We start from the raw sequence: 210,129 nt of genomic DNA on the forward strand, positions 1-210,129 counted from the left end.
TTCCTTGGGAGTACAGCACTGACATCACCTGAAAGCAGCATGTAGTGTCCCAAAGGTCTTTTCAGAAAAAAATACTGGCCATTGCATCATCCCTGTGACATACTCCAGTGATCCAAGGATCTTGCTACTTCGGCAGATTGCAAAATTTAGTTCACTGTCCCACAAAGCTGCTTCCATAAGCCTTCTGGTGCCAGTTCAATTGTCTTTATTCAGTATATTATTGAATGGCCATGTGTTTGTAAGAATTCAGTAGCTTTTTCCACTGGAAAGAAACCATAGAATAAAGATCCCACACCCAAAACACAACAATGCATGCTGGAAGCTGAAGTTGAGAAAGGATTCTGAGACATAAAAATTTACAATCAAGAAAGCTTAGGCAGAAGATGGCAGAGAGGATAGAGAAATGCAAGTATTGTATATGTTAACTCAGATCCTGTGCAGAAATTTGTAAAAGTAATGGAGTAATGACAAGGTAAATATGGCGTTACAAAAAAGTCAGGCCCTACATGGGAAAGATCTACATGATAGCCCTAAATCCTGGTACAAAATAAAGGAGCACTGAGAATTAACAGGGAGGGAAGTTTTCTGCAGACATCTCTCCAGTGTCTGTTTTTCCCGTAAGACATGTAAACAGAACTGTAGTATTGGGAAAATGCCCTGCCATGACAACGCAGTTCTGCACTGTTAAGATTTAACACACAGTTATCAATTCGTAAGACCATAGTATAGCTGCAGACATTCAGTGTGCCTCAGCACATGCATCCACACCACAGTGTGTTCAAAATTACAAGCAATTCATCCACCACCCCACATTAAGACGTAGCATCCCTCCAAATGCAAAATGAAGGAGGACTGATGCGTGAGGGTAAACCCCTAGATAAAAATCAACTTAAGTCAATGAGGAATTAAAAGGCGATTTCTGAGAAGCATCCCTGAAGACGTGCATCTTTGTCATTCCCACTCAGGTAACAGAGCTTATCTGCTGCACATTAACTGTTCAGAGCTTGGCTCAGACGCATCTCAGGTGCAGGATGGAATCCCTGTGTGCATAGGGGTCAAGGGCAACATGTCAATGCCACTGCCAGAGATAGGCTGCTGCTTCTAAAAGTAAAACTGCTCTAAACTAAACCAAATTCTGTGACAATGACATCAGCAAAAAAACCAGCCAAATAAAAAATCCCAGTTGGTAGCAGTGTAAGTCAAAAAAGGGTATCTATTTGCAAAATCAGTACTTTACATATTAGCATATTTTCAAAACCTTTGTCTTTTACCACAGTTAGAAAATCAACAAAAAAAAAGAGGAATCTGACACTGAATGCCAAATTCCCATTCTAACATTGTGAAAAAGATTTCTACCCTTTTATACTTTTCAAAACTCCCTAGAATACTGTCCAGTCTTGATTTTTCTGTTAATTTGTATCTTTTTTTTCCAGGCAAGATGCCAACCAGTTGTATAGTTGTAAAATATTTTAACAACGTTTAATTACTTTTAACTCATTATTTCCACTATTGCTAGTGTATCAAAGGTGGCACACCCACGTGGGGAGAGCCCTTCCCAAATCTTACTTCCTGAAGTCTGGCCATACATACATACATCAGAGGTGGGGAACAGTAAAATCAGTAATAGTAAAAAAAAATAAAAGGAAAAAAGAATCCAAACTATGTCTTACAGTTAATAATGTTCCTACAACATACAGACTTCATCTGTACATTCAGCTATTCTAAACTCTACTTGCCAGGCCTATGCAACTTGACACAAACAGAGAAAAAAATAAATTACATTAAAGACTGAAACTTAAAAAATAGCAATGCAGAAGGCTCTGGAGGCCATATGTAGGTCTTAAATCCCTGCTGGACTGGACTAATCCAGCTGGAGAACTGACTGTAAAGGAAACCAATTTCAGCAGCACACATTTAAGTTTTATGTAATAAACATATGAGATGCATTACACAATTGTTCATGACCTGTGCTGGAAAACACAGAAAAAAAATGATACCCAATTAGGTTAAGTATCACGAGGATGGAAGTTAATTATTTGTCTCTCCTATACATTAAGGCTAACAAGTAGCTTCCACTGTTGAAAACAGACACCCCTCATCTTGATGCACATAGCCAAGAACAAGTTAATATATAAGGAAATGCCATAATCGTCCAGAAAAGAAAAATCAGTGTGTACTGGAGATAAGCTATACAACTTTATCTTAGAAAGGTCAATCTCCTAAACTGGAGGAACTAATATACCAAGGTTTCAACCTAAAGCATTCATGTAAATAAGACACTGATAAGGAATGACTGCTTGAAGAGTATTTGCCAAGGCAATGACATTTGAAATCAACCACTCTATGAATAAGAACACCCAGATGAAGAACATATAAAAATTACATTCCTGAAAAAATGTAGCCACCTCAGTACTGACCCTGGACCTCACATCAGTTACACAGACTTGTATGTATTTGTATGTCTGAAGTTAAGTTACACTGGGAATGATAAACAACCATCCATGCACAATAACACAGAATCCATATTTTCTGTTTACAGAACTCAGCACTAAAAAGTTCCTATGTTTAGGATGTTGGGATGAAGAGAAAAATGTTGCAATACTCCTTGAAAAAGACAATCTGTGTGAGATTGCTCAGTTGTAATACACACTGTTGATATCTCCAAAACTGACTGCACCTGATGCTGCTGCATCAGAGTATGCAGTGAAGAACAGTATTTGAGAAATTCTGTGGACAACTGTAGGTTTTCAAATGAAATTCAAGGCTATATCTTAGATGCAGAATCCAAGAAACCATTGAAGCACAGTGTAAAATGACATGATACAGTCAGTGTTTGCATAAATAAAAACTAAGTTGTGTCCGTCAGCTTCTGGATAGTCCTTTCCTTCAATGTAGCACATTTCAAGTCTAGCTGAGGAACAGGAGAAGGATGGAAACCTGCAAGACTGAGACAATCTTCTACAAACCAGTACTGGACACAACTGACAAAGAAGGTGATGGAGAAATATTTATCACTGAACAGGGTTTCAACAGTTCCTTAAACTGAACCAAAGCCAAAATAGGTTTTACTGAGGTAAATCTAGCTTTTTAGTTAATTTTTCTTTTGCTCCAAGTTCATCTTCAAGTAGGAGGTAACAGACATGCACTGTTAGCATAGTCCTAGCAATGCACATACTCACCATTATAGTGTCTCTTCCCAACAGATTTGCTTAAAGGATGTCTGAATATTCATCTCAAGCTATATATCTGAACCATATATACTGCAGTGAGGCAAACAGATACTTTTAAGTAAAAATGAGGAAGAAATAGACCCAAGTTTACTTCAGGACTATCCCCCCTCAGCCTTACAGCAATTCTCTCTGCCTGCTGGGAGAAGGGAAAGGAAATATAAATCATTATATTCCTAATAAAAGAACATATAGATGTAAGCTCCTTAGCAAAAGTATTCACATTCCTCCTTAACTATGAAGTACCTAGTGCAAAATGAAATCATATCATACATCGTGGTAGGCTCTTTGAATTGTTCACCTTAGAGCTCCAAGCACATTTCATTTACCCACCTTGGTAGTGTCTCTAATTAGGTTGAAGTTCTGAGATTTTTTAGCCAGAGTAAAGTTCTTGTACAAGAAGTACTTTCAGTGCTTTGGTTTGGATATTTACCCTTATTTTTCTTCATACTCGGAAAAAAACCACTAAAAACCAGCCCACAAAGGATGTAATAAAGAACCTTGCAAAGTTTTCTTGCTGCAATACATTTAAATATTTCACTCTCCAAAAGTAGCTACTAGCAAGTTAAATCCCATTTTCCATTAGATATCAGCAGTTGTCAAGCTTTTAATCACGACATAGAAAGACTATTTAAATTTGATGCCTCTCTTTAAAGCAGAAGATTGTTTATACAGCCTGTAGGTTCAATAGAGTGCAAAATCTTGACTGTGGACTGCATGTGATACTCGCGCAACAGTGCAAGGTTAATCCACTGACATTTTTTCCACAGAAAGGTGGTCAGTTTCTTTCAGGAAGTAGAAGGTACTGATTTAAAACTGTATTAGGTAATATGAAACCACAAAAATTAAATTACTGTGGAATCAATATCAAGCTTTTCTTTCTCCAATTTAATCCTAACATGAACTCAACACTTTAGTGCCATCTGGTTGCCATTATTTGAAAATCTTAATTTCTGTGTGACTCTAATTGAAGAGTACAATGAGATCTGCTACCAGACAGGTTAATCTGTCCACACCTTCAAAGAAAAAAATTTGGCAGATGCAGTTCAATGGAAATGGAAAACAAATACCTCAAAGCGTAACAGTAAAGACTCATCAGTTGTACAAGTTTTGAGAACCCACAGATGAATAAGCTGAAACACTGTTAGGTGTTTGTCAGTAAAGCTGTGTTTTCTATCCTTCTAACAGTAATACAGTCTTCTAAAAAACCGAGAAGCTACACGTATAAAAAGGCTAGTACCTGTATCAGTAACAGCAATCAAACAAAACTCATTACTATCTGCATCAGACTTACCAAAACAGAATGAAAAAAAAATTGAATGGTGCTTAAGATACCTTGTCATCCATTTATGGTGTATGTCACTATTAAAGTCATTGTCTGTACCTGTGAATGAAAATATTTTGCTTTTTGCAGTTTAAGGCCATCCGCACCCTGAAGCAGGGAAGACCTGCAGTTTTCTGTGCTAATCCCCAGAGAAGTAACATCCTACAAGGTTTAAACAGAAGAAATCTTAGACTTTTTATTTTTTGGTAATGTTTCAGTTTACATGTCATGTTAGTGGCTTGTCCTTTTAAAGAGAATTAAAAAGTATTTTCATAGAAGCACCCTTAACAGGATTTTCAAGACAAACTGCTTTCTAAATCACCTTGTTCAACTATAATTTTGACCTGCAGGTAAAAAATGGCAGGCATTAATTTCATATTCTCCTCCACCAATGTATATATGCATCCAGTTGCTGAAGCAGACATCTCAGACAACGGAGCTGCTAGCACATTCCAGCCACACAAGACAGATGTCAGCTCAAATAATCAGAGTAAAACTAATTGAACTGCATTTTTTTGTTTTGCTTTGATTTTGGCTTGTTTCGGTTTTTTGTCTTCATTTAGATGAAGATTTTTCACTTCTCAGGTGTTCTTTTTTTCCAAGGATCACTGCAGGTGTAACTTCTCTCCAAAGACAGCAACATCACAGGAACTGGTGAAGTGATGACAGCCTTGCAGTCTTCATGTATTCTCAAGAGTAGTAACTGCTCAAACATACCAACTTCTTATAAGGAATATACTTGTCACAGCAGACAGTTCAGAGGCCATCCTAATAAAAAGTATCAGGAATTTCTCATATAAAGCTGAACATCCATTCATACATGTGTATGTTGACCAGTTATGGAAACAAACATCATCCTTGTACACACATGCAAGGGAAACAGTATGGAGAAATACTTGAATGACTAACACACCAGAGCACAAGCCACGGGGAAAGGCCTCCCCTCCCAAAACTTGGAACTCTCTCCATCTGAGAGTTCTAAGAGGCAGAAAAATATTAGGAAAAAATGAAACTGTGCCACTTCCCCCAAGGCAGCTTTAAAATTTTGCATATTTTAATTTTAAATCCTACAATTCAAAAAGACCAGAGACTCCTGTCTAGAAACCTAACACAGAATGGAAAACATTCAAAATGCTTTTGCCTCTCCATTTGCAGTAACCTGCTGTGCCTTTGTTTGGTAACTACTTGCACTTTAACCGATTTATGCAAAACCATGAGTAAGAGCACATTCTGCTTCCAAACAATATTAATCAGCTAGAAGGTGATAATTTACTTGAGTGAAATATTGTCATTACTAGTTTTCCAGCCTACATGCACAAGGAAGACTTGCTCCTGGCTGTCAATCCAGTACCATGCAAATTTGGAAAAGACATTGCAATTGCTGGAACACTCCACTGGTAGGAATGAAAACAGTTTCACCATGAAGAAAGTGATTAATCTTGAGCACAAATCAGAAGAGTTACTTGGAGTAAAGAGTCCTTCAGTTGGTTTAAAGATTCTGACTCTTATCTGAAGGAACGGCTGAGGAGAAAACTTTGATTCAGGTTTTATGAGAGAATAAAGATGATTGCCTTAGAGAGTCAAACCATATTTTAAATTCTAGGAAATTCCTGTTCTTTCTCTTCTCATTGCTACTGTGACAAGAAAACGAAGTACAACCACAATTTGAGAATAGTTGATGCCGCAAGTGTGCAGATCTTAACTGAGAGGGGCATCTCTGCTCCTCAAATACATTATCTCATAGTATGCACGTTGTCCTGGTGCAGTTAAGTACCAAATTGTCAGTGGACCTCAAGTTCAGAATTTAGACCTCATTGTCCAGAAGTAATCCAGGAAAGATTAAGTAATGAAAAGAGACATAAAAAACGCATCTATGTATCCATCAGTATTTTGGCTTCCTGAAGCCATGTGAACATTCCACAGGCAAAGTAAACTCTCAGTACTGCTTCTCCTTTCCAGTCCATCTACACTGAGTTACAATACACCCAGAAGAGTTCCTGGGTTTCAGTTTAGTCTGCTCACAGATAGCTGGTGCATACTGGCAAGAAACAGTAGGAACTTCACAACAAAAAAGCACAATTTGCCTCCAACCCAGCTCAACCATGTTTTCTTCAAATCCTGAGGTCTGTCCAGTATTGTGGGGGTTTCCAAAATGTTGTGGCAGCAACATTAATAATAAAATGGCACATCCTGCTAAATGGAAATTGTGTCCCAAGGGCACGAAATGATTCACCATGATAGCTGCATTAAATAAATGGATGAAGAATGTTTTTTCTTCTGGTAACTATCAATTTGTTTAGGTGGCAACAAACTGTCCCAAAGGCAGAATTACTTTATTTTTTTGAAAAGGATTCTCAAGAGTGTTCTAATGATGTTGAAATATCAAATTGGGAAAACCTCATTTTGTCTGGTGAGGTCATCTTCTCTCTTATTTCAAAGCACACTAATGACAGACTATTCTTCTGCAGAAAGCATACTTTCTAATGTAACTTGCAACTTCCAATTCTATATTTTTAACTATTCAACTGGATTAGATGTGGGTTTTTTGGGGATACATTAATATATTTGTTTCAGTGTAATGTCACAACTCTACTTTTCCAAAGCAAACCTTTTAGAAAAGCCACTACTGAAATCCTACTCTGTATCTCCAGGGTTTCTAAAAGGTTGTTCTCAGATTCAAAGGCTTCAGAAAATAGTTTTAAAAATGCCTTATAAACAGACAAGAGCACTGATGTTATCAACAGATAGGCAAGGAACAATTAATGGGTTTACAAAGACAACTGAAGCAAAGTCCAAAAAATGCCAAACCCAACCTGATGGGTAAGAACTGAAACTAACTTGAATGAACACCAATTCTTCCCTTTTAAAGACTATGAACTAGTAACGCAAGGTAAATTATCTATGTTGATATAAACATTTAAGAAAACAGCAAATCAAATTTGCAGAACTGATCTAATATTCTCTGCTATAATTCCGCTCTTTCATACCATAGTCAGACCATCACACTTAATGAGCAATCCTACAGTAAAACACAAGGTGAGTGAAGATAACAACTGTGCTCTATTTGCCTTGTAAAAAACACATGCACTTCTATCATGAGACAGATAGGTTCAGTATTAAGAAAGCAGGTGGTCTTGAGAAAAACTGAAATGCCATAAGAAACCATAATTCACAGAAAATACTGTTTTAAACATCAACTTTTCTGAAAAGGCAGCAGCTCTATTCTGCAGCAGCTGACAATTTTTTTCAGAGCTGTACTTTTCAATGTCATGCACTGGACAGAACAGTCCAACTTAAGAGTTAGCACAATTGCATGCATGGTCAAAGATGGATCATTATATGAGACTGTTAGACACACATTTTCCTATGTAGTCATCAACGAAAGTGGGTATTTTTTTCTGCTCAGTACTGTGAAAGATTTTACTGCCAGTATCAGTGAGCAAATGATGGGTAAGAACTTAATTAGGATCAAGACAATGCATTCTGTACTGAAGGACTTTCCAGATAAAATCAAAATCACTAATCACCAAGCTCTGATTATGAGCCAAGCAAAGGACTAGCTAGATATTCTCTGTTCTGTCACCAGCAATGATGAATTTTTCCTTTTTTGCTCAATTTCTTCTGTCACTGAAGGACTACAGCATGTAGAATCTGCTGTAAGTTGTAGTTCTGCCATAAGCTGTTTCCTTTCAGAGCCACTTCCCATCAAGCAGTTGAAGATCGACCTGCTAAACATTCAAACCAACTGAAACAAATGCAATGGTATTTCTGTACTAGAGAAAGGGAAAAGTTCTGAACTTCAACAAGGAAAACAACAAGAACCAAGCCCTTCAGCCTGTTCTGATCAAATGGTCTGACAGCAGCCCACAGCAGTATGTTCTCATAGCTGAATTTTGCCTTAAACTTGAAGACTGAAATATTTTCTCTCTGTTCTCATCAAAGTATAGCTTTATGTGAGATCATTTCTCTCTAATCCTACATGCACCACAGAACAGTGTAACCCCACCCAGTAGTATCTGGTAAAATAATATCTAAATTGTTACAACAATAAACAATATTATAACTTCTGTCACATGCTATCCGTTTGCATGCTCCAGAAATATTCTTTAGTCTGGAAAGAAAAATGTTAGGAACGGATTTGGTTCACTTGCATTAACAAGAATACAGACAAAACTATTATCAGTTCTTAAGAGTCAAGAAACAGCATCAACCCATAATGAAAGTGTGCCACAAGAACTTCAGTTTTGTTAGGGAAAACTGAGTAAAGACTGAAAGTCATTTTACACATACCTGAAAGTAACATCTCCAAAGTGAAGCTCACCTGATTTCCAGAGCAATACACAATGTTGATTTTTTTGTTAACTCTTAGTTTTCCTTTGTCAACAATTCTTGGTCAGAATTCAAAGAGTGCTTAGAAGCATTTTGAAAAGGAAGTGTATATGCTATAGAATAGTACATGTACACAGAAAATGTGTATTTAAAACCTTCCATTTTAAAAATGCTGCATTCAGCGAGCTCAGTTTTCTTCTATTAAACATACACAGAGCACAAGACAAGTTCAGCTATCTCCCTCCCTTCCTAAAGAGTTTTTAAACATGTACCACAGGACATGGATGAGAAGCATCCAATAAACAAAAACATTAGAAAAGCAAACAAAACCATCTATTAGAACCATGCTCTCCTTTAACAGCATGAACTACCACCACATCAGAACTAGGTTATTTACCAACCTAGCACAAAGCACACCTTAATCACTCAGCAGAGCAACAAATAATAGCAGAGAAGGAAATTGAGGATTTTGTTTCCTTCCCTCAGAAAACTCAGGAGAAAAAATTCAATTCATCATAAAAACAACAAGTATTTTCAGATTTAAGCATCTTGCCTGGTTACAACATTTTTAATGCAAGGCATTTGCTTTGAAACCTGGGAGGACAAAAGAAAGTTTTCATCAGCAAACCTGATGCTCTGCAGAAGCAATATACCAACATCTATGAAGAATCTGTACCACTTTTAATAGTGTGGACTGCTATTTATCTTTTTTCTACCAAACCACATTTTTAACACATTTATCAAAGGAATAGAAAGGTATTAACTTCTGGTCTTTACTGCTTCCTTTAATGACGTTTCTCTATGAAACAGTACACTTATGAATGGAATGAAATACCCTGAAAGGGATCAGTGTTGACTAAAAGACGTAACACCAAAATGATTTTTCCAGGCTGCCCTTCAGAGAACTCTGTAGTACCTGTTTTCACATTGAGCATTTGAGAAAAGTTTTTGATACATTGCTACCTTGAGTATTACAGAGCCACGCAACAGAATTTATACTCATGCAGTAATAAAAATTTGACATAATTGAGAAAATAGGATCCAAAACTAGGATCCTGGTCTCCAGGAACACGAACTCCTAAAGGCCAGCAAAATCTGAGGTCTTAATGGAGCTATGAGAAAAGCAGGTGGGAAATCTAGAAGACAGGACACATTCCAGAACATGAGCACAGTACCTCTTCCAGAGCAAGATGATTCTGAGCACTATAAATGTGAACAAAGACCACATTTAAAATGCCAAACAAAACCCATACTATATGGTCCACCAAAAACACAGAGTTTATAGTGAAATTTATTGTTCTGCTTCCTAATACAATAAGCTACAAGGTACATACAGTATAAAACGAGAACAGCCACAGAGCAAAGGTGATAAACATTCTGTGATGGTACAGTGGAGGTAACATCTGTCTAACCCTTCCACTTTAACCCACAAAGAGCAGCTAAAACTACTGACCCTCCCCCCCTCAAAAATATTAAAAAGTAAACAGTCTGTCTCACTCAGGAGCAGTGGGATTCAATAAGTTTTTGAGGGCACTGGTTATCTGCCAGTATCTCAAGAAAATTGCTGAAACTAAAGTAACAAAGAAAAACTGTAAAGGTGGGAGTGACAATGACCCATGCAAGATGCTCATGACACCTTGGTTCACTTCTCCTCAGAGCAAATGGCCTGTAAAGAAAGGAAAAGTCTGTTACATCATGTAAACCAGCAATTAATATGGTCAAAATTAAGATATAGTACACACAAAATCTGAACTAGACAGGACTAGGCACACAACTAAACTACTTTTCTAATGAAACCATAAGTTTCCTCTTAATGAGGTTGGGAGATTGACAGTTGACAATCCTCCCTTTATTGTTAGATGCTGTGCAGAAGGGTGCACACTGACATAGGCACAGCTGACACCTATTCTACAGGAACCCAAACCAAATAGTCTTGTCTTGGGAGAACTCTAACAATGAAGTGAACTGCAACCTCAACTCTTGAAAAACATCAAGGCTATAAACACATGGCAAGACTGAATATTTACCTTCAAGGCACAAAAATCCGCTTAACCACTTTTTCATATATACTTGGTGCGGTTGAGGGCTCTCTCAGCAAGGTGACCACTTTCATCTGTTATCTTCTCCCAGTCTGTTTGTCCAACAACAAAACCGATGGCCCTTTTCCTGTCAGCATCTTTTTTTTCTTCTAGATCTGCCCACCGCACCTACACAGAACACTTAATCAGTACAATCTCTTAAGAAATCCCGATACATGTCCAGGCTTTCCACTGCAATTAAGAGTACAAGAATACTAATTTGTACTCATTTTCCTTCAAACAGGTAAGTATTAATTTGTTTTCTGATAGGTAAAGACGGAAACTGCATCAGGTACATTATTTTTAATTGAATGATCCAGGTGTTTTATGGAGGTGTGTTATGGAAGGTTACAGATGATCAGTCTTTTCCATTTCAATAGTATAATTCTGAGCATTGAAGTGTAATTACTACAATTATTTCTCTGTTCAAAGCAGTGCTTTCTTGCAGGAAGAATTATCCAAGATTCATTTAGTGTCTTCATTTTCTGTGCAACCTGTCTTTCAATTGTACAATGGAAACATCTAGAAGACAACTATGAAACTACAGAAAGACAGGGTTAAAGGGCAACTCAGCAATGAATAAATGAATATGGGACAGTTTTCTTCTCTGTCTTCTGTGATATATTTCTGTTTAAATCTTTCCACTATTTTTTACACTACATAAACTGCTTCATACATTTGTAATCTCCCATCTTTACAGGTTTACATTTTCACATCTCCTCTGTAGCTTTTCATGGTAATGCAGATCCCTTGCATTTATCCTGTTCAAACATACACAGTGACACTCAGACACTGCTGGGAGGGAGAGCAAGCCAGAGGAAGGAGTGAGAGAGGTGGCACAGAAAGACTCCAATCACAAAAAGCTCAGCTGTAACACACCATTGCAGGACAAGAAAAAACAGTAAGTGAAGGAGCTCTTCCCTGACATACTGATTTAGTCCCATTCAGGCCAGTGTGTAATTCGGGGACATAGCCTTATCAACTTTCTGCCAGCACCTTCCTATCCAGTCTACCTGGACTTCCCTAGACATTCCTACTGATAAATGATGTCAGCTTTCTTTCACCATCACCTCCTCTGCCAATTGCCTTAGGAATCTCCATTTCTCTCAGACATGCTGTCTGCTATAATGTTCTATTTGACATTACAGAGCAAAACAATGCCCAACACTGAGAATTAACTCAAATTCTTTTAGTGGCAAAAGCTGGTCTTTCTGTTTTAAAGAAAAAAAGAAGTATTACCTCTTTCTTTTACCTCTTTCATCTTCCTTTATGATTTTTTCCCTTTTCACAATAGTGTTTGAACATGTAGCATTTTTTATTCAGAACAGAACTACACACATTATCTCCCAATGTCTACAAGATATAATTGATGTAAAATCTAGATAATTTTCCTGAGACAAATCTTTTTGAATGTGAGAACAGGGTACTGTTTCTTTGTCTACTTATAACAAAACTTAAAAAAAAAATCATCATTTTCTCTTGGAATCTCTGTATCACATTATCTCACCACAAGACATACAGCATACAGAAGGGACTCTATGGATTGAAATAAAGTGTATCATCTTCCCTACCAAGAAATCGGACATGATCCCATTTTCAATCTCTAAGCCATGCCATGCATAGTTCATCTGTATTATCTACAACTCCTAGCTTTGTTATATTTAATGTTTCCTTCTGGAAGACCCTACTCGCAAAAATCTAATGGAACAGCAAAATGAAAAGTGAGTCAGTGAAATTCCCACATTCATAGACATGGAGTGACTTGATACAAACTCTCTTTAACAGAGACTTTTAAATGGTCATATACATACAGTAAGTCATTTGAAAATTTATTACCCTTTTCTTTCCAGGTTCAGAAGCACGTGTATCATAGTCATCTGGAAGCTGAAGATAATCTTCCATTCTGCTGGCAATTGCTTCCCAGTCACGTTTCCTTTTAGTGCCAGTCCGCAAACCATCCAGCTTGTCTGAGAACAAACACAGAGCCTCAGCATTAAAAGAGAATTTTTTTTTCTAGTGTTCACACAAACAAGATGAGAGCGGAAAATTTTTCAAAAGAAAGAGCAGCAGAACTTGTACATCCAGCTTGTCTTGACAGGTGGAATGATGAGAGTTGAAATAAACTAGAGAAGACTCAACACAGTTTTCAAGTTTTATTGATCTGGCACAATAAATGTGTGGCAGTAGCACTCAGTCTTGTTATGTGTATGAGGGAGAAAAAACTTGCTTTTCCAGATGGTCATACGATATGGAGTCTATGCTTACAGGTACAACACAGCCAACAACAGCTTGGAACCACAGATCCACCTTCTGTATTTGAACACAATACTAAAGCTGTAGTATTTTTCCGAAATTTGGGGATTTATACTCTGTCAAACATGGCATACATGCAGTATCAGGGAAGAAGTGATGATCACATAACTTAATGCTTCAAAGACAAGTTTTTGAGATACTGTTTCTGCTAAAAAGAACTCCTTGGAAACCCTGATCCTCCACTTTCTTTTTCTCTCCCCATAAGGCAAACTACTTTAAAAATCCTCCAGAACTGTGTCAAAGTATCTCAGAATCTTTTCTCTCGTGGTGTAAGAGGTCAGTTATGATATGTGAGCAGTGCATTTGTCCAACAGTCATAATTTTCTTCTTTTTCTTATTGAACCGATATGGCATGATGAGAAACAATTCCGTTCCTAGGCTCTAAAATTTTGTTCCTCTTTGGACACTTATTCTCAGTAAAAAACCAACACCTTCTTGAAATCATGTGGCAAACTGCTTTTGGAAAGGAGATGAAGCATTCATTGTAAAGTTACAAATAACAAAGCATAAAAATGAAAAACAGCTTCACAAGTCAAAGGAAATTCATTTACTTCTGTCAATGTATTGCTACCATTTTATAAGCCAACAATTCAAGTATGTGTAGAAGGAACACTAAGCTTGGCAATTCATTCTGTAAACCATTTTCAGTGATGTCAGAAATATTGTTTCCGTAGTCACCATTGTAATTAAATTCACCCACAAAAGGCCATAGAAATAAACCACATACAAGGCAGCATTACTTTCTGGATAGCAGAAGACAATGTTCAAAGGGGTGTATTTAAAGAAGCTTAGTTTAGAGATGAGATTTTTTTTACTTAATATTGGAGAGAATAGAGTAACAATGGAGATAATGTGATCTTATGTACTATAATGGTACTGTAGACATGCTAGTATAATTTAAATGCCATAATTTAATGAAGTTATTTCTCCCTTATACAGCTCTAAAATTTTTAAAGACTCCAACTTTGCTCCATTCCCTGGAACAGATACAGAATTTCTTCTAACAAAACATTTAATTCCCTTTTGCTTTTTAAAAAAGCCAACATTTAAGGAAAGTGTTCAGAAGATTTGTATCTGTTACATAGTTCAGTTAAGGTTCTTCTTTTGCTCTAAGTTAAATCTGCCAAATTTGATGCTCAATCTCCACAGAAAGGCGACACTCCCTCTAGAAGACAAAATTTATTTATACAATATTCCTATGTTATTTCAGCACATAGTGTACTTGCACTGTTTCTCAGTGTTACTTTCAATCAATGTAGATCATTCGTAGCATTAAGGGTTTCCAGACAAAATTAACATTGAAAAGGAGATCAATAAATGCATTGAGGAGCATCTAGGAACATGAAGAACTGGAAACTGAGGAGCTCTCTGTTGGCATGTACCTGCAGACAGCCACATTCCTGTTGGAAGGCAACATACTATGATGCAAGTTCACCTCATTACCAATGTGAAAGTTCAGTCTCCCACTCCCTGCTGCACACAGAACAAATGCCAAGAAATGTGTAATGCTCAAACATCAACAGAGAAATTCAGAAGGCATGCAGAGTAGGCAGGTTCCCTTTTTGTTACCGCTACACAGAATTTATTTTAAGATGTTTTCTTTCTCCATGTTTGAAGTTGGATTGCTTTTCCAGAGGTGTCTGTTTCCATCCATGCTATCATGGTTCAAGGTATGTGTGCCTTGCAATAGACACTACAGAAATGTCAAAAGCCTACTACAAAGGATTATTTCAGAATATTCCTTTCCGAAAACAAGTCAGGGTGTCATGTCATTTTGTAACACTGGTGCTTGTGAATATTTACGGGAGATGATTATTTAGTGTCAAACTACTGAACATCATTTTAACGTTTCAATTTTTCAAAACAACAAAGCAGCAACATTTCTGAAAACCCGCAGAACTTAAAAACTCACCTGTAGAATTTTAATAATAAAACATCTGAAAGTAGCTGACTTATTCTTATCCTTCAAAAACTGAATTAATCACTCAGCTAGATTTTGCCCTTCTTATGCAAGAGCAACAAAGTTTTGTGTAAAATATTGTGTTCTAGAGCAAATTGTACAATGGTATCAAAGCTTTAGCTACGTCAGAGCTTGTTTCTCCCTTCCTGAAAGTTTGCAGAACTTGCCATTAAGCCGCACCTTGAAACAGAGTATTGCACTAAACACTTAGAATACAGTCAAAGTTTAAAAGTGAGTGTCCATTACTTTAAATTTCAGTAGAAGAACCCGTGTGCCCAATGCACCAAGACAGACCTGTGGTTAGACTTCAGAATAAAACTGTGGCTGTGCACAACGCATAAGACAACGATATACCACACACATGCTCAAGAGGAATGCATCACCCCTGCCAAAGTCAATCTGAGCTAAAGAGAGAGCTCTGGGGCACAGAGTATGGCGATTGTCACAAGTCAGTGTTTGCAGCTAAAGAACTCAGACTTTTCAGAGGTTTACTACAATCAGTAAGATCTTATCGTGCTTTTCTGTAACAGTATCTTCTTAGAAAGGAAACAAAAAAGTAAAACAAGACTCAAAGCATTGTTTTTGGAGTCTGCACTTACATCAACTTCTGTAAATATGTGTCCTCTGAGACTAATGCAATAAACCTAAAGGGCAGGCCAGCTCCCAGGAAATAACTCAATTTAGGAATAACAAATGTGTAACACAGTTTTACATGCCTCTTCAGAAATAATTACAATTGGTCATCTATGAAGTCTTATTACAAAGTAATTATTAAATAGAATGATTCTTACTGAAAGACTGCCGGTGTTTATAACGCATACCTTGAGCTAAAAGTTGCCTGCCCTGACAGAGCAATGTTCCAAACAAACTGCATTCATTACACAGGAATGCCAGTTTTTTTAAAAATGTATGTTCTGTCAGAATTTACTTCTAACCTGTAGTCCTACATATATATAAAAATTAATCTAGAGGGTAGTTTAAAAGTAAAATTGTGAATACAGATTTAATAGAAAGCCATTCTCAGCACCTGTATCTGTGTTTTGCAGCATGCTAACATCCAGTTTGTTAATGAAGTTTGACTGTTAAAGGACTACTGCAACAGCCTTACAAATAACTTACTTCAGCACAGAAGTGAGTCTGCTGCTAGCTCCCAATTTTACATTTAAGTGGTGACCATATGAAAAGCCTGTGGTTTATATTATGGAGTTTTCATTAGGTAAGGAAACAGAACACAGTTCTTAGTTTCTATTTGCTAGTAGTATTTTGAAAGTGGTTTCTAAATTCCTCATGCAGTCACAATCTCCACACTGTTAGAAACTACACTTAACAATATGCATCAAAGCATTTTTCAACAATGCAGGTTTCCATTACTATGATTTCATGCATAACTGGGAAAAAATATTATAAACTTAAGATATGATTTTATTCTATTAATTGCCTACAACAAAAATTCAGATCAATCCTGAATTAATTCTGTCTAGCTGCCTAGTTATTTGATATGCCAAAACCATTGAGTACAAGGCACCTCTGGTTGTACTGCAGGTGCCACGACATCAATATATTCCAAAAATATTTATATGACTTAAAAGAGAGCACAGCAGCAGAAGAGATGCTGTAGCTAAGCATTTACCAGCAAAAGATGAAAGGCTGCATTATGTAAGCCAGACCTTCCAATGCTATTTCTAAGATGCAGTTCTGATTTTGGTTATTATAAAGTAATGATGCACAAGGCTGCACCACACATGCAGCAACAAACCTCAGAATGTTAAGACATGCTGCGTCCCATTCAGGCATTTGTTACTTCTCATAGATGTGACAGAAAAAAGCAGTTTTGTGCAGACTGTTTTATAAAATCTTCACTTAGAACCATTATTTTTCATTTTAAAAAACCAACAACAAGAAAAAAATCCTCTGATCATAATGACCAGAAAACCTTCCACCATAGCTGTGGGTGCACACACTCCACCTGAAAGTTGTTTTTGACTTTGACAGAATCATAATCTCAGCACTTATGTTTAATGCAACCATCAGCACTACTCAGAACAAAAAGCATAGCAAAAATAGTGCTCCTGTGCTTCTGGAAAGCCCGTTTTGCATACTACTAAGAATTCTAGTACTGTTCTGGAACTGAAAAGCATAATGAACTTTTAACTTTTCAATACCTAAGCTGTTGAAAAGATACACTGATGTCTAATCATCCAGAACTGATTTCAAAGCATGGCACTACTTTGTCCTGACAGATGTCAGTTTTGGAAAGTGAGAAACACCTTCAATACAATTAGCTATAAGGCATGTCTCCAAGAATGTAAGAAGTTACTAATGACACCTAGGCTTGAAAAAAGGTATGCAGCATGAACAAGAATACAGTGCAATGTAAGTTGATTCTTTGCTTATATAAAAACCATAAATATGGAAGAGATGAATAAAGAATAGAAATACTGCTTTTTAAAATTTTAAGACAAAGTACTTTTCTTGAACACATGGAAGAACAATTAATGAGTATATAAACCGATGATGAATAGAAAGTATTTGGCAGAAGACAAATTCCTTTTCTGTACAGCTGTTTTTGCAGTTTCAGACACATGTATGAAATCAACATATTTATTGTCTTTGATAAGGAGGCACAGTAAAAACAAAAATTCAGGTTTTGCAAACATCATTAGATACCAAGTAAAAGAAACAGGAAAAAATAAATACCCACCTAGCTTTGCCTCAGAAGTGTCCATCTCCCATTTGCTTTTCGGAATGTAACCCTAAATCATACACAGAAAGAAGCTCGAAGGATTAGAGAGAGACACACATGCATAACACTTTTGAACTGGAAACAGCATTATAATTAGGGAGCTTAAGGTATTTCTTTTTGTAAGGCACAATTCTCATTATCAGATGAAGGAGACCAATTACTCAGTATTTCAGAACTCTGCATCCACTTCCCATTCAGTGATTTTAGCAGCCCTTGCAAATCATAACAAGAGTGCTGTCCTCTGCAAACACAGAGCTCCAGAATGAGTCTAACAGACAGCAAAGGCGCTGTGTGCACAGTTACTGTATTGTATTATCCCAGGTGGCAAGGTTACTGCAACACAACTTATCAGGTATGAAGAATATTCAAAGCTTTACAAACACAAATGAAAAAGTTACCATAAGCTTTTATGAATATATTCCCAGATTTCCTACACACAAGTTTCACTTACTCCTTTTGAAGGGACATACTACATTCATGTATGAGTGGTTAATTCACAACTGAACAGAATTTTTGTGTTTAAAAGAGTATCTGCTGAGTCACTAGGATTTAAGTATTATTTTTCATTTTAAAATAATACTCTTAGTTAAACGATTCTTTTAAAACACTTTCCCCCTACAAATAATGTCAGCATGTGTAATGATTTTTAGCCAGTTTATTCTCTGTAAATGAGCGTAATGATATTAAGTTTAGCAAAAGGTACTTATTTTAGTTATCTTCTTGTTATCTTTCTTTTTATACTCTTTGACAAGTAAATCCTTACTAAGCAATCCTCATTTCAGCTTTGCAGATTTGGTATTAAAGTACTTAATGTTCCTTTGCAATCACATAAAAAGTTGAGTGTCGTGAATGGAAGCCCTGTGAGAATTCCATTATTTTTAGAATGTTTTTAATAGAGAGGAAAAAGAACTAGCTAGAAGATTTCAAGAAGAAAACAAACAATCCACAAACCAGTTTTATGCCACTGACTTCTTTCCTGCTCTATTTATAGGTTGCTTCCACTGTGGTAAACATACACATTTGTTAATGCTGCATGTTACTAAATCAGGGTATTACAGATTAAATTCCAGTATATTCCAGAGAGCTGCACTGCATTTGATTATGCTCAGCATTGCTCTTCCAAAATCCTTGAATGACCCTTATTTCTATCATGCATATATCAGTGCCTTGAGGTTATCAGATCTCTATATTTTCTTGTTTTTAATCAAATCTGTAATTATTGCAAACCAAGACAGTTTGTGCTGCAATATTTTCTCATAACAAATAAATAAGCTTCATGTAGATATGTGTATCTATACTTTTAAACCAAGTTGCACATTAAATTTTGCTCAGAATGTTTACGCCACAGCTAGAAGACTGCATTTAATGAAGTGAGGTGTGATACGCTGGTGAGAACACTAAGTTCAATGCATCAGTAATTCATACCATCAAGCACAGAGAAGCAGGAATTGCCTGAATGCCACAAACAACCCTATGGGAGTTGATAACAGCAAGAAGAGTGACTTTGATGGTGTGAAATGGCCTATTGTGTGCTGAATCTATACAATATCCCAGTCCTCAGAAGGATAAGCAAAGATTCAGTCTTTATTCTTTGGAGCAAGACAGTTGTATATTGCAAGGATATCTGCCAGATGTCAAAAACTTCAGACCTCTCCTTTTCCATAGGATTAAATGCAGCAAAATGAATTGCAGAACCCTTACCAACTGCTCTCAAAAAGGCAAGAGACACCAAATACAGTGTACTGTTCCACCTGTCTGACATAATTCTCTGAGATTAGCTATCTGACTGAATACCAGAGATTACATATAGCATAATTCTATGCTATTTTTCCTACCTGAATAGAACACATTCTTTTATGTAGATTACTTTTAGTTATTTAATAATTTGCATAGCTTCCACACCAAGCTTTCTCTTCCTCTCATAAAGAAAAGGCCTACTGTTATATGTGCAGTACATTAGGACACTTCCCCAAGCCAACACACACACACACACACACACACATTTTGCACAGATGTGTCAAAAGCTAAAGACAACTTTCTCTTTTAGCTATAGCTCACTTCCAAGAAATGAGACAAGCAGCCATATTCTTGTAAACATGGATGCATCTCTGAAACGTTCTAACCACACTTTATGCAGTTTCATACTCTGCGCCAAAGAATAATTTAGTAAAGAGAATAAATGAGTCATGGTGCACAAAACAGACGTTTATTACAATCCACTCCTCCTAAGCTTTTTAAAATTCTATATTTCAACTGCTTTCTAAGCTGCCACTCCTGAGGAATAGTAAATTTCCATCAAGGAAAAGCACTTTGCTTGTCCACGACATTTTTGGTTACTTCCTGTTTATATTGGACTTCAACTGCTTGGCTGTGGGAACCAGGGTTTGAGACATTCAACTCATCAAGCACTGACCAGTTGCTGCTCCAACACATACCAAGAAGTTACAGGAAGAAGCCTTCCATAGACTTTTAAATACATACCTAAAAACCCCAGCCCTCAGGACAATTCTATAACCTTCATTTACCAGAGACCTAATCCCTCATCTTGAAGATACCTCCTGACAAACAAAGTCAGCAAACCGTGGCAGAGAAAGCAGTCTTCATAAGTGTTGTCAAATACTGGGACCTTGCCCATTGTTCCCATCCCTCCACTTAGTGTAGTTCTTAAGATTATCTGGAAAACAGCAGTATAGTGTACTGCAATTTAAAATGTCTTGTAAGAGGCATGTTGTCATGCTCCATTGATAATGCTGTTTGTGACATATACTCACATATTCTTATAAATAAATTAGGAAGAAATAACATGATTTATCATTAAAGTTCTCGTAGAAATGTTTAAGGAAAAAACGACTAGAAACACATGTATTAAGATCACACTGCTAAGAACGGCAATGGGTTGGCGCTTGTAAGACTGAGATTCTTCCTCAGACATATTAATGAAAAATTTGTTAGAGATGGCTGATGTGTCTCCTACCAGTTCACTTTCTTCCTCCTCTGCTGTGTCCTTCTTGACTTCTTCTTTCTGCTCTTCAATATTTGCATCAAAATCCTCCATCTCCACCTGTTCCAAAGCACAAGCACAGACTTAAAAGGCACTGCCAGACTTCTAAGTATTTTCTTTTTAGCAGAGTAAGTAGAAGATTCCAATTTCAAATAGAAGAGAAAAGAAAGGAGTAATTTTTGAAAGTATGATGATGCAGTATACATGAATATTTTGTCCATTCTGCCTTTCCTCAGAAGTGGGTTCCCTTCTAGCAACAGAGTGACAAACTAGAAAAGTAGGAATTATTTATTCTCTTCCTTCACAAGCATTCCTTATGCTACCAGTATCTGTAACAGCAAGATACTTCTCTTGATTCCCATAAAATCACATTTCAAAACTTGAAATCTCAGAAAAATTTCTTAAACTTGCTATTTACATTTACTGGAATGGCACTCTCTGCAGAGAACATCTCTGCTGAGCCTTTATCTTTTATATACTTTAAAATCACGTTAAAGAATAACAGTAACCACAAAGATCAGCCTAACAAAATACATGGATGCTTGAAGACATACATCCAATCCTGCTCATCTAATGCAATACCTTTTGGGGTCCACAGATCTGATGAGTTCTTATGCATATACTGTGAAATATATAACTGTTTAAGTATGTACAGTTCTTTATATAATTTGCAAAGCCTTGTAAACTGAAATCTGCCTTCTCTGAGTCTACTTTAGAGCTGAGTCTTCTGCTGTCCTCTTAAAGGTTATTATTTTCCACTACAAAGGATTTGGAGAATCAAAAATAACCTGCTGACTTCATGACAAACTCCAAAGATCGTCTGTCTACTTCAGCAGTTCAACAGTTTCTATGGTCATGGCAAGGGCTGTTCTAATAGCAACAAGCAGCTCAGGTACATTCACAAAGACCATGTCATTAACATACTAATTTATTCCTAGAGCTTCTGACACAACTGCCAAAGAAAAATGTAACAATACAGAATCCTGACACACCAAAGATATATGTCACGGCAAACTGCAAATGGAATAAAAATGCAGCATACTTCCACAGCAAGTGCAACCTTCTGCCACATGTTATTTATTTTGTCATTTCTCTGCTACACGTTATCAAAACAAAGACTGAGTTCAAATTTGTTTCTTTCCCTATTTTATCCAACTAATTTCTTAAAATACCATCAAAAAAATCCAGTAACCTGAAAAAAGTGTTGAGTTTTATCTAAGAGAGCAAAGATTCTCTTTGATTGGTATCCAACAGTTGCTAAGACCAAAGTGGTTTCAACTCTTGCTCAAAAATGCGTAAGTCTGAGCTTCAAAAAGGTGATAAAAACCAACAACACACATTCATGTTTGGGTAACTGATAAGAATAATGGAACACACTTGTGTGACAGTGATTCTGGCTTTCTATAGTGCCGTGCTCTGATCATAGCTCTGTCTGCTTTATATTTTCAGTAAAATCACACTGACATAATTTGTTTCAACAAGCACAGAGGTTCTCACCTCTTCAATAGCAGCATCCTGTAATAGAGAACGAATGTCCAGGCGCATCATATGACGTGGTGCTGCCTCCCAGTGCTCAGACATCTAACAAAAAAAACAAAAATGAGGCACCTCTAAAACCCTAGCAGATTCATTTGGTTACTGATCACTAACAAGATGTATCTGTATTTAAGAAAAGTTATTTCAATCAATCCCACAAAATAACTACCTGTTCTTCTTAGGAAAAAGTGTAAGCATTACATAATCTACAGTTTTCAAACAACAGCAGGCCCAAAAGCACACTAAACTTATAATTAATCTTGTGGCTTCAAATGTATACAGTTACCCTGCTGATATCCTTTAGCTTGCGTCCATGAATATTCCTCTTGGAACATGTCTGGTTGTCTGCACTCATTTCAGCTAAGTACACCTAGAAAGAGAAAGACAATATTAAATATTGTAAATCAAATTTTAGAGCTCTTTCTACCTGGTGGTACACTCTGAATTTGTACATTCTAAGAAAGGTGAACTTGTAACTCTACACCACAGCTTTTTTCCTGAAGGTGGGAGACACTTTGCATTCAAAAGTTTAGAAATATCAGCATATGGCTGCTAGCAAGTTCAAATTCTATTTAGGTTCCATTACCTCAAACCCCTTGGTTTTTGCAGCACTCCAAAACTGTTCAAAATGTCGCACTCTATCATTGATAGCATCAAGGATAATGAATGGAAAGAAGCCATCATCCAAGGTCTTTTTGAAAGTTTTAAACATGCTGGTACGATAGGTCTCTTCCATATCAGCTTCATATTCATACTCCATCACCTTTATCAAGAATAAAAGCATTTAAGAAAGAGGACATCTATAAAAATGCTAATGTTCAACAGCTGAATGTCATAACCAACAAAGCACACTGGTATGAGAAAAGCACATTTCAGGTCAGTTTTTAAGCATTTGCCCACACCACCCTAAGTTACACTGACTTGTTTTGAAAAATGGCCCACAGACCTCGGCACTCTTCCCAAGCCACAGACTGAAACTCTGAGTGCCGATGTGTTTTTCCAGAATGTAATTTCTTTGTCAAGACAAGCAATTGAATTCAGAGTACCTTCTTTTTAACTTTTTTCCCTGTGTCTGGGTCTCTCTCTTCTTTCTCCACTTCAGTGATAAAATAATCATCCAGGCTGAGCACTCTTGGTGCAGGTCCTCCACATTCTACTTCCTTATCCTGGCAAGAAAGCAAAAACAAAACAAATACTCTTGCTGTAAAAATTCCATTCTGCTATACAGAATCTTCAAAACACTTGTGGCCAACAGCAGTTCCCCACTCTATACTCAAAACAAGAAGAGACCAGTATCCCTCCTGCTTGCTGATACTGGAGGGGAGTCACACACCACACAAAGACATGGAACATGAAATAACAACAGACTTGAATTCCAGGCAAACAGAAAACAAAACAGCAGAGGAAGCACATGTAAAAGACAAGCAGCACTACACAGTGAGTGGCTGTTTACATACCCTGATCAGTTTTGCTACATGTGTCTTTCCACTGCCAGGCAACCCTCTCATTATGATCACAATCTGAAACAAAGATCACATAATTGGGTACTGTACTGCATTTAACAGAATCTCATGCAAAAATTTTCTTTAAGAAAATGACATGCTGTGGGCTCCCACTTTTGCATATAATCAAGCAAAGCCAGTACCACACCTCACTGTGTTTTTCAAACCAGGACATGAGGAATGGTAGTAGTTCCACATAATTCAGAGTTTTTGATGTTAATCATCTCAGCAGCTTAGGCTGCACAAGCTTTTATAAATCTGGTTCAGTTCTACAGCCTGAAAAATGTTCTTATATCGTGTACTGCCAAATCTCTGACTCTTTGTAAAGCCAAGTCCTTCCTGTGAGACATCAAAAACCCAAGTGAAGATCCCAGAAAAGTTCCAAAACACCTTACCATTACACAAAAATTTCCTTTTAGCATTCCCAGGGAGTTTACATCTCCTGTAGACTCCTAACAGCTACACTACAACACTCTAAGTGTTTCCAAAGGAACTGAGCTAATTTCAGAGCTTCCTCAAATGTACATTTGTATGCAACATATTACGCTCACAACCATTTTGTCTAAATACAGACCTTGTAGAAACTGATTGTTGCTTTCAGAACGCATACTCACTCTCTCTGGCCTGCTATCCCGTCCTGGTGGCTTTAAAATATCATCTACATTTTTAGATTCTGGCTTTCTTTCCACTCTTGGAGCAGGTGGTGGCTGACGAGGTATTGATGGAGCAGAGATAGGAATCCTTTCCTCAGGGTAATTTCTACGATCACCTTCAAATTCCAGTGTATGGACAGAAGAATTTTCTTAGTTAAGTAAAACAAAAAAATTAAGATGTTCATACCCAGCTTAGCTGATTTATACAGACCTTCATTATTTTAAGTTAAATTCACAGATAAGTCCTCAAAATAATTCAAATTTCTGATCTTGAAACTATTGCAATCAAAGACAGTTTTTAGCAAAGTATATCACTGTTTCATATTCATGATCTCATCATCACCGAGAAACAAATCTGACACTACTTACATAAATTTTCCTGAATGATTTATTCGAACAAATAAATATCACAAAACAATTAATCTTCTACAAATTAATCTTCACCTCTGCAAGTCTGTATTTTTCATAATATGCTATCATGACTTCGAGATCAAGAAACTGTACCTCCAAACATGGAAGGCCCGTGGTCATATGCTGGGCGATCTGTCTTTCGTTCATATGGTGGTCTTTCGAAACCACCTCGCCTCAAGGATGGATGGTCTTTCTTGTCACGGTTGTCACGGTAAGACTGAGTCCTTGTAGGTGTAGTAGGAAGAACCCTGCCAAAAGAGTATTTTGTGTATTTCTAGAATTTCCACTATGGATTCCAGAGTGAAATGAACATGCACCTCACAGGCAAAATGGACAGCCTGACACACAATACAGCCTCAACTGCAATGATTTCAATAGTGTTGCAAAATCATATACCTATCATCTCGGGGATGCCGCTCTTTTTCAAATCTCTCTCGTTCATAGTCCAAAGAACCACGGTCTCTGTGCAATTCCCGCTCTCTCTTGAAATCTCGATGATCTGTGTTGGAATTACCTTGACGCTCAAAATAAAGCTCACGATCTCTTTCTCTGTTGTAGCGACCTGGATGCTCTGAAGGGAGAAACCAATGGACATCCTAACTATTATTTGGGGGGGGGGGGGGGAAGGCAACAACCAAGAGTGCAGGAAAAGTATATAGAAACATGTGATATGTGGGCTAGGATAGACTTAATCAGATACTACCTCTTTTCCAGTCTGTGACTGACAACCATTCCATTCAATCTGACTTAAAGCTAAAAACCCGAATTTTTAAAGTCGCTAGGTTATTGACTGCAGTACACCTCTAGACAAAATAAACTGTTAAGCCACTGAAGAAAATAAAGCAATTCTAGCTAAAACGAGAGTTACTTAGTTTAAAATACACTTTCAGTCCCTTGCAACTTTTCTAAAGAGCTAAATAACTGAAAGCTAGCCAAGCACTCCCTACCTTTTTGAAATGTTTGCCTCTCCAGTAGAGGTTCTGGACGAAGAGTTACCCTCTCCCCATATGGAATCTGTTCCACTTTACTGGTAGTTATATCTGGTTGAAAATAATCATAAAATAATTAAGGTTTGAAAACACCACTCTTCCATTTCCTTTTCTCTGTCATGAAAAGTAATCAGTCAATGGCATTAAAAGTGACTGGAACAACTTACCAGAATTTCTACTAATGGATAATGCAAGAAGAGCTACACATAAATAAACAACACCATGGTTTTGAAAGACAGAAGTGGGTTTGTTTGTGTGTGTATTTATGTAAACCACTTCATCTCTAAAAATGGGACTTCTGCCTTCCAAGGTGTGTTCGGGTAGCATTCAGTGTCAGAAAATTACAAGCATCAAAATGCTGAGAGCTTCAATAACTCATAGAACTACTGAAATGTCAAGAATATGAACTGAAAGTCTCACAACAGTGAAAATTTTTCTAACACCTTTTAGTAAAACATCTACATAATGGAATCGGTATGGCTTCAACTCATGTCATGGCATCTCAGAGAAAAAACACACTTTAAATGATAATGCACAATTTAAGAACAACTTTGTTATATAATTTCACTCCTGTTAAACTCAGAATGAGGGAGATTAATTCTATTTAAAAACTAGTGCTGAATTTTAGCTTTGATAAGCTAAATACTAAAAACCAGAGCCCTTCATTGTTTATGTGTTAAATGCCTATTTAGAACGCACGCCCTTCAGAACTAGATTTTGTTTCCCTCCCTGTCCAGAGCATACCTCACACCTATTAAGCAGCATATGAATAATGCAAACACCAGTCACATTTTGCTTTAAGTTACCAAGTCACAAGGAAGAACTGTAACAATGCAAACTATCTTCTAGCAGTTATTTCCATACTCACCTACAAAAGGGGTTAAGGGAACACATCAATATCAACCTAAATGTAACATTGATGTGATCACATCACTTGGTGTTCATTAGAAGCAGCCACAGCCATGCACCATTCAGTTCACATGAAGTAGCTCTTTATAGCAGCATTGAGAAAAACAAACTCAGGGCTGCAGGTTATAAATTCCTTAAAACTGCACTGCTTAGCATTACATTGCAATGTACACAGTCTACACCCCAATGGCAGAACAAGCATACTTTGCATGGCACGCATCTTTAAAAAGAAGTTAGGAGGACTAATTAGCTCTTTGTTATAGATGAAGTACACTGTAATACCCACCTCGCCCGTGGCCATAATCCACAGTTTGCTGAATGACAGGTGCTTTAGGAATTGGTGGAATAACTGGAGAAAGGGACACTGGTACAGATGATGGAACAGAGGTGTGGACAGCAGGTACTTTCACAGGTGAGGAAGCAGGTGGAGGCATCATTGACTCCTGTTTACACAACTCGTACTCCATATTTGCACCTTTATCCTCATTTGTGTCCCACAGTCCGTGGAAAGAATCCTCGTCCCAGCGTTCCTGTTCCACAGCAGAAGGTGATGGTTTTAAAGACTGACTGTGACTTGGGGTTGTAGCTGGAGTAGAAACTGGAGCATGTGGCCTTGTCATAGGTGCAGTAGGCCTTGCCAGTGGGGCACTTGGTCTTGTCACAGGGGAGGGCTGTCTGAACAACACGGGAGGCTTTATAATAACAGCAGGAGAAGGTTTAATAGCTTGGGCTTCTACTGGTGCCTCTGAAGATAGCTGAGAAGAGACCTAGATGCAGAAAGCACTTTTAATGTAGATCTGTAAAACTAACCTTCTCTCATCCTCTGTAATTAAGTGCAATGGCAAACAGTAGTCAAATCATGCACATTTTCTAGTGCCTCCATCAAGGTACTACAGATAGGAGGACTATTTCCAAAAATTGATGGCTTGATTTAATTTGGCATTTGTTCACTATGTGAAGGCTTAAATACTACTTATTTTCTTCTTCAAAATGACCTTACCAATTTAAGCTCCAGTAGGCCTATCTCAGTTCAAAAGTGTCTACTGTTTTTTTTACTCCCAAAGACTCCTGCTGTCTGCAAAGATTCCTGCTGTCTGTGAGAAGGCTGAAAAAGTCTGAAAGTAGGGCAGCTTGGTGAGATGCAAAAACAATTGATAAGGGCAGTTTCTTTGTGGAAGTCATTAGAAAAATTCACAGAGAGCAGAAATACCTGGAAAACCCTTAATGAAATCAACATCAGATGAACATAAGAAATTGGGAGATCTTGTCCAGTGGAAAAACAAACCAAACAAGAACCAAACCCTTCATGAACCAAACATTCCCATGGAACACCACATCTCAAGTCTTTTCAGCATCTTAGCAAATGCCAAGTTACAGGCAGCCTTATTAGCAACATGCAGCCAAAAACTGCAGAATCGTTGTAGATACAAAGCTGAACTCTGTAATAAAAGCTCAAAGTCATAGCAGAAATATATGAAGACAGGAACCCCAATAAAGACAAGGGTGGTTTGAAAACCTGTAGGCAGGTGAGTGAAGTAGTTTGAGATACTTCACTCGGTTTTGTATTTTGTAACTTCCTAAAGGCATCAACACGCCTGCAGTTCGTGGTAGCAAATCAGTTCCATTATTTTACTTTACAGACACTAAGCAAGGGAGAGGTCACCTAGACAAAAAGAAAACTTAAGAGTGCCTCATTTACTGCATAACACTCCTCTGGAGAGAGGGACAAACAAAGCCTAGTCTGGCAAAATGTCAGAACTTAGGGAAGGCCCAATAGGGTCTTCTTGTGAGCCTTATGTCCCTGTTTTGGAAGAGCTCACCTATTTTGCACATCACCTCCCAGCAATTTAGACTGTTGAACCTCATATGCTACTGTCCCCAATGGGTCATGCTCTGAAGACACGGTGGACTGACTGAGTAGAGAAGGCTTTGGAAAATTTAAAGAAACTAAGAAGTTCCTTTGCCTCAACAGAAAATTGATGAGGTTGTAAGGGTTTCTGGGGAGGCATTTCACAGAGAAGTCTGATCATCAGTGTGTAGAACTGGTTGGACATACACATTAATAGCAGTAACTACCAACATGTTATTAACATAAGACAAATTTACCTGAAAGGCACCTGGCCTTGCACTTGTGTTCTGTGATCGTGCAGAGTCCTGTGTGGAAATGTCAGGTTTGAACTCCTTCAACTTCTGTAGCTGTTCTTTTTGCTCTCTGCACATGCATCAAGAAAATGTTATCAGTCTATAGCCTAAGTTAAAAAGAAGAAATCAATGCTCCCAGTAAAAACACATATTACACTAGAATAAGGAGCCAAGTCCAAAGAAGAAAAGGACACATTAGGCTTTACATGGGCAGTGCTGTGATTCAGAAATCCCTGTTTCACATCCATCTAACTACGGAGGTATTTAGCGTATTAGCTGCATGCTTTTTGATCACAGGTTTCCTGAGACATGCAGTTATGCTTTTGTGCTTGGCCAGAACCACTCCACTTGGATGCGAAAGAGTCTAACTGGATTATCAGCTTTTGCCAACAAGAAACCCCTTGGAAATGCATGCCTAAGTGCTCTCAGTTACTTGCTCTGGTTCACATGCTAACAGGTTGAGACCCCAAAGCACAAGAGATTGCAATATTTAAAAACCAAATGGTGAGTCTAACTTTTGTTTCCTTGGTTTACATATTAAAATGCTACTTAATATATAACAACACATAATCTAGAGTGCAGATACTTAGGTTCAGCAATGAGTACTACAACTACTGGACTACCAAGTTCTATTGAATATGATTTCCTTTCCTTTCAATTTCTGTTAGCATTTTTTAACCTAGGTTTTTTAATTGCTAATAACTCTGTGTACACTATTTGCTCTTAAAGAACAACTAAGAATGGGATATCTCTGTATGAGGCACAACAGAGACCACCTGGAATAGTAATGTAGCTGTTCAGTGTCCAGCAGAAGGGGAATTTGGCTCACAGAAAAAGACCCCCAGTGCTGTATCAGCACAAAGAGTAAACTGAGCACTACACTAGATCACAAATACAGAAGGGCACACAGCTGTTTTATACACAATAAAAGCAAAGCCATATGAAGGCTTTACTTTTGGAGATGAAGGTGGTCATGCACCACACTACTGGTATAACACTTAGTTTGAAAAAAAAATGAATAAGCAGTCTCCTTAAAGTTGTTCCCACTGTTTAGACTGGAGTCACCTGCATATAAGAACCTATTGAGAAGTACCAGTGTACTTTTAAGATTATCCTGACAGCCAATTGAAAATTCAGTATCATATTTCCCCTTTTTACTGGCTTAGAAAGATGTGGATGTAACAACTTTCTTAGATAAAACATTTTAGTTCCTATGTTTAAAATACTTCAGTCCTAATAAATTATCCACTCTGGTAGTGATTCCCAAACTATGGTCCTTAGCTTAAGTCCACTAGCTTGCATTAAACAACAAAGCATGTGCCTAGCAGTTGAGGCAACATGAACGTCAGGAAGCTGAAAGTAATCTGTTACTCCAAACATTTGGCAAATACTGCTTTATAATACAGATTTCACAGTTACTAACACTTGTTGAATCAATTTAATTGCAGTGAATGATTAAATTATTCACAATAAAAGTTCTCCCTTTTTAAAAATTATTTTTCTTGCATTCTGGCATACAACTAAGACATTTTATATGGGACAGATACATAACAATGAGTCTGAAAACAAAACAACCTGAAATAAAATGCAAAATCTCTCTACCATGAAATGGTTTGAGTTAGAAGGGTTCTTAAAGATCATCTCATTCCAACCCCTCTGCCATGAGCAGACACCTTCCACTACACTAGGTTGTCCAAAGTCCCATCCAACCTGGTCTCTTCTATTATTGATTTTGTAATAAACATCAATTAAAGCCTTAGGGAGTTTAGTAGCTGCTTTCTAAAAACGTAGTTTTGATGACTTCTCACGTTCCTGTCTTCCTTACAGTTATCACTGCTTATCTGCTGATCCTCAGAACTAAGATCAACCAAACTTGACAAAATTATTCACTGACAATATTGGATTTCAAATGCAAGAGCACTGTAAGAAGAAAAAATAGATCAAAACACATATGCTTTAATTAAAAACAAGTAGTATCCAAAAAATTACATGGGTCTTGAGAACCACATTAATGTAGTTCTTAACAAGTAAGTATTAAAAAGCAATTATCGTTGAGCTATCTGACACTAAGATTGAAAAGGAATTATCAACAATCTAATTTGAGTATAACAAAAATTGGGTCAGGTGATGGGACAGATCTCTTCCTGGAAAGTAACAAACAGGGAATGCCATATTCATGAGGAAGGGACAACCACCTATTTACAAAAAAAGTCCATCTGCAAAAGCTGTGATGGAGCTACTGCAAATAACTTCTTACACATGAGCGCCTACTATCATGCTGTGGGTGAAAGAAATGAAGCCATTATTGTGTCGATTTGAACCAATCCCACAGAATGGGATTCTCACTCGAAGTCACAGAATCAGGCAACTCACCGAAGCATTTTGAGCTCCTGGGCAGCCTTCAGAATTATCTCATGCTGTCTTTGGCTAAGGACCATCACTCCTCCCAAGGACTGGTCAGAGTCTAGGTTTGAATCTGCTCCCAGCATATCAGAGGAATGTGAAGGTGGAGGAAGGGATGAATCTGAATGGCCATCCAAAGACCGTAGCCTCTCTCCATCATCTGGATACCACCTATCTGACAACCGTTCCCTCTCCCAATCAGTCCTTTCAGGAGGGTAGTCCTGCTTTTCCCGCCATGTGTCGTATCTCTCTGGATACTCTCGAATCCTAAGCTCTCCCCTGTCTCGGAGATCTCTGTCATAATGATCTCTGTTCCTATCCTCCCTCCACCTGTCTTCGCGATACCTGTCCAGGGGTGGAAGAGGTGGTAATGGTGGTAGTGGAGGGATATCCAGGTCACGATTCCCCATTTCTCTGTCATCCATAGGTCTCATGTCCCAGTCTCTATCCCATTCTCTGTCTAAATCTTGATCATAAATATCTGAGGATCTTCCAGTTCTATCTCTCTCTCTCTCTAGTTCCCTTTCTCTTGGCCTTTTCCAGTCATCCCACCATGAATCTCGCCTGTCATGATCAGACGATAAAGGAGGTAGTGGTGGTAGAGGAGACAATGGAGGCAGTGAATGGTGAGATTGCAACCTGTCATCTCTGTCATATGCATCTACAGAATCATCCTGATAATCAGAGTTGTGATCCCTCCAGTATTGTTCTCTTTCCCAGTCACCCAATTGCTCATGCTCCAAAGAAGGGCCATCTTGACTGTCTAAGGGAAATTCCTCTTGCATTGTATCATCTTCATGACCCCAAGAGCCCCTGAATGTTTCATCTCGATGGTATGGAGGAAATTCATCAGGGTCATCTCCTAGGTGAGTGGGTTTACCCATATTGCCTGTTTCAGATCTTCCTGCTTCCCTCTCATGGCTACCTCCCATCCTGATGGGACACCTCTCATGGCTACCTGCTTGCCTGACCAGGCCCCTCTCCCGGCTACCTGCCTGCCTCATGGGGACCCTCTCCCGGCTACCTGCCCGCCTCAGAGGGACCCTTTCCCGGCTACCTGCCTGCCGCATGGGCTCCCTCTCTCGGCTACCCACCCCCCGCATGGCCTCTCTTTCCCTGCTACATGCCCGCCTGACTGGGCCTCTCTCCCGGCTTCCTGCCTGTCCCCTGTCCCAGCCACCTGTCCGTCCAGTTAACTCTCTGTCTCGGCTAGAGAATATCCTCTCATGGCTATCTGACCGTCCACCCAGTCCCCTCTCTCGGCTGTCTGACCGTTCATCTGGCATCCTCTCCCTGCTGCCTGACCGTCCATCTGGCACCCTTTCTCTGCTGTCTGCTCTCCTGAACATTCCCCTGCCACGGATGGATGCCTGCCTAGCCTGTCCTCTTCCTCTGTATACATACCCTCTGCCACGGCCATCGTCCATCCTGCCCATTCCCCAACCACTGTCCATCCTTCCCATTCCCCGGCCACCATCCATCCTTCCCATCCCCCTGGCACGGCTCATTCCCCAGCCACGGCCATCCCCCTGCCCTCTACCACGGCCTCGTCCTCTGTTTACTGGTCCTTTGCCTCTATCTTCATGCATAAATGGCCCTTGCTCTCTGCTTTCTGGTCCAGGTACGTCCTGGGTGCTATCTGAAGCAGTCAACTGTCCATCTGGTGAATCCAAATCCTGATTTCCTGTTACAGGTGTTACAGTATTTTGATTCTGAGCAGGTGAAGTAGGTGCCTTGCACTCCTCTACTTGCTGATTAGGATCATGTGAACTCCATGTCCATTTTTTTGGAGGGTCTGAAACAGTTTCTTTGACTTCAGGTTTGCATGGCTCCTGTTGAGTGTCTGTCAGGTCCTCATTTGGCTCAACAGGACCTGCATTCTGTGCATCAGGAGTAGACTGTGTTCTGCTTACAGTCTGCTGATCACCAGCTGTGTCTGTAAAAGGTTCTTTGTTTTCTGACTCCGAGTCTGTCTGTGCCTGCTGCTGCTGTCCTACATGAGGCCTGGGCCCCGTCCACCGTGGACCACTAGGTTGGGAACCATGTCCATGTGATGCATTTGCTGAAGTATAAAATTGTCCTGCTGGTCCTCGTGGGATAGACCCCCACCTACTTGAAGACTGTCCATCTGTATTCTGTCTGTCAAAACGTGACCTGTATCCTTCTGAGCGCTGGGAGTCAAAACGAGGTCCTCTCTGTCTTGAGCCTTCAAATTTGTCATACCCTCTTCCTCGAGATCCATCAAATCTGTAGATGACATAAGAGTAATTTTATTAAAATGAAACATGTCATATTAAAATCCCATAGATTCATTTTAGGCAAAATAGATAACTCATGCCTGAAGTCAAGTTGCTTGGATGTGTGGGATTCACAGTCATACATCACTGGATGGGTCAGAAAGGCCAAAGTGTGGCTAGTGATGAAGTTTGCAAAGGACACCAAGAGTTACAAGAAGAGCTTCTGTAAGTATGTCAGCCCGAATAAAAAAGTCAAAGAAAGTGTAGCCCTCGGACAAACACAACTGGCAAACTGGTAACAATGGATGAGAAGAAGGCTGAAATACTCAACAAATTTTTTTGCCTCAGACTTCACTGGAAACTCTGCACCTCTCAAGTGGATGGACTGCAAGATGTACTAGAGGAGCAAAGTCACTCCCACTATAAGAGAAGATCAGGTTTATAAAAACCTAAGGAACATAAATATATGTATGTCTATGGGACCTGACAAGATACATCCCAGAAGCCTGAGGGAATTGACTACTGCAGTCACTCTCCATGATATTTGGAAAATAGTGGCAGTCAGGTGAAGTCCCCAGTGCCTAAGAAAAGGAAAACATTGCACCCATTTTTAAGAAGGGTAGAAAGAAGGACCCTGGGAATTACTGAGCCATCAGTCTCACCTCTGGGCCTGGGAAGATCCTTCTTATGTTAAGGCACATGGAGGACAGGGAAATCATTGGAGACAGCCAGTACAGCCTCACCAAAGGCAAGTCCTGCGTGACCAACCCAGTGACCTTCTATAGTGACTAGTGGATAAAGGAAGAGCTGTGGATGTCATCTATCTGGGCTTCTTAAGGCCTCTGACATGGACTCCCACAACATCCCTCTCTCTAAAATGGAGAGAGATGGATTTGATGGATGGGACTGTTTAGTGAATGAGGAATAGGCTGGATGGCCACATCTGGAGGGTAGTTGTCAATGATTCAATGTCTGGATGGAGATAAGTGACAAGTGGTGTCCCTCAGAAGGTCTGTACTGAGACCAGTACTGTTTAATATTTTTATCAATGACATAGACAGTGGCACTAAGTGCACCTTCAGCAAATATGCAGGTGAAACCAAGCTAGGTAGTGCAGGTGACATGCCTGAGGTACACGATGCCACCCAGAAGGACCTGGACAAGTTTGAGAAGTGGGTCCATGGGAATCTCACGTGGCCAGGTATAAGGCCCAGCACCTGGGTCAGGGCAGCCACTGGCATCAAAACAGACTAGGTGATGAAGGGATCGAGAGCAGCCCTGCCAAAAAGGACTTGGGAGTGCTGGTAGATGAAAAGCTGGACGTGATGTGTGCTGAAAGTCAACCGTATCCTGTGCCTATCACTGCACATCACTGAGCTCTAAACTGATGCACATAAAAGATAAACACTACCAAGTCAAGAAAACAGTCTGTTCAGAACTATATATCCAAGAAACCTTCATGACCAAAAATAACACTTTTTAAAAACCATCAGGAGGTAGAAAATCATTCATTTATAAAAAATTCATTTATGCTGCTAGCAATTCAGATATTATTATACATGAATGATCACTTTGAAAGTAAAGAGAAGGGGAATAACCATGAAGATAATATTGTAAAGTCTATAGGAGTATGGAAAGATAGAAACAAATGAACAGAATACCACGGTTCTTTGATACAGGAGGCAACACATCAATTCATCTCGAACCACTGACTAGACAGAACAGACTTTGTTTTTGCAATCCGGTTTCATATCAAGTATTAAAGAAAAACATTTCAAAGACAAGATCTTGGACTAAGTTATATAGCAGGTATAAAATCACATAAAAAACAAAGAACACTGGCTTTTAGAACAGCTTTACATTGAAGCTGCAGATCATCCACCTGACAAAACGAAAATTTACATTTCAACAAAACTGTATCTTATCAAAAGACAGAGACAGCAACTTTCTAAACCAAGACCATCACAATGTAATGCAAAAGTGGCAAAGAATCCTGATGCTAGGATCCTAAGGCTCAAATCTTCATTTCTTTCCTTCTGTCTCTAGCTTTTAATTGTCTGAATGCTAAGTAATGCTACATATGTAGAAACACACTGATTTGCACTGAAGACAAGCACTGCCTCCCTTATCAAAGTCATTTTGAAAAGGACACTAATATAGCAGCAGAACACTCTAGAAGTTCAAGTAGTGGTGAACAGCTTTGATTTTTTATTTCTTTCTGCAGTAAGAGCTGGTTTACAAACTAAGAGTATTTTTTATTGTTTCTAAAAAATAAACAGCATCTAAATTGTCAGTAATCAGCAGAATATGTAAGTGAATACCACAATACCAATATTAAAGTGCTACCATATATAGCAACACCTTAAAAACAATCCTTTGACATTTTTTGCTTCAGATTTTCCTACACTGTGTTCCAAGTACCACAGACAAAATGATGGGAATTTACATCACTTTCATGTAGGATCACTCCTAAGTGTGAGTTGTCACCTTCAAACTAAGGACAGCAAAGACATATCAAATATTTACAACAGCTTTCCTATTTTTAAAAAAAAAAGAGTATTGTGTCTCTGGGAATGAAAAGGGTGCAGCATCCCCAAGCACTTTACTCAGAAAAAAGTGCAACCTACTCTAGATAATGCTCAGATGAAAGACATCTATAAACCCTTGCTTTAAAAAGATAAATACAGAGAACATGGTGTACATCATATTAGAAACAAAACCTCCATCAAACAAATACACACACTTCACACAACTTCAATAAAAACTGAGAATAAGATGTTTCATTTCTTAATACATCACTGAAGGTCTTGTAGCTCGAACAAGTATAAATCAACAAGAACATCCTTACCTGGGGCCTCTGGGACCTTCAAAACGTGCTGATCGAGGAGGATCTGGAAGCAATCCACCTGACCTTACTGGTTTATCCTGCACAATAGGTGTTTGTGGCGAAGACACTGCAGAAGTGCCTTTCAGTTCCCCACATCCTTGCTCGGATGAAACAGATACAGTTTGTTTACTAAGATGGACTTGAGACTTTCCATGGTCTGATGAGCCAAAGGATGAACTTACTTGAGAATGGTAAGATGAGTAGGCAGTTGAACTAGCTATTTTTGATGCATAGGTACCAGGGGTGGGAAGCAGAGCTGGCCTTGGTGTCTCAGTAGATTGACTGTTTTGAGAACTGGATCCTGAAGGGACAGAGGAATTGGACAACTGAGAAACAGAAGAGAGAGGTGGGGGGACCAGTGGAGGTGTAGTTGAAGGCAAAGTTGGAGGCATAACAGGAATGCCACCTTGACCAGTTTGGGAATATGGAATACACGGAGGCGGCAGTGAAACATTTGCAGGATACTGATTCTTCAGATTTTGGAGTGAGGTCACTTTCTCCTGCAGGTGGGACTGAGTGACCTTCATCTGTTCATCCCATGCTTTCCACTGTTTCTCATACTCTTGAAGCTGGTCTTTGTGAGGGTAGGTTTGAAGCTGATGCTGCCACTGTTGGTTCATTGATCGTTCCCAATCTTTATGAAGCTGCTGGAACTGTTTTTGTTGTGTCTCATAATGTCGCAGCTGCATATCCACTGACATTGTCTGCAACGAGAAGACAAGAATAGCTTCATAATATCATCTTTGCTACTTTCAGAGCTACATATTTCAGTATCACTTGTAATATCACAATTTCTGACTTGGGTGGAAGCTTGAGGAAGAACAACACTGAAACAAATGCAAACACCAACTGTGATGTCTCAAGTAATTGTGACAATTTACACATTTTATGACTAGAGGACATCTATGTATAAGAGACTTTAACAGGACAGCTGAAGAAAGCTGTAAGTTGTATTTTTACTGGATTCTAACAATGGCTAGAGCCTAAATCAATCTTCACATGTATACACAGTATGTGGTTATTTCTCAAGGTTTCAGTTCCTGCTATCAACCTGTTCAGAGTTGCCTCAGCTGTCAGCAATTATTTTTCTCTAAGCCTTTGCCACATATTGTTTGCACAATGAAGCTTCTTGAAAAGAGGTCTGTCTTCCATTATCTGTAGATAACCTAATATTCAGGGCTTGATCTTGCCTGAGATTTTTAAAGTTTACCTGAAGAGATTTTTTTTAAAAAGGTAGACATCCCAAACTACAAAGAAATGCTTAATGTACAAATTCCACCAACCCAGCAAAAGCTGACTGAACTCTCTAATACAGTAATCAACTTCTACTTAAAAGTTTAAAAGCTGCAACACTGGTTTAATTTTCCAAATTTGTTAAGACATTTCATTTTATTTCACTGAGTCAAAAATAATGTGAGATAGTGATTTTCTTAATTATGTTCACTGCATATTTTTGGCATCTATATTTATATTGTATATATTTATTTTGTACGACTTAACATTGTAAAAAAGAGCAGCTACCAAAATGCTCTAGGCAATCATCTGTTTACCTGACCTTTCTGAATTATTTCTCCAGCAGTAAAAATGTTCAAAGCTGAGTAAATTCAATATTGTGTTCAGCTTTCCTCCTTTATCACCCAGAAATGCCTGAAAAATCTTATGACAAATGTAGTCTTGTATTTCTCATCCTACTGAAGCTTCACCACCATCTGTCAATTATTTTTTCCTTCTGAAGTTGAGTGACATTACAAAAAGGAGACACAAAGAACTCCCCAAGCAGAAAAAGTAGCCAGACAAAAGAGCCAACCACTACAAATTATTCAACTACTTATTTTTCAGCAGACCATGAGTGTTTGGTCACCCAGGAAGTACATCAAACACCATGTCCTTAGTGTCTCACCTCGAAGTGTGGAGGCTGTTGCATGATCTGTTGGTACTGCTGTACTATCTGCTGCAGCTGAGCATGCTTCTGCATTATTCTCTGGTACTGAAATCCAACCCGGTGATGGGGATGCTGCTGCCACTGAGCTGCTGCCGCTTGCAATTGCTGCAACCTCAAATCTTCCTCAGGGTCATCAGGAGGTTCAATATTGAGCTAGAGAAAAAGGCAATTATTATCAATAAAAGCAAGTTGTGTCTGTCAGAAGAAAAACACACTTGGTAACTACACAGTTTACAGGAACTTTCTCCGTATTCCTTATTTTATCACTCTGTATTTCAGTGTTCTGTCCACCCAGAACAGCTGATTTTTTTACAGGTTCTGAAAGGTTGATTTTTATTTAATTTTTTCTTAATGTGAACAGTCCAGTCTAAAGGTTAGGTTGATGACAATTAGGATATTCATACATAAAGAAACTACCTAAAGGTAAGAGATTAATGAAAACCTGTTACCTGTCACTCACAGCAAGTGTAATGAGAAAACAGTGGTTTTTCACAATGAGGTAAAGTAACTCTGAGTGCATTATTTTTGCCACTTTGTAGGAATCTGCACACTGTAAGTTAAAGTGGAGCACACACTGCAGGGTAATTTATGACTCTGTAGTAATTTGTTCAAACATCAATCATGATGTCCACCCTTTATATAGTAACTTTCATTAAGCATGCTGACAAAAACACTCTGTGCAAAATTCTTGGCTTTCAGACAAACTATTAACACAGAGAGAAGGGGAGGCAGAACTCACAAACTACCAGAGAGAAATTAAGAAATAGTGTCTTAAGCACAGCATTCCTCATCTACTGAGTACCTGATTTTGCACTTAGGTATCACAAAGTGTTTCTCACAAAGATGACAGCACTGGAGAAGGTGCAAGGAGTGAAGCTCAGACTTGCTTGGTGCATGTGTGGGTAACTATGTAAGTCTATATACAACAAATGTATTTTTATTTTTTTAATTGGTAGCACTTTACCATTTTTAAAAAAATCGTGTTACTATATTTATTTACTGTTACAAAGTACACATGAGAATTTGATGGCATTATTTTCCTGGGAGTGGCATCACTTTACGAAGTCTACCTGAGTTTCAGTGGATGTAAGAGAAGACTCATCTTCTTTGGAAGCTGAAGGCAGGCATTCATTAAGTGGAGGAGGTTCAGACTGCTGAGTTGAAGCACTCATTTTCCCTTCTTCAGACTTTGCTCTCTGCTCAGATGTGTCCTTCAATACTGGACTTTTCATCTGCTGCTGTCCCTGAGCATGGGCTTTTGCCCTTTGCTGCAGGCTAAGCAGGTGCTGCTGGTACCAGTATTGCTGCTGTTCCTACAATAGATGTAAATTTTCTGAGAGACAGTTTTCACAAGAAAAACAAAGGAATTAATTCAAGATAGTCACTAGAATCATACTGTAGAAAAAAAATGTTTTGAGTAAAAACTCACTTCTTCAGCAATAGTATTGCAATGGATGTGAGAAGATCAAATCAAAATTCAGAAACCACCGTGTAAGGCATAGAACCCATAGCAAAATTTAGTTCCTACCTCAACAAGCTCACTATTCTATAACTATAGCAAACAATAATAATAAAAAGCTGGAAGATAGGCAATAATAAGTCAAATTACTACACACCTTAGAATTACCATATATATTATTTTTAGTTCTTTTTATATCTAAGAACTATAGGTACTTATTATAGGAGACTAACTAAGAGAAAATGAAGGGAAAATGGAGGACAAGTATGAGCAAGACACCAGTAAAAAGAAGGGAATATACAGAAGAGGAGGATGAACTGCAAACCAAGACAACAAGCAGACTAAAAATGACAGCTGAGAAGCTGTGGTGGAAATGTTTGAATAAAGGCTATGGAAAGGAAAATATCAGAACCAGCACATAGTGATGATTGTCTATTATCTGAATTCTCATTAATCCTGATCCATTCAATAGCTGAAGAGGTAAACAGACATGGTTGCCACGACGTCCTAATTCCCACAGACACAGTTCTGAGCGGCCTTTGTGAGGCAGCAACCTGTAGGTGTTAAATAAAGCAACTTGACTGCATCACACTAAAATTGAGGTTATTCCAAGTTCTCATCGTTGATAAATGTCAACAGAATTGAGGAATGGAGGAGAAAGGCAAGAAATGTTTGCATTAAGGCATTTTTATCCTTCCCTGTGCAGCGATTTTACAAAGTACAAGAAGGGTTACACAGAGAACTGTAACACACAGTTGCACCCATTTTTAAAACACACACACTCTTCCAACTATCCAACAACACACTGCTATTTCACAAAATTGATGGATCCAAACGGTTCTTATCTATCTTATTTTTAATTTAATTAATAGAGCTCTTCATATGTGTCTTTCTGCAGGATTCAACAGGTTTCTTCTCTCACTCTGCTATGAACCCAAACTCATCTTGCAAATTCCACTGTTATCTTGGAGGCTTCTAGCTGGGAAGCTGCCCTTGGCTCTCTTGCCTGAAAACCTGCATGTTCTCCAACTTATGGTTGCACCCAAAAAATTATCCATTTAAGAAGTAATTAAGCTTTCAGTTTAAAATATTTCAGGGTAGAATTAGGGTACTCGGAGGCAGATGACAGTGGCTTCAAAGGAAAGTAAGCTGCCACTAACATCAATGAAAGACTAAAGAGAAGTATCTCAACACTTAAGGAGTGATGCATCTTGAAGAGACTTGAATAGGAACCAACAGTTCTGCACCTCTTCTAATATGAGAAACATCAGGCATCTAATGATTAGCAGACACACACCGTAGGCAGCACTTCACTTGCTAATGAAGTCCCTGCCAAAGACCACTGCAAGGGCTGAAATTTTGTGGATTCAAAAGACAGCTTCATAAGCTCATAGAAGAAACTTCTACATACTTAAAAAAAACACACCATTTGCAGCTAAGGTAGCTCCTGTATTTTAGGAAGTATTGCTATACACTTGATTTTTAAGTTGTTCTCTTAGCATCTGCTTTTAGTCACTGTCAAAGATGGAATGATAAAACACTGTACCTTCTGGTCTGAAATACTGCAACTACTCTTATGCTTTCATCTCAATTCCATCATCTCTGAGAATCTGTGACTGCTCTACATCTTTTATACCTTCTGTTATTCCTTTCCATCCAAGCATGCACAGTTAAGAAAATACACCTATATAAAGCCCAGTTAGGAAAAAAAAATCCAAAAGATGAAGGTATTTTAAAATATAACTCACAAACACAAAGTGGGAGCTGTTGTCTGATAAGATTTCTCAAAACTGAACCATTCTGCCTATCTTGAAACAGGTTTAAAAGACGTGCAACCATTCTGTAAAAACCTACTTCATGCTCAAATCAGCCATCATATTTTCTATTGGCAGCAAACACAAACGTGGAGCTGTATTTTTTTAACAATACTTCTGTGAAACTGTAACTTGGAAATTAGATCAATGAAAAGACTTTAAGTTGATCCTGAAATTATTCCTGCCAAGAATCCTTTTAACAAAAATGTGATTCAGAAGAGCTGTCACAGCTTTGGGCTGGAGATGTGCCTTCACACTCCAGCATGGACTCTCTCAGAAACCTTCAACAACAAGCTGAAATAAGTGCAACTTACAAAACGAGGGAGGAGTGAACTTTCCCAGCTATACAAAAGCTGATTCAATTATCCATCTCAAAAGGCCCTATAAAGAGATTTTCCATCATGGTGCCAGATGCTGTGCCTCATGAGCACTGCCACAGAACTGCCATCTCCACAGATTCATTTTGTTTCCTCCTCACTCTAACAACTGGACAAAGGGCAAGGACTCACAATACGACTAAGGGTTCCCACAGAGCTACAAAAATATTGTTAGAGATTTTTTGCAGTAGATGAAGTCAGTGACAAATATTTCAGGTTCTATCTGAAAAGCACAAGAAAAGTGGAAAGGTAGATTCTTACAGCTTAGTCTGAGCAAAACAAAAGTTCTAGTGTAGAAAAATTGTAATGATGAAGAGTTCATTTATTTGAGTGTTTACCTTCTAATAATGATTGTCTTTCCTCAAGTTCAGTTACAATCCTTAAGCCCAAGGAAAACACCAGCATCAACATACACCTTTTTCCATCTTTGGCTGACCAAGAGACCAGGCCTGTTGAATTTCACTGAACACTGAAACCAGCACTATCAGCTTACGACCACAGGACACACCACCAAAAACATTAATGCAAAGCCCACACCAAAAGACTACTCCAAAATTAACTCAGGTGACCTCAGGCCATAACATAACATCTATTTGGGGGGACACAGTTCCTTTTCTGGTAAAGACAGCAAAAGAACACTTTAGCATCCTTTATAAAACAAAAGAAACTGTTTAAAGAGTGCAGCAGTCTGCTGGATGGTAATAAAGTAAGCTAAGGTAGCTTTAAGATATGTATTTATGGGTACAGATGCACTCACAGATGTTTGGTCACTACTCGGGTGCAGCAGGAAGAGCACTGTCAGCAGGTCAAGGAGAGAATCCTCCCCCTCTACTCAGCCCTGATGCCCTGATGCCACATCTGGAGCACTGTGTCCAATTCTGGGCTCCCCAGCACATGAGACATGGAGCTCCTGGAGGGGGTTCAGCAGAGGACAACAAAGATCATAAAGGGACTGGAGCATCTCTCTTATGAGGAAAGGCTGAGGGAGCTGGGGCTGTTCAGCCTTGAGACGACTGAGAGGGGACCTCATCAATGCCCACAAGTATATGAAGGGAGGGTGCCAAGAGGAAGGTCCAGGCTCTTCTCAGTGGTGCCAAGCAATAGGACAAGAGGCAATGGGCAGAAACTGATGCAAGAAGTTCCACCTGAACCTGAAGAAGAACTTCTTTACTGTGAGGGTGACCATACACTGGAACAGATTGCCCAGAGAGGTTGTGGAGTCTCCCTCACTGGAGATATTCAAGAACTGTGGACACGATCTTGTGCCATGTGCCTCAGGATGACCCTGCCTGAACAGGGAGGTTGGACCAGATGGCCCACTGTGGTCCTGTCCTTACTCAGACTGTGATACTGTAAATAAATAGCAGAATACAATACCCAAGTATCAGATGGAGCACTAACGAAAATCACAGGTACTTTAACTGGACTTGACAAAGGATGCATCTGATTGTAGGGAAAAAAGAATCCAGCAATTTAATACAACTATACACCCATGGAAGAAACTATGCTAAACTCACAATACTATTGTCAAGAAAAAGAGTGGTATCTTAGACAGGAAAGGAAAATAATTAAACACTAACTCATGGCAAATTGCATAACATTTCCTAAGTTAAGAGAAAAAAACTGAACTAGCCACTGTTACTGTGGGATGAGAACAGAAGGAATTGCTTTTAATTGCCAGTTTAAACAAAGGCTTAGTAGGATATTACAAATGACAAATTACACTATTTCTCTACTTTTAACGTCATCACCAAGAAAGCATCACTATGCTTTGCTTTTTCCTATTCCTATTGTGTAAGAACTTGTTACTAATTTTAAAGCCTAAGATAGCCAAAATCATATCAATCTGTTATAACAAATTTATGACCAGGAAAGTACCATATTCGTTTTGCATTAACACTGAGAACAAACAAACTACTCAAGACAGAAGCTGATTGTATAAACACTCATAAACCAGACACTGTAAACTTCAGCAGTATTCTGCTGCTTCTGTGTGGATCACAATAACGCATTACTTGTGACTCTTCTGGAGAGCGTTTACTGTTCTATTATTGAGGTCCATAATGTAAGAATTCAGCAAGCTGCCTCAATACCAAATTAACACCACTTTCTACACCTGTTTTTTCAAAGTTTTGGTTTTGTCATTAAAACATTTAGTATGCCCCATTCCTGTCACTGTAAAGGATTAACAAGTACTGCCCAGAACCCTTCTAAAATTAAGTGAAATGAACTCAAAGCACCACCTTGGTAGGCATGTTAGTTACATGGTAGAAACGTAAAAATGAAACTTAAATGGATACAACTAAAAAGGTCTCCCAGTAACTAACATATTTAAAGTATCAGTGACTTCAATATGACACAATAGGATTTTCTCAAACTTAACATCAAATCATAACCCTAAGATCAATTTCCCAAAAATAGATGCCTTTTAAACTAAAGTAATTCTAAAGCATGCACCTCAGCTTTGTTCTTGCAGCTGGATCTCTGCAAGACAACTCTAAACCCATGCAAAAGCCTCAGTGAATCAGCCTGACCCATGTGTAGCTGAGGGTGTCAACACATGCGTCTCTGCAGATGCTCAGCCTTAGGCCACTGGATTGTCCCTGACAATGCAGATGAACAGTCCCATCAAGTTCACTGGGACTGTTCTCATTGAGGAAGCGAAGCATGCAAGCAATTTGCAGGCATAAAGCATAGGTATAGAAGGCACACAGTATTAATATTTTTCACCTCAAAAGCATTTCATAACATTTCCCTACAATGTCATACTGGAAGAGCAGGTACGTGTAGCACAAAATGTGGACTTGAGTCTAAGTAGATGGCAGGTATCTACTGCAACAGAAACATCTTTGCAACTATGTGTGGTAGGATTAAAATAGTCACAATTCTATACTGATCAGGTAGACAACTGAAACACTACCCCTTAAGAAAACTAAATGAAGAAATCACTGAAGGCAAGTGACACTCATCCTGCAACATGCAACAAGCACACAGACTGCTGTTCCCACAACAGGCCAGACGAAGTCAGCAGGGGTTACAGGCAGGTTGCCCCCATGTTATACTTTGGAATGCAATTCTCCAGAGACCAACACATCCCCTAAAAATTAAAGTCAGCCAGGATTTACACTTTTCCCGAAACAACTCAATTTCTCTTGAAAAATGGCGGTTTTTACACCCTAACGACCACCATTGGATAAAGAAGCATTTATGTACCTTCCCCGGAGCCGTGCCACTCCCAGACTTCCACAGGTTGCGTCCAAACCCTCTAAGTATTATGCAAATACGGTGTGTTTATTAACCACTCTTACTCGGAGACCTTTGCAACACTCTGTATCCGCCAGCGGTTCACCGCCGCCGCTGCCCTGGCGACTGCCCGCTGCCAGCCTTACCTGCGGGGTCATGGTGGAGGGGTCCGGCTGCTCCGTGCCACCGCCCTCCTTGGCTGCACCCTGGGCGCCCTCCGGCTGGGCAGCGGCGGGAGGGGGCAAGGACGGCTGGGGCGGTGGGAAATGCGCCTGCGATGGCTTGGCCGGGGGAGGGATGGAGGGGACCAGGGCGGGCTGCGCGGGCTGGGAAGGAGAGGCCTGGGAGGAGAGCAGGTAGGGCTGGGGGTGTGCTATGTAGCCCTGGGCAGGAGGCGGCAGGTAGGGCTGGGAGGCGGTGGCCGGCGGGGGCTCCAGGTAGGAGGGCGGGGGTTCGGTGAAGGAGGGGGGCGGCTGGGAGGGCTGCGCCCGGGGCAGGTAGGGCTGGAGCGGCGGGGACTGTGCCGGGGGCGGCTGGGCGGGGGGCAGGTAGGGCTCGGCCTGGGAGGGCGGCAGGTAGGGCTGGGCGAGGGGCAGGTAGGGCTGGGCGGCGGCCTGCGGGGATTGCGGCGGCGAGGACAGCTCCATGTCCATGGGCACCGCCTCGGCGGGCACCGGCTCGCCCCAGTCGCCGTGCCCGCCCGGCGGCTCCTGCCCATCGCGGTCTCGGCCGGCGGCGGGCGGCTTTCGCGGCGGCAGCTCGCGGTGGGAGTACTGTTTCTGGTAGCTGCGGACCGGCGGCGGCACCGGCGGCACCGGCGGCTGCTGCTGCCAGTCGGTGAAGGAGCCGGGCAGCGGCGGCGGCGGCAGCCCCGGCGGCGGCGGCCCCGGCGGCGGCGGCGGGCCCAGAAGCACGGACTGCAGCTGCTTCTGGTGCATCTGCTGGAGCTGCTGCAGCTGGGCCAGGTGCTGCTCCTGCAGGCTCAGGAACCCCGAGGAACCGGCGGGCGGCGGGGCGGCGGCGGGGGGCGCGGGGCCCGGCGGCGGGTAGCTGGGCAGCGGCATCGGCGGCACGGCAGGAGGCGGCACGCTGGGAGGCGGGATGGGCAGCGGCGGGGGCGGGATGGAGGTGGGGGGCGGCGGGTAGTGCCCAGCCGCCCCGTACAAGCCCCAGGCCGGGTACATGGCGGAGCGCGGAGCGGGCACAGGCCGCGGCGACGGCGGCGGCGGGCGGCGCGCGGCGCCTGCGCGGCGAGGCCCCGCCCTGCCGGGCAGTCGAGAGCGAGCGCCGCGCCAGAGCGCCCAGCGGCGCCTCCCGGCGGGTCGCGGCACCACCACAGCGCCCCTGGCGGGCATTTGCCGCCACAACGCTCCCCTGGCGGGCGGGCGCCCCCAGCGCGGGGCGGGGCGAGCCCGGGGACACGGGGTGGGACCAGGGCGGACAACACGGGGGAGCCGCTGAGGGCCCGGCGCAAGGCGTTCCATTTCCGGCAGGGGTGCTGGCAGGTGCCCCGCGGGCAAGGCTGGGTATGGCTGTCCCCCCGCTCCTGCGGCCCCGCGGTGCCCTCGCTGCCCCAGCGCGGCCGTGTTCCCGTGCCTCCCGCTGTCCCACGGCCCGTGTCGCTGTAGCTCCGGCAAACCCCGCTCCGCTGGCCGGCGGCGCCGCGGCAGAGTTGAAGAATTGTAGCGATTGAAGGGTGGCACGGGCGCGGCCACAGGACCCGCTAAGGCTGGCCCGGGAACGGCTCACGAAGGCAAAGCAGGGCCGCAGCCTCAGGAAGAGCGGAGCGGAGCGGAGCCCTGCGAGGTGATCCACCCCGATCATCCATCCCCAGAATGCCATGAATCCGTGTTTCCAACCAATATGCTGGTGATAAACCTGAGGTCTAAAACCGAGAATAGAGCAGTGGATGTGTGAAATTACCTCATCCATTACAGAAGTGACTGCACTGAGGAGCAGGAAAGAATTTACTTTCTCTCTTCATACACTCATGTATGAAATAAAGATACAAATATGTGCTGTTGCCCTTTATGCCAAGTGCATAGAGAAGAGATGTGAGGGCTTGTGTGTGTGCAGCTCGGCAGCAAAGCCCAGTGGCTACAGGTCAGCAAGGCAACGGCACTGTGGTGTGTCACTGCTTGCTCTCTTTCCCAAGCACAGAAAACATGAGCAATTTTTGTCGTGTTCATGGCTGGCAAATCAAGGATCCATGGCTGGCAGAGAAAAGCAGGTGTTGGAGGAAAAGTCCTAACACTTTTCAGTCAGGAGAAAAACCAGGAAAACTAGATTAATAGAGGAAAAGCTTTGTCCTCTCTGGTAGAAAAGCTGGACTTTGTGTTCGTTTCTTGTTGCATTCCAGGGAATCCACTGAGGTGATACATTAATACCAATAATCTACATAAAAAGCTTTGACTGTGAACTCAAGTTGTGAGATGCAAATTAATTTAATACACTGTCTTTTCTATTCTTTACTATCCTTTCTTTTCCTCTAGAGATGTTTATCGATCCTTTTCTGTTTTGGATGGCCTGTCTAGATCTCTCCTGCAGTGAATGTGACTTCCAGATAGGATTTGTACTTTTAGCCCCCATCTCCCCTTCAGTGTACAGGTACTTACCATTTATATCCCTGAGCTCTATGGGCCAGTTTAACCACTAAACTTTCAAAAGTCTGTCCTCCCCAAACAGGGAATTCCTGTTGCAAACATCCTTTAATTTATCCTCCTGATCTATTCACTCAAAGTGAGTTCTCTTGTGATCAGTTTACTCAGAGTTATTTTATGCAGGCAGGTCTTTCCCACCATTCTTGCTGTTAGTTGTAGTTACTCGGTATTGTCAAGAGACTTGTTACTTCCCTTATGAAGGAATCCATGTACTTAACGACTGTCAGGGGAGGAGACCAAATTGTAAGTGACAGATAAAGTGACAGATGCATTTTTAATACTCAAATCTCATTTGGGCATCAGTGGAGTTGACTCTCACCAAACAAGATACATTGGCTTTATTCAACATTACCTTGCACTAGAGCAACCATGTCAGGTTCACATTATGCCCTCTTATTATTTTACTATTTTATTTTTATTCTTTCATTCTATTCAGTTTATAACATTACTGGCTGTCATTATGTTGGTTTTAGTTCAGGTATTTTTTTAGTTCGTGTTCTTCCTGCTTTTCAATGCTATTATGCCACCTTTCAATTATCCCTTAATGAACCAGTGTCACATCTTGGATCAGCAGCTTAAATTTCTTCACTTCATCTGGTGGTAAGGCTTCAGTAATCTTAGGCTTTCTGGTAGCTCAAGAGATGAGTAGAAATTATTTTCTTCCATTCTTTGCATAAATTCAGATTTTCTTTACGTGGCTTTCCTGATTGTTCTCTATCTTCTGAAGCTGTGGAAACTGGACACAGCAAGGGACAGGATGTTAATGAGGAGGCTGGACTCTCTAGTTACTGAGAAACACTGCAAGCATCTGTTTGATATTTAACTCCTGTGCAGGTTTAAACCAGCTGCCAGAGTTGGGTCAGGAAGTAATTTCTCTTCTGGTTTGGACTAGCAGGGTTCTGCATTTGAGGGAACATCAAAGTACTCTAGCTTACCAAACTCTTTCCTGTGACAATGATCTCTCCTCCTATGACCTACTGTATGTTGGATCTGAGGTTGAGATGCTGTTGTGTGCATGGAGTAAATATTTTCCTCTGCAGGAGAAGCAGGAGAAACAGTTGTAGGAGGCACTCCAGGAGAAGCAGTTGATCATTCAGGTGATCCTTTCCTATCCCTTTCATTTTCTGACTAGGTGTTAATACCTGTCAAGGGATTTCTTACAGACAATGGCCATGTGAACGATCCAGACTGTATGGACTCTGTGAGATTGAAGCAGCTACCAGCAAAGAATAAACAAAGGCACAGCTGCTGCTGAGTGGTAAAGAAATCACTTCGCAGGAGTTCCCAGCAACAACCCAGACTTTCAGACAAGAACTCCTGAAAGTTTCTCTCAGAACTCTTGAGATTCACCTGGGAACTGTTAGGATTTTTTATCAAAACACTGGACTTGTGAGATATGGAATATAACCAATAAGAAATGTTGCTTTATGGTGTGACAATTGCTATAACCAATTAGCACGTAGCTTTGACCCTATATCAACCACTTGCAGTGTATCAATAAATGGCATTCTACCTAAAACCATAATGGCTCATCGTGTGATGTCCTTTGATGCTCCGCATTATTTACTTTAAATACCCAAGTTATTAATCTTGCCAGTTATACTCCATAAAGAAAATTTCCTGATAGGTTTGCTCACTGCCAATACTTTATCCTTGCTGCTCAGCCTTCAACCCTCTTAACACATCTTTAGCAATTGCCTTATGTGTACTCAAGGTTTCTCCTCCTTTTACTAAAAAAAGGCAGAGTAAAAGGAATAAAAGACTTCAGTAAATGGGCACATTTACTTTGACTCCTACCCACAGCTACATATATATATTACATACATATATGCCTCCAATAGGCATTCTGCTGGCAGGTTCATGTTCCCCAAATTCATCAGGTTGCTGTATCTTTGACCTCTGCTCTGGTGCCAGAAAGATTTTGATCAAATATTACCATAAATGTCCATTTCTTTCTTGTCCAGTCTTCTTCCATTTAGGTTCATTCAAATGAAGTTACTTGCACAGGAACAATTCTAGTAAACTCTTTACTTGAAGAAGTATTTTAAAACTAGAATTATTCTGAAAACCAGGTTACAGAGATTAAATCCTACAACTGTTTTTCAGTCCTCATTTGACTAAACATGGGTTTCAAGTGTTCATGACAATACTCAATTATTCAGCTTAAAGAAATGTAAATTGGATTGAGGAAAGAAAACTAAGGATATTATTTCTGAAATGTACGTATACACCAAGTGTGACATCTCGGGGGTGTTGGATACTCTCTTCCTGGGTGCAGGTTGAAAAAATAAACTTCAACTGTGATAGCCTGGAAGGGACTAAGTTTTCAAAGTGTCAGTATGCTATTATTTCAGGGATGTTTAGCAGGTGAGCCTGCAGCCAGTAAAGAGATAGCAGGAGGAGTAGGTCTGACGTTCCCAAAGTTTTCTGCAGTATCTGTAGACACAGGGTGCTAGCCAGAAAGTTATTATGATGTCAGGACATTTCGCAAGGACAGAAAATTATCTACATGGTATGCTGTGCAGAATACAGACAGCTGAGTTCAGCAATTATAGAACCATTAAGACTGGAAAAGACCTCTAAGATCTAATCCAACCATAAACGCAGCACTGCCAAATCCACCACTAAACTGTGTCTCTAAGCACCACATCTACATGGTTTTTAACACTTCCAGGGATAGTGATTCCAACGCTTCCCTGAGCAGTCTGTTCCAATGCTTGATCACCTTTCCAGTGAAGAAATTTTTCCTAATATCCCACCTAAACCTCCCCTGGCACAGCTTGAGGCCACTTCCTCCAATCCTGTCACCTGGGAAAGGAAACTGACCCACACCTCACTACAACCTCCTTTCAGGTAGTTGTAGAGAGCAGTAAGGTCTTCCCTGAGCTCCTTTTCCCCAGATTAAACAGCCCCAGCTCCCTCAGCTGCTACTCATAAGCCTTGTGCTTCAGACCCATCACCAGCTCTGCTGTTCTTATTGGACACACTCCAGCATCTCAATGTCTCTCTTCCAGTGAGGGGCCTAAAAGTGAACACAGTACGTAAGGGGCAGCCTCACCAGTGCCAAGTACGGGGCAGAATCTCTTCTCTAGTTTCTGATACAGGCAAGGATGCTGTTGGCTTTCTTGGCCACCTCTGCACCCAAACCAGTGTAAGGCACTACAGGATAAAAGTCTACTAAAGCTTGGAAATAGTATTAATTTTATGAATAATATAAATGTTCAGGCTTCTCCTGTACACCTCCAGCATGCTGGCCAGGAAACATGTTTTTGAATGATGGCCCCTGCTGACCCTCTCCTCACCACAGAGCAAAGATTTTAAGAGCAAATTATATTGCTAAAAATTAAGGAGTAATGGAGAAGATATGAGATTGTAGAGTTACGCCTTTGAAATACTTTTTCCCCTGCATTTCTCCAGGTGGTTTAATCATTGCTTTTCCCTCCCTCCTCTGACCACTTCTTTCCCTGCAGTAAATGCTGCAGGTCCCTGGGAGCCTCTCTATACCTGCAGCTATTGCTCTTTTCCCCCCCCACTGACTCTGCTCCTAGCTCACATTAGTACCTATCCCCATTTGACATCTTCCTCCTCTTCCCTGATACCCAACAGAAGTGATAAGGGTTTGAGGTGCACAGGCCCCAGACAAACAAGAGACAGAAACCTGTCCCAACACAACCCTGCCCTGCCTCCACCACTCCAAATGTAAGCAAGAGGACCAGGCTGCCAGCTAACCCGCTATAGACAGGACAATCTGAGCAGGACACTTCAAACTTCATTCAGTGTGCAGTTGAAAAAAAGCCCAACAGTTCCGAACCAAAATCTTCCAGACTGCTGTTCCAGAGAAGGCCCACCAACTGGTGCAGATCTGATGTCTTTTCTCCAGAACACAGGTTCTGAATTTGTTTGAGGAAACAGGTGTGAGGGAGCTTCCCAGAGGAATATCTGTTCCACTGCAGGTGCAGCAATAACAAGCTTTTAAAATTTTTGTAGTTTCATTCTCAGCCTGACCTGCATCATCAGTATGTAATTTAGAATGCTGAAATCACTTTTTCCAATGATCCCAAGGAAGACAGAGTTAGGCATGTTCTGGGCACTGCTCTCCGGTTTCCTATACACTTCTCCCAGCTACAGGTAATCAGACCAAGTCAGAACAATGATGAATAAAACCAGACTCTTCAAAATAGATTTTTCTTAGAAAATCAAGGCTAAGAAGTCACCTGCAGTTCTATGAGCAGAGTCCCACCAAAAAAGCAGGAGGGTTAGAATCAGAAGGACCCTTATCCTGGCTCAGAGTCCTGGCATCGATGGCTTGGCTGGACAGGTTAGAATCGAGGAGCTCCGTAATCATCTGGCATCCTTTCAATATTGTATCTGAGAAAGAAGGAAAACTTATGAAAACAACCTACTTCACCTGCTCTCCTTCCCACTGTGGTGGAGCATCTACCCTCTTCTCCTCCTCAGGGCTGCTCTACAATCTCAGGGATTCCTGCTAGGCCTTGGCCTTTGTGTAATGTGTTGGACAGTGAAGTCACCTTCAAGGCTAATGACTACACCAACCCCCTGGGCAGTCTGTTCCAAAAGTTCATGGCCACAGTGAATAAGGGGCAAAGATGTTTGCAGAGAAAAATGTCCTGAGCCACATTCTAATTATAGATCACTTAAGACTTTACATGTTTCTAGCAGTCAACCTTCTCATTTCCAACATGCTGCACTAGTATTCTTCTGAGTTGCCTAGTTTTTAGCTAAGAAGCATACGCAATCTCTTAGCTGAAGGTACACAAAGCTACCAAGTAGACTATGGAACAAGAAGGGTTCTTTTCCTCAAAAACCTGTAGAAAGCATTTGCCTGGTAGTCCTGCTGCTGCTGGTAAGCAAAACTGATCTACGGAAACACTGGCCTCAAGGAAACTAGGTCTTCAGATAAAGACAAGTGAAACGTAGACTGCAGTAAAACTGGGTCTGTGACCAGTCTCTTTCCAGCCAGCAGTAGCTGTTACTTCCATTTCTGTGTAAAACCCAAGCCCTTTACTGCAGCCTTAGTTAGGAGAGAAGTACGTGGTGACAGAGCCCCTCTCAGACAAGGATTGTACTGGGCAGGGTTCTTCGCTATCAGGGGGCCCTTACCTGTGCCTGGAAATATACATTATAGGCACTCCAGGGATTTTTCGTATTCTCCGCTTGAGCTCTTTATCCACTGTGGCCACAATGTAACATTTGTGCTGTAAAAAGAGAAGGCAAGTCAGATTCAACACCAGCGAACCCACAGAAAGAAAATTTAACTGACCAATGAGCTGACTATTCCATGAGCTCACGGAACACAAGAGGGCTAAGTGTCCTTAGCACAGCATTACTAGGACTTGTACAGAATTCCACAGCAGACTAGTAACATCCTTCTGCTCATCAAAAATTATGGACATTTCTGAAAGTCCATCCAGCCTTCCAAGCTGACTGCTTTCCCATCCTAAGTGCTTCCTGATGCTGTCCTATACAACAAGAATGCTCAAGGAAGACAGTACGTTGTACTAGGGACTGAAACTGCCCTTTAGTGGGATTTTATAGTTACTTTGTGGGAAATTTAAGTCATCAGTAGTTAGCAGGGTTCAGGAATTTTTAATATGTTAGCACAGTACAGAAAATGTCAGAAAGGGAAATACCTGAGTGACCCTCTGTACCAAGCAGTCATCTGCATAGGTTCCTTTGTGCATACATGGCAAGCGTTCAAACCGAGGGTCCTTGGCAATTCTGTGGGGACATACAAGGCAGCACCACAGCAATTAGACCAGAGAGTAGAGTAACACAGTATGAAGGAACAAGAACACTCCTTTCTGTGAGATACAGAACATTGTTCACAAAAGAAGGGCTTGAAGGGATGGAGTAAATGGTACACAAAAGTCAACTGAAATGAAGAACAAAAAAAAGAATGCAATTTGTTTAACTATTATAAGTATTTCTTAGTACTGTTAGGTGGATTCAAAATCTGTATATTGTCAGGCCATTACCAAACAAAGTAATCTGAAATAAGTTATCTGTGGGAAGAACTTCTTCTGGTGTGTGATCGTTGATACCATTCATATAGGGAATTGTATCTCCTCACTGAAGGGTAACATCAAAGCTGTTTAGGGGATGTACTCAGATACTTTACAACACAGCATGAACTACACTGGACTAGTGTTGTACAGATAACACAATAATCTTTATATTATCAGTACATGGTACCTACTCATACAGGAATAACATGAAGTATGAGTAAAAAGTTCTGTAAGACTTGGGTCACTTCTTTATTAATTTTTAGAAATTCTCTAATTAAAAAAATGTATTTTGAGAAACAAGAAAAAGCCTTATTTTGACAGGCTTAGGAGGACAAAAGATTTACAGATCGATATTATGCACTCATACATAGCATCTTCTTTTAAAAACTAAAAAAATCTAAAACATGAGACATCGTACGTCAGAGAAATAAAACCACATTCAGGACTCTGCAACAACCTAACTGCCCTCTAGTGCAGGAGCACCAGTCATGGTAAATGTTTTTCATTTATTTATATTAAAACATTAAATTCTAGAAACAGAGAAGAATACCCTGCACGTACCTTAAGGCCACACGGTACTTCTGTCCTAACTTCTCGATTTCACCCATTACACAATCGGTGATACATGGAATACCTGTATGCAAAAAAAAAGCCTGTATTAATACCAAGCAATGTTTATTCACAGACCCCTATATTGCTCACATGTCCAGGAACTACCAAGGGAACTCTGTAATATATTACTTACAGTAAGAACTGATAGGGTTGCAAAGTGATGAAATGTAGACCCACTGAATTTGACCATGCAATGATAATTTTAGATATTGAAGTGACTAATGGTCTACCTTTGTTGAGATTAGCATTTAAGACCTATATTTGACTGAAACCAGAGGCAGTTCTAGGGTATCACAGCCATGAATGATGAGCTCTGTGATTATGGCACATACCCTTTTATCAAGATTTCTGTTATTTTCAGCCAGTGGCACAAGGCTGACAAAGCACATTACAAACACAATGTGGCACTGTATGGTCAGAGAAGCTGCAAGTAGTGCAGACACTCACACTTGGCATAGAGACAGTCCATCATTGACTGCACTAGGTCCAGCTTGGCCTTGATGGAGAAGTTGATGAAGTTAGTGTCAACCAGAATGTGGTAAGGGGGGCCCAGCTGTGTATTATACTGGAAGAATAAGCAAGAGGGATGCTGGGGGCTGCCAGGAAGACAAAGAATTCAAATCAGTTAAATGCATTTAACAACACGTCCAATCCTACAACTTGCACAGAATGAAAGAGGAGTAATAAACAGGAAGACCCGTCAGGCCTCCCTTGGTTTGGGGCACCATTTCCTACCTGACAGTTTTGCTCAGAAACACCCTCAGTTACAGCCTGCAGCATGCCGGGCCTCCCTCCCTCCCCTTCCCTCCATCTCTCCCTTCTTCCCTAGTGCGCCGGCAGTACTTACACCTCCCGCTCTTTGATGGCACTCGGGTCCTCTTTCTTCTTCACGGGGGCTTTCGCCCGGTCCTTCTCTTTACTGCAAAAAAACACAGGCACTCCCTGGGGGCGAGCGACAGGGAAGGGCGGCCAGCGGCGGCGAGGCCTGGGCCGGGATCCCCTTCTGCCTCTCCCGAGGGGGACACGAGGGCGCTGCAGGGCCCCGCCCGGGAGCAAAGCCACACTCACATGCGCTCATCCCGGAGGCTGATCATGCGCTTCATGACCGCGTACTTCCGCGTCTTCTTCTGCTTCCCCTGCAGGGAGACGGACACACAGCCATGATGAGCTGAGAAGAGACCCGATCCCAGGCCGACCCACCCCGGCCCGCTCCCGGCTCACCATGCTGATTCCGCTGACCCTGCCAGTCCCGCCCTCGCCGCCGCTGCCCCCGGTGCGTCACTGGGCCCCGCCCCGGGAGCGCGTCACCTCCGGCTGCCAGCGCCGGGCAGCGGCAGCGCGGGGCAGCGGCACCGACGTCGCGGCCGCCGCGGCAGCCCACGGTAACGGCGGTAGCGGCGCTCCACCTGCTCCGCCGCGGCCCTGACGTGGGGATCGGGGCTCCCGGGGCGAGGGAACCACAGCCCGGTGTCTCCGCCGCGACGGGCGTCCCCCGTTGTGGCGGCCCCGCTGCCGGCCCGGAGCATCCGCGGTAGGCCCGGTACAGCCGCAGCGGGGTCCCCGCGCTGTCCGGCGGCGAGGCGCGCTCGCTCGGGCCGCGGCGGAGCAGGCGGGGCAGGCGGGGCCGGGGATCCCGGCGAGCGGGAAGGGCCGGCTCTGCCTGCCCTGCGGCGGCCTCGGCTTTCCATTTCGGTGTAGCCGCTTCCGCGGCGCTGCGGGTGCATCGGGGGCACGTCGGGTGGATTGGGGGGACTGGCGCCTGTGCAAAGGCCGTGGGGTTTGGTGGCTCCAGCGAGCCCACCACTGCACACAGATCGCCCTCCTTTCCCCATTCTCTGCTTAGTAGAGCCGGAAGGTGACGGAGGTCTTCAGCCCGCTCACCTGAGCTTGCTGGACTGAGGCTTGTTTTAAGAATGAATGCAATGCCCGTTTTGCCGCGCTCTAGCTCATGAAATTGGTAATGAAAAACAGTGGGTTGTCGTTATCTTTAGACCTTACCTACATTTGTGACTAGAAATCTTAGCGAATAAGCATATCAGCTGTACTTTATGCAGCCTTAATGGTGTAGTCTGATCCAAAATGTCTCTTTTACACATGAAAGGAAATGTTCTCCAAATTCTGGAACTGGTTTTGGGCACCTGGTTTCTCCTGCGCTGTGCACAGAAGGGAGAAAGAACGGCCTTTCTCACTAAAGCTGCAGGGATTAGTGAGAACTTCCAAATACAGCCGGTTTTATCTGGTGTGCTGGACAGAAAAAGCAGCCAATGAGGTACCACACAGGAGTTTTTTCTGGAAGTAGTGACCTCAGTAGAACTATGACTGAGACTCTGATAACTAGGAAGAAAATTAGACTGAAAGAAAAACTCTATTAGGGAAACCATAGCTCAGCTGTCTACCTGGGTGATCATACTGTGGTTAATTGCTGGTCGAGGAAACACAGTTGATGGAGCTCCCATGATGCTGCCTAAGAGACCATGAGTGCTTTGGGAAAGGAGTTGATTTGCTTTCCCCACTGATGTGTAGGGTGGCAAGCGGCTGAATGTTGTTCTGGCGTGCTTGGGAAATGGATCTGGTGTTGAGGTGAGACTGGACTGAAAGTTGCCATCACCTGGCTTTTCAGGAGCACGGGAGAAGCTGACAGTGCTGGTGGTGGTTCATTTGCAATGAAAAGTCCTTAGGCTTGAGCAGTTGCCAGAAGTCTCCCCTGCCTTTTTTGTTTGTGTGTTTGTTTGGGGTTTTTTTTTGTTTTCCTATTGCCACTGGGTTTTTTTGGCTTGTATGTAAACTAATATGAAAAATTCCAGCACTGATGAGAGAATGACTGTTCTGTGTAGACACTGGTCATTGATGTGGCTTTTGTCCTTGATAGCCAATACTGGATCCTGCTTAGTACCTTTTGCACTGATGTTTCAGTTTTCTGTGGATGTATTTTAAAATTAAGGTCTCATGGGCATTCTTATTTGTTGGCTTGTGCTGGCTTTACTTAGTGTGAGAAAATACTGTGTCTTTCACTAGGGAATAGTTGTCTAGTGCATGGCATGAGATGGACATGCCATTGGTGGTAGACATTTGTGCATGTGGATTGAGGGGATATTCTGCACAGGGATAAATGGTTCTCTTATTTTACTTGGATGAGGGAGTAGCAACCTGCAAAAAAGTTTTAAAACAAGATTAAAAGTCTGTTGTTAAAGAAGAGAGGAAAGGCAGTTAAATTTATCAGTGCACCAAAAAAATCAAAAAGCATTACAGATTTCCTAGGACCTCAGTGCCTCAGTTCTTCAGAGCATGTCTGCAGCTGACTTTGTAGCTGTAGCTGCATGAATGTCCATTACTGTGTTACAGTTCCTTTTGTATGTGTGGCTACACTTGTGTGTCCTTCTGGAGCTTTGCAGCGTGCTCCTCTTGCTTCACGGCAGCCATAACACAAACAACAAAATATATTCCCATTACTGGACTTCCTTGCCTTGCTGACTTGAGAGAAGCAATGGCACTAATACAGTTAATTTTATGATTCCATGCTGTCTACCCTGATTATGCCAGTACTTCTCCCTGAGTCAAACCAAGGCGAAGCTTTCCAAATCCCCATTTTCCCTGCAGGTGGTGGGAGACCATTGCTTGCTCTGTACTTGGATCCAGGTTACTAAGACCTGATGGGCAATTCAGCTGGGGTTTTTTCCCCAGCCTAGCTATCTTGGCATGTTCTATTGCTGATTTTCAGAATTTGTTTCTGGATTGTTACCCAGCAGTTCTCAGCACAGATGCTATTGCAATTTACATCTGCATTCTGTTAAGTGAGAGACAAGGTATCTTGGATACCACCTAGTTGAAACTAGGTTCTTTACCTCAATATATTCTAGCTGCAAGAGCATCCTTAAAGCTGCTGGCAGCACGTAAACTAGAAGGAAGTTGGTTGTATGAAAGCCGCTTCATCTCTGGAGGCTGCCTGACTTGGCTTCTTGTTTACCACTTCATGTAGGGATAATAAAATGAGAAGTTACTGTGCTGATTAATGGAGATAACTAATTCCCTGTGCCCAGCAAGTTTGGAAATTCTGCAACCAAGATCAAGAAATAGCTTTGGTAGATGAACCTACAGGGCCAGTTTTGTGTTGATGTTTTTTTGGTGGCATGAAGAGTCTGGTTCTGTAAGATGCTAGAGGGAGATCTTGTAAATATTTATAAGTTTCTGTGAAATTCCTCAGCTCTGTGCGGAGTAGCCACACACCTTCGACAGCCAGGCCAAGCTGAAGCGGAGTTTCAACCAGGCATTTGTAGCATATCTTGGATATGTACTGTAAAATAACTAAAATATCAAAGAATTTGCTAGGGCTGTAGGGATGTTTCCTAATACACAGATATTTATGGCTTTGGAAATCTGGAGCTTCATCTAGGAGGAGAATGAGAACTTAGACCCTGGGGACTGCATCAGTGCTCACTAAGTAGAGGAAAGAGGAAAATAGCTGAGTGGGTGAGATTTTCCTTGAGATATGGGTGGTGAGAGTGACAGTGAAAGTCTGGCTGCTTCTCCAGTGCAATCAAGGTGCTCTGCATGGACTTACCAGTTGGTTTTACATGTATTAGAAAGCTTAGTGGAAGTGTGCAAAGGCAGCCAGATCTGTGTGATTATAGGGATGGAGGGGAATGAGAGGTCTAAAGAGGAAGGCAGATGAGGGGGATCTAAGAAGGCTGTGACAGCTGAGGTGAGGTGTTGGTATGGTAGGCAGAAGGAGCACATCACTTACATCCCCAAAAGAGGCAACTGTCTTAACAGACAGCTGCTGTGGATCTGTTCTTTTCATTCTCACTCTCACTCCTTTATGTAATCTGTGTTCTGAATGAGTAGATACTGACTGTGTAGGCTCTGTGGCATTCCCTCTGGCATATGTCCTGGATTTTGTGGGCTGCATCAATCCTTGCTGTTAAAATTTAATTTTTAAATTAAATCTCAATCCTGACAATAAACTGTAATTTAGTGAGTAGTGCTGCCGAAACTGAAATCTCTTATGAGGATATTCATTTCCTGAATTCTTAAAACAACAACAACAACAGCAGCAGCAAAAAAAAAAAAAATCCAGTTTGCTTTGTGGTCCAAGAACTTTCAAAGACTTTTCTTTTTCCTAGACTTGACCATAAATGGCCCTTTAAATCTGAGCAAAATAATTTTGAGAATAGCATATGGCATTTTGTTGGATGTGAAGGATTGAAGTGCTACTTGATCATAGAATAATTTGGCTTGAAAGGGACCTTAAAATCATCTAATTCCAACCCCCTGAGCAGTGATGCCTTTCACCAGATGAGGTTGTTTAAAGCCCCATCCAGCATAGCCATGAATACTTCCAAGGATGGGCCAGCCACAGCTTCTCTGAGCAACCTGATCCAGTGCCTCACCACTCATAGTAAAGAATTTCTTCCTTATTTCTGCCTAATTCTTTTTTTTTTTTACTTTTCCAGGGAAGCTAGCAAATTGCAGGCTAAAGGGAAGAGCACTGCAGGACAACCCTTTTCCACACAAAGAGGAAGAGACTGCTGTGCTCAGGTCCTCACCTTTCAGCAGTGATTATGTGATGCAAGTCCCAAGAGTTCCTCTTTCTGTGATAATGTTCTCAATGGCCTCTTCTTGCTGACGTTTGTCCCAGTTTTGGGCACAAAGAGGAAGGATGCTGAAGAATGGGTACCCTCCTTTCGGCTTTTAGAACATGGGCACTTGTGTAAAGGTATGTGGTTGCTCTTTGGCTGGAAGGATGGACTATCTGCTGAGGCCAGCAAAGGGAATTTGCTGGGACAGAAAGCCATGACTGTTGGAGGGAAATAACTCATTTAAGCTTTCTGCATGCTGACGTCTGTTGTTGCTGCTGTCAAGATGACTGATGAATAACTTCCCTTTTGTGTTTGTTTAGAGGAAAAAAAAGCAGCCTAAATACACAATGTAGCTTCTCACTAACTGAATAGTGACATGGCGAGCTATATTGTATGCATTACTGTATGCCAAATCCTTTGTCTGATCGCCACACACATTCTTTGCTGCTCTAGTTCCATCTGTCAGCTATGTCTCATCAACCAAACAGCATGTTGTGGTTCTGGGTGTGGTCTTTTACTACATGTTTGTTTAGCAGTCCCCTCAGTGAAAACTTGATTATAGATTGGCGTCTCTAAAAACTGCAGTAATCTTAATGGTATACAAACTCCAGGTTTTAGTTTTTGTGTTTATCAGTGAGAGTTTCAGCGGAGAGGCTCCACTTTGCAGAATCGAGTAGAAAAATACACATGCATTGTTTTCCAGTTGCATTAATACATTCTGTAGTAGACTTACAGGGTGTAAAACTGATTCAGCTCTGCCCTAGAAGGATTTTGTTTGTTCTGAACAAATGAGGATGGTCTTATCTACATCTCTTTTATTCCATAGCTTTTTCTTCTAATGTTGCTGGTTGAGGGTCAACTTCTGTCCATTTTGGTGGTGGTTCTGTGATATGCTTTCATATCAGACCAGAAGTTAACTTTGTGACTAGGTGTGAGAGTTTGGATGAGTGGCTTTTGGCCACTGCTGTTGAAGTTGGTGATCCTGCAAAAAGTAACTCATTCCTGCAGTACCCAGAGCCCGCTCTCACTGTTTTCAGTGGATAATATGTTGTCCTTCTTACAGATCCCTGAATCTGAGTGGGAATCTGTGACAGAGAGAGAACTGTTAATTGTAGCATGCTGTGCCGTTTGCGTATTTCAATGGAATAATGCTTTAGTGGGGTGTCCTTGGAGAGGAAGACAGATGATCATTAGGCATTTTTTCTGGAGAATCACAGATTAAATTTAGGCCAGTGTATGTGAAGAAGAGTCACTGGACTGGACTTGGACTATTTTGTGTTCTAGATGCAGCTGTGATCCTCGGCTGTGTGTCTCACCGAAGGGACCTGATGTTTTACATTATTGGTAAGTGAAGGAAAGGCTGCCACTGTATTTGTTGACCTCTCAATAGGCTTTAGGTGGATTTCTTCATAGCCTTTGATTTAATGTTAGTTCAGAGTATGCCTAACAAACATGAAGTTACTGTCACCCCACACTGTGCTCTCCACCTGGCAGACTTGCTTCTCCACCATTCTTGTTCCTAAAGTCCTTTCACTGACCTAATTCCCTTTCTCTTTCTTGCAAGAACTAGTGGGGCGTTGTTGCCTCTGTGATGCCTCTTAATGCAGCCTTAACGTGATGTGCAGGAGTTGTGTGGTTATATGACTGTTTCCCTTAAAGGAATCTCTTTAGTTCTAATTTGCAGCTCAAAGGGAATCCCAGGCTTCTGTTGGGATGGCTGGTAACCTTACCTGAAAGGCTGTACCTTCACCTATTTCCTTTGTTTGCAGTCATTTGCAGAGTTTTACAGACTTGATACTCTCTAACCTTATTTGTAGCATAACACAAAGCATAAAGGTTCATGCACTACCTTCTGCCTTAAATACCTAATTTGCAGTTGAGTAGAATGTCATTAATAAAAGGCATCTTGGGCTGATGAGGAAGGAATTTTAGTATGTGACTCAGCCATTCTGCTGCAACCACCTTTGTTCTGTCCTTGCTGCAGGTGGGATCACGGTGTTTGTTGTAGCTTTCTTCTTCACCATTAAGTTCCTCTTTGAGCTTGCCGCACGTATAGTCAGCTTCCTTCAGCATGAGGACCGGGAACGCCGAGGGGAGCGAACTATTTATGACTACGTGCGAGGCAACTACCTGGATCCCCGGTCCTGCAAAATCTCCTGGGATTGGAAGGACCCCTATGAGGTGGGCCATAGCATGGCCTTCCGAGTGCATGTAAGGCAATATTTCTGTTTCCATTTCCATGCAGCTTTGTGGGCAGGAACAGAGGTCTGAGTTAGGGATAGACTCTTCAAATGTGGTTTGGTTTGGGGTTTTTTTGGTTGTTTTTTGATTTTTTTTTTTTGGTGGGGCTAAGCAGGATGTAAATTAGGAGTAACAAAGCTATCTGTTTATGTCTTCTGCCCCATTAGTATGTTGCAGAACTCTCTAAGTGCATATTTGAGGTTTGCACTTCTTAAAATCTTATCTCCCTCTCTTTAGAATCCTCTGAAGAGGCAGAGGAGACCAGGCTTATCCTGACTACTCCTTCCTTTGCTAGGAAGTGAGTGGGTTGAGCCTTGCCTTCAACAGACTTGGTTTGGTTGTGCAGCTGAAGCCGAGGGCGTGGGAATGGGCATTTTACGAATCTAAGAGCTGTAAGGCTTCATGGCCACTCCTCATTCCTTGAAAATGCATTGCTATCCTGTCTGACCTGGAAAAGCCTGCCAAGAACTCTTGTTTCCTTGCAATCCCAAAAGGCCAAGTCTAGAGGAATGGGACAAGTATACAAATAAGATGAGTGAGGAGCCTGAACACAGAGAGTTTGGAGCTACATGGAGAAAGTTTGAAAAGGTTTTCCCATCTTTCTGTCCCATCTTCCCCATCCAGGAGGGTATCAAAATAAGAAGAAGGGTTCAGATAGGTTGCCATACCCATCCTTCTTGAGAAGGTGATGAAAATCCTTCTGCTTGACGGTGTGAGGCACCAGGGCAGGCAGTGAAAAATTGCTGAGGGGAAAGGGACTTATTCTGTTCCTGGTGTTTGAATTTATTACCTTCACCTTACTGACACTCACTCATGGCAGCTCCAGCAATGTGCCCTTCCACTTCATGCTTGTCTTCCATTTGCTTAGTCCTTTATTCATCAGCAGTAGCTGTTGCATATGCTGGTTTCTCTTGCTGACAGTCAAGATTCAAACTACTTTAGGCCCTACACCCTCCCTTACTTAGAAACAGGCAATAATAGTACCTTTTTGCTGTCTGCAGGCTGATTGCAGATGGCTGGTAGGCTCTGGCAAACCAGCTGCTGGCTCTTAAAGAGCCATTCATGTAGGGTTTCAAGGTGTGATTCTTTCCTTGTAAGGAAGTATTTTGAGGTATGTTACCTTCTGAAATTGTCTGGCAGATCACTTCTGAGATTGAGCTGTGTGTAATTTTATCTAACATTTTCATGCTGATGCTTCTTAGCAGTAAAGGCTGGGTCAGCTCCTTAGGTCAGCATCTTCTTTATACTATTTTCTATAACAAATTGGTAAGAGCTTTTCCAGAGCTTAGCTCTATGAATGAACAAGATCTGCTTGTTTCTCTGAAAGAATGTGTCCTTGCTTTTTTCCTTTTGGCAGTGGATTCTCTTGATTTGTGCTCTGATACTGCACTAGCAGTGCAGACAGGAAACGCCTCTAGTCATATTCCTTTCAGGGCACATGTTTGAACCCCAGCACAAAAGAGAGTGGGATTGTTCAATGCTCTCTTGTGCCCTGTTCATTTTGGAGAATACAGCCTGTGTGGCAAAGTTGTCTGTTAATTACTTTTCCTTTGCTGAGCTGGGGTTCTTACCCTTCCCCAAGGCAACTTGGTTTCTCTTTGTCTATGCACTGCTTATATTTGCTGACATGGACTTCTCCATTTCTCATGCAGTTATTCTATAAAAATGGGCAACCCTTCCCTGCTCACCGGCCTGTGGGGCTGCGTGTTCACATCTGTCATGTGGAGTTAGCAATTGATATTCCTGTAACCCAGGAAGTTCTTCAGGAGCCCAATTCCAATGTGGTGAAAGTGGCCTTCACTGTGCGCAGAGCTGGGAGATACGAGATCACTGTAAAACTCGGTGGCTTGAATGTGGCATACAGCCCCTACTACAAGGTGTTCCAGCCAGGTAAGGTCTAAGTGGTCCTCTAATGATTCAAAATAGATTTGGAGGTATTGGAGGCAGTTACATAAATGTGTTTCCAGCTAAAATAGGCAGGTGACAGGGAAGGAGTTACCTTTCACCATTTACCTCCTGCCATGTATAGATCCCAGCAAGATCCCCATGAGTAAAACGTAGTTGTGACTAGCAGTATATGGCAAAACAGAAACTGCCTTACAGAATAAGTCATTAGTGCCGCTTACAATCCCTAACCACTTATGTCATGTTCTCCATTTTGTAGTAACTTCTTCATAATCCATCTAGTAGTCAGAGAATGCCTTTTGTGAAAGTACTGAGTTATTTGTATCTGAATTGGAAATGCTGATTTGACTCTTCCTCCATTGAATACCCTACTCTATTCCTTTAAGCTCCTGGAGCAGTTGATACCTTTGATTATACACTTCTTTTAAAACATTTCCTTTTTGTCCATTTTAAATTTTTTTTCTTCTACTTCAGTGTTTTCAACCCCAGTTGACATCTTTTATGTTTCATATATATGTTCTTCGAAAGGACCTGTATTCCACTGCATTGTGAATAGATCCACAGCTTGCTAAGATATCCCTTTGAAAGAGGAAGCTCAGGTTTAACTTAAATACTCTTCAGGCTTAAGTGTGTTTGGTAAGCTGCATTTGCAAGTTTTCATAGGTGTCAGCTAACTTGTATTTTGTATGTACAGTGGGAGCAAGTTCCTGAGCTGAAGGTTTAAATGGTGGAAAAAGCATTCTTTGGAAGACTAGTAACTGGGTTTGCTTTATTAGTATTGTTTCTGATCCAAGGAAAACACTATGCAGTACATCATGTATTTCAGTGCTCAGGTACTTTGTTTTTTGAATATGTTTAGATTTGATCTGTTTTGAAGGGTATTGTGCCCCTAGTTGCTTTTCTTTTGTTTTTTGTAGCTTCACCTTGGAACTTGTTTGACTCTAAATTGTTGTTGTCTGCTCCAGGAATGGTGGTTCCCTCCAAAACCAAAATTGTCTGCCATTTCTCCACTCTGGTGCTGACCTGTGGGCAGCAGCACACTCTGCAGATAGCTCCCAGAGATGAGTATGACAATCCCACCAGCAATTCTGTGTCACTGATAGATGAGCACAATTACAGCCTCTCTATCCATGAGGTGAGTGCAACCTCACCCCTCGCTACTTGACTTCAAGTGAGCTAGAGAGCTACTTTTATTAATTTGTTTTCTGTTTAGCTGGGTCCTCAGGAAGAGGAGAGCTCTGATGTGGTGTTTGAGAAGTCTGTGGTGTCCAATCGGCAGACTTGTGAGGTGCTCTTCCGACTCACCTTGCACTGTCGGGGGTGTTTCCATGCCTGCATCTTCTACCAGAACCAGCCCATAAGCAATGGTGATTTTGACATCATTGTTCTAAGCGGTGAGTTGAGACCCACTCAGTACTCATTGTCCATGTGTCCTCTTAAGACATGTTTTGCACACCCATGTAGCAGACCTAGTAGTGGCTCCCCTGCAGACTAACCTTGCTTAATTGCTAAAGGAAAGCATATTTATTTAAAAATGGTATGGTAAATTCATTTGCTGCTAAACAAGGGAGATCTCTGAGGATTTATATTCTCTGAGCCATCGGCAGCTAAAAGCAAGTGTTTTACTCCTGTTTCAGGAGGTTAACCTCAGAACCTCGGCAATTTTTATTGCTTGCTAGTGGTCGGCCTCTGAGCCAGTCATGTATTCTATGTAAAAACACCTCAAAATAAATAACTGCTAAGAGACTTCATATTCTTTTAGCAGCAAAGGTATTTATTAACAACGTTGGAGGCAAACCAGTTCATACTGGGCAAAAACTTGCCTGGTTTGTTTGTGTAAAATAAGACATTTATACAGTTCTGAGTTCACAAATACACCTTCTAATTTCCATATTAATGACTAGGTGAAATCTTGGGTGGAGCTTTCCTTTTGGCTTGAAATTTGGGTAGTGGTCTCCTGACTTCATCTCTCAGGTGGTCTTGAAGCATCTTCATCACTGCTGGACTTATGCCTTTTTCTTTGTTCAATGACATGACCTGTCAAACTTGTAAAACCTTGGCTTTAACTCTACAAAATCTTAGCTTGTTACCATCTCGCCTGATTCATATGTCTACTTCTATCTAGTTTATAGCTTCTAGTGCATGGTACAGCAAACTTAGTCAGTAGCCTATGTCTGGGTAAAAACAAAAGAGCATGCGATGTTTTTTCTAGCGATAAGGTTTGGGTAACTTTGCATACAAGATTTTTACAAAACTGAGATTTTAGGGGTCTTTTTGGAAAATCAGGCCTTATTCCTTCTCAGTATGTTAAGTTATATAGAAGAAGAACACTGCATGTAACCTTTGTGGGGTTTTGTTTTACAATGTTGTAATTTCTGGTTTCTCCAGGAGTGAGCCAGATTTCACTGGCTGTCAGGTGGCTATGCCTTCAGGCTGGTGCTCTGAGAGAGAGGTTCTGTATGCCTTTTTTCTTCAACCAGTCACTGTGTGAAGCCATGACAGACAAACTGCCATCCCTCATCCCACTCCTGGATTATCTTTATTCCAGATTTTCCTTTGGATGTATAGGCTTTTCTTTAAAGTCACTGATAGTGACTTTTCTTCATAGTCACTGATTTGGTGCTAGCCTGTGTATTCTTTTTCATTCTGTTCTCCATTAGGATTTATACAATTCTTTCATATCTATTTCCCTCAGAGAATGAAAAGAACATTGTAGAACGCAATGTGTCCACCTCAGGTGTCAGTATTTATTTTGAAGCCTACCTTTATGATACTCCTAGTTATACCAACACTCAGTGGCAACTTCCACCAATGCACCTGAACTCCTCCCAGCGCCGTCCTTCTACTGCAATTGAGGATGAAGATGAAGATTCTCCTTCTGACAGCCAGACCCCTGAGAAAGTGAAGAAGCCTAAGAAAGTGTACTGCTATGTGTCACCTAAGGTAGATATCAGAAAGGTACCACACTTGAATGCATGTTTAAAATATGCTGCAACTGAAGAGCTTCCTTGTGCTCTGTATCTTATCTCCAGATTTTGGTGCCTCAGATTTGGTTAAAAAGGGGTTTGCCTAAGGCAAACATGTAGCTCCTGACTGAGGATAATGTTAAAATGTGCCTTGATATTTTAGGACTGTGTCTTTCTAGGTCTGATCCAAAGTTTACTGGGAATTTTCTCACTAGTTCAATAGATACTCTGTTTGCCTTTCCTTTGCTCTGATCAAGTCACACCTCCAATTCCTATTCTCAGTTTCTCATATTTGTAAATTGGAACTTAAGAGAATCTCAGCTTCTTGGATTTTATGTCTTTGTCCTATTTCTGGAAAGTGTCACTGAAAAGGAAAAAAATGGTCAGAGGACAAAAGGTAAATTTATAGGTAGAAAAACAGGATTCAAGCAAGTCAAGAGAAACTGAGGATTCTCTTATAGTAAGACTGTGTTAACAGTAACTATTAGCCCTTATTATTGCCTAAGAGCATTTGGAAACTAGAAAGAAAATTCCTCTAAATCTACTAATGAATTCAAATTGACTTTGTTAATCTACCTATTCAAATGTATTCTGAAAAATGCAGTGATAAATATCAAAGTGAAAGACTAATACAGAAATTGCTTTCCTGCCAAAGGGAGAAAGAGGGCTGTGAAACATTTACAGGATGGAGTGTGTTGCTAGAAATTTCTAAATTTCTGTTGCATGTGACTGTAAGAACTGTCTTTGGGAATGAATGCTGTGTCCTTATGAGCTCAGCATCCTTTCATCTTTGGTGTATGTGTTGGACTTTCATATTCTTTTCTACTGCATTACTCAGTAAAGAAGATCACTAGAAGTGGGTACTGTTGCAAACTCCCTTTAGGTGCCAAACTTGTTAATGTGATTCTGATGCTTTTGTATGAATCTCTGGGTATCTCTATATATAGAAAGAGAAACAGTAGAAAACTGTTACTATGCTGTTATTTCTTTTAAGAGGTTGTTCACATTTGGTTTGTTTCTGCAGAAATGCTGCTTGTCAGTTTTTCCAATCATTGCAGCTAGAACAAGGTTGTGCAGGAAATGTTTTTCTTTTGTCTAAAAATGCTAAAATTTCATCTTAACTTGCTTTCCAAAAGGCAGCAATTCCACAGTTAGTTTCTTGTTCTGGCAGGAATACATTGTGAGGAGAAATTTCTGCAAATCTCCTGGAGTTAGCAAGTGCTTTTTAAAATATATTTGAAATGGTTGTGAAAATTAGGGATTAATATCAGTAGTCTGTTAGTGTGACTTTTACCAAAACCTCCCTGTCAGTGCATTACAGTCATGTCTTGAATTCACCTTCTCAGGTGTACATAAGATTACTTTCCAATTAGACTGGTGATGTTCTACTGAATACAATGGCTTACTGCTGTAAAACCTCTGTCACGCTGGCATCCCACCTATGTCATAAATGCATGCAGTGAGTCTTACTGACAAGTTTCTTACAGTTCTGTGGAGCTTTGAAGACTCCTGTGTATTGTACCAAATGCTGCAGAAACCTGTGCTGGGATTGAAGGGAGGTCTAGCCTTATGGATCTCTCCTGTGCCTCATGTGTTTCAGGGACAACCCTTAACAGATGTGTGACATTTAACATTTTCTTTTCCTTGTGGTTACTCAGCAATTCTCAGTGAAAGAATTTTACCTGAAGATCATTCCATGGCGCCTTTTCACCTTTAGAGTGTGTCCTGGCACAAAGGTGAGCTGCTTTCCATGTACTTGCACCTTCATGTTGTTAGCTTGTCATCCCTGTGAATGGCAGTCTTTCTTTCCTTTTGGAGAGAAGGGCTTCCACCCACAGAACAACATTTTGTGGCTTAAAATTCAACTCTCTAATTCCCTGTCAGTGCCTAAGTTTTACTAATCTTTGTGAACAAGAGGCAGTCTTACTGCTCCTTCCTGCCTTTTGTCCCAATGGTAGGCAAAAATCTTGATTCCTTTACATTTTACATGTTTGTTTTCCTCATAATCTTGCTAAAATGCTGTGATTGTGTCCACTGGAGCCCTTAGGCTAGCGTGTGAAGTTTGAAGCAACCTCCTAATAGGAGTTAGCATGCTTGAAATAGTGATTCTGTTAACTGCATATGCATAGGTGAGCAGAAGAAGTCTTAGAGCACAGCTGATGTTGTTCTGTCTACTGAACATATTGTGCCTTCTGCATGATGGCTTTACCCTTTCTTGCATCTTTTTGCTGCTAGTTTTCATACCTTGGTCCTGATCCTGTGCACAAATTACTGACACTGGTGGTGGATGATGGGATCCAACCCCCTGTGGAGCTCAGCTGCAAGGAGAGGAACATCTTGGCAGCCACTTTCATTCGCTCTCTACATAAAAACATAGGTAAAGGGGTAGTGAGGTGGGTACAGTAGTCAGGAAGTTAGCACTTGAGTCTGCTAGTTTCCCTTGGGAATAAAGATTGTCAGCACTGAATAACTTCTGATGAGAACTCTGATTCCTGGAGTCTCATGCTCTGTTCCTGTTGGTGCTTCCAGTGAATGTACTTTGGCAGCTGTTCCTTTTCAGCTTAGCTTTTCTGTCAGGCTCTTTGAAAGTGCAGCTGTGAATATGAATATCGGCAAGACTAACTGCAAACTGCCTTGAGAATTCTATCTTCCAAACCTTGCTGTAATAAGCGCACCTTTGGGCTGTTAGACTAACCTGTGCAGTTAATCTTAGGAATGCTTTCTGGATGTTTGAGGTGCTGACAGCTCAGGCCTGACAAAGATTGTCACTCTTCTCAGGAGGCTCTGAAACCTTCCAAGACAAAGTGAACTTCTTTCAGCGAGAGCTACGTCAGGTGCATATGAAAAGACCTCATTCGAAGGTCACGCTGAAGGTCAGCCGTCACTGTCTACTGGAGTCGGTGAGTGTAGAAGTCACTTTACTTAAGCCCAGTGCTTCCTTCATTCTTTTCCTTCTGCTCAGTGCCTAAGAAAATCCAAACTGGAATGTGTTAGAGCAGCCATGCTAAAAATGATTAGTCCTTCTGTTTCAAGGCAGATGCCAGCCAGCTAGCCAGCTTGAGACAGGAAAAAGGAAAAAAAATCTCAAGGTAGCTCCTCTGTGTTCTGGTTTGTTATTATGTGGAATGCTGTATTCCTGTGTGTTCCTCCTCTACCGACAGCAAGATCTGATCAATTTCATAAGTAGTTAGGCAGCTTTAACTCTGATAATTTTTTAAGGAAGTCATCACAGAGTAAATCAAGCCCTGAGAGATGTCTAGGGTAAATTACAGCCTCAAGCTGCACCAGAGGAAGTTGAGATTTGACATCAAAAGAAATTCTTCATGGAAGAGGTTGTTAAACTTTGGAATGGAGTGCTCAGGGAGGTTGTAGAGTCACCATCCTTGGAAGGGTTTACCTGGACGTGTCTAGGTGACAAGATGGTGATCAAAGGTTGAACTCTATGATTCTGTAAATAGCCTGTGTCCCTACTTTACATTGGAACCTGAGGCCCAGAGAGAGCGTGTCTACCTGGACCAGATCTGGGAGCAGAACACAGAGCTTCTGAGTCGTTATCTTCTGTTTTTCTGGCACAGAGCCATTCAGTGAGATAAGCTGTTAAGTCAGATGTTACTGAGCTTCATGCATGAAACTCTTGCATCAACAGGCTACTAGCAGTGGTTCAGAGTGACCAAAATAAAATATTCTATAGAGTCCTTGAATTAAGTCTGCACCAACTCTGACCTGAGCTGTTGTGTTTCCAAAATCAAACTTAGTAATGCATATAACGCAATTCTTAAATTACATTTTAAATACTGTGTATGCAGGGGAGGCAGTTATCCTGACTTATTGTTTCCACATGTGTCTCATAACAGTAATATTATAAAGATGGAAAAGAACATTTCTGGGGAAAGCAGGAGTGGCTGGGCGTTTCCTGGTTTTACACTCTGTAAATCTGTGTTTTGGAATATTTTCTGCATGTACCAGTTAGCAATGTTTAGGAGATTATGTTTCAGTTAATAGCTTGCTACAAAATGACTTCATTTCTAAACAGTATTTCCATGATACTTTTTCCCTACTATTTTGGAAATTCCTGCACTTTCTTGAGTATTGGTGTTAGAGCCTAGTAAGACAAAATAAATCCAGCAGCATAATTATAACAAATACAAGCTTTAGTGACCGAGGTTGATAGGCACGATAAATGTCATCAATGTGTTTAGTCCAGAGGTGTGACTATTGTGAAGATAGTGACTATTTGAAGATAAGCTAAGCCAAAACTACCTGTACAACTGAGGACTGCTGTGTAGTTTTTTTAATTTTCTTTAATTGGAATGCAGAATTGGGGCACAGGAAGTTCTAGGTACTTGAGATATTTTATTACTTTTTTGCATCGTGACTTGCTATAAGTATGAACTCAGTAATTCTCTTCAAGCTATTTTCTGGTGCTCTTTGAAACATTCCTATTTTAAATCTAAGTTGTGGGCTGAGAGTGCTTTATAGAAATAGCTCCTTCCCACAAGCATTTTAATACTTCAAACAATACTGTACTGCAGCCTTGAGAGGGGTACTTCTCTGCTAAGACCTCACATTGTTTTAAGATGAACTATATTTTATGCGGATAATGCATCTCATAAAAGAAGAGGAGGAATTGGCTTCTGTAGCTTTGGACATATAAGAATTAGACTGTAGGCATTGCTAATTCTCACTTTTATCCTTTAGAGTACTAAACTACTTTCTGAGTTTTTGTGTTGCTTTAAATTGCCCATTCACATGTGCAGGACTGTATATTGGTTATGGGGTGCCAAACAGTAATGGTTGTTGCTATTTTCTTTTTATTTCAGTCTTTTAAAGCAACACGAAATTTTTCTGTTTCTGACTGGAGCAAAAACTTTGAAGTGATTTTTCAGGATGAAGAAGGTGAGTTATCCTGTGAATCTATATAAGGAGGGAGCAAAAGGAATGATAGTGGAGTAGTTTTAACCTGAAATTCTGATTTCTTGTAGTATGTCCATCCTTTGTGGCTTTCTAGCCCTTTCACTTTCTCACAGATGTTAGTGAATTATCCTGCTGATGCTATTCTAAACCTACTCACATAGGGACCTGAAGTCTTATGTAAACCCCACCTCTCTGCCCCTAAAGAAACACAAACAAGCAAAGCAACTAGGTTTGGGAGCAGAACCTAGAGTTCTGCAGTCTCTGTCTACTGCCCTTTTTGCTATGGAGCTGTTCATTGTGATGAACTCTTGTGTCAGATAATACCGAGCAGCATTCACGAAAATCGTGAACTGATGACCATGGATGACCAAGCTTGTTTTATCTTGTAGCTCTGGACTGGGGAGGTCCACGCAGAGAGTGGTTTGAGCTCATTTGTAAGGCATTATTTGATACCACCAATCAACTGTTTACCCGCTTTAGTGATAACAACCAGGCCTTGGTGAGTCTGCAGTTCCCATACCAAATGCACAGAAATGTGAGCATTGACATGCTTGGGGTTAAAGAATGCTGCTTTTAAATGGTATGCAACCTTACCCATTCTTTAGCTTGCCTGCATAGTCATTTCCAGTGCCTTTCTCAAAGCTTTGCTTAATGATCTTAACCCACTGAAGTGTCAAAGAACTGGCTGGATGAACAGTAAGAGGGTGAACAATCAGCAGGGAAGGCTGGATTTTTGGGCAAGAGGAGGTGGCATCAGTGTCTGAAGGTTTTGTTGAGTCTGAATGTTTCAGGATGCATTTCTGCTCTCATACAGCTTCTTGCCTGTGCATATGAAACATTTTGCATTCTTCCTAAGCAGGCTCAGGCATTTTATTTCTATTACTTGGCTTTGAGAACATTACACTAAAGCTCCTGGACCAGTCTGAGAGATGCAGTAACTTGAACTGATCCCTTTTTTGCTATTTATGTTAATCAGACTGGATACCAATACTTGGATATTTCATTTTGCTTCCTCTTTGCAGGTTCATCCCAATCCAGGGCGTCCCACGTATTTACGACTCAAAGTGTATGAATTTGCAGGCCGCCTGGTAGGAAAGTGTCTTTATGAATCATCTCTGGGAGGTGCTTACAAACAACTGGTTCGAGCTCGCTTCACCCGATCCTTCCTGGCTCAGATCATTGGACTTCGTATGCATTACAAGGTAAAGCTTACCAGCCTTGCCTGAACCCTGTGTTGGTCTGGGGAGGGGTTGAATATTGGTGTAGCAGACCCAGAGTCCTGGTTAGCTATGTATGAGTGTTTTTTGTTCTTCCCTCCATGACCCTGCCTTTTTGCTCTTTTCACACAGTATTTTGAAACGGATGATCCAGAATTCTATAAATCCAAAGTGTGTTTTATACTGAACAATGATGTGAATGAGATGGATTTGGTCTTCGCTGAAGAGAAGTATAGCAAAACAGGACAGCTGGAGAAGGTGAGGAAGGCAGTTTGTGAAAGTTGGCCAGTTTAACCCCTGATGCCTGCTGCAGCAGGGACCAAGAAGTCTGCTATGTGCCCCAGAGAACTGAGCTTACTCAGAGCAGTAGCTCCTTGCTTGTTTTTTTTCTGGTTGGGAGTTCAGGTTTGAGGAATACTGCTGATCACACTCAGGTCAAGTGTTCTCTTTTCAGGTGGTAGAACTGGTGGCAGGAGGGGCTCAAGTACCAGTGACCAATGAAAACAAAATCTTGTATCTAAATCTGCTTGCACAGTATAGGCTGGCCAATCAGGTTAGAGAGGAGGTGGATCACTTCCTGAAAGGTAACATGCTGCCTACTCCCTGCTCTTCTCTGCATTTATGTCTCAGGGCATACTGCATGCTGCTCTTCTCTTCTCTTCCAGGTCTTAATGAATTAGTTCCTGAGAACCTCCTGGCTATTTTTGATGAGAATGAACTTGAGGTAATTGCTGCCTCTCTAAGCATTTCTCTCTACCTCTCTTCCCCTCTTCTCTGACAAATGCTTACTGGATCTGGGATGTCAAAATGTTTCTTCTCTAAGCATTTTAAACATTAGTAATTTGCACAGTAGCTGTTGCCTTGTTTCCTGGGTTCCTGAATTTCTGACTGCAGTCTCTTGCCTTTCAGTTGCTCATGTGTGGTACTGGAGATATCAGTGTCTGTGACTTTAAGGCACATGCTGTAGTGGTAGGAGGATCTTGGCACTTCCGTGAGAAGGTAAGTGAAAGGGTTTTTCCCTCCTGCTTATCAAAACCAGTTATCCCAACTACAGCACAAGATAAGCTGTAAAGAGATGTCTTGGCTGGAATTTAGGATTTCAGAAGGACAAACTGAAAAACTCTGGCGTCAGGTAGGACTACATGCATTATGAAAAAATGTTTCCCCCTAGAGAGATCCTTCAGTCTGGCTGACTAGAGATGATGCTTAATCAGATACCAACAAGTAAAAATCATCAGCAGTGGTCTCTTTAAAATAAATCCAACAAAGCACTAATTAAGAACAGTTCAGCAGGGAATCAAGAGGAGTTGGTGGGAATTATTGCTACTGAAGATGTTCATGGTGATGTACTTATCTCTAAGAGATGCTTGAAAAACATGGTTGGAGCCCACATGTAGTGTTTGCCAAACCTATAACAGGCATTCAGTGCTGTGATAAAGACTACTGATGCAGTAGCTTAAATTTGTACCTTCTGATGGTTCCCATACCTCCCTGCATTTCCCAATAGGAGTGGTATGGGAATAGTGGCAGCTTCGTTTAGAAAAATAATGGAAGCTGCCAAAACACCCAAGATGAAAAGAGACTGGGAATACAAGTTTCTTTCTGTAAACACTGGGATGGTTCCACCTTCTGGCAGAAGCACCAGAGGATGTGAAAAAATCAAAGATTAGCATAATGCAAGAAGCAAATGAGTTTTCTGCACCGTAAACATACCTCATTACCTGTGCAGGTATTACTAAAAATTTCTGTGGGGAGAGCAGCAGCAGAAGAAGCCTTTCTGCTTTCAGGGAACGGATTGGTGGACACAGTAGCATGGGACTCCTCTTAACTGATTAGAAACTATGTAATACTTGCCTCTATGTGTCACCCTGGTAAAACGAAACAATTCTGTTAGTAGAGTGCTTGCTTGCGAGGGCAGTGAACTAATCTACTTGCAAATTGTTAATATGCTTACTTGATCTCCTTAGTTGACTTGTCTTTATGCTTTCTGTTTCCTTGGCTGACCTGTCGTTATGTTTCCTGTTTCTTAACAGGTCATGAGGTGGTTTTGGACTGTGGTCTCCAGTTTTACGCAGGAAGAGCTGGCCAGGCTTTTGCAGTTCACAACTGGTTCCTCCCAACTGCCCCCAGGAGGGTTTGCTGCACTCTGTCCATCTTTTCAGATCATTGCAGCTCCAACTCACAGCACTTTGCCAACAGCCCACACTTGGCAAGTATCCTGGACTTTCTGCATTCTGCTTTTGGGAGTGACACCAACTAGTCGTGGTGGGCAAGCAGTGTATATCATGTAATGTATGTGATGCTTATGTCAACCCTCAGATCTAGACTGATGGAATTTTTCTTTTGTTTTACAGTTTTAACCAGCTGTGCCTCCCTACTTACGACTCCTATGAAGAAGTGCACAAGATGCTGCAGCTAGCTATCAGCGAGGGTTGTGAGGGTTTTGGCATGCTGTGATTTTCCCTTTCCAGGAGACCACTTAGCCTCGTGGCTCTTCATGGCAAGACCCAGGTTCAGTCCTCTGCTTGTCCTCCTTCCCTTCACATGGGCAATGGAGGCAGAGCAAAGACTCCATGTAAAGGAATTTATCATTCAGAAGATGTCATGTGGCCTTTCTGTATTCCAAATATGTCATCAAGAGCTCATCTTTTCCCTTTTCCTCATTCTCTATTTGGTTCAATGTGAAACAGCAAAAGGACTGTAGTGCATTCGTCAAGGAGCTATAGCACTTGATTTTCATGTACCCTGTACACCCATCCTTCTGTGAGAAGATGGAGTTCATAAGCAGAAGTTACAGTGAGGTGCAGGAGTTCTGCTGAGCTGCCTTTAATGTAGCTCTCTAGGAGAAAGAGGGAAGACCAGCATGGAGTTCTGCTGGAAATCCAGCTCACGGGAAGCCTTAGTAACTTCCCAAGTCTTGGCTCAACTGCCCCAGGGATGCTCTCTGGTAGCTCATCTCACTATGACTTGTGAGGAGTGTACAATTGTTCATCCTTTCAGCGCCTGACCCAGAAGAGTTTCTGGTTCTTGTTCTCCATCTTGCTCTGGATGCTGCTGTTGTGTGTGCCACAGAATAAAATGGGCAGTATTCACTGGAGGGAATAACCCAAGGGGGAGAACAATCTCATCAGAGCACAAGTGCTGGCCCTGACAGTGATCCTGTACTACCTCCACCAGCAGAAGCGTCCTCCAGTAGTAGCTGGTATGAGCCTCTGCAAATGAACTGGAAGAGGAGTTTCTCCTCCACTGAATGTTTCTGACAGTTGATGTTGCACAGGAAGCTGTTACATGTCCTTGCCTTCTTTTCCCTTCCTCAGGAAAGAGAGTATGGGCATGAGTGTGATCCCTCAATGCTGAGCACCAATGCCTATCCCACATTCACCCTCAGGGTATGTATGTTATGTAGTAACAGTGACAGATCAATAAGCAGCGACAGTGTGCTCTGGGGCTTGCATTTGTTGTTGGGGTGATGGTACTGAGCAGAACATGGTACCTCTGCCTTGGCATCCCACAGTCTCTTGGCTTCTACCTCTATCATGCAGCAGCCTGAGGCTTTTCTTTCTTTACTGCATTTCAGTCTTAGTGTCCAGAATGTTGCTGGTGCCTGAAGAGCAGTTAGATTTCTGTCCTTCCAATCTTCCTTCTTTCTTCATCTCTCTTATCCTCCTGTTCTGTTCAGTGCTGTTGGCTTTCCAGCACAAAATGCTTACCAGAACTTCACTCAAGTGATCACTGAACAGCCTGCACCCACAATTGTCTGGCTTGTGGCGGGAGGAGTGGGCAGACCAGCATGAGAAGTAAGTTTATGATTGGTATCTGTTGTAGCTGGCAGTCCATTGAGCCCTTCCCAGGGAAATAAAGGGAAGGGGAATCTGGGAATCTTGATGAGTTCTTCAGTGAAGCAAAATTCAAGAACTTTGTTTCCAACAGTCCCTTAGACAGTTCAAGTCAAAGGTATAGAGGAGTCAAAGTGGAAGAAATCTGCATTGCTACTACCTGCAGTAGTAGCAATGTAAGCTTTAACTGGATTATGGAATTCCTGGATTTCTTCCAGATTGGAGTATCAGACTGGCATCCCTGAGCTAACTTTAGAACACTGTACTGGATAAAAATCACATCATCCTCTTCAGTCCCCTTCTGTTGTCTTCAGACTAATCTGGTCAGACTTGTGCACACTATGGATATTTTGAGTTCACTTTAATTAATTAATTAATTAACATTAATGTTCCATGTGTGCTTTTCAAGTATAGCGTAGTCAAATTGAGTGGGAACTTGGGAGAAATATTGTATATCTCAAAAGTATTTTTAAGGCAGCATCCTAGTCATTCTTGGGCTGTATTACTTCTGTACAGAAAAAAATCAAGCCATTTTGGTGCCAAAAAGCAGTCAGCTGAACATTGAGACTACTCAGGGGGATTTCTTTGCCTTGTGAATTTATTCCCTCATTGGCATTGAGGTGCTGCAAGGCTGGCAGCTTGAGAGTTGCCACTCTTGTGCTCTGACAGATCATGTTAGTAGTGGCTGTTCTCCCTTTTTTAGTGCAGGCTGCATTCTGCAAGGTTCTGACCACCTTTGGGTGGGGAGTATGGTACCATTTTATTTATACTGCAGATTACTTCCACAGTCAGTTGAGTTACAGCTCCTGTGTTCTCCATGCCACCACTTCACTGCATTCTCTAGGGACCGAGAGGAGGTGGCAGTGCTCAGCTTTACTCCAGTTTGTTGGGAAGCATAGCTTGGTGTTGTGTCCATGCTGCAGGCTTGTCTTGCAGTCTCACCTGGCTGAGGATGTTTTCAGCCCTGTAGCTATGGGCCAGCTCTGACAGGGACATCTTCCTCAGGAATCTTCTTCCTCCTTCTCTTGAGCTGGCACTTTTTTATTCTGGGGATGAAGTAGCTGGCCATTGGGCAGACTTCCTCTATTGGAAAGAGTTTCTAAATGCTTCTCATCATTACAGCCAGCACCCCATGCTTCCCAGCAGCTGTGAAGATGCCAAGGACTTTCTTCTTAACACAAGTGTGGTCAGAACTGTAGTGGGTGCTCTTAGTCAGCTAAACCCATCCCCACTGTTTGCACAGGCCCCTAGCAGGTCCCATGTTGCTGAGATTCATCACAGTATTTCTAAATTTGTCTCTGGCTTTACACCCAGTACAGTCACTTTTGATGTTGCCCTTAATGCTGGGAATGGGGGATGTGCTTTGGTCACCTATATGCTATCTTACTTCTGGAAGAGGCTTGTTATATTTCTTTTGTACTCTTTGTTTATTCCCACTTAATAGAGGCTCTTCTGTAGAAATCCTTAGAATCCTGATACCATCTTAGACAGATTCTGTGTTTCCTGAAGCTGTTTTGAGGTGCAGAGCACTTGGCTTTAGCCTGCACCTGCAGGCCATGTTGCATGTTTTTAGAAACCAGGAGCTGTGGATGATATAGGTCAAAGACTAGTTTCCTCTGGTGAATTTCTGGCAGAGTTCAACGAAAATTTGGAAGCCTGTGATCATAGTAGTTGATTTTGTAAATAGTTTGTATAATAAATAAAGTATTTTAAAAATGTTGCCTTCTCAGTTCAGTCTTCTTTCCAGGCTTTACAGAGGGAATCAGACTGGTGCTATCTGTGGGCAAGGGTCCTCTCCAGATCTTCAGGTGTCTACTAGAGGTTTGCTGTAGAAGGGAGAGGATGATTCTCCACTTGCAGCATTTCAGCTAACTGAAGCCAGGACCTGTAAACTTGGGAAGAGTCAGGAGTCTGGGCTGGGGCTGGCAGTGAGGTCTCACTGCAAGTAGGCTGGAAAATGGTCTGAAGCAGCTACTAATGACAGATAGTATTTTGAGGACTCTTTTATGTAAATTAATAATGCAGTTGGTACAATTACCTAACTCTTTGAGCTGCAGGTACTTACTTGTACTTACTGTACTGTCAAGAAGATTAGATGAAGCCAGGAGAAGAGAGGGCATTTGAGTCCTTTGTACCTTAAGGATTAAAATCATAACTTTAAAACTTGAGAAGACTCTACACCATGAGTCTGTGCCCATTAGCATTTCTGTCTGTAAAATGATGAAACACTGTTTCACAAGCTGTAGAAAGATTTAGCCAGTTCTCAGCCATTGGCTGGCTGTGTGTTCTCCACCATATATCTAGATAGATGTTTTCACGTATGAAACCAGCATATAGTGTTATTTCTGGCTTTCAGACCATGAGCATAGCTAAAGAAGAGAGCAAGTGGTGCATGTTTGTCTCGGGGATTGCCTCAACACTTTGTTGGTTCATAGTATTATTTAGAAGCTCCTGTGGCAATAAGGTTGTCTTATGCTGGACTCGGAGATGAGGAAGGTTAGGTGGGTGAAGCAGTGGTGAGCCTCATAAAGAATACAGAAACTGAAGTTCTGGTGTACCCTGGAAATCACAGAGCCTGTGAGTCTACAGCTGCTGGAGTTGTGGTCAGGGCACTGAAAGGTAGATGACTGCCAGCAAAGTCACGAACAAAATGATACACAGCAAGCCATGTGGACATGTCTTTACATGCCATGACCAATACAACTCATGGGAAGGGCACCAAGTTGAGGCTGGAGCTTTCAGAAACTCTGTTTGGGTGTGAACGAGACAGCTCAGCATGCTGGATTACTTTAGTATGAAGCAAGTTCTAAAGTTTCTGCCTCTCTTTGCAGGATGCGTGGTATAATCTGGCTGCCCACAGTCCATCATGATCATCAGTTTCTTATGATGTCTTGGAGAGGGAGTGGTGACAGTGACCTCCTGTTGACTTCACAGCCTCCATTTATCCTGGTGCCTGGTATAGAGTTGGGCCTTTGAGAGGAATCGTGCCCATGCACTTCATGCTGGAATCCTACATGCGCCAGCTTGTGTCTCCAGCAATAGCAAAGAGTTGCCTGCTATCTTGGGATCCTTGGTTCCATACACAGCCACTTGACCTGAGATGTACCGAAATATGTTGCTTGGGAAACTGGATCTTTGTGCATTTGGTGCCTCTGCTTAGCTTGGTTTGCCTCAATGGTGAAACTATGGAGAATTAATTTGTTCAGATACCTAAATGAGAAAATTGAGAAATGATGCTTGGTTTGGATAAGATCTCTTCTTGCCTTCAGAGTGTTATGGCTGAATTGGTCAGTTGAACCGGGCTGTAACTCCCAGTTCCCTTGGTGAATTACTACATTTTGTATTGTTTTGGCTGTTCTGCTTCCATCTTGTGTCTGACTGACCTGACACATGATCACAGAAAGAGTTTGAACATGTGATTACAGGACCTTTAAAAGGGAAACACGGGAAACAGCAAAGCCAACGAGAACCTCAGCCTGTCTTGGCATCAGCTGTACTGTACAGAATCTGAGATTTTAGAATCTTCCTCTTAAACTCTTCGGGTTTTTCACTGAATGTGTGAGAAACCTTAATCTCTGCTTTCCAGAGCATGAAACTTGATTATAGGAGGGAAGGTGTTATTGTATGAATGTGTTCATTTTTAGAAATAATTTGCTATCTTCTTTTGCAGTAAAACAAAACAGCTGTAACTGAAGTTCACACAAAATTCCCTAGTCTTTTCCAGCTACCCTTCTGCAGGGATGGCGTACCACAAAATATGTTGTGACGTGGGCAGTTGTACACAGAGTTGGGAATGGGGAGTGAGGCCAAGAGCCAAGCCAAGCCTCCTCCGCCTTGGTCTAAAGCTGCAATGAATACAGACACAGGAAGTGGAGCTCTTGCACTGTGTGAGGGATAGAGAAACTGGAATTGGTCTAAAGCTGCTCCAGAGTTTTCTGTGAGGCACGTGAAGGCTAGAGTGAGTTCAGTTGGTTTTGTGGGGAGTGACTCTGCAGTGGCCAAAACCAAATTCTTCTCTCTCTCTTGAGGGAGGTTAAGTTTTGAGTGTGTTGGCCCATACCCACCCCTTAATTTAGGGATTTATGCTAACATCATACTGAAGGCCTGTAAACTCATGCAATTTTCTGAGTAATTTTAGAAATCTCATCCAGAAGAAACAGCCATTTGGGGCTTTCTTGTTCTTCAGTAGCTGAAGCGTGAGGTTGCCTTGAGACAAGATAGTGCTACTTTTACAACCGTGGGTGAAGAAATGCAAAGAAATACAGTTCCCTGCAGTCCTCTTGGAGGATGATGAAACCAGCTCCAGGGGGTTCAGATTTGTCTGAAGAAGTGGTTTGCTGTGTAGAGGCTAGCTCAGATTTGCAGAGGCCTTTATTGCTGGTTTGGAACAGACTCAGACCCCTACTTAGGGATAACTGACAGCCTCTTCTTGTCTGTGACTAGAGCAATCAGCAGGGGTATTCAGCCTTCTCTCTCCTGGGCCCTTTTATATTGGAAACAGCATGTAATACACTAGTAGCAATTGCTGTCATTGTTGAAACTAAAAATTATAGGACAAAAATGTTGCCTTGGTATCTTTTAATAAGACATCGAATGGTTGTCTTTGTGCTCAGACATTGAGAGCATCTCACTGACTGCTATTTCCTATGCTGACCAATGTTGTCTTGTTTCCTTCTGCTCGCTTGCTTCCTGTCTATTTCTGTCCTTTCTCTCCATCTTATTCCCCGTCCCAACGAGCCTATGGTCTCTCTGCATCCAGATGTAGCATAGCTCCATGCAAAGTGGGACTGTGTTCCAGGATGAGGCTTCCTGGTGCTACATAGTATTGCTGTTAAAAATCAAGGACTTAGCTGTAGATAGCCCTAAGACTGTGAAAGTGGAGGGACTGGGCAGCTGCTGGCTGTTCTTGTAATGAATATTCTTGGTTTCAGAAGACTTCCATGACATCCACCCTGGTGCCCAGGTGTGCTCTGCTCACTGACTGAACTCCATGCTCTGAAGCCTTGCTTCCCGACAGCCCTCCAAGCAGAGCTGTGCTGCCCTGGCTATGGGGTGCTCCAGATGCTTCCCTTGGTGCAGGGAGAGGTAGCCATGTGGCAGCCTGTTCTGCCATTAGAAGGTGACTGCGTCTGGTTGGCCACCAGAAGGGGACCGGTAGTCAACTTAAAGTGGTCCCGTTTAAGAGTGGCCAGCTTCAGCTGTCTTGAAACTCTGCAGTTTGGGTTACAGTTGTCTGGGTTTGGGGTTTTTTTTATTTTTGTTCAGTAGACCTCTTTAATCTAGCAAACAAGTTGGCTGGTAGATTCTTTTGCTGTGCTTCTAATCCCCAAACAGGAACCTGTGAGAAGTGAACATGTAGGAAGCATCCCCTGGTTTTGCATAAGTTGCATCACTCCCCCATGCCCTTTTGTTTTTCAGCAGGCAACACATTTAAAATGCATGAAAGGCAGTTGGATTTACATATATATGATTAACCTTCAGCACTCTCTCAGGAGATTGAGCACAAATAGCTTGGTAAGAATAACATGCTTAATGTGAACAAACAATAGAAGTAACACTACCAGATTAGATGTGCTCCTTCAGGCTTTGAGACACAGGTTAGTCATCAGTTTTTGAGGGGAGAGGGAGTTTTAATGTGTAGACCAGGAATGCAGAATTGAGCTGGTTCACAGAGAGAGCTGCTGTTCTCTTAAGGATTCATTATAGCATAATGGACTTTTCTTTTAGTTAACTGCAGGCACCATTAGCCTTTCCAGAGAGCCTGGGGGAGTGGAAGCCTTTCCAGAGAGCTTGGATGAGTTGCAGTAGGTGATTGTAACAGTGCACCAATTCCAGGGATAGGAGGGAAAAAGGACTGTGTTACCCCCCTGTAGTAGTTTAGGCCTAGACTAGGCCTTAGTCAACACACCCTCAGGGGGCAACTGTCCTGAAGTGCTCCCTGCACAGGCCAGTGCCTGCCTTGGACACTCTGCATCAGGTTGGTTTTCAGTAGAGATGGCTTGGGCCAGCTAACCTCACACATTGCAGTTAGTGGTGTCAGTAGCCTTTTGGAAGTGTCTTTGAAAGAGGTTTTGGGAATGTCTCCTAAGCTGGGTCTGCTGTGCCTCATCACCTCTGGTTCCTCCTCCTGAGCAGGACTGAGCTTCAGTTCAACTGTGAAGTGGCAGTGTCAGAGGAGCTGCATGACAAACACATTACTCGATGTTGTGGAGCTAATTTAGGCCTGAGGCTCTGACCTTTATGGATCTGCTCCCCAGCAGTTTAAAGAGCAGAGGAAAAGGTTGATCAACAACAGCAGAGGGAGGAAGGTGGTAAAGAGTCATGGGACTGGTGATGTTGGACCCAAGAGGCATCTTTGGATTCTAGTGCAGAAATGCTTATGAGTCAGAACATACTGCTCTGGCTGAATTTCTCAGCAGGGTCCCAGCTCCTTAAGTGCTCAGTTTAGTGCTGGAGGTTTAGGATTGCATGGAGAGGGATAGAGGAACAGTCTGATGATAGGAGGTTGTGGTATTGCAGTAGAGGTTTATAAGAGACTGAAGGAAACACATGGCTCCTGATACCTTTGTCTTGTTGAACAAGTTCAAAGTGACAGCCAGCAGAGATTGAAAGGCAACAAGCACGTGGCTAATCAAAGCTGTCTGCTCCACAGATGAACTGAGAAAAGCATGAACTTTCCTCCCTGTCCTTCTAAGGGCAGATGAAAGAGTGTGACATGCATGTGGATAATGAAAACATCCATGGTTAAATAACATGTAAAGCAAACAAACCTTCCTGCTTCAGGGCCAAAGCCTCTTTCTGGCAGACAGGAGTTAGGAAGGGGCTTCCTTTCTGCTTCTCTTGAAGCTCGCCACTGTCCTGCACTGGATGCTGACCTGAAGGAATGTTTGGCAGCTGCTAGCTCTAGGCGGGAAGAAGGTGGCAGAATCTGCTTTAATCCTGTCACAGATGTTGTGCTACTTAGGGTTGAGCCAATTTAATACATGAGTAAGGAGCAGGCATATCCTTCACAGAACTGAGTGTCATTGGCTTTCCAGAAAATCCCCTCCCATCTAGGGGAGGGTCACTCTCAGCATCCTGTGGTGTCTGTAAGAGGGGCTGCACAGAGAATGGGCTCTCTCCTGCTCTGTAGTCCCACTGCAGCACCTACCACGTTTCCAGTGGGTGTATCAATGTAGAACTCTGCCAAATATGGTAAGAAGTCTTTGACATGTTTCCAAACTGTCTAGGTGTCTGCTGTTAGCTAAATTTCAGTAGTGTTCTGTTCCTTGGATAAATAATTTCCTTTTCCACCTCTCTCAGTGTTGGATGGGTGTGGGGTGATGACAAAGCCTGATCCTGGAAGAGAACTGTGTCATTTTGCTGGGTCAGGGAGCCCCATACCTATGTTCTTACATGTCCTAGAGCTGGCAGATTCATGGCAGGGAGAGGGTGCACTGCTCTGCAAGGCCAACATTTTGCCATTCTTGAGCCATGAACCCCACCTGTAGATACAAGAGCATCTTTTGTCCTTTGTGACCTCAACCTAGCGCAGGTTAGAGGAAGGGGAGGGTTGAATCCTGAACCTCATCCTGGGTGAGCCCCATGGAGAGGTGGATACAACTGGTTTCTTCTCTGCCTTCTCACTTTGATCCCACTCTGCACCTCTCATCCTTTGCCCTGTTCTCTTCCACTATCACTCCTTCCACTCTATTTGACAATGCAGCAGTGGAAAAGACAAAGTGCCTTGATGATCTCTGGCTTGACTTTCTCCCTTTTGCGCAGGGAGAGATCCCTCCCCAGTTTTCTCTGGCTGCCTTTTGCCTTTCTAATCAGTCATGGTAATTTACCCTGGCACTGTTTGGCAGGGGCTGTACCTTAGCATCATGAGCAGTCAGGGTCAGCTGTCAGCCTCTGAGCCATGAGCTTAATGCAACAGAACAGATGTAAGTATTTTTTCCAAGTTTTCCCTGAACAGCAGGATTAAAGTCTCTGTTCTCAGCAGGGGTCCCCAGTGTAGTCACTTCCCTCTGTGTTACACAACACCCTATTAAGAAGAACAGCATAAACATGTTCATTGGGATCCCTTCCCCCAACCCTCCAAGGCCAAGGAACAAAGGCAAGGGAGGTTTCCAAAGGCTGAGGAGCTGTTTGTTTGGTCCAGGAGCCTTGGGATAATTCTGCCTAGCTATCCCCCTGTGAAAGGGCCCTGCCACTCTCTGCTGTTCTCCATCCTTGTGGTGCCAGGTGTACAAGGGGACACAGGGGGTGGTGGTGGTAAAAGAGCAGTGGGGTCATGTTTTTACATTCATCTGGTTGTGTGCAAACCTGAGTGAGTACCAATGCGGGGAGAAACTAGTGTGGCAGCATCCCTGTCAGGCCTGGTGTCTGCACCTGCCCACTGAGCTGGAGGCTTCTGAGCATGAGTGTGTGCATGAGCAAACAGGCAAACAACAGGGAGTAAGAGAAACTCCTAGGTATGTCTTGGTGCTAGCAAGGGAGATGGGATTAGGTGCGGTCCATGATCCAGATGAACTTTCTTGCTTGAATTCAAAGGTGTCATGTCCTGAGAAGATTCATGTCTTCTGATTGCAAAGGTACTGAGGGAGCTTGCTGGAAATGGAGGCAGTGTGCTCTCCATAGATTGTACTGAAGTGGCTGGTCACAGAGAGCGACTGGAGGCACCCTTGGTGGGCAGGAGAGTGTTTCCCCAGAAGACCAAAGGGAGCAGTCAGGTACATGTGAGCACACATGAGGATCTGCCTTTGTGCACCAATTACTTGCTTTAGTGACAAAAGACCATAAATGAACAAGAGAGTTAATTAGGTCTACACCAGGCCAGGTCTGGAGGCCTGCAGCACTGAGAAATTTGGAACAGGTTCAAAGGTTCAGGGGGAGGAAAAGGCCCTGGAGCTCTGTGTAGCAAACAAAGGTTCTGCTGCTTTTCCCCCTCAGGGAGCACTGAGAAAAATGAGAACAATGTCTGTGACCTGAAGGATGGTCCCCAGGAAGGGGAATGACCAGCTCCTGGCAGCATCTGCTTGTTCAGGCCTCCAATGAAGGATTTAAACAGCTTGTTAATTCATTCCTTTATCCAGCTGCAGATCCTTCGTCATTGCAAGCAAGTTCCGGGGCAGTGTGTGCAGTTGTGAGCCAGCTCCTTTGCCCTGGTACTCTGTGCACTGGATGATCGAGTGAGCTGTCAGCAGGGCTGAGGGGCATGTTGCAGCTGTCTGGCCCATGTCTAGTAAAATGCTCACAGCAGTTCCTTTCCATCTGCTCTGGCCCAAGAGTGACCCTTTCAAACCTCCTCTCCCTTGCCGTCGCCTCAACAGATGGTGGGAAGACAGATGGAAAGAGGGTAGTCTCTGAAGCTGTAGCAATAGAAAAGTCTGACCCTGTGGTACCTCTCACCTAACCACCCACAGGTACTGTGTTCTTGCAGTGCCACCTAACCCCTGAGCCTTGGCCTCCATGTCCCTTCTCCCATCCCCTCAGAGCACTTCCTGCTCCCTTCTCTGGACCTCACTGAAGGTTCTGGATGGCATTCACTTGGAAGAGAGCCTGCCCCAGCTCTGTAAGCAAAACAGAACGGGATACCTGTGTTATGAGGGGAGCTCATGGCATGACGAGCAGAGGAATCCTTGTGCTCTAGGTGATGTGTTGTTGGGGTCCCAGGGCCTCTGAGTTTGGGGCTGGGGGTGTCCAGCTGTGTGAATCATTGCAAATCACTTTGAGCAGCTGCTCTCTTGACTCTACCCCCCTTGCACCCTGGATGCATAAAGTCTGCTTTGGGAGGGAGGCAGGTGGTCCTTTCCCTACCTGCAATTGTACCAGACAGCAGGAGTTCAAGAAGGTAGAACAGCACACTTGGCCCGCACTGGAGGAAGTTTCAGCTTAGCAGTTGTGTTTTTTTGGGACAACTGGGTTTTCTATCACCTACCAGGCTGCACCAGCTCTTCTGGAATCAGGACTCAAATCGGACTTGGTCACTGTTCCAGACTTTTCCTTCAATTCATTTGTTACCAGCTTCAGATGCAAATTAAGTGGCTTTTATGTGGAGGCCTTGCTTGCTTTGGAGGGCTCCTGTCCAGCTGTCCTCATTCAACCTGCCTCCCCAGTGGGCCTGGCTGGATGTGAGCACTGCAAAGATCTTGGAGGGAATGTGTGGGGCATCCAGATTGTAGCACTGTCACCTTCCTCTCCATGTGATAGCGCAGTGGCTGGCTTGGACAGGGGACAGGCCCTTCCCATAACACAAGTGAGGTTGATGTGTCCAAGTACAACACCTCCCATTAAGTACAATGCAGACAGCTCATGAGAGATGACCCTTCCTCCTGCAAAATAGCTTGTACAGGCAGTGTGGACAAAGGAGTAAGAAACAGCCTGGAGAGAAATAGGGTGGTGGAGAAAAGCTTGGAAAGGTCACCAGGCCTGCAAATGCAAAGATGTCCAGGGGCCATGTAGAGGGGCTCCACTGTAATATTTGGTACCATGCCCAGCCCAAAGCTCTAGCACCATTTAGTAGGCTGGACCAGCCTTGTTTGGCTGGATGGAAGCAGTTGTCATTGTGTCCCAAGTACAGTATCATTGTCACTTTTTAATTCCTCCAATTAGGTGTTGCAAACTGATATACATGTGTTGTAGCTGCACTTTGGATTTAGATTTGTCTCTGGGGTCAGGCAGTAATAAGTGTTAAGAGCTGTTTAGTTCATAAATTCTTGTGTTTCTGAACTGGTTTCTACCAAGAACCGAAGTCACAAGGCTGGGAAAGAGGCTGCATTCCCCACCAGGAACATGCTGGTGGGCGGGGAAGGGCCCCCAACCTGGTGATGCCCTCTCACCTGCTGGGATTAGTGACCAGGCTAAGATCATCGGTAGTGTTACCTGACAACTGCTAATTGGGTTTGCCCTTGTTCAGTGTTTGCCTCTGGGATTTCCCTGACAGCTGCAGCGGCAGGTTTGGGTCTGTGGAGTCAGGTCCCCTGTGGGAAGAGGCTGCTGTGATTAATGACCATTGATGAATGAGAGGAGAAGGGAAAGGAGGAAAAAGCTGCCAAGGCTTTAGCTCTGGTGGCTGCAGAGGTTCATCTTGGTTCGATCTGCTGGTGGGCAGGGAAGGGTCCTTGGCTAGCCAGGCTGTTAACAAGCAAAAGGTGAGCGTGGGTGATTGGTACATGTTGCATAAGTCAGAACTAAAGGGCCAGAAAAAGCCTCCAGGGAATGAGAACCAGAAAACACCAGGAGGTAAAGTGGTAAAGATCTGTGAAAACAGGTTTGTGATCCTCATGGATCCATGCTGACTGCAGTGCCTGTGGGGAAGGTGGCCATGACAGAGTCTGGTGTTTATGGAAGGGCTGTAGGGCTAATCCTCTTAAATCTTGAAGGCAATCAACTTGGAAAGAAGAAAGTCCTCCTGCCACCTGATGTCCCCTACTCCCCACCCCTGCTTCTTTAGTTGCATTGAACAGAAAGCAAGAAATGAGAGGAAGCGGCAAGGGGTGGATCTGCTATCACTGTTTGTGTGGTCAGTGAGAATGAGGAGGAGACCTTTGTTTCACTCTGGGCTTAGCCTCTTGACCGAGGCCCTGTAACCTGGGGTTGAGGGAGCCCCTTGGGACTGGAGCCAGGAGCTGCAGCTACAAGCACTGTGCAGATCCATGGATGTCACATCCACAGTAGTGGCACCTCCACCTTCTCTGGTGGTGAGCAAACCCATTACAGAAAAGGTGGTGGATAGTCACCTGTGTTAGAGGTCAGATCAAAATGAAAGATGCTGGAGCAGGTTACCCAGGGAGACTGTGGAGCCTCCATCCTCAGAGGGATTTAAAAACCCAACTGAATGTGGCTTTTTGAGCATCCTTGCCTGAGCAGGGAGATGGATCCCTCTCCTGAGTTTTCATCCCACCTCAACCACTCTGTGTGTTGGAGAGCACCATGGAATGCTGCGGACAACCTGCTTGCTTGGCCATGGCTGAAAGCTTATGGCTGGCTGAGGACAGTAGGAGCCTGTCTCCTCCTCACTTCCACTGTGAAACCAGAGTGATAGGGTCCTTCACTGCTCCCTTGTCCACACCACTCCTTGCAGGGATGTGGCTGAGCCCTGCCAGGCAGGGGCACTCCAAGGCACAGCAAAGTGCTTTTGGAAGCCATATGAGCTGCTGCTTCTGAGCACTGCAGTAGTGAAGCTGTGGCTTGTTTCCTTTCCTTCCAATAGGAGGCAGGGCTGTAAAGCAACTGTGGAACTTAGTGGAAGTTAGACACCTGTGTGTCTTCAGCATTAGGCCTGAACTGGTGAGGGCAGGGTTATTTCACAAAATATCTATGAAGTATCTGGTGGGGGTTTGTTTACCTAGCTGCCTCCTTGCTGGTGCCCTGGAGGCTTGTGGTAAAGGGCAGATGTTTGCAATTGTACCTGTGCCCCAGGTGCATGCCCTCCTCTGCCCACAAAGGCTGAGTTCTCAGTCCTGGGGGAAGCTCTGTGTTGGCTGTGAGATCTCAGGCTGGATTAAGTGGCAAAGGCAAATTCTCAGCTCTGGGAAGAGCACACTTGACCTTTGCCTCTACAGAGTTATGCTCTCCTTGGGGAGTAAGTGTTGGCTGAGCTTCTAAACAAAGCGCTGGCTGTCATGAGCAGGACCTGCCTGCCTTGGGGAGGGTGGGCTAGGCTGGGGGTCAGATTTATGCTCCAGGGGGGAGGAAGAGACAGCAAATCCAGTGACCTGTAAGCTTAGAGGTGACCAGTTCAATTTACTGAAATGTTAAGCTGTGCTGCCTCCTCTGTCAAAAATACACCATCTGGGATGGTCTGGGCGGATGGGCCCACTAGCACATTTAAATGTAAGAGGGGAATTTGCTTGGGAAGATCCAAGTGATGTTTTGAATCCCTTTCCCTTATTAACCAATCTGTTCTTTTCTGTCATGTCTTGCAGTGCCTCTCATTCTGAATTGCTGCTAGCATCTTTGCAGGTTTTCCAGATCCCATGGAAGATGTATCCAGTAGGGAACTGGGCCCGAGCATGGACTTCAAATAATGTTATAGGTGCTCAGTGGTAGGAGAAGCTGAACATGCTTGTTCTCCCTAAGCAGTGGCCTGTACAGCTCTCAGGCATTTTCTCCTACAGTATCCCCTTTGTTCTATGTAACATGGCTCACTCTAGTGCCAGAGGGTCCAGCAAGGTATATGAGCACACACAGAGCAGGCATGTGTGGTGGTCTCTTTTACTGATTGTACCCAGGTTTTTAAAAGAGATGTATAAGGACAGACAAACTGAGTACAAAGCACTATGGAAATGTATTTGCATCTCCATCATTCCAGGTACAGTGTTTGAAGGTTTGGAGTTATCCCTGACCTTTTCACCTTCGTCTCTTCCCAGCCTCCTCCACTAAAATCTTCTGAGCTTGGAAGTACTTTGAATTTGTGACTCTAAAGAGGGTAGTTCAGTATTACTGAGACCACATGGGTTAGGGAGGGAAGACCTTTACTTGTGTGGAGCTGCTGGAAGAATCCAGGTTTTCCCCAAGCCTCCAAAGGGCTGTAAAATAGGTATAAATACATTTACAGTGTACTGCATTGCAGAGAGAAAGAAATTTCTCCTTTTGTGCCACCTTTTTTGCCAACTCCTGTAGATTTTTCTGCAGTGCTTAGCCACTAGGTTTGAAGAGTGGTTTCTCTTTCAGGGGTGATGAGAGCATAGCATGGCAGTCAGTACTGCAGGACAGGAACATTGCCTTCACCTGCAGGTGGACTGGCAAACTGAAAGGAGATGAAAGGATTGTTAATCAGCTACTGTGAACTTACACCCAGACCATCTGAAGATCTTGTGGGAAGCAACTACCACGTTACCAAAGCTCTCCTGCACACTGGGGATAGAGCTTCCTCCTGCTCTCTCGGGTTTACAGTTTATCTGTGTCTCTTGCCTCTATGTCACACCCTGAAGTATCAGCCATGTTTCTTTTGGTGTAGGATGACTGGGAAGAGACCAAAATCAGAGTATGTTACTGAATGCTTATGTGGGAGGTCTGTTGCTAGCACTGGTGTAAGCGCTGCACATCTGAGAAACTAATACAATGAGAGGGGCTGCACATGTGAAACAACTCAGGGCAGTGGACCATGTTCCTCCTTGAGATCTGCTTGGTGCTGACAAATCCATTAGTGGCAGCTTGATGCTGCTGCTGATCAGGACTTTGCTGACAGCAAAAGCTGTGGAGGATCTTGGCAGCTGAGCTTTGCACAGGACCAAACTTATGGAGTCAGTTACCTCCACCCAAGCCATATGGTGCAGATTCCCAATCAACTTTCTGAGCACGTGGATTTTCTGGGAGATGTTTGGCTGAAGTTTAGGCAAGGCACCGCTGCATCGGCACGTTCTGGGGTGGAAAGGGCAGTGGATTTTACTTCCAGGTTTCCCTCCTAGAGCCTTGCTGACACAGTTTCCTGGACCACTAGTGTCAGGAAAAGGCAGTTTAGTTTCTGGGTTGGGGTGGTGGGAGGGGCTTGGCACAGTCTGCATGGGGTGTGAGAAGTGCACCAAACCATCCTTTCAGCCCAGTGCTTCCTTCTCTAAAGGAATGAGACAGACTCTCTGCCATACCCAGACCGTATGGAAACATGTTGATAAACTTCCAATGTCTATTTTACAATCCAGATGTACTAGCCTTGGCTGTAAACCCTCATCTGAAGAACAGGTGTGCTATAATGTTTCTAGCAGTGGCCCCAAAGACAGCTGGATACTGGAACTGAGCAGGGGCCAAGGGGCTGGTGCCATATAGGATATGGATACTGGGGCAGGAACAGGTGAGGCATGGAACTGTGGGTCAGCTGTAGTTCATGGCAACCCAGAGTCAGACTCTGAGGGAAGAAGGGGGCAAACCAGCATATACCTCAACCTCTACAATCTTCTTAGCAGCACTAGAGCTGTCACAGAAGAGGCCGCCCTGGTCTTATGGGTAGCATTGATGCATCCCTGGGGTGCATCAGCCTTAGTTGTATCTGTCCTGGTGAGGAGGCACAGGGTTAGAGCTGGCCACCAGCCTCTGTAATATTTTCTCTGGTTTGCTTCAACCTCCCCAGCAGCTCTGTGGTCTGGGAGGCACTGCAGGTCAGAGCATCTCCCTGCCAACGTTGCTGTGGGAACTGAAATGAGGCACCTGCTTTGTTGGGCCAAACTTCATAGGCACTTTTGGCCTGAAAAGCAGGTGTGCCCCCTGGGCCAGGGAAACTGTCTTGCTGCTGGGCCTGGGTCTGGTTTCTGAAAACTGCTAGGGAGAAACCATCCCAAGGAAAGGACTAGTAGCTGCAGTGGGCTGCCAGATAGGGGCACCAAATCTCTGGTGTGGGAAGGAAAGCCAGCCTTGGATGCAGCCTGGCAGGAACTCTGTGGATGGTGGGGATGAGGTAGGGCACAAGATGCTGATACTACACTGCCTTAGCTACACATGGTGCCTGCAAGCTCAGAGATGAGATCCATACTGATGGCCTATTGCTCTACCCCCAAAACTTGCTCTCACATAGGATTTTAGCTCCACTGGTACTTCTGGTTGATTTCTGTAGCCTAAAGCTTTTGTCAGTGACATTTATACCCTCCACAGGTCCCACAGATCTGGCCAAGCTTGCAGGGAAACGGAGCCTGACTGAGAGCAACAAGGTAGGCAACACCTGCCATGGGAGCAGCTGCCTTTGCTGAAAGTGGCTGGAAGGCTGGGGGCAGTGCTGAGGAAAGCCAAAGGCTGTATCAGTCCCATCTCCTCATGGAACAAGAGGCCAAAGTGGCATTGAGAGGGGCCCGCACAGACAGCACTTTCTCCTGCACCTGACATGGCCCTGGCCATGCTCTGTGCCCCGTCAAAGCCTTCAGCATCCCCTTGTCCCTTACACTGAGTATAAGGCTAACTAGTGCTGTTGCTTCATTTTCATTTGTTACCAGATTGCACTACTGGCTTTTGCAAGTACCTTTCCTGCTCTGTATCTTTATCTGCCTTCCTCCTGCTCCTCTGTAGCAGGAGCTCCCTGTAGACCAGCCTACCTTGCATAGCTTCAGAGCAGGCAGTTCTGGCCACATGTTGCTGATGCAGTAATGTTCCCCATGAACATTCTGAGCTCCCCACCTCCTTCAGCTCTGCCATCCTCCAGGATGTGCTTCCCTTAGCTCAGGGATGCACAGGGCCAGGCAATGTGAGGAAGGAAGGAGAGGGTCTCTCCCCGCCTCCATGGTGGCAGCTGCATTCTTTGGCTGCCGCCTTGCTGTCAGAGCTTGCTAGCCTTCAGAGAAGGCAGTTGCTATTGGCACTGCTGTGTCCTTGAGCTGTCCGAGGCTTTCTTGTCTGCTGAGATGGGCAGAAAGAGGGGAAGAGGAAAGGGAAGGAAGCCAGAGGCATAGCCTGAAAGTGCATGCCAGAGCTCAGTATGAAGGCAGAGGTAATCATCATCAGAGAGGGCAAGTTTCTGTTGTCCCTGCTTTTGTCCTGAGCTCCAAACTCCTCTAGGAGAGGCAGGAGAATCATGAGTGCCATCTCTTCAATCCTGTTATGGATCTCTGTGCTTGGAGTGGCCCCTGTTTGGGTGGGAAGTGAATGCTTCTGCATCTCAAGCTCCTTGCTTTTCTCAGAAAATTATGACCTGAAGCAGTGTGGCATGAAAAGGGGCTTTGCTCATCTTCTCTGCAGTTGTCCTGCATTTATTTTCCTGTAAAACTCTCAGTTATCATTATTCTTATTTCCTGTAAGAGTCTGGGTGTTTTCTTAAGGCTGTGTGCCACACCTATGTGTAGAATGGGTGACAGTAGAATCAGCATGGCAACTAGTGAGTGAGTCTTCTGGAACTGTGATGTCAATGGAGAGCTGAATTCCCAGCCAATGAAGTCATAGCTGGGAAATTGGGTACTCAGCCTAATCCCAATAATTACCCAATTGGACTGTAAAGTGTCAATGCACTAGCCTATTGTGTGATGACTATTTAAGCTCTAACACATGCCACCTAATAATTGCCACTTTTTGCAGTTCCCTAAGATTCACTTATTAATAAGCTATTAAACATCCATTTGAAATCACTGCATTGTAATGAGCTGAGATCACTGCTCATGCAGCCATTGCTGTGCCCAAACTGGTAGGAAAGCACCTAAAATCCTGTGATGGCAGCAAGCCCACAATTTCAGGATGGTAGGGTAAACAAACTAATATACAGATATAACATCAGCCCCACCAATCATTCCTGTTTCAGGATCTATGTGACCATCATCAGTTTTATTTTGTTACGCAAAGCTGATGTGCTGAAGGACTTAAGTCCAAGTTCCCCATGGCCTGGGCCACCAAAGTGAGGGTCTTATTGAAAGGAAAAGCAACTTGAAGGAAATGAATCATTGCTTTTTAGGAAGATTGCTCTGAAATCAGAAGCAGGAATTAAGCTACTTTAATCCCAAACACGAGAATTGAAAGCTTGATTCAAGTTTGTTTCTTCTGGTCTTTTTGTTGTTGAGAAGTTCAGCGTGGGAGGAGTTTGTCAGGAAGAGCTTCTTCAGCATAGTCCGAGCATTGCCTGGTTTCTTCTGTCTTCACTGCTAGGTCAACTTTTTTGCATCTCTTGTATTTTCTACAGGTTGTGGGCTCCTTGGGAAGTGCTGCCTGTGAAGTTGTACCAGATACCAGGAAGGGAGACTTTCCACTGAGCAGAGCATCTCAGGCTCCCTGCATACCCTCAAGCTGCTGTTCTGGCTTCCCTGTTCCCTTCCAGTTTGTGACATGCTGATATTCAATGATCGCCTCAGGAAGAGCCTCCTGGCATTGAGAACCCAGTGAAAAGGGGAACGGAAGGTTATGGAAATTTACACTGTCAGGACCCTTTCCACATTCCCTTCAGCAGTGCCCTGACCACATGGGGAGCATTCCCTCTTTGTGGGTTACAGCCCATAAAAGTGACAAGAGGTTCTGCTTCCGCCTTTTCCTTTCCTTTCCCTTTTCCTTTCCTTTCCCTTTTCCTTTCCTTTCCCTTTTCCTTTCCTTTCCCTTTTCCTTTCCTTTCCCTTTTCCTTTCCTTTCCCTTTTCCTTTCCCCTTTCCTTTCCCCTTTCCTTTCCCCTTTCCTTTCCCCTTTCCTTTCCCCTTTCCTTTCCCCTTTCCTTTCCCCTTTCCTTTCCCCTTTCCTTTCCCCTTTCCTTTCCCCTTTCCTTTCCCCTTTCCTTTCCCCTTTCCTTTCTCCTCTCCTCTCCTCTCCTCTCCTCTCCTCTCCTCTCCTCTCCTCTCCTCTCCTCTCCCTTTCCCTTTCCCTTTCCCTTTCCCTTTCCCTTTCCCTTTCCCTTTCCCTTTCCCTTTCCCTTTCCCTTTCCCTTTCCCTTTCCCTTTCCCTTTCCCTTTCCCTTTCCCTTTCCCTTTCCCTTTCCCTTTCCCTTTCCCTTTCCCTTTCCCTTCCTTTCCTCCTTTTGTAAGGACACATGACTAATGAGTGCAGCAGTTGAAGCCTCACATCAGGTTGATGTCCTGAGCAGGCTTGCTCCTGCAGGGAATGCATGATGGAATGGACTTCCTGTTCAGGGCAGCTTCTCTGCTCCTCAGGCATGCTCAGGTTTTCCTGGTTTCCAGATGCCTTTCCCCACCACATGCAGTTTCAGTCACAGGTATTGAAGAGGCAGAGAGACCAGATCAGTCTCTTTGGGAGACTGCAGTTGCATCATTGCAAAGAGGATTTAATTAATTTTAAGTGGACAGGTTCTCCTGAGTTGCTGTAGCTCTGCATGAGTCACATTCTAGCTGGGTGTTTTTTTTTCTCCTGAGTAGTTGCCCAAGAAGCTCTAAATAGTATGACAGATAAATAAGGAACCAGCTGTGCTGTGCAGCCAGACCAACCAGGGCCTTTCTACAGCAGTAGCCCACAACAATTTCCTCTCTGCCTCATTCTGCACACCCATCCCTTGGGTTCTGTCATCTGCTCCTGCTTGCCGGGTTTCTTCTTCCTAGCAGCATGTTTTTGTCTCCTCTTGTAACCTCTTTTTCAGCATGCGGTCTCAGCTCTTGGTAATGCGTGGACATATGTTTAGACAACAGCACGACCAGGAAGTCCAATTGTGGGACACTCTGTTGCCTCCATCTTGGAGATGGTCCAGAAGGAACAATAAAACCAGCAAACCTTGGCTTTCATCTAGGAAACTACTGGACAGTTTCTTTTCTGTTTTCTGACAACAAACCATCCCTTAGACAGCTCTCAGCCTCCTCACAGGGCCTGCTGGTGGCCTCCTCACAGGGAGAGGCCAAAATGTACCCCAAAGCTCTGAGGGATGCACCAAGAGTGGATGGAGGTGGCTGGAAAACTAGGCTGTGTGTTTGGCTGGAGTGGCGCTCTATCACATGGGAATGTATCCCTCCCTGGGTGCCATAAGTATGAGTGTGCTGAGCTGTGCGTATCTTAGGGCAAAGGCAAGGGCTGGGAATGCTGTCCATGGTGGCTTTTCTGCCAGTGTTTTCAAATTCAGAATCTGCTTTTCTTGCCTCTCTGATGCCCATGGTTACAAAGATTCTCTGCAGAGATCACTCTGCACTGCTGGCTCAAAATTATTTCTCTATGCAGCTCCCCAGAGCTGCTGTGTTCTCCCTCCTGATACGAGACGGCTCTTTTCAGAGAAGCTGTGACTTGTACCTCTATATGGCTGGCTCCACAACCCAATTTTTAAGCCAGTGAACCTGGCCAACCTTCCCCTGCCCTTCAGCCCTGACAAGGGGGAGCAATCCTTCTTCCTCTGTGGGAGCTGCAGGCAGCTTCTGAATCCATGGAATGTGTCCCATCTGCAGTGCGTTAGGGTCTCCTCACAGCAGAGGAAGAGCAGATGTGGGTTCTGAACCCTTCTGAAAAGAAAGAAAAGGGGCTAATTAATTGAAGGGATCCAGAGCCAGAAGCCACATCTGCAGGCCAACTGGCCCTTAAAGTGTGGCTCCCAGGTGCTACTGCCCCAAGGGAATTGTGCAGAGCTGGTATGGACTCAGTGGGTGGAGAAATAAAGGCGTGAGGAGTTCCTGGCCCACATCAGCAGAGTCTTGAAGAGGCCCTTCTCCCTGTCCTTTGAGAGGGCTCAGGAAGATGCCAGCTCATGGCCATGTTTCCAGATCACAGCCCACTTTGATCCCTCTGCCTCTGACTCCATGGCTTCAATCTTCAGGTGCCCAAGCACCCCACCTTCTCTGTCATAGACAGGGCAGGTGAAAAGGGCCATGCCATCAACATAGGCCACCTTTGCTCCTTTTTTCTGCAGGGTCTGATGAGCCTCTGAACTGGCTTCCAGGTCTGCCTCACTCAGTTCAGTGCCCTGGCCCTGGCAAGCATTGACTTGGAGAGATGCTGCAAGTCTGTCTGCCCTTGGCCTCTCCTCTGGTCCCGTGTCTGCTGCCTAGAAGGTCACACAGTGATTCAAGGAAAGTGAAGGCAGCAAAGAGCACTTTGAGCTACCCCCCCACAAAGCCTGCCTTCCTGGAGGAGCTGTGTGCTCCCTGCTGAGGGGGGCTGGGCTGTCAAACCCTGCTTGTCAGCTTACTGCCCCATCCTCTCTTCGCTGCTGATTTCTGTTCCCAGGCGTGGGTTTGATCTCGGCAGCAAGCAACCCAACAATCCACAATCTGCCTGTGTGCGAGTTCCTGAGCAATGAGGTATTTCATGTTTGCCTGCTGAGCCCCTACTGAGCCACATTCTGAAGCCCAACCTGCATTGAGATTCCCCACACACCCTACCCTTCCCCTTTTCTGTTGGGTTTGGTTTTGGGGATGGCCAAATATGAAATGAGCCACAGGGCAGCTGCGCATCACCCCTGTGCCTGCAGCCCCTTGTGCCAGACAGCCCTGGGGTGAGGAGGTTGGGGGCTGCTGCCCTCAGCTGGCCCCTGCTCTGCTGCAGCACTTCCATGGGTTCAAACGGCATCAGCACATCCCTGCAAAAGCAAAGGAGTGTTTGCATGCGTGAGGCTGGAAGGAGGTCATTGTCCAGCTCTGGGGGGGTTACTGTAAACACAGAGCTAAGCTGATTTGAGGACATGCCAGCTCCCTAGGCCAGTCTCCACTGCAGCCAGGGTTGGCTGCAAGAGGTGCTGGAGGAGGGTGCGGGGTGGGGGCAGAGGGTGGGGCGTCAATGGCTCTGTTCGATTTGCCTGTCTCATTCCTCAGCCCCATTAGGGAGGCACAGGCTCCTGCAGCCCCAGCACCATTGGGTCCCGAGTGCAGGCTCCTGTGGTGGTGTCATCCCCTAGGGCTGCTTCAAATCGTCTTCTTCCCTGGAGTGACCCAGCACCTCCAGAAAGGAGGAATCCGCTTGTGCTCCCTGCTCTGGGGTCGCCTGCTCTAGCTTTGAGCACTGCCCAGGCTCTTGGCTGCTTTGTTTATGGTTTTGTTTATGGTGTTGATAATTTTCTCATTTCAGGTTTAGGCACAAGCATTCTTTCCACTGCTGCATAAGAAAGTAATTAGGTGAGGATGGAAAGGACATTCTTCTTCCTCAGAACAAACAAACAAGCCACGGCTGTTTCCGGGCACTGCTCAGGACATCCACAGCCATACAAGCCCCTGCCCAAGTGATGTCTCTGCCCTGACAGGGCTGATAGACAAGCCAATTGTATCCCAGGAAGTGCCAAATCAGTATTTCTGTTACCCTGTAAGCCAGCTGCCAGCGCCAAGGTCAAAGCCTTGTTCTGGTCACACTTGCTCACCTGCCAAGTTAGGTCTCCTCTCCTTCACTTGCCAATCCCAGCCAGAAGGGATGTGCTGAGTTCCAGCTCCACTCCAGACCCAGTGTGCTTTCAGAGGGATTCATTCCCTATGCTTCTGCTTCTTTTCCAGCTTCACAGCACTCTGGATGGCAGAAAGCACTGCTCCCATCCCAAGAAAGGGATGGCTGTGGTCTAAGAGAGCCTAAAAGTCAGGGGCAATGAGAAGAAGAAAGATGGAGCCACTGTTTTCAAATAGGAGAGGCTTTAGAAGCACAAATGCTGGAGACTGGAGAGGAGGAACTGGGGGAGCTGGACAGACACCTCTGTCACAAAGCTGTTGGAAAGTAGACAGCTTTGTGAGGACCAAGGGAGGCAGCACCTGCAGTAGGAGAGGCTGGAGGGAGTGTCAGTGGAATGGGGTACTGTAATGGGATGGGGGAGCCAGTGATCTATGTTGCAGTCACCCAAGCATCAAAAAGGACAAAAGAAATTAGATAAAATCATGGATTGATGTGACAAATTTTAAATCCAGTGGCTGAGCTGCAGCATTTGGCTGAAGGAGCCCCTACCTGCAGGCTGCTGGAAGATGTAAGGGTACATCCAAAAGATCACTCTGTGCTGACAGTTTCTTGTGTTGTCCCAGTTGCAGTGCTTGGGGTCGGGATGTTGCATGAGCTCTTGTCTATCTGAGCTTGGTGTGATGAGGTTAGTAAGGGTTACTGGGCACAGGATCCACTGCAGGAACGCATGCCAGTGCGAATCTCCTTCCTGGGGGCACTTGTGGTGCCCTCCTCTGCCTCCTTAAGTGTAGAGATAAAATGAGAGGTCTTTGGCCACCCACCAAGCTCACTGATGTTGCTGTGGGCCAGAATGAGCCTGCCCCCAAAAAAAGGCAGTGCCTGCACTCCGATGGGAGGATTTGCTCCTTGCCCAAGAGCAGCAGAAAACTACAGAGATTTGGCAGAGGACAAGGCCAAGCTGATGTGTGTGGATGAAACTGGATTTGTGCACCCCCCGCTGCCCCCTGCCCCAGTCACCCTCCTAGTCTTCTTCCCTCAGTCTTTCTCAGTACATATAAAGCAAGTCCTCCCTCAACCTTTTGGTACTCAGAAGACAGATGGGGAGAACGATGGATATCTAGTCTGAGCTGCTGGGATATGCCTGCTGAAAGATCTCTCATAGCTGAAGGATGGGGAGCTTTTAGGTTGGTCGTTTTCTAGCCTGGACCTATACAAGGAAGAATATAAAGCCCTGAATTGTGCCAGGGCGGGATGGCAGATAAGATTCTTCCCATTGCCGTGCCTTTCTCCTTTCAGAGGCGATACAGAGCAGCCAGAGGGCTAGTGGTGCTGATGCAGTTCCAGAAGTTCCCAGATGCTGAAGGACAGCAGTGTATTCTTTCGGCATCCGTGTCTCCTGCCCCGTGCACCCCACAGCCGGGGATGTTCCACCTTCCCCGAGCGTTCCCAGCTGCGGCGGGGGCCGGTGGATCGCTGCGGGCCGGGCGGCGAGGCGGGCTGCGGAGGCTGCACGGAGGCTTCCGGGTCGGATCTCCACGGCCAGGCAGGGGTTAAGGCTTCTCTGTTGTAGTTTGTTTCCCTTTGCCAAAGTGGGTGTTGCTGGAATGTCTCCTCTCCTAAGGAGGGAGGCCGAGCCGTGTCCTCTAGAGAGGGGGGGATGTCAGCATCAAAAAGAGACAAAGGGGGAGGTTTCCAAAAATATAACCCTCCATCCCCTCCAGGCGCTGCCAGTGCCAGAAGCAGGCGCGAAGGTGCTCGGAGCTGCCTGTGGAGCGCGGGAGCTCGCTGGCAGCCAGGCGAGGGGGGCCGGCCGTCCTCCTCCTCTTCCTCCTCTTGCAGGGGCCGCCCGGCTGCCCGCACCCCTGCCTCAGCACTGCTCTCTGCGTCCCCGGTCCCGGTGGGCGGCAGGTCCCGTCGGAGTCCCGGAGCGGGATGGGGCGGTGAGGGGGGCGGAGAGCCGGCGGTCCCCGCTGCCCCGCGTCCGCCGGGGGATGCCAGTCGGGCGCTGAGCGCTCCGCGCCGCCCGTCTCCCCACCACCACCGGCTGACACCATGCGGGGCGCCGCCGCCGCCCTCGTCCCGCTCACCTTCGCCGTCCTCCTAGGCTTCGCCCGCTGTCGGCCGGACTCGGCGGCCAGGCTGGAGCCGGGTACCGGGGGGGCGGCGCGGCCGCCGGGCCGGGGGGCTGCCCTGGGGGCGGTGGGCATGGCGCACAGCCTGTCTCCGGCGTCCCGGTCCCCTCGACCGTCACGGCCCCTCCCCGCCGCCCTCCACGTGGACCGCGGCACTGCGGCCGCCACGGGGAATCCGAGCGGCGGCGACGGCCGGAGACAGCGTCCTGACCGCGGGCACACGGGCGACGCTGGGCACAATCCCGGCGCGGGGCAGGGGAACAGGCAGGACCCCTCCCGGCAGCGGCCGGGCGGCGCGCAGAAAGCGCGGGTCGTGACCCGGGCGAAGGAGCCAAGCGGCAGAGGGAGGATGGCCGGGTAAGTGCTGTGGCCGGGGTGATTCTGCGTGAGGTGCGTAGCGTGAGCCCCAGTGGTCCCGGCGGCGGGGAGCCCCGGAGGGGCCCCGTACTGCATCTCCTCTTGCATCCCACGGGCGCTGCGGGCGCTGCCCCGTTCCCCCGCGGGATGTCGGGGCAGTCACGGGGATGGTGTGTGGAGGCCTGGGCCGTGCTGACCAGGACCAGGACCGGAGCGGCGTGGGAACCCACTCGGTGTTCACTGCTGCGCGGCGCGTCTGCCCGGCACGTGCGGCCGCGTCGCTCCCGCCCACTCGTCGGTGCGTGTGTGTCCGTGTGCACGAACTCGTGGAGTGTGAACGTGAGTGTGAGTGCGGCACCGGGCCGAAGTCTGTCAGTCGTGGGAGTGCGTGGTTCAGGAGTGCAGATGTAATGCCCATCTCCTGGCACATCAGGACTTCAGCTGGCCGGACAGCTGCGGGCAGTGTCCCTGTTGCGCTCTGAGGCTGCCCGCGACTGTCCTGGGAGGCATGCGGGGTGAGGGACTCCCGAGGGGATGTAGGATTGACTACGGTGCTCTGGTGGTAGAGAGGCTGGAGGGGCTTGCTTGGCTCTGAGGGACGAGCTTCGCTGCCGCCGCTTTTGCTGCAGGTACCTGGCCTCTTGGCTCCTTCCTCCCGTAATGGGCCCCTTGTAAGCACTGCACGCCGTAGCTTCCCATGGCTTCAGCTGGCTCAGCCAGAGGAGGCTTCCTGTGACTTGCCTGGCAGGTCTGCTTCGAACTCCAGTCTCTGGCTACAACTCTGTGGAGGTGGAGGAGATATCATATGGCGAGGCCAGCTGCTCCGTTGTGAGGGGAGTCTGCGAGCAGGATGTCTGGTGCAGCTTAGTACCCTTCAGCCCTGAGCCCTCTCCTCTGCAGTTGTCTGTCTGCACCTCCATGGCTCCACGCCCTTGGAGATGATCTTCTCAGCCACCTGGGAAGAACTGCCAAAACCACTGCGTGGGAGTTTAACTGACCCCTGTGGTGCCATGAGTCCGCTCTCCATGTGAGCCCTGCTAGGGGGATAATGAGAGCAGGCTCTGGGCCCTCAGACATAGGCAGAAATACCTTCTGCTGATATCAGGTAGGGAGCTTCACTAGTACAGAAAGGTGTATCTCTGAGTTTTCTCTCTCCCATACTCGTCTCTGTGCAAAATTTTGAGACAGATGTTTTCTGGGCCACTCTGTGTATTTTTCCTTCAACAAATCCATAGAAGCACCAATTTTGCTCTAGCTCCATTTTGTTTGATTTGTAAAGTATTTATCACTAACAGCTAGTTAATGGCATGTAGGTCCTGAGCTTACCCGGTCCATGATCTGGGCTTGTCAGCCACCCAGAGTGAGAATCTTGGGAGGATCCAGTCCTGCTCAGTCAGATTTGAACTTTTTCAGGCTTAAGATTTTACCTTTTCTGCAGTTTGAGTGTTGTCAGTGTTGCTTTAGGAACATGTGGCAGTTCAGTTGGATTTGAGTCATCTGATACATAGTACGTTTCTTTTCAATTACTTACCCTGAACAGTCTCTACCAGATTTTCAGACTGCAGCTGCCTCTGGTGACAGCAGCTGGCCTGCACTGCTGTCAGGAGCACATGGGCAGCCTCAAGGTTCACGCTGTGTTTAGAAGAGCGCTGAACCTCTTTGCAAGTGGCTTTTATCCCTTAATCAAGGTGTAAACAGGGATGGTTGGTGCAGCACTTACATGCTGGATTTAGCTTATTGTCAGCTGTATCAGGGACTGCAATTGCCTCCAAGCTTTGAGGAAGACAGAGGTGTGTCCTAGTGCTGTGTTCCTCATGCAGGCTGTGCTACACTTCCTGCCTCTGCTCTGCACTGGAAGAAATGGACTGGGGATAAAGGCCTTTCTCTGATCCCCAAGAACTTCAATTCTGAAAAGTGCATAGAAGGCTTTCTGTCTGTTCTGGAGTCCAGATCAGGACTTTAAGCTTCTCTGTGACCTACAGTCTTTGGAGCTTATGAGAAAGCCTAGCTGAAATGATTGTCCACATGGAATTGCTCCTCATGGAGAGCTAGCTGCCGGTGCCTCCAGCCATCCTGTGAGACTACATCCTTCCACCTCATCCATCTTCTTACGCCCCTTGCTTCACCAGACACATTTTCATGCAGGAGACTCAGGGCCCCTAAAAAACTTCATTTTATGATGTTTCATTTTTTTGCCAGGTGGGATATTTTCTGTTCTACTGTTTACACTGAACTCCTGCTACTGTCTGGTATGACAACCTTCATTTTCCCCTACTCAGGTAGCTTTTCAGGCTGCACTAAACCCCTGTACTATTTTTTTATGCAGTATTTTGGCTTAAAATATCAATCCCTCCATGGGTTGCCTTTCCAGATTTCCCAGTCAGAGTTCTCTGCTGGTACCTCCAGGAGCCTTGCAGAGTTTTGTGGTTGAAAACTCTATTTATTGGCACTACATCCTTTTCTGCATAATTATTTTCTGGCGTTGTCTGATAGCTGCTCATATCTGACCTTTTTGCAGGTGCAGCTTGCTCAAACACTTCCACAAGTGTGTCCAACTGCAAGTCTTGCAAAAGCTACATTTTAGTATTTTCTCCTGAAGACTCATTCTGAGGTGATTTTTGATACCACAGTGAGCACCATAGAAGATTTCTGACTTCTGACATTGAGTGAGGAAAACAATTCAGCCCCCAAAACATCACTGTTTTGCTGTACTCTGCTTAACCTGCTGTTTCACCAGCCCCCCTGACTAGAAACATTTTCTTCCCGAGTGCTGTGGGGTAGGGAGCTCCCAAGCTGTGACACGTGCTAGCTATGCCTGTACTCATGTGCTGGATGCATCCCTAATTCAGGCTGGCCACTTCTGCTGGGAAGACACTGTGGATGCCTCCCTCTACCATTGTGGCCCTCAGGATGTGACCCCCCTCTTTGTTCCTCTGCCCTGTGGCTGGGAGGGTGAATCACAGTGATGATCCTTGAGTGATGTACACGAAATCAGATGAAAGTGGGTAATGAGACAGTAACCCAGGGAAGCCTCTACTTCCAGTACCTGCCTGGACAATTTCAAGGGGCATGTGAGACTCCTCAGGTAACAGGCTGAGAGTCCCACACTCATTCTTTCTCCCTCACATTTTCTTTTTGTGCATTCTACACTCCAGTTCATGTTTAGTTGCTGTTGTAGACACCATCTGTGGCTGTATAGTCCTGCTTTATCCAGGCTTTGGGGCATATAGTTTCTTGCTGTAATGTGTGTATAGGACTGCTCAGGAGTGGAGACAGTTAATGCTGATGTGAACTTGGCAGAGGATTTTCAGTGATCATTGATGCCAACAGCCTTTTGCTAATGTTCTTCACTGAGTCTGACTACAAATATTTCATACGCAGTTGGATGAAGTTCACTTTCCTGCAGAAAGGCAGACCTGATGATCTAATTGTCCCCCTGGCCTCCTGTGAGGATGCTGTAAGTGGCCTGAATGGAGTCAGCATATGTGGCAGCACAGAGTTCTGTGTGAAGTTGAAAGATGATGCATAGATTGCTGTTAAAATAAGTGGTCAAAACCAGGGTTCTGCTGAATGCTTCAGAAACAGCATGTAATCATTGCTGAGGCTGTGCATATGCTGGAACTATGTAAAACCCATGGTCTTAGTACTGTTTTCTTGTTTTCCTTCCCCCCAGTGCCTGTTATGGTTGTTTGGCGCTTATTGGAGATAACACTGCAAGATCTTGAAGGCTTTTCCAATCCCGGCTACCTCTGCATAGTAGGGGTCTGATCCTGATGGTGGCCTCTGGCTGCAGAGGCAAAGCAGGGGATGAAGGGCTGCCTTGCGGTAGCTCCTTTGCCCAAGGTGAAGTTAGTGCTGGTGCATCCAGTCAGAGCAATGAACGGTACTTCTGTATATAGGGAGACCTCATGGTACTGGCTTCAAGCTCTGTAGGGAGTGTCAAGGAGATGTCTGTCCCAGAAAAGGAGCAAGTCTGTGAGTAATGCCTGAGAGCTCCTGTGCACCAAGCTCTCACAACATTACAGTCATTATACCTGGGTGCATGCTAGCCACAGAATGAGGAGCAAACTTGGTTTGCAGTTGCTTACTGCTGCCTGTACTTTTTGGAAACCTTAGGGTGTACCTGGCACATGAGGCAGGAGCTGAGGTGTGGATCCAGTGCCCCAGTCTGCGTTTTACCAGAAGTGCACTGTACTATGCCTGAGGGCTTTCTCTGGCACTGTGCCTATTCATCTGTCTGAACTGCTCAATGCCCTTTCTCTCCAAAAAAAGGGAAACTGGCTACTGGTTATGGTGCACTGCAGTCTGAGCTGGGCTGAGGAGTATTTTGAAAAGTGTCAAGTGGCCCATGAGCCCTGTAGCAGTACAGTGGTACTGGCCATCAAGTCCCAGCATCTGTGAGTGTTCTCAGCAATGTTTCATTTCTTAAGATATGTGCTAGCTGACCCAACCCTTATGAAAGTAAATACCCTTATGAAAGTAACTGACCTGTTCCACTGGTAAGGAGACAGAGATAGAAAAGGCAGAGCATTTGTTGAAAGCTTGTTTTGGCATCAGCGTCAGGGCTGAGAATAGGACAGCATGTGGAGTATGACCTAGTTTGAGGTTCAATATAACTTCAGCTTGGGAGGCCCACGTGAGGACATGTCTTCCCTTCTTCTCTGATCTGGGACTGTTTGAGTTTCTTTCCACTTGGAAAAGCTGCTGACCCCTCCATGTGCCCACCCATCCTCTGGTCCCTCTGCAGCCCAGGCTGTTCTGGATGAGAGTAAGAGCTGTGCTCCCGTGTCCTTTCTGCTGTGCTTCCAGTTCCAAGGGGCGGGCAAGCAGTAGGCAACCTGGATGCTCAGGTTGGGCAGCTGCTAGATGCTTCAAAGTTATGAATGTGTCTTTGGCTTACATCATTGTTAGGTCTGCCAGGCGTTGGTGTGTCATGGCACCCAGCAGGTCCCCTTGCTGGGCAGCTCTGCCTGCTGCCTTGGAGGCCCTTGTTCCCTGTGTGATGAGGGGTGATCAGCGTCTGCTCAGTGTCTACAGGGAGCTCCTCAGCAGTCATTCCTGTGGTGGTGACACCAGACCTGGAGGGACCATGCTACTTTTTTTGTTCTCCAGGAATGCTGAGTGGAGAAGCTCAGGGCTGGATATGTCCCACAGACGGTTCACGCTTGAGCCACGTCTTTGCCCAAACTATTGGTCATGGCATGTGCAGCAGGACACATGCAGTTGAGCGCCACCACTCTCTCTCAAGCACCATCCCTCAATGTTGTAAACATGCTGTGCTCCTTAAGCCTCATGGGATTCATTGTGAATTCTTTGTAAGGTAGTAGAAACCACATGGTGTTCCAGCTCTGCAAATGACAACAAAAAGCTTTAAGTAGAACCAGACGTGCTCAGGACCGGGTCCTATGCAGCAAAGCGCCCAGCTATTTTCCCACTGCTAATACTCTTGCTTACCTGGGCCCCATGTTTTGTAAAGTCCTGCCCACTGGGCTTTCATAAGGAAATAGTTGTGGTTCTTCTCTACTCTCCGGTATTACCTACATGTTGCTCCTTTCAACTGCTCACTTTCAGTCCCAGAGGTCCTCCCTGCCTCCATCTCTTCCCATCCTCTCATCCAGGAGGTGATGGAAGTAAGGGACATTCCTGCTCAGGTACTCCCCTCTGCCCCTGCCTATGAGAGCATCCCTGCAAAGCTGCACATGCACCCTAACCCTAACCCTCTGCACATGATAGGCTGTCCTCCCTCCAGGAGCATCGACCTGGTTGGTGGTAGCATCATCCTTCATCTGGAGTTGGCAATTCATGTCTGGAGTTGGCAGTGACAGAGAGTGACTCAGTTAATGAGAGGTTTGTGTTGAACCCAACAGTGGGTTCATGCCTTCAAGACTGATCTTGTCCGCTCAAGCTTGGGCCTCTCTCTGTTTTAGCCTCATACTGCTCTTCCTACAACCTCTGTCTTGCTGTTGGCAGCCAGCAACGTGCTCCCTCCAGTATGCATGTGAGAGATGTAGATAAAACTTGAACTTTAATCCCATGAAGAACTGTGATTCAAGGCCAAACAGCTTTTCTGGAGAAGGTAGCTATTTTGCCTACAAGAAAGATTATTTTCTGATTAAGTTGAGGTGGGAAAGGGCAAGGGCCTAAATATGACTTCCAAGGCGTGTTTCACGAGTGCCAAGGGAAGAATGGGAGCTGTGACAGTCTAAGCAAAGATACCTATGCTGCTGCTTGTTGTGGAGTACCTCAGTAGACTTTGGTTACTGAATGACCTGCTTCAGCTCAGTGGTTTTCTCTTTTTACTGATCAGGACATCTTAAAGTTAAAGGCCTTGTGGACCCTTACGCAGTAAATTAAGGAAGGTTTTCTGTTCTTGGGTACTTTCTGTGAATGTTTTGAAGAAGAGACTCATAGATCTCTTTGGATTGACAGATGAAATACTGAAAATTGGTGCCCAGCCAGAGCAGATATTAGTGGATGCTAGAATTGCTTTGGCTTGTTCTGTTTGCTGCAAGTCACACCAAGGGAATTTAAGTGCCTTCTCCCTATAAAAATATGCCCATGTGAATAAAATACTGATCCTGAATGGCTGGATAACACTTCAAAAATACTGTGCCTTCTTAGACCTCTTCCCCTTTCCACACAGAGTGATTGTACCACTGCAGGCATCTTCATTCATGAACACCAAAACAATCCTCGGCATACCTGCCTCTCACTGGCCTTGGCTCTCCTAAAACGTGAGACCCACAGCTTGAGCTCTGGCACTTCTGTAGTCTCATCTCATGCCATGTGGATGCAGGAGTCAAGAGGATGCCAGTTCAGAGCAGGATCATCTTCTGACCCTGCTGTGTTCGTGTTAAAGTCAATCCAAAAGACAAATGTGCATGTTTCCATGGTTTCTGTAAATTCTGTCAGCATCTCCAACTGCCTTGTCCAGCATTAGAAATAAACTATACTCCTCACTTCATTTCCAGAGGCTTTCCAGAGCTTTCAGGCTGTCTATTTTTAACTTTTTATCTTTTGATGACTGTACTTGCCCATCTACCTAGACATGCAAAAGTTACCTATTCCCAAAACCTGCCCTTCATGATGAGTAATACACTTGGAATAACTCTGGAACTTGTTATTCCTTCTCATTTTAGACATGCAAATACAAGATGTGATCAGAGGAAGCAGATTTAGCTGCCTGCTTGGGCATTGCAGAGCACCTGTTAGAGGCCCAGCACTGTCTCTAATAGCTGTATGTTTACAGTGATCACTACCTGAAAACATAAGAAAGGAGAGGTGGGGAGTATGTCACTGATGTAAAGGTAGTCAAAAACTTGCTGCAGCACAATCCTGCATTTAACACCCATGGATATGATTTGAGCATCCTGGAATTGATATAGTGCTGTGCACATCAGATAAACACAAATTTCGTAGCACCTGAGAGTCCCCAGCCCCTGGGGTCACTGCACCAGAGGCACATAACAAATGCAGGACTGGAGTGCTTGCAAAGGAAGAGCAAGCTGGGAAGCATCCAGTGTGACTGCTGGTGTGCCGTCCCTCCTGTGGCAGGGTTGAGCTGTGAACAGCAACAAGCGACAGCATTTAGGTGGAGAATGAAGTGTTTTCTTCTGCCAAAGCAGCTTGGGACATTTGCGGCGGCGAGATGCTATGACCAAAATTGGAATCAGGCCTGATTTACACCCCAATACCCTGAAGAACCATGAGATCTTTAATGATCACAGGCTGTTGGCCTCCAATTGCTCTCAGGAGGAAAATTACTCCTCTCAGTGCTGTGCCAGGAATCCGACATAATGCCAGTTCAAAAGGGAGATATTCTCTGAGGGATCGCTCATGCTGCAGCATTCATGTAGTCCTTGGGGGTTTCTTTTCCAACCACTTAAACAACTCAGCCCTTGTCCCATTGGTTTTGATCTCAGCTGCTGGTCCATCTGGAAGGAAATATCAGATGCTGCAGGAAATAATTTTATGGGTGACTCAGAAGTGCTGGCTGCAGCGAGACCTTGACTTCCCCTTTTCCTAACCACACTGCTTTGTCTCTCCACTTAGGCCAAATGTCTGTGGCAGACAGTGTTGCCCAGGATGGACCACGGCTCCAGGCACAAACCGCTGCATCAAACGTGAGTATGACAGTCTCAGCCAGTGCAATTCTCACAGTGCACCCCTAAAAAGTGCTGGAGTACTGCTGTGACCCCACACATGTCCCCTGCACTGTGCCAGGGAAGGAGATTGTGAGGTCTGTGGAGGCAGTGCCTCAACTTCCATGTGGGGTTGCCAGGCCATGGGGCAGCCTTTTCTGTCTGCTGGCACAGTCTGAGTACACTGAATAATTGTGGTTTTACTTCATTATTATTAGTAATGTCCATCCCACGCAGGATCTTGTTGGGGCAGGGCATTGCATTGCATTTATGAGTAAGTTTTGAGTCTCAGGTTCTCACTTGTCCTGCTCAGAGCAAAGACAGGTCTGTGAAAGTCCCAGCAGATGGGAACCAGCAGACTGGGGCTGTGCTCATGTGAATGAGTGTTGCTGATGCTGAAGGAGAAATCAGGGCTGCAAATTATCTGCATGATATTAAGGAAAGCAATTAATGGAGTTGGCACAGGGACTGGGACGGGTGGGGCTGAACCACAGAGCAGCACATGGGTTATGTAAAATTGTGGTGGGATGCAGGGCACTCCTGCAGTGCAAAACTGCCTGGTCAGGGCCCTCCTGTCTACCCACAGAGGGAGTAATAAGTGTTCTGCTGTACCAGACTGCCCTGGCATAGCCCTTGGGGCTGAGTTAATTGTGGGCTCCCTGACCCAGCACTGGAAGGGAAGAGGTTTGGATAGGCACCAGTGCAACACATACCAGAGGCAAATGAGCTGTCATCTCCATCCCCAGTAGCTTTGAAGCCACAGACCAGCCCTTGCTATGATCGTTATCCCTGAACAACAGGGCTGCACCACCCATCCCACCTTAGGGCCTTTGCAGAGGACTGCTGGCCCCGTGCACCTGCCTGGTCCTAGGAAGCTGCAGGGATGCCTGCAGCACCCAGTCAGCTGGGAGGACAGGGAGGACAGCCAGCGGGCAGGCTTTCTGGATGGGAACACCCAGTCCAGAATAGCTGAGAGCATCTGCCTTCACTCGAGGGGCAGCAGCTGCCCAGATGTTAAGCAGGGAAAGAGGCTCAGTTTTGTTTGCCACTGGATCTCACAGCGCTTTGGCCGTGCTAGGGTAATTGCATTAGCTATTGCTGTTTGGGAGCAGGAGGCCAAGGGCTGACTCACCTCCCTTCTCCCTCTCCCCCCTGCCAACAGAAGCCAAACGGTAGAGAGCGTGCTGTGCTGCCAGACAGCGTCTGTAAACAGAGCACGGGGCCAGTGATGGCAGCATCCTTCTCTCATTAGGGATTTTGGTAGGAGATGTAGATCTGGGCTTGCAGTCACACAGGCTGCCTACGACTGCTCAGGTGCTGGGCCCTTGTTCCCAAGGATTCATTAAAAGGACAGTGTCAACATGATCAGGCCTGACAATGTCCCCTTGACAGGGGATGGTAAATGTCAGGCAGGACCTAGGACAAGACTGGTGATGTGTAAACACAATTTCATTCCCAGCTACCTCCCTATCTGGGCTTTTCTGATGGAGTTCAAGCTGCTGGATACATTGAGCTGTTTTTAAAGCTGCCAAAGCAAGCTGGACAGCCCATCCCACTCGGTTTCTGCACTGTAATGCTGTTTAATGTCTGATCTCATGGTCTTTGATATGTGGCAAATCAGGGAAGTTAGGGCAGCCAGAAGGAACCTCTTAAGAGTGATGAAACATGGAAAGAATTGGCATTCAGGTGTCATACAGGACTGTGGTTTTCAAGGATTTGAGCCTGGGTAGAGGAAAGAGGATAGGCCAAATTGTTGCCATAATCTACCTCCTCTCACCTACCAAGCCTGGTGGTTTCTTCCTTCACCCATGCTTTTCTATGGACTTTACTCTTCCAACATCCCTGTATATAACTGAGCTCCAGCATAGGAGGATCTCCAGTCTTTTGGTATGTTCCAGCTCTGAGGATCAAAGTGCAGTGGAATTTTCAGTCAGTCAGTGACTGGAAAGATGAAGAAGAGAAATTTCTCTGGGGTCACAATGTCTCCTGGAAAAGTGGAAGTGAGTAAAGGGAGTGTAAAAGGAAGATCTTTCCTGCTTGCAGTGGGCTTGAATTCTACTCTCAGGCTGTCAGGTCATCACACTGAACTGCATGTGGGGCATCCTGTGAGGTTCTAGAGGACAGTGAGCTACATCTGAATGTGAGCCTGAAGAGTTCATTCAACCTCCTGCCTGTTTAACTTTGTCCTGGAATGAGACTCTGGCCATTATGCCCTTAGTTTGGTGGAGAAGAAACCTGTATACGCAAGCGGGCCAGAAACCCCCCTTTCACTGCCCACATTTCAGGGGCTGCAGTGGCTGCAGTGTATACTTGTCAGTAATTTAGCTGCTGCCTATTAGCTCATCATTCTTTCCCTCTGCTTAAGAACAAGGGAATCCTCTTGCTCAGCCTTCCCGTATTAGTTTGTCAGCTTCCACTTTCATCAGAATTATTCATGATGATTCTTTCTTGCTTCTGAAAGTAACACCCCAGTCTGGGATGGGAATGCAGGGTGAGCTTTTTTTTGGCATTGATGTTTTAAAGTTTAAAAGAAATATTTTAATAATTGTGTCAGGAAGAACTAAATAAAGTAATTCATTTTCTGATCTTGTACTGGTCTTGCAGTTAAGATAGTGAAAAAGTGCAGGTATTCCAGGCTGAGTTGTTGGCTCTGCTGTGTCCTCAGTGTGACTTCAGACAGTCGCATTAGCACGTGGAGCTTTTCCACATCTGCAAAGTGACATTCACACGCTCTCTTCTTTTGTCTTTCTTCTGTACAGTGGCTGTAGGGTTTTTTGATCCCTGGTTGTTCTTTGTTGAAGTTCTGTTTTCTCTCTGTTATTCCTGCATTGCTGTTGATCTACCTGCCTGTCAATCTGCACAGATCTCACTTGTGTTAAATTGTCCATCCCTTCTGGGTGTTCTGTCACCGTCAGAGCTGTAACTTAGAACTGAGTTTACATACATAACTTTTCCATGAGAAAGTAGACTAAATCACCCAAGTCCTTAAGGACCTTCCCAGTTTTGCTACGGAGGGGCTAGCCAATGGACAGGTACCCCCACATTTAAATGGGACTGAGCAGAAGCTGCTTACAGTGAAGATCTACACCACCCTCCTAGATGAAGAGCATTTGCAGAGCTGCAGGGACTTATTTAATTGAATGTCGCCTTGAAATGTCATTGCTTAGTCCTGGGCCAGGTGTGCCTGCAAAGCGATGGGAGGTTGAGCTTGGTGGCATTCCCCTCTAGTGGTCCTGCCTGCCTGGCCTGACTGGGTGCTCAGAGCCATGCCGAGGTCCTCCTGTTGTGTGACCTTGGGAGGACTTGCCTCATGCACTTAAGACTAGACAGCACCAGACTTGATCTGTGAGGCCACTACTAGATGCCCTTGAACAAACTAGGATCGCTACTAGTGGTACCATGGCAGTGCTCCAAGTCTCATCATTTTATTAAGAGTTTTCTGATGACTCTTTGTTTTCCCTAATGCCCCAGCTTCTGGAGAGGGTGATTACATGAGACTAAAGCAAGAGGAAATGAGTGGCTGTCATCTTAACAGCAACTGTTTATAGTCCCCATAGCTAGGGAGCAACCTTCTTAGATTAACCCCTGGGTTCAGAAACCAGAAAGCAAAAAGAAAGATTCCAAATACATATATATTTTTAAGTGTCTTGTTTCTTCAGTCAGTGTTATAGTTTTGGGGCTCTGACTGGTGATTTCACACACTTGTCATTTCACATACTGACTGATCCGCACTCCTTGTATTGTATAGCTGGACTGGGTGAAACCCAGTGAATTTTAAAGCTCTTTCAAGTTCTTCCTGAGTCTGTAAAAGCAACTAGAAACGGAATTAATATGAAATATTTCAGCTAGGGCAGCTCCCCACCCATCCTGCTTGAAAAGACCAGAAGACTAATCCCATTCCCTTCTTCCTCTTCTGTATATCAGCTGCCTTAGGGGGTTTTAAAAGTGCCTGGTCACTTATCACTGCTTTCCTGCTGAAGGGCACAGTCTAATGTGACTATGAACATTGTTGGCAGGAATGGTTGTGAGAACTGCTGTGGTTCCAGATCCCAGCATCGTGCTCTGCAGTATTTCAGCATATGAAGTGGTTGTTTTCAATGGCAGGCTTCCTGGACTGGTTGCCTTTGTTAAAACAGGCATTTATTGGGAGATAACAGTAGGGACTGGCAGCCTATTTAAATCACAGCTGAGTTTTATATTATAAATTACATCAACTTCTGGAGTGCCAGACTTCCCAGAGACAGTTAATTCCTGCCTGACTAGCACCTTGTCCCTGTTCCAGAGTCTGCAGCACTGGCTGATTTATTTTACTGGGGGATTTCATCAAAACCTCTGGCTTTAACCTATACAGCCCTATGTGACTTGGGATCTCTATTTCCTTGAGGTCTTCCTCTCTTCCTGAGTATTAACATGGTTATAAATGTCACATGAAACATTCCAGTGAACATATCCCTGATCTAGTTAGGAAAAGCTGATGGCAGGCCATTGTTACGATGAGGGAAGGGGGCTATACTGCTGTGAAAGGATCTCAAGTGTTTGCACAAGGACTTCTTTCACTTGGTGACACAACATCCAATGTATGGATGGCACACAAGGGTAGAGCTTTCTATATGTTTGTTGCTCAGAATCAGTGTTTCTCATGGATGTGCTTGGATCTCATGGGAATGGAGAGCACAGCCAGAGAGGGAGGGACATGCTCATAAAAGCCCAGCTGCATGTGAAGGTCGTGGGATGTCAGATTCTCCTGCAGCCTCCATAAGGCAGTGCTTCTGGGAAAGACGCCTTCAGCAGAAGGAGTTAACTGCATGGGTTGAAACCCATCCATGGGGCTTCCATGTGGCTGGAGGTTAATGTCCGTATTGTGTTGTCCACCAAGGTTTCATTACCCTTTGGCCAGCTGGCCCCTTTTTTTTATTTTGAAGGACAACACTGTTTTTCAGTACCTTTTGAATTACCCTTGCTCAGAACAATGAGCCCGGTCTTACTGGGTCGAGCTGTGGTTTCCTGGCTGCAACTGGCTGGGTTATAAACCCAATTTGGCATCTGTTGACTTGGGAAGTGTGAGGGTCCAGTGTATAATTAATAGCACTTTCCTCCCAGGGTGCAAACTGAAGGTGATGTGCTGTAATTAGGAACACACACAGGCGCGGAGGGTGATTTACACGCAAGATTAATGAACTGTAAGTCCACATAGCTGTGTAGGAATTTGAGCGCAGTGACTCCAAAATCAGCTGGGGAGGGGACAGATTGGGGCACTGTGCAAATGAGACCCCAAAACAGACTAAAGGCAACATGCAATCCCTTGCTTTGGGATTAAGGACCTATTCCTGCCTGGAGCACTATAGGCAATGCAGGAGGCCATATGCTCTCTCCAGGCCATGCTGCTCATTTCTGATCTTTCTGAAATGAGTATTGTTGGAGTAGAGCTCTGCAGAGACCACTGCAGAGAATGGAGGTGACCTTGTGTTAGAGACCCACAGCAGCAGTAACACTGGGACTGTGAAGGTCACCTGCCTGCAGAGAAGACGCGGGACTGTCTTGGTTGCACTGCCCCAGCTGGGTGTCACCACCATGAGGCCCAGTCCTGTGTTCACTAACCACCTTTCTGTGTCTCCTCAGCCGTCTGTGACCCACCATGCCAGAACAAGGGCTCCTGCAGCCGTCCCCAGGTCTGTACCTGTCGCTCAGGCTTCCAGGGTTTCCGGTGTGAAGAAGTTGTTCCTGAGCGGGAGTACCACCCACCTGGTGCCATTGCTGCCTTCCAGCCCCCCACAAGCTCCCTCCGGAAGAGGACCAGCACGACAGGGAGGGATGCCTCCCTGCAGGGGGTTCAGACACCCATCCTGAGGCACATCCCTGCTATGTAAGTCAAACATGATTCCTGACAAGATGCTCCCCTAAATCCTCAGGCAACTAGCACCATGCTCAGTTGGGCCACAGCCTCTGATTCATGAGATCAGGCAATTTGGATCTTCATGGAAATTCCTCCATGGGCTGTGGGAGCTGATGTAAGGCGGTGAGGTCTTGCTATCTCTTCAAAGGACTCAGTTTGTACCCAGCACTGTGTCATGGTCCCCAGGCATATGCAGGAATAGGACAGGCTAATGATGATCCTGTGCAGAAGGAGAACTGTGAAGGTCAGGAGTTTGCCCTTGTCCTGTTGGTGAATAGCTTCATGGTAGCAGCAGGGTGGACAGAGGAGTGGGGATTAAATCTCTTTCTCAAGAGGATATTTTTAGAGCAATATATCCAGGTAGTACCTGTTGAAGAGTACATAGTATGCTTTTAAGTGCTGTTATTAGCAAAGCAATGACACTCAGAGATGTCTCCTGGTAGTTTCTAGCTGTTACTGAGCCATTTGTTCCATATTTCTATGTCACCTTGCTGTGGTTTGGGTCATTTTGGTACAAAGGCAGGTGCCTGCAAATTGGGTACAGAAGCAAGGATACAGCTATTGAGGCTCAGAGAGGTCCATGCAGGAGGGACTCTGTGAGGATGTCAAGTGTGGCATCATCTGGTCCTTTGCTGGGTGAGGAAGAGCTTAGTGCTTCAGTGCACCTGCCTCAGATATGCTGAGATGCTCCTGTACCCAAGCTGCAAACCTTCCACAAAACTCAGTGTTTTGTGACATTCTGCTGGAGCTGTAGGGGTTTTGTTGAAAGAGTCAGTAAGGATGGGAGAGATACCTTTCCTGGGCAAGCACTGCTGCTATCCTAGCAGCTTGATGGGGATAGAGAGTTGGGAATAGTGCCTAGAGAGATGGGGATAGAGAGTTGGGAATACAACCTACACGTATTGTTTGTTTTTTGAATCATCTCTGCTTTTCTATAAGAGGCCGTGGACATGGGAACAAAGTGTTAGGCTGCATCACCTCTAAAGACACCTGTCTTTCCTGCTGCTACTCACTCAGGTTATGGGCCAGAATAACTGGTTTTGTTGGTAATCAAAAAAGATTCCAGCAGAAGCCCCTCAGTCATAGTCAAGAAGACATTACAGCAAGTTACTGATGCTTAGCCAGGAGGTAACTTCAGTTTCTCCTTTATTTCTTTGAACTCCTGACTTTCTCTGTCAATATCACTTGGAGCTGCCTGAGGAGAAACAATTTGGCCTCTGTTTTTCTGTATTCCTGTAGGTTGTTTTCAACATGCCATTGCTCCTAGATTAGCTGTTGCCTTTCTCTCTCTTCCAAAGTGGAGGCAGTGCATGGGCTGGAGACATTACTAGACACTTACTCTTGGCTGTCACCGAAAGGCTCAAATGACTGACAGAGAATTGACAGACACCAAGTAGTTCACTGAAGCTGACATATCTTGATGCCCAAATGAAAGACTATCTGATAGGAACAAAATTCAGGAAAGGCAAGGTGTTGCTGGCAGGGAGAGGTGTCCAAACCCCTGTCGTTGCTGCTCCAGGAGAGGCTCAGTGCTCAAGCAAGCATGCAGCCCTTGCACATGCCTGCAATCCTGGGCATTGCTGACAAATTTTCACGCAGTGATGACCTCCTCCTACCCTTCCATGCCACCAGTCTGTGTGGAGGGACTGGAGGGGAGGGAGAGCAGTGCCCTTGGAGCTACAGCACCTGTTGAAGGCTTTCCCAGTAAGGAATATGACCTCATTCAGAGATAGAGTCTAGTGATCGCTGAGCTGGGATTGCTGAATGCGCAGCTGTCTGACGTACCTTAAAGCCTCTGGCACTGTCCCAGGGAAATAGGACTCTACTAAGGACCACGCCTTGCCGTTCCTCTTTCACTCCTGGTGGAGGCCATAGGGCATCACCTTATTCTGTTCTTCAGTTAGACAGTTTGGCTATTGTCCTTTGCAATGGCCACAGATAGGACATTGGGATGTGTCTGCCACTGACTGCCTTCTGGAGATGTCCTGAAGGATTTGCTGAGGCTGCTGTGCGTGTCTCCAAGAGGTAGATCTCACCACCGCTCTGAGTGCTGTGCCACACACCACTGCCTTTCCTGTCCTGCCAATGTTTAGCAGTCTTGCTTTACAGGCACGTGGGTGGCTGCCTGCAGCCTGTTACTGGTCTGCATCAAAATGCCTCTCTTCAGCCCCTAGGTGTTTTCCTGTGCGATTCAGTCACCTGGTTTTTTTCCATGGACCCTATAGTGTAGTGCTGGAACTGCATAACCGAAAAGTATGGCTGCTATTAGGTGAATTGTTCCCCAAATATTTTTGAGTATCCCCTTCAGCATGCCAACTTCTGGGCTAGCTGAGGAGCCTGTAATAGTGAGTATTTTCAGCCAAAGGCAAGGTCTTGCCATCTTTGCACCTGGCCATGCCCTTCTTCTGCTTCCCTTGCATGAATATTAGTCCTCATCTGGCCTCCGTGTGAGTTGGCTTAGTTCAATGAACCAGCAAAATCAAGGATCATTTTCTGTCACTTTAGTGGACTAAATTGGCTTATTGGAAAGATCGTGAGACCAGAAGAATTGGACTGAATTGCAAGTCTACCAGTAGGGGAATAAAAAGAGGGGACTCCCCTTTTGGTGGCCCGGAAGCCACATAGGTTGATGATTTGTCTCATGAAACCATGCTCTTAGACTTGTCTGAATCTGGAGCCTGCTTTTTGTAGTTGCAACATCATCTCTTTCTATGCCACTACTGAAATATTTTCTGTGCTTCTGCATCAGACTTTTTCCATACAGTTGTAGCTGCAAAAGCAACAAGTTTATTTGACTTCCAAGAATTAGGTGGACCTTGCTTGTGTTTGGAAGCATGAGGATTGGTTCTTAGGCACTGCAAACTTGAAGTCACATTCACTGCAGTCATGTTCACTGTAAAGTCTGAGAGGAACAGCTTGGGTTTTCCAGTCCATAGTCTCCTCCTGGATAAGAGTAGATTGTGCTGGTCAGACTCTGACTTTTTCTTGTCAGTCTGCCATGATCCCACAGGAGCTGGCTTGTTTGATTTGTCAATAAGGAAGACGCAGAAGAAGGTCTTGGTGGTTCGGTGGATGGAGGATGCTGGTGATTCCAGGTCAGTGGTTGTGAGAAGGCTCTTGAGTTCCAGGACAAACACCCAATCCCCAACCTCCTTGTACATTTGTGTTGCTAACAAGTAGGAATTGCACAAGAGTGGGAGCTTACAGACTTCTAAATCTGTTTTGCTCTGCCAAGACAGGAAATCAATCCTCATATGAGTGAATTTGCTTTCTCTTTTTGTTTATTTGTCTGTATGTTGGCTTTATTTGTGTTTGTTTGTATGGAGCTCACCTTCAGAAGCTCTGAAGCCATGCACCAGAACAGTGCTGTATTAGATTCCCTCTAAACATGCAACAAAGCCCATGAATCCTCTACAAAGACGTGGTCTCTAAGCAGAGAGTTGCTTTTGGTTTCAGTGTGTTCTGAAGTGAGTCTTCAAAAGAGAGTTAAGACAGAAGCCAGCTGTGTTATTCAGGAACTGTCTGAATATTCCTGACTTGCCTGAGTGGTGGGACTGCTTTAAAATGATTTCTTAGCCTCAGTGAGTTGGACTTGCTGCTTACGATGACTGCATCTTCACTGTGGAGAGTAGCCTTGTCCGGAGTTAGGAAGTTTGTGAGTCTGTAGAAGCCCACAAAGCCTTAATGAAGAGCATGATCAGACAGCTGCCTCTTTTCATGGTTCTGCTTCTGGTACATATGCTCAGGCTCTCTGGAAATCATGCCTGCAAACAGAAGCAGTGATGCCTTCTGTGGCTTCTCTGCCAGGAGAGCCCAGGCAGGACTGTGACGGCAGGAGATAAGTTAATCAGTCCTCTGTCCTCAGCCTTGGTGAGAAGCAGCAACTCCTTGAGCAACAGAGTTGTACTGGTCATATGCAACTGGTTGTACTGGTTGGTTTGTATTTGCACTTGGCAGATGTGAAGGTTAGCTAATGGATCTGTAGGCATTCCCACTGTAGCTGTCAGATCCATTTCTGGGCATGTTGGCAGTCTTGGGAACGTGGAAGTCAGGCTGAGCACTGTGCTGAGCACAGGTGTCCATGCTGTGGTGTTACATGTAGTCATCGGTGCCTGTGTTTGGAGAGGTACTGGGGAAGAACCACTGCATTCTTGGCTTGCCCATATGGTGTGTATTATCTCTTCTACCTAGGACTAAAGAAAAAGATGTGTTCAATCTTACCTGAGTTCAGCTCTTGCTCAGGGGAAGACATGGCTAGAAAGGCAGCTCTGGGTCTACTTTGCTGACATCAGAGTTCGTGATGTTCAAGCTGTCATTCCTTAAAATAACAGACTAAGCAATGAGCACCACTTCCCAAGTCCCTTCAGCAAGCTAGGGCTCAGGAAGATTTGGAGTCATGTGTCAGAGGGAACCTGTAGGAACCTGTTAGCTGCTGCAGAAGCTGAGAAGCCCCTGCACTGTGCTGCTTGGAACAGGGAGTGCTCGGGGGAGCAAAAATCCTGAGAGCATTAGGGGCCCTCCCACCATGAACTAACTGCAAATCCTCCATCTTCTTGATCTCAGCCTGAATCTCTGCCTGGAGAAGCAAAGCCCTGATGGATGATTGTGCGGGAGGAGCTGCATTTCGGCCCAGAAGCCAAGCTAAATGGAAACAGCTTTGTTTTCCTAAGGCTGGAATATCAACAGAATTCATGTTTATTTAGCAGGGAATGGTAAGGGGTTGTGCCCTTGCCCTTCACCATCAGGATGGATGACCAGCTGCCTCTAACTCTGGGTGTGGAGGGTTCTGTCACTGCCACCCAAGAAGGTCCCTTCTGCAGGAGTGTTGGGCGTAATTCTGTAGCCATCATCTGTGCAAGGGAGCTGTGCTGCCTGGATGGGATATGTATGCTGGATAAAGACTGCCTGGAAAGCAAGGCATCCTTCCTCTTCACAGAAAAGATGTCTGTGACCTGCAAAGCACTTTCTCAGTAACATAGGCAAGGGAAAAGGTCATAGCTGTGGTATAAGGTACTGAGACACTGGGCAGACAGCTTAATGCAGCTAAGCTCTTGAGACCAGGGAGAGTTCTGTTTAGGCAGGGCAGTTGCTGGTAGTTGCCTGCTGTTTTCAGGATGGAAAAGAAAGAAGGCTGAGTTGCAACATGCCTGGCCCACTGACTTCTAATGTCAGAGTCTCCTCTGGAGCGCCCTGGAGGAGACACCTCCCTTCCTGATGAGAGGTTGGGCTATATGCAGCCCTTGAGGAGGGTTGGCCTGGGAACACTGGAAACCTCATGCCAGCATGAAGGCTCTGCCAAAATCTATTCTCTCTCCTGGAAGCGAAGGATGAGAACAGCAGGGAGCAAGCAGACAGCAGGATCCTGAGTGTGTAGCAGAGATTGCTGGATGGAGAAGTATATTTCCCCCTGATTGAAAATTGACTGTTTTGGTGGTAGTCAAATGTCAAGCATGGTCCTTTTCAGAGGGGAGTGGAGCATATGGGTGGATATAAAGCTGTCCACCCTGGAGTGGCCACTTAAAACATGACTTTGAGAACTGTGGCTTGGCAAAATCAGCTTGATGAGCTTGTTATCGTTGTGGATTAGCAGATAGAACAAAAAGTTCACTGGAAGGTCACTTGCTTTTTAAAGATGCTGCTCCAAACAGAAGCAGATTTGTCTTTATTGTTAAAGCAGGATTTGGACCCTCCAGTCTTGCCAGCTTTGAACTTTCCACATTTATTGAGGAAAAGGGGAGCTTGCTTAGTGCCTTACTTGGGTTGCTGTTGAGTGTTCAAGACTGTTTGTCCATGATACATATAGTACTGGGAGGAGGTCTATACTAGCCACAAAGCTTTTGAAGTGCCTTTTGCTCTTCTGCTCGCTTATGGCTGTTGCTCACTGAACATTGGTGAGAGTTACAATTTATTAATCCCCAAATATTAGAGAATATAAAAGCTGCCTCTGGATGACAAGCACACTGCTGTATAAGTGCATTCTCATGGTGTGGTCTGTGGCAGCTTTTCCACTTTGTTTGGGATGGGACCAGCCCAGGAGACGCATAGTGCACGATATTGAATTCTTGGGGTAAAACACTGGTGCTGGCCTTGCCTTCTGTCACTGCGGTGTCTTTATGCTCCTTACTTGAAAGGCATATTTTCTTTCTAAAGTGCTTCCCTTTGGCAATATATAGATAGAGATATCCAAGACACTGTTAAAAAATTGAAAATAAAAGGCCACTGCCAGTCCACGTGAGAATATGTGAAAAGGGGCAATGAGATCTCCATAAACTCCAGATCTCGCTCCCCCTCCTGCTTTGACATAGTCAAAAGCCCCTGGCAAGCTGGCTGAGAAGCCTAAAGATAAAACTCAAGCTATCCAAGAGGAGCATAAATGTAATTTTTCTTACATAAAATTACTCCTATTTTTAAATTACATGATACACCTTCTTCACCTGGCACCAGATAACAGTTTGATCTACTTTCTAGTGTTTTAAAGCTCTCAGCACCATTCTGGTTTACGTGTTTTATGTATTTACTTTGTAGGGGGTTGCGTGCTCTTTTTCAGGCCCCTTTTTTAAACTCCAGAGATGGTCTTCACATTAGACCTGATTCTTCTGCGCCTACTTGGGAGTCATTCCTGTGCAGTTCAAATGCACTTTCCCTTCTAACTGAAAGAAAAAGGCTACTACTGTCAGCTTAATCTGAGACTTCAAGCTAGAGAGCAGGGGGCAGAGCAAATACATTGTACATGTGGTAGGTAAGGTAATACAGAAAATCCAGTTTATAGCCTATTTTATATACTATGCATACATCATTTGGGACATTTATGACAACACAATTTATACAGCAGTTCTATAAAAGAGAAGGATGCTAGGAGAGCACTAAGGCTGCATGATCAAATGCTGGAGAGTTTTTCTAATGCCTGAATTAGGATTGTCATCTAGCTTGCTTTCAGCTCCTTTGTGCATATGGATTATACTGCAGTTTCTCATACCTGACTGTGTGTTGCCTTATTTGGTTTAAGCTGTACTTCAGTGAAATCAAAGCTATTCTCTGTGGTTTTGAATGTTTTCCATAAATCACCAATGCTATCAGGAAATAAGTGATTAATTGAAGTTGATTTGGTACAAAAAGCAATTGAAGTGAAGAACTAGATGTCTCCATATAAAATACACTCGTTCTCCTCTCCTTTCTTCAGAAGCATCCTGAGAAATGCTGCCTTGAGTGCTTGATGCTGAATGGGATTGGTACCCAGCTCTCTGCACCACCTCCTTTTTGTCTCACCTGTGTGGAGCCTCTCTTCAGGAACATGCAGAAACTAAACATATAGGCAGGAATTAAGAAGACATTCAAGCTGAAAAAATGTTATGTGTCATAGCTGAAGGGACAATATCCTCCATGGGAGGAAGAAGTCTGGAAGCAGAAGCTGAAATTTTGCAGGGTAAAAGTGAACAACAAGTTAGGCAGCAGAGGCTAATGTGTGCAGCTGCATATGAGGGACTGACAGTGCTTAGGACTTTGGAGGCAAAAGACCCAAGTCACATGGGTTTTTTTCCTGTGGGTCCTGGGGTTCTGCTCTGACTCAAGGTATTTCCTATTACCGTAAAAGATCTTGACAAATGGGAAAGAATTTTGAGATCTACAACAGGAGGTAGGGAGCTGAGGGTTAATAGATCCATATCTGCAAAACTGAGCGAAATGCTGACCTTGGAGGATAGGGAACATACTTGGAGGCTGAGGCTATCAAGAGAGCAGAGACAGGGTGTATTAGGTTGCCTGTAGCCTTGGCAGAGTGGCCATGCTAATTTTTCAGCAATAAGGCTTTCTAAAAAGCAGAGTGCCAAACCTCTTGCAGGGATGTAATGACAGGTTGATAATGACACTGGAACTTTGCCTTCTCCATCACCTTGGAGCTGTGCTGCAGAGAAGCTGGAGTACAGGCATTGCCAAAACAGGCACAGTGCTCTGGATCCCATCCCAATGAGGATTCCTTGAAATCTGTTCCTCCCTGATGGTCCTTGGTATGGATACCGAAGGCCATGTGAGAGAAGTGTAGAACAGATTCGAGGTCATGGTACCTCTGGAAGCATTGGCTTTGCCACCAGGCTTCATGCATACATGGCCAGGAGTGCTCCTGGTCCCCAGTCAGCCTCTAGTCTTCTGGCTAGTGAGCAAATGGATGGGGCCAGTGCAGAACAGCACAATCTAAAACTCACTGAGAATGCTCATTCTCTGATCCTCAGCAAGGCTAAGACTTCAAGAGTGGGCAGCAAAGGTTACATCCCAACACAGCTCTCATGCATTGAATGCTGCAGGTGAGGGAATCCTATATGTGGCTGGGGATGGAAAGATGTGAGGAGACCTAACCACACTGAGCTAATAGATCCAAAGGCCAGGGTATCCTGCTGGGTGTTCAACGATTATTTTAGCTTAAAATATGTCTTAGATCTACAATGTGTTCTCAGAGTGAGTGGGAGACTTCCTGATACCACCTGCTATAGATGAAAAGCCTTCAGTTCTTCAGATGAGAGCACTACGCTCATCTCCCCTCCTCCCTGTTGCTTTCATGCCCTGGGGTGGGGGGGGTGGGGAGGGCGGTGCAGCCACGAGCTCTTTATCTCATTCACAAGCCTGGGATGAGAGAGGTTTTGCCTGCCCTTTTCTGTCCTGTGTAAAGCAGGGGACAGGCTGCTGGCTCCACCCACTCCCTGGAGTGCATGTGGATGTGAGGTTGAATAGACTAAAATGTTTTTTCAGGGCTTTGAAGCTGGCAGCCTGGTGGAGGGGTGGGTGGTGTTAGTGAACAAGATGGAAAAAACCTCAAAATTGCTTGTTTTCTTAACTGCATTATGGAGGAGATTAGTTGCTCTGCAGGTGATGGTGAGCTTTTCTCTGGCTGATGCCTCTGCATCAGGTTTCATTAGATGGCAGCCAGGCCCTCAGGCTGCAGTTGTTGTGTCTTATGGAAACAGAGGGTCCTTTAAGATGGAGATCTTGGTGTGCGTGTGGCCACAAGGACAGGTCAGTATATTGTGCTCTCTGCTTCCATGCTACTACTCGAAATACAGGTCCTTTGCCTGCCAGATAGGACCCTGTACTGGGGAGCACGGGGAGGAGGGGAGGGACAGAGGAGGCATTGCTGTGGCTGCTGAAGGGGATTGAAACCTCAGTGGGGTGGGCACATTGCACGATGGACAAGCCAGCTCTCCAGCTGTGCCAGCAGCTTATGCCTGGTTTTGTGATGGTACAAAAGCTGTGGCCTTGGGATGATGTCTGCAGTAAGATGGTGGCACTGATGGAGACCTGCATGTGAGGGCAGCTGTTAGGACACTTCTGGATGTGTCTCTTCTCACTAAGGCCTAAGAGTGGCTGTCCAACTGCACGTGGCAGCAGCGGTGTGCCCACTGATTGTGCTGCTGAACACTTGGATGCAGCAGTTGGGGCAGTTTTTTCCTTGCTTCATCCCAAAGGAGCGAGCTGAGTATCACAGGCCAGCCGTTGCAGTTCTGCCAGAGAGTTGGTAGCTTGCCTGGTCTTCCTCACCTTCTAAATTCCTTTTTCACTCTATGGAGTGTGCAAGGTTTGGCCCATATGTGGCATTTGTAATCAAGTAGTCTGGCCTGGTTCCTCTGCTGGCTCCACTTGAAGCTCAGAGCAGTTGCAGGCTGCATTTTGATTTTTCTGAGAGGCATTGACTTGCACTTCAGCTCTGGAGACAAGCAAATTACAGACAGCTCTTTATCGTTTGGCATTTGGAAATCATGGTTCTGGCCATTTTATGGGTCAGTACTAAGGTCTGATGTATCCAATCTTGGGTGTGATCTGCAGCTCCTGGTGACTTCCTGGTCCTGTGCCCTTCTGAACCGCATATTTCTGCGAACTCTCTGGGCCAGGCAGGTGCTGTTCCCAAGCTTGGAGAGCTGGACTTCTTCCACGGAGTCAGTTGCTCACTGCCTAATATGTGAGAGCAAAGAGCACTCACAGAGTGGCAGCTGGCAGTGTGGCATGTGTGGCAGGGGAAGGGCATTTAATGTTATCAGAGAACTGTACAGAGGCGTGTGAGCAGCCAGTTTGGCTAAGGAGCAAGTTAAGTCCCCAGAGACTGGTTAAAAAGAACCTGTTAGTTATTTATGTGCTTAGGGGTTCACTTATGTATGTGGTGTTTGGCAGCTCCTGAGAAGATAAAAATAGAGTTCATCGCCCATGTCTTTCTCCCTCTGTTCTCACACACTACATGACAGGCTGGGAGCCAGCAAGGATGGCCCTGCAGCACTGGCAGTATTTTGGGGGCCAGAAGAAGAAAGATGCCAGCGTGCTGGTGGTGGAGTCTGAGCTAGGTGGCATGGGGCAGACAGCTGGTGAATTTACTGTTCCGCAGACTTGTACATCTGTTCTTATGGTTTGTAGTGAGAGATTCAGAGAAATCTTGGCCAGCCATTGGTGCATATGTCAAGTGGAGCAGGAAGCTGGAGTTACCACTGCAAGATGGCACAGGAGAGAACTCAAAATGAGAGCCATGTGGGCTCTGTGATAGCTTCTTACTAGCCGTGGTGAGGAATAGGGGTGGCACCTGGATACTGGACTGACATGGCTCTTGGGATGTGCCAGCATCATTAAGTATGATGTGAGGCAGGGAGCCTGACACATGTTCCTGGCCATGCAGCCCCACTTTGTCAGTGCTGTTTGTGCCCAAGGAAAAGGGTGTTGTCAGTGGGCACCTCTGCCCACAGAAGCTCTAAAGGTCTTACAGCAGAGGGAGAATTTGGATGACTTGCACCTTGATGTTTCTATGATGGGGTAGATGCCTGTGTCTGGTATCCCATCTGGCATGAGATCTGGCTGCAGGTGTCTGTGAATCAGACACAAAGGCCCTGGGTGGTCATTCCTATGGCCTTCATGATACACAGGTTTTGCTTGGCTCTGCCAGGAAGGTCTTCTGCCTGAGGGTGGCTGGTAGCTGCTTCTCCTGTGCTGATGAACTTTCCTTGCCTTCTGCCAAACCCTGGGGAGCAGGGAGCTTCAGACTTCAGTGTCTCCCTTATTGGAACGGGGGTACTAGGGCTGAAGACAGACACAGAAAGGATGGTGGGAGGCCTGAAGCAGGAGGGTTTCAGACTTGTTTCTGCTGCTCCTGGAGATAATAAACTGAGCCAGGATTTATGGACATAATGTGGGTGGGCTTCAAGTCAGGTGCCCTGTATGATGTGGTTTTCCCCTTCCTCCCCTAGTCCTAACAGAGCTGTCTTCCTTGTCAGCATGTTTGTGAGCTAATTGACAATAAACTTGAGCGCTCTCTAAGCAATGCCTCTCCTGTACTCGGAGGCCTGCAGACTGAGCCATGAATCCTGTCTGCCTGCTGAGGAACCTGTTACGAGTCCAAGAAAGGGGAAGTTTCTGGTTTGTGGTCAATTTGCTGCTTTCCAAGGCTGGCTGCTTCTCTCTCCCCCTGTAGCCACAGACGCTGGTGTTAAGGCAGCCCATTCTTCTGCAATGCTTTAGTGGAAAATCAGCAACTGCTGAGCATTACAAAGGGGGAAGTGATTCACTGGTTTTGGTCCCTGTGGCCCCAAGCAGGGAGAGCGTCTTGCCAAAGGGACAGGCGGATGGACAAGACAGACACCAAGTATATTGTTTGGCATTTAAAATCCAGGGGAGAACCCGCCTGTTGTCCTGGCACTTTATCAGGGGCTGAGCATGACTCAGCCCCTGTCCTGGCTGAAGCCTCTCATCTTGGAGATGCACACACAGGCTGTGTGCTGGAGTTGCTGGTGTGGACTTTCCAGTGCTTCAGTGGCTGCCCTCCATGGGACTGCAGCACGCGGCCTCTCTGGGTGCCTGGAAGCAACAGTTGCATTCCAGGCAGCAGGCTGGTTATAGTTGGAGAGATGGGGCTTTTTGGGTTTCAGCCCTGGGTTGGGAGTTTCTGGACCTTGGGAAGATGGTTTCTTCTCTGAGAGCCGCTTATCTTCAGTTTTGTTTTGGCCAGTCCTGTCTCGCTCTCTTGTTGCTGTCCTGGGAATTGCTCCTTAAGTCTGTGTAGTCTCTGTCATGTCTCCCTGATGCTCAGCATGGTGCAGATTTGTTTCCAGCTGGAATAGTGACTTTCCAATCCTCATCTGTCCAGCCCTTGCCTTGTCTGGGGTTAGCACCCGTCCCCTCTGACCACACTGCCCAGGATTTACTCTCTCCACAGTGCCTCAGGCCATCCACCCTGCTGTGGTCAGTCAGGCTTTGGCAAGGGAGAGGGTGAGGCAGGCTGGATGAGAAGCCAGTAATACTCTTGTGGTACTTGGCTCTGCACTTCCTTTATACAAATAGAAAAAACACCATTTCCCAGCTCACTGGCAGTCTGGCCAAAGTCAACAGTTGGATGAAGAGCAGCCAACAGAAGCTAAATCCAGGAAAGACTGAGGTGTTGCTGCTGGGGAGTGGGAAGTGCTTTGAAGAGTTTGCCACTTTTGCCTCCAACCCCAAAGAGGATGCCTAGTGTTAAATCACTAGGAGAACAGTCTGCCCACCTGGATTCCCTCTGGCTTTTGCTTATGCAGAGAATCATGATCATCAAAAGTGGTCAGATTCGAAAATGCTCTCTATATACAGTGGGTTAGAAAAACAGTATTGTTTTCTAGATGCCTTAGTCTCAGTGATTTAAGCATGTTTTTTCTGATTCTGTGTACCTAGTCTTGAAATTGTAGGCTTTAAAAAAACCCTGATTATTTCAGAAAACAGGAGTCCTTATATCCATCTGTGCAGTTGCTGGGAATCTGCCAGCTCAGTCCTCAGTGGAGAGACAAGATACCACTCACCTTCTCTGGTCAGGGAACAGGGACCTTGCAGGTTCATACGGGACTGGAAGGAGAGCCGTGATATGCAGGGAGTACAACATTTTTATACCTTCTCTGCTGTGACCAAAACCTATTAAAAATAAAATGTTTACACACAAAGGTGCCATAAGCAGATGTGTGGATCCCTTGCTGAATATCATACAGATATGATTTGGATCCTGCAGGCACATGTAGCACTAGAATGTAGGGGACCAGATCTCCCGTAGTTCTTCTGACTTCTAGCATATCCTCAGAGGCTTATGGAGAGTCCAGGTCCTTGACCTGCACCTCAGAAGAGGGCAGCTACAAGTGCTCGTTGGGTAGTTCTGAACTGTTGCAGGTGTGGGTGAATCTCTGTGCACAGCTCCCTCACATCCCAAATCTCTTTTAATTTCAATTAGCACCCAGTAGTTAAGGTATTTCCATGTGGGTGACTGAGTTCTCAGCCAGTGACCTTTTCAGCTGGTAGGAGCATACACATCCATGCTCCTGGAAGGAGAATGCTGCTCCTTTTGCCTTTCTCCTTGACCTGTGTTTTCCCCTGGACAGTGCAGAGACAGTCACCCTAGGACAGCCCAGAAAGAGAGGTGTCCTAGGAGTCTGCATGCTGGTTTTGCCCCACAGGCAAAGTTGAAAGTTGTCAGCCGCTCTGACAGATGAAGAGCAGGGAAACCAACTGCTTGGCAGGTGATTGTCTATAAAGGAGGAGACCACTGCCTCTTTGCAGAGATCTGTGCTGGCCATGTGCCTGGCTGCAAGAGTGGAAGTGAGTTGGGGGAGGCTGTAAGACTGAGTGAATATGAAGCCTTGGGATTTTAAGTGTCCTGGAACATAGTGCTTGAAGTGTCAACCTCTTCTGCCTCTTCAGTGCCTCTTCTCAAGCAGGTGGAGGCATGGAAGATGGTAACACAAGCTCCACACCATGCTGATTTGGAGCCACTCCATCTGTTTTCCATCCTCACTCTTATCCCTGGGACAGCACCACCAAGAGAACCTGGGAACTGGCCAAGCTCCAGCCATATGTATATTAAGATTCACCAAATGGATAAGGGTTGCTAATGGCTTCTGTCCAGATCAGTACTGATGTGGTGAGCTCAGATTCATTTCCCGAGACACTTCAAGCAACCCAGTCCCTGTCTGCCCAGCACAGACAGACTCTGAAGGTTTGGAGGGAAAGAGCTCTTCTGTATTCCCTGACCGTGAGCCAGCTGCTTGGCGTGACTTGGGCCTGGATTGGGACTGACGAATTGAGATGGAAAGATGCCTTTTGCCATTGATTGCTGTTGCCCAGGGTAGAATGGTGTTACTCAACTCAGTCCACAAATCCCAGTGCTCATCTGCCTAGAATAGAACCCTGTAAACAAATTAATTCAAAGCAAATCTGACTCCCCCCTTATCCTCCTGCTGCGACTCACACTGGAATGCTTTGCCAACAGGATCTCAGTAGGATGGCTTTTCCTTAAGTGTTGCATAGCATGGAGTAATGTTCCTACTCCATTTCTCCTTTGTGAAGTTGGCACTGCCCCGTGCAAGTAAGCTCATATAATCCCTTGTTCTTTGGAACTGAAATGCTAATGATTATTTTATTTAAAGCCCTTCATTTTTGGTGGTTTTGTGGGTTTTGTTACAAAATCTGATGATCCTGGGAATGGCAAGAGATGTTCCTAAAGGCAAAGGGTGGAATTCCTTCAGGCAGGCAGTAGTCAAGCTTTGCTACTTGCACTAGCATGCTCCCTTCCTTAAGAAATCATCTGAGGATTTTTGAGCAGAATTGCTAATATTTTCCTGTGTTATGCCACCAGTCACCTTCACTCAGTGACTCTCCAGAACCTGGAGCTGAAGTTGCCCTCAAATGACCAGCACAAAGACAGTCAGTGTTACTGGGCTGGGGAACTCACTTCTTTTCCTTCGAGTGCTTCTGTCTATGCAGTAAAAGACCTTGGAACTCCAGTCATGTTCACCTGTAGGACTGTGCTGGGGATCAGAGAATAAAGGTACCTGAGCTTCCAAGGCTTGGTAGCCCTCACCTAGCCTTCTTAGAGTTCCATGTGGCTTTTTCTTTATCACTAGCAAAACTAGCCGTAGCACACCAGGTGACAAAGCAATAGGTGGCAGGCACCAGAAATTCATTTGGTGGCTGCAGGGCTGAATTAATAGCTCAGAAATAATGTGGACAGGTCACGCCTGCCCCCCTGGCCACTGGGGATAGGTGGTACTCTGCAGAATCTCAAGAGAGTTTCTGAAAGGGACTGAGGTAGAACTGAAATAAGTTTCACTTTTCTTCAATTATTCTGGCTAGCCTTGCTGATTGTTGAAAAACAAACACTATTTGCTGTCCTCATCTCCGTTTAGATGTTGATTTTAACAGGACAATAAATACATTTGTCAGCACAGTTTCTTTTCCTGAAGCGATGGTATCAGGAGTTGGGAAATCCACTACTGAGGTTTTTGCTGAAGGAAAACCAGCTATACTGATGCATGTGAATGTGATCTCTAGTATAGTATCATTTGGCTTCAGTTTGTAGGTACCATTTCATGGTTCACCTTTGTTGGTTGGATTGCATGGCTCTTTACACCTGGTGTTTTGTTCCTGTGGAGAAACTTGTGCCCAGAGCACCTCTTCACCTTCTTTTTCTTAAATTGAAGAGATTGAATATTTTAGGTCTCTTACAGAAAGGCATTTTCACTAACCTTCCAAATATTTTTGTCATGTTGTTTTTCTGTATTCTCTCCAGTTTTTTGACACCCCTTAGAAGATGTGACATACTTCACATCAGAGCTAGATGATATAGCAGCATATATTCACCCTACTGTGATGAGGATGTGTAGGGAGGCAAAAATACCTCCTTGTTCCTTCATGTTTCACTGTCCTGCTGTCAGGGCATTGAACTGACAGTTCGTATGTAATGCTTGCCATTACCCCCAAAATCTCAGAATCGCTGTTTTCCAGGATGATCTCTGCAGCTGCTGTCTGCATTCCTTCTTCCTAGAAGTGTAATCCTGCATTTGGCTCTATTAAAATCCCATTTGCTTGGATGAATTTGCCCTCCACAGAGACCCAAACTGCTCTGTGTAATTGCTCTGTTCTCATCACAATACACCACATTGCAAATTTTTGTGTTAGCAGCACGTTATCATTGTCGATCGTATGCTTATTTTGAAATAAAAATATTTATTTCCAGATGAAATTCTTGAATTGTGCCAGGCCTCATACTGATCACCCTGGAACCCACCTAATTCCTTCCCTGGTGACAACTACTTGTTTTTTGTCACACAGCCAGTTTGTTATTCATTTTGTATGTGCCTGATTGACATTGTACTACCCTGTTTATTTTTATAGGAATAATGTAGGCTCTCAGCTCGTTGGTGTGCATGTGTGTAATTCTATCAAATTATGAAAATTAACTCCTTTGAAAGGAGTGGTTCTTCATGGACCCTCTTGACTTCACTTCACTTCTATGTTCCTTTCCTTTAGTTCCCAGTTAATTGACTTGTGCGTCATCTTTTCCATTGCTCAGGGCTGTGATTTCAGGCTCACTGGCTGACAGTTTCCTTGTATGTTGCCCTTGACCTATTTGAATACCAGTGCAGCATGAGCTCCCTTTCCATTTCCCCAGATCTTATTCCAAGCTATCTGAGGAATAAGAGTGAGGCAGAGCTCCTGTCAGCCACCTCTCATTGGATCATCCAATCCTGTTGCGTTTAGAAATTTGTGTTCCCTGGAGACACTGTAACACACCCCTTCTGCTGACCATGACAGGGAAGATGGTAAATACCATGGAATGGGTAACACTTTAGTGGGGGAGAATTGGCCAGCCATTCTGTCGAAGACAAAAGTGTTTGATGGAGTATGCAGAAGAGCTGTCAGTGCTTAAGTTCAATTGCAGAGGCATCCAAGGCTGGTACTTTCCAAGAAACCCAAGGGGCATGTGGGCAGCCAACCTGTTTTGGCCGCTGGTTGTAAGAAGCCTTTTTGTTTATAGGTGGGACAGCTGAGACTGAGACATTTGTTGAGAAACAATACCCTCCTGGAGGCTTAGTGCTACCAGTCAGTAAAAGGGAATGGGAGCATGTGCAGCAGAGCAAGATGTACTGCTTTGCTGATTTAATGGGAAGAGCTCTGCCTAGTGGTCTACATGGCTTTATAAAAGAGAGTGTACAAAGTGACCTTGTAAGCTGAGTGGCTTCTCCATGCTTAGTTCCCAGAGTGCACCAAAAGCCATAAATGCAGTTAGCGCAGAAAATTGTAACTGTACTTATAGACTTGAGTTCCTGGTTATTCTCTCTTGTTTGTGACTCTCATGGGCCAAGTTTGTTTATTTGCTTGGTCTGGCCTCTCTTCTGACTGTTTTTTCAGTGCTTGTTTGTGGCTTGGACAGCAAGTCCTGAGAAAGCTTCCACCATAAGAACAGGTGTATTTGGAGCTGCTTGTACATGCTGGCAAAGGGGTGTGGTGGGACAAGGAACAGTTACTTGTGGAGAATATTGGTTCATTTTTTCTCTTCCACAGGACTCGGAGCAGAATTGGCTCTCCTGTCTCCCCCCAGCACACAGGGTTATCAAGGACTGTCCGGCGCTACCCAGCCAGCAATGGCCAGCTCACCTCTAATGCACTCCCCAACGGGAATGGACATGAGCAAAGCAGCTCTGGGCCACATGCAGTTTCCCAGCAGCACACCTTGTCTGCAAAGGGTGAGGTCTCCAGGGCTGTCACTCTTTTGGGGCTTCTTGTGAGGGTGTCATGGGCAACACTTTGACTGGGGATCCCCAAGAAAGCCTGGGCTTCCAGGGGTATGCTGCTGAGTGGAATGGAAAGAAAAGTTCAGCACAGGCATTGCTGGGCTGGTGAAGAAAGGGGCTCTACTGAAGGAAGACAGATCAGTGGAGCAAAATGCTGATGGCATGAGAGAGGAGCTACTGAATGTGACAGTTGCGTCCCAGACATGTTGAACATCATCCCAGCTTGCTGCCCTGAAGGGAAATTGCCTCAGTCTGTAGGAATGGTGTCTCCCAGCTTCCTCCCTAGCCTGAGTAGCCCTCAAGGTCAGATTGTGCAACCAGCATCTAGTTCTTCCCTTTGGCTGCCCCCTTGGTGCCTTCTGACATGAGCAGGGATTGGGGCCAGGCTGCTGGGATGTGCAGTTGCTGAGCCTCAGTGCCTCCCCAGCAAGGACAGATGCAAGTTGTTTTCTGCAGTTTGGCTCCCCCTGAAGCTGTGATTCCCCAGGGAGGCACCATGTGGCACTTCAGTGCCTATCAGCAGGGCCGTGAGCCTGGCTGAAGATGTAATCTGAAAGTGAGGATTGAAACAGGGAGGAGAGTAGGGGTTGAGCACAGCAAGGAGAGCACATGATTGTCTCAGTCAGGTGGAATAGAAGGCTCTGGTGTCAAGTCAGCTCATTACACAATAGTTCTGCCTGTTGTCCATGTTCCACAAGACCCCAAGAGCTCCGTTATTTCCCCCTGTATCTAATGTGAAGATGGTGAGGAACCAGAAGGGAGCCACAGAGAACTGCAAGAGGTCAGAGAATATTTGTAGGGAGATCTTAAGCTCTGGTGCTCTCTTTTTTGAATACCAGTGTGTTCATATGGGAAATTTTCCAGTGGTTTAAGAGCTGCCAGTCTCACAGCTCCTGATGTGACTGGAGAAGAAATATTGTTTAAAGCAGAAAAACACTTCATACTGAAGTGTGTGTCCCTTCACAAGGAGTTATGCCACTCCAACCTGGCAGGCATAGCATGCTGCTTTTTCATGGGCTGACAAACTCTTGCTAGAACCGAGAACAGGCTGGAGTGAGTGAGGGGCAAGGAGAGACACCACCGTGGGGAGGGACATAGACACCTCTTTGCTCTGGGAATGCTTTGGAGCTTGAGCTGCAAATTACTGCCCCCCTGGCCTGGAGATGTTGTTTCTCCTCAGCACTACCATTTTCTTTCATAGGGGCCAACCTGACAGAGAAGATTAGGAAGATAAAAATCGTCTTCACACCCACAATCTGCAAACAGACATGCCGAAGTGGACGCTGCTACAACAACTGTGAGAAAGGAGACACCACCACTCTCTATAGCCAGGGCGGGCACGACCACGATCCCAAATCTGGCTTCCGCATCTGTGAGCACCCCAAGGATCCCAGCCCACTTTCTTGCCTGCTGTCCTACTCTCTTTTTCCTGCTTTTCCTGGCTCCACAGACAAAGGGCCTGGGCTGCCATAGGAATGGAAGGAGATGGCCTCTCTCAGTGCTTTGGAAGATATCTTCTGGGGTCTTCTTAGGCGTTTACTTTGTCTCTGGGGGAGGAAGACAGACTTTGCCTCATTGCTCTCTTTCCTGGGCAAGCAACTGCTGTTTCCATCCTACCCCAGGCAGAGGAGACACATGCGCTTTAGTCAGGACTGCAGCCAAGCCTCACCACCCCCTTCTTTTCAGAGCCAGCTCACTGCTTTAGTTGGCATCCAGTCTTGGGGCTGACTTTCATCACCTAATTTCCTCTTGTTCTCTCCTTTCACTCACGTGGCAGCCAGGAGAGCTGGCTGCAGGTTGCAAACTGTTCTTATAAACAGGGTTTATAAACCTCTACTCACCTTTCAAAACTGCTGGGATTGCTCATCAAGTCACTGGGATATCCAGCTGTGGGTTGGTCACATTGTCCTGGAGCCAGCTGGTGGGAGCAATGTGCTGGACCTGTTGGGACTTGTCCTCCAAGTGCCTCTCTATCACTCAGAATTCGTCTAACACTGAGAGTCTGGCTGTTGTGGACACTGATGTATAACGGTGTTCACAGGAATTTCTGCCTAGCTCCCAGTCCAAAAATGTGTCTTCTTCCCCAAAACTTGGTGCTGGATTTGAGCAAATGAACCTGAAACAGGATGGTGGTTCATCCCGTGGGATGAACCTACAGAAGCCACCCAGGAATGTGAAGCAGGGGAGTGTCTCATCTCACACTGAGATGAGTCAGGATAGCCTGCCGGGGAATCCCATGCCTTGCTCTAGTGTAGTTCACATGGAGATGCTCTGCATTGGTCCAAGCATCTGATGAGGTCAGAAAGGACGTGATTGGGTTTTCATCTGTGGATGATTTTTCTGAGTCTGTGCAGATGAATTGCTCCTGATTCTTTTGTCCCACTCCACACTTCTCCCGCTTGAACTGCTGGCCGGGTGAGGGCTGGCTGTGAGACAGGCTCTGAGGACGTGGCTCTCTGCCTGTTCTCTCCTGCCTCTCCCATCCTGCTGATTTCCCTGCTGGGCTGGGAGTATAAGACCTGCCAAGTGGGGAGGGGGCAATGTAGAAATAAAGGAAATGTGCTGACTTGGCCACACATGGCTGCCATAGCTCCTGACCCAGTCTGAGGGATCCTGCTGTGTCAGCAACACCCCATTGGCCTTGGAGGGCTGACCCACAGGGCCTGGGTGCCTCAGCCTGGCTGTGGCCCCAGAGCCCAAGGGAGGGCTCACCTTCTTCAACCCATGACTCCAGTTGTAAGCAGAGCTTGAGGAAGATGGTGTTGCCCAGCAGGGACCTGAGCCTGCCTTCAGGCTGCAAGTACTTGACCCCAGCCCAGTTCTGGGCCTGGTCCTTGGGCACCATGGGGCTAATGCTGGCCAGGTCTAGCTGGCTGGTGTCCCTTGGCTAGAGGCAGTGTCTCAGTTCCTCCTCTAAGTAGACCTCTTTTTGCCTTGCAGACTTCTGCCAGATCCCCTGCCTGAATGGAGGGCGCTGTGTGGGCCGGGATGAGTGCTGGTGCCCCTCCAACTCCACAGGGAAGTTTTGCCACCTGCCAGCTCCCTCTCTGGAAAAGAAGCAAGGAGGGAGAGCCCCAAAGACCTCAGCTGGCAGCCCCATGAGGCACTCCACCTATACCCTGCCCTTGTCCAACCAGCTAGGTGAGCATGGCCAGTGGCTCCAGACTCCACATTTTCCTCCTACTTGTGCTTCTTAGATCTTCATTAACAGGCCTGAGGAGGCCACTGCCTCCTTATGCTTGCTGTTTCAGGCCAAGTTGTTAGATAAAAGGTTCCATTAGTTTCTGAAGGGGGCTGAGGATTTTTGGAGCTTTTGGTAGGTTTGTCCTGGTTTTGGGCCGGAGAAATACTTTATCTTAGATGCAGTCTTCCTCTAGATTCGCTAGTGGGCTTAGTCTACCTCTCCTCCCTTGTGACTTTGTTGATGACGATGCTTTTTGAGTGCCAATTTTTTGCCAGATTGTCACAAGTGTGGTGTAAACTCATCTTCCAGCTTCCCTGAACCCTTCTCTGGTGAATGTCCACATCAACCACCCCCCAGAAGCCACCGTGCAGATTCACCAGGTGGCCAGAGTGCGGGGTGATGCAGAGGTGTCAGAGGAGAACAGCGTGGAGGCAGTCCTGGTACCTCAGCTGGCTGCTGTGCCCTGGTACGCCTATGCCCATGGGAATGGGAACAGCATTGCTGCTGAGAACAGCCAGCAGCAGCAGAGAGCCCCAGGGCTGCTGGGGAGGTGTTTTCGGGAGGCTCTCCATGGGCAGGTAAGAGGTCACCTGTCAAGAACTGGAGTGCGTGTAGACATTTGTTTTTCTGGGGTACGGGGCATTGGCTTATGGGCAGGGGGGCTGGCTTCATTCTGTGGAGCTGTTCAGCATCATGCATGGGACATAGGCACAGACAGAAATGTGTTAGTACTTGGGAAGAAAACTATTCCTTGCTTTGGTCCAACAGAGAGACCTAACTGCCTTGTCCTGACCAGGCTGTGCCCCTGGGCAGCACAGCCCAGACTTGATGGTTTTCACACACAGTCTCCTTTGAAAAGGGTGTTCTATTTATAGCAACATTTACAGCCACGCTCTGTGATTATTGTAGGAAACGTATAAAACATAGGAAAATTCCTTTCCCTCTCAGACGATAAATGGAAGTCTGATTTCCATGGAACGACGCCTTCCTGGGCAGCTCGATCGGGGCTTGGGAAGCAAATGCACGTGAGGAACTTTCTCAACCCTGTCCCACAGTCATCGTAATTTCTTATTTTGTCTTTCACCATATGTTTCTCTTGCGTCACTGGAAAAGCATTGGAGGTTTCTGGCACCCACAGGAACACCTGTGAGCTTCCCCAGAGCAGCTCATGCTCAGCGAGACCCCCCAGCCTGGCAGTTTGGGACATAGTGCTGTCCCCATTGTTCTCCAGCCTTTTCTGGGGAGCTGCTCCCAGTTCCCACCCCATCCTTCAGTCACTTCTACCCAAGTATTTTCTAGCAGGATATGTTCTTAGCCATTCTGTAGTGCAAAAATGATGCTAGAAAATCCCTGCTCTCTGTGGCGAGGTGACAGCTCTGTTATCATGGAAGCAGATGATGATGATGCACAGAGATGCTTGTGGATGCTTGTAGAGGCTGTGGGAAATACTCTGGGGGCGGCAGGGGGTACCCTTGCTGCGCTCACACCTCACCTAGCTGGGGTGATGCTGTACCTGGGAGAGGGTGAGGAGTTCGGTGCGGAACGCTTGCCTCTCCCCTCTCAGCCACAGCCAAGCCGATCGGTATGTGAGTGCTGGGCCGGCGGCCACGCGTGGCTGGATGGGGGCCAGCTCCATCCTGTGGGCCCAGCGGCTCCACTCTGATGGGGAAGGCTGTAATCCAGAGGGTCTTGCCGAGGGCGGGGAGGAGAGAGAGACTCATTCAGCAGAGGAAAGTCCCTGACAGCAAGCTCCCTGTGGGGCTCAAATGGTGCACCCATTTCACTGGCTAGTCAGCCAGGCACAGGGCTGACCAACCGGTGATATCATCTGGTTCATCTTTGCTGTTTGATGTCACCTTCTCCTCTGAAGGGTGTGGTCAGGGGAGTTTCTGTCTGCACAACTTTTTACTGTCTTAATCTGCATCCTCAGTCCCACTGTGTCCTAGTGGGGAGCTGTACTGAGAAGGCCATGCTAGCCTCTGCCCCCAAACAGTTGTCCATTGTGCTGGCTCTGCTGCTACTGCACCAGCCGGCTGCAGGGGTCAGGTGCGTGTTTCCTCTGCGTCCCACAGAAGCCTGATCTGCTCCTCTCTCCACAGTGCACCAACCCCCTACCAGGGCTAACCAAGCTGGAGGACTGCTGCGGCAGTGTGGGGCTCTTTTGGGGTGCAGATCAGTGCCTGGCCTGTCCCCCCCGACCAGGTGAGTATTGCCACTGGCTGGGACAGCGTTAGGGATGGTTCACACGCTTAAGGAGTGAAAATGGTCCTGGTGCCTCATGCAGCCACGGCAGGGAGCAAGGCTGTGGGTCCCTGCTGCATGGCTCTCCTTGGCCTGGGGTCCTTGGGGATGGGCGACATGTCCCTGGCGAGCCCAGGGCCATGCTGGCTGCTGCCCCAGTCCAGTGAGGAGCAGTGCCTTGGTCTGGGTGCTGGGCGCAGGCTCAGCATTTTCTGTCTTACCACCCCCGTGAAACCCCAGTGTGGCCAATGGTTTCCACTGTGTTAATCCCACTTATGTGGCAGTTAAATGCCTCCCTGATGCCTGATCCCATCTGATCTCAAAAGCTCAGCAGGGTCAGGCCCGGTTAGTACTTGGATGGGAGACCTCCTGGGAATACTGCGGGCTGTAGGTTCTAGTCCTGAGGACTTCACTGTCACTGTCCAAGCTCACTCGGCCGTGGCAGATGAACCCCAGGAGTTAAAGGGTGGGGCCAGTTCCATGCACTCTGTGCCTCACCTCAAAAATCCACTGCGCAGGCTCGAAGGACACACCCACGTGGGGAGAGCCATTCCCAAATCTTTGTTTGCGAAGCCTGGCCATGATTATGAGTTCCACTCACAGGGAGAAATGGGAAAAGAACAGCTGTGATTTCAGGAGCTGCAGTTCTAGTTTGGAGGCTGCAGTCTTGGCCCTGTAGAGTTACGGGCTTGCTCTGGGCCCGACACGGGGTTGGCAAGGGCTCTGGAAATAACACTACATCAAACAATTGGCAGAAGCACACTCGGGGTCCATTCCAGGGGCACAGGCATCCAGCTCTGTTTCTGCTGTGCTTGGGAGCCGAATGGATTGATCCACCAGGAGACAGGGATTCCTCAGGCGCTCTGCTCAGGGTTCTTCATGACTGGCATGGCTTCTTGCACCATGGCCCCATCCCATGCTGTGGTGGAAAGGCTGTGCAGAAGGACTTCTGGCTGGAGGGGAGGCAGCCCTGAGGGCACAGTGGTTCTGGCATCCAGTGCTGATCAGGTCTGGTGCAGGACAGGGTGCAGTTGTCCAATGCAGCATGGGCAGGGAGCTGCTCATCTCTTCCCTTCTTGCCTGCCCACTTTCATTGCTGCCTGGCTACCCAGTCTCATCCCTTCACTGGATCAAAGGACTAAAGAAAACAAACCCCATTGTTCAGGACACCTTTGACTCACGAGTAGAGTGTAGGTATCCAAGGTGATAGGTTTTGTGCAAGCAAGTGTGGCGTTGGCAGCTTCTAGTCTGCTCAGAGGCTGTCCCACTCGTTTACAGGCACATTCCTCAGCTGAATTTGTATCTTGTTATCCTTCCTCAGTTCAGTTCCTCCTCAGCCAGGGGTAGGGCTGGCTAGAGCCAAATTCCTTGCAATCACAGACGAGGCTGTCAGCATCCTGGAACCCAGTCCACATCTGGGGAGCTCTGACTGCTGTCATCTTCCTGTGCTGCATGGCTCTGTTGTGGCCCTGGCCATGTGCTACTGCTTGCCTGCCCTCATCCATGTGCCAGTCCCAAAGGAGCCTTGGCACATGTGGTATGGGGGTGACTACAGGGTTTGCAGGTTCAGCACAGACAAGGAAATGCCCCTCACAGCTTCAGCCCCCTCTTCTTTGTCCCTGACCTTCGCATCCTGGTTTTCTCTTCCCCATCCCACACCAATCTCCCTGTTTCTCACCCTCTCTGTGAACCCTAAATTAGAAAGCAGGGGGGCCACTTAATACTTCAGTTAGGCTGCAGATGGCTGCAGAAACTCTGTACCTCCTTTCTCCTTCTGCATGCCACAGTGCAAGGTATTGCTCAGCAGCCAGAGCTGTATCAGTGATTTGCTCTGCTGGACTAAGAGCTTCAAAATGTATCTAATCATAGGCTTCTAAGATGTGAAAACAGACACAAAATACCCTCATATCCTCCTTGCAGTCAGCCATCCAGTAAAGCAAATGCACTTAAGAAAAGTGGCTCTTACCTGCCAGCAGGGCCCACTTCCACAGCTCGACACATGCCCTGTGTCCCAGCAACAGTTGAAACTCAAGACAAGTTGTCATTTGTGGTCTTCATTGAATGGACAGCTTTTTTTTTCAGATTAACTTCACGGATGTATGAAAAATGTATTCTTGTGGGTCTTCTGTATTCTTGTGCCACAAGAAAATCCCTGTTTAATCATGTGCAAGTACCTTCCGTCTTTAGCTACCTCTGATTGACTGCCCCATAACCAGCTCCCCATGCAGGAGACCATACAGTGCAAGTGCAGGGAGACACATGATAGAGGCAGCCTAAGAGAGCCCAGCTGTTGTGGAGTAGGAAACTCAGGTGGATGGCATGCCTTTTTTTGGCATGCTGTCTCCACACACAAGATATGTGGCTCCAGAGCAGAGTCAGGAAAAGAGTCCTTTCTCAACAATTTTACCTCTCTGAGAGTGCCACTGAGCACTGTGACCTCTCATTGCCTTGTGCCTTGTCTGCCAGGGCTTCCAGTTCCATGCCACCACAAAGGCATCACTCCATGTACTTCCTGCCTGTAGGTCTCATGCAATGTTCGTATTCCTCCTGTCTTCTGGTCTTGCTAGCCTGTCTTGTGCTCACTCAGAGTCACTGGGCTGTGATCTGGTGTCTTGTGCACATAGATAACATGTCCAGAGGATATTTCCAGCTTTCTTAGCACTGTGATCTTCAGAGAGAACTCCTTGCTCTTGTGTGTCCCAGAGACGCAGGCACCAGAGCAGACTTGACAGCACTGGGAATTTAATTCCAGCAACTAGAGACAGAAATGGCAGAAGCTAGTTCAGTGTAAACACTTACAAATGTACAGAAGTGCAGCCAGGCAAGAGTTAGACAAATGGGGAACTTGTTTGGATTGACTGTCTGCCCGAGACACTGATTGTTAGTAGAGTCTGGATATGTCCGGATGTCTCCATCGTTTCCAGCTTTCATGTTTGGTACGTGTTTGTATGCGGAAAGACATCAGAGAAGAGGAAGAATAGGAGGCAGGCATCTGTCTGAGTGAACTTACCATGACCAATCCTTGCTATTTTTTGTCTTGTGCTCAGCATCAGTAAAGCCAAGGTACTCAAATGCTTTGTTCACATCCTAATTAGACCATGTTAAAAACTGAGTTCAAACTTAAGGATTGACCTGGCCAAGAGTCTCTGTAGTGACTGTTACTTTAGTCTCAGATATTTCCTTAGGTCCTGCTCAGGCTGTGTGTTTTGCTGCTGGGGAGGGCATATATTGTTGTCTCTTCAGAGAAGTGAGCACAGAGATGGGTGTTCAAGCAGGCTAGAGTAGAAGTTCCTGGGAGTTGCTATTGTTCATACAAGTGACAACCGATGATAGGAACCTCAGGATATGTTAGAGATAGCCCTGGGAGAAAAGGGAGAGCTGGGAGCTTGTTCTATGACCTGTTGGAGCAAAGGCTGTCACTCGACCCATGAAAGAAAGAGATGAGCCAGATGCAGGCCCTGGAGGGTGGCAGGACACCTGCATGTTGTCATGTGGCTGCAGTCCTTCAGCTCTGCTTGGAGTTGGCTGGAAAGTCTGTTGTGTTGCAAGATAGGATAAATCAGATGGAGACATCCAATGACCCTCTGAGGTCTTTAGTACTTGGAGGAAGCCATGGAGCACACACTGAAAGGCTAGAACTGAATGCTAGGAGCAAATGGGAGCTGTAAAGTAAAAGTTGGAGGAGACTGATAATAGGAAAAGGGAATTGAAGGCTGAGGAAGCAGCTGAAGTGGAGACACTTGGATGTGGTTGGAAGGAAGCTCAGGGACCAGCAGGGTGTTTGAGCAGTGCTGGTGAGGAACTTGCACTGAAGCAATGTCCTTTCCTGTGGCAAGCTCAGAATGTGGGGCTAGTACCAGACACAATATTGGACAGAGCTACTCATGCTTACCTGCCACACTATGCATTATTTTGGGGTATACAGTCGTCTGTGGAGAAGAACTTGTTGGAACAAGGTTAAGAGATGGTCTGTGGAAAGTAAACCCAACAAGACCAGAGCTGCAGGTTGACACAGACCCCATGGCAGGTGTGGATTTGGACACTGGTTCCCTGAAGGCTTGACCCTTCTCAGGCACATGGGAATTAAGGAAACTAGTAGCAGTGAGTTCTGCCCAGAGGGGATCACAGCCCTGCTCTTCTATCTTCTCCCTGTCTGTGAGACCCCACACCTCAGCAACCAGAAGCACTCCAAGAGAAGCCCATACCAGTGACAAACACCATCTCCAATACTGTTTAGAAGCTACAAGTCTCACCTTTCTGTTTGGGTTTGGGGTACTTTCTGGGTGTAAGAATAAACTTGCATCTTCCAGGTCCTGATTTTATAGTGTCCCCTGCCCCTTATTTCCAGTTATTGTCAGTCTGAGCATGGGCTGTGCTGTGCTGTGCATCTACTGGTTGTGCTCAGTGCAGATCTTCCAGCACTGCTTTCTCTCTTCCTGCCTATGGGTTTTAACTGCATTAAAAATCAAGTCTTTGAAGGCTATTGTTTTTATTCCCACTCCCCATGTTTTTTCAAGTTTTTTGTCCTAGAGAAAAGTTTGAATTTCACTGGAAAGTTGGATCTTGTAATGTCTGGCTTGGCATCCGCTGCACTCCCCCAACGGACCTCCCACTGTGAGGGGGGTGGCAGCTCACCCATGGAGCCGGCATCATGAGGAACACCGAGTGGCTCTGCAAGCCACACGCTCCCCTGCACTGTGCCTGCAGGCACTGAAACAGCCACAGGAGCCCCTTGAAAATCAAACCCTTGGTCTGCTCCTGTGAACAGACTGGAGAGGGTACAGGAAAAAAAACCTGGAAATATGAGAGGGAGGCTATGAAGGGGACTGGATCTGTCACTATTACTGTGTGCCACTATGACCGCTTGTCACAGGGAGTCTGTCCAGGACAGTAAAGAAGGGCTGGAGTTGGCAAAAGAAACCTCTGCAAGGTTGTGCCAGTACCACAGAGAGCAATCCTTAACCTGAAAAAAAGAGCCATTTTCAGGACTGCCTTGTTCTGCACAGTGCTTGCTTTTCTCATTGTTCGTATGTAGTATTGTGGTATCAGCATTCTGCAGCACATTATTGCAAAAGTGGGGTTTTTAGATACAGAGGTATCTTGTCCCAGCTGGAAACCACCATGGGAACAGAATGAGGATCTCTCTGTTGAAACACCCAGTGGCAAATAGGAATTACCAGACTCTTTTTCCTTCAAGCGTCTTTTTCACCTTGAAGATTTTTATTGACTATGAGTAGAACCAGAGGGCTTAGTTTTTTTCTCACACATGTAGCACTGGTGCATGCCCTCCCCAGCTTTGCTCCTGTAGCCTTTGTTGGGACATGGGAGAAAGTCTTGCTGGAGCCTGCCTGCAACAGACCAGCCAGAGGAGAGAAGAACAATCATCACAATTCTGGATGGAAGGTTTAGTGTCTTTTCTCTCTTCTCCAGTCTGCCTTTAGAACTCAGCTTATCCCCACAGCCACAGCCCTGCCTTCTTTTTGGTGTGGCATGTCTAAGACATATCTGGAGGCTGTGGAGGGGTTCAAGCTGCTCTGCTCTTCTGCCAGTGAGCTCAGCAGCTGAAGTGGAGGCTGATCTTCTCTAATTCACAATAAACCAGCCTGAGGTTTCACTAGGTCCACCACATCCACTTCTCCAGATGTCATGAGGCCATGCATTCTGGCTCCTTTCACCTCCCATATGCTGAAAAACCTAGGACAAGCAGAGGCACCACAGCTATCCTCAAGGTTTCTCAGAGAGATAATGCCTTTAGTATGATAGATGGAAAAAGTCAAAATAAATGGTCTAGCTTTCAGCAACCAGGCATTTCCTCACTTCTCATCTGACCACAGGTTTGCCTGTTCCCCATTTAACAGAGTGATATTGGCTGGACTAACACAATGTATTATCTCATCCTACAAACATTGCCTCACTTCATGCCCTTGTGGCTACCACCAGTGGAATTTTTCCACTGCACCATCACCCTGAGCTTCTTCAAACTGTTTGGGAAGCCCAGGACCTTGGGTAAAACCTTCTCCTGAAAAGCGATGAAAAACTAGTTACTTAAAGATCATCCTGCTAGGCTACAAAATCCCTCCGCTCAATTTCCTTGCATTCGTTTCACTTCCTATTAAGCTCTGCTTGAGTATTTTTCTAGCTGGGGACAAAGGTGCTGGTGGGAGTCATGGGCTGTAGCTGCTTCACACTCACCTTTCTGAGACTGTGAGCATGTTGCATGCATGTTCCTTTGTGCCCTGACAGGGCTGCCCAGTGCCTGCAGAGCTTGCAGAAAGCATCACTGCATGATAGGAGAGCTGGAGGGAGCAATGAGGAGAACAGAGGGAGTCCTAATGTGCAAGTGCCTGGTGAGCACAAAGCTTTGGTACAGTGCCCAAAGGGCTGAAGTATCCGGGAGCCAAGGCTCTGGAATCACACCCTTGAATGAGAAACCAGGGCTTCCTGCCCTCAGCAAGCCTGAAATCCCTCTGCCTGACAGATGTAGCTCAGCTGCTTCATCCCTAGCCTCAAGGTCTCGGAGAACCCTTCCTGGAGCGAGTGTAGACAGACAGATACAGTAGGCTGGGCCCCTCATCTCTGGATGCTGACAGACTCTCTCTGATCATCAGATCAGCTTTTTCCCTTTGGTGGTTTCCAAAGGAATAGCCTCCAAAGTGAGTGTGTCACTCCTACAAGCTGCATGAGAGAAGGTTGCGTGCTGATCCCCTTTGCAGGAAACTCAGGTGTCCAAGGCTAGTTTTTCAGGCAGTTGTAGCCATCTCTGCTGTAGATCAGCAACATCAGAGCTTGTGGAAGGAAGTGGTCCTCTACTCAAGAAACCTAATAAAAAGCTGAGAGTTAATACCTTATATCCTCCTGCAGCAACACACTGTCTTCCCTTATGGCCAGGTCCTGGCAGAAAGAGAGCAGCCTCCATCCAGTACTTCAGAAATGTCTTGGTTCCCCTTGGTACAGAGCAAACTGCTCACATTATGTTATTCTTTCCAGCAGGGAACATGGGTTTCTTCGCAAATTTAAGATGTTTGTCCATAGCTTCACAAGTGATTTGCTGAAGTAGTAAGCTGTAGATCTGCAGACTGGAGTCATATGAGTGCTGAGGTGTGGCACAGTCCTGCATTCACCCACCGACCAGTGGCATTTTCTGCCTTGCCCTCATCCTGGCAGCATCTGGTGGAGGGATGCTTCAGGATCTGTTTCTCCACAAAGACTTTTCAGAGGGGGAGCACAGCTCTGACACATCATCACTGTTTGGTCTTGAGCATGCTTGGCTTCCTCTCAGAGGGCTCGCATGTAACAATGCTGCTTCATCTGAGCGTCTGTTATCACATTGTGCTGAGGTTGGCAGATGCTTCCAAGAACAGTTAATGCCTGTAGGCAGCCCTGAGCCCACAGGCTGTGGTGTGGGAGGACCTGGAATCCCACCAGGGTGCTGATCTTGGAGCCCATAAGCCAGAGATTGTTTTTACCTTCCCAGAGGGCTGACAATATGCCCAGCAATTCCCAGTATCACCAGTAGCTCCCTTGTCTCTAACAGCCAGATATTTGTTAGCACCTCCTGCCTACAATTCGTGATTGAACTGTTACAGGGAGTAAATAGATTTTTTTGGTCTTTGACATTCCTTCAGCTGCTGAGGATCAATCTGCATATGGAGAACCTCGTAGTTTCATTTAATATATCTGAGGAAACCAGGCTTTCTATTCTCCTTCCTGGTATAAGCTGGTAATGGCTTGTTCTCCTCTTTTATTTCCTAAACACCTTTATCCTACGAGTCTGGTCCCTAAGTTTTGCCATTCAAGAACTGTCCTAAAATGGTTTTAAATTACTTTGTTCAGGACAGAGTTATGGACATGCCTGTTCTCTGCCGCCAGAGTGTTGTTTGCGTGTTTAAACTTTGCAGGCAACCATCTCCTGCTATAAGAGTGATCTCAATTTGTCCCTGGTTCTTGAAAGCTGCAATGCACTAGGAATCTGCCAGACCCTCAGTATGACCATTGCCATGGAGAGCTTTCAACATATGATGCGAAGGAGTGAGCTACTGATGCCAAGCAGGAGGAATTAAGAGTGGTGGGAATACAGCTGGACCATCACTTAGCTGTTACATGCACTTGTTTCCAAGCATAAGATCCAGAAAATTAAGAAGAAACCTCACCCTGGGAAAATCCGAACCTTAGGCAAAGCACCATTCTTCCTACCCCACCCCATACTTAGTCATTTCCCAGCTCGTCCACTCCTGGATTCCATTTTCCTTGCTCCAAAATACTGTGCCTAAATTTGACTTTCTTGGAATTTATGGCCATATTTTACTTACCTTTAAAAAATATGGAGAGATTTAGATATATATATATTATAGACCATTTGGAAACCCACAGAACTATTTTAGGGAGCAGTTTGAATTTTTCTTTGATGAGAAGAATCAGGCCAGGAAATCACATGCAGTAGAAAATGGGGGAAATGTAATAAACTGGCCATGAGCTGTTTTTTCAGCATCTTCTTAAGGACCTCAGCCATTCCTTTCACTCTAATCCCCCTTGTCATGTGCCACCTGGCTATCCAAGCTGATCTAGAATTAGCCGAAGCGACACAGTGACAGATATGAAACATGGGCAGCATCTCTGGGCCAACAGGTTGGCACTTGTCAAGCAGCATAAGACACTGCTTGGGAAATGTGGCTGGTCCACCTTTCCCTCTGCCCTGGGAGTCATCAGAGGCAGACCTAGGGACTCTTTCCCTTCTGCAAGAAGGGCAGAGAGAAGGGAGGCTGTTCTACCTCCAGTGTCCAACACTTTGCTTTTCTTCCCAGCACACCCTGTGATTGAGAATGGGCAGGTGGAGTGTCCCCAGGGATACAAGAGGCTGAACCAGAGCCATTGCCAAGGTAAGGATGCTCTTTCATCTCTCTCTCTCTTTCTGACATCCCCTGTCAGAGTTGTAATTATCTACACAAGTTAAACACCATTATCTAACTTCCTGATACAGATGTGCAAAGAGTGGAACTTGTAAAAATCTCTGCTTTCATCAGGAATGAAAGAAAATCAGGTGTCACTGGACTACATGACACAGTTGATAAGCAGTCAGCACATAGTTGGGCCAGCACAAGAAAACTCACCTGTTAAGTCCTACTAACTCAATAAGAACCTGTGGTTCTGCTCGGCTAAGTGTGAGTGTAAAAATACTTCTGTGGTCTGAAGCAACAGATATTCTTTTTCCCAGTAACATTTGTGAAGGTTGTCAGCTTGTTCAGTTGTTCATTTACAAGTGGGAGAGTGCCATAAAAGTGACTCCTATTTTGAGTGTATTACTTGTCCATGCTGCCCTGCCTGCCCCATGCTGCCAGGATTGATCCATTTCTCACTTCCATAGTCCCTCAGTTCCATATGAGGAAGGCACTATCTCTCTGCTTTGCTCTCTGGTTCATGTTTATTTGGCATGTCTTGGATCCACACGGCTTGTGTTTTTCCATGTTCTGACTGAAGAGGAATTTTATGGCTTCCTTCTTGTGATTCATGGTAAGCTGAGAGGTGTCATTTCATAGATGCATCAGGGAGTCAGTTCCCCGGCCATGCAAATCCGGGGCTGGCAATCCAGTGACTCATCTCTTTTAGCTGGGACTTTCCACCATGCTTACTTAATTAATGATTCAGCCTCCCCACATTGTCCTGGGGGAGAACTTTCAACAGCACGACAACTTCTGTTCTCCTTGGTGCTCAGATCTCATCCCTTATGTGGCCACAGACGGTGCTATGGTTATGAGGAGCTGCTGGGAGACATCAAATGGAGTTGGAGAAGTACAGCAGCTGAAAGGACTCATATCAGCAAGCAGAGACCTGAAGTGCCTGTTCTGGGTTTGTGTCCCTTCTGGAGAAGGGAGAATCTCAGAGGAGCAGAGGGAGATGGCAGTGTAGATTTGGCTAGGAAGATGTTTTTGCACAGGAAAAAGCATGAACCAGGAATTTGTGCCTCTGTGTGTTCCTTCATAAGCTGGACTGGGTAAGTACTGTTCTGCAGACACTACTGCCCTGAGGACTTTTTCTATCTCTGCTGTTGCAGTGGGATGTCTGTCAAGAAGTCCAGTACCACACTTCAGGGCCCAGAGGGAGCAACTGGGCTGATAGATCTAGGAGAGGCTGCCCGGGGTCTTCTTTTGCCAGCGCAGGTAGGCAGGGAGACTACCTCGCTTTGCAGGCTGTTGTCAAAGCACTTGCCTAGAGAATGGCCTGAGCAGAAACCCACTTTCCTCTGTTCAGTGTGGACAAGGAAGTGTTGTCTCTGGTGCCTTTCAGCAGAGGAGCAAATGGTTGATCTCTGCAGGATCTCCTATCCTGTCCTTGCTGCATCCCACTGAGCAGGAACAAGGCTGCAAGGAGTCTGATTTCAGAGTGCCTGGCAGACCCAGCCAGGGATTCTCTCAGTGCTGCTGGAACCAGCAGGAAGGATGGAACTGGAAGGGACAATGTCGTTGCTAGATATGAGGCAAAGATTGTCTTGGAGGCCCAGGAGTAGGGAGGTGTGCATGCACAGCAGTCACTGCACAGGACACACATTGGCACCTCAGTGTCCATATGTCCTTGGAGTCCATACATATATTTGGTGTCCGTTGCTGACTGGAGTCTTTTCTGTTCACCAAGTACCGGGGTAAGCCAGACAGCACTTTTCCACCACAGGCTGCCTGACTCAGCATGACTGTTTCTGAGGAACACTGGCGGGCTCATGCAGGGTGGGAAGAAGCAGCTTAAACAGCATACGGATCATAGTTAGAGATCCATGAGGCCTTTTCTTGTGGGGGTAGGAGTGCATAGCTCTGAGTGCACCTGCTTGCTTCTGGTCCCAGTGGAGACTTCCATTGTGGGTGGGTCCTTTGCTGACAGCAGAATAGATGGACTTGGACTAAGGCTGGGATATGGCCCTGTTTTGAATTAAGCCTATAAAGCCTAGCCCTTGGTACTTGTTTGTTTTGTGCTCTCATTACTCTAATCCCTTCAATCCCTTTGCTTATATGGAGGCAAACACTTTGTGTGGTTGGTGTGTTGGAATGATATAACACTCTGACCATGCTGGGGAGTGACAGGGATGACCTATGAGGCTGCTTTGGAGAGCTCTGGTGTCTTCTCTGAGTGGGTTTCCCAGTATATTTGGGGTCTGGCCACTGGTTGTTCTCAGGAACTCTGTCCTGTGCCTGGTACAGTGCAGGAAACCACTACATTGTGCAACCAAATCCTACTCCTGCGTTGCCTGCTGCAGATCCCTGTAGGGATGCAGGGATAGGGGTGAGTTAGTTAAGTTAGTTACGACAGTCAAAAGAGGCCAATACAGGTTCAGGCAGCAGCAGGCACAGAAGGCTTGAACAGAAGGCTAAGAACTTTATTTTTAGTTACAGCTTTACTTTTATCTACCCTCTTCTGCATCATGTCATCATATAATTGGTCAGTCGGTTCAGCTAAGCATAGATGGACATATTCCATTGGCTACAAGGTCTGTAACCTTCTTCAGGTGATTCTTCCTCCTTAAAGGTGCACTCCAAACTGCTTTTCTCTCAAGGAAACAGTCTGAACTCTCCAACATCAATTCCCTCATCAATTACCCCAGACATCAGAGGATCCACAAACTTACTGTCATCCCCACTTTGGTACTTCTAATTGACTTAGCTTCTGGCCTGGTCTTCATTGTCCTTGAATGTCTCAAATGTGTATGGAGGAGCTAGTGGGATGAATGAGGGAATTTAAGAGCACAGGACAGGGGAGGACCTCTTACGTCAGTAAGTCTAAACTTCAGCTGTCATTGCAGTGAGACATCCCCCCCTTCCACTAAGCAGCGATGCTTTGGCTCTGAGGAATAAGGTAGTGCTGGGAAAGCTGTTCTGAATCTTCCACTCCTTCCGTCTTGATACAATCTCTAGAGCACCCGTGGGTACTCTCAGGGCACCTGAGGTCTCAGCAGAGCCTTGTACACTGCCACTGGGACTGCCCTGTATCTTTGGAAAATGTTTGTCATGATGCTACCTGGCATCACATTGGGATTTCTTGGTCTTGGTAGCTCACAGCTGTCCTGTGAGCAGTGAGCGTGCCCAGGTCCTTCCCACTGCCTCCTCCCACCTTTTAGCTTGTAGTTTATGTTCATGTCGTTTGTCCCAGAGTGGTGCTGAGGTTGATCCCGCTCCTGCTGCTCTGTGCTCTCGTCCAGCTCTTCCTGTACTGTTTGTGCCTCCTGACATAGCACAGTTCATCAGCATTTTACTTTGCTGGGCTAGGCTCTTTAGTGAAGATACAATGCTCCATCAGTCCATGCAGAGGGCTTCCTCCTCACTCTCCACCTGAAAACTGCCCTCTGCTCTCGTTTGTGCACCTTTTGCCAGTCTCTGTCTTCTCTGACTAAGCTCATACATTTGTACATGATGCTGAAGGAAGATCTTTACTGCAGGCTGAATGAGTGAGCCTAATAGTGTTTCCCTAGGATAAGCCCAGCTTCCTTCCCAAAGACTGTGTTTGATGTGTGCTGAGTCAGGGGCAATGCAGAGCTTGAGGCAGGTCTTGGGCTTGGCAACTTCCCACTTGCTCAACCTGTTCTTAACAGAAGACACTAACCATCCCTCTGCTTCTGGATGGGATCAGTTACTGCCTCCCTGCACCCTGGCACTGAGTTTCTCAACAAGGATCCTCCATGGATCGTGGCTCCACAAAAGCAGGACCAGGAATCAGGAGAAAGGACAGGATTCATCATTCCTGGCTTGCAAGCAACAACCATGATGGCTCTAAGATTGACCCTAACAGGATGGCTCACCACAGGGGCCACATCTATTTTCCAAAAGGACTATGAAGTACAGCAGTCATCTACAAGCCATCCCTGCAGCTGCAGTGAGCAAGCTCTGTGCTGCAGATATGGGAGTACTGTCACCACAGAGGTTCCCACTATTCTGCTTGTGCAGAGGCTGCCTTAAACACCAGTGCAGCTGAGATCCCCTTGATCTGCAGCACCTGAGTGGGAGGCACCATGTAGGGGGTTTAGTTCACCCTCATCTTCCTCACATCTCACAAAGCTCTCTCCTCTCCACAGATATCAACGAGTGCTTGATGCAGGGCCTGTGCAAAGATGCCAAGTGTATGAACACCCGTGGCAGCTTCCGTTGCACCTGCAAGCCTGGCACCATGCTAGACCCATCCCGTAGCCATTGCATCTGTAAGTGCTCCAGGGAACTTCTCAGTTTGAGAAGAGACCTGAGCAGGATCCCATGGCTGAATGGACGCTGCAGTGTGCTTCACATCTCCTGCGAGTGTAGTTGAGTTGCGCTGTTCTGCCTTGTGTGCAGAATGTGTCCCAATCATGCATGGTCCCTGCAGAGGCCGTATGGAATGTGCCTGTGGTGTGGTAATGGAGGACAAAGCCTCCTGGGATGAGAGAACTCCCACAGGAGCTGGATTTGCTTGGGGCTGACACTGCTGAGGGAAAGGCCTGATGGCTGACGGCCAGGGGGCATTCTGGAGAGGAGACAGGGCAGCCCTCAGGCAGGCTGGGAGGCATAGGCAGAGAAGGGACCAAGAGGGAGAGGTTCTCTCTTTGGAGAGCATACAGAGCTTGATTTCTGGCACTGACACTGCTGTTGTGTTTCAGCTGACAAAGCAGTGTCAATGGAGCAGGGGCTGTGTTACCGCTCGGCAGCTGGAGGCGTGTGCACTTTCCCCCTCTCCCACCGCATCACCCAGCAGATCTGCTGCTGCAGCCGTGTCGGAAAGGGCTGGGGGGACAACTGCGAGGAGTGCCCTATGCCCGGCTCAGGTGAGACGTGCCTGTGTCGGCTCTGCCTGCTCTGGTTAGACTGGGGCTTGGGTTTGCCTAAATGCAGACAGCTGCAGGACCCAAAGCTGGGCAGCACAAATGCTGTCCTGTGAGATGGATACAGGAAACAGACCTGGATAATACTAGGAAGACAGAGAAATCCCTCATGGGAAACCACTCTCTACCAGAGGGAGAGCACAGCCATGTCTGTGCCTGGTTTTAGTTGACAGCCCTTTTCTCTCATACATCTTCTGCTGGGAAGAAAGGCTGGTAAGGATAAGCTTGGTGTATCTCAGCATGGGGTTGGGTGGAGGGGAAAGCACCAAAATCCTCAGGGCTTGGGAAGATCTTCAGGTTTGTGCAAATTATTTTGAGTAATGTGCAAAGCGCTCAGCATCAAGGTACCCCAAGTTCACTTTTATCTGCTCCCTTGCTCAGTTTGGGCCTTCCTGTGGCATGATCCTTCCTAACAGTACTTAATATGGGAAGGCATGTAGTTTTTGGGGTCTGGGAACATCTGCTAGAAACCTAGCCTGCTCTCTGAGCACATTCCATCTGCTTGAAGCATTCACCCACTGCAGCCAAGGTGTGTTTCTGTAAGGATTTAACCCTTAGAAATTCCAGAAAATAATGGGATGGGGGAAGCTGGCACCTGCATTCACATACATGCCTGTCCATCTTCACTCCTTTATTCCACTGTCACAGCATCATATCTGGGTGTGGTAAGCCAGGTGATTCCCACACTAGTCTCTTCTTTCCAACCTCTGCTCTCTAAAGTTTTGATTTGATTTTCCTTCACAGAAGCCTTCAAGGAGATTTGCCCAGCAGGACATGGCTATACCTACTCTAGCTCTGATATCCGACTGTCAATGAGGAAGGCAGAGGCAGAAGAGCTGCCCTTCAGCTTGGAAGAGCAAGGGGAGAACAGTAACTGGACTTTGGACTGGACAGCAAAGAGACAGCAACTGCAGGACAGCATGCGTGGGAGCATCCTGGAGGCATTCCCCTACCCTGGCACCTCAGCAAGACAGGGTAGTGTGGGGTCTACTGCTTAAAGCTGCTCCATCTGGGCCTCTAGCAAGGGTGGAGAAATTCTCAGGTCCTGCCATAGACTATGGATGGACTTCTGGCTGATAAGGATTTTCTACATCTGTATGACTGTAGTGTTTCTGAGCCATAAGGCACCATGTCTTAAGGCCTTTGGAGAGAAGGTTGAGTGTTTCAGGCTCCTGCAACTGCATCTTTGCAGTTGGTGCTGACTGGTCAGGCTGCCTCCACCAGGACCTCAGGTCTGCATGGCAAACCTGGCACTCCAGTCCTTGGGCTTTTGTCCAGTCCAGCTGGAAGGCAGTGTGACCAGATGCCTGTGCCAGTACTTGCTGGAGCGGAAGCTCCTGGGGTCTTCACAGTGCCAGGAGTCCAGGTGTGTTGGCTTTGGGAACAAAGCCTTGCAGGGGAGTGTGAGGAACTGAATGGCAGCATCATAGAGGTGGGGTGAAGTTAGGGCACCCAGTGTTTGAGGAAGATGCCTATCTGCTACTCACCATTCACTCTTTCCCTTTTCAGGTGAAATTTCTCCTGCCATGCAGGTGAGTAAGATTTGTCTTGCTACATCGTGGATGTCATGCATTCATGGTAGCTTGATGGGTGGGAAGGGGGATGTCATAAAAATAAACTGAAAGAGAGTAGATTTAGAGTAGATATTAGGAAGAAATTCTTTGCTATGAGGGTGGTGAGACACTGGAACGGGTTACCCAGGTGGATGCCCCATCCCTGTAAGTTTTCAAGACCGAATTGGATGGGACTTTGAGCAACCAGGTAGGTGTCCCTGCTCATGATGGGGTCGTGTTCCTTAAGCTTCCTTTCAACCCAAACTATTCTATGATTCTTTTCCTGCTCACAGTCACTTACTCTTTAACAGGCAGACGTGTGAGTTAGACATGACTGGAGCCAGGTCTACACTGCATCTCACAGGGTTTGAAGCTCTAGACAGGAAGGATTATCCATGATGGACTCAGTCCTAAGGAGCAAAAGGGTGAATTACTGCAAAGATGTAGCCCACTATAAAAGGACACCAAGAAGAATTTTGCTTTGAAATTCTAGTCTGTGCTGCAGATGCAAGTTTGCTCTGCTTTCATTGGTTTCAGGGAATATGAGCAGTACTTAAACAGCTGAAGTGTGGGCACTCACTCCCTGCTGTCAGCCTGGCCTGGCTGTAGGGCTGATGGGCAGCAGGCTGAGGGGAACTGCTGCAATCACCTTGGAATGGGCTCCTCTCTTCAAGTCCAGTGTCATGCTCAAGCCCAGCTCACAGACAGGTCTCCCTGTGCTGTGATAGGTGCATCAGAAACACCACTGGAGCAGTTGGGTCAGGAGTTTCTTGCACTGGCTGTGTGAATTCAACCCTGTTTGATGGGAGCAGCCTGGGGACTGATTTTCTGCCAGGCACTCCTAGGACTGTGTTTCTTTATTGTGAGTCTCACTTGAAAACTGTGTGCCTCTTGATCCCTGCTGTTAGTAGAGGTTCAGTCATATCTCTCCTGAGCATCTCTGTGCCCTCTTTCTAAAGCAGCTCATCCCTCAGCACATACTTGCAGCCCTTCTGAGAGAGGGGACAATGCTGCCATTGTCACTGCTTCATGGACATGCAGTGACTTGCCCAAGTACATCTGGGAAATCTCAAGAGAGAGCAGAAATTTGAACCAAAGCTTACAAGTGTGAAACAGAGCTAGTCTGGAACTTAGGTTGCTCAGCTGACGGTTTTCTTCATCCATTACAGAAAGCTACTCAGAGCAGAGACTCGGATTGTGCTCCAGCATTTCCTTTGGCAGCCCTAGGTTTGCCAGGAGGGGGTGCTGAGAAAGAGCTTCTAGCACCAAGCACCCTTCTAGTAGGTAGCAGTCGTGAGAGAGGTTGAAGCAACATCTGTCCTCATCATCCCAGAGGCGCCAGTGACAGTGGCAGTATTTACCATGCCTGGATGACCTTCCTGGCCACCTTGAGGAGGAGCCTGCCTGGGAGCAGTGCTCTGGGTCTCACCTGCACAGTGTGCTGGCATGGCCCCTGTGTGGGCAGCCCTCCAGGCATGGTCTGGAGCTGTTTTGCCCAGGATGATGTGCTCAGGACAGAGTGGCCCTGACAGCTGCACCTAGCTGTGGCAGCTTGTCATTCCAGGATGGTCTCCTGCGGAGTAAGAGGAACCAGGAGGTGGGTGGGAAAATGTCCCTGTTCCATGCATGAGAATAGAAGCAGTCCTATGTTTCTGTCCCTCAGGGCACTGCTGATGCCACTGCAGAGCCTGACATGCACAGAGGTGAGTGCCAGGCTGGCGAAAGGGCAGGGTGCTTGTGGGGAAGACAACAGGGCAGTGAGGAGGGAGGAGAGCAGGGAGACTGGGAGCTGCCTCCTCTGCACAGAAGCCCCCAGTGCTGGGCAGGGCAGGCTGGGTGTGGGGCAGTGTGGAGGACCCCTGTCACACTGGGGTGGCTGATGTAGGGCTGTAGGAATGCGGGGAGGTGATGAAAATCCAGCAGGGTGGAAGAGGCTGTGTTAAATAATAAGATGATGGTGTTGCTGCGACTGCCCTGCAGCCCCTTCCCATCGGCTTTTTTGGACCTGTGGTTGCAGGGCCACCCAGCACAGGTGAACCTTGGGCATGCACTTCTGCCTGGGATCAGGGGCTTGCCTCACGTCTCTTCTCCTTCCACAGCAGAGGAAGAGGAGTTCTGGCGTGGTCCTCCTCAGCCTGGGCCCATGAGCACCTGGGATGCTGCTGCTCCAACAAAGGTGCCAGCACAAGGCTCAGGTTTGTGTGTGCACCCTTCTCAGGCATTGCCCATCTCTCTGTGCCTGGTACTACAGGGAAATTATGTCCTAAGCTCTGTCCAGGGGCCTTCTCCCTTCACCAGTCTGTTTGTCTTCCCACATGCCCCCCTTGAGTTTCCAAAGAAAAGTCCCTGTCCTGCCACGCTGGGGTGTTGTCCGAGCCTAGTCTCAGCTACTGCCAGGCAGGGAAAGTGGTCTGCCGTGGGGAGGCACAAGAGTGATCCTCTGTGAGGAGAGAAGTGTTTGGCTTTCTGAGTCCTTGCCTCACTTGCCGGCGCAGCAGTGGCTGCCGGCTGGGAGGGATCACCACCACCAGCCCGCTACGGTGGATTTGGCCCCGTGCCCCCCATGGCTTGGGCTGACTCATCGGGAAGGGGGAGCACAAGGGGAGGCATGTGGCTCCCAGGGCGGCTTGTTTACTGTGCCGGAAACAAGGGCGCTGTTGTTCCAGGGTTGCTTAAGTGTCTAGGAGTGTGGCCCCTGCCCTGTGCCGGGGGCTGGAGCACCTTGGGGAGCAGGCCTGGCAGAGACACCTTGTTGAGGAATTCGTTTTCCTCAATAGGCTTTTGTTTGGGTTCGGGCTACGCCCCCACCCCCGGCTGGCTCAATGCCCAGGGGTGTGTGATGCCCCTCTACTCCCCCACTGCTGCCTGTGCTCTGCTTAGCAGAGTGGTGTGGGGCATGGAGGCCCTGCTGTATCCCCAAAAGGAGCCACATCACAGGTGCTAGGCTCTGCTGCCAGTCCTCCTCCAAGGCATGGGGCTACTCCCACCACCCGTTTTTGGGGCCAAGGCACAGGTGAGCAGTACAGGAGAGTGGGGCATCCCAGCTGAGCTCAGGCCAGAGGAGCCAGAGGAGGTGGCAGGATCTGCTGTGTCCTCCCTGTAGCCCTGCAGGTGTAGGTTTCGTGAAGAAGGAGAGGAGCAGGCTCAGCATTGCCCTCCAAGAAGGGTAAAAGCAGCCTCCTGGCATGGCACTGGGGACACAAATCAGGCCCTAGACTCTGTGCACCCTTTCGGTACTGCCCTCAATCCCAGGCTCTCTCCTCCCAGGGCTCAGTGGCTGTGCCTCTTCACCCCTCTCCTGTGGAGCCGGTGCTTGTGTTCTCACCCCAGAGGGATACAGCTGCTTGTGCCACCCTGGCTACACACTGGACCCCAGCCGCATCCACTGCATTGGTAGGTTGGCCCCTTCTCTGCCTCCTGGGCCTCAACAGACAATTCAGGTCTTCAGGCTTTTGGGGGAAGGTTTTCTGGCAGCTCTGCTGACCCCTGCCCATGTGCTGCACTGAGGGGCTGGCAGGGGGCTGGCAGTCAGCTGCAGGTGGTGACTGCCTGTCTTCCTTCCCTGTCTGGGCACAGATGAAGATGAGTGTCTGAAAGACCCATGTGTTGGAAAAGGTCGTTGCATAAACAGTGCGGGCTCCTATTTCTGCATCTGTTACTCTGGGTACACCTTGACTGTCTCAGAGGGCAAGCAGAGCTGTGAGGGTAAGTGGGGTCCACCTGGCACAAGGCTGCCACCTCCCCAGAGCTTCCCTGTTCTCTCACTCTCTCATGAATGTGCACACACACATGCACTTCATGCACACAGTGCACACCCACATGCATACCTGCACACCCTCCCTTCCCACAAGCCTGTCCATGGACAGCTTGATTCATGGGAATCACCCTCTCCTGCTTGCTCAGGGACAGGACCTTGCCCATGATGATCTGTGAAGGAGTCCAGTCATGATGCCAGCTCTGATCACTGCTTCTTGTCAAGCAGGGTGGTAGGGCAGGCCAGGGATAGAGGAGAATCCTGTCACTGGTCCCTAGGGTAGAGCCAGATGCAGATGGAGCAGGTCCTCTCCTGCACACAGCCTTCCCGACGCTGGAGGAGCAAGACTCAGAACTGTCTCCCTGTCTGTTACCAGACCGAGATGAATGTGAACAGCCTTCTATCTGCCGAGGACAGCGATGCATCAACACCCCTGGCTCCTACCACTGCCAGTGCAAGGAGGGCTTTGCCATGGGCCCCAGAGGACAATGCGAAGGTGAAGATTGCTGCTCCCTGTCCCCTGCCTTTCCAACCCATCCTGTGCATGGCTGAACACCTCATTTCCTCTTTCCTCATCACTCCATGTCCCCTTTTGGAAGGGAGATAGGTCACCCCCATGTTTGACTGCCCTCTCCCTAAAGGAGGTAATGCAAGAGGAACAGGCTTTCCTGGGCAGAGGGAATGGAGTTCTCCCAAGATCATCTCCCAGCTCCTCAGGGAGATCCCTGGCAACCAGCCCATTCCAGCTTCCCATTCTGGGAGAACGTGGCCATATATTTTCATGCCACCTTGACTCTGTCACCAAACTTTCATGGTGGCAAGTAGACTGCAGGGAGAGCAGGCTGCAGAGACTCAGGCCACCTGTCCTTACTGCATCCCTTTCACTTGGCATGACCTGGGCCCTCCAGAGCTTTCACCCTTGTAAACATAAGATGTGTCTGATCAAAGATTCCCCTTTCTTAGTAGCTCTTCTCCATCCTAGAGTGGGAGACTATTTTAGGAGTCACTACAGGAAACAGGGTATGCACAGAATGCTGCTCCCCTTGCATGGCCTCCAGAAAGTACTTGCCTTAAGGACTTCCTGAGCTGGAGGCTGCATTCTAATCATAGTTATGAAAGGCCCTGATGAAACAGCTCTGCACAGATGTTCTCTGATCCCTTTCTCTGCCCAGGCAGATTCCTGGCCTTGGCAACATCCTGTGGCAGTGAGTTTTGCTGCTGACTTATGTCAGCCCTCAGACGTGGGTGGAGGATCCTGAGTGATAAGTAGGGCTATAAGAAGTGCTGCCTAATCCTCAGCAAACTCAACTCTGTTGAGCATCACTGTGCCGGGGAGGGGAACTCTGATGATCCAGCTGGAGAGGATACATTGCAGAACTGCTGCATTGTTTACCTTTGGGAGCCTGAAAGGAGTGTGTTTCTTGGCAGATGTCAACGAGTGCATGGATCCCAGCTCTTGCCCCAGTGGGAGGTGTGTCAATACTCTGGGATCCTACAAGTGTATCAGCTGTGGGGATGGCTACCAGCCCAGGAATGGGAGATGTATTGGTGAGAAGCTTGGGCTGTCCCTGAGAAGTACCCTTGCCCCCCATGGCAGTGCTTCCTGCAAGCCTCTAAAGGAGCAGGGGCACAGGCAGCACCCTTCTCCTGCAGGCAGCCAGCCTGTGTGGCCAGGCCATAGTGCCCTCATGGTTTGCATGGCAGGGACTGCTCTGAGCACCCTCCCATATCATGTTGCCTTCTGCTATGTCACACAGATGTGGATGAGTGTCTTGTGGAGGGGACTTGTGCTCATGGATGGTGTGTCAACCTGGATGGCTCCTTCCGCTGTTCCTGTTACCAGGGCTATGAGGTGGCACCTGATGGGAAGAGCTGCCAAGGTACCAGGGAGCCATGAGTTCAGATACTGAAGTGTCACACACTCAGTCCAGAGGTTTCCCTAGGCTCTTCCTGAACACTTGGCTCTGCCTGAATTGTGGCCACCATGCTGGCTGGTTCCCCCAACACATGTGTGGTCATGGTTGCTCTACATCTTTTCTACTCATCCTGCTCTCTCTCATATGCTTATGCAGACATCGATGAGTGCACAGCCCAGGCTGCCTGTCCCTCCAGACTCTGCCTCAACACTGAGGGATCCTACTCCTGCATGGCTTGTGACACAGGCTACACAGTCTCCAGAGATAGCAGCACATGTGAAGGTATCCCTTTCCCATGACAGAGGGGTGGGTGCTGGAGGGAATGAGAGGAGAGATGTTGCCGTAGCTGGGTTACTGGTAAGGCAGGGCTTTAGGCTTCAGGATCCTTTTCCAGCTCTTTAGCTTCCTGTTTAGCATACAGTGTGGAGGGTTGCAAGCAGATGTCACGTGCAGCAGCAGGAAGGTGATTTTCCTTACGTAGAAAGGGAATGGGGAGAGGAGTCATTGGTAAGACTCCTGGACTACTGATGATCAGGGAGTTGCTGACAAAGGCCAGAGGAGTACGGGAGACCTGGAAACATTGTCAGAGAGTTGTGTGTGGTTAAGTACAGAACTGTGTGTCTTGGAGGATGTACCTCAAATGTAGGTCCTCAACAGAAGGAGAAACTGGGTCCTCAGCCCATGAAGAGACTGTGGGCACCCAGGTTTCATCATTTTTCCCTAGCCCTTAATGTAACTTGTTTAAAAAAGAAAGCTTAGATCAAGGACTCTGCTGTGCCAGGTATGCTGGCAGAGAGTTAACATCAGCATCAATTTGTGTTGGTTGCAGTGCTGAGACATGAGAGTGCTTGAGTCCCTGCCCTACAGCCTGCCTTACAGCCTGACTGCCCCAGCACAGGCAGGGAAACCTCCTCCCTGGTGGCTGTCCCCGGGGATATCTTGGGCTTGAAATGGTTTAATGTGAGCAATGGAAAGGAGAGGTCAGAGCTGGCAAAGGTATTTGTTTAAAGATTGGCCATGTGCTGAGAATTTCTCTTTGGAGCAGTGCAGAGCTCTGCAGCCTGCACGTAGCTGGCAAATTGAAGGTCTTGCCTTCTGTGTGACTCTCAGAAGGATCCCCCTACATGTGGGCCTCCAGTGGGGGAAAAGAAGGAGATTTTCCTCCCTTTATTCTTCTCTGGTTTAGTGTCTGAGAAAGTCAGCATGAAATGAACTTACTTTCCATTTGATTTTTGGGTGCAATGGCAGAACCATGGTTTGATGCCTTAGATCTCCCCTCCCCTTTTCCCAAGACTCCACATAAGCCACCCCATCTCAGCCACCTTGCCCCAGCCATTTAATGAGGGCACTTTATCAGGGCTTAATACCGTTTAGGTCACACTGACCTGATGGCAGGATGACGTGTTCTTCCCTGCCTTGGCTGGTGGCCTTGTCTGTGGATTTAGGTTTCATATTTGTTAAATGATAAGGGGTTTGTGATAGTTTTTTGGTAAATAAACTTGCAACTCTCTGAGACGGAAAAGCTGGGAATCCTGCCCTGAGGTGGTAGGGAGTGGTGCTCCATGCTCATTCATGCCTGTAGCTTGCTCAGTGCTCTGCAAAGGGGAAAATGACCCTCCTTGCCCTCAGGAGCTGTCAGTCTCAGGGCTTTAGCCCCTGTCAGGGGAGTAGTGTAGAGCAGGATTTCCTCCACTGCCATGTGTTCTGCTGCCTGCACACCAGCCCATCCTTCTGACTACCAGTGTTCTCCAATGCTTGCCCCTGCCTCATGGGCTGCAGGCACTGTCAGACTGCTGGCATTTCATAGCCCTCTCTTAGAGGGAAGGTACCCCTTCCTCCTCTGCTGTGAGCAAAATCCTCAGAATGCCAGCAGGCTCTGGCCAAGGCCTGAGTGACTTGGGTGGGAGTACATTTGTGGGGAGCTCTGCAGTTGGGTAAGACCTATTGTAGGCCCATGAACAGCTCTGCCACAATCCAAAGATGTTGTGGGCAAGTCTGGCAGGTGGGACTGGTGCTGCGTTACTTTGCTGATGTTTGCTCTTGTGCACTTGGCTGAAGAGAGGATTTGTCAGCAACTGTGGCTCCCCACTGGCCTCTTGGTGGTTGTAGCACCCAGTGCAGAGCTCTGCTGGAGACAGACACTGAGGTCAGCAGTATCCCTGTGCTCACAGAATCACAGAATGTCCATGTCCAAGGTTGGAGGGGACCTCTGGATGTCATTTTGTCCAACCCCCTGCTCAAGCAGGGCCACCAAGAGCTGCCTGCCCAGGACTATGTCCAGATGGCTTTTGAGTATCTCCAAGGAGCAAGCCTCCACAACCTCTTTGGTCAACCTATGCCAGTGCTCAGTCACTGTCACAGTAAAAGTGTTTTCTAATATTCCATTGCCCCTGGTCCTGTCGCTGGGCACCACTGCCTTGGTGCTGGAATAGTGTTTATTCCATTTCCTAGGATGGAAAGGAGTCTGGGCTGACTCCTCACACCCTAATAACAGGTGGTCTCTGCCATCTTTTTACTGTGATGAGATGATCTGGGAGGGCAGCTCATGCCCAGCTTGCAGGCCAACAGCTGGGTGACAGCTTCTCTGGGTGGGGATCTTCTCCAATGGCATCAAGAGCCGAGGTCTCACTCTGCGCTGTGCCCTTCTGCTTGGCAGATATGGATGAGTGTGAGGACCCTGCTGTTCAATGCCTAGGAGGAGAGTGCAGGAACACCCTGGGCTCCTACGAGTGCCACTGCCAGGCTGGCTTTGAGCTCATGAATGGCACCATGTGTGAAGGTATGAACCCCATCCCTGCAGCCCTCTGGGTCCAGTACATACAGTCTGCCTGTGGATCCCCCTTCTTTCTCAGCAGGAAGGATGTCAGTGCCAGGGCAGGTGATGCCACCATGCATGGCACATCCATAAAATTGTAGCCAAATTCATGATCACCATGGACAGAGAAGATCTCTGTCTCCATGGCTAGAAAACCAGGGGCCAGAAGCCCTTTGATGGCTGCCTGTAAGAGGCTGGGAAGAGGGAATCCATGTGGCTTTGGTGAAGATTGTGCCCCACAGCTGGGTGTGAGGCCCTGAGTCTGCTCCCTCTGCAGATGTGAATGAGTGCCTGAACAGCGAGATCTGCAGCCCGAATGGCGAGTGTCTGAACAGTCATGGATCCTACTTCTGCATTTGTGCTCCTGGTTTCTCAAATGTGGCTGGTGGAGTCAGCTGCCAAGGTGAGCTGGAGGATGGCAGGGACATACCTTAGGTTCTGTCCTCTGCTCCCTCCCCTGCAATGAGATCCAGGTTGATGTTTTTGTTCTGATTTTGCAGATGTGGATGAATGTGCAGATAAGTCCCGGTGCTCACAAGGCCAGTGTCTGAACACAGAAGGCTCTTACAGGTGTCTGTGTGAAAATGGATTCAAACACTCTCAGGAGACTGATGACTGCGTGGGTGAGAGCTCATCCTTGGGGAGATTAGCCTCCTGGAATTTGAGGGGATGGATGCAGCCAGTGCAAGGGGGAGGGCAGTTCTGCTCCCAACACCTATAGTTGCTGGTGACTTGTAAGGAGGACTAGCAGTGGCTCAGAGTCTCTGGCCAACTGAGTTAACACAGGTGCTGGTTTGAGCAAGCAGGGTCACCATGTGACCATCCTCATCCCCTTGCCCTCCTGCCTGCAGATGTTGATGAGTGTAAAGAATATGGGGATGCCATCTGTGGCACATGGCGGTGCCAGAACAGCTTAGGCTCCTATCGTTGTATCATGGGCTGCCAGCCTGGTTTCCACTGGACCCCCCTGGGTGACTGCATTGGTAAGTACAGCCGTGGGTGTCCCTGTCCCTGTCCCTCCACCCGTTAGGAACAGAGCGGCTGGGGGACATCGCTGCCAGAGGCAAGAGGGAGGAGCAGGAGGAAATGTGTGGCTAGTGGAGAGGCAGATAATGCTGAGAGTTTGTTTTCTTGGCTGCACTGCCTGCTTGCGTCTGGACTTCTCTCTTCCTGGCATCTGGAACAGACACTACATTGTGCTGCTTTCCACTCGGGGAGAGTACTGGGCAGGTTACAGCCATTCCGGGCTTGGAGCTGGACTGCAGCTTCCTGTAAGTTGTGCTTGCTGGGGCCAGTGCCAGTCACCTGCCTGGCAGGCCTGGGCAAGGAGAAAGGCTGCTTGTGCCACTGTGTGCTAGTCTGGAGAGTCTAGCTTTGGAACCCAGGCTCCAATGAAGAGAAAAGAGCAAAGGGGTTCTGCAATTTTTGAGGCTCCCCCTAGCTGAGGAAAGGTTGCAGCAAGGAGGAGCTGCTGCCAGCCACTGGGCTCTGGGCTGTGCCAGGACTCAGACTTAGCATGTGGAGCTGCTCCTGGCCTTAGGAGCAGCGGGCTGTGGGCACATAGCTGCTCTGGCTGCTCCGACTGCTCCAAGGAAACCTCTGCCGTGCAGCAGTTGGAGGGGAGCAGGATGCAGAGAGCAGGGCTGTAAACCTGGTCTCTGTAGGCAGAGAACCCAGTTGTGATTGTCCAACCACACTCCCTGGCACTGGAGCAGTTAGAGAAGGATCAGGTCAAGAAGAATGGGGTTAGGAGGGTATCATCCTTCATCTGTCTGCACTTGCTTCAGTTGCATGCTTACATGTCCTGCCAGTGTGAGTCTGTAGGCTCTGTGTCCCTTTACACCTCTGCAGGAAACTGTATTGCCTTCAGTCACCCCTGCCAGCCACCTCCCACGCTTCCCATCCATTTCCCATTCCCACCCTGCTCCTGTTGCTCTGTTCACATAGCCTCTTGGCAGTCCTCTGTGTTACAGGAAGCTTCTCCTAACATGCACAGCCATAGCAAGGTGAGCAAGTGGGGCAGCCAGACCCAGTCCCTCACATCACAGGAATGTCTGCCCCAGCCCCAGATCTTGGGGTCAGAGCAAAGGGGCCTGGGTAGGAACGTCCATTGGAAGAGGTGGGATCTGGGGCAATTCCTGCTCTCTGCTCTGCTACAGACATTGATGAGTGTGCCAATGAAACGCTGTGCGGGAGCCACGGCTTCTGCGAGAACTCTGATGGCTCCTTCCGCTGCCTCTGCGACCGTGGCTATGAGATCTCACCCTCTGGGCACTACTGCATTGGTGAGTCTGACAGGATCACTCTGCCAGTCAGTAATGCAGAGTCACTGGCAGATGCTAGACTGGTGTCCCTGCTGTGTGATGCTCCCAGACTACAGATGGGGACTGCATCCACGCCTGGAGAATTGCACACATGGACAGGGCAGCTCATGGAGTCAAACCCCTCCCAGCAGATCCTTGTGATTGCAAAGGAGCAGAGCTCTGAAAAAGCAAGTGGTTGACAGTGAACATGGAGATCTTTTCTGTCTGGGTGGAAAGGAGGTCTTTAGGGGATGGAGGCACTGAAGGTGCTAGAGAGGTACTTCAAAGGGTGCCTGTAGAGAACAGGCAGGGTGTATAATAAGGAAAAAAGTTTTCACCATAAAGACAGTCAGGCAGTTGAGCAGATGTCTATGATGGCTGTGTAATTGCCATCCTTGGAGGTTTTAAAGACCCAACAAGACAAAGCTCTGAGAAGCCTGGTGGGATCGCATAAGTGTCCCTGCTTTGAGCAGAGGGTTGGACTAGAGACCTCCAGTGGTCCCTTGAAACCTAGATGATCCTGTAATCCAGCCACCCACTGCAAGCTGGAGTTCAGGCTCCTTGAATCCACTGAGAGCAGGGCACGAAGCTCTGCCAGACTTGTGTTGAGTCACCATGTGAGCACAGCTCTCAGCTCGTCCCTAGTAGCTTCCATCACCCTACTGAAGGTTGACCTTATGCTGCAGACCATGCACAGGCTGCCTGTGCACAGACAGGGCTCCCACTGCCCACTGGTGCCCCTTGCTTTGCAGATGTAAATGAGTGCGAACTGATGGTCGCTGTGTGTGGAACTGCGCTTTGCGAGAATGTGGAGGGATCCTTCCTGTGCCTCTGCCCCAGTGACCATGAGGAGTACAACACAGAGGCAGGGCAGTGCCAGCCCCGAGCTGCCATGGGTGAGTAGGCAACTAGGACAGAAGCACAGATGACATTAGGTCAGAAGTGTGGTCACCCTGACTTGGGTCATATAAAGCTGAGGGACTGACAGGGCTGTAGAAGCCTGCACAGACATGGACAAGCTTTTATCTGGGGATAGCTGAGGAGTCTGAAACTCGGCACCTGGGAAGGCCACACTGCTGGTGGTGGGTGTGCTCTGGGACCTCCTAGGTGTGTAATGCTGCATTGGGGTGCCAAGTACCCCATCCCATCCCATCCCTGCTCTGCTGTCTTCCAGAAGGCTCCGACACACACACAGCCCACCTCTCTGACAGCGCAGAGCGCAAGCAATGTTACTACCACATCAGTGACGTTCGCCTGTGTGACAGCGTCCTGGCCAAGAACATCAGCAAGGAGGAATGCTGCTGTACTGTGGGGGCAGCCTGGGGTGACAACTGTGAGACTTACCCATGCCCCATCCCAGGCACAGGTAGGGCTGTGTCTCCACCACAGGAGGCAGGGCCAGCACTCTGCCTGCCAGCTCTACCTTGGTTGCACTAATGAGCTGTTTATTTTCTTTCCATTTACCCTTGGCATCTACCTCCTGGTCAGTGGAGTATCAAGAGATCTGTCCTCTTGGGAAGGGCTATATTCCCCAGAAAGATCTGATCTCAGGAAAAGTCTCTTTCACAGGTACTAGCACCATTTTCTTTCTTTTTTCCCAGGGGGAAGAGGGAGGGCACTGTGCAAAGCCCTGCATAGAGATACATTGACAGAACTATCTCCCTGGGCCTGTGGTGGTGAATGCTAACATCCTGCTGCTGCTTTCCTCCATCTGGAGAGATCTCAGATTGCCAGTATCAGCAAGCTGGAAGTGTCCCTCCCACCAGTCCTGCCTCGCTGCTGGCAGTGATTCTTTCTTTGCAAATCTCCCATGCCCATTATGAACCAGGAATGGAGACCATTAAGACACAACCCTTCCAGTTACTGATCAGATCTCCCAGTGGCTGATCAGATCTCCCAGTTGCCAGCAGGCTCAGTCTTTGGCATCTCTCCTTCAGGAGGGTTGTATTCCTGACCTTCCAGAAAAGCATGTGAATTTCCTTTTTGTGAAAGTATCCTGTTCCACATCATCCTTCCTCCTGCTCTGCCTGTGGGTGCTTTCCCCTCCACTCCGAAGCACGGGGCTAGTGGGAGAGGTGGGGGGTTCGCTCAGAGACCTGTCAGTGATCCAGGCCAAGGTGCTGTGCTGGCTTTCTGCAGGTACAGCATCCAACTCACCTTGCTTCCTTGGCTCTGCTTCCTGAGACTCTCTTTCCCTCCATCCATCTCTCTCTCAGACATGGACGAGTGTGAGATATTTGGTTCTGAGTTCTGCCGCAATGGGCAATGTTTGAACACGGTGCCAGGCTACAAGTGCTTCTGCCATACAGGCTACTTCTATGACTCCAGCAGGCTTGAGTGTGTTGGTAAGTGGACACCCCACTGCACATGAAGGGACAGCCATGCTGCTGCATCCAGACTTGTCACTGCTGCCCACAGTATAGGGCCACGTCTAGGTAACAGGCTTCTTGGGACCCTCGTGGGGAACAAGACTGGAGGTGGCAGGAGCCCCTGAGGTCCCTGTTTGATCAAGGGAAAGGGTCACATTGCTCATGTCTGCCAGACTGAAACATTGCTCTGTCCTTGTGTGTGGGCAGACCAGGATGAGTGTCAGAATGAAGTGTACTGCATCAATGGCGAGTGTCTGAACACAGAAGGCTCCTACCACTGCTTCTGCAGCCTCCCTTTTGTACTGGATGCCACTGGCAACCGATGTGTGAATTTCTCCAGCAGGGCAGGTGAGCCTGATCCCCCACCACAGCATACCTTTGCCCCCCACATCCCACTCCATGGCTGGATCCACTGAGGAGCAGTGGATAGGGACTTGGTGTCTGTTTGAGATGTACCAGCACCAGCACAGTGTGCAGCCAGGACATGGAGGGGGCAGGAGCTGGGGCACACAATCATCCCTCTCAGGACAAGATGGACAGGCACTCTTCTGGAAGATTTTAATGGCATCCTTTGCATGTGTCACTCATAGATGCCTTGGAGGAATATGAAATACACCTGGATGTCTGCTGGCAGACTGTTGCTGACTACATCTGCCAAGACCTGCTGCGTGGTGAGCAGACCACGTATACTGAGTGCTGCTGCCGGCTCGGCGAAGCCTGGGGCCAGAACTGTGCGCTTTGTCCACACAGGTCCTCCGGTGAGCAGGGCAGCGTGGGCAAGCATCTCCCAACAGAGGTGGGAATGGGCTGGGCTGCCACTGGTCATAGTGTGCAGGTCCGTCACATGAAGTTCTCTGCATTGCTAAAACCAGCCCAGGGAGTAGATAAACCCCTCACACTTTGACTTAGCTGAGCTGCACCAGTGGGTAGGATGTACCTGAAAATGGTTTGCAATGAATCCAAGGTGTTTGAGGGTAGGGTTGCTCTGTGCATCCCACTGTTCCTATACAGGTTAGGAGAAGTGAGGTAGTAGCAGCCTGGGACTGGAGCACTCTAGAAATTGGTGTTCTTCCTGCTCAAGGAGCTGCTGGCCCAGACAGGGGGTGGCTTCTTGAAGATGGGATCTTATCAACAAACTACAAAGCTGCAGCTTTGGAGGGCAGTGAATGCAGGCCTGGCTCAGCTGACGCAGTACGGATGCACACTCTCTGGCCATAGCAGACCTACCTCACTTGAGCCAGGATACACCGACCATTCCTTTTCTCTCACTTGCAGCTGATTTTGCTTTCCTGTGTAATGGGGCCAGTGAAGACATTGAGAGAGGGGCTGAGCTCCGAGAAAGACCTAGGTATGAGTATGGACCAGGCTTAGAAGACCCCCACTATGGCCTTCCCAGCCCTGACATGGGCCCCTACTATAACTACCTGGAGTCTGAGTATGGAAACTTCGATGCTGGTTTACCTCGGAGGGAACCCAACAGTGAGTTTCATGGCAGCCCTCTCCATCATGGCCCGGTGCGGTCCCCACCCCACTACCTGTCCAGCCAAACTGGTGAGTACTGGGAGACACAGAGAAGTGCCTTCCCACTCATACTGTGTCCGTGGGCACTGCCTGGCAGTTCCCACCCTGGCCAGGCTGCACCAGGCTTGAAGCAAGCTCTGTTCCTGGCAGTTCTGAGTCAGTTCTGGCACCACCACTGTCTTGCTGCATGCCCGATGTCCCCTCTGTGGCTGGGTGGAGTGTCACCCTGCTCTGACACCACATTGCCTCTATCCAGGCCTCTATGAGGGCTTTGAGGGGCTACAGGCGGAGGAGTGCGGGATCCTCAATGGCTGTGAGAACGGGCGCTGCGTGCGTGTCCAGGAGGGATATACTTGCGACTGCTTCGATGGCTTCCGGCTGGACATGACCCGCATGGCCTGCGTGGGTGAGTGCAACTGGGCCCTTTGTGCCCTGACCATGGCTGCTCCCTGGCGGTGCTGGCCGGGACAGCTGCTGGAGCAGTCCTGCTCTGCTGGGGATTTCTTCCCATACAGCTGGGATGGTCCTCCCGGAGGCTCATCCGGCCGCTTTCTGTAAGCAGCTAGATCAGGGCAAGTCTGGGCATCACTGGGAGCAGCTGATGGCTCCCATCTTCTCATTACACTCTTGTACATCACCAGCCATTGTTACTGGGATTAATGTCCTCTACATTCACCAGTGCTCTGGTGAAATTCCTCACTTTCCACACTGCTGTCTTTAAAACTTCTCTTTGCATTTCCATTTCATCCCCCTGCCATGTCTTCATCCTTTTCACTGTGCAGCTCCCTAAGCCAGCTGAGCCCTCAGGTCCTCAACAGAGCAGATGAAGACCCTCTTTTTCCTTAGGCATGGTACTTTCTCCAACTCCCAGTCAAACAATACAATGGTTCATACACAACCCATGGTCTCTGCCAGCCCAGATGCAGGTGGGCAGAATGGCTGCCCAAGTTGTTAAGTCCCTCTTCTGCATTTGTGCAGTGTTTCCCTCTCCTTGGCCACAGCATTTTCAATTTACCTTCAGTGAATTTTGTCTGGTTGAATTTGAACAACTTCCCTGCTCAACCAGAATGAGTCTGAACACTGCAAAGTGCTTGCAGCCTGGCATCACATACATACATTTTAAAAGCATGAGGATTCTTCCTGCATGCACCTTAATGACAATATTTGGATGGAGTACAAATCAGGACAGACCCCTGCAGGCTGTGCTTTAAAAGGCTTTTATTGTAACAGCCAGGTATTGCTAATTGTCTTTGGAGTGCAGCTGTGCAACCCATTGTGCAATGGCCACAGTTTAATCTAGATGATATTTTCTCAGTCTGTTTGAGTGTGTCATGTGAGAGTGTGTTGAAATCCTCACCATGGCCAAGGCACATCATACCCACCCACTTCTCTCTTATCTGACAGGCCAGTTATCAGGTCAGGCAAGGGAACCAGCTTGACTTAACATAATCAGACCTTAACTGATCTGCACCAGCTATTTAACGACTCTGTTATCCTTTGCAGGGCTATGACCTAGTCACTCAAAAACCTGAACTGCTTAGGGGAGTGGGGGTGAGCAGATTGTAATTCTGAATTATCCCTTTTCTGGTTTTGAAGATAGTTACCAGATTTATCCTTCCTTGCTTCTCTGAGACCTCCTTTATGCTCCCGTCTCAGAAAGAACTGTCAATTTTGCAGGGTCTGCAGGAACATTGAGCATGTGAGCTTGTATTGCAGAAAGCCGTTAGAAATATGAATATAACTCTTGTATCTATGTGATTGTTGAACTTCTCCATCACAGTGTGGCCTTTCCCTCCCTGTGCGCCTGCACTCTTGTTTAAACACTTCAGACGTGGTCTGTTCCCTGTCTGGTCACCATGAGTATTTTTATGATGGCTGGAACAAAGCCTGTGTTAGCTGCTCCAGCCAGCTCGGCTGGCTTTTGTTTCCTCTGTTGATAAGAACTAGACCACCATTCTCCATTGTTTCCTGCTAATGTATTTATGGAGCCTTTGCTTGTTGCTTTTCATGTCTTGGACTAACTAGCCCTCATTTTACACTGGAGCCTGATTTTTTTCCCTTCAGTTCTGCTACTCAGTTCTTAGTCATCTCTGGTTTTTTACCTTGCTGACTTCAGGCCTTTAGAGTATTCCTGCAGCTGCTGCAGTGCTTTCCCTCTTGCTTCCCTATGCGGGGACAGCTTACTCTGGCCCCACAAAGTGGGCTGCATGCCCCCACCCCTGTCTGAGTGGGCAAACTCCAGGACTTGGTGCACACTGCTAGCACTGCTCTGTTGCTTCTGGGTTTTGGGTGTCTCTGGGCTAAAGTGTCCTTGTTTTACTTCTCCTCTCCATTTGGTAGCCAGACCAGCCTGCTTGCTCTTTCTGCTTTTGCTTCCCCCTGCTTCCCAGGCTGAGGAGCATATCTCCTTTGATGTGCTGCCTCACATCTCCTCCTTAGGCTACCAAGCAAGCCCATCCTGTTCATGGTAATGTTCCAGTCCTGAGGTTTAGTGCAAGTCCACAGTGCATGTTTCACCATTGCTTTGGCTACATATGAAGACTGCCTCGTTCGTCCAGACCTCTCTTCTCATGTTTCCCCTCGCCTTCTTCCCCTTGTGACTGCTCTACTTCCTCTCACCTCCCTGAAAGTTTTGCTTCTATCATCACTCCCTGCAGCTGCACTTCTCTTTCTTTGCCAGATGGCCCTCTCCACCTATGCTAGAGGTAACCAGAGGTCCCTGGGGTGGCAGAGCAATGCAGTCCTCCTGGGGTCTGTTGGTTACTGCTGGGCCCTTCTCTCTCCCTTGGTTGGCCAGCTGAACCCATCAACTGCTCCCCACTCCCTACAGATCTGTGGGAGACTGGAGTTCGTGGTCAGAGGGGTTGGACCTGTTGTGGTTGGTGAGGATTTTGACTCTGGAGGTCTTGTGTGTGCAAACAAGGGCACTGAGGTGTACAGGAATGCTTTGTCCAGCTGGTGGCCCTACCACAAGTTGGTGTATCTCAGGAAGGGTGTCCAGGGAAGTACATTTAGCAGTGCAGACCTGTCACAGTCAAGCAGCTGCTGAAGGGCTCACACACACACTTTAGCCCAGCGGCGAGCTGGACGAGTGAGTGAGCCCTTTGTCACAGTTTGCAGGTTAATAAAACAAGCTGTTGTTTGTGCAGCATGAAGTCCCTCTGTGCTCTGGTCCTGGAGATGATAATCGGCCTCTCAGGGCCACTATATTTTGCCTGCTCAACCTTGTTGGATCAGGAAAGTGCATTTTCCAAGGCTAGAGGTGGCCTTTTTCCAAGATCATAAGCTATCACAACTTACCAGCAGGAATCTGCTAACCTGGGGGTGTCACCAGCTGCAGACCATGGGGAGGCTCTTATCTGGTGTGCATGGGGCAGGGTTCACTCCTGTGCTAGAGGATGCCAAATGCTGGGGGAACTCCAAATGCTGGAGATCTCCAAATCCTTGGAGACTGAAGGTGTTCGGTGGATATGCTGAGGGTGTGGGAGGCTGTTGGGGTCACAGGGGACATCCTGGAGGTACTGGGGGGGTGGAGGAGCATGGAGAACCTGTGCAGGAGGACTAGGGGAGGATGGCTGGGGCACAAGGAGGTGTGGCTGTGGGCTGGGACTGCTCACTGTGCCACCAGCTGCTTCTCCTTGCAGACATCAACGAGTGCGAGGAGGTGGGCAGCCCTGAGCCCCTGTGCCGCGGTGGCACCTGCAAGAACACAGAGGGCTCCTATCGCTGCCAGTGCTTGCCAGGCTATGTGGCTCTGGCCCGATCACACCACTGCGTGCCCCAGACAGCCCAGAACCCAGCAGCAGCCGCGTAGCTCTAGGAGAGCAGGGGTGAGGCTGCTCCCCTTCTGCACGTGGCTCTGGGACCTGGGAGCACAGAGAAAGGCCCACGGGGCTGCAGGTGCTTTGAGGCTCTTCATTCCTTCCCCTCCAAAGAGCACAACTTCCCTGCCACCTCTCTCTACAAGTCAGGACTAAGCTCCCAGCCTCTGCAGCCCCCTTTGCCCTGCCAGCCCCTACTTTTCCTGCAGCAGAGCCCAGCCCAGCCCACAGCGCCTGTCACATTGCCCCGTGCTGTGAAGGCTTACAGGACACCTTCACTTGCCACGCAGTCCCAGCCTCTCCCCCTCACTCTGCCAAAAAAGGGGTTCATCTCCCTGCCGCTGCTGCACTGACCTAGTGACAAGCCTCATCCACACTGCAAGTGCTGGCCCCACTCCTTGTGAAGTGTCCAGCCCCTAGGCCAGAGCTTTAAGGAGGGAGGGGTGGCACCTCAGCTTTCTAGAGCTGCTGCCTAACCCTGGGTCATGCGGGAGAGGCCTGAGGGGCCAGCCTCAGGGCCAGCTCCCCATGTGGCCCTTAGCCCCATACTTTGCCCTTGTGCACCATGCTGGCTGGGCAAGGGGAGGGGGAGCAGGTCCAGCTTTCTTTGTGTAAAGTTGTTGGTGATTCTTTTTTTTTAACTGAGTCTGCTGGAAACTTCGCTCATGTTGTTAAATAAAACATTTATTTTGGGCCCCTGTGGCTCAACACACAGGTTTGTCAGAACTGTGCTTGTGTTGCCTCTGCCAAGGGCAGGGCCATGCCACTCTCGTAAGCCAATTCTTAGACCTCTCAGCTGGCACACCTTCTGCTCCTCAGCCAGAGCAGAGACCTTTGCCAGGCCAAATCCCCAGCCCAGAACCAGCCCCAGGAGCCAATTCCAGACCTTGTAGACAGCACATCAGTTGTGGCTGCTCGTACCCTGCCTTGTTCTCACTCAAGGAGGCTGCAGTTTCAGCATGAGAACGTGTAGTTACTGCAGCTGGCAAGAGCCTTCAGGCAGGTCTGGGATTTGTTTTCCCAGCCTCAGAGCTCACTAAAAAGACCCTTACATATGCTGCAGCAAGCAAGGCTGTGTTCTATACTACCACCTCTTCTGGAGTCTTTGCACAATTTCAAGCCTGCACAGGACCGACAAGGCAGGAGCACAGCCAGACACTGCCAACTGGACACCAGCAGCAGGGATGCTTGGCTGCTTGCAGGTCACCCACACTCAGATCACCATACCAGCTCTATCCCTGCCTTCAGCTAAGAAATAAAACCAGCTGAACTCCAGCTAGAAGATGCCCAGCCACTCTGCTTTTCTTCCTGGTTCCTCTCCATGCATAGAATACAACACAAGCAGATTTTGTCTAGCATTTATTAAAAGGAAAGTTATAAAAGAGATTCAGGAACTCACAGCAGCTCCAAATTAGTAGTAGTGCAAAACATTGGTTAGATAAAGAATCATCCCTGCAGAGATACTGAACGCCATTTGGCTTTGCATCCACAAAAATTAAGTTTTCCCAGCTGCAGTCCTGATGGCTTAAGCAGAGGCCCAGGACAGAGGAGATTGCCAGCTCAGAGAAGACTCCTCTCCTTCCCTCTGCTTCAGCTGCATGGATAGCAAATGCAGGTCCAGGGGCATTACAACAGAGCAGGAGAAACACAGGAGAGTGGATGCAACTGGCATTCTGGAAGAGGCACTGAAGGGTTACCAGGTAGCAGCTCAGACACTAGCCGGGGTCATTGTTGAGAATTCCTTTGTGAGGACAGACAGCTCCATGTCAAACAAAGTGCCTTCACAGAGCAGCTGGAGGATGATGCTCAGTCACTCCTGCTCCTGTAGCAGACACTGCTGCCCCTGGAGCTCCTGTGAGAACACCCTAGGGGTGTCATCTCAACACGGTAAGTGTGTTCTGCCCATGGCTGACCTTGCAAGGAACACAGTACTGGCTGCTCAGAGGCTGCAGAACTCTGAAGTAAGCAGTAAGAAATGCTTATTATATAAAAGAATTTGGCCTGTGGTGTTTCTGTTTTTCCCCTCCCCAAGCCCTACTGATGGCAGTGCTTCTCAGCTGGTGATCTGCACTGGTATCTTCCAGCAGAACAACATCTGGTCCTGGTCATCCACCAGCTCCCACTTCACAATCAGTTTAATCTGAAAGAAGAGCAGAGGAAGATAAGCGTATTCAGGAAACCTTACAGCAAAGGCATGGGGAGAAGAGTTACCACTTGAGTGGAACAAGGAGGCTCTGGGAGCTCTGCACAAAGAGGACAGAGCTGGGGCATTGCCCTTGCTTGCAGTAGGTGGGCCATGCTCATGCAGTGACTCCTGGAGTACCATATGTGCAGGGAGTGCTCAGTTGCATGACACACAGGACCTCCCACACTGCACTCAGATCCCCACTTCCTGAGAAAGCAAACAGTGGAAACACCCTGCAGCATCACAGTTGAACTGCACTGCAGAGTCAAACAGGCAGAGTCTGGGAGTATTTGTCTGCATGCAGCAGATTCTGCTGGGAGGCACAGTACAGGATACTGGAGCGGCTCAAGCCACTTCTCAGCAGCTGGAGCTAGGCTGCTTCCCCTGCTGGGCCTGTCCCAAAGTGGGACCTTGAAACTAGAGTCATTCTTACAGTGGAAATAACACCATATTGTCTAAGGAGTCTTCTCTTCCTCACCAGAACAGAACAAGGTGTCTTCCCTTACAGGCAGGTGTCCCAGTAAAGATGGTAGCTGAGGACTTGACCAGCTGCCTGCATACTTACACTGGGGTACTCGCTCTTCACAGGGAGTTTATTCAGGTAGCTGTAGGAATGGCCCTTCTGAATGGGGCACTGGATCCCGGACTTGCATCCATCAGGCTCAGGAATAGGAAAGGGTATGTCCACGTGCAGCATCTCACCATATACCCTTGCTTTGCTGCCCTGGCTCTCGATCTCTGCAAAACATGGAGAATATGTGTATACCTCACACCCTCCCCTCCAAATACCCCAGAGACTGCAAGAACGCAACTAAGGGACACTCTTCCTCCCACCCAGACCCCTCTCCAGCCGCCCTTCTTCACTCCCTCCAAGCAGTGGAACATAGGATCACCTCCCCCTGCCCACTCCTGCCGGGGATGTGAGCCTTACTGCTGGCGAAGGTGACGTTGATGCTGTAGGATGTCCCCTTATGGAGCAGGCAGGGCTGAGTGGGGCAAGGGCTGACGTTCACCTCCTGAATGCTGCCGTCTACGGAACCTGCAAGGAAAAGTCGGGATTACCGGGCCGTCTCCGCCTGCTGCTACATCCCCCTCGCCGCCGCCTCCCGCTGCCCCGAGGCCGGCCGAGCGTGGGCCGGAACCACTCACCGCAGTCGATAAAGCGGAGAGGCTCGGCCAGGGCAGTGGCGGCGACGCCCAGCGCCAGGAGCAGGGCAAACGGGGACGGCACCATTGCTGCTGCTGCGGCGGCGGCGGCAACTGCGGGCTCAGGACGGAAGCGTCCCCGCGGCGTCACATGAGCGCGGGGGCCCCGCCCGCCGTCAGCTGGGGCGAGCTCCGCCCGAGGGGGCGGGCCGGGAGGCAGGGCGCGCCCCCGGGGATGTCTGTGGGGCCGGGCCGGGAGGGCAGAGCGCCCCCGGGATGTCTGTGGGGCCGGGCCGGGAGGGCAGAGCGCCCCCGGGGATGTCTGTGGGGCCGGGCCGGGAGGGCAGAGCGCCCCCGGGGATGTCTGTGGGGCCGGGCCGGGAAGGCAGAGCGCCCCCGGGATGTCTGTGGGGCCGGGCCGGGAAGGCAGAGCGCCCCCGGGGATGTCTGTGGGGCCGGGCCGGGAGGGCAGAGCGCCCCCGGGATGTCTGTGGGGCCGGGCCGGGAGGGCAGAGCGCCCCCGGGATGTCTGTGGGGCCGGGCCGGGAAGGCAGAGCGCCCCCGGGATGTCTGTGGGGCCGGGCCGGGAAGGCAGAGCGTCCCCGGGGATGTCTGTGGGGCCGGGAGTCAGGGCGCGCTTCCGGCGATGCCCGCGGAGCCGGGCCCAGGGCGAGGCTGCAGCCGGGAAAAGGGCCGCGGGTGCAGCGCCGTGACAGGGGATGACAGGACAATGGGGAGGTGGGTGGGGGTAGTGTGCTGGAACTACAGCCCTTGGGCAGACGGACATCCTCGCCAACAGCGCTGCCACTGGACATCCCCACTCCTGGGGTACCCTGGTGCAGTCAGTGCCAAGGGAAGCAGCCAGGGGACGGGTTCAGGTACAGACAGTGCAGTGGGCCAGGGAGTCTTCTTTTGCTGCCTCTGCGAAAAGGGGAAAAACATAAACGCCACGAAGCTGCTGTAGTAGACTAGCCCCTAGCCTTGTTCTTCGCTTACTCCATACCTCGTGTTCTGCAGGTTGAAGTTGTTTGTGTAACCCGGGTGCCAAGAGTTTCATCTGCTGAGTACCTGGCATGGCTATTGCCTTTCACAGAGCACACACACTGTTGATCCCGTTGATCAAATTCGTAAAATGCCACAGACTCCTTGCTTTGTGCTGGGCATGCTGAGACAAAACAGGATGATGAAAACACTTCACAAAGCATTTGATCCAAGCTAAAGTTTATAGCTTTTCACCAATTTCACATGGTAGCAAGTTTTAGCCTTTCTGGGGTTATGTCAGGAACACAGTAGAGAGAAAGGCACAGGACTGCTGATTTGGTAGGAACATGGCAGAACTGACACAGCGTCCCCATGTTAGACCTCTGTCCCAGTGAGGTGTCTGCCTGCTCAGCTGCAGTTGCACAGCCAAGTGACTCAGAGGTGACACCCTACACTTTGCTTAGGCTCTCTGCAAAGGGTGTCACATCAGAAACCCAAGAGCTATTAGCAGGACTGTGTATCTGTTGCACAGTTTAACTCTTCCACAGAAGAGGGATCCCTTCCTTCAGAAAGGAACAGGGAGCTTTTTTATTTTTAAGATTTGGAATAAGCATTTGGTTTGCAGAGGCAGGCAGATCAGGGTGCTTCCAGTTGCCCTATAAAAAAATCAAAAGACCATGCTGAGACTAAGTCATGTATTTAAGCCCACACAGCATACTTTATAACTGACCCAGATAAAGTCTTTTCATTGCACATGGGAAATCATGCCCTTCAAAAGGCTTTCCTTCTCCCCATCCTTCAAGCCTTAAAAATGGTAAACAATGCCGCCTTATCTGATTGCTGGGAACAGAACTGCAGTCAGGTCAGACCAACACCATAAAGTGCTGTCACACATTCACTGGTCACACATTCACAGGATAAGCAGTGCTTGGAATTTGCTTGGTTGTAAATTCCACAGTGCATTAAATCAGGATGTGTCCCTGTGAAACAACTCACCAGATATCTTTGCTTCACAGATGTTTTTGCACAGTGGCAGCAACTATATATATACAAGTCAACATGTTTCAAAAGCCTTGAACTAAAAAAATCATTGAATCTAAGATCAAAATGGATATGTCTATTACCCTGCTTCTCTCCCAAAGTGGAGTAATAAAAAGCCTAATAAGTGTAAGTTTGTAAAACTATAGCCAAGGCCTTTACACAAGAAAGAAGCAGAAACCTTCTGCCCAAGGTTTTTAGCTGATATCACACATTACCATTGTGTTAGTTTTGCAATAACATCACTGAAGCTTAGATTCCCCAAGGCAGCACAGGCACCTTAGGCCAAACAGACCTTGCTTTCAGGCACATGACCCTTTTGACATTTGATAAAAAGTGTGGGCCTGCAGGTCCCCTTGAAACCCAACATTGTACCAAAATACTTAAGGAGGACTCAATTCAGCTTTAGGCTGACCTCATTGTTTTGCGATGAGGCTACTTCCAGATTACCAACATCACAGGGAATTTATGCTAAGGTGCAGAAACACCAGGGGAAGTGGCTAAGAAAGCTAACAGACAAGTTCTTTCCAACAAGATTAATACTCAAATTCTTAATTTATGTAATCCAATCAATTCCATTACATGAGGCAAAAGGAAGTAGCTACACCAGATTAATCCAAATCCCTCTAACAGCATTGCACTTGCAGTTCAGCAAACAGATGTGCTTACAGGGACTACAGCAGCAGTGAATAATGAAGTCAGGTTCTCAAGAAAATCCACAGACAGAGACTAATCAATTTTGCTGTCCTTTCAGCCAGAACAGGCTCCTTTTGCTACAGATTGTCAGAATTCACATTGAAATGCATCACATCCACTTTTGCATTCATCACACCAGAGGTTTTACTATCACCAGTTCTGAAGCACAGAAACAACCTGTTTCCCATCAAAATAGATAGAAGATGATTTATGCATCAGAGGAGAAGAGAGCAAAATATCGAGAGAATTCAACTCTCAGACAAATCTCTTCAATACAGTGTGCTTAAAGAGAGCTAAAGGAACTCCGTAAACCCACATGCCGCAGACCAGAATAAGAAGGGGAATGCAAAACACAACCAAACTTAAAACCAGATTATGTCTAGCTATCAGGAACAAGATGACCAACAAAATCACAGCCCAGGAAAGAAGAAAAACTAGACTGTATCTCTGTGAAGAAAACCCCCCAATACTGTACCACATAGCTGACTGGAGGGAAAAAATGGCCAGTGATAAGAAAGGTACAAAGGAGTAGCTGTTCTCCTTAGTTACCTCCACCCCCCTAGCCACTCCAAAAATTTGCCCCCAGCACCTGAGTCACTCCTCAGCATAGTGGATCATTAATTATATTAAATTAACTCTGAGTGAGGCTAACTAGCCTTTCTCTGATTCTTTCTGTCTGCAGTAGGCATCTCGGCAACATCCCAAAGTGCCTTGAAGATACTTGCCACACTTCCATCTCTTAACAAAGATAAAATTAAAGCAACTAGAAAGTTAGAGTGTCTGGGCTTTGGGGCTACATCCATTCCAAAAGGTGTTCCCAGTGAATAGAGCCACACCATGGAGAAGTGTAGTGGGATCAAATACACCACCCAGGAGTGAGAAGGGAAGCCAATGCAATATGGAAAGCAGGGATGATCCTCGCCTTTTCTCCCAGATTTTGATTCCCTCCTCCAAATCTCTCTGCTTTTGGGACACCACGTTCATAATAACTGAGAAACATCACAATATGGTTTTTTATACCTGATGAGGATTCATCAACCATTGCAGTACCTGCATTAGTACCATCCCTGCTGGGGACTTCGCCCGTGATACTCTTTCTGGCTTTATCCTAACATCATCAGAGCTAACACAAGAGCAAACAAAATTAAACAGCTCAAACCAGTCCTTATTTACATGCTTAGGGTGGAACAAATAAGCAAAGGCACGTGGTTATAGAAGCATCACCTTGCTTGGAGCAGGATGGTGAGGAAGCAAACTGTCACAGGGTCCTGAAGTCCTGTGATGGAAAATCACCCACTCCTGCCGGGATGACTGGTTTTCCTGCACCAGCCTTCCACACATTCACTGTGTGACTCTCCACAGGCCTGGCTGGGGCGGAGGAACAGGATTCCTCCCCCAGACCACATGAGTAAGCGATAGACTCTTTTAACCGCAGGTGCATCTGTGATCGACCAACCAGGCCACTGTCACAGGGCAGACATCGGGAGATTAAACCTCCGTGGGACGGAAACCTGCCCCGGGCGGCCACGGGGCTTGCCCGGGGTCGGGGTCTCCTTCCCCCTTGCTGCGTGTGTGGGAGAGGGGCGGAGCGGTGTGAGAGCGAAGCGTCCACCCGAAGGCAGCCGGACCTTCAAAGCGATTTCTGAGCTCAGACCCTACCTCATAACCGAGAGCAAACCAGAAAAGTCCAGATCAGGGACAAACCCTAAACGCCCTCGGCCCTGGCCCCGTGTTTGCTCTTTTGCTTGCCTAACTCCCCTACAGCGGCACCTTGATCCCTCTCCGGGTTCTGCTGAGGATAAACAACCTCACAGCTGATCCTGGGACACGCACCCGCTGACGGGCCGCGCTGCGCTGTTTGTGACTCCCCAGTGTTTACTGCTGTGCTTCGCTCCGCGAGCATGGCTGTGAACACCCGTAGGGACGAAGGGCGGCTTTGTGCCTTTGCGCGACTCTCACTCTCCAAGCGGCTGCAGTAGGTTTACCGACCCACCGGCCGAGCTCGGCCGCCGCGGCGACTCCGCCGACCCAGTTCCACACATGGCCCAGTCCCGCACGGCCCCAGGTCCGCACGCCCCTAGTCCTGCCCGGTGCGCGCCGGCCCGAAGGGGGCGCGGCCGCTCCTCGCTCGCCGGGGCAGCACTTCCGCCTCCACGGGCGCCATGGCGGCGGGGCGGGGCTGGGTCTCCATGGCGGCGCCGGGGGTGCTGCGGCGGTGGTGGATGCTGGCGCTGGGCGGCCGGACGAGGTACCGCTCCCTTGGCTACTCGGCCTTTTGGGCCCTCCCCCGGGCGCGCCGAGCGTCCCCTCTGCGCTGCAGGGGGTGGCGGCTGCAGGGGCCGCGCGGCGTGGCGGGAGCCCCGCTGAGGCTCCCCCTCTCCTCCCTTCTCTCCGAGGCAGCTGTGGCCTCGCTCCGCCGTGCCGAGGCCGAGTGCTGCCGAGGCCCTCGCCCAGTGCTGCCCGGGATTTCCGCCCGTTGCGGTGGGAGTCGACCTTCTCGCAGCCCGGCCCGACGGACAGCGACCCCCCTGAAGGACAGGTCTTCCTCAGTGAGAGCTGCGTGAAGGTAGGGACCCCCGGCGGGGCTCGGGTGCCTCCGGGAGGGATTTCCGAAGTGCCTGGCCTGCCGTGGCCACACAGGGCAGCCGCTTGAGTGTTCACCACTTGTTGAGCAGGTCTCTTCCTTTTACTTATTGGCAGAGGCTTCTGGAGATTGCAGAAGGCTCAGAGTTTCTCAGGCTGCAGGTGGAAGGAGGTGGCTGCTCTGGCTTCCAGTACAAGTTTTCCTTGGACACAGTTATCAATCCTGATGACAGGCAAGGACAAAGGGGTGTAGTGGTGGTCAGCTGTTACTGTTCTTTGCAAAAATGGCCGTGGAGGCATTCTTAACATGGTAGTGCATTGAAGGGAAGAAACCTGTGAGATAAGGAGAATGCACAGACTATACTTCTCTGTAAGGTTTTTGGCACAATTAATGGTTAAATATGCTGCTTTTTTCTAGGGTGTTTGAACAAGGTGGTGCCCGTGTGGTTGTGGATGTGGACAGCCTGGCCTTCGTGAAAGGTTCCATGGTGGACTTCAGCCAGGAGCTGATCCGAAGTTCCTTCCAGGTGGTGAGCAACCCCCAGGCAGAGAAGGGTTGCTCTTGTGGGACTTCCTTCTCTGTCAGAGTCTGACTGGGTTTCCCGTGGATGGACAGACACTTCCTGGCAGTCTTCGGAGGGTTGGTTTGTTCTCTTCCCAGCTGCTCCCTCTATCTCCCATCCCTGTGACACAGCTGTTACACATTACTGCAGCTGTGTGTGTGTTTGCACTGAGCCTGTCTCCAAGACTTGTTGGCCGTCCCTTCAGAAACATGAAGCAACCATGAGCACGCACACAGAAGCATCTTCAGCACCTTGTGAACCACCAGTCAGGTGGTGCTGACTCGCCTGCCCTGTCCTGAATGCGGAACCACTTAACTGTTTGTCTCTGCAAGAGATAGCTATATATATGTGTATATATCTGTGTGTGTGTGTGTTTATTGAAAATTCTTACTAAAACATCTCTGAGACTGATTGCTGTTGCTTGTGCATTTACAGGTGGGTAGAATCTGAGTTCTTTCAGGCTACCGTTGCTTATTCTTTGTCTTTTAGCTGAATGGGACTTGGAGTTTTTCTCATGTGTACCTCCCAGGGTTGCTGGCTCTCCAATCCCCAGGTCATGGTGGGTTTTTCCAAATACTTTGCTGTTTTCTTGCTGAGCAGCCTTCTCTTGGTCCCAAGAACCTATAGTGGGGTTTTTTTGCTTGTTCAGCATAAGTGAAACAAAAAAATTGAGGTAGGAAGAATTAATAGCTTCTTTGTTAAAAAAACCAAAACCCAAACAACAAACAAACAAAAACCTTGTACATATACAAAAGTAAAACACACAGTTCTATTTACGCCAGTGCTATTTTAGACTGTTCCTAAACCTGACTTAGAATTTTAGAGGTCATACAGACTCTCAGGTTTCATAGTGTATTTGCTGCATTCTCTTGCCAGCAGAAAAGGAAGTTAAGACACAAAGTAGGATCTGGAGTACTGCTTCAGGGTCCTCAAGTCCTGACTGAAAGTTGTCTGGGTGTCTTTTCCACAACTTGCTTTACCATTCAGTCCCAGTCTAACACAAATCTGTTTTGATGAAAGGCTGGAAGAGCTCCTTTCCTTCCTAAAACTCTCATGTAATAGGAAATCTAGAAGTTTCCAGAATAACATGCTTTTGATTAGTAATTTTCTGTAGTTTTTTATCTGCCACCAGATGTCTTCTAAATCAAAGTGATTCACCTGCCTCTGGATGAAAGGAGAGATGGGGAAGCTATTTTTGTTCCCTCTTGTGCTTTGTGTGATCATTGTCTAAGACTTGAGTCTTTCACGTGAGTGTGGGAGCACTGCATGACTTTGGTCTCAAGGGAACCGCTTATGTCAGACCATGAACTTTTTAAATATCCATGCCACAGTGTTTTTGTTGTTAAACGTTTCAAATGCCTTTTTAAACTAAGCAGTAGTGCCTAGGTACAGCATTATTTTGCCCGTTTATTTCTAGTGCTCAGAGTTGATAGCCAACTAGTTTCAGTTTGATCTGTAGATGTTACAGGAGCTCCTATGAGATCTGCTCTGATGTTATTGCATGGGGATGCATGTGGACAGGATGTGAACCAGCAGCTTTTTCAGTTTAGCCCTTTCAATTCCTGCATTTGACAGCTGTCTGGTTATGTTGCTATCAGAGAGAGCTGAACCTAGCACTGCCACATTTGGTGAAAGGGAGTAAAAGGATGTGGTTAAAAGACTTGTCTAAACCCTTGCAGGGTGTTTTGACCCTGCCCTTATGCTCCCAGGTCTTGAAGGTGATGTTAGCCAAAACTGCCTTTGCAAAGTATAAGACCTTAAAGCTTGTGTAGGTAGAATTTATTAGATGAACTCAATTTCTTTCTGCTGGGATAAATGAAAGATGGCCAAAGGAATTGCTTTCTGATTCAGGAAGATCCATTCTTGATCCATTTCACATAGACCTAGGTCAAGTCTCTTGGGACCTTTTATGGAAAATAATGTGCAGCAGTAGTGCTGGGAAGGTAGCAAAGCAGCAGCTAACAAGGCCTTCTTTCATCTAGACTAAAGCCAGTCTTCAGCCCCTGTAAGAATGCAGGCTTCATCTTGGAGCGCCGTGTTTGTTCACCGTAGCTGGGTTCCACCTGCCTTCACTTGCTCTCCACTGATGTGGCAAATGGAGCAAATGCTGTCCATGTGGAGTGCCACCACTTTCAGAGGACCTGACTCTCCCTTACTAGGACTTTGCAGAGGATGAGGCTTTGGTCCCCCACCAGTGTCACAGCGTTTTTGTAAATCTTGCACATGTGGCTCACGTTGCCCGCGGCTCTGGCAGTACTGCTGCAGCTGCACTAGGTGGACCCCTTACTCCTTGGAAGTTGTTGCACTGGACACACACAAGCATTTCTACTTCTTTCTGGGGTGAAGTTCGATCTACTCTGTGCAGAACCTAAGCAGGAACAAAAGTTTCTTTGCAGCTGCCTGTTCTGGAGGCAGCCTGAAGCTGAATTTGTCTGGTATTGCAGCCGTGTTGTCTCTAGATCAGAGAAACTGCTAGGAGCTGGAGAAATTCCAGCTATACATTAAGTTGCTCTTGGGCTCCTAGTCCTCCTTTCTAAGATTAGCTTGTAATCTATTGGTCAAAGCTACTAGTTTTCCCGTTCCTAGTAGGGAATGGGTGCAAAGGGTTGTCTGTTACCTCCAGAGTTGTCCTGGCTCTTTGGAAGTCTGTCTGTACATCAGAAACTGAAAACTTCTGTCAATGCTAGGAAGTCAGCAAAGGTCGTCTTGTTGGCAGAGAGGAGTGAAGGTGATCTTGGTGAATTTTGGCGTGTAGACAGAAAAGGCTAGGTCTTGGTTCCTGCAAAAAAACCCTGAAATGTAACCTGGCAAAGCTTTTACACTGAATGGCTGTAGGTGACAAAGATGGCACAACATTGTAGGCTGTGGAGCAAGCAGTGCCAATAGAAAGACACACAGGATTAGACAGGGAATTTGGTTCTGCCTGGGCCATGAGGGGCTGCCAAGGCACGCCTGTGAGGGAATAGGTGGGAGCCCTTGTACTGAACCACTGAGAAAAAGCTGGAGGAGCTGGAGGTGCTGCCTTCGCTTCATGGCAAATGAGAAACTGCAGTGGAAAATCTTTCTCTGCTCCCACATAAAGAAGGAGAATTCTCTCAGTTCACCCACCTGACAAGGAATGAATGATCAAGAAAGATATTTATGGAAACGTACGTTAAGATGAAACTTCAAGGGAAAAGGGCACAATCATCAGTGTCACTGACAGGGAGGTAGAAGAAGATGGAATAGAAATCCTTCCTCTAGTGAGAGCTTGTGGGAGCTCTGCAGAAACTTGTTAGTAGATGACCAGCAAATCCTCAGCTCTGTTTTTCAGATTAGTTACCAACCATCACCCATTAACTGTGCATCCCTCTTCAAGGCTTCAAGCCAGACAGTGGTAGGGAAATGGCAGATTTTTGTCATCCCCCTTTTTCTGTGGTTTAAGTATACATGTAAGAGCACTGTCCGTGCACTGGGGGCTCCTGTGTGGCATAATTCACTACAGAGAGCATTTTGAGGTGAGTGGCTACGATAAGATCAACGATCAGCCTAGAGTGGGTGTTAGGGAAATAACTGTCCTTCTCATCCACAAATTTTTATCTGCAAAATTTCACTAAGCTCAGACCTTTTCCTTACAAAATTGTCCATCTGTACAGAGCTGTTGGGTGAGTCAGGAAGACAACTAGGGTTGAGGAGCCAGTACCCCCTGGATGACACCCACTGGGGCTTCTGCTTCTCCAATGCAGTAGGATAATTTCCTGCTACTTTAAGGGCTTGCCTGAATCCAGCACCTGGGGTGGGAGTCACTGAACAGTGGAGGAGGCAGTAACAGGAAGGCAGAAGTACATGAAAGAAGACTTCTCTTGTCTGTCCCAATCTGTGAAGGCGCACACTTTGCATCAAGACTGTTTTCAGCCTTAAAAATGTTTTAAACATCTGGTGGCAGCTGGAAGTACAAAAACCAGAGTGGTATAAACCATTGTTCACACTGTAAGCTGGGAGTGGTCAGTGGAGTTTATTGAATTACAGAATAGAGTATCCTGATTTGGAAGGGACCCACAAGGATCACTGAGTCCAGCTCCTGGCTGGATGCAGGACAACTCCAAAAATTCTACCATGTACCTGAGAGCATTGTCCAAACACTTCTTTAGCCCTGCCAGGCTAAAAATAAGTGCCTGCCCCTCCACTTCCTCTCACAAGAAAGTTGTAGATTGCAATGAGATCTCCCCTCAGTCTCCTCTTCCCCAGGCTGAACAGACCAAGTGACCTCAGCAGCAACTCATACGTCTTCACCTCTAGGCCCTTCTCTGTTTTTGTAGCCTCCTTTGGACAGCTTTATATCCTTTTTATAATACAGCACCCAAAGCTGCTCACAGGACTCAGGGTGAGGCCACACCACTGCAGAGCAGAGGGGAACAATCACCTCCCTTTACTGACTGGTGATGATGAATGGCCTGATGCCCCCTAGGACACAGTTCACCCTCCTGGCTGCCAGGGCACACTGCTGACTCATACTCAACTTGCTGTCAATCAGGACCTCCAGATCCCTTTCCACAGGGCTGCTCTTGAAAGTTCAGAGAAAAATTCAAAGCAAGTGTGCCGTATTTCCTGATGAGCTACTACAACACATTCTTGAGGACCAAATCAAATATTGTCCCCACTAGCAAACACCACCATCAGGTTCATTAACAGAGAACATGATAGAATGTGTACCATTTAGATGCTTCATTTTCTTTGCCTCTTTTCATGCACACCAGCTAAAGCTCTCACCAAATGTTTACCATGCTTCTTGGAACGGGCCATAGCTGCCAGAGAAACTGACAGCAGAGAAAGGGATAACCCCGTGTAATGGTTGAATGGTTGGTTTGATACAACTATCAGCTAGCCTGGGTAAAGAACTGCAGTTCAAAGACACAACATTGGCAAGAATAAAGTGCACACACCTGTATTATATCAAAGTCTTCCATTTGAGAAGCTCTTTATTGCCTTTTTGGGTTTTTTTGAGAGTATGAGTCCTTGAACCAAATGCCATTAGGGGCTAGATACAGGATTAATGGTGCAGTTTGGATCCTGTTGTGTTCTGAGGAATATGTTTGCTCTGCATGGTTTCCAGGATTATGCTGTAACTGGCTTTGATCTGTGCAGGTACCTGCCCAGGAAACAGCTCAGTAGGTCATGAACTTGGCATTGGTTTACTATCTAGCTGTGGACAGAAACACTGTGATGAGTCACCTGAAGCTGTTTATGACAGCGAGAGGGCCATTATTCCAAGGCTGTGATTCTTCAACCTATGGGAAGAAGTTTGTGTGCAAATGCTTCCTGCCTCTGGCCTTCCCAGCACTCGTATGGCTCTCAATATTTCCTGCTTGAGCAATAGAGTTTATGGTCCTAGTCTTTGTGGTTGATTAGAACCCAAGTTTGTGCCCCTGTTTTAATCAGTGCTCATTTACCTTTGGCATCCTTCAGAGGAACAGAATGGTATGTCTTTCAGTTGCCATGGAAACAGTGAGACTAAATGCACATTTCCATGGCAACCTGCCATTATCTTCTGCTCTATCTGTGGGTCTCCTTTTCTGACCATGGGGGTGGGGTGGTGAAAATGAAACTTCATCTCTTAAAAAAATACAATTAAAAAAAAAAAAAAGAAGAAAAGAGAGATGCTACCCCCACCATCATCACCACTCCGTTTCTCCTCTGGCTCAGGCTTGGGGCCAAAAAGGCCCTGTAACTACTGCCACCATCCCATGCACTGAGGCTCCAAGGTATTATCTTCAGCTCCTTCTCTCCTTCACCTTTCTAAAAATAGACATTTAGAACAAGTAGATTACAATGTTCCAGCACTTCTCTGAACTATTTCCTGAACTAATGCTCCCAGAAAAGGGCCTTGTAGTTAATTGAACTTTCCGGTGGGTTTCAAAGGTCAAAGTGTCCCAGCTCCTTTTGGTCCAAAGGTCCAAGGGTTAATTACGGGGTCTAAGATTCCAAGAAGGCGAAGCCTTTGTCTGCTGGGACTGGAGGCAGCAGGGCACATCATGTTAACCTCAGGAGTGGGGGACCTTCTTGCAAGGAGGGCAGCATGGACTGTTCAGGATACAGTGTCCATCAGAGAGTTAGGGATCAAAGGCAATGCTTATCTGTTTTGTGTGCAACTCACGGGATACAGGCATACAGAGAAATTAGGAGTATGATGAATCTAGCAGTCCAATGGCCAGAAGTGCTTTTGGCCACTGCTAAAATTTCTGCCTCCCCCAGCCACTGAATCAGAACAAGGACAGAATCTGCTGTACTTTGAACAATTGCACACAGCTGTTCCTTAAGCCTGTGTTCATTATTCTTGTTCTAGCTGGCTTGACCTTTAGCTAATTCCTCTTATTCATGGTCTAATCTTGGTTACTGAGGAAAAAAGCTTGTGTCTTGCACAGTTCTATCCTGATTCAATAGTTATCCAGGCAGAGGATGCAGTAAGCTCTCCTTCCTCATCTACCTCACTAGCCTTTCCTAGATGCTGAAGCAGAGGATGATAAAACTCTCTCAGAAGTTGGTGTGGAGGCAGATGTGGTCTTCAGAATAGGTCAGCCACGTAAGGCAGGTGCTGTTCAAACACAACTCTTTTACCTGTGGTCTGCCAAAGCACTGACCACACATGACAAAGAGTTGTCACAGTCAGCCTGGGTTGGTATTGTTTCATCAAGGGGAGAACAAAGGCCAGTGAGTCCTGTGCATTCCTGACCTTGCAGGATTTCACCCTGGAAGTTACTGCCTGGACACATTGCTAGGGTTTGGTTGAGAGCTATTGCTTGAAAGACACTGAGAATGTTCTCTCAGATGTGAGGACGGCTGAGCTGGGATGCTGAGCACTGGGAGAAATTCTGTGTGGTTTGCATGGGCAGAAGGTTGCTGGAGGATATGCTGCTGTTGCTGGACCAGGCTGGCTTGGCCCTGTGGGTTGCCATGGCAGAAGGTACAGAGGAAGGTTTGCTGTGTGTACTTTTTGTGCAAAGCCGTGGCTGACCTCTGACTGCTATAGGGAGCTGACCTGCTGCACAGCAGCCTGAGAGCAGGGACAGCCTCGGCTGTTCCTGATGAGAACTGCTGTGGGCTGGTAGGTTTGTACTGTAGGCTAGACCCCACAGGGGGTTTGCCTGCTGGCTCAGTTATAGCCCTGCTGCCGTAGCTCAGAGCCACAGAGCCAGGGTGGCTTTAGGCTCTTTCCCTCATTCCATAGCAGCTGAGCAGGCATTGACTGAAGGAGCAGCAGGGCCCTCTGCTCAGCTTCTCCTTGGCACACAGGGTCAATTCTCCCTGCCAGCACCCTGCGCTGTGTCCAGGTGAGGGTGGCCATGCTCTGGTCAGTGTGTCCAGCAGGCTGTGTGGCAGGCTTCCCTTCTCCTCGCTGCCTGCCCACGCATGTCTGCCACAAACTTCAGACCTGGAAGGTTTGTATTAAATATAGAAACTTTACAGAGAAGAGCTAATAGCATTTGGAAAAGAAAATTCAGTACCTGCCTTTGGTGACAAAGGCAGAAGTAATGGGGTGATGCTATTGTTAGCAGAACTTTATCTACCAATGCTTGCAAAAGCTTAGTGGGGAGCAGGGAAGCAGGAGGACTGTGTGGCAGATCCTTTGGCCTCTTAATAAAATGCTTCCTCCTGCTGTCACTGTCCTATGTTCCCAGATAACAGGCACAGGCCAGAAATAGGACTGCCATGGTGAAAGAATTTACTTAATCCTCTTCAAGCTAAGTAAAAATGTGTCAGTAAAGAGGCAATTCACAGGGCAGAGCTGAATTAACACAGAAGAAAATTGTGTCTGCAAATCAAATAGAGCTCAAAGCATTGTGAGAGAGCAAAGGCAAAACAGGCTAGGATGGGAGAAGCGAGAATAGCCCTGAGAGATGCTTAAGGGTGGAAGACAAGAGGAGGCATTTGCTGAGTCTCCCCCAGCTCCTGCTGTGGAAGCACAGGTTTGTGGATGGATGCAGCTGTCAGAAGGTGGCAGGGCGGATGAAGCCGGCGGAAGGTGTGAGGGCATTTACAACTGTCCAGGTATTTTAAGAGACAAAAGAATCTGGTTAAGACCTAGGAACCTCTGGGAAGACAAGAACTGGTGAGGGGTTGGTGTGTAGTTCATGTAGACAAATATGAACAAGTTAGAGAAAAAAGTAGCAGCTAGACCAAGGGAATGAAAGGCCTGAGCAGAGTATACACCCATGCTTGCTGGGCACCTATGTGGCTGTGCCAGATCCATGAAGCCATCCACCTGCTCTACTTTGCACTGGCTGAACTCTGAATGGCAACAGCCTGTGCAGAAGGACCCTTAGCAAACTGAAAATGCCCAAGTTTCAGGGGTGAAAACCAGACCTGCCAAAGGACTGGAACATTACCTGCTTCTCGACAATTGGGCCCCACTGGCCTGGAGAACAGGCAGCAGATCTTAAAAGCAAGGGTGCACAGAGAGCCTTGGTCAATGTGTTATATGCTTAGGAGCACAGACTAATTCTCCAAATGAGTAAAGTAAAATGTTGTAAGCAGTTGAGGAAGGGACTTCTGCTGCTTGAGGGTGCCAGCTTCTACAGTATGCTGGGCCTTGCAGTTGATGTCCTTTTGATCTGTGCTGGATGTGATCATTTTACAGGGCAGATGAGACCACTAGAAGTGTCAGGTTGGGAGGGCTTCCTAAAGACTGGGGCTTGGGGACAGGGAGGAAGGTCCTAGCTCCCCTGGCGCTGGTCCAAACACCAAGTAGTTTAGCAGGACAGCTTTTTGAGAGAATTGTTTAGCTCAAGACAAAATGAGGGCACACCTTGCACAGCATGTGGTATGCTGGGCACAGAGAGGTCTCACCTACTGCCTGAGTGCCTCATCTAATGCCCAGATGTGAAAGGCTTACTACACATGACCCTGCAAGCGTCTTCTGGCCCAGGGGGATCCGATCACACTCTCCCAGGGAAGCTGATTTGTGTCACCTCTGTTGGAGTCTGTGCTCCTTTTGTCCGCTCTCCTCTTGCTCATGTTTTTCAAATGCATTTGATTTATACATACTCATTCCCTTCCTCGCAGGAATGAGTTTTGGTGCATGTCAGTTGCGTGAGAGAAAAATTTATAGAGCAAGCTGCAGAGGAAAGCAGCTGGGATCTTTCTTAGGAGAGCCGCAGTCGTTAATTATAGGAATCTAACTAAACCTCAGTTCAGGCAAGAAGCATTTTCTAGAACTCTCTCCTTACTTTTGTACCTTCCTGCGCAGGTTGTCACATCAAACTCAAGATTCGTGACACCCACCTTTTAAAATAACAATGGGATGCTGAGTGCCAGGGAGCAGCTCTCTTTCTGACTCCCTCATCTCCCACACTGGTGTGAGGGGCACTGCACTGCTCCCCAGCAAGGGCTGCAGACAGCATTTGTCTGTCCCCTGGGCTTGCTCCCAATTCCTTCCTGCCTCAGGCAGCATAGTGAGTCAGCTGCTGGTTTACTAAAGCCTCTCAGGTCTGATCTAAACACCAGCCTTCTCTCCCCAGCTCAGTTCTGTGCAGCCTGGCCTGTTCTTTGGGACAGCAGGTTCCCCAGGGGTATATTTTATTAGCAAAGTTACTGCAGAGCTGGGTATTTAGGTCCCAAACGTGTGCATAACAGGCATAGCCAGTAGCACTGGAAAGGATTTTCTTGGTATGAATATACTGAGAAGAGAAGAAGGAGACATAACCTGGAGAACCTTAAAAGCCTAATACTTCCTACGCAGGTGCCTCTCTAATATGTTTCTGGCTCATGATTCCAGTACAGACCATGCTATTCGAGGACTGCCTACACAGATAACTTGTCTTAACTTTGCCAGCTAGCTCACAACCTTTGCTCATGTCACCTCATCATCTGCAGTGCTGAGATAAGAGCACTTGTTGCTGCAGCAGGAGTTTGTCTGCATTAACAGCTAAGAGATACTAAGAGAAAAGAAGGCTAGGAACATACCTAGGGTATATAAAGCTGGTTTGGTGTCTTTGCCAAAGAAAGTTGTTACGTGTTTTCCTCAAAGTTTCACTGTGCTGCCAGGAGATGTGTGTGCCTAGTCAAGGGAGGTTACTGTCATCAGAAGCTGATCTTGGTGTCCCAGATGGATGTTCATGGCCTTTTGCTGGGGCTTGGGCAGGGAGAGAAAGGAAGTGGGGCACTGACTTGCTAATTAGGAGGCATTCTCTGTCTGCTGCCTTTCTGCTGCTCAGAGGGGGAGGCAGAACCTGTGCCTGATGAAAGCCTCTCGACTCTGCTGGGACCCCTTTTAAAAGCTGCTAAATATTAAAAAATAATAAAGAAAAAAAATCTGTGAGAACTTTGATAGTCCTCACAAGAAACAGAAGAGCCTTTGAGCTGCATATAGAAAAAAAACCTCTGTATATCATTGGGGGAAGAAAGGCTGGTGGAGCCAAAATCTGGCAACAGTCCCCAGCTGGAAAGGGAGGTGCTTTTCTTCTGCAAGCTCCTGTCATGACTGATGCAGAGAGAGAGGAAAAGCACAGGATCCTCTGTATGCAATAACCAGCACCTCAAACCCACAAGGATGTCAGTAGAACGAGAGGGCCAAGCCAGCACTCATCTTGTGCCTTCATGCAGGGGTTTGGACCTGGGCTTACCTCAGCAGAGGGCCAGTCTCACCACATCATGCCTCCTGCGGGATCCCTTCCCGCTGTGGGAGCCTCCCAGCCAGCCAGCCAGCCTCCTGCTTTGCATCCCCTTGGGTTTCCATAGCAATCGGTGTAGGAAAGCCAGTGGAGGGAAATGAAGGTTTCTTCCCATCCTGAGCCAGCTAGGTATTAGGAGAACATGAGCATCCTGATGTTTCTGGTGCTCCTGATGGAGGGAGCAACACCCAGGCTGCCTCAGTTCACCTCCGGTGAGGCCAGGGCACAAGAATGTAATGAAAATGCACAGCTCACTGGGCACTGCAGGTTTTAGGAGACTCTGCATTCCAGAGCCATCTCCACACTCCCCCTGCCAAGCTAGAGGGCTACTGATACTGAACAGATGCCACCCCTGATTTTTGTCTTTTCTCCCACAGCCTCCATGTCTTTCCCTCCTCAGTCTGCTCCATTTCCCCCCCTCTTGCTACATTGTCAGTCGGTGAAGTCAGAAATTAATCTTTAGCTTTAATGGAAAACATTTTGTGGTGGAGAGCGGGGAGGAGGGGGAGAGTGGAGATGCACAAGCAGCCTTGAGAGCAGCATTTTTGTTCCCAGAATGGGGTAACAAGGCACTGGAGTAAAACCTCAGGGAACTAGAATAGGGTTTAGATGATGAAGGGGAATACATGTATTCAAGACAGTGCTACAGCAGGAAAAGATCGACCATCCCAGATAAGCTCCCTGAACTCTTGGCTCCATGGGTAGAGTAGATTTCAGCATCTGCTAACCATCCTCACCCCTCTTCACACAGGCAGGAGGAAGGGGGGCCCATTCAAACCAGATGGAAAACTTGGGGGGAACTTTCAGAAAATAAATTAAAATGTCAATTTGAGCCCCAAATATTTTGCATTATTTGTCTTTTAAAAAATAAATTTGAAGATAAGTTAGTTTTGAAATGTAACTGTCATGTTGAAAGAATGCCAAGCTACTTCATTTGTAAGATGTCTAAACATAATGTTTTGACATTTTCAGGAAAAAATTATCCCATACATTTTCAGACAAAACTTGCTAACAAATATGACTGAAAAGTTTGGTATCCTAAAAACCGCATTTTGAGGCAAGCTTCGTATGTGCCAAACATGTTTCATATGTTTCTGGCATCCTAAGCATAGCAGTGCTGGGCAGACCCTGGAGAGCTGCCCCAGGATGCTTGGCACAGTTTGGGCAGGTCCCATTTGTGCCTAGGGAAGCTCCATGTTGTTGGTTTCTCCCTGACCCAACTCCTGCCAGCACCTCTCTGCCTGCAGTGGGAAGCATGGCACAGGTACCCACAGGTTGATGTGCCTGTGCTCAAGCCACAGCTCGCCTGCAGGGGTGAAAACTGGGGCCCTGATTATATTTAGCATATGATAGTGGGGAAAAGAGCTATCAATAAGCTAGAACCATCCTTCAATTGTTCATGCAACATGGGGAAGAGAAACACAGGGGTTTCTGGCATAATCATGTTCATAATCAAAGAGATTCTTGGAAAACCTGAATGCAAGATTTATTGACAGGGGAGAGAGAGGAGCAGGTACAGACACCAAATGCTATATCCCTGCCTGGCTTGTTGAGAGGTTTACATGCTTTTCAGCAGCGAGATTAGATGTTGAGAGGAGATTACCATTTGTAAGACAGTGCATCTCACCGTACACTGAGACTTCTGGTCTCACACAGCACCTCTGTGCCGGGCACCAGCTGCAGTACAGATTTGACCGTCTACACACCTCTTTACCAGTTCCCACCCCAGGCCCACGTATGCAAGAGCAGCTAAGGACATTTGTCTAGGAGGGGCTTTCACAATTGTCCATGCCAGGGAGTGCTTGTTTTGAGCTTAATGAAAATCATATAATAATAAGCTTGAGTTAGGAGGGAGACCAAAGCTGGTGCCAGGCAAAACCCTCTATATCATTTCATGGCTTACATAGCTTAAAGCTTGTCTATCTCAATAACCTGTTCTGGCATACTGGGAGACCTGAGAGTGCCTGACCTATTTCCATGAATCCAGCGTTTTTCTGTCTTCACTGCTTCTTCTTCTGCAGCCTGAAGGAGCAAAGGAGCAGCTTGGCAGAAGAAGTGTGAGGAAAATGCATCTGCAAAGGTAAGAGAGAAAAAAGCAAGCAGCAGTTGTGACTCAATCTGTCTGAAAATCCCCAGCGAAACCAGAGGACTGCTGAAAGCATGTCCGCTGAAGCAGATCACTCCCAAGAATGCCCTGTCTCACTGCGACAGGCTTGACACCAGCACTCCAAAGCCATTGCCCTGAGGACCTCTCGGCCCTGACAGCTGCCAGAGACTTTTTTCCTTCAGTCAAAGCAGGCTTCAGAGTTAATATCCTTCCCCTCTGTGGGTCTGAAACATTCCCCAGGGTCTGGTTCCTTGAAACTAAGCCATAGCCATACATAGCAGCAACAGATAGCAATAAGGTTTCATCTTGGGGCACAGGTCTTCTCTCTGTAGTTATTTTGGGTTTAATAGAAAATAGCTCAAGAAATAAAGCTGACTTTTGCCTGCAGCATGGGCCAAGGCTTCTTGCAGCATCCAAGGGCCAAGGATCAGTGCAAGGTGCCACTGTGGCAGCTGTGTAGCCTTGAGCAGAGGGATGGAGCTGCACTCATTGCCTGCCTGGCTCCCAACACCACTGCTTGCAAAGCTTTGCAGAAGAAAACAGCTTGTTCTGACATTTAGAATAGATTAAAAATCATTACAGGTTCTTCTGGAACATTTTAGAAGGTGAAGTTATTGATTTAAAATCTCAACATCAGTTTTGTCAGAGAGGTGAAACCTCCCCAGCTTCCTCCTGTGAACACCAGAGCCTGGTCCTGGCTGACAGCAGGAGAACATTTATCATCACACCACTCTCTAGCCGTGGTTCATCTCTGCTCTGTGTCTGTGAAAGTTCTGTGAGGAGGCACTCAACTCCTCCAAAACCTCTCAGTATGTGGAGGATGCTCAGTCCCTTCCATTTTGTGGATCAGCTAGAGTTTGCTGGTGTTTTTAGATCTAAAAACAGAGCCATATGTACCTGCTGCTCTTCACTGCTGACAGCTGGGAGCACTGCAAATGCTGATGGATTCCAAGGACACATCACGTTAGTGAAACTACTGTTGTTTCCTTCAAAAGTTTTGCCTGTAAAGCAGAATGCAGCACTGCCAATGCCTCCCAGTCACACAGTCCCAGCTTACACTCCAACAGAATAGAAATGCCTTTTATTTTGAAAATATTTTTAAAAACCCATAAAATATATTAAAAAATAATTTTATTTGCAACTCACAGAAACTTGCCTGTAGACAATGGGCCCCAAGGAGGAGCGTCAAGTGCCATAAGCTTAGGAATGAAGTTGTGAGGACTGACAACACTGTTTGCATGCCAAGTGTTTGTGCCATCAGGGAACCAGTGGCCCAGTCCTCAGTGCTCCACATGTCTCCTCCTCCCCGGTCCCTGTGTTCAAGAAGCAACTTCACATTTGCTGTCAATTTATATCTCCTCCTGACTTTACTGCCTCAAACCCAGATGCCGCTTCCCTCAGCACAGTGTAGCATCCTGCTCTGGCTCATCATGTTGATAGCAATTAATAACTTTACTGTTTTCATTCTAAGTACAGGCAAAGGTCCTCCTCTTCATGCCTCATCTTCATACCTGCACACTCACCTACTCCAGCTCTGGTGGCAGAGTTTGAGAGCTGCCCAAATTTTCCCCACTTCAGCTTTGCCCTGTTGGATGCCAGGACTCCTGGGACCAATTTGTTCTTTGCCAGCCTGCCTCTCTGGCAGATGAGGGACATACAGCCTACCTTGGTGAGTACATGGACTCACTGGGTACCTTGGACCACTGCTCAAGCACATGTGTCCCTGCTGTGGTGTGGGTTTGTGTCATAGAATCATAGAATCAGTTGGGTTGGAAGAGACCTCTGAGATCATCAAGTCCGACCCTTAATCCAACCCCACTTTGATTGCTAGATCATGGCACATCCAGTCTAGCCTTAAAAACCTCCAGGGTCAGAGAATTCACCACCTCCCTGGGCAGGCCATTCCAATGCCTGACCACTCTCTCTGTAAAGAACTTCTTCCTGATATCCCACCTAATGTCCTGGCCCATCTGCAGAGCTCACTTGCTGTGACACAGCCCGTTTCACATGGTCTGTGTCATCAAAACAGCCAGAAAGCAGGGGAACCAGTGGAGACCTTGGTTCCGGGGTAATTAGGCAATACCATTTTGTTGAGCTGAGATGATGTGCCAAGGACATCACAGCAGTGCTACACTCAGCACAGGGTGACACCAATCTCTTGCCAGCTTAAACAGAGTGATGTGCTATGATGGCTTCAGCTTGACTCTGATTTTCTTAACCAGTCTGGGTGTTTTGCCCTTGTGAGCAGAGGTGGTGAGGTGCCAGGTATGACTGGCACAGGCAGGGAGGGCTCAGGAATCCTCTGCCCTCCAGGTGCTGTGCAGGAAGATAAGTATCTCACACTGTCCCAAGCCCTCGTGCTGTCTCCCCTGCCTGATGCCCACCAGCTGTGCTTGGGCACTCATCAGGCTCTCTCTGGACATGACATCTTCCTGGCTGAGCTGCTGAGCATCCCTGTACCCGCTGGGAGCAGTCAGGTCCCTCCTGGGATGTCATTAATACAGCAAACCATAGCAGTGCTCAGCCCCTGAAACTTCTTCCTCTGCCAGCAGAAGTGAAATGAAATTGCTTCTGCTGCTGGCTCTGGAATGAGCTCATACCTCTTGGCCCTTAATCAGGGCAGATAGGAAATTTCTTATCTGCTAAGCAAAACAGCATTGCACTTCAATCCATCTAATTATTTTTCCAAATAAGTGTGAGTGATGGGACTAGTGCGGCCTGCTGTGGGAACTTGTACAGTCAGGAGTGTGCTGGCAGTGAAGGGGCTCTGCCCTGGCAGGCACCTCAATCCAGCATCCCGCACAGGCTCAGCCAAAAACATGCCAAAGCACATATTTGCCAGGCTGGCACAACCCAAGAAGGACCTGGGGTAGTGTGCTGTGACTGTGAGGCTGGCAGGCAGGTACTTGGAAGCTCATTGCCCACCAAGGTGATGTCCAGGAATTCCCCTTACATGGCACAGTGTGGTGTTCCTCTCTTTGACCTGGAGCACTGCAGGCTGTGGGCACTCTTGGCACTTGTACAGCAGAGATCTTAGAATCATCAAGGACTGGAAGAGACCTTCAAGATCATAGAGTTCAACCATCAACTCGGTACTAAGACTGTAACCCCTAAACCACTTAACCACGTCACCCAGTGCCAGATCCAGATGACTCTTGAATGACTCCAAATGATTAATTTTCTCCCTCAAATACTGGTCTGTAATCAAAACCAGCAGAGCTGTCCCTGAAGCCCTGTCCAGAGGAGACCCACCCACCTCCTAGGGGATGCCTGTGCTCAGCCCCAGAGCCTGAGGATCTCCACTAGCAAGTACTCAGCTGAGACCATCAAGGCTAACCCAACAGAGAGAGCAAAAGCCAATGGCAGTAAAGCAGCTTTTCCATACTGGGTCAGAACTGAACCCTGTCTAACCGCATCCAATGCCTGGTCACCCAGCTCCAGCATTTCTCCATTCTCAGGAAAGCAGCTATCCACCTCTCCTCTTCCTTGCCCCTTGGAAGTCAGCAGTGGTGTGGTTAGGTGTGAAAGAGCATCAGAAAATCTGACCTGAATGCATATGGCTTTGATGTATGGGCATCTGTAGACTCCAGACAGGGATGGGAGCACAGAGGCAAGGGAGGTGGCGGAGGAAAAATGGGACCAAACAGAAAGTGGGAGAAGGGACACAGGAGTCCTGCAGAAAGGATGAAAGGGATATGAGCAAGAGAAAGAGATCTTGAAGGAGAAGAAATGGCAAGGTAGAAAAAGAGAGATAAAAATGAGACAAATGGAATCATCCCAAAAGAGTCCTTCCTGCATCATCCTGCTTGTCCTAGTCATGCTGAGAGGCTGCCCTGGCACTGATTTATCAGATGCTGCAAAGACTGCAGCCCTCTGCCATTGGCCCTGTACCTGTCCCTGCCCCCCAAGCCATCAGCTAGGTGTGAGTAAGGCCTCCTTTCTTTGAGACTCCACTGTAGGCTGAGCAAGCTCCCCAGGAGGGATACCCAGAACTTGGGCTCTGCAGCAGTGGGACTAAAGACAGGACTGGGGACAGCACTATGAGCCACTGAGGACTTGGGTGCTCCTTGGGTGCTCCCTAGGTATTTAGAACAGTCCAAATCATGTCTTGGTTCCCTTCATCTTGCCCCTCATTGCTCACTACTGTCACATTTCCCTGGCACCTCCCTGTTCACCCAAATCCCCTACATTGCTCGCCCCCGCTCCCCAGCCAGTGCTCCCCCATCCCAGAGGCTTTGCCAAAGCCTCTCCTAGACCCTTATGGTATCAGTGTTCCAGTCCTCTCTTTAGTCCCCTGGATCCTTCCCAGCACCTTGCAAGACCCAAATAGTTCAAACAGCAATCAAAGCCCTTCTGATGGGGAGGGGGGAGCAGGCACCAGCCTCAGCTTTTGTTTGTAAACTGTATTTCCAAGCGGGTGATGATGGAGGCTGCAGGAGGCTGGAAACCAGGAATGTCCCCTGCAACACCATCTCCTACTCAAGCAGCTTTGCAGACCTTCACACCACAGCAGAAGAAGGATGTTCAAACAGAGTGAGGGAAATAGCACCTGCTAGCTCTGTTGCCTTTCCAAAGCCATCGAACTCTGTGCTGCCTTCACCAGGTCCAAGCAGTTGAAAAGCTGAGCAGCTGAAACATTGAGGATGTAGAAGTCAAGCCTTGGCTTCATGAGAGATTCCTAAATTTTTCCCCAACTTTTTATAATGACAACAAAAAGTGCAAAATAATTCAATGCAATTCAGCAGTTAACATGCATATAATCCCCAGTTAACTGGGCAACTGTTTTGCAAGCTTCTGCATTAGCAGGGGAAGAAAGAGAAGCACATTCATTTAAGGCAGAAAAAGTTGATCTCTATCTAATTCATGAAAATAGCAATTGACCAATTTTTTCTTTAATCTTCTGAATTGGTGACTTTGAGTGAAACAAGAAGTCTTTCTAGCTGAGGTTATATGAAAGATTTTGGGATTAAACCCCACCATCTTTGAAATAAGCTGCTGTCCCACACCAGCAGCTCCAGTATAATACTTGGCAGTGACTTTGAGCTGGCCCCATGAAGGAAACCTCCATTTAACATCTGTTGCTCTCAGGGACCGGGAGAACAAGCACCAGCAGACTCCCCTGGAAAGTCAGCCTTGTTCCTGAAAAATGCAAAGCTGAGTGATGCAGACTTTCACCATGGTGATACTGGTTCCCACCATTTTCTAAAAGGTTTTCTCTATTTACGTGTTAGCTGCAAGGTGGATTTGCTCTGGAATCCTCTGACTGAACAGCAGGGAAATGAATACAATAAAAATGTAGCTATGTAGAGCAGTTCTCTGCTGACCTCTCAGCCTTCCTCTCATGGTAGGCTTTGAGTCTGAACAGGATTAATTTGGTTTCCCTTCCCAGTAAAGAGGCCAGTTCCTGCTCACACCCTGCCCACCAACGGCAGAGCTGAGCTTACCCTGTGTCCTGCCTAATGCTGCAGAAACTGCCTGGATGATAAAAACAGGCTGCAGAAAATCTTATTTTGGGGAATATGTGGCTCCTGATTTTCTGTGATGAAACTTCAGCCACGGATGCTCATTCAGAGCTGGGGTCATGCATCATGCCCCATTTTTTAATACCTCTGGGCATTTCACCAAAGCACTTCAAGGGACTGAAGGATTTTCTGGGAGGAGGGTATAAGTGCTAAAACCTGTCTTCATGGCTCTCTCAGTCACAACTGGACTTCAGCACTTTTTTCCTTTCTTTCCTTCGTTCCCCCCCCCCCCTCATAACTTTGTGACACATTATTAGATCAAAAACACCCATGTACCAAAGAATTCAATACCTTGAAACCTTAGGCTAGTTTCCCTTGTGAAAGAGCACTTTACATGCTAAGGGAAATATCCTGTGCACTGTCTTCATTTCAGACAGAAACCCCATATACATTTTGAAAAGTAACCAAACAGCTATGAACTGGCTTGGCCCATGGAAAACAGACACGAAGTGATGGAAACAGCCCATTCCCCTGAGACAACAGCCCTAAAAAGCGCTAACACATGCATGCTTCCTAAACGTCTCTTTTACACACGCAGCAGTTGCTGGTAAAGGTCCTCCTGACATGACATTTCAAGCAATTTCATTTTAAACCAACCCGGCTGAAGAGCACTCAAGGGAGGCATCACTCTGGGCTTTGCTCTAAATAATGCATGTGGGTTGCTTTGTGAAATAACAGCAGGTGACCTCCTGTTTGCCAGCCTGGCAGTGCCACGTGTGTGACAGCCCCTCAATGCTGGCAGGGGCATCCTCATATGCATGCTGAGAACTGTGGTCCTAAATTTAAAAAAAGAGATTTAACAAGGAAGATTTTTTTAAATTAAAAACAAACAAACAAAAAATAAACCCCAAAACCTAAAAAAGTGGCTGGTAGTCATTTCCAGGTAATGCCCAGAATAGGAAGCTCATGAGACTGATGCTCTCTGCCAAGTCCTCTCCTACTGTACTTAAAGGTTGTTCATGTCTAACACACATTTTTCCAAAATGTAGGATGCAGGACATCCTATTGGATTGGGATGGTGGATATGCACACCACAATGACTATCTTTACCCCTCACCAAACAAAAAAGATCTTTGGCAGGGCTACCAGGACTTCCTCCTGTCAGCAGCAGGGCACAGGCAGTGGTACTGCCAGGCTGGGACCTGCATCCTGTCCTGGCAGAGGATGATCCCCCCCAGATCCATGGAAGCCTGTGTTCATGGGCAGGAACTGCACTGCTCCTGCTGTTTGCAGACAAAGAGGGTTGGGGGAAATGCTAACTACAGGCTTGTCACTTTGACAGCAATGTTTTCCTGATGGCCTGTCAGCTGCAGGTAATGGCAACATCCTCACGCTTAGGAACACAAATCCCAGCATAATAAATCCCACGCTTTTGTCTAAGGTTGAGTGGTGAAGAGAGATGAAATTGGGTCATTGCTGCTGCAGATCTATCTTTAGAGTTGGAGGCAGACTTAGCTGAAAGATGATGGCTTGTGAAGGCCCTAATCCCTGGCTTTGATGGGCCTCACAAACATATTGTGGCATTGATGAGTTGCTGGGCTAGGGCAGTGAGGTCTGTGAATTCCAGGTGGCAAAAAGCAGAGGAAACAACAAACATCCTCTAACGGGAGCATAGAGGAGGGACTGCTTCTTCGGTTGCCATGACAGATGATCAGGAAGCAGAGTTTGGTGTGAATTGTGCATTGGAAAGCAGATCCAGGTAATGCACACCCCAAGGAAAGGATGGCTTCTGCATGGGGGGAGAGGCAGAAACAGGAAAGCAGGTGAAGGAATGCCCATATATAGTCTTTTTTTTTCTTTTCACAAGGATTTCTGATATACAAAAGAAAACTTTAGAAGTTTTCCACTGTTTCATTATTCCCTATGATGATCAGGTAAACCTAGCATGGCTCTGCATCACCTGGTAAAGCCAGCACCAACCTGCTTTTTTGAGTTGGCCCTCCTGAGAAGACACTGAATCTCTCATACCATTATTGGAAATGGACAGAAATGCTGGGTCTACATGTCTGTCCATGAGTGGGTATCCACACACTTGGACCACTGCCATGAAGATGACCCCCCATGAAGATGACCCACCACACACATGTCACACATTGTCCTCATAGAGAGCTGTGCGTGCTTTCCAGGAAGGAAAGAAGACAGAGGACTAGTCTATGTGCTCCTCAAAGCCAACACAATAGCAAACACTGGCTTTGTGGATCTCACATGTAGTGTCCAGGTGCCCAGTGGTGCTGTAGAAGGAGTAGTGGGGAGTCAGTGAAATGAATATCATGTGGTGGCCTTATGGACCAGTTTAAAAAGTTTTCTTTCTATGTACTGAAGGCACTTGCTCTGAAGTGTGTCTGACTCAGCCAACATAGCTGATGGGTGACAGCAGACCCCAGTTTGCAGCACTCATCTTGGAAACTGTTATGAAGATGAATGGTACATGTCACATCAAATCAGCACCTTAGCAGCGAGCAGTGGCTTAGCAGGAAGATTTGTTCAAACAATGAGGAGATCCCTGTGTTCTTCAGAAGAAAGAGCATCTGCTCATGAACACTTGACTAATTTCTCATTATCTTATCGAAACCGCTCATACCACTGGAAAAGCATCTTCAGCATGGCTAATGTTCAGCCAACAGTTGGTTACCTACTTTGATTTACTGAGATAACCTAGAATTACACAAGCAATGTAAGAACAGATGCAGTTATTTCAAGAGAGACAAATAAAAAGCATTTGAAGAGTAGAGTAAAACTCCCTCCTTTAAAGCAAGGAAAACAGAATGAACAGGAACAGAGCTGGTGGCTCTGTGGGACCTGACCTGTAGCCATGGCCAAGGTGAGATGATGAGCTGGGATTGTCCAGGGACTTCTTGGATCAACTTTCAATAAATGTACCTGCTCCATGGTGTCTGGGTAATGTGAAAATGGGAGTTTCTGTGTGAGGCTATGAGGGCTAAGCCTACCTCTCATGGCCTTTGCAATGCCATGGTCACATCTATTGCTGTGTTTATCTGCTCTGTCAGCTTCCCTGCTAAAGAGCTGCTCCCCTCGGCCTTCTCTAGCATGCAGTGTGCCGTGGCCGAGGCCTAACCTCAGCACAGGCTCACAGCAGGTCAGTCCTTCGCTGCCTCAGCAGCAAGCTGGAGGCAAAAGAGAGTCAAAGTTTAGGATGAATTTCATATTGCAGACTCCAGATCCGCAGTGAAAAGTTTGTAACTGCTTCCACTAGGAAAGTCAAACTTAACTATGGTTGGTCCCTGGGCCCAGGCCCCTTGAGTGATATTTCCCTTCAAAGTGTAAAGAGGAAGCACTCTGCTTGTGTCCCTCACTCATTACAGAGCCCAGTGATTTGTTTCAGTTTCTCCATCTGTGTCACAGAGATAAAGCAATTTGCCTATCGCTGCAGAGCACTTGGTGATGGCTGGGTGGAAAGCACTCCGAGAGCCAGCCCTCACCTTGCTCTAGCTGTAATATCACGGCTCCCCAAAGGAGCTTAGCTGGGGGAGCTGTCCCTTTCTGCCATCCTTCATCACTTTTGCATCTGCTGGCACAACATGGATGCTCCCCAGGCAGGCTAAATCTCTGTGAGCTGGAAAAATGAAATATGCCTGGGGTGAGAGTGGAGGAGGGAAGGGACAGGTAGGGAACCAATGCCTGTTATTTCCATATCTCTAGTCTTTCATCATCATTACAGTTGTAAATGACAGTATACAATTTACCAAGAGATAGAAGTAAGGAGAAAGCAGAGGGGAGAGGCCGGAAGAAGAAAGCCAAAAGAGGTAGAAAGTAAGAAGTAAAAGAATTATGGGCACAGTTAAAGGAAAGCAGCACAAGGAGGAACAGTGCCAGACTTTGGAAGCAACAGAGGGACAAGGGAAGGATAGAGAGAAACAGAATCTGGCAGGGCAACAGGGGAGACAGGAGAACAATTCTCAGTGAATTAGCTGGAAAAGGCAGAAACTGGCTGCTTCCCTGGTGTTCAGGAGTACAGATGGATTATTGATCAAGGGAACCTAACATATTTCATCCAGCAATATTTCATGGCTGGGAAAGGCAGCTGATGTTTGGGAGGAGAGGGAGCGGAGGCTGTTGGCAGCCTGCCTTCTGGCTTCAGGCTGCAGTGGCACTCCTAGGGTTAAATTTGGATTTCAGAATACAGATAGAGAACTGGGAATTAGGAGTCCTCCAGCCTGATGGGACAGCTTTTAGAAATAAAAGTAAAGGAATTAACAGATGCAGAGAAACACAAGGGACAGAAAAAAATTGTTTGCCTAACATGTAGCACACCAGTGCTTCTCATAGGGGTTAAGCAACCACATAAAGATGCAGCCTGTGAATAATGCACTGATACTTATTTGATGAAGAAATAATTTTTATTTATATGAGCCTCATGAAAACACATATAAAAACACAGCATACACAAACAGAGAATCTAAGATGACTGTACTGAAATGAAAGTGACCAAAGGATAGACCCAAAGTACTTTCATTCACATCTGAGGGCCAGAAAATACTATGATATTTGGGGTTTAGCTCCCTGATTGAGGTGATTCATGAGCTTTTTGGCCAAATGTCTCTAATCCTGTGACTTGAACCCAGCCCTTGGCCTGGAGAAGCACCCATCTCTCCTGCTGTGGTGTTGTCCCTACAGAGTTCACCTGGCCAGCCTCTTCCGTTTCATTTCTCCCTCTTCCAGCCTCCAAGACATTTTTGCCTGTCAGCAACGCATGGGGTTTTATCCCAGAGCTAAAGTCAGGGCTGTGAGCACTGGCTCTCCCTGCTGGCTGCCTGCCTGGTTGCTGTCAGAAGGGGATGCCTCTCCAGGCAGGTAACTGCAGACTCTTGGGCAACTTCTTGGGGTGTTCTCCACATGGCTTGGTGAGTGTGGGTTTTGAAGCCTGGAGCACCATCAGATGCCAGCAGGAAGTCACAAGCAGCCTGTGGGGCTTTGCACAAGTGTGCAAAGAAGTACAGGCTGTGATGGGGATGAAGGATCTCATTGCTTGAAACACAGAACCAGAGCTGGGTTTCTGCAAGAATATGGTGGCCTCTGAATGACTTGGGGTATCTTCGGCGTCCTCCTGCTGTGCAGGCAGAGGCCAAAGAGCCACAAAGAAGGAGTTGCACATGGCTGCTTAGTATGCTGTATGAAATCAGACAGCATGCTGGAGGAGAATAGGCAGCAGCCTCTAAAGGGGTGGCTTCCATGTTTGCCTGTTGCCCTTATACTCCTTTCACACAGGCATTGAAGTCCCTTGGCAGTCTGTAAGCTGGATCCAGTCTCTGGGATGCTTCCAGCCTGGAGGGGTCTTCAGAAGCTGAGCATCAGCACAGCTCCCCAGGCAGATGTTTTGACATCCCAGTGTCAAGGGTGCAGCTGAGGTCCTTGGGAGGGACACCTGTGACAGTCTCCACATCTGGTAAGGAGCTGGGGTATTTCAGTCACATGTGTAGAGTGTCCTTTGCATCCCCAACCCTCTAAAAGTGCATCCCCCACCTCAACAGAACTGTTGGCTTCTCCCCCTGTGTAGAACAGGCAGCACCTGCTCCCCACTGATGGCTGCGCTCTTCCAAGGCTTTTTTGGGAGAGGCTTCTGTGGATGGCAGATGAACATGAAACAGGCCAGAATGGCAAAGATGATCCCTGAAGGATCAAAGGGACCAGACTGTCCTGTGACCACAGCATGGCTGTGGGTTGAGCTGCTGGGGATGGCAGCTGAGGGAAGAATCCAAAGCTGAGAGAGCGCCTGTGTCTGGGTGGACGAGGTTGAAGGAAGGAGAGAGGGTGAAGCAAGGGCATTAGCTGGGCACTTTGTAGCAGCTGTAGCTCCATGCTGCCTCCTTCACCTGGCCTCCTCTGCCTCAGCACTGGAACCCTTGGAAAAGGCAAGGAGCTACAGGAGCAAAACCATGAGGAGCTAGATATGTCCCCACCAGCTCCATAGATAGGTCATGTTCCCAGTGGGCTCCAGTACCAAGGTGTCCCATTCTCAGACCTGGCCAATTTAACGTCAGGTTAAGGTGACATTCCTCAGCCACACAAATAAAGCACTTTTCCTGACTGGCCCCTTGTGCTTGCTTTTTATACAACTCTTAATGAATGTCAGTGTTTGCCCCTTGTAGAGCTAGGATTAGACAGAATTTTAATGAATATTAAGAGTAATACCTTTAATTGAAAGACAGCCTCCATCTGAGGTGAAATCTTGGCTCTGCAGGAGTCAGTGAGAAGCTTGCCAATAACTCGCTTGAGCCAGAATTGCACCCATTAGAGTTGAGGACAATTTCAGAGCTCTAGCTATTTCACAGGTTTAAAGAGAAAATGCCACAATTTGTTGTAATAACCCAGCTTCCTTTAATGAGAAAATTAAAGGAAGTTACTTCAGAACAGGAAGGAAAAACAAGATGACAAGGAGAATGCTAAAGTTACCATATCACATCCTTCCTCTGATGCTCCTCACCCTGCAACCTAAGCTTGGAGCCTGAGTGAATATCCTCATGCAGCCTTCATCCCTTGCCCTGCACACCCAGTCCATGTCCAGGTTGTGCCATTCTGTAGTGCCTGGCTTTTCTAGGGTCTGGCTTGCTCCACTGCATGTATAATCCTAGCTCTAATTAGGTGCTGGTCACAGTCATGTTTTGACAGCCTCTGCTCTGCAGCACACAACCATGCTCCTTTATCTCTGCCTCCTTCTGCCCATGCCCAATGCCACCTGTTTCTTTCACCATGATGTGGCATCAACAGCTTTCTCTCTGTTGGCTTATTATTGAATAAGGTTTAAGCTTCTCATCCTCACCTGCCTAACTTTATCCTTCCTCTCTTTTCCATTTAGCTTCTTATCACTTTTTGGGAATCTTCTGACCACTCTGGCTCTGAGCTATCCTGAAGACTCTTTTGCTGAGGCTGACTTTGTGTGGTAATGTGCAGCATCCCAGATATGCCCTCCACATTTCCATTTTTCATGTCCACACAATACCTGCTGCCAGCATACTGTCTGTCACTGACATCTCTGGGTGTTAGAAAATAGTAATTACCGAAGTTCACATTGCAGCCGGGTAGGAAACAAGAATAATGCAGTGTCTTCCAGGCCCAGCCCTTCCTGCTCTATTACAGCACTCGTGGGGAGAGAGGTTTGACAAGATTTGGCAGTCAGTTTCAATGTGGATGGAGAATGGGACTTTAGGGCATCCACAATAAACACTGGTGAAGGCTTTAGGGACTAGTAAGCCCAAGTCAGTCAATCGAGTGCTTTACAGGTAGCAGAAAAGAAGATGATATGATAATGGAGTTCCAACCTGTACACCAGCATGCTGCTGCTTCCAGAACAATCTGCAAGGCACAATAGAGAATCCCTGTGGAGAGGGAATTACAGTAATGGAACCAAATGGCCATGTGGGTGTTTACTGCTCTCTCATGGTCATCAGGGGGTGCAGTAAATCAGGGTAAAGCCTGTGAAAATTGCACTACTGGGTGAAAACAAATAGAATTCTCTTTGATACTTCACTGTTCCTGTTTCCAGAGCCAGAAGAGATGCTGCAGGACCCTGATGCTTTGGAAGCATGCTGGTGTGGCCTGCAGTGCAGGGGAGTGATATCTGACTGTGAAGAGCCTAGTCAGTGCAACTCGGTGAATTTGGCACATTGGTCTGGAGCAGAAGCTTGTTTCTAAAAACATGGGACCATTGGACAGCTGAGAGATGCTGCAGTAGGGAATGGTGTCCAGCCACATGTCCTGGACATGCTGCTATGAGATGACCCTGGCTGAGAGACCTGAATCCAAGAAGCTCTGTGGTCATTTTGGTGTTCAGGCCCAGAGCTGCAGTCTGGAGCCCATAGGGCTGCACATTCTGGTCTCTCCTGGCTGGTGCAGGGAGGTGGAGGAAAAGGGCAGGCAGGCAGGCCCTTCGGGGCAGCAAAGATGGTATTTGTGCTGATGGGTTTGACATGCTGTATTAGAAACACATCAATGGCTTTCAGAGAGCCAGAGAGGCTTGTAAAACATTTTTATTTTGCATTCTCACCTTTTAGAAACATGTTTATGAGATTGTATCTGTATGTGTCTCACAGATAACAATATCTTAAGTCAATTGATTATAGCACAGTCCCTCCAAACTACAACCATTTATGACCATTTATGTCATAGCCTGGCACACTCAACACTTGAAATATTTCCCTGTGTATAAATGTTCTCTAGTCTGTGGTTGAGGCAGTTATTGATACAGCTAAATCTATAACCCTGAGACCCAAATAAAAAAGAAGCAGCTGCACAGCCTTCATGCACAGTTGGCTGTCACAGCCAAGCATCCACAAGAAAGTATATTGGCTACTTCTCCTTAGATTCAAGCTCCCTACCACAGCCTGTCTGCTTGTGAAGGCATCTTGCAGCTAGCCTGAATCAGTGTGGTACCAAAATGGTTGCAGATGCTGTCCTTGTTACAGGTCCAGCTCAGGAGATATCCTGGAGATAGAGAGGTAAAGCTGAGCAGCCAATTTAAGTGACTGCTGCTTCCCTCTGAACCCCACTGTTACAGTATTTTTGTCTCTATCTCCAGGCAATCTCACCTCCCAAGGTTTGTAAGACTCTTCCTCCTGTTAATTTAGTCCCTACAAGGTATTTCAGCAGCTGATGTGAATGATTATTGGCCTGTTATGGATTTCATATGGTGCATAGTGCCGCCCATGATAGCACTTCCTCTTCAGCAGGGAGCGCACTGTCGTCCTGCTGCAATGGCTGAGAAAGAACTTCAAATGTAAGCACTTATATTTGATAGTTCACTACCTTCCATACAAATATTACCCTTTGAGATACATTTTCTCTTGCTTCCTTCAGTCATAGGTGGTATATTTTATAAAGTTTGATAATAATCTGTTTGGCTGGTCTGTATTATTCAGATAGGAGGGGGGTAAAGTGAGTTTAGCACCACGGGTATGTTTCAGATTGTATTTTTCTCTTCCTGCAGTTTGATACATTAACTCCAGCATATCCCTCAGCTAGTCTGCTCACACCCAGGTTCAAGGTTGTCATTATGCTGGAGGAGAATTTGGTCATGAAAAGTGGTTTTAAGCTGATGGCACGAGATTTAGCAAGGCCCAGAGCCTGGAGAAGTCATTGCCCTGAGAACATGAGACTCCACAAATGTCTGTAGGAAGTCCCTCTTTCTGTAGCGCATCTGCCACTGCTCTGCACCAGGGTTTCCCACCCTTCTCTCCAGAGCCTTATCCCAGGGTAGGTCTGAGAAGGAGGGGTGTTTCCCAGCTATGCAGAGGTTTTTGCACAACCTCTTGTGATATCTGGCCAGTGCCTTTCTGCAGGTTCCCTAAGTTGCTTTAGAACTTCTCAGTGTAGTCCCCTATGGAGGACTCCATCCCTGAATGGGTGCAATAGCTCTACCAGCACAAAAACAAGGCTACTGTGGCCAACAAGTGACATCAGTTGTGTTTCAAAGTCCACAGTGGTCCTCTGGGAAGTGGAAACATAGCTGTAGTGTAGGAGTATGAAACCATTCCCCTGGCAGCTCAGTACATCCTTGGCTCTATCCCAGAGCTCTGTCTCTCCCATTTTTTCCTATGACAGGTTGCTCCTGGGGATCTCCTCACCCTCACCTCCCATTTCCTGGTAATTTCCTCCTGCCACTCATCAATTTTCAATATAATTTGAGCATTTTGTCATTGGAACAGAGGCAATGGTCCCATACCTTTGCCTTGGGCGTGCTCAGTGCCATCCAGTCTCACCCCAACAGACTGAAAGCAGCCCCCAAAACAGCCTGAGTTCACAGGGCAGTGCAAGGCTTAAATGGTGGAGAAGACTGGCATTACCAAAGGATATAACATCATCCTAGAACCTTCTTACCTCACCTGGCCAAATATAATGGACTGAGCCCACAAAAGCTGCAGCTTCTGCCCTGAAAAAATTGAGGTTGTCCTCAATTAGTTGCCACTAATTTAGTCCCTCACTCCCCTGCATTTCTCACCCCTCATCCATCCATCTCTGTCTTGCATCTCTTGCCCATCATGATCCCTCCACCTCTGACAACCCAACCTCCTCCAGCCTTCAGCCTCCAGCCCCTTGTCTCTCAGGGTGAAGGGGCAGTGCTTGCTCTGACCCCTGGCAGGTACAAGCAAACCAAGAGGTTTGGTAGGACACGAGCAGGTCTGGGTGATGCTGACTGAGTGGCTTCAGCTGCAGGAGCTGATGTCCATCACTTA

The 210,129-nt window shown here is 46.5% G+C and overlaps 6 protein-coding genes across 29 annotated transcripts; 3 read left to right on the plus strand and 3 right to left on the minus strand.

Moving 5' to 3' along the window:
- Positions 1-4,721: 4,721 nt before the first annotated feature.
- Positions 4,722-46,703, minus strand: YLPM1 (YLP motif containing 1). Of its 7 annotated transcripts, none has more exons than XM_071557830.1 (21): positions 45,626-46,703; positions 39,657-39,899; positions 38,545-38,739; positions 36,606-37,348; positions 31,491-33,767; positions 29,082-29,187; positions 27,262-27,505; positions 26,025-26,117; positions 25,474-25,648; positions 25,171-25,325; positions 24,628-24,815; positions 23,969-24,031; positions 23,558-23,677; positions 23,098-23,274; positions 22,798-22,881; positions 22,473-22,556; positions 20,949-21,035; positions 17,933-17,984; positions 12,795-12,925; positions 10,908-11,087; positions 4,722-10,546 (listed from the first exon to the last, which is right to left on the minus strand). In XM_071557830.1, the coding sequence occupies exons 1-20, from the start codon at positions 46,661-46,663 to the stop codon at positions 10,941-10,943; spliced, it is 6,402 nt and encodes a 2,133-aa protein (XP_071413931.1). In that variant the 5' UTR covers positions 46,664-46,703; the 3' UTR covers positions 4,722-10,546; positions 10,908-10,940. The 7 variants fall into 7 exon arrangements, with proteins under 7 accessions (XP_071413931.1, XP_071413926.1, XP_071413925.1 ...); XM_071557825.1 differs by having other exon boundaries at positions 24,628-24,782; positions 27,262-27,742; XM_071557824.1 differs by having other exon boundaries at positions 27,262-27,742.
- Positions 46,704-48,386: 1,683 nt separating this feature from the next.
- On the minus strand, positions 48,387-56,073 carry FCF1 (FCF1 rRNA-processing protein). 2 transcript variants are annotated; one of them, XR_011698024.1, is made up of 9 exons: positions 55,999-56,073; positions 55,846-55,913; positions 55,625-55,696; positions 55,225-55,373; positions 54,727-54,799; positions 53,791-53,878; positions 53,261-53,355; positions 52,354-52,507; positions 48,387-48,875 (listed from the first exon to the last, which is right to left on the minus strand). XR_011698024.1 is itself a non-coding variant. In XM_071557841.1 (8 exons), exons 1-8 carry the CDS (start codon positions 55,999-56,001, stop codon positions 52,459-52,461), a joined length of 597 nt encoding a protein of 198 aa, XP_071413942.1. In that variant the 5' UTR covers positions 56,002-56,073; the 3' UTR covers positions 50,153-52,458. The 2 variants fall into 2 exon arrangements, 1 of the variants encoding a protein (XP_071413942.1); XM_071557841.1 differs by lacking the exon at positions 48,387-48,875 and having other exon boundaries at positions 50,153-52,507.
- AREL1 (apoptosis resistant E3 ubiquitin protein ligase 1) lies at positions 56,031-95,503 on the plus strand. 11 transcript variants are annotated; one of them, XR_011698022.1, is made up of 21 exons: positions 56,085-56,159; positions 60,228-60,490; positions 61,638-61,697; positions 62,338-62,564; positions 64,247-64,484; positions 65,465-65,634; positions 65,713-65,893; positions 67,195-67,442; positions 69,124-69,201; positions 69,701-69,842; positions 70,244-70,365; positions 72,286-72,361; positions 72,769-72,878; positions 73,402-73,581; positions 73,729-73,854; positions 74,051-74,180; positions 74,262-74,320; positions 74,506-74,595; positions 75,630-75,805; positions 75,951-76,985; positions 95,005-95,503. XR_011698022.1 is itself a non-coding variant. In XM_071557836.1 (20 exons), the coding sequence occupies exons 3-20, from the start codon at positions 61,682-61,684 to the stop codon at positions 76,051-76,053; spliced, it is 2,472 nt and encodes an 823-aa protein (XP_071413937.1). In that variant the 5' UTR covers positions 56,031-56,050; positions 60,228-60,490; positions 61,638-61,681; the 3' UTR covers positions 76,054-79,151. The 11 variants fall into 11 exon arrangements, 8 of the variants coding, with proteins under 8 accessions (XP_071413937.1, XP_071413933.1, XP_071413940.1 ...); XR_011698021.1 differs by lacking the exon at positions 95,005-95,503 and adding an exon at positions 80,264-82,008; XR_011698023.1 differs by lacking the exon at positions 95,005-95,503 and having other exon boundaries at positions 75,951-76,798; positions 76,914-79,151.
- Positions 95,504-100,737: 5,234 nt separating this feature from the next.
- LTBP2 (latent transforming growth factor beta binding protein 2) lies at positions 100,738-173,187 on the plus strand. 7 transcript variants are annotated; one of them, XM_071557842.1, is made up of 35 exons: positions 100,738-101,593; positions 109,646-109,716; positions 115,354-115,597; positions 132,944-133,125; positions 134,375-134,545; positions 136,114-136,314; positions 136,667-136,935; positions 138,457-138,559; positions 147,400-147,474; positions 151,647-151,769; positions 152,202-152,366; positions 153,168-153,398; positions 153,933-153,955; positions 155,640-155,679; positions 156,076-156,171; positions 157,244-157,369; positions 157,553-157,681; positions 158,107-158,226; positions 159,159-159,278; positions 159,488-159,610; positions 159,803-159,928; positions 162,303-162,425; positions 162,739-162,864; positions 162,962-163,084; positions 163,313-163,444; positions 164,621-164,746; positions 165,517-165,660; positions 165,939-166,130; positions 166,253-166,333; positions 166,981-167,109; positions 167,341-167,481; positions 167,724-167,891; positions 168,409-168,684; positions 168,911-169,060; positions 172,299-173,187. In XM_071557842.1, exons 1-35 carry the CDS (start codon positions 101,157-101,159, stop codon positions 172,466-172,468), a joined length of 5,256 nt encoding a protein of 1,751 aa, XP_071413943.1. In that variant the 5' UTR covers positions 100,738-101,156; the 3' UTR covers positions 172,469-173,187. The 7 variants fall into 7 exon arrangements, with proteins under 7 accessions (XP_071413943.1, XP_071413945.1, XP_071413944.1 ...); XM_071557844.1 differs by having other exon boundaries at positions 165,942-166,130; XM_071557843.1 differs by having other exon boundaries at positions 156,079-156,171.
- Positions 173,188-173,821: 634 nt separating this feature from the next.
- NPC2 (NPC intracellular cholesterol transporter 2) lies at positions 173,822-176,608 on the minus strand. The gene is made up of 4 exons (XM_071557849.1): positions 175,810-176,608; positions 175,592-175,699; positions 175,226-175,398; positions 173,822-174,615 (listed from the first exon to the last, which is right to left on the minus strand). The coding sequence occupies exons 1-4, from the start codon at positions 176,591-176,593 to the stop codon at positions 174,529-174,531; spliced, it is 1,152 nt and encodes a 383-aa protein (XP_071413950.1). The 5' UTR covers positions 176,594-176,608; the 3' UTR covers positions 173,822-174,528.
- A 4,036-nt stretch (positions 176,609-180,644) lies between these two features.
- ISCA2 (iron-sulfur cluster assembly 2) lies at positions 180,645-186,968 on the plus strand. Its single transcript, XM_071557850.1, has 4 exons — positions 180,645-180,769; positions 180,922-181,087; positions 181,222-181,337; positions 181,523-186,968. The coding sequence occupies exons 1-4, from the start codon at positions 180,684-180,686 to the stop codon at positions 181,695-181,697; spliced, it is 543 nt and encodes a 180-aa protein (XP_071413951.1). The 5' UTR covers positions 180,645-180,683; the 3' UTR covers positions 181,698-186,968.
- The last annotated feature ends 23,161 nt before the right edge of the window (positions 186,969-210,129 follow it).

This window comes from Pithys albifrons, chromosome 6, assembly GCF_047495875.1.
Source record: "Pithys albifrons albifrons isolate INPA30051 chromosome 6, PitAlb_v1, whole genome shotgun sequence".
Taxonomy (NCBI): Eukaryota; Metazoa; Chordata; class Aves; order Passeriformes; family Thamnophilidae; genus Pithys; species Pithys albifrons.

What these genes read in the sequence shown, in the direction of transcription:
- AREL1 (XM_071557836.1), top strand. An exon ending in GAGTGTGTCCTGGCACAAAG is followed by an intron (nt 69,202 to 69,700) that starts GTGAGCTGCTTT and finishes TTTTGCTGCTAG; the next exon opens with TTTTCATACCTTGGTCCTGA. An exon ending in GATTTTTCAGGATGAAGAAG is followed by an intron (nt 72,362 to 72,768) that starts GTGAGTTATCCT and finishes TTTATCTTGTAG; the next exon opens with CTCTGGACTGGGGAGGTCCA.
- LTBP2 (XM_071557842.1), top strand. Translation starts at nt 101,157, where the DNA reads ATGCGGGGCGCCGCCGCCGCCCTCGTCCCGCTCACCTTCGCCGTCCTC. An exon ending in CTGAGGCACATCCCTGCTAT is followed by an intron (nt 115,598 to 132,943) that starts GTAAGTCAAACA and finishes TCTCTTCCACAG; the next exon opens with GACTCGGAGCAGAATTGGCT. An exon ending in GGGCAAGCAGAGCTGTGAGG is followed by an intron (nt 157,682 to 158,106) that starts GTAAGTGGGGTC and finishes GTCTGTTACCAG; the next exon opens with ACCGAGATGAATGTGAACAG.
- NPC2 (XM_071557849.1), bottom strand. Translation starts at nt 176,593, where the DNA reads ATGTCCGTCTGCCCAAGGGCTGTAGTTCCAGCACACTACCCCCACCCA. An exon ending in TCTCCGCTTTATCGACTGCG is followed by an intron (nt 175,700 to 175,809) that starts GTGAGTGGTTCC and finishes TTTTCCTTGCAG; the next exon opens with GTTCCGTAGACGGCAGCATT. An exon ending in TGAAGAGCGAGTACCCCAGT is followed by an intron (nt 174,616 to 175,225) that starts GTAAGTATGCAG and finishes CTCTTCTTTCAG; the next exon opens with ATTAAACTGATTGTGAAGTG.
- FCF1 (XM_071557841.1), bottom strand. An exon ending in AAGTACCGTGTGGCCTTAAG is followed by an intron (nt 53,879 to 54,726) that starts GTACGTGCAGGG and finishes ATGTCCCCACAG; the next exon opens with AATTGCCAAGGACCCTCGGT. An exon ending in TGGTACAGAGGGTCACTCAG is followed by an intron (nt 53,356 to 53,790) that starts GTATTTCCCTTT and finishes CTCTTTTTACAG; the next exon opens with CACAAATGTTACATTGTGGC.
- YLPM1 (XM_071557824.1), bottom strand. Translation starts at nt 46,663, where the DNA reads ATGTACCCGGCCTGGGGCTTGTACGGGGCGGCTGGGCACTACCCGCCG. An exon ending in GAGGCAAACATTTCAAAAAG is followed by an intron (nt 25,649 to 26,024) that starts GTAGGGAGTGCT and finishes TTCTCCCTTCAG; the next exon opens with AGCATCCAGGTCGCTACAAC. An exon ending in CAAAAACCAAGGGGTTTGAG is followed by an intron (nt 22,882 to 23,097) that starts GTAATGGAACCT and finishes TTCTCTTTCTAG; the next exon opens with GTGTACTTAGCTGAAATGAG.
- ISCA2 (XM_071557850.1), top strand. Translation starts at nt 180,684, where the DNA reads ATGGCGGCGGGGCGGGGCTGGGTCTCCATGGCGGCGCCGGGGGTGCTG. An exon ending in TCAGTGAGAGCTGCGTGAAG is followed by an intron (nt 181,088 to 181,221) that starts GTAGGGACCCCC and finishes ACTTATTGGCAG; the next exon opens with AGGCTTCTGGAGATTGCAGA. An exon ending in GTTATCAATCCTGATGACAG is followed by an intron (nt 181,338 to 181,522) that starts GCAAGGACAAAG and finishes GCTTTTTTCTAG; the next exon opens with GGTGTTTGAACAAGGTGGTG.